Here is a 265,675-nt window from a genome sequence, read left to right on the forward strand (position 1 = left end):
AGAGGGAGGAAGAGAGTGTGAGAGAGGAAGAAGCAAGATAGAGAAAGAGAGAGAGAAAGAAAGATGAGAAAGGAAGGAAGAGAGTGACATCATCGGGTGGAAAAATCGCGATATAGCGTTTCGCGAAGCTCGAGATCGCGAACCTCGAGGGATCACTGTATTGTTATTTTAGACTCTAACTATTAGATTTGTTATTATATATTGTTTTTATCATTGCTGTAAGCTGCCCCGAGTCTACGGAGAGGGGCGGCATACAAATCTAATTAATAATAATAATAATAATAATAATAATAATAATAATAATAATAATAAATAATAAAGTGAAATTGCAGCCTCGGTTTTTGTTTCTTCTCTGTGTAAATACTCACCGTCTCTACAACAGGCACTTCACGGAATCCGCCCTCTGAGTCCCGCTTTGTGTCGGGAAGGAGGCGGATTCTCCCTTCCTGGGTCTTTGGGTCTTTGCCTGGAAACTCTGCATTTTGACCGCGAGGATCCAGAGAGAAAAGGGGGATTTTATGGGGGGAGAAATTAGCCCCGGGACTCCCGACTCCTGAGAATCAATGCTCCCACACGACCCTTCGTGTAAATTGAGTGTCAATTGAAGGAACTATTTTGACAAAAGGAGAATAAAAAAAATCCATATTCACGGATATGATGTGTAAGAGGATCCGAGCAGATTTTCTTCCTTGGAAAAGGCGTCAGTATTATTTAGGAAGGATGGATGGGTGGGTGGACAGTATATCAAACCAAACAATACAGTTACAATTTATAAAAAGAACCAGGAATTTTAATAGAAATTCTTGGGACTTCATTATTTTCCATTATAGTGAAGGAGTATATGAAGGTGTATGAATCAAACTAATTGTCAGGTGAACAATTAAGACATCTGAGAAAAAAAATGAACTTCCACGTCTTATTCCTTTAGCATAGAGTCATAATAATAATAATTAATAATAATTTATTAGATTTGTATGCCGCCCCTCTCTGAAGACTCGGGGCGGCTCACAACAAGCGATAAAACAATATTGTACAGGCACAAATCTAATATTAAGAAAAAACTAAAAACCCTATCAATTTAAAAAACCAAACAGCACATACATACCAAACATAAATTATAATAAGCCTGGGGGAAAGGTGTCTCAAATCCCCCATGCCTGGCGGTATAGATGGGTCTTAAGTAGTTTACGGAAGCCAAGGAGGGTGGGAGCAGTTCTAATCTCCGGGGGAGTTGATTACAGAGGGCCGGGGCCGCCACAGAGAAGGCTCTTCCCCTGGGGCCCGCCAGACGACATTGTTTAGTCGACGGGACCCAGAGAAGGCCAACTCTGTGGGACCTTATCGGCCGCTGGGATTCGTGCAGTAGTAGGCGGTTCCGGAGGTATTCTGGTCCAATGCCATGTAGGGCATTGGACCAACACTTTGAATTGTGACCGGAAACTGATCGGCAGCCAATGCAGGCCACGGAGTGTTGTAGAAACGTGGGCGAATCTGGGAAGCCCCACGATGGCTCTCGCGACTGCGTTCTGCACGATCTGAAGTTTCCGAACACTTTTCAGAGGTAGCCCCATGTAGAGAGCGTTGCAGTAATCGAACCTCGAGGTGATAAGGGCATATTTATTAACAGAGCCAAATTAGATTCAAAATGCTTCATTCCAACTTAAGGTCCCTTAAGATTACATCCAGGTCAAAAAGCTCATCTACCATCCCCACACCCACAAGGACAATCATGTGGACAAATCCAATGCAGAGATTTCTAATTCCTTCCTGTGTTCAGTTACTTTAGATTCTGCGTGAAAGAATGTGAGCTACGTGGCATATTCTCTCAGTTGAAAAAAAAACCTTTTTTTTTCTTTTACTGTGCCACGCCAGCCTTTGAATTCACATTTTTACCTTGGGCCTGACAGGCGGCCTCCCCTGAGACTAGGTGTTGCACCGTTCCAAACCATCCTACCTTCCCCCTCCGGGACCCTTTGGCTTGTTTGGATAATTTTCATGGAACTGCTTGACTAACCTATCAGCACTGACGTCCCGACTCTTTACCCAGGTAGCCTCCGACAGAGGGTACCCCTTCCAATGAATTAGGTACTGCAAATTTCCCCAGAAAATGCGGGAATCCAAAATTCTTTTCACTTCATAATAAGGTTCCCCTTGAATTACTACAGGGGAAGGGGGCAGCTGTGCATGTGGCCTAACGTTGGATCGGATCACCAGCTTTAGGCTGCAGTGAAATACAGGGTGGATCCTCCCTAGGATTCTAGGTAATGCAAGCTGCACCGTGACCGGGTTGATTATTCTCACTATTGGAAGAGGCCCCAAGAATTTAGGACCTAGCTTTTTTCTAGGCAGCCTTAACCGAATGTATTTGGTAGACAGAAAAACTTTATCTCCCACTCGGAAAAGCGGTTGTGGAGATCAGTGCTTATCTGCTTGTTTCTTGTAGGCTTGCGCTGCCTCTGTGAGCACCTTCTTCGTGTCCTCGCATCCTCTCTTCAGCTTCTCCATCCACTCCACCAACATGATGGACGAGGGAGGTTCTGTAGGTAGTTCTGGCATGGGAACGAAATCTCGATCACTGGTAACCTGAAAAGGAGTTAGTCCTGTGCTACTGTGTACAGAATTATTGTATGCTATTTCTGCAAAAGGCAACAATTCGGCCCAATTGTTCTGCTGGTAACTCACATAACATCTAAGGTATTGTTCCACTAGGGCGTTAGCTCTTTCTACTGCTCCATTTGTGGAAGGGTGGAACGCAGAACTGAGTCCTTGGGTGGAACCAATGGTGCGAATGAATTCTCTCCAGAATGTGGCTGTGAATTGGACCCCCTGATCTGATATGATTCTGCGGAGGGCTCCATCCAACTTGTAGATGTGTTTTAGGAACATCTTAGCCAAATGTCTGGCTGTGGGTAGAAACAAACAAGCGATGAAATGGGCTTGTTTAGAGAATAAATTGATGACAGTCCAAATAACAGTGTTACCCTTGCTCTCGGGGAGCTCTGCTATGAAATCCATCTCTATTTCTTTCCAGGGCCTAGTAGGGTTGGCTACTTGCTGCTGCAATCGAGGGGTTTTTCCCGGCCGATGCTTTCTAGTGACACAGGTGGCGCAACTTCTCACATAGTCTTCGACTTCCGTTCTCATTCTGGGCCACCAGAATTGTCTCCGACACAGATGCAATGTTTTCCAGAACCCAAAGTGGCCCCTTAGTCTGGAGTCATGACTCCGTTGGAGACTATCTAGTCGCAGGCTGGCAGGCACATATAACTTAGTCCCTTTCCAAGCCAATCCTTCCCTCAGTGTTAGGATTTCCTTATGATCGTTGAACCACGGGTCAGTAGGCAAAACTGACTTCAATCTTTTTTCCAATCCCCCTTCCCAGGTGGAACCTGTTTTCTGGTCTGGTCTCGGGTGACAACAGGTGCAGCTTTCTCCTTACTTTCAAGAGGGGGGGAAAGACATGGGATGATCGGATGGACTTCTTCCTCTCTCTTGCTATTGTACTGTGGTTTTCGTGATAGAGCATCAGCAATGAGGTTCTTCCCAGCTGGGATATGTTTCAGTGTAAAATTGAACCATCGGAAATATTGGGCCCATCATACTTGCTTAGGAGAAAGCCTCTGTGGGGTCTTTAATGCTTCCAGGTTCTTATGGTCAGTCCACACTTCGAAAGGAATGGCTCTGCCTTCCAGAAAATGCCTCCATGCCCCCAGAGCTACACGTACAGCAAAGGCTTCTTTCTCCCAAATAGCCCACCTCCTCTCAGTGGGGGTCAGCTTCTTGGAAAGGTATGCACAAGGCAGCAACTGTCCCCTTCCATTGTCTTGTAATAGCACTGCAGCTATTGCCACATCGCTGGCGTTGGACTGGATCACAAACTTCCACTCGAGGTCAGGATGTTGCAGGATGGGCTCCTTTGAAAAAAGTCATTTGAGCCTTTCGAAAGCCTTTTGGCATTCCATCATCCACCTGAGTGGTTGAGAGGGTCTGGGCTTAGTAGGGGCTGATCCAGTCTTTAGTAACTCGGTTAAGGGCAAGGCAACTTCTGCAAAAGCTGGAATGAATTGCCAGTAGAAATTTGCAAATCCTAAGAAACTCTGTAATTGCTTGCATGTGTGGGGAGCTTGCCAAACGAGCTCTGCTTTCACCTTGGTTGGGTCCATCTCTATGCCTTCGCTAGATATGCGGTATCCCAAATAGTCTACTGACGTCTGGTGAAATTCGCAATTGGAAAGTTTCACATACAGCTTAGCAGAAAAAAGCTTCTTCAAGACTTGCCTCACCGGAGACTTCCGGTTTTGGCGTCAACGCTGACACCAGGCAGCCTTCCCTTTCTCCGGGGTTGTCCTGGCCTTTCGTGTGTTTTTGGGTGGCTTAACGGCAATCACTGACCTGGAGAGATGGTGATTTAATAGAGGAATTCCTTGTGTACCTGAGGGAGGTTGGCGGACCCACCAGGAAGCAGGGAAACCCTTTTTGCCAGCGCACAAAGAACCGATCTGCAGATCGGCCTGAAGCTGTGACGCTCCAACTCCATTAAGGAAGCTGTGAGAAGATGGCGGTGAAAGCTTTTGGAGTGAAATAAGTGAAGAGATTCCATTTGATCCATTGTTTGTGGATAATAGCAGATGAAAGACCCCCTGTTGTGTGCTTTGTATTGTTAAGGAAGAGTGCCAAAACCCTCGAGAAAAGTGGCGACTGCGATTCTGTTTAATTGGCTGATGGCGGCAGAGAACAAACAAGATTAGGCAGATCGAGCAGATGTGTGAGTGAAAACCATATACCAACTGAACTTTTCTGCTGGACTCTGTGATTTTGCAGTGATAGATTGGAAACAACATGTGATACACAATAGTTGGGGGGAGAGAAAGTTTTTGGATGTCTTGATGGTAAGAGGAAGTTTTGGACAGATTTAAGTGGATTAGAACGAATTGAGTCGGTGACAAGCTACAAAACCGGAGGTCTTTATATACTTAATCTTTTTTCTTTTTTACCTTCCCTTTCATCTCCTCCCCTTTGTTTAATCCCTTTTTTCCACCTCACTTTCGATTGTGTATTGACTTTGCATTGTTGTTCCAGTTGTTAGAAAACAAACAAAAAACTACAAACTTTGAACTTTGATTTCCTATTAAACCTACAACGCTGTTCCCTTACTGATAGAGACTGTCAAAGACTGTCAGAGACTTCCTTACTGATAGAGACTGTCAGAGACTGAGCTGTGAACTGTGACTCAGTACTATTGCATTAGCCCAAGGAGAGAGAAAAAGAAAAGGGAAGAAAACGTTCCTCGATACTATCTGCTCCTTATTGCTTTCCTTCCCACTCCTGAATATTCTTGTCTCCTGTTGCTCTCCCTCTTTCAATTTCAATTATTTTTTTGAATACTTTATATCTGATTTGTTGCCATTACATTGTTATACTGCCATTGATAATACTTTATACTGTTATATTGTCATCACTATTAGAGATCTATTGAACCTATGAATTAATTGAATTACTGAGCTAGATTTACTTACTGATTTATATCTAAACTAAAAATGTATTTGTTGACCTATATACATATATGCTGATGTGTTAATTTATCTATCTATTAATACAAATACCATAACTTGCTAAACAACTGTATTTAAATATTATAACTATTAACTATTATATATTAATTGAAAGTTATTTTCCATTACTTACTACTTACTCAATTATTCTAACTTATTCCAACTTACTTGAATACCTATATCTAGAACCTTAATAATACTTATGAGATATTGATATAGAACTGTATATTGACATTTTTGAGTCTTAAGAATTGGATTATAGAGTTTATTATAAGTTATCTTACTAAGATTAATATAAATCAACAACATCAAACATTTTGAGTAGAAACTAAAACTAATATTTCTGTATCTTTTACTATAGTCTATCTGATTTTCCCATAAAATATTCAAAATGTCATCTACTAATACAAACACAATTACTATAGCTTGGAGGAAGGCAACACCTCAACCCTCAACCCCGACCATCCAGTGTAACTTAGAAAACCCTTCTACTGACAAAACATCAGTTATACAACCAGACCAAGCTGCACCCATCACCTTAGCCTCCTTACAAGAGATAATGATTAATATGCAGAAATCAATGGATCAGAATTATGAATTAATAATGGGAAATATGGGTGCAATGAAGGAAGATATCAAGGAAGATATTAAGAAAATTGACGATCGTGTTGGACATCTTGATGAGAAGATAGCGATGATGCATGGAACCCTCACACAGAATGATGAAAAAATTTAAAAAATTGAGGAACTAAATGACAGAATGGAAACCAGACTACAATACGCAGAAAGTAGAACAGAATATATTAATAAAAATCTGGAAGAGGCCATTTTAAACCTCGATCTAGAAAAATCAGCATTCTTCTTGAGGTTTCAGAATATTAGCGAATCAAATGAAGAGAACTTGCCTCCTGCCGGTCTTCCCCTCCCCCTCCTGGCTCCTCCTCCCTCCCTCCCTCCTCCCTCACAATTTCTTCCTCCCTCTTGCTTTTTCCTCCCCCTCCCTCTCCCACCCCTCGTTTTCCCTCCTGCTCTGCTTGGGCAGCCTTTCTCCCCTCCTGACCCAGAACTGGGGGGGGGGGGTGTCACTCCCAGGGGAGCAATGGAAAGAGGAGCTTGCAGACCCCCAATCACCCCCCTTACACCCTGAGCCTCAGGAAGGTGAGAAAGTCTAAAGGGCCCCTGAAATTAAAGGTGGGGGCAAGGACCAAGGAAGGTGAGACCCCCCCCCTTGTGCTCCCCCCATTTATCATTTCCACTCCACTCTAACCTTGTCCCCTCTCTGTAGAGGAGGAGAATTGGGCTCCCACAAGGTCTTCCAAACGACAGGAACTGAGCGGGGGGGGAGTTTCAGGGAGATCAGACAAGGCTAAAAGAGGAATGGGAAGTGGATCTTTCGAAGGAGGCGAGTTCGAGGAGAGCCTGAAACTTCCCCCTCCTTGTCTAGGAACAGTTTCAGCCTATGCAGTAGCCCAGATGCCTCCTGGTGGTCTCCCATCCTCAGGCTGGCCAGGCCGATCTTTCTCAACCAGGGGAGGGCAGGGGAGGCTGGGCAGCTGCCAGCTGTTGAGAGCTGAGGATGAGACACCAGATCAGGCAGGGCTCAGAGCCCCAACCCTCTCCCGGCTGCAGCAGGCAGACATCCCACAGGGCCTGTATCCTGAGATGGCCTCAATCCTTTCCTGAGGTGGGGGAGGGGGACTGGAGGGGACAAACTTCGCCATGGCCCAACACCAGGCTCAAAAGGAAAGAACCTGCAGCTGAAGGAGGAGGCAGAGTCCAAACCTGCCCCACAATTATGTGTTTGCACACACCCAGACACACAAAATGGGTCCCAGATCCAGAGAGACTCTGGTGGGACACCCATTGAAGCAGAACTTCTGGGCTCTTTCCATGTTTCCCCCCGGTGAGATTTTGATTTTCTCTGAGTTCTCCCTGAAACCTGCACTACAAACACACACACACACACACACACACACACACACACACAGAGCAGCTCTTCTTTCTTCAAGCCCCAACAGCTGCAGAGGCGCTTGGGCTTCGCTTCCCCAGCCTGAAGCGTTGGGATCCTCTGAAGCGGAACTGAGGAACTGGCCAGGATCCAGCAGGCAACAAGCCTGGATTCTTCATCAGGGCAGCTCAGGGACTCCCCTCCTCCGCCCCATGGCTGAGTCTCCAGGTGGGGCAGCCCCTTTGTCCTGTGACCCACTGGAAGGAGTCCTTGACTTACAACAGTTCATTTAGTGACTGAAGTTTCAATGGCAGTGACAAAAGTGGCTCCCAATTTCCCTCGAGAGGACCATCAGGTTCGACTTCCAAGGTGCTGCCTTCCCTCCTTGGGTGGTTCCCTTTATTGGGAGAGTGGAAGAGAAAACCCCCCTGTGCCCCCATCACTTTGGCTCCCACTGGGCCCCCCTGCTTCGAGTCTCTTGGCATCGTTTCCAGGGACTTTATCCTCCCACCCCACAGGAAAGAGGGAGAAGGAAGAATAATCTGTGGGCCTCAATATTTCTCTAAGCTCCTCAGTCCCGTCTTTGGTAGTTGCTCCTGGGACACAACCAACCACCTTAGTTTGATTGTCCATTTTGGAAACGGCTCTTTCCGTTCCCCTGAACAATGGATCATCTACCATCAACACAGGCCTTTATTTTTTCTCTTAAGGAAGTCCACTCTGATGCCCCCTCACCAATTGGTGCATTTGTTGTTGTCCCTTCTTCGGGTTCCTTCGGGCTCTCTTGCAAGAGGAGGTATTGCCAACCGGAGCCCAGATCTTCTCAGAGTTTCAAACAATTCCTATAATCCCACACTGACCGATTCTTCCTGTGGGGACCCCAAGACCCCAAATGAGGGAGGGGAGGGGGAAATTATTCCTCAAGGATCGAGGCCACTGGAACTCCTGAAGAACCAGTCTGGATCAGCTCTGAAGGGGGCCGGGCTCAGTTGTGGGGCTGTCCAGGGGTATCTAGGGGTGCTGGAGAGAAGGAAAGGGTCTTCCACTCAAGACAGCACCATGGAGCCCCTCCCCCCTTGCAGAGCTGGTCTTCCCCTCTGTCTCAAGCTTCTTCTGCACCAGGAATGGCTTCCCATGGATTTCTTAAAGGTCATCTAGTCCAACCCCTTCCTCGAGTCTTCGCCATTTATACCATCAAACAGGAGACTCTATACACCATTCAAAAGAGTCCCTAAAAAGGGTGGGGGGCATTGGCTGAAAAAATGGGGCAGGACCCTACAGTTGGGAGGAAGAGAAATGGCTCAAATGGCTGGGTGAATGTAGGGGGAGTCTCGGGTGCCCCCAATGGCTCCCCACAGTTGCCGAGAGAGGACCATCCCTGCTGGCCTTCTGCTCCTCAAAGGGGGCTTGAGGGGAAGCAGAGCAAGGGGGTCCAGCCCCTCCCCCTCCCTGGATCTGCCCCCCCTCCTCCCACATCAGTTCTGGCTTTGGACCCGAAGTAGCCGGGATGGTTGATCCAGAGGCAGCGGAGGGAGGGGCCTCCTGTGGGGGCAGGGAAGAGGAGGAAGAGGAGGAAGAAATGAAGGATTCCAGGGTTTTCCTACATCTGAAGTTTATTCTTTCACAGCAAAGCGAAGGGAAGGGAAGGGATTCGTAGGAAGAATAATGGAGATGAAGCTGCTGTGGGTTCAAAGCCAGGAGACATGAGGGGGCTTGACTGACAGGTCTACCCAACATCCCTGGGGACAGTCTATATGGTCTCCACCCCTCCCTCACAGGAAAGAAAGTGAGGAGGGGTCTGTTCTCAGCAAGAGAAGGTCCACGCTGCCCTTCTCCTCCTCCCCCCAACTTCCCACCTTCTGCCTCCATTTTTCAGAGTTTCCAAACAGGACAAAGAATCATCAGAGACCAAAGAAATAAAAATAAATCCTGTTGCATCGGAGAGCAGGTGTCAGCTGCTACAGTCAGAATTTAAGAAGAATAAAACTCAGGGTCATTTTCAAGGATCAAAAGTGAATTTATCATAAACCAGGACTGAAAGCAGTCAAGGTTAAAGCAAAGACTGGAGAAAAAGGTGCGATACCTGCGTAGATCAAACCCCCTTTTGACCCGCCCCCCCTCTGGAGATTGGCCAATCCCTAGTGTCCATGACCATCAGGTGGAGGCATCTTCAATCCAGGTCACATTTATGGAATGTAACTTCTAACGGTCTCCTTCAGGTCACCTGGTTTCAAGGAAGAGGAAACTTATTCCACTTCACAGGGCCTCCTGCATACTCCCCCCCCATTACCCAAGACCCCTCCCCGTAACTATTGGCAACCAAGCATAGAAATGATGCAGAATTATAGCGAAGGTTGACAGCAGGATTAATTCACGAGTGCTGCAGAAAAAGAGAAGGGGAAGAAAATCAGAATATAAGGAGAAACTTTTACTGTAAATAACATATTTTTCTTCCCTTTCAGCCCCCACAGGCAGAGAAAGACAGAGAGAGAATCCCCCCATTCCAGGGAGCAAAAGGCTGCGATTCTTCATGTGAACAGCGAATATGGGGCTAAGATGGGGGGGCAGCAAAGGGGGGAGCTTGGGGTCACATGGCCAGAAATGGTGTGAATTGTCACAACGAGAAGGGGGGGGGTCAGGAGGAACAGCCTGTCAAGGGTCCAACTAATGAACCCAAACGAGTCTGCAGGATCACCTGGGACCGGGAGGGGGGGGCAGGGGGGGTGAAGAGATATTGTTCAGGCAGGTTTTCTTTTAAAAAAGGAACAATTGAGAAATTAAACAAAAATACCCATAATTTATAGGAGGGGCTGAGAAGAGGGAGGAAGAGGAGAAACTCACCTGCAGGTGGTTGGATGGGAATTGCTGGAAGGAGAAAAAGAGCCAGTCAGGACCCTTCATGGGCTGGAGGACTCAGAGCGACTCCCTCCCCTCCAATAACCCATAATAGGTTGCACAATCTTCCCATAATAGCCCCTCCAAGAACAGAGGTTCCCCAAAATATTTCTCAAGGGGACCCACTTGGCCACCCGCTAAGGTTGATGAGAGGCCACCCTAGATGGTCCCCTCCCCACAACCCTTCCTCCAGCCCCCCAGACTCACCTTTCTTGGCCTTCAGGTAGGAGAAGAGCCCCACAGCCAGGAAGGCCACTCCTATCACAGCCCCCATAATCCCTGTCCAGATTTTGGCACTGGCAGAGCGGGAGGAACGGGGCTCTGGGGAAGGAGAAGGAGCCTCACCTGAGCAGGAGGATCGGGCCCACCTTCCCCCAGGAGGGTCCGTTCTGGCTCCCCCCACCACAGAGAGGGTCTCTCCCCCTTCTCAGGGCAGGACAGGTTCCAGGAGGGGTGGGAGCGAAGGGACATACCCCACTGGACGGTGATGGGGGCCTCCAGGCTGGCGTGCTCCACCTTGCAAGTGTAGACGTCCCCCTGCTGGGGCTGGGTCTCCAGCATCACATGGAGCTGGTAGGTCCAGTCTCCATTCTGGAGCTCCTCCCCAAAGGCCACGCCCTCCTTCTCCGGCTGGCTGTTCTTCAGCCACTGGACCTCGATCTCCACGGGGTAAAAGCCCGTCATTGTGCAGAGGAGGATGGTGTTGGGGGAAGTTGGCTCCATCTTGGTGGGGGAGATGGTGACGGTGAGCTTGGCTGGAGGGAGGGAGGAGAAGGAGGCACATGAGAGACACAGGAGGGCCCAGAACAGAAGACCAAGTTGGTTGGTTCAGGCCAAGATCCCTTTTCACTCCTGAAAAAAGTATTTTGTGTTTTGAGTCATCTTCCAAATAAATTGCAGCAAGAAATCAAAAGGGATCCTGAAAGGGGGGAGAAATAATAATAATAATAATAATAATAATAATAATAATAATAATAATAATTTATTAGATTTGTATGCCGCCCCTCTCCGAAGACCCTCTCCTAAATCCTTTGTGACTGGGATCAGTTGCAGTCTCCATAAAAGAATTCCCGAAAGAGGCAAGTCTGACAGGGATAAATGCTGGAAACGCCCAGAGATGGATGGAACCTTCTACCAGATGTGGTGGATGTGGAAAGAAATAATGCAGGAGACGGAAAGGACAGATGCAGCACGAGTCGGAGGATTCCTGGGATCTTGTTGAAAATGAAACCACACTTTTAATTTTGGTGTATTACCACAACATTTGTTCATTTGTTTAGTAAATTTATCTATTTATTAAATTTATTTGCCAAAGTGACCACGACTGACCCAAAGCCTTACGAACACTCTCTGAACTGTGACTGCCAGATGCTCTTCAGGAATCCAGGAGAATCTCCAGAATTGCCAACTGGGTCTCTGGGACAATGCAACTCCACCCAGAAGGAAGTTGGTTAAAGTCCCCCCATGTTGTTGCCCCATGGACCCAAAGCCCTTTGGTCTTGCCAGGGTCCAGCCGAAGCCTCTGATCCCCCATTGATCCCCCCACAGCCTCAGAATCACCTGTGTCCACAGAGGTGGAGACGTAATCTGATAACATCAGCATACTGAGGAGACCTCCAGCCCTGGTGATGGACGGCCTCACCCAACAGCTTCACGCAGAGGTTGTGGAGGGGAGGAGAGAGGGCAGAGCCAAATTCCTCTACGCGGCCATGAAGATGATCAACCAAGATGGCAGAAAGAAAGCAAGAAGAAGCAAGAGGGGTGAAGAGGAGAGGAGAGGAGAGAGAAGGGATCCAGAGGGGATCTTTTGGGGAAAAGGAAAGTGGGGGGAGTTGGAGGCTCAGGAGGTCAAGTGGGTTCCAGGATCTCAACAGAGCCTTGCAGGGGATCCCTCTTGATCTCCTCCTTCAGCAAATGTTCCAAATGGCAAAACTCCTGGATGGATCAATGGTGGGGAGGGGGGTACAGAGGGTCCACAATTGACCCATTCCAGCCCAGAGTCCTTTGAGAACCGTTTTGTTTCCTCTTGAGAGATTTTCTGATTGACAGTAAATTCTGTCCTGCTCAAGAACAACCACTTTTGAGATGGTCATCTGTCCTTCCAACCTGGGATCTGGTCAGATTGCAGACCAATAACAGCATTTCAGGTGAGGGTTGTTGCATTTTTCAGGCTGATCCCATTTGCATCTGGGGACCTTAAAGGCCTTTGTGGAATTGCTAAGAAAATGAAGGCAGAGGCTTCACAAAGTGAAAACAGACTTTTTTAAAAAACAGGAAATGCAAATTGTGGGTGAGAAAAAAAGTCTTTTAAGAAGAAAAGGGAAGGATCAGATTTTAAATCCGTGGAAATTCAAAAGCTTCAATTTAGCATTTTTACATTTTTATTTTTATAGCCCATCCCAAACCTCCTTATTTTCAAGACTGCAGTGTGAAGGTTTTGAGGTTCCAATTTGGTCACATGGGAGTTTGTGGAGATTTTAATTGTATGGGAAAAGATATTTTCTTTCTTTCTTTTTAAATACCTACTTTCTCCCTCCGCCCATCCAGGAATTCAATTTAATAGACAAATAAGAGGCCTCTGGATTTAAAACAGCAGGACTACAAAGTACATTTCATGTTCCCTTAGCATATTTTTATTTATTTCTTGTTATTTATTTATTTTTTATTCATCAATTATTTATTAGATTATACATTTATTGATGTATTATTGTTTATACTTTATTTATTGTAATTATTTAGTTTATTATTTATTTTATTCTTTATTTAGATTATTATTTTATTGATTCAGTTTACTTTATTTTATTATTTTTTGTTTCATTTATTATTTTAAATTTAATTAATTTAAGTTATTTTATTCTTTTTATTTCATTTTCCATTTAATCAGCTTTATTTATTTATGTATAGGTTTAATATGCTTATTTAATTTTATACATTGATTTATTTTGCTAAGTTGCTTCTTTATTGGAGTGGAAATGACTCGGAATGAAGAAGAAAAAGGCAGAGAAAGGAGACCCCAAGTGGCTTCCGTGGATTCTCTTTAGAGATTCCTCTCAGAGGCCTGGATCCCCCTTGGAAAGGGAGGGGGGGCGGAATCCCCTGCCCCAAAATATCCCCTCCCCAGACTCACCTCTCCGGCCAACCACAGGGGCCTCCTGGAAAACCCCGTAGTTGAACCGGCAGAATCGATCCACAGAGGCCTTCCTGTACTGCAGCTCCTGCTTGTCTCTGTTCCACCAGTCCGCATCCGCCTTCCCCAACTCCGTGACAGCCTCGTACTCCCCGCGCTCGCTGTCGAAGCGGACAATCTCCTGCCGGTCTTAGATTAACCAGTGCAGGTACCTCACCCGCTGCGTCCCGTTGAGGAAGCGGCACTCGTGCTTCATCTGGACCAGGAAATGGGCTGCAAAAGGGGGGAGGGGGAGGAGGAGGAAGGCCATCAGGAGGGACGCCAGGGCCCATCGTTCCCAGCCTCCGGTAGAGGAGGAGGACAGTCCCACGGAAGGAGGGGAGGAGACACTGGTGGGGGACGCCCCCTGGAGGAGGGAAAGGGAACCCTCTCGGCCCTAGAGAGGGAGGGAGACTTGTTGTGGGGGGGTCTGCAGAGGGGAGGGGGAAGAAAGGGGAGGGGAGGAAGAGGGGGAGGGGAGGAAGGGGGGTGTTGTATCCTTGTAAATAGTTGGTTCCGTGTGGAAACGCTGTCTGAGCGGGAAACAGGAAGTCGCGTCTGATTGGCTCAGACGCGAGCTGCTCTAGTTTGGCGGGAGCCGCAAATGTATAAAAGGAGCGGTTTCTCCCCAGGTAGAGCAGACGGTATTCCGCTGATTGTCACTTACCTTTAGGAGCTGAAATAAAGGAACCGTCTTTACCTAGCCCTGTCTCTGGACTTTTCACTGGCGACGACGGACGGAAGAACCACGCGTGCAAGATGAACAACCTTCAAATCGGCTGGGCTCCTGAGTTCTTCGATCCGGAGAAATCGTCTTGGGACGCCTACATAGCCAAGTTCGAGATCTTCCTCGAAGCCGCGGGAATAAGGAACGCCGACGCCGAACGAAAGCGGGCAATCTTCCTGAACTACTGCGCCCCAGAAATATTCGATCTCACCCAGACTCTCCCCGATCCGCTCCCAGCCAAATCCGTCGCTTGGGACGTCCTGCAAACCAAGCTCGCGAGCCATTTCAAGCCTACGAAACCAGCCATCGTCTTCCGGCACCAGTTTTCAAGAATGGCCCAGCTCGAATCCGAATCCATCAATCAGTTCGCGGCGCGTCTTCGAACGGTGCTTTCAAAATGCAAGTTTGATAGCCCAGAAGCTCGCCTCACTGATGCCTTAATTTTCGGCATGAGAAATGCCATGGTGCGGAACAAACTCCTCACCGAAGACGAGCCGTCTCTCCAGGCAGTAATCAAGCTGGCACAAACCGCAGAGGTCGCCGACGCTGCTGCCAAAGAGCTGAAGGAGCACGACAAGCGAGAAGTCATCGCCAAGATCGACTCCACGTTTTCCCGCGCTGAGGCCCCAGACGACCTCAGCCCACCAGCCCTCAACGAGGACAGCTGTTTCCTGCTGCAACAGGACCAACCGAGACAACCCAGATACCCTCGCCCTGTCGCCCCCTGCGCCGGCTGCCGAGGAAACCATCCGCACCAACGCTGCCCCTTCCGGGACGCCATTTGCCGCCGCTGCAACCGACGCGGCCATATCGCCGAAGCCTGCAGAGCACCTTTGCCTGAGGAATCTTTCTCCACTCCTCGTCCTCCTCGTTTCCAGAATCAAACACCTCAACCGCGCAAAAACCGGTTTTCCCATTTTTCCGGCCGCAAGAGCTACTCAACCGCTAACCGCGACTACTCAAGAGGTAACAATCAATTTTCCGTGAATAGCACGGCAACAAAAAATGGGGGCAAGATTGTAATCTCACTGCTCCTAAACAACAAGCCATGCTCTATGGAACTTGACACGGGGTCTAAATACACCATTATGCCGTGGGAAAAGCTTATAATGTACATGCCTAGCCTCTCAAAGTCTGACCTTTTACAAACCTCATTGGTAATTAGAGATTTTCAAGGGGGAATAATACCTGTTCTAGGCCAAGTGAATGTACCTATTATGTTTAAGACCGTTAAATGTACCCTTCCTATGATTGTTGTTACAGGGGCTAGACACTCTCTCCTGGGTTTGGCTTGGATGGAACCATTGGGAATTGAAATTTCTGGTATTTGTACTGTTAACTCTGATAGCATGCCTAACTTCTTACAGGAATTCCCAGAAGTGTTTAGCCCCACCTTGGGATCGTATAAAGGGCCCCCTATCTCGTTTTCTATTGACCCCAAGGTCCCTCCTGTCCAGCTCAAACCTCGCAGGGTACCCCTCCTGCTCCTTCCCAAGCTTGACCTACAACTAGATAAGCTCATAAGCCAGGGCATCTTAGTTCCTGTAGAGCAGGGGCCATGGGAAACACCCATAGTTACGCCTCTTAAACCGGATGGTTCTTTGAGGGTTTGCGCTGACTATAAGTCTACGCTCAACAAAGCCCTCCAACATCACCCTTACCCCATTCCAGTGGTACAACAGCTCCTTCACTCCCTGGGGGAAGGGAAAGTGTTTGCAAAAATCGATTTAGCCCAAGCTTACCAGCAGCTCCCTGTCGATGAACCAACAGCACTCGCACAGACAATTGTCACCCACAGGGGTGCATTTAAATGTACCAGATTACAATTTGGGGTAAGCATAGCTCCCGGGATTTTTCAAAGCATAATGGAATGTTTGTTGTCAAGAATTAAAGGGACCATTCCCTATTTTGATGACATTTTAATTTCAGGAGAAAACCAATCTCAACTCAACGAAAGAATAAGAGAAGTATTACATAGACTACAAGATAAAGGGTTAAGGATCAAACCTGACAAATGTGTGTGGGGAACCAACAGTGTAGAATTTTTAGGATATAGAATAGATGGGGAAGGCATACACCCCACTACTGAAAAGTTAAAAGCCATCAGGGAAGCCCCAGAGCCACAGAATAGAACAGAATTGCAGGCATTCTTAGGCCTTCTAAACTTTTACTCTGTCTTTTTTAAAACAGAAGATAACAGCAGCAGAGCCTCTACACCGGCTACTTCAGAAAGGAACCCTTTGGACATGGGGGAGAACTGAACATGAAGCCTTTTTACAAATAAAACAGTTGTTAACTTCCGCAAGTGTAGTAGTCCAGTATAGCACGTTACTACCCGTCAGGCTTACGTGCGATGCTTCCCCATATGGCGTAGGAGGGGTCTTGGCACACGTGTTGCCAAATAATATAGAGGCCCCAATTGCTTTCTTTTCAAGGACAATGACCAATATGGAGAGAAATTACAGCCAACTAGATAAGGAGGCTCTAGCGTTAGTGGCTGGGGTGAAGAAGTTTCATAATTATCTCTTTGGCAGGAGTTTTGAATTGGTTACCGACCACAAGCCTTTACTAGGCCTCTTAGCCCCCAACAAACCAACTCCCCCATTTATGTCTCCAAGATTAATCAGGTGGGCTTTGTTCCTCTCAGGATACCAGTACGAGCTCATTCACAAAGGGGGTAAAACCATCAACCACGCGGATGGTCTCAGTACGTGCCCAATGGCAGAGTTAGTAGAGGACCCTGCCCCATCTGCTGATGTTTTAATGATAGAGCTCGAAGACAACCCACTAACTACTGCAAGGGAGGTGGCTGCGCACACGCAGCAAGACCCAATTCTAAAAAAGGTGGTAAACTGTGTACTTAAGGGGTGGCAGAATGACTCTGTAGAATCTGATTTATGTGATTTTAAAACCAAAAGACTGGAATTGTCATACGTTAAAGGTTGCCTGTTGTGGGGTGATAGAGTAATCATTCCTAAAAGTCTAAAGACCAAAGTACTCACAATGTTACATGTGGGCCATCCTGGGATTGTCAGGATGAAGGGCCTAGCTAGGGGGCACCTATGGTGGCCAGGTCTGGATACTGATATTGAAAAGTGGGTAGCCAAGTGTGACCCATGAGTCGCGGCCTAACCCCCCCAAAACAACTCCAGCAGAGTGGGAACAACCTGCAGGGCCTTGGTCCAGGGTCCATATTGATTTTGCAGGGCCAGTGGGGTCACAATATTTCTTAATAGTGGTAGATGCATTTTCCAAGTGGGTGGAAATCATTGCAATGAATAATATAACTACGAGTGCCACCATTAAGGTTCTGCGCCATTTGTTTGCCACCCATGGCTGTCCTGACATCTTAGTGTCAGACAATGGACCCCAATTGACAGCCAGGCAATTTGAATTTTTTTTAGATAACTTGGGGGTCAGACATGCCCTCATCTCGCCTTACTCGCCCTGAGCTAATGGTTTGGCAGAACGATATGTTCGGGTTGCAAAAGAGGCATTGCGCAGGTCAGGCCCTGGAGATGTACAACAGCATCTGGACCAATTCTTGTTAACACAACATATTACACCAAATCCCCACACACATGTAAGCCCCGCTGAAATACTAATGGGAAGGAAACTGAGATCCCCACTGGATAGATTACACCCAAGGTTTTGTACTCATAACCCCATGTATGTGAACCCTGAAAGACAAATGTATTTGGGTCAAAGTGTTTTTGCAAAGAATTTTGATGGGGGTTTGAATTGGATGAAGGGAACAATTGTACAACAAACTGCTCCTAAAACATACATTGTAAAATTGGATGATGGTCAAATGTGGAAGCGGCACATTGACCATGTACGGAAGCGAATTGAAACCTCCCCTGAGCAATCCGCTAAAACAGACTCTCCCACTCTAATAGACTGTAACGCGCAACCCGCTTTAATGGACATTCAAATGGACTTATCGAGTCAGGAAGGATCCTCCAGCGACGCCGAGCCATCTTCGTCCTCAGAGGTCGGTGTTGTGCCTGCCCGATCGACTCAGCGGGCCGGAGCCCAAACTAGGCCCCAGCCGCACTGGGGAGGTGCAGGCGAACCGACCTCCACCGTTGGAAGCGAGGACTCAAATGAACTGCAGAGGTTGGAGCGAGCCTCGCGAAGACCAAGCAGATTGGAGGATTTCGTCACGTGGCTTTCTTGAGTGATGTATTCTGACTAAGGAGGGAGGGGTGTTGTATCCTTGTAAATAGTTGGTTCTGTGTGGAAACGCTGTCTGAGCAGGAAACAGGAAGTCGCGTCTGATTGGCTCAGACGCGAGCTGCTCTAGTTTGGCGGGAGCCGCAAATGTATAAAAGGAGCGGTTTCTCCCCAGGTAGAGCAGACGGTATTCCGCTGATTGTCACTTACCTTTAAGAGCTGAAATAAAGGAACCGTCTTTACCTAGCCCTGTCTCTGGACTTTTCAGGGGGGAAGTCAGGCAGAAGCCCAATGGGTCCAGGAGATCGACTCTCTGCAGGGGAAGCTGGATCGAAACCCTCCTTGAGTCTCCCAGCCCTTCATCCTCCACCTTCCATGGGTCGCCCCAACCTTTCTTCTAACCCCCACCCGAAACCTTAGTCGACCTTTGAGGGATTCTCGGGGACCCCACCAGTTTCCCCTCCCCCCAAAGACCCCCTGAAGCCCCTCCCAAGTTCCTCTCAAAGGGAGGCAGCGTGGGAGGAGCCTCTCAGAGCCCCTCAGATCCTCCTCCCTCCCTTTCCCCCTCCCTTCCAGCTCCCCATAGAGCAGTGGGGTGTTATGGGGGGGTTCCTGGCCTCCTCCCCGAATTCATGGTCCCCCCAAGAAGGGACCGAACCTCCCTTCCTGCCTGACCCCCAAAGCCTCAATGTTGAGATTCAGAAGAAAAACGTTTAGGAAAAACTCAAAATGCCTCAGCAGGGGTTCCCAAACTTGGCAACTTTAAGACTTGTGGACTTCAACTCCCAGAATTCTCCAGTCAGCTATGCTGTCTGAAGAATTCTGGGAGTTGAAGTCTACAAGTCTTAAAGTTGCCAAGTTTGAAGACCTCTGTGCCTCAGTTTCCCTCTTTCACTTTCCCTTCTCTTCCTCTTTCCCTGCAGCCCCCTCCGACCCAGACGCTGTGGGGGGGGCGAGGGAGGGGCCCGGCTGCGACTCCCCCCCTCGGCTACAATCGGGGAACGGAGTCCCTCTCCATCCTCCTGGGAGGGCATGTGGGGAGGAAGGGAAGGAGACCACGCAGAGATCGAGGCTGACGGAGGCTCTGGAGACCCATAAGTTTTCTCTCCCCCTCAACCGCTGGGGTCCTTCCCACCCCCTCCTCCCCCTCCTTACCGGGGCTCTCCTTCCCCCCTCCGCTTCCGGGGATCCGGGCCAGCGCCCCCACCAGCAGCACCAGGGCGACCCCCACCAAAGCCATGGATGAGGCGGCTCCACCAGCGCTCGACCGAGAGAGGAGAGAGACGCGGAGGCTCCCAACCCGAGAGGCGGAATCGGGGGTCTGGATTGGGGGGAAGGAGTTTTCCTCCGACTTCGGCATTGGGCGTGTCCAGAAGGAGCAAGAGGACCAATGGGAATTCTCCTTTCTGCAGCGTCATCGGTCTCCGGGTAGAGTCTCCCTTGACTTCGCCCGATACAGGAGATAGTCCGAAGCCGAGAGAGGAGCGAAGGGAGGGGGGAGGGGGACGTGCTCAGTCTTGGGGGGCTGCATTTTAGGGGGCTCCTTCATGCCGGCTCCGTAATCCTCCCCCACTGTCCCTTTCTCTGGGCGCCTGGAGGGGCGGACTGGATGCCCTTTGGGTTCCTCCAGTGCCCAGAGGGCGCCCAGGCTGGAGCTGCGGAGACTCCCGAAGGGCCGAGTGGATCCGGAGCTTCAAGGATCCTTCTGGGCTCCCCCCACCCGCTCAGCCTGGAAGGAGGGAGCCCCCAGCAGCTGCCACGGGTGACAAGGGGGGAGGCGCCGCCCCATGGATGGCTGGAACTCGGGGGTCACAGCCTCTCCCCACCCCGAAGGGAAGCCAGGAAAAACCCCCGCTGGCAGTCCGGTCAGGAGGAGGCGGAGAGGATCTGCGGGGATCCCTCCTCATCCAGCCGGATCCTCTCCCCAGGCCCTCCCCCTCTTCAGGAGGGAATCTCCGGAGGGATCTGGTGGCTTTCCCAGAGAAAACGGCGCTGCTTCCCTTCCTTCAAACACGCGTCTTCCTCGCTCACAACGTCTGGACGAAGCCCCTCAACCCCGATCGTGTAGGAATCTCCCTCTTTCTTCCGGTTGATCTGGGGGATCCCCCTTTTCCTGCCAAAGCAGATCCCGGGATCCAGTCTGGCCGCTTCTCCCCCGCTTCACGCTCATTTCCTGGGAGAACCTCCCCCCCTTCGCCACCAGGCACAACCCTCGCCCCTTTCAGCAGAGAAAGACCCCGAGGGACATTGGGGGAGGAATTTCGCCCTTGGATTCCGCAGATCTCGAGGGGAATCGGGGGGCGGTTTTTGCCCCCAAAACCCACAGTCTCCCTCGGGTGATTCTTTCCCTCGGATGAGAAGGGCGGAAAAGAGAAAGTGAAAGTGGGAAGGAAACGGGGAAGGGAAAGAAAGTGGGGGATGAAAGGGAAAAAGGGAGGAAGGAAACTTTCTCCCCGCAGAATAAAATGGAAAGTGAAATTGCAGCCTCGGTTTTTGTTTCTTCTCTGTGTGAATACGCACCGTCTCTACAACAGCCACGTCACGGAATCCGCCCTCTGAGTCCCGCTTTGTGTCGGGAAGGAGGCGGATTCTCCCTTCCGGCCGTTGCGTCTTTGCCCGGAAACTCCGCATTTTGACCGCGAGGATCCAGAGAGAAAAGGGGGATTTTATGGGGGGAGAAATCAGCCCCGGGACTCCCGAGAATCAACGCTCCCACACGACCCTTCGCTCCTCTGGGTGTCCAGTGAAGGCAGAATGTTTTCACAAAAGGAGAATAAAAAAATAATCCATATTCACGGATACGATGTGTAAGAGGATCCGAGCAGATTTTCTTCCTTGGAAAAGGCGTCAGTATTATTTAGGAAGGAAGGAAGGAAGGAAGGAAGGAAGGAAGGAAGGAAGGAAGGAAGGAAGGAAGGAAGGAAGGAAGGAAGGAAGGAAGGAAGGAAGGAAGGAAGGAAGGAAGGGTGGACAGTATATCAAACCAAACAATACAGTTACATTTTATAAAAAGAACCAGGAATTTTAATAGAGATTCTGGGGACTTTGTTATTTCCCATTATAGTGAAGGATTATATGAATCCAACTATTATTGGCTATTTGCTTTTATTGTGAATTGGTTTTGCTACTACTGTATATAATTGTTGCTGAGGAAACCAAGATCTGCTGCTTGTTTCTGATGTGACAGACGGCTAGAAATCATGTGTTGTGAATTGGATCCTCTGCCTGGAGACAGTTTCCCACCCTGCTCTGCTTGGGCAGCCTTTCTCCCCTCCTGACCTAGGACTGGGGGGTGGGGGTCACTCCCAGGGGAGGAATGGAAAGAGGAGCTTGGAGACCCCCAATCACCTCCCTTGCACCCTGAGCCTCAGGAAGGTGAGAAAGTCTAAAGGGCTCCTGAATTTAAAGGTGGGGGCAAGGACCAAGGAAGGTGAGACCCCCCCTTGTGCCCCCCCCGTTTATCATTTCTGCTCCACTCTTAACCTTCTCTCCACTCTGTAGACAAGGAGAATTGGGCTCCCACGAGGTCTTCCAAACAGCAGGAACTGAGCAAGGGGGGAGGGGGGAGAGTTTCAGGGAGATCAGACAAGGCTAAAAGAGGAATAGGAAGTGGATCTTTCGAAGGAGGTGAGTTCGAGGACAGCCTAAAGCTTCCCCCTCCTTGTCTTGGAGCAGTTTCAACCTATACAGTAGCCCAGATGCCTCCTGGTGGTCTCCCATCCTCAGGCTGGCCAGGCCGATCTCTCTCAGCCAGGTGAGGGCAGGGGGGGCTGGGCAGCTGCCAGATGTTGAGGGCTGAGGATGAGACACCAGATCAGAATGAGCTCAGAGCCCCAAGCCTCTCCCGGCTGTAGCAGGCAGACGTCCCACAGGGCCTGTGTCCTGAGATGGCCTCAGTCTTTTCCTGGGAGGGGGAGGGGGCTGGATGGGTCAAATTTCATCCTGGCCCAACACCGGCCTCAGCAGGACAGAACTGGGTCTCCACCTGCAGCTGAAGGAGGAGGCAGAGTCTGAACCTGCCCCAGAATTGTGTGTTTGCACACACCCAGACACACAAAATGGGTCCCAGATCCAGAGACTCTGGTGGGACGCCCATCGCTCTCCTCATCAAAGCAGAACTTTCCATGTTTCCCCCCCCCCGCACTACACACACACACACACACACACACAGAACAGCTCTTCTTTCTTCAAGCCCCAACAGCTGAAGAGGCGCTTGGGCTTCGCTTCCCCAGCCTGAAGCCTTGGGCTCCTCCGAAGCGGAACTGAGGAACTGGCCAGGATCCAGCAGGCAACAAGCCTCCATTCTTCATCAGGGCAGCTCAGGGACTCCCCTCCTCCACCCTATGGCTGAGTCTCCAGGTGGGGCAGCCCCTTCGTCCTGTGACCCACTGGAAGGAGTCCTTGACTTATAGCAGTTCCTGTAGCGACTGCTTGAAGTTTCAGTGGCACTGAAAAAAGTGACTCTTTGCCTAATATTCCTTCTTTTAAAAGTTTTTTAAAATTGTTTTGAATGTTTTTCTAATACTTTCATGTAAATCCCCATTTTTAGCTTTGCTGATTGCGACCCAGAGTCACTTATTGTCAGTTGGGGGGCTATACACATTTGAGAGAGATTAGGAGGGAGAGACAGAGAGGATAGATAGATAGATGGATGGATGGATGGATGGATGGATGGATGGATGGATGGATGGATAGACAGACAGACCCTAATCTTCATATTTTGAATAGAAGCAGAAACATTATAAGTATATTTGTTCACATCAGCGTGTTGTCCATTTCATGTAACTTCTTTACATACAGTGGGGGAGGGGGAGAGTATTTTACCCCCTGAGGAAGAAATGATGAGTCCTCTGGAAGTCATGAAGGTTTCATGGCTGAAGTTTGGTAGCTTGAACCTGCAGCTCCCTCCACAGATTTTCTCCGGGATTCACCCCGTTTATTCCTTGTACTGGTGCATCAGAGTCCCCTTTGACTGACCCCATATTTGGTCTCTACATCTGCTGTTTTGTCCACTTTTTTCTTCCAATTTGATTGATTCCCCTTCGTCTCCCTCTCACTTTGGCTTCACTCTCAGGCCCTTTGGATGAGGAGAGATGGTGGGCTCCCACACTGACCTTCTGGGTCCTTGTGAGGGGCATCTCATCCCCTGCCAGAAGCCCCCACGTGGGTGTTGTGGACCATGGTCCAAGGATCCCAATTCCTCTCTGGAGAGACCCGTCCGCTAAGCCAGGCTGGACTTCCAGGGTGCTGCCTTCCCTCCTTGGATGGTTCCCTTTATGGGCAGAGCGGGAGAGAAAACCGCCTGTGCCCCCATCTCTGGGGCTCCCACTGGGCCCTCCTGCTCCTAGTCTCTGGGCCTCGATTCCAGGGAGTTTATTATCCCAGAAAGACGAAAAATGGATAAGAATCTGTGGACCATTGCGCACTTTCCTTCTCCAGCCATTAAATACAGACATTTATATTTTGATAATATCAATATGAAGGTATTTAACGTAAACAGCAGAGAAGACAGTCGGGAGCCTCCTGAGGTAAATCTCAAACAACGCCCAGAGGGAAAAGGCGGGGAAAGTGGACACGCCCCCTTTCCATTCCCAGCAACCAATCAGAGCGCAGATCCCCTCAGGCATGAGCCCGCCCTCCCTCAGCCACAACGGGGTGTTTGGGACCTTTGTGCACTTTCCTTCTCCAGCCATTGAATTCAATCCCTTCACATTGAAAGTCTTCAAAAGAAATAGAGCTGAGATTCAATTGTGACGCTGGAATGGTGTTTTTTTAAATTTATCTTGCACTGGGCAAAAAAGAGGTCAAAGTCTTTCCCCGCCTTTCCACCAGGGGGCGGACTCTGCTAAGGGAAGGGAACCAAAGGGCGAGAGGAGGCTGAGAAGGAAGTGACATCACTGAGCCTCGACGCTCTAGGACGGCACACTCGCTCTCCTTAACCGCTGGTGCTCGCACGAGACGGAGGGCGTCCAGAGGTGCCCCAGGTGAGGGAGAGCTCTCTTCCCGGGTCCCATGCTCCCCAGCCACCCTCTCCTTGCAGGGGAAGCGGGGGGAGGTTGGGGGAAGGTCGCTCAGGGGCTGAATTCCACCTTCTCATTCTGGGCCTTTGTTTTTCCTTCCACCTCAGACACAGAAACCGGAAGCCATTTGTGGTCTTTGCAAGGCCCCATTTTCTCCTGGGGGAAGAAGAAAAGAGCGAGATCACCTGGAGGGATCCGTCCTGTGTTCCCAGAAATGGTCCCGTGAAGGAAAAGGCGTCTGGAGACCCACAAGAGTCCTTGGACCCCTTTGGAGTTGCTCTGCAGGACAGAGAAAGGATGGAGACCCCACCTGTTGCAAAGGGGGGAAGCAGAAAAGGCCCTGCAGCCGCTCAGCCTGGGAAGGGGGGGAAGCTCTGGACAAGACCCTGGCAGAAGATCCTGGAGGATGAACCCATCCTCCCTTCGGAAGTTCAGCCCTGGAACTCCATCCAATACCGGGAGGCTGAGGGTCCCCGAGGACTTTGTAGCCGACTCCACAACTTGTGCAGGCGATGGCTGATGCCAGAGAAACACACGAAAGCCCAGATGCTGGACCTTGTGGTTCTGGAGCGCCTCTTGTCCCTTCTGCCCCCAGAGATGGAGGGCTGGGTGCGGGAGTATGGAGCAGAGACCAGCTCCCAGGCGGTGGCCCTGGTGGAAGGCCTCCTCCTGAGCCAGGTGGAGGAGCAGAAGGAGCAGGTCCAGTTGCAGGTGAGACACTTTTGAGAGCTCAGAAGGGAATAGAGAATGTGGTTGAATACTTCACCCCTTCTTCCCAAACTTCTCTGGTGTTCATCACATGTGGCAGTTCTCCAAATTTTGTAGGACTTTGTTCCATTTTCTCTCTCAATCTCACAGATGGATATTGGGGGCTTTGATGTTGTGCTGTGAATCTGGGAATCAGCTTTGTGTTGTGTGATGTACATTAATTCTGCTAATTTTTTCCTTCCACTTATTTGAAGTGCTGCACTGTGGAGATGAGAGATCCTGAGAGAAAGGAGAATCCATCAAATCCCCTTCAGGAACCTGTTTCCTGGAGGATCCCTTGGGAAGATCCACATCAGGACACCACAGAAGGTAGTGGAAGATCCTCCGATTACCCATCTGTCCTACCTCTCTCTCTCTTCTCCTCCTGTTTTGTTAATTATGCATTTTCAAATTATTTATTCCTTGCAGAGAAACAAAGAATGAATCTTTCTGGTTATTGTGACGGAGATCAAACAGCGGTTGAACCTCCAAATCAAGTAAGAAAGGGAAAAGCTATTAGATTTCTATTCTCCTCTCAGGAAGTGAAGCTGGTGTGCAGAGTGCTCTCTCCTTCTATTTCCCCCCCTTGTTTAGCCCGGATTATTTTTGGGTTCTCCCACAACATGGAGAGCAGAACAGCAGGTTCAAGTTCCTTTTAGCCAGCATCGCTTCCTCTGGTTATCTTGTTCTGCTAGGTATTCTTCCAACTTTAGAGTTTAAAAGAAGCAATTTTTTAAAAGTCCTTCAAGAAATAGGAATATATATACAGTGATCCCTCGATTTTCGCGATCTCGATCTTCGCGAAACGCTATATCGCGATTTTTCCACCCGATGACGTCACTCTTCCTTTCTCATCTTTCTTTCTCTCTCTCTTTCTCTATCTTGCTTCTTCCTCTCTCACACTCTCTTCCTCCCTCTCTCATCTCTTTCTTTCCTTCTCTCTCTTTCTCTATCTCTCCCCCTCTTGCTCTCGAGCGGCCGCCTAGCAGCTGATCTGCTCGGCAGCGCAGCAGCAGCGAGGAGCCGAAGATCTGGGTTTCCCCTTTCCGTGGGCAGCGGGGAAACCCGGATCTTTGGCTCCTCGCTGGTGCTGCGCTGCCGAGCAGATCAGCTGCTAGGCGGACGAAGGAACCTTCCCTGGGTCTTCCCCCGCGGCCCACGGAAAGGGGAAACCCGGATCTTCGGCTGCAGCGAGTGCCGAGCGCGCCTCCGGGAGGAGAAACTCGAAGCGCCGCGGACAGCGAGCGGGTTGCCTCCGGGTCTGGGCTCTCGCGCTTTGCGTTGGGCGAGGTGGCGGCTGGCGCCGTTCATTGACTCTTCTTCTCCCTTCCTGGCGACCTTGGCGGCGGAGGATGGAAGAGCGGGGAAGAAGAGGAGGAGGGAGGAGACACGGCAGCCGGAGCAGCGTGGACCTCTCTCTCGGTTGGAGGTGAGCTTGACGTGGGCAGCGGGGAAACCCGGATCTTCGGCTCCTCGCTGGTCCCCAATTCCGCCAACATCAGGCTCTCCACACACCCTTTCGCCATAACACGAGAGCCTTCCGAAAACTCTTTCCGAGCGCCTCAGAGCAGCACCCCCACCCCTCTTTGATTCCCTCAACCCGCCCGGCCCCTCGCTCCCCTTTTCCACACGCGCCACCCAAGAAACGGTTCATCCCGTCTGGGCTTCCCCCCCCCCTCTCGCTCACTCGCGCTCTCCCCCCCCATCCGCGTGCGTATGTGCGCGCGCGCCCAGGTGCCTCCATCCCGGCGGGGACCGCAGCTGCGGGGCTACCCGTCGTTGACCCTCCTCCGGCAGCTTCCTCCCGAGCCCCCACACACATACGACGGAGAAAGCGGCCACTTCAGTCTTTTTCCCGGGGGGTCGTCGTCAAGCTCACCTCCAACCGAGAGAGGAGTCCGCGCTGCTCCGGCTGCCGTGTCTCCTTCTCCCTCCTCCTCCTCTTCTTCCCCGCTCTTCCATCCTCCGCCGCCAAGGTCGCCAGGAAGGGAGAAGAAGAGTCAATGAACGGCGCCAGCCGCTGCCTCGCCCAACGCAAAGTGCGAGAGCCCAGACCCGGAGGCAACCCGCTCGCTGTCCGCGGCGCTTCGAGTTTCTCCTCCCGGAGGCGCGCTCGGCGCTCGCTGCAGCCGAAGATCCGGGTTTCCCCTTTCCGTGGGCCGCGGGGGAAGACCCAGGGAAGGTTCCTTCGTCCGCCTAGCAGCTGATCTGCTCGGCAGCGCAGCACCAGCGAGGAGCCGAAGATCCGGGTTTCCCCTTTCCGTGGGCAGCGGGGAAACCCGGATCTTCGGCTCCTCGCTGGTGCTGCGCTGCCGAGCAGATCAGCTGCTAGGCGGACGAAGGAACCTTCCCTGGGTCTTCCCCGCCCGCCCACGCAAACTCCACCATCTGCGCATGCGCGGCCATGGAAAAAAAGGGCGCGCATGCGCAGATGGTGTTTTTACTTCCGCAACCCTACATTGCGAAAAATCGATTATCGCGAGGGGTCTGGGAACGGAACCCTCGCGATAATCGAGGGATCACTGTATATACAAATAATAATAATAATTTATTAGATTTGTATGCTGCCCCTCTCCGAAGACAAAAACAAATCCAAAATAATTTCCAGTCCTCTGATTTGCGCCTTGATTAGGAGATCAAACATTCCCGCCTTGCAAAAGCTGAGAAATTATTTTCCCAGGGAATTTTCTCTTTGTTTTCTTCCTTTCAGCCAATGGGTCAGACTAATAGATCAATCAATGATAGACAGGGCAATAGAGCAGGTGATCCGGAAGTGGGATTACTTTAGTGAAAGGCATTGAAGGTTTTGCAAGATTAATGAACTTGATAAAGCAATTTTAATATTTGCCCATTCTCTCACCTAAACCTAGGACTTCTGTGATGCACAACCAATTAACTTGGTGCATATCTTTGCTGCAGTAATTTGGGAACAATGAAACAGAGTAACAGTTGGTAGGGATCTTGGAGGTCTTCTAGTCCAACCCCCTGCTCAGACAGGAAGCCCTATAACATTTCAGATAAATGGCTGTCTAATTCCTTCATAAACACCTCCACTTTTGGAGCAACCACAATTTCTGGAGGCAAGTCATTCCACTGATTAATTGTTCTCACCATCAGGAAATTTCCCTTTACTGGTGGGTTGGTTCTCTCCTTGAAAACTTTCCATCCATTGTGTCTTGGAACACTGCTATCATGTCACTCCCTGGTCCTTCTTTTCATGAAAGTAGACACACCCAATTCCAGCAACGATAAAACAGCAATGCTTTAACCTCTGGTCCAGTAGTAATTTTTGTTGCTCTTGTCTGCACTATTTCTAGAGTATCGAGATCTTTCTTACATCTGGCAACCAGTAGTGGAGTCAATATTCCAAGTGTGGTCTTATCAAGGCATTATAAAGTGGTACTAACACTTCATGTCATCTTGATTCTATCCCTCTTAATGCCGCCTCTGATTTTGTTGGGTTTCAGGTCTTTTGATGGCAACTGTACATTATTTGCTGACTCATATTTAAGTGTTTGTCCACTAGGACTCCAAGATCCCTGTTGCACTTACTACTATTAAGCCAGGTATCACCTCTTCTATGCGAATGCATTTGGGTTTTCTTTCCTAAATGAACGTGGTTACATTTTTCACTGTTGATTTTGCTTTGTCAGATGGGGCCCATATCTGTTGATCCTTCTATGTCTCGATCTTATATCCTGGAGTGTTTTATACCTGTCGATTTGGTCTTGTCTACAAATGTGATGAGTTCCTCTTCTATCCTTTTGTCTAAATGAATGATGAAGATAAACAGATGTTATGAATCCTCCTGTTCTGTTCTTTTTCCCGTGTTCAGGAGAGTCCTGTGTCCTTCGAGGAGGTGGCTGTGTCTTTCTCTGAGGAGGAATGGTCTCAGCTGGATCCTGACCAGAAAGCGCTGCATTCGGAAGTCATGCTGGAAAACCATAGGAACGTGGTCTTTCTGGGTAAGAGTATGACACCAATCAGAGTACAAGAGGAGAGATTATAGTTATTTTTTTATTTAAAAAACCAATATTATGAGACATCGTCTCCTGGGAGGGAGAAGGAAAGGATCTGGCCTTCTGGTGCTCCAAGGAAGGAAAGAGTCAATGTCTCTTTGCTTAGATGCTTTCTGTGCCATTTCACATCTGTATTTTTCCATTTCTATTTGAACTTATATGTATGGGGGGGTATAAAGAACTAGGTGTGCTTTTGTGTGTCCTCTGGAGGCCATGTGAGAAGAGTGTGTTGTCATTTGTCTCAAACCTCCAAACTTGTGTGAGAACAGAACTTTCCATCGGTTCCTTTGCCTACTTGGGTGCATTTGCAGAAAGAAGAAGCCTAAAGTATTGAGAGAAATGTGAAGTCAGTAGTAGAAAACGTAGCACTATTGATCTCACGTGATATCGCACTATAATGCTCTAGGCCTCTGTTCCCGGCTACCCAAGGCCTGCACAAGATCCATGGCAAAATGTTGGCCGAGAGAGGGAAGGTCCCTTCGTCTTCAAAGACTTTTGCCCTGGATCTCGTGGAGTCCTCAGGTCTTAAAGTTATTCAATGCCTGAAGGTGTGAGATCACATGATATTAGTAGCCTGGGATCTTGCACTACTGGTCTCGTGTGATCTATCACTAAAGTACTTTAGTTCTCCGTTCTCTGTGAACTGGACTTCAGCAAAGCCTTTGATACGATTCCACATAAAGGATAGTTCAGTGGATTTGCAGCTGGCTGAAGCATAGACATCAGAGAGTTATTGTTAATGGCAAGTATTCGGAGCAGAGACAGGTTACAAGCGGTGTGCCACAAGGGTCTGTTCTGGGACCTATTCTTTTTAATATGTTTGTGAGTGACATAGGGGAAGGTTTGGTAGGGAAGGTTTGCCTATTTGCCCATGACTCTAAAGTGTGCAATAGGGTTGATATTCCTGGAGGCGTCTGTAATATGGTAAATGATTTAGCTTTACTAGATAAATGGTCAAAGCAATGGAAACAGCAGTTTAATGTTTCCAAATGTAAAATAATGCACTTGGGGAAAAGGAATCCTCAGTCTGAGTATTGTATTGGCAGTTCTGTGTTAGCAAAAACTTCAGAAGAGAAGGATTTAGGGATATTGATTTCTGACAGTCTCAAAATGGGCGAGCAGTGTGGGTCGGGCGGTAGGAAAAGCAAGTAGGATGCTTGGCTGCATAGCTAGAGGTATAACAAGCAGGAAGAGGGAGATTGTGATCCTGCTATATAGTGTGCTGGTGAGACCACATTTGGAATACTATGTTCAGTTCTGGAGACCTCACCTACAAAAAGATATTGACAAAATTGAACGGGTCCAAAGACGGGCTACAAGAATGGTGGAAGGTCTTAAGACTTCATGAATTCAATCTGTATAGTCTGGAGGACAGAAGGAACATTTAAATATGTTAAAGGGTTAAATAAGGTTCAGGAGGGAAGTGTTCTTAATAGGAAAGTGAACACAAGAACAAGAGGACACAATCTGAAGTTAGTTGGGGGAAAGATCAAAAGCAACATGAGAAAATATTATTTTACTGAAAGAGTAGTAGATCCTTGGAACAAACGTCCAGCAGACGTGGTTGGTAAATCCACAGTAACTGAATTTAAACATGGCTGGGATAAACATATGTCCATCCTAAGATAAAATACAGAAAATAGTAGAAGGGCAGTGTTGTGTTTGGGCCTGGGCCAGCTGTTGCCCCCACGTATGTGAGAGATGCGTCACAAAGTGATTGTGAAAGCCTGGCTGACAGCCAGGAAAACATGGCAGACAGCCCAGAGGATGAGGCCAGTGGTTCAGAGGAGTTGGCTTAAAGACCCCAGGAACTGGCAGACAGCCCAGGGGATTTAGCAGGCAGCCCGTCCGATAGCCTCTCTTCTTTGGAGTCGGAGGCAGAACAGATAATCAATATGCGTAGCCGTTGAGCAATGCAAAGGAGGGCTCAATTAAGGGATTATCACCAGTGATTTATTCTTTTTGAAACTTTATTGATTTTCCATAAAAATTGACAAACATAAAAACAAACATTTAACATGATGTAGGGGGTTACAATTTCCCCTCTTGTCATAGAAGTCAAATTTCTTTACAGAAAAAGAATACATTATTAATACATTAAGTCAACATATTAATTTAAACGAAAAGAAGAAATTTTATTCAACCTTAGAATAGAAAAATTTCATATAAAGAAAAAGAAAAGAAAAAAGAGAAGATAAATCGTTGTAATATATTTATAATTCTCACATAGGTTTACCATTTAATTTTTCTTCTTATTTATCCATATAAACACCTTTTTCCAAATAACATAAAATTCTGATTCCTCTTGATTATTTAACCGTCTTGTCATCATATCACTCTCAGCGCAGTCTAATATTTTCTTAGTTACCTCTTCCTCTTTGAGAATATTTTCCCCTTTCCACTTTTGCGCATACACTATACTGGCCATGGTCAAAATATGAATAACTAGATAGAGAATATCTTTCTTTTTTTAAAAAAAAATAAACTTTATTGATTTTGAATAAAAAAGACATACAGACTTACAAATATTTAAACACATATTAGGGGTTACAATTACCCCTCTTTTCTTGAAGTCAATTTTTAATACAGAAAAAAGGATAAAGTCTTAAGTCTTTAAATCAAACTAATATTCTAATTGAAAAGAAGAACTTTGTTTATATATTCTAATAGGCATAAAATTAGATTGGTAAAAAAGAAGAAACCAACAACACTAACAACAGCAAAAAATGTCAATAACATATAATTATATTCATACCGTTTTCTTTATCTTGTTTTCAACTTATTCTTATCTATCCATATATAAAGTTTATCCCAAACAATGTAAAAGTCTGATTCTTCTTGATCATTCAGCCTTCTCGTGATCATATCCATCTCTGCACAATCCAATATTTTTTTAATTACATCCTCTTTTTTGGGGATATCTTCCCCTTTCCAATTTTGTGCATAAACTATCCTAGCGGCTGTTAAAATATGTAGAACCAGAAATGAAATATCTTTCTTATATTTCTGTTTTGTTACACTCAGTAAGTAGAATTCCAGGGGGTTTTCTATCTCTTGGAATACTATTTCTTTTATTATTTTTTCTATCATTTTCCTATATAACTTAACTTTGCTACAAATAGAATAGAACAGAATTTTTATTGGCCAAGTGTGATTGGACACACAAGGAATTTGTCTTGGTGCATATGCTCTCAGCGTACATAAAATAAAATATACGTTTGTCAAGAATCATGTGGTACAACACTTAATGATTGTCATAGGGGTCAAATAAGCAATGAAGAAGCAATATTAATAAAAAAAATCTTAGGATATAAGCAACAAGTTACAGTCATACAGTCAACATGGGAGGAAATGGGTGATAGGAATGATGAGAAAAACTAGTAGAATAGAAGTGCAGATTTAGTAGAAAGTCTGACAGTGTTGAGGGAATTATTTGTTTAGTAGAGTGATGGCGTTCGTAAAAAAACTGTCCTTGTGTCTAGTTGTCTTGGTGTGCAGTGCTCTGTAGCGACATTTTGAGGGTAGGAGTTGAAACAGTTTGTGTCCAGGATGTGAGGGGTCAGTCAATATTTTCCCCGCCCTCTTTTTGACTCGTGCAATATACAGGTCCTCAATGGAATGCAGTTTGGCAGCAATTGCTTTTTCTGCAGTTCTGATTGTCCTCTGAAGTCTGTGTCGGTCCTGTTGGGTTGCAGCACCAAACCAGACAGTTCTAGAGGTGCAGATGACAGATTCAATGATTCCTCTGTAGAACTGTATCAACAGCTCCTTGGGCAGTTTGAGCTTCCTGAGCTGACGCAGAAAGAACATTTTTGTTGTGCTTTTTTTATGATGTTTTTGATGTTAGGTGACCATTTTAGGTCTTGAGATATGATAGAACCTAGAAATTTGAAGGTCTCTACTGTTGATACTGTGTTGTCTAGTATTGTGAGAGGTGGAAGGGTGGAAGGGTTTCTCCTAAAGTCTACCACCATTTCTACGGTTTTGAGTGTGTTCAGTTCTAGATTGGTCCGGTCACACCACAAGGATAGTTGTTCAACTTCCCGTCTGTATGCGGATTCATCATTGTCTCGAATGAGTCCGATCACTGTTGTATCATCTGCAAACTTCAGTAGTTTAACAGAGGGATCATTTGAGATGCAGTCATTAGTGTATAGAGAGAAGAGAAGTGGTGAGAGTACACAGCCTTGGGGGGCACCTGTGCTAATTGTACATATATCTGATGTGATTTTTCCTAGCTTCACCTGCTGCTTCCTGTCTGTTAGGAAGCTTGTGATCCACTTACAAGTCTGTTCAGGTACCGCTAGCTGATTTAGTTTGGTTAAGAGAATCCACCATTGATGATAATATGAAACTATTTCTTTCTTACATTTCCAACATATTGGGGATGTATTTGGGGACATTTTGGCAATTCTATTTGGCGGAAGATGCCATCTGTAAAACATCTTGATTTGGTTTTCTTTTAGTGAAACCGATTTTGTCATTTTCCAATTTGTGATCCACACATTTTCCCATGTTTCTTTATCAATTTCCCTACCTATATTTTTACACCAGCTTATCATATTCTCCTTTAAAGTCAAATCTATGTTTTTATATCCAATCATATGTTTATATGCTTTCCCTATTAATTTAGTCTGATTTGTGGTTAACAAATTACCTAAATTTTTTTTACTCTTATTAAAAATGTATATGTTGCTATCTCTTTGAAATCTGGACTGGATCTGAATATATTGCCACCAATCTATTTTTATCCCCTCTTCCTGTAATTTATATCTTGATTTTAATTTAATTTGATTGTCTAGTAATTCTTTATATTTTATTATTTTCTTTTCCTGAATCAAATTGGGGTGGGTTAGGAATGGTTAGGAAATGATCTTTCTTAACATCTTTCCAAACTTCCAATAAATACTTTGTTATTGTATGTCTTTTAAAGTATGTGTGTGTTTTATCCTTATCATACCAAATAAAGGCATGCCAGCCAAGCATAAGATCATGACCTTCCAAATTTAATGTTCTTTTGTCATCTAACATTATCCAATATTTAATCCATGTCAAGGCAGCTGCCTGATAGTATAGCTTCCAATTTGGTAGTGCAAATCCTCCTCTTTCCTTAATATCTTCTAAAATACTTAACTTTATTCTTGCTTTCTTGCCTTGCCATAAAAATTTTCTAACTATTGTTAAATTCTTAAAAACATTTCCCCCTGGATTTATTGGTATAACCTGAAACAAACATAAGATCTTGGGTAAAACGTTGATCGTAGCTATTCTCCCCATAAAAGATAATTTTAAATTATTCCATATTTCTAAATCTTTTTTAATTTCTTCAGTTAATTTCATATAGTTGTCATTTTTTAAAGATATAGTTTTTGATGTAATCCATATTCCCAAGTACTTAACTTTCTTGACTATTTTCATACCTGTAATACTTTCTAATTTTCTTTCTTGAAGTTCCTTCATATTTTTAACTATAAATTGTGTTTTACTTCTATTTATTTTTATTTTATTTTTATTTTTTTAAATATTTTTTATTATTTTCAAAAGAAAACAAACAAAGACATACAACATTGAACATTTAAGGAGCTACCATTGCTCCGCTTATCATAGAAGTCTAACTAATACAAAATATAAAAAACTCTAACTATTATCAGATCTAAGCAGAAAAACCACACTTGAAGATTACATTATCGTTAAGTTTAGTTATAAATTTTTAAAATTAAAATTATTAATTAAGTTTCTTTATGTGTGTTTTTTTTTTTTAGAAAAATCATGAAAAATAATATACATATATATATATATATATATATCAAAAAGCAATAAACAAATTATTAATAATACAAGAAGGAGATAATATAAACACTTCTAAATTAGTTATAATATAAACTATATAGTTCTGTCTTATGATTTTATAATAGTAATTTATTCTTGTATATTTAATTTTTTATACTGTTTTTAACATTCCACCAATCATATACTTTATCCCAAATTTTATAAAATTCTGTTTCGGTTTGATTGTTCAAACGTTTAGTCATCATATCTAGTTCTGCACACTCTATAATTTTTTTAAACACCTCAGCGTCATTCGGTATCGTCTTTTCTTTCCATTTCTGCGCGAATGTTATTCGTGCCGCTGTCAATATATGTATTATTAAATAGTAAATTTCTTTTTTATACTTTATGTTTGAAATACCCAATAGAAAAAGTTCAGGAGATTTTTTTATCTTCTCCTTTGTTATTTCATTTATCCAATTCTCGACTTTATTCCAATATATTTTTGTCTCCGGACAGGTCCACCATGCATGGTAATATGTGCCAACTTCTTTTTTGCATTTCCAACAAATAGGCGATACCGAAGGAAACATTTTAGAGATTCTATATGGTGGAAGGTGCCATCTATAAAACATCTTAATTTGATTTTCTTTGAAAGAGGTTGATTTTGTTATTTTCCAATTACAGTGATCCCCCGTTTATTGCGTCCCCAACCATTGCGAACAGGGTACTTCGCTATTTTTCAACCCGGAAGTCAAAATACCATCTACGCATGCGTGCCCGGGGCACGCATGCGTAGATGGCAACCGGGAGATCAGCTGCTGGGCGGCTTCCCTGAGTCTTCCCCCTCTTGCTGGCATCAGCGAGGAGTTTCCCCACCGCCCACGCAAACTCCTCGCTGCCGCCCGCCCTTCGCCCGCCCACGCCGTTCATTCTCGCCGCTTTTGAGCTGAGTCCGGAAGCGAATTCGCTCCCGGACTCAGCTCGAAAGCGCCGAGACAAGCCGTTCCTTGCCGCTTGCTATCGGCGCTTTTGAGCTGAGTCCGGGAGCGAATTCGCTCCCGGACTCAGCTCGAAAGCGCCGAGACAAGCCGTTCCTTGCCGCTTGCTATCGGCGCTTTTGAGCTGAGTCCGGGAGCGAATTCGCTCCCGGACTCAGCTCGAAAGCGCCGAGACAAGCCGTTCCTTGCCGCTTGCTATCGGCGCTTTTGAGATGAGTCCGGGAGCGAATTCGCTCCCGGACTCAGCTCGAAAGCGCCGAGAGCCAGCGCCCCCCGGACCCCCAACCCTGCTAGGAAGCCCTCCATGCCGGCGGCAAACAGCCGCGCCGCCCCCAATCTTCGGCTCCTCGCTAGCGCTGTGGGAGTAAAAACACCATCTGCACATGCGCAGATGGTGTTTTTACTTCCGCAGCGCTACTTCACGAAAACCCGCTCGTTGCGGGGGGTCCTGGAACGGAACCCTCGCAACGAGCGGGGGATCACTGTATACATCCATATCTTTTCCCAAGTATCTAAATCAATCTCTTTACCAAAATTTTTGCACCAACTGATCATATTGTCCTTCAATATCCAACCTATCGTTCTATGATTTAATAAATATTTATAAACGTTTCCAATTGTCTTTGTTTGATTTTGAAATAATAATTTGCTCAATACGTTATTTTCTTTTTTAAAAATATAAGTCTTTACATCTATTTGATATCTAGAACTAATCTGCATATAATGCCACCAATCTAAATCTATACCTAACTCATATAACTCTTGTTTTGTTCTTAATTTTAATTGATTATCTAACAAATCACTATATTTCCAAATCTTACCTTTTCCTTTAAGATTTGGGTGTACTATAGCTTCAAGGGGTGAAACCCATTCTGGCATTACTAAAAAGTGATTTTTCTTTATTTCATTCCACACTTCTATCAATGCCTTCCTAATAACATTATTTTTAAAATACGAGTGGGTTCTTAACTTATCATACCATACAAATGCATGCCACCCGACCATCAAGTCGTGGCCTTCTAGATTAAGTAGTCTTTGATTTTCTAGTGTAAGCCATTCTTTTATCCATGTCAGGGCCGTGGCTTGATAATATAGTTTCCAATTTGGGAGACCCAGGCCTCCTCTTTCCTTACGATCTTCTAGTGAATTTTGTTTTATTCTTGATTTTTTTACCTTGCCAAATAAATTTTCTTATTATCTTATTCAATTCGGCAAAAAATTTCGTTCCTGGATTTATTGGAATCACTTGGAAAAGAAACAATATTTTTGGAAGGATATTCATTTTAACTGTGGAAATTCTTCCTACAAGTGATAATTGTAGATTACTCCATATTTCTAAGTCTTTTTTAATCTGACTTAATAATTTTAAATAATTGTCGTCTTTTAAAGATACGGCTTTGGAAGTCATCCATATCCCTAAGTATTTCACTTTTTTCGTGATCTTCATGTTTGATAGGTCTCCTAAGTATTTTCTCTGTATTTCAGTCATGTTTTTTGTTAATATCTGTGTCTTTTCCTTATTTATTTTCAATCCTGCAACTTTCCCATATTCTTCAATCACATTTATTAAATTTAAAATAGATTCTATTGGGTCATCTAAGATAAACACTACGTCATCAGCAAATGCTTGTGTTTTATAGGTTTCTTTTCTAATTTTTAATCCTTTTATTTTCTTGTCTGCTCTTATTTTTATCAACAATACTTCTAAAGTTAAAATAAATAACAATGGTGATATTGGACAACTTTGTCTTACTCCTCTTTGTATAATTACTTTTTCTGTTTGTTCACTATTTATTATAATTTTAGCAGTTTGTTCAGAATATATAGCATCTATTATATTAAAAAACTTTGTTCCTACTTCCATCTTATTTAATTGTATTTTCATAAAATTCCAATCCACGTTATCAAATGCTTTTTGAGCGTCTAGAAATATAAGTGCCATTTGCTTTTCAGGGTGCTGCTCATAGTATTCCAAAGTATTAACTATTATTCTTAAATTATTTTTAATTTGTCTTCCTGGTAGAAATCCATTTTGATCACTATGTATTATATTATTTATAATACTTTTAAATCTATTGGCAAATATTGATATAAAGATTTTGTAGTCGACGTTCAACAATGATATAGGTCTGTAATTTTCAATTTTTTCTTTCTTAGTATCTGCCTAATGTATTAAGGTTATTAAAGTTTCTGACCAGGTTTTTGGTAATTTGCCTGTTGTCAATATTTGATTATATATCTCAAGCATGTTGGAAAAGAATATTTCTAGTTCTAGTTTATAAAATTCAGCTGGTATTGCGTCTGGGCCAGTCGCTTTATTATTTTTTTGATTCTTTATAGATTGTTTTAATTCTATATCTGAAACAGGTCTATTTAATCTTTGCTGTTGAGCTTCCGTTAAAACTGGAAGTTCTATTTTTCCCAGATATTTAAAAATTAAATCCTCACTTATCTCTTCTTTCTTATATAATTGTTTATAGAATTCCGATACTATTTCCTTTTTATCTTCTATTCTATGTTTTATTGTACCTTTTGAATCTGTCAGATTTTTTATAATTTTATTTTCTCTCTCTTTTCTTAATTTGTATGCCAGCCATCTTCCAGGTTTATTCGCATGTTCAAAATAATCTTGTTTTACTCTCTTTATCTTTTCTACAATTAATTCTTGTTCTATTAATCTCAATTTATGTCTTATTAATTCTCTCTGATTTTTTAATTTGTCGTCCTTATCCTCTTTTTGCATTAAAATTTCTAATTTTCTTAATTCTTCTATTAATGTTCCTTGATATTCTTTCTTTTCTTTATTTTTTTTTGCTATGAATGATATTGTTAATCCGCGTATATATGCTTTGGTTGTATCCCATAAATTTTGAGGGGTGGTATCTATATTTTTATTTATTTTTAAAAAAATCTCTAATTCCTTCTCTATCCATTTCTTATATTCAGGATCTTTTATTATTGTTCTATTCATTGACCAATTCTTTATTATCCTTTTACCTTTCCAATATATGGATAGAGGGTTATGATCCGCCCAAGTGTTTGTCTCTATTTCTATTTCACTTATTTGTTCCATTATGTGAATAGGAGCCCAAGCCATATCAATTCTAGACCATGTCTTATGTGGGTTGGAATAAAAAGTATACTGTTTATCTTTTAAATGCTGTTCTCGCCATACGTCTTTTAATGCTAATTCTGAACTCATTTTCCAAAATGAGGCCGGTAATATTACCTTTTTTTTCTTTTCTTTTCTTTTCCCGTTATAATCCATTTGGTCATCTGAAATTGCATTAAAGTCTCCTATTATTATCATATTTTCAATTGATAACTCATTAATTTTTTCATGTAAATCTTTATAGAATTGTTTTTGATTATCATTTGGTGCATAAATTGAGACAATTGTTAAAGGTTTTATTTCTAATTCTAATTGTACTATCAAAATCCTTCCATCCCCATCATTATATATTTCTTTGGATTCAATTAGATCATCAATATACATTACTACACCTCTTTTCTTTTGATTGGCCAAACTTGTATATAATTTCCCCAATTTTGAGTTTTTAAGAAGACTTCTTTTTGATTTTTTAATATGGACTTCTTGCAGAATATTTATCTGGGCTTTTTGTTTCTTAAGTTTAGTTAATACTTGGTTTCTCTTCCTTGGGTTATTCAATCCATTTACATTGACTGAAAATATTTTCAGATCATGTGTCATCTTTATTTATAGTACCTTTTCGGTTCTTTTGGTTCTCGAAGTCGGGTATCCAAAATTAAGTCCTGTGAGATCTGTAGTTGTTTCTGCCTCACCACCAACGCTTCTTCCCCTCCACCACCTGTGGCCCCCATCGTTTCGTCGCTGGGCTGTGGTTGAAACTGAATTTGTGCGGTGCTGTCCAGTCCACTGTGTGCCAGGAAAGATCTTGCTTGTTCTACGCTTTCTATTTTCACTCTCGTTGATTGCCATGTTAAGGTCAAGCCTTCTGGGATCAGCCATCTGAAAACAATGTTCTTTCTAATTAAAATGCTTGTAAGAAAATAATATTGTCTTCTACTCTCTCGGATTCTCCTCGGAACTTGTTTCAGAATCGTGATTTCTTTCCCATCCCGTTTAATGGACTCATTTTTTGTGTATCTCAATATCGTGTCTTTAACGATTCTTCTTGTAAACTTGATGTGGACTTCTCTAGGTAAATTATGGCGCCTTACATATCCAGTCTGGACTCGGTAGACTTCGTCAATTTCTTTTACCAGGTCTGTTGGGTCTAACTGCAAAATAGCGCCCAAGACTTCTGCCATTTTTGCAGGCAAATCTTCGTCTTTTTCTTCTTCAATATTTTGGAACCTCAAGCCATGTTGTGCGGAGTGAAGTTCAAGATTAGTTATTGCTATATCAAAATCTCTGCGGGCTGCGTAGTTACGATCTTCATATTCTTCTACTCTCTGTCCCACATCTTGGATTTTCCCTTCTGTCACTTGTATTCTCTTTTCGCTGTCTTGTAATTTTTGTTGAATGACTTTTATGTTTCCATCCATTTCGACAACGTTCCCTTTTACTTCAGTTAATTCGGTTCTAAGTTCCGCAATTTCTTTTTTGATTTCGTCTTTCATCTCCTTCATCTCTTGCCTCAGTTCTTGTAAGTAAGTTTTCATTTCTTCCTTGTCAGTGTCACTTTGAGTTTTTGCCTGGGTTTGTAATGCCTTAATGTCTGCTAGTGCTTCTTGGATAATTTGGAAACTAGGGTCCATCGTAGGCTTATCTTTTTCTTTCTCTTTGGCCAACATTGTAGGTATGGTCCTTTGTTGTAGCGGTGATGAAGTTGGGGAGACCCTAGGTGTGGAAGTTGGGACGGGAGTAGTTGGTTGTTTTCGCGTTGTTATTGTAGTCACTGATGTCACGCTCTGTGCCCTGTGGGAACCTTTCATAATCCAAAATCAGTGTTATTATTTTATTTTTAAAATTATTTTAATCTAAATCTTATATATTCTTAATGGGAAAGTAAAACAAAGGAGAGGAGAAGAGAAAAAAAAAGGAAATTAAGTATATCAATTCAATTCAATTTGTTATAATTAATTATTTTAGTTTAATTAAAAAGAAAGGGAAAATGAAAAAAAAAGGGAAAAGAAAAAGGGAAAAGAAAGGAAGGGTAGAAAGATAAAAAAAAGTATTTCAATAAGTTCCTAGACTCCTTAAGGGGGGGATCAGGTGGGGGCAAGGAAAAAGCCAATATTCTAGCACATAGCTATTTGATACCAAAAAAGAGAAAAAAAGATATAAATATGATTTTAAAAGGGAAAAAAGGGGAGAGAATTAATTGAAAAAAAAATATCCAAAAAATCTAAAGGAAAGGTCCAATAGGTGAGGAAAGGAGCAAAAAAAAAAAAAAGAAGGAAACTATTAAGTCCAAAAATGCCAAATATAGGTTATGCTTTAATAAAAATCTCAAAAAAGAGGATACTCCAAGCAAGTGTCCACTGTAATATCCAATGTAATGTCCAGTTAAAATAAATGTCTTCTTATTATATGGAAAAAACCAGGAGAGAAGAGACAAGCACGAAAAATATCCTTACACCTCCAAATTTGTGTTGAGAAAGAGAGAATAATCCCACTTAGTCCATAGGAAAAATATTTCTGGCAATAAATCCAATTAAAGTGAACCTTTCCAAATTCAAGTACTTATAAAATAATCTGAGTCTCTTTATTTTATAAAAAAAGTAAAAATACGAAAGATATCCTTACACCTCTATTATAACACAGAAAAATAGTCCCATCAGGTCCAAAAACAGTAATAGAAGAGAAATAAAAATGATGTCAACAGTTTTAAAAATAGAAAAATAGAGTAAGTAATCCAAATTTCATTTCAAATAATTATAGCTTCAGTAGGATTCCATTCAAATAACGTAGCTTCAATTTAATTCAGTTCATAGGTTCATGTATTCAGTTCATTGGTATATTTTACTTCATCCACTCAATGTTTAGCAAATCAAAATTTAACTTTATTTAACTTTATTTAAGAGGAAGAAAAAGAAAATTTATATATCAAAAATATAGGAAAAAAGTAAAAAGGGAAAGTGTACACACCACACTATAATCTTAAGTTTAGAAAAAAGTGAAAGTTATACTTAATTGTAACAAAGACAAGTAGTTCTGGCTGGCTTTCTCTTCAGCGAATGGATATCACTTTCAGTTTTCTTCTTTTGTGGATTCGCCTTAAAGTTTAAAAAACTTCTTCTTCCAAAGTCCTCCCGATACCAAAAGAATTCCGTGTGGTGCTAACGATCTCCTTTATCTGCCGATCTGTTTTTTGTAGACTTCAATTGTGTTTTTTGAGGCTTCCGCTTTCGGCGGCCGCTATGGCTGTGTCCAGGCAGCCGCCTGTGCACAGCTCTCCATTCCTGCAGCTGCGGGGTAATCCCTAACCCCCGAGACCCCAGCGATCGGTCTCGGGGTGCCCAGGAGACCCCCTGTCCTGTGCCGGCCCCTCCGGTGCCGGCACAACGCGAATCCGCGTCCTACAGGAGGGAAAGGAAGGTTGCGGAGCTGGAGCTTGGCTTCCGCACCTCCGACACGGTCGAACTCCACCCGGAAGCCCCCCTTCTATTTATTTTTAAACCTGCGACTTTGCCATATTGTTCTAGCATTTGTAGCAGCGTTGGCAATGCTGTCGTAGGATCCTCCATTATAAAAGTCAAATCATCTGCAAAGGCTTGGACTTTATATATCTCTTTTCCAATGGTCAAGCCCCGTATTTTTTTATCTGCTCTTATCCTTATCAACAGAACTTCCAATGATAAAATAAACAATAAAGGTGAAATCGGACAACCCTGTCTAACTCCCTTAAATATTTCAAATTTTTCTAATTGTTCGTTGTTTAATATGATTTTTGTCGTTTGTTGTGAATATATTGCATCAATTAAATTTACAAATTTTGTACCAAATCTCATTTTATTTAATTGCATTTTTATAAAAGTCCAGTTTACATTATCAAAAGCTTTTTTAGCATCGAGGAACATTAATGATACTGGTTTTCCAAAATGTTCATAATATTCTAATGTGTTGATAATCGTTCTAAGATTATTTTTTATGTGTCTGCCTGGTAAGAACCCATTTTGGTCTTGGCGTATTTTCTCATTCAAAACCTTTTTGAGCCTCTTTGCGTAAATAGAAGTAAATATTTTATAGTCCACATTTAATAATGATATAGGTCTATAATTTTTTATCTTTTCTTTATCAGTTCCAGATTTATGAATTAATGTTATTAAGGATTCTGACCAGGATTTGGGAATTTTACCGTCCATTATACTTTCATTAAAAATTTCCAACATATTGTTCATTATTACTTCACTGTCTATTTTATACCATTCTGCCGGTATGGCATCAGGCCCAGTTGCTTTATTATTTTTTGTTTTTTAATAGTTTTTTGTAGTTCCTTGATTGTAATTGGACTATCCAAACTTTTCTGTTGTTCTTCCGTTAATTGTGGTAGATCTGGTGATTATGGTGTCACCTGTGTTTGGGTGTGGTCTACAGAATAAGGGCTGGGTGTGGTTCCCATAATGAGGGCTACAGTTATAAAAGAGAACAGAGGCAGAGGCAAACTGTGGATGTTTATCTGTGTGGTTTGTGTGGCGTTGTTGTTTCTGCTTTAAAGTTTCTGCTCTGTACCTTTGGATTTCAACTCAGCGTTGTCAGGCAAGTGGGAGTTGAAAACTCTGGGACTAGCTGCTGCTCTCATGCCTCGAAAATTCAGAGAAATCCTGGAACGTTTCTGCTACGTGACTTTTGTATTTGTTTGCTTTTTCAGGAACTTTGTATCTAGCTGAATTTTCACCTCGAACTGTGTTTTACTCCTGAAAATAAGGACAGTTTTCTTTAGCCTTTTATTTTCTATTTAATACAAGTTTGCTGATTAGCAATGCACGTGTGTGTCTGACCTTTCCTGGACCATTAATTATTGCCTGAACCCGGTCAGGCAGAACAGGCAGACTAGATGGATCATGAGGTCTTTTTTCTGTCGTCAGTCTTCTATATTTCTATGTTTAATTCAAAACTGACTCTAAGTGAGATTTGCAGGTAGATAGGTAGATAGATAGATAGATAGATAGATAGATAGATAGATAGATAGATAGATAGATTATAAAGAAAAAGATATCTAAATATTTTCAAAACTTTCACAACTCATGAATATAGAAATCACAACACTGTGAGCATGCAGTCTTCAGAGTCTTCTGAGAAGGGCGGCATGCAAAACTAATAAATTATTACTAATTATTATTATTGTTATGCAAACATACAACCTAATGGAATTTTGGACAACTTCAGAAGAAAATTCACTGGACTTTCTACATTTTGATGGTTTTCTCTAACTTTGTCATCATTTTCATTTTCCTTTTTGCTTTGAAGGTAATAACTGGCAGCAGAATCAAGATTCCTGTGAACTGTTCCAACTGATCAATGATAAAGATGGAATGGAGACGTTTGGAATTCAAATGAAATTTGAAAGCCCTGAGAGAAACCAGTCAAAGAATTGGAATCAGGAAAGCTCATCTTCCACTGATGTTCCACTGCAAGACATTCTTGCCCGACAAGAAAAAATGAAGAAAAAATATATTGGGAAAAGTGTGAAGCTTGTTAAAGCTAAAGTACAAGTAAATGAACACCTTTTAACTCAAAACAAAGAAGATGCTATAAGAAGACACAATGGACAAAATTACAATGGGACATCCATTCTTTCTCTTGAAAATAACTACCTTACATCTCAAAAAGCAAATGACAAAAAAGAAACGCCGTATAAATGTTTGAAATGTGGAAAATATTTTAGAACAAAGGGGCAACTTACTATCCACAAAAGGATCCACAGAGCGGAAAAGCCATATAAATGTATGGAGTGTGGAAAGTCCTTTGCTCGAAAGGATACCATTATTTCCCATAAGAGGGTCCACACAGGGGAGAAGCCCTATAAATGCATGCAGTGTGGAAAGACCTTTGCTCGAAAAGATGCCTTTATTTCCCATAAGATGATCCACACAGGGGAGAAGCCGTATAAATGCATGGAGTGTGGAAAGACCTTTGCTCGAAAGTATAGCTTTATTTCCCATAAGATGATTCACACAGGGGAGAAGCCATATAAATGCATGGAGTGTGGAAAGACCTTTGCTCAGAGCAGTACACTTACTTCCCATAAGAGGATGCACACAGGGGAGAAGCCGTATAAATGCAGGGAGTGTGGAAAGAACTTTATTCACAGCAGTGCACTTACTTCCCATAAAAGGATGCACACAGGGGAGAAGCCCTATAAATGCATGGAGTGTGGAAAGACCTTTGGTCGCAAAAGTAATCTTACTTCCCATAAAAGGGTGCACACAGGGGAGAAGCCGTATAAATGCATGGAGTGTGGAAAGAACTTTGCTCACAGCAGTGCACTTACTTCCCATAAGTGGGTCCACCCAGGGGAGAAGCCATATAAATGCTTGGAATGTGGAAAGACCTTTGCTCGAAAGGATACCTTTATTTCCCATAAAAGGATCCACACAGGGGAGAAGCCGTATAAATGCATGGAGTGTGGGAAGGCCTTTGGTCGCAAAAGTAATCTTATTTCCCATAAAAGGATCCACACAGGGGAGAAGCCGTATAAATGCATGGAGTGTGGAAAGACCTTTGGTCACAAAAGTAATCTTATTTCCCATAAAAGGATCCACACAGGGGAGAAGCCGTATAAATGCATGGAGTGTGGAGAGACCTTTGCTCACAGCACTGCACTTACTTCCCATAAGTGGGTCCACCCAGGGGAGATGCCGTATAAATGCTTGGAGTGTGGAAAGACCTTTGCTCGAAAGGATACCTTTATTTCCCATAAAAGGATACACACAGGGGAGAAGCCGTATAAATGCATGGAGTGTGGAAAGAAATTTGGTCACAAAAGTAATCTTTTTTCCCATAAGTGGGTCCACACAGGGGAAAAGCCGTATAAATGCATGGAGTGTGGAAAGACCTTTGCTCATAGCAGTGTACTTACTTCCCATAAGAGGATCCACACAGGAGAGAAGCCGTATAAATGCATGGAGTGTGGAAAGACCTTTGCTCAGAATGGTCATCTATCTTCTCATAAAAGGATCCATTCTCAGGAGAAACTATATAGCAATAGCAATTCCACTTAGGTTTCTATACTACAGTGATCCCTCGATTTTCGCGGGTTCGAACGTCGCGAAACGGCTATACCACGATTTTTCAAAAAATGTTAATTAAAAAATACTCCATGGTTTTTGTTCTATAGCACGGTTTTTCCCCCCTGATGATGTCATATGTCATCCCCAAGCCTTCATCTGCCATTGTTAATTGGCTGAAATCTTGGGCAATCAGCGTTGTCATTGCTGATGGCCTGAAATCTCAGCCAATCATTGGTGTTATCCCGGCGTGCATTAGTACTTTTACAACTAGTGTACAGTAATAAAACTTACTGGAAGATATACCCAAGATGCCTCCTAAACGTTCCACGCGGAGCGGAGGCTGTGAGAGTAAAAAAAGCAGGAAGATGCTGACAATTAAAGAGAAGATTGAACTGTTGGATATGCTAAAAGGGGGTTGCTCATATGCGGACATTGGGCAGCATTATGGAATAAACTAATCGAGTGTGAGATACATTCGGAAAGAAGATAAGGCAAACAGCTATGATCACATTCAACAAGGCAGCAAAAAGGATGGTGATGCCTAGAAATAAACGGCTTATGAAAATGGAAGCTGCTTTGTCCCAGTGGGTACAAGACTGCCGTAAGAAGAGCATTGCATTGGATACCAATACCATATGGACAAAGGCACAACAACTCTACACCCATCTGGCAAACAAAGAAGGAGGCGATGCAGCTGAGGGAAAAGGAAATGTTGATGAAGGTGCTGATGACTTAGAAGACCCCCAGCCATCAACATCCACTGCTTCTCCGACCCTGTCCACATTCACGGCAAGTAAAGGATCATTTGATAAATTTCAATGTAATGAGCTCTTCCGAGCCATGTAGCCAGGCAATTTCCGAATGCAGTGCATCCATTCAACATGGCGCCTCGCTAAAGGCAAAAATGAAACAGACATTCCGATGACCGAGAGTCTGTAAGGAGTTCAGCTAGCAGTCTGGATTCAATTAATGATATTGACAGAGTAAATAGCTTAATAGCACTCTTAGAACAAACCCTCCAAGATACCCAAGCCTTTCTCTCAGACTTCTATCAGCAGAGAGGAATTAATCTAGATGAAAAAGAAAAGCAGACAATGCACTGTTGCCTGGATGACATTTATAAATATAGAAAGAAATTAAATAAATTAAGAGACATTCAAATGACTCTTAGAAAGAGAGCTCGAAACAGTGTCTGCCAAACCAGCGGCAAATGTAAACAAAGGAGAAAGTGAAAATCTAATTGGCACGAATACAATATCCAAAGGAGAAGAAAATCTCAAAAGTTATCCTGCAGCACCATCTAGTGGAATACAAGATATTAAATATAAAACTGTTTCTCATCTCAACCAATTGCCAGCTTCTATTTCAGATCAATCCTTGAAATATAGAGAACACATTGTTCATTATTATCCTTCAATTAAGCCACAAGTACCGCAAGCAAGCAAAGGTGTGCAGATGCAAAAGGACCAACAACCACAAGTTCCAGTTCTTCAAATTCAACCACCGCCAGTGCAAGCACCCCAGATGCCACAACCCGTAGCAGTACCAGCTACAGCTCAAAGGCAAGTTGTTACTTTGTCACCATTGAAAGGTGAGTCAAGATTAAAAAATAATGGACAAAATTATAAAACTTGGTTGCATGAAATAAGATTGATTTTACTTGCTGAAGGTTTAGATTACATGGCTTTCAATCCACCCAATAGACAGTGGACCGAAGAAGAAAGAGCTTTAAATACTAGAGCGACCATTTTGATACCTATGTCTCTGGATACAGATCTATCAGTTATATTTCCACATGACATCACTGCAAATGACTTGATCACAGCTCTAGATGAACATTATAGACCAGTTTCAGAAGAAGGAACATGCTTGTTGTTTACTGACTTTTTTACTGCAAAATTAAAGCTTGGAGAGAAAATTGCTCCACACTTATCTAAACTTCCAGCAATGCAAAAAGATCTGATAGAGAGAGGCTATCAGATAGACCAGATACAAATGAATACGGCAATAATCACGTCCCTCAATTATGAATGGAAAAATGCTATTACAAAATATAATAACATACCTTTAGCTCAACGCACAACGTCCAGTGTATGTAAGCTTTTAACAGAAGAAGAAGTGATTATGCAAAGTAGACTCAAAACTACAGCACCTGCTTATAAACCTACAATGAGTCGCGGCTACCAACAAAGGGGCTACACTCCAAGATATCCACGGCACAATCAGCCTAGAAGAACAGATTTTCAATGCTCTCAATCTGGTGATTCTCAACGCTCCCAATATCCTGCTCAGCCAAGACGAACAGATCCTAGGGGTTCCAGAAGCAGAGGTTCCAGCAACTACAGATCTTCTCAACGAGGTTCTAGAGGTGAGACATGTCCTTACATCAATTCTTTGGTCCTGAATAATGTTCCACACAAAAGTCCACAGTATGACATTCAACATTTATGGACATTAGACAGCGGAGCAGCTTTTCACATCACTACCAAAGAGAACTTTTCACAGAATTTCATAAGACTGATATTAAAGAATTACATGCAGTGTCAAATCACTAATGCAAAGTTGAAGGAGAAGGAACTGTCTACATAAAAGAATTAGACCAGATGATTCCACGTGTTCTATATGTTCCACAAGCTACAAGCAACTTACTCAGCACATATCGCCTAAATGAAGACTTTGGTTCTGAAGTGACTTTTAAACTAAATAGAGTCTTTATGGATTGAAACAGTCAGTCCTCATGTGGCTCCATTGTCTCATTGACAAGCTAAATTCAATGGGCTTTATTAAGTCTGATTCTGATGAATGCGTGTTTACAAAAGGGCAAGGTAACATTTATGAAATTATACTTGTTTATGTTGATGACATTGTTTACATTGGTCCTAACAAACGTATGAGTGAAGTTTTTGCAAAAGGTTTAGAAAGACATTTCACATTGAAAAGCTTAGGGCACATAGATGATTATCTAGGGGTTCAGATTGAAAAAACTGAGAAGGGGTTTTGCCTTTCACAGGAAAACAAGATTGATCAACTTTTGCACAATAGCAACATGACTGACGTACATCCATGCCACTCTCCAATGCAAACAGATTTTTACAGTTGACACAAGATAGTCCTCAATTTGAAGACCAAACACTTTATTGGTCAGTCATGGGGTCACTGTTATACATTAGCAGTTGGACAAGACCCAACATTTCACTTAGTGTGAATCTTTTGTCAAGGTACGTTGGCAAAACAACTACATTTCACTGGACATGCATAAAGAGACTGCTGAGATACATGAAGCACACGAAGAACATGAAGTTGTTCCTAGAGCCGAAACACGACATGTTTCCTGAGTTAATTTGTTATGCAGATGCTGATTGGGCAGGTGATAAAGCAACACGAAAAAGTACTTCTGGTTATATAATGTTTTTGAATGGTTGTCCAATTTATTGGAAAGTTAGAAAGCAGAATTTTATTTCTTGTTCTTCCACTGAAGTTGAATATGCTTGTTTCTGATTGTTGTAATGCATTAACCCGTGTTTCTGCTCTCGTTGATAGTATTTGGGGCGATCCCATGAAACCAATTGTTATTATGGAGGACAATGTTTCAGTTACGTTCATATCTGAAACTGAATATGTTGGATCGCGTTCACGGCACATCGACATAAGATATAAGAATGCAAGAGAATACGTAAAACAAGGATTCATGAAATTACTTTATGTGCCCACAACTGAGCAAATTGCTGACGTGCTGAATAAACCACTGCCAGCTGACCAACACGAATACTTATCTAAGAAAATGTCCCTTATGTGAACCAATGTCCCTAATGACTGCCAAAGAAGGGGTGTCATGCTGAATATTGACAGCCCCAGAGACATTCAGAGACATTCAGTAATTAAATAGTTAACTTTGTGTGTGTTTTATTAGATCCTCCTACTATGATTTAAAATCCTGCCAATCATTATACCTCACATCCGTCTTTATCCCTCTCTCCATATTTGCTAGTCATTCCTGTCTTAGCAGCCATCATGTGAAGATGTATTTTTTCTTTTGTCCCTTGTGACATATTTAATTTTGTACTTTTATAATAAAAAGAAATCTTGCTTTAAGAACAAATTTATTTATTTATTTATTTATTTATTTATTGGATTTGTATGCCTCTCCGTAGACTCGTCTGCGCTCTCAGTCCATCGCCTCCAGGATGATTTAATGTTCAAACGGACATTAATTACGTTCATCCTGACATGCAGGTGGTTGGATGGGAATTGCTGGAAGGAGAAAAAAGCCAATCAGGACCCTTCATGGGCTGGACTCAGAGGTTCCCCCTCCCCATCAATAGCCCATAATAGCTTGCACAATCTTCATTTAATAAACTCCAAGAACAGAAGTTCCCCAAAATATTTCTCAAGGGAACCCTTTTGGCCGCCTGCTAAGCTTGATGAGAGGCCTCCCCTAGATGGTCCCCTCCCCACAACCTCTCCTCCAGCCCCACAGACTCACCTTTTTTGGCCTTCAGGTAGGAGAAGAGTCCCACAGCCAGGAAGGACACTCCTATCACGGCCCCCATAATCCCCATCTAGATTTTGGCCCTGGCACAGTGGGAGGAACAGGGCTCTGGGGAAGGAGAAGGAGTCTCACCTTCCCCCAGGAGGGTCCGTTCTGGCTCCCACCACCACATAGAGGGTCTCTCCCCCTTCTCAGAGCAGGATGGGGTCCTCAGGCCAGGAGGGGTGGGAGGGAAGGGGCATACCCCACTGGATGGTGATGGGGGCCTCCAGGCTGGCGTGCTCCACCTTGCAAGTGTAGACCTCCCCCCGCTGGGGCTGGGTCTCCAGCATCACATGGAGCTGGTATGTGCAGTCTCCATTCTGGAGCTCCTACCCGAATGCCACACCCTCCTTCTCCGGCCGCCCATTCTTCAGCCACTGGACCTCAATCTCCATGTGGTAAAAGCCCGTCATTGTGCAGAGGAGGATGGTATTGGGGGAAGTTGGGTCCATCTTGGTGGGGGAGATGGTGACGGTGGGCTTGGCTGGAGGGAGGGAGGAGAAGGAGGCACATGAGAGACAAAGGAGGGCCCAGAACAGAAGACCAGTTGTTTAATTCAGGCCAAGATCCCTTTTTAGTCCTGAAAAAATATTATGTGTTTTGAGTCATCTTCCAAAGTAGATTGCAGCAGGAAATCAAAAGGGGGGAATAATAATAATAATAATAATAATAATAATAATAATAATAATATATTAGATTTGTATGCCGCCCCTCCCCGAAGACCCTCTCATAAATACTTTGTGATTGGGGTCAGTTGCAGTCCCCAAAAAAGAATTCCCGAAATAGGCAAGTCTGACGGATAAATGCTGGAAACGCCCAGATGTGGAAGGAACCTTCTGCCTGATGTGGTGGACATAGAAAGAAATAACGCAGAAGACTGAAAGGACAGATGCAGCACGAGTCGGGTGATTCCTGGGATCTTGTTGAAAATGAAACCACACTTTTAATTTTGGTGTACAGTGTTCCCTCGATTTTCGCGGGTTCGAACTTCGCGAAAAGTCAATACCACGTTTTTTCAAAAATATTAATTAAAAAATACTTCGCGGGTTTTTCCCTATACCACGTTTTTTCCTGCCCGATGACGTCATGTGTCATCGCCAAACATTCGTCTGCCTTTAATAAATATTTTTTTTAATAAACTTTAATAAAGAAACATGGTGAGTAATAATCTAAATGGTTTCTAACGGAATGGGAAATTGCAATTTAGGGGTTTAAGCTGTTAAGGGAAGGCTTGTGATACTGTTCCTAGCCAAAAATAGTGTATTTACTTCCGCATCTCTACTTCGCGGAAATTCGACTTTTGCGGGCGGTCTTGGAACGCATCCCCCGCGAAAATCGAGGGAACACTGTATTACCACAACATTTGTTCATTTGTTTAGTAAATTTATCTATTTATTAAATTTATTTGCCAAAGTGACCACGACTGACCCAAAGCCTTACGAACACTCTCCAAACAGTGACTGCCAGATGCTCTTCAGGAATCCAGGAGAATCTCCAGAATTGCCAACTAGGTCTCTGGGACAATGCAACTCCACCCAGAAAGAAGTTGGTTAAAGTCCCCCCATGCTGTTGCTCCATGGACCCAAAGCCCTTTGGTCTTGCCAGGGTCCAGCCGAAGCCTCTGATCCCCCATTGATCCCCCCACAGCCTCAGAATCACCTGTGTCCCCAGAGGTGGAGACGTAAACTGATAACATCAGCATACGGAGGAGACCTCCAGCCCTGGTGAAGGACGGCCTCACCCAGCGGCTTCATGCAGAGGTTGTGGAGGGGAGGGGAGAGGGCAGAGCCAAATTCCTCTACGCGGCCATGAAGATGATCAACCAAGATGGCAGAAAGAAAGCAAGAAGAAGCAAGAAGGGCGGAGAGGAGAGGAGAGAAGACAGAAGGGATCCAGAGGAGATCTTTTGGGAAAGGGAAAGTGGGGGTAGTTGGAGGCTCAGGAGATCAGGTGGGTCCCAGCATCTCAGCAGAGCCTTGCAGGGGATCCCTCTTGATCTCCTTCAGCAATTGGATGGATTAATGGGGGGGATTAGTGTGGATGAGCCCCCAAGAGGGTCCTCAATTGACCCATTCCAGCCCAGAGTCCTTTGACAACCATTTTGTTTCCTCTTGAGAGATTTTCTGATTAACTGTAAATTCTGTCCTGCTCGAGAACAACCACTTTTGAGATGGTGCTCTGTCCTTCCAACCTGGGATCTGGTTAGATTGCAGACCAATAACAGCATTTCAGGTGAGGGTTGTTGCATTTTTGCATTGCTAAAAGAAGAGAAGGCAGTGGCTTCACAAAGTGAAAGTGGCCTTTCTTAAAAATCAGGAAATGCAAATTGTGAATGAGGAAAAAAAGTCTTTGAACAAGAAAACGGAAGGATCAGATTTTAAATCCGTGGAGATTCAAAAGCTTCAATTTGGCGTTTTTACGTTTTAATTTTTATAGCCCATCCCAAACCTCCTTATTTTCAAGACTGCAGTGAAGATTTTGAGGTTCCAATTTGGCCAGATGGGAGTTCGTGGAGATTTTACTTGTATGGAGGAAATATTTTTTTTTCTTTCTTTATAAATACCTACTTTCTCTCTCCGCTCATCCAGGAATTCAATTTAATAGACAAATAAGAGGCCTCTTGATTTAAAACAGCAGGACTACAAAGTACATTTTATGTTCCTTTAGCATATTTTTATTTATTTATTGTTATTTATCAATTATTTATTATATTATTTATTTATTTATTTGATTTGTATGCCGCCCCTCTCTGCAGACTTGTTTATACTTTATTTATTGTAATTATTCTATTCTTTATTTAGAGATCAGGCAAGGCTAAAAGAGGAATGGGAAGTGGATCTTTTGAGGGAGGCAAGTTCGAGGAGGCCCTGAAACTTCCCCGCCTTGTCTAGGAGCAGTTTCAGCCTATGCAGTAGCCCAGATGCCTCCTGGTGGTCTCCCATCCTCAGGCTGGCCAGGCCGATCTCTCCCAGCCAGGGGAAGGCAGGGGAGGCTGGGCAGCTGCCAGATGTTGAGGGCTGAGGATGAAACACCAGATCAGGCAGCGCTCAGAGCCCCAACCCTCTCCCGGCTGCATCAGGCAATCATCCCACAGGGCCTGTATCCTGAGATGGCCTCAGTCCTTTCCCTGGCCCAACACTGGCCTCAGCAGGACAGAACTGGGTCCCTACCTGCAGCTGAAGGAGGAGGTAGAGTCCGAACCTGCCCCACAATTGTGTGTTTACACACACCCAGTCACACCTAGATCCATAGAGACTCTGGTGGGATACCCATCGCTCTCCTGATCAAAGCAGAACTTCATGTTTCCCCCTGCAAGGTTTAGATTTTGTCTGAGTTCTTCCTGACAACCCCACTCTACACACACACACAAACACACACAAAGCAGCAGCTGTTCTTTCTGCAAGCCCCAACAGCTGCAGAGGCGCTTGGGCTTCGCTTCCCCAGCCTGAAGCGTTGGGCTCCTCCGAAGCGGAACTAAGGAACTGGCCAGGATCCAGCAAGCAACAAGCCTGGATTCTTCATCAGGGCAGCTCAGGGACTCTCCTCCTCCGCCCCATGACTGTGTCTCCAGGTGGGGCAGCCCCTGAGTTTTGGGGGGGGCTATATAAATTTCAGATTAAGAGACAGATTGTGTGTGTGAGAGAGAGGATAGATAGATAGATCATGATGATACCATTAATAATAATAATAATAATAATAATAATAATAATAATAATACATTTGTATGCTGCCCCTCTCCGAAGACAGATTCTAACCTTTATATATTGAATAGAAGCAGAAATAGTATTTGTTCACACCAGCATGTGGTCCATTTATGGTAACCTCTTTAAATAGTGGGGGAGGGGAGAGTATTTTACCCCCTGAGACAGAAATAATGAGTCCTCTCGAAGTCATGAAGTTTTTACAGCTGACCTTTGGCACCTCGAACCTGCAGCTCCCTCCACAGATTTTCTCTGGGATTCACCCCGTTTATTCCTTGCATTGGTGCATCGGAGTCCCCTTTTGATTGACCCCATATTTGGTTTCTACCTCTGCTGTTTTGTGTCCTTTTTTCTTCCAATTTGATTGATTCCCATGAGATTTGAGTTGGGAATCAGCTTCTAAAACTTCATCTCCCTCTCACTTTGGCTTCACTCTCAAGCCCTTTGGATGAGGAGAGATGGTCGGTTCCCACAGCTGACCTTCTGTGTCCTCGTGAGGGGCAGCTCATCCCCTGCCAGAAGCCCCCACGTGGGGGTTGTGGACCATGGTCCAAGAACCCCAATTCCTCTCTGGAGAGACCCGTTCCCTAAGCCAGGCTGGACTTCCAGGGTGCTGCCTTCCCTCCTTGGATGGTTCCCTTTATGGGCAGAGCGGGAGAGAAAACCTGTGCCCCCATCTCTGGGGCTCCCACTGGGCCCTCCTGCTCCCAGTCTCTGGGCTTCGATTCCAGGGAGTTTATCCTCCCTCTCCGCAGGAAAGAAGGAAAAAAGGTCCATGTGGAGGAAACACGCGGCTGCTGTCCAAAGGAAGAGGGAGACACTGAGAAAAATCTGCCCTTTTATATCAATATAAATGAACGTTCGCAGCAGAGAAGACAGTCGGGAGCCTCCTGAGGTAAATGTCAAACAGCGCCCAGAGGAAAAAGGCGGGGAACCCCAGCAACCAATCAGAGCGCAGATCCCCTCAGGAGCCCGCCCTCCCTCAGCCACCACGGGGTGTTTGGGACCTTTGTGCCCTTCCCTTCTCCAGCCATTAAATTCACTCTCTTCACATTGAAAGTCTTCAAAAGAAACAGAGCTGAGATTGAATTGTCAGGCGCGTCTCTTTCCCGCCATTCCTCCCACCCGGGCACTTTGCCCCAAATCCACCAGGGGGCGATGTCTGCCAAGGGAAAGAAACTCCCCATTGGCCCACCGGAGGGCGAAGGTCACGAGGGGCTTTCCAGAGGAGGCTGAGAAGAAAGTGACATCATTGAGCCTTGCCGCTCTAGGACGCCCCACTCGCTCTGCTTAAACCCTGGTGCCGCGTGAGACCGAGAGCCCGGCGGAAAAACACCCAGACGTGTCCCAGGTGAGGGGGGGCCCTTCCCGGTCCCCATGTTCCCCTGCCGCCCTCTCCCTGCAGGGGAAGCGGAAGAAGCGGGGAGAGAGAAGGGGGCGGCCTCTGCAGCTGCCTCCTTCCCGTCCCTGCTCGGGGGACCTGGGCCCTGCGCTGGGATGAGCCTCTTGGGGCTCCGGGCAGGTTGGGGGAAGGTCGCTCGGGCTGAATTCCACCTTCTCATTCTGGGCCTTTGTTTTTCCTTCCACCTCAGAGACAGAAACCGGAAGCCATTTGGGGTCTTTGCAAGGCCCCATTTTCTCCTGGGGGAAGAAGAAAAGAGCGGGATCACCTGGAGGGATCCGTCCTGTGTTCCCAGAAATGGTCCCGTGAAGGAAAAGGCGTCTGGAGACCCACAAGAGTCCTTGGACCCCTTTGGAGTTGCTCTGCAGGACAGAGAAAGGATGGAGACCCCACCTGCTGCAAAGTGGGGAAGCAGAAAAGGCCCTGCAGCCGCTCAGCCTGGGAAGGTGGGGAAGCTCTGGACAAGACCTGGGCAGAAGATCCTGGAGGAAGACTCCATCCTCCTTTCAGAAGTTCAGTCCTGGAACTCCATGCAATCACGGGAGGCTGAGGGTCCCCGAGGACTTTGCAGCCGACTCCATGACTTTTGCAGGCGATGGCTGAGACCAGAGAAGCACACCAAAGCCCAGATGGTGGACCTGGTGGTTCTGGAGCAGTTCCTGTCCCTTCTACCCCCAGAGATGGAGGGCTGGGTGCGGGAGTGTGGAGCAGAGACCACCTCCCAGGCGGTGGCCCTAGCAGAAGGCCTCCTCCTGAGCCAGGCGGAGGAGCAGAAGAAGCAGTTCCAGTTGCAGGTAAGACACTATTGGGAGCTCAGAAAACAGTAGAGAACGTGGTTGAATACTTCACCCCTCCTTCCCAAACTTCTCTGGCGTTCATCACATGTGGCAGTTCTCCAATTTTTGTAGGACATTGTTCCGTTTTCTTTCTCAATCTTACGGGTGGATATTGGGGGCTTTGATGTTGTGTTGTGAATCTGGGAATCTGCTTTGTGTTGTGTGATGTACATTAATTCTGCTAATTTCTTCCTTCCTCTTATTTGAAGTGCTGCACTGTGGAGATGAGAGATCCTGAGGGAAAGAGGAATCCATCAAATCCCCCTCAGGAACCAATTTCCTGGAGGATCCCTTCGGAAGATCCATGTCAGGACACCACAGAAGGTAATGGAAGATCCTCCGATGACCCATCTGTCCTACCTCTCTCTCTTTCTTCTCCTCCTATTTTGCTAATTATGCATTTTGAAATTATTTATTCCTTACAGAGAGACAAAGAGTGAATCTTTCTGGTTATTATGACGGAGATCAAACAGCGGTTGAACCTTCAAATCAAGTAAGAAAGGGAAAAGCTATGAGATTCCTATTCTCCTCTCAGGAAGTGAAGCGGGTGTGCAGAGTGCTCTCTCCTTCCATTCCCCCCCCTTGTTTGGCCCGGATTATTTTTGTGTTCTCCCACAACATGGAGAGCAGAACAGCAGGTTCAAGTTCCTTTTAGCCAGCATAGCTTCCTCTGGTTGTCTTCTTCTGCTAGGTATTCTTCCAACTTTGAGTTTAAAAGAAGCAATTTTTAAAAAGTCCTTCAAGAAATAGGAATATATATACAGTACAGTAATACCTCATGATACGAACTTAATTGGTGCAAGGAGGAGGTTCGTAAGACGAAAGGTTCGTAAGACGAAACATTGTTTCCCATAGGAAACAATGTAAAGTCAATTAATCCGTGCAACCAAAAAAACCCCCGCAAAAAAACTGCTTTCGGCGACTGCTGGGAAGCCGGGCGGCTGTTTTAAAAGGTGACAGCCGGCCTGGGGGGCTTCCCAGCACCCCCCCCAACCCCGAACCCGGGGGGAGTGGCTATTATAGCCAGGGAGAGCCTTTGCCTGCGTAGACTCGTTGCTCCAGAGATTGTGGGTTGCGAGTCCCTCCTGGGGAAGTTGGACTTTGGGGTTCAGGTGGGCTTGTTTCTCGAGGAGATAGGCTGGCGGTGGGGTTCCCCAGACTTATTGTGTTGGGGGACCTCAACCTGCCGTCGCTCGGCGAAACCTCTGGAGTGGCACAGTTCATGGCCACCATGGCAGTAATGGACCTAACCCAAGTAGTATAGGGTTCGACTCACGAGGGGGGGCACGCACCCAACATGGTAGTCCTCTCTGAGCAACTGAGTAGTGGTCTGAGACTAAGGGGCTTAGAAGTGTTGCCTTTGTCATGGTCAGACCATTTTCTGCTGTGGCTTGACTTCCTGGCTTCAATCCTGCCCCGCAGGGAGGTGGAACCGATTAAGTTGTTCCGCCCCAGGCGCCTGATGGTTCCAGAAGGCTTTCAGAAGGCACTTGGGGTTATTCCAGATACACTCATCCACAGTTCGGCAGAGTCTCTGGCTGAGGCCTGGAACAAGGCTGCAGTGGAGGCTCTTGACCGGATTGCACCGCTGCGACATCTCCGCGGCACTAGACCCCGTAGAGCTCCATGGTTCAACGAGGAGCTCCGGGAGTTGAAACGCCAGGAGAGACGTCAAGAGAAGCGATGGAGGAAGAGTAAGTCCGAATCCGATCGAACACTTGTAAGAGCTCACATTAAGACTTAGAAAGTGGCGCTCAAGGCGGCAAGATGCACGTAACATGCCGCCTTGATTGCATCAGCGTAATCCCGCCCGGCCGCTCTGTTTAGGGTAACCCGCTCCCTTCTTAACCAGGGGGGAGTTGGGTAGACCTTGCAGAGTAGTGCCGAGGATTTTAACACGTTTTTCACTGATCCGACGTCGATTCCAATTGCAGACTTCGATTCCAATTGTAAAACAGTCGACTGACAATGAGTCAGTTGAGGTGACTGGGGCTAAACGTCTTTGTCCATCTGTCTGGGGGGAGTTTGACTTGGTGACACCTGATGAAGTGGACAAGGCCATTGGAGCTGTGAGTTCCGCCACCTGTCTACGGGATCCGTGTTCCTCTTGGTTGGTTTCGGCCAGTCGAGAGGTGACACGGAGCTGGGTCCAGGAGATTGTCAACGCCTCCTTGGGGAGGGGGTCCTTTCCGGCTCCTTATAAGGAGGCACTTGTGCGCCCCCTCCTCAAGAAGCCTTCCCTGGACCCAGCCGTGCTTAATAACTACCGTCCAGTCTCCAACCTTCCCTTTATGGGGAGGGTTGTTGAGAAGGTGGTGGCGCTCCAGCGGTCCTTGGAAGAAGCTCATTATCGAGGTCCTCAACAGTCTGGATTCAGGCTCGGCTACAGCAGGGAAACAGCTTTGGTCGCGCTGATGGATGATCTCTGGCGGGCCTGGGACGGGTTTAACCTATCTCCTGGTGCTTCTTGACCTCAGCGGCTTTCGATACCATCAACCATGGTATCCTTCTGCGCCGGCTGGAGGGGTTGGGAGTGGCAGGCACTGTTCTTCAGTGGTTCTCCTACCTCTCTGGCCGGTCGCAGTCGGTGTTAGTGGGGGGTCAGAGGTCGACCTCTCGGTTTCTCCCTTGTGGGGTGCCTCAGGGGTCGCTCCTCTCCCCCCTGTTATTTAATATCTACATGAAACCGCTGGGTGAGATCATCCAAGGGCATGGGGTGCGGTATCATCCATATGCCGATGATACCCAGTTATACATCTCTACCCCATGTCCAGTCAACGAAGCAGTGGAAGTTATGTGCCTGTGCCTGGAGGCTGTAGGGGCCTGGATGGGTGTCAACAAACTCAAACTCAACCCAGACAAGACGGAGTGGCTGTGGGTCCTTCCTCCCAAGGGCAATCCCATCTGTCTGTCCATTACCTGGGGGAAGAATCATTGACCCCCTCAGAGGGGGTCCGCAACTTGGGCGTCCTCCTCGATCCACAGCTCTCATTAGAGAAACATCTTTCAGCTGTGGCGAGGGGGTCGTTTGCCCAGGTTCGCCTGTTGCACCAGTTGTGGCCCTATTTGGACCTGGAGTCACTGCTCACAGTCACTCATGCCCTCATCACTTCGAGGCTCGACTACTGTAATGCTCTCTACATGGAGCTACCTTTGAAAAGTGTTCGGAAACTTCAGATCGTGCAGAATGCAGCTGCGAGAGCAGTCATGGGCTTCCCCAAATATGCCCATATTACACCAACGCTCGGCAGTCTGCATTGGTTGCTGATAAGTTTCCGGTCACAATTGAAAGTGTTGGTTATGACCTATAAAGCCCTTCATGGCACCGGACCAGATTATCTCAGGGACCGCCTTCTGCACGAATCCCAGCGACCAGTTAGGTCCCATAGAGTGGGTCTTCTCCTGGTCCCGTCAACTAAACAATGTCGCTTGGTGGGACCCAGGGGAAGAGCCCAGGTCTTCTGGAACCAACTCCCCCCAGAGATTAGAATTGCCCCCACCCTCCTCGCCTTTCGTAAGCTGCTTAAAACTCACCTCTGCCGCCAGGCATGGGGGAATTGAGATACTCTTTCCCCCTAGGCCTTTACAATTTTATGCATGGTACCATGTTTCCCCGAAAGTAAGACAGTGTCTTACTTTCTTTTTATCCCCAAAAGCCCCACTATGTCTTACTTTCGGGGTATGTCTTATATTGTCCCAGGCACCAGGGCCGGCTCGTCTTCGGGCTTCGGCCCGGGTGAGGCCTCTTTGGGCGCCGGAGCCGGCGGCGACTTCCTGACGCGCTACCGGCTGGTGTCATCTAAGCTCCGCTGTGCCCAGAGCTTGGGCCACCCAGCGGGCGAGGCAGCGGCCCTGGCCGAAGCGTCGGAGCAGTTCGCGGCGCTGGCGAGGGAGCTGCGCGCCCAGGAGAGTCTCCCTTACGCAGCCTGGTGCCAGTTGGCGGTGGCGCACTGCGCCCAGAGCTTGGGCCACCCGGCGGGCGAGGCGGCAGCCCTGACCGAAGCGGCGGAGCAGTTTGCGGCGCTGGTGAGGGAGCTGCGTGCCCAGGAGAATCTCCCTTACGCAGCCTGGTGCCAGCTGGCGGTGGCGCGCTGCGTAATGGAGACTCTCCTGGGCGCACAGCTCCCTTGCCAGCGCCGCGAACTACTCTGCCGCTTCGGCCACGGCCGCCGCCTCGCCCGCCGGGTGGCCCAAGCTCTGGCCGCAGTGCGCCACCGCCAGCTTGGGCCACCCGGCGGGTGAGGCGGCGGCCCTGGCTGAAGTGGCGCTGGCGAGGGAGCTGTGCGCCCAGGAGAATCTCCCTTACGCAGCCTGGTGCCAGCTGGCGGTAGCGCGCTGCGTAAGGGAGACTCTCCTGGGCGCGCAACTCCCTCGCCAGCGCCGCAAACTGCTCCGTTGCTTCGGCCAGGGCCGCCGCCTCGCCCGCCGGGTGGCCCAAGCTCGGCGCAGCGCGCCACCGCCAGCTTGGGCCACCCGGCGGGCGAGGCGGCGGAGCAGTTCGCGGCGCTGGCGAGGGAGCTGCGCGCCCAGGGGAATCTCCCTTACGCAGCCTGGTGCCAGCTGGCGGTGGCGCGCTGCGTAAGGGAGATTCTCCTGGGCACGCAGCTCCCTCGCCAGCGCCGCGAACTGCTCCGCCGCTTCGGTGAGGGCTGCTGCCTCGCCCGCCGGATGGCCCAAGCTCTGGGCGCAGCGCGCCACCGCCAGCTTGGGTCACCCGGCGGGTGAGGCGGCGGCCCTGGCCGAAGCGGTGGAGCAGTTCGCGGTGCTGGCGAGGGAGCTGTGCGCCCAGGAGAATCTCCCTTGCGCAGCCTGGTGCCAGCTGGCGGTGGCGCGCTACGTAAGGGAGACTCAAGCAAAGGACAGCGCTGGTCCGAAGCGAGCCGAGCAGGCGGCGGCTTGCAGCGAAGACGCTCGTCCCAGCAACTGAGTCCTGCCGAGGCTCGGCTGCAAGTGGCCAGCGAGGCCGAGCGGCTCCGAGGCGAGCGGCCGGAGCTGCGCCCTCCTTCGCCCCACCTGCCTGCCGGAAATGAGGCGGGCGAAGGAGGGCGCAGCTCCGGCCGCTCGCCTCGGAGCCGGTCAGCCTCGCCGGCCACTTGCAGCCGAGCCTCGGCAGGACTCGGTTGCTGGGATGAGTGCCTTCGCTGCAAGCACCGTCAAAGCGAAGGACGGATAAATGCCTCCCGGGTGCTCCGCATCCACTTGAGCTTCTCCTTCTTCCCTCTCGCCTCGCCGAGTCAGGCGCAGAAGGCTTAGCGGGGGTCCCCGGGCGGCGGGACGACTCCCTTTCCCTGCCCCCGCCGTCCCGAGGCCATGTCCACGGGCTCGCTGAGCAATGCCGAAGACCTCCCCGAGGCGGAGATCCTGGACAGCCTGAAAATGGACCGCTGCCGCTCCACACCACAGCCCCGCGCAAGGCTCGGCCGGCGATCGGGGCTTCCTGGGCAAAGGCCGGGGCGCGGTGGCGGGCAAGGCGCATAAGAAAACCCCGGGCAAGAAGAGCCCTCCGGGAACGGCTCCCTCCCCCCCGGCAATACCCCTGTGTTTCCCCGAAAGTAAGACATATGGCTTATATTAGCCGACCCCCCTGAAACCTCCGATACGTCTTACAATCGGGGGTGTCTTACTATCGGGGAAACACGGTATGTCTGTATGTATGTTTGGTTTTTATAATAATGGGTTTTTAACTGTTTTTAGTATTGGATTGTTATTATATGCTGTTTTATTACTGTTGTTAGCCGCCCCGTCTCTGCGGAGAGGGGCGGCGTACAAATCCAATAAATAAATAAATAAATAAAATGACTTATTATGTATCAGTTTTAAACATTCAACTGTGCATTTTCATGTTATACTTAATATTTAATGTTTTATGGTTTCGTATCTATAGATTTACTTAGCGATATATTAGTATGGTTAGATAAGATAAGATGGGATTTGGGTGGGGAAAGGGAGGGGGTGGTACCTGCAGTATAGCAGGTGTATGTAGTTTAACGACATATTATTAAATTATATTGTTATGGCCATGGATGTGTATATTGAGGATAGTTGTATGTTACATTGTTAGTAATTTATAGATAGGTATCAGGGGAATTGAACTCAGACAGAACATCTAGTTTGTATTTGGTCTATGTTTTTGTTGTACAGTGGTACCTCGAGATACGAGTTTAATTCGTTCCAGACCTGGGCTCTTAAGTCGAGCAGCTCTTATCTCGAACGACTTTTCCCCATAGGAATTAATGTAAATAATTTTAATTGGTTCCAGCCCTCAAAAAACTCACAAAGTTAGTCTAAATTATGCGGAAAGACAAGTTTTTGATGAAGAAATGTACATGTACATATAAATGAATAATGAAGTTTCTTTCACTTAACTTGTAAACTTTCTTAAACTTTTAAATTTACATATGTTCAACTTCTCTGCCACCCAATCCTGTAGGACAGAGGTCCCCAACCCTTTTTGCACCAGGGACCGGCTTTAAGCGATCAAGAGAGGAATGGGATAAATGAATGGACGGAGGGTGGGAAGGAAGGAAGGAAAGAGGGAAGGGACAGGAACAGAGGAAGGAAGCAAGGAAACTTATGAAAGGGGAGAGTAAGAGAGGAATGAGTGAAGGGTGGGAGGGAGGGAAGAAGGTGGGAAGGAGAAAGAAAAGAAGAAATAGAGGAAGGGAAGGTAAAAGAGAGAAAGAAAAAGAGCTAACTTCCGCGTTCAGCTTCAGGAGACAGCTGCGAAGCCGCGCGCGTGTTTTAAAAGGTTGCAGCCGGCCTGGGGGGCTCGGGGGGGTGCTGGCAAGCCCCCCAGGCCAGCTGCAAGCACCCCCCGAGCCCCCCAGGCCGGCTGCAACCTTTTAAAACACGGGCGCCGCTTCGCAGCTGTCTCCTGAAGCCGAACGCGGAAGTTAGCGTTCGGCTTCAGGAGACAGCTCCTTGGCGCTCGTATCTCGAATTTGGGCTTGTAAGTAGAACAAAAATATCTCTCCCCTCCCAGCTCTTATCTCGAGTTGCTCGTAAGTAGAACAGCTCTTATGTCGGGGTTCCACTGTATTTGTTTTTCCTTTGGTGCAGAGTAAGGAGTTTTCAGTTGGTTTCTCTTTTATTGTGATTAGTGCTGGATAGCCATCTCTACCACTTCTCCCAGGCCTTGTAGAACTCGGGTTCATTCTTATTTTGTATTTCCATTCTCATTTTGGAGAGTTCAGCACATTCCATGATTTTGCTAATAATAGTTAAAGTTGTGGGGATGTTTTTTTCTTTCCATTGTTGGGCGTATGTTAGTCTGGCGGCAGTCAATATTTCTACGATAAGATATCTGTCTTCTTTGGTAGCTTTCTGTCTGAGGACACCTAGGAGAAACAGTTCGGGTTTGGTTGTAATCTTTATCGATAGGACTTGGTCTATTATTCTTTTATTTTCTGTCCAGAATTTTTTGGCATATGTACAGGTGATAATAGGTTCCTTGTTTCTCTTTGCACTTCCAACATAAGGGTGATATATTTGGGTACATGTTTTTATTTTGGATCGCATTAAAGTCGCCTATAATAATGAAATTTGTTAAATTCCTTTCCATTGCTTTTTTGTGTAGTTGTGAGAAAAATATCGATTGGTTGATGGTAGGTGCGTAGATTCCTATTATTGTTAGTTGTTCGTTTCTGATAGTTATCTGTACCATTAATATTTGACCGTCGGTGTCTTCATAGATACGTTTTGGTCTGTATTGGGTTTTAACATATATGGCAATTCCTCTTTTTTTAACTGATGCCGAGGAAGTAAAGAGTTCGCCAAGACCGGGGAGAAGTAGAACCATGGCATCCTTTTTGGTAATATGTGTCTCTTGTAGACATGTTATATGAAAGTTGTGATTTAGAAGTTTGTGGAAAATCTCTTTTCTTTTTCTGTCTGAGTTCAACCCATTAATATTAGTTGAGAATATGGTGATATCGTTTTCTTGTGATAAAATGTGTGGGTTTTTGTTGCTTTTATTTTCTTGCTTCAGCTTTTGCCCTTGTAATCGGCCCTTGTCTTTCATGCTTGTCTTGTGTTTGTTGTAAGTCGCCTTCTTGAATTTGCAATTTTCATATTTTCCCATTCTCTCACCTAAACCTAGGACTTCTGTGATGCACAACCATTTAATTTGGTGCATATCTTTGCTGTAGTAATTTGGAAACAATGGAACAGAATAACAGTTGGTAGGGAACTTTGGGGGTCTTCTAGTCCAACCCCCTGCTCAGACAGGAAGCCCTATAATATTTCTGATAAATGGCTGTCCAATTCCTTCATCAACACCTCCACTTTTGGAGCAACCACAATTTCTGGAGGCAAGTCATTCCCCTGATTAATTGTTCTCACCATCAGGAAATTTCCCTTTACTTGTGGGTTGGTTCTCTCCTTGAAAACTTTCCATCCATTGTTTCTTGGAACACTGCTATCATGTCACTCCCTGGTCCTTCTTTTCATGAAAGTAGACATACCCAATTCCAGCAACGGTAAAACAGCCATGCTTTAACCTCTGGTCCAGTAGTAATTTTTGTTGCTCTTGTCTGCACTCTTTCTAGAGTCTCGAGATCTTTCTTACATCTGGCAACCAGTAGTGGAGTCAATATTCCAAGTGTGGTCTTATCAAGGCATTATACAGTGGTACTAACACTTCAGGTCATTTTGATTCTATCCCTCTTAATGCCGCCTCTGATTTTGTTGGGTTTTGGGTTTTTTGGTGGCAACTGTACATTATTTGCTGACTCATATTTAAGTGTTTGTCCATTAGGACTCCAAGATCCCTGTTGCACTTACTACTATTAAGTCTTCGGAGAGGGGCGGCATACAAATCTAATAAATTATTAATTATTATTAATTATTAAGCCAGGTATCACCTCTTCTATGCGAATGCATTTGGGTTTTCTTTCCTAAATGAATGTGGTTACATTTTTCACTGTTGATTTTGCTTTGTCAGATGGGGCCCATATCTGTTGATCCTTCTATATCTCCATCTTATATCCTGGAGTGTTATACCTGTCAATTTGGTCTTGTCTACAAATGTGATGAGTTCTTGTCTAAATGAATGATGAAGATAAACAGATCTTGTGAATCCTCCCGTTCTGTTCTTGTTCCCGTGTTCAGGAGAGTCCTGTGTCCTTCGAGGAGGTGGCTGTGTTTTTCTCTGAGGAGGAATGGTCTCAGCTGGATCCTGACCAGAAAGCACTGCATTCGGAAGTCATGCTGGAAAACCATAGGAACGTGGTCTTTCTGGGTAAGAGTATGACACCAATCAGAGTTCAAGAAGGAACATTATAGTTAGTTCTTTATTTAAAAAACCAATATTATGAGACATCATCTCCTGGGAGGGAGAAGGAAAGGATCTGGCCTTCTGGTGCTCCAAGGAAGGAAAGAGTCAATGTCTCTTGGCTTAGATGTTTTTTTTGCCATTTCTTATCTGTATTTTTCCATTTCTATTTGAACTTATATGTACAGGGGGTGAAAAGAACGAGGTGTGCTTTTGTGTGTCCTCTGAAGGTCATGTGAGAGGAGTGTGTTGTCATTTGTCTCAAACCTCCAAACTTGTGTGAGAACAGAACTTTCCATCGGTTCCTTTGCCTACTTGGGTGCATTTGCAGAAAGAAGAAGCCTAAAGTATTGAGAGAAATGTGAAGTCAGTAGTAGAAAATGTAGCACTATTGATCTCACGTGATATCGCACTATAATGCTCTAGGCCTCTGTTCCCGGCTACCCAAGGCCTGCACAAGATCCATGGCAAAATGTTGGCCGAGAGAGGGAAGGTCCCTTCGTCTCCAAAGACTTTTGCCCTGGATCTCGTGCAGTCCTCAGTTCTTAAAGTTCTTCAATGCCTGAAGGTGTGAGATCACATGATATTAGTCGCCTGGGATCTTGCACTACTGGTCTCGTGTGATCTATCCCTAAAGTACTTTAGATCTCCGCTCTCTGCGAACTGACTCCTGTACCACATCCAGAGTGATGGCAGTTTTCCAATATCTCAGGGGCTGCCACAAAGAAGAGGGAGTCAAACTGTTCTCCAAAGCACCTGAGGGCGGGACAAGAAGCCACGGGTGGAAACTAATCAAGGAGAAAAGCAACTTAGATCTAAGGAGAAATTTCCTGACAGTTGAAACAATTAGTCAGTGGAACAGCTTGCCTCCAGAACTTGTGAATGCTCCAACACTGGCAGTTTTTAAGATGTAGGATAACCATTTGACTGAAGTGGTGGAAGGCTTTCCTGCCTAATCGGGGTGGGGGTGGGTGGACTAGAAGACCTCCAAGGTCCCTTTTGTTTTTCTATTCCATTCTTTAATTCAAAACTGACTCTGAGTGAGATTTGCAGATAGATAGATAGATTATAAAGAAAGAGATATCTAAATATTTTCAAAGCTTTCATAACTCATGAATATAGAAATCATAATGTCTATATCACAACACGGTGACCATGCAGTCATAGAAACATAGAAGACTGACGGCAGAAAAAGACCTCATGATCCATCTAGTCTGCCCTTATACTACTTTTTGTATTTTATCTTAGGGTGGATATAAGTTTTTCCCAGGCATGTTTAAATTCAGGTCCTGTGGATTTACCAACCACGTCTGCTGAAAGTTTGTTCCAAGGATCTACTACTCTTTCAGTAAAATAATATTTTCTCATGTTGCTTTTGATCTTTCCCCCAACTATGATCTTTCCCCTCATCAGAACCTTCTGAGAAGGGCGGCATACAAAACTAACAAATTATTATTATTATTATTATTATTATTATTATTATTATTATTATTATTATTATTATTCTATACAACCTAATGGAATCTTGGACAAATTCAGAAGGAAATTCACTTGACTTTCTACATTTTGATGGTTTTCTCTAACTTTGTCATCATTTTCATTTCCCTTTTGCTTTGAAGGTCATAACTGGCAGCAGAATCAAGATCCCTGTGAACTGTTCCAACTGATCAATGATAAAGATGGAATGGAGAAGTTTGGAATTGGAATGAAATTCGAAAGCCCTGAGAGAAACCAGTCAAAGAATTGGAATCAGGAAGGCTCATCTTCCACTGATGCTCCGATGCAAAACATTCTTGCCCGACAAGAGAAAATGAAGAAAAAATATATTGGAAAAAGTGTGAAGCTAGTTAAAGCTAAAATACAAGTAAATGAAAACTATTTCACCCAAAACAAAGGAGAAGATGCTATAAGAAGCCACAATGGACAAAATTACAATGGGACATCCATGCTTTCTCTTGGAAGTAACTACCTGACATCCCAAAAAGCGATCGACACAAAAGGAAAACCTTATAAATGTTTGAAATGTGGAAAACGTTTTAAAACAAGGGGGCAACTTACTATCCACAAAAGGATCCACACAGGGGAGAAGCCGTATGAATGCATGGAGTGTGGAAAGACCTTTGCTCATAGTAATTCTCTTATTTTCCATAAGAGGATCCACACAGGGGAGAAGCTGTATGAATGCATGGAGTGTGGAAGGACCTTTGCTCAAAGAAAAGTTCTTATTTCCCATAAAAGGATCCACACAGGGGAGAAGCCGTATAAATGCATGGAGTGTGGAAAGACCTTTGCTCAGAGCGGTGCACTTACTAATCATAGGAGGATCCACCTAGGGGAGAAGCCGTATAAATGCATGGAGTGTGGAAGGTCCTTTGCTCAGAGCAATGTTCTTACTTCCCATAAAAGGATCCACACAGGGGAGAAGCCATATAAATGCATGGAGTGTGGAAAGACCTTTGCTCGAAGCAGTGTGCTTACTTATCATAGGAGGATCCACACAGGGGAGAAGCCATATAAATGCATTGAGTGTGGAAAGACCTTTGCTCAGAGAGGTTCACTTACTTATCATAGGAGGATCCACCTAGGGGAGAGGCCGTATAAATGCTTGGAGTGTGGAAAGACCTTTGCTCTGAGCAGTTCGCTTACTTATCATAGGAGGATCCACACAGGGGAGAAGCCATATAAATGCATGGAGTGTGGAAAGACCTTTGCTCATAGCAGTGGATTTACTTCTCATAGGAGGATCCACACAGGGGAGACGCCATATAAATGCATGGAGTGTGGAAAGACCTTTGCTCATAGCAGTGCACTTACTTCTCATAGGAGGATCCACACAGGGGAGACGCCGTATAAATGCATGGAGTGTGGAAAGACCTTTGCTCAAAAGGATAGCTTTATTTCCCATAAGTGGGTCCACACAGGGGAGAAGCCATATAAATGCATGGAGTGTGGAAAGACCTTTGCTCATAGCAGTGCACTTACTTCCCATAAAAGGATCCACACAGGGGAGAAGCCGTATAAATGCATGGAGTGTGGAAAGACCTTTGCTCAGAGCGGTGCACTTACTAATCATAGGAGGATCCACCTAGGGGAGAAGCCGTATAAATGCATGGAGTGTGGAAAGACCTTTACTCGTAGAAGTGCACTTACTACTCATAGCAGGATCCACACAGGGGAGACACCGTATAAATGCATGGAGTGTGGAAAGACCTTTGCTCGAAAGGATAGCTTTATTTTCCATAAGTGGGTCCACACAGGGGAGAAGCCGTATAAATGCATGGAGTGTGGAAAGACCTTTTCTCGTAGAAGTGGAGTTACTTCCCATAAGAAGATCCACACAGGGGAGAAGCCATATAAATGCATGGAGTGTGGAAAGACCTTTGCTCATAACAGCGCACTTACTTCCCATAAGAAGATCCACACAGGGGAGAAGCCGTATAAATGCATGGAATGTGGAAAGACCTTTGCTCATAGTAATTCTCTTATTTTGCATAACAGGATCCACACAGGGGAGTAGCCGTACAAATGCATGGAGTGTGGAAAGACCTTTGCTCAGACTCGTCTATCTTCTCATAAAAGGATCCATTCTCAGGAGAAACTATATAACAATAGCAATTCCATTGCCTTTTTATAACTGGTCCACAAAGATTTTTTAATGCTCCCAGATGCAAATGGACTTATTATGAAAAACAAAACAAAACCCACCTGATGAAGTGGACAAGGCCATTGGAGCTGTGAGTTCTGCCACCTGTTTACTGGATCCGTGTCCCTCCTGCCTGGTCTCGGCCAGCAGGGAGGTGACGCGGAGCTGGGTCCAGGAGATTGTCAACGCTTCCTTGGGGAGGGGATTCTTTCCAACACCCTATAAAGAGGCGCTGGTGCGCCCCCTCCTCAAGAAGCCTTAATAACTACCGTCCAGTCTCCAACCTTCCCTTTATGGGGAAGGTTGTCGAGAAGGTGGTGGCACTCCAGCTCCAGCGATCCTTGGAAGAAGCCGATTATCTAGGTCCCCAGCAGTCGGGTTTCAGGCCCGGTTACAGCACGGAAACTGCTGTGGTCGCGTTGATGGATGATCTCTGGCGGGCCCGGGACAGGGGTTTATCCTCTGTCCTGGTGCTTCTTGACCTCTCAGCGGCTTTCGATACCATCAACCATGGTATCCTTCTGCGCCGGCTGGAGGGGTTCGGGGTAGGAGGCACTGTTCTCCAGTGGTTCTCCTCCTACCTCTCCGATCGGTCGCAGTCGGTGTTAGTGGGGGGTCAGAGGTCGACCCCGAGGTCTCTCCCTTGTGGGGTGCCTCAGGGGTCGGTCCTCTCCCCCCTGCTATTTAACACCTACATGAAACCACTGGGTGAGATCATCCAAGGGCTTGGGGTGAGGTATCATCAGTACGCTGATGATACCCAGCTTTACATCTCCACCCCATGTCCAGTCAACGAAGCAGTGGAAGTGATCGTGTCCCCCCTTTCCCTTCTCTCCTCCAGACTATACAGATTGAGTTCATTAAGTCTTTTCTGATACGTTTTATGCTTAAGACCTTCCATCATTCTTGTAGTCCGTCTTTGGACCCGTTCAATTTTGTCAATATCTTTTTGTAGGTGAGGTCTCCAGAACTGAACACAGTATTCCAAATGTGGTCTCACCAGCACTCTATATAGCGGGATCATCCAAGGGTGAGATCATCTAAGTGCATGGGGTGAGGTATCATCAGTATGTAGATGATACCCAGCTCTACATCTCCACCCCATGTCCAGTCAGCGAAACGGTGGAAGTGATGTGCCGGTGCCTGGAGGCTGTTGGGGGCTGGATGGGTGTCACAAGCTCAAACTCAACCCAGACAAGACAGAGTGGCTGTAGGTTTGGCCCCCCAGGTCAATTCCATCTGTCCGTCCATTACCTTGGGGGGGGATTATTGACCCCCTCAGAGAGGGTCTGCAACGTGAGCATCCTCGATCCACAGCTAACATTGGAACACCATCTTGAGTTTGAGTTTAATCAGATTTGTATGTCGCCCCTCTCCGCAGACTCGGGGCGGCTCACAGCAACACAATACAATGTAAAACAAATCTAATATTTAAGTTAATTAAAAAACACCACAAATTAAAACCACTCATACATCTTTCGGCTGTGGCGAGGAGGGCGTTTTCCTGGTGCACCAGTTGCGGCCCTATTTGGACAGGGAGTCTGCTCACAGTCGCTCATGCCCTCATCAACTGAAGGTTCGATTACTGCAATGCTCTCTACATGGGGCTACCTTTGAAAAGTGTTCGGAAACTTCAGATCGTGCAGAATGCGGCCGTGAGATTCATTGTGGAGCTTCCAAGATTCGCCCACGTTTCTTCAACACTCCGTGGCTTGCATTGGCTGCCGATCAGTTTCCGGTCACAATTCAAAGTGTTGGTCATGGCCTTTAAAGCCCTACATAGCATTGGACCAGATTACCTCCAGAACCGCCTGGTACTGCACGAATCCCAGCCACCGATAATGTCCCACAGAGTTGGCCTTCTCCACGTCCCGTCAACTAAACAATGTCGTTTGGCGGGCCCCAGGGGAAGAGCCTTCTCTGTGGCGGCCCCGGCCCTTTGGAACCAACTCCCCCCAGAGATTAGAATTGCCCCCACCCTCCTTGCCTTTCGTAAGCTTCTTAAAACCCACCTCTGCCGTCAGGCATAGGGAAACATATTCTTTCCCTCTAGGCCCTTACAATTTACGCATGATATGTCTGTATGTATGTTTGGTTTTATAATAAGGGGTTTTTAGTTGTTTAGTATTGGATTGTTACATGCTGTTTTTTATCACTGTTAGCCGCCCCGAGTCTGGGGACAGGGTCAGTGTACAAATGCAATAAATAAATACATAAATACATAAATAAAATAAATAAGTCACTTTTTAAAATGTTTGCATCTAAAAAAACAAAACAAAAAGCCCATCCATCCAGTAAATCTACACACTGATTGACATCTGCCAGACATTTTCTTTTGTCTCTCTAGCCAGAATAACATTTCACTCAAAAGAGTCTGTAATTACGACACTGGGTTGCTTCCCTCCCTCCCTCCCTCTATTTTAGCCAATTTTATTGTATTTTAATCAGTCACAGTTTTATGACGACCGATGTGGTCCTTTTTCTCGCTTTGATATGGTCGATTGACTAATCAAATAAAGTTGATATAATTCTTCCTTTTAATTCTTCCCAAAAATGGAAGACTCAAAGGATTTTTAAAAGGGGAGTCAGATGAAGGAAGAAGAGGAGAAACTCACCTGCAGGAGGCTGGATGGGAGTTGCTGGAAGGAGAAAAAAGGCCCTTTGTGGGATGGGGGAGTCAGAGGAGCCCCCTCCCCATTGATTGATTCCATTAACTTTCCTGACATGTCAAAGCTCTTCAGATAGATTTCTCCACACTGCTTTCTGCCCATCTAGACATGCTTGATCCCTCCATCAGGTGAACAAGGGATTATCCAGATCTCACACACACACACACAAACCTTAAAAGGAATTCTTCCCATGGCAGATGTTAAGAGAGGCTTTGTGGAAGAAACTGGGCAGCCCTTGGACCAGAAGGACATAAGGTCCCTTTTTCAGAGCCATTGAAACTTTGAGCAGTCGCTAAATGAAAGGCTATAACTGAAGGACTCCTTGCAGTGGGTGACAGGACAAAGGAGCTGCCCCACCTGGAGACTCAGCCATGGGGCAGAGGAGGAGAGTCCCTGACCTGCCCTGATGAATCCAGGCTTGTTGCCTGCTGGATCCTGGCCAGTTCCTCAGTTCCGCTTCGGAGGAGCCCAACACTTCAGGCTGGGGAAGCGAAGCCCAAGCGCCTCTTTGGCCGTTGTGGGTTGCAGAAAGAAGAGCTTGTGTGTGTGTGTGTGTGTGTTGTGTGGGTGTCAGGAAGAACTGAGAGAAAATCAAAATTTCGCAGGGGGAAACATGAAAAGAGCCCAGAAGTTCTGCTTTGATCAGGAGAGCGATGGCCGTCCCACCAGATTCTCTCTGGATCTGGGCCCCATTTTGTGTGACTGGGTGTGTGCAGACACACAATTGTGGGACAGGTTTGAACACCTCCTCCTTCTGCTCAAGTGGGGACCCAGTTCTGAGGCCGGTTGTTGGGCCAGGGGGGAATTTGACCCCTCGAGCCCCCTCCCCCACCCCAGGAAAATACTGAGGCCATCGCAGGATACATGCCCTGTGGGATGTCTGTCTGCTGCAGCCGGGAGAAGGGAGAGTAAGGAAGAGCAAGTGGGAGCTGGGAGAGGGAAAAGGAAGGGGGAGGGAGGAAGTGGGAGGAGAGGGAGTGGGAGGAAAGGGAAAAAGACATGGGAGCAAGGAGGGAGGGAGGGGAAAGCGAGGGAGCGAGGAGGGAGAGGGGGCAAGGGAAATCAAGGGGGCAGAGGCAGCACTGCAGAATTCTATTTCTGACTTCTAAAAACCCGGGCGACCAATATAAAATGGAGTTTTGGAAGCATCGTCTGTCTCCAGGCAGAGGAGCCACCGAGGGGACCTTTGGAGGAGAATTTAGCCTTTTTGTCCACCCGTTGAGCCCTTCTGAGGACCCCCGGGAGAGGGATGCAGGAGAGAAGGAAGGGGTCTTCCACTCAAGATGGCACCACGGAGCCCCGCTTCCCCCCCCAGAACTGATCTTCCTCCCTGTGTCAAACGTCTTCTACACCAGGAACGGCTTCTGATGGATTTCTTAAAGGTCATCTAGTCCAACCCCCTGCTCGAGCCTTCACCATTTATACCATCAAGCAGGAGACTCTATATACCATTTGAAAGTGTCTCCAAAAGGGGAGGGGGGGCATTGGCTGACAAAATGGGGCAGGGCCCTCCAGTTGGCAAGAAGAGAAATGGCCCAAATAGCTAGGTGACTGTACGGGGAGTCTCGGGTGCCCCCAACGGCTCCCCACAAATGCTGAGGGAGGACCGTCCCTGCTGGCTTTCTGCTCCTCAAAGGGGGCCTTGATGGGGAGCAGAGCAAGGGGGTCCAGCCCCTCCCCCTCCCTGGATCTACCCCCCTCCTCCCACATCAGTTCTGGCTTTGGACCCGAAGTAGCCGGGATGGTTGATCCAGAGGCAGCGGAGGGAGGGGCCTCCTGTGGGGGCAGGGAGGAGGAGGAAGAGGAGGAAGAAACGAAGGATTCCAGGGTTTTCCTACATCTGGAGTTGATTCTTTCACAGCAAAGCGAAGGGAAGGGATTCGTAGGAAGAATGATGGAGATGAAGCTGCTGTGGGTTCAAAGCCAGGAGACACGAGGGGGCTTGACTGACAGGTCTGCCCAACATCCCTGGGGACAGTCTACATGGTCTCCACCCCTCCCTCACAGGAAAGAAAGTGGGGAGGGGTCTGTTCTCAGCAAGAGAAGGTCCACGCTGCCCTTCTCCTCCTCCCCCCAACTTCCCACCTTCTGCCTCCATTTTTCAGAGTTTGCAAACAGGACAAAGAGTCATCAGCGACCAAAGAAATAAAAATAAATCCTTTTGCTTCGGAGAGCAGGATTAATTCACGAGTGCTGCAGAAAAAGAGAAGGGGAAGAAAATTAGAAATATATAGAGAAACCTAGACTGCAGGGATCCAGAGAGAAAAAGGGGATTTTATGGGGGGAGAAATAAGCCCCGGGACTCCTGAGAATCAACGCTTCCACACGACCCTTCGCTCCTCTGGGTGTCCAGGGAAGGCAAATATTTTGCCAAAAGGAGAATTTAAAAAAATCCATATTCATGGATATGATGTGTAAGAGGATCCGAGCAGATTTTCTTCCTTGGAAGAGGTGTCAGTATTATTTAGGATGGATGGATGGGTGGGTGGGTGGGTGGACAGTACTGTATATCAAACCAAACAATACATGTATAATTTATAAAAAGAGCCAGGAATTTTACTAGAGATTCTGGTGAGTTCAGTATCCTCCACTATAGTGAAGGAGTATATGAATCAAACTAATATTTCCTTTTATTATTTCCTTTTATTATGAATTGCTTTTGCTACTACAGTGTATAATTGTTGCTGAGGAAACCAACATCTGCTGCTTGTTTCTGATGTGACAGACGGCTAGAAATCACTTGTTGTGAATTGAGCTTTGTTAATTGGCTCCAGTTTATATGATTGATTACTGTCGGAAATTAGAACTAACATCTCCTCCAATGGACCCGGCAGTGGATCCTCTGCCTGAAGACAGTTTTAGCAATAGCCTTTAGACTTATATACCGCTTCACAGTGCTTTGCAGCCCTCTCTAAGCAGTTTACAGAGAGTAAGCCTATTGCCCCCAACAATCTGGGTCCTCATTTGACCGACCTTGGAAGGATGGAAGGCCGAGTCAACCTGGAGCCTACTGAGATTCGATCTGCCAAACTGCTGGCAGCCGGTGATCAGCAGAAGTAGTTTTCAATACTGCACTCTAACCACTGCACCACTGAGGTTCTGGTTTTCCATCCTGCTCTGCTTGGGCAGCCTTTCTCCCCTCCTGACCCAGGACTGAGGGGGGGGGTCACTCCCAGAGGAGGAATGGAAAGAGGAGCTTGCAGACCCCCAGTCACCCCCCTTGCACCCTGAGCCTCAGGAAGGTGAGAAAGTCTAAAGGGCTCCTGAATTTAAAGAAGGGGGCAAGGACCAAAGAAGGTGAGACCCCCTTTGTGCTCCCCCCATTTATGATTTCCGCTCCACTCTAACCTTCCCCCTTCTCTGGACAAGGAGAATTGGGCTCCCACGAGGTCTTCCAAACAGCAGGAACTGAGCAGGGGGGGAGAGGGGAGAGTTTCAGGCAGATCAGACAAGGCTAAAAGAGGAATGGGAAATGGATCTCTTGAGGGAGGCGAGTTCGAGGAGGGCCTGAAGCTTCCCCCTCCTTGTCTTGGAGGAGTTTCAGCCTATGCAGTAGCCCAGATGCCTCCTGGTGGTCTCCCATCCTCAGGCTGGCCAGGCCGATCTCTCTCAGCCAGGTGAGGGCAGGGGGGGCTGGGAAGCTGCCAGATGTTCAGGGCTGAGGATGAAACGCCCCAACCCTCTCCCGGCTGCAGCAGGCAGACGTCCCACAGGGCCTGTGTCCTGAGATGGCCTCAATCCTTTCCTGGGAGGGGGAGGGGGCTGGAGGGCTTACACTCCCCACTGGAACATCACCGGCCTCAGAAGGCCAGAACTGGGTCCCCACCTGCAGCTGAAGGAGGAGGCAGAGTCCAAACCTGCCCCACAATTGTGCGCTTACTCACACCCAGTCACACAAAATTGGCCCTGGATCTAGAGAGACTCGTGGGATGCCCATTGCTCTCCTGATCAAAGCAGAACTTCTGGGCTCTTTTCATACCCCAAAACACACACACACACACACACACACACACACACACACACACACACACAGAGCAGCATCTCTTCCTTCTGCAACCCACAACAGCTGAAGAGGCGCTTGGCCTTCGCTTCCCCAGCCTGAAGCGTTGGGCTCCTCCGAAGCGGAACGGAGGAACTGGCCAGGATCCAGCAGGCAACAAGCCTGGATTCTTCATCAGGGCAGCTCAGGGACTCTCCTCCTCCGCCCCATGGCTGAGTCTCCAGGTGGGGCAGCCTCTTTGTCCCGTGACCCACTGGAAGGAGTCCTTGACGTATAAACCATTAATTTAGCAACTGCTTGAAGTTTGAATGGCACTGAAAAAAGTGACTCTTTGCCCCACATTCCTTCTTTTAAAAGTTTTTTTTATTGTTTTGAACGTTTTTTAAAAATACATTCAGGTAAATACTTGTTTTTAGCTTTGCTGTATGTGAACCAGTGTAATTTGTGAGTTGGGGGGCTATATACATTTGAGAGAAATGATGGAGGGGAGATAGATAGATGGATGGAGGCATGGATGGATAGATAAACCTTCATATTTTGAATATAAGCAGAAACATCACATCAGCATGTTGTCCATTTGTTGTAACCTCTTTAAATACACTGGGGGAGGGGGAGAGTATTCTACCCCCTGAGACAGAAATAATGAGTCCTCTCGAAGTCATGAAGATTTTACAGCTGACCTTTGGCACCTCGAACCTGCAGCTCCTTCCACAGATTTTCTCTGGAATTCACCCCGTTTATTCCTCGTATTGGTGCATCAGAGACCCCTTTTACTGACCCCATATTTGGTCTCTACTTGGTGTCCCTTTTTCTTCCAATTTGGTTGATTCCCCTGAGATTTGAGGTGAGAATCAGCTTCTGAAACTGTCTCCCTCTCACTTTGGTTTCACTCTCAAGCCCTGTGGATGAGGAGAGGTGGGCGGTTCCCACAGCTGACCTTCTGGGTCCTTGTGTGGGGCAGCTCATCCCCTGCCAGAAGCCCCTACGTGGGTGTTGTGGACCATGGTCCAAGGATCCCAATTCCTCTCTGGAGAGACCCATCCCCTAAGCCAGGCTGGACTTCCAGGGTGCTGCCTTCCCTCCTTGGATGGTTCCCTTTATGGGCAGAGCGGGAGGGAAAACCCCCTGTGCCCCCATCTCTGGGGTTCCCACTGGGCCCACCTGCTCCCAGTCTCTGGGCCTCGATTCCAGGGAGTTTATCCTTCCTCCCATCAGGAAAGAAGGAAAAAAGGTCCATGTGGAGGAAACACGCGGCTGCTGTCCAAAGGAAGAGGGAGACAGTGAGAAAAATCGGCCCTTTTCTATCAAGATAAATGAACGTTCGCAGCAGAGAAGACAGTCGGGAGCCTCCTGAGGTAAATCTCAAACAGCGCCCAGAGGAAAAAGGCGGGGGAAATGGGACACGCCCCCTTCCCACCCCCAGCAACCAATCAGAGCGCAGATCCCCTCATGCAGGAGCCCGCCCTCCCTCAGCCACCACGGGGTGTTTGGGACCTTTGTGCACTTTCCTTCTCCAGCCATTAAATTCACTCTCTTCACATTGAAAGTCTTCAAAAGAAACAGAGCTGAGATTGAATTGTCAGGCGTGTCTCTTTCCCGCCATTCCTCCCACCCGGGCACTTTGCCCCAAATCCACCAGGGGGCGATGTCTGCCAAGGGAAAGAAACTCCCCATTGGCCCACCGGAGGGCGAAGGTCACGAGGGGTTTTCCAGAGGAGGCTGAGAAGAAAGTGACATCATTGAGCCTTGCCGCTCTAGGACGCCCCACTCGCTCTGCTTAAACCCTGGTGCCGCGTGAGACCGAGAGCCCGGCGGAAAAACACCCAGACGTGTCCCAGGTGAGGGGGGGCCCTTCCCGGTCCCCATGTTCCCCTGCCGCCCTCTCCCTGCAGGGGAAGCGGAAGAAGCGGGGAGAGAGAAGGGGGCGGCCTCTGCAGCTGCCTCCTTCCCGTCCCTGCTCGGGGGACCTGGGCCCTGCGCTGGGATGAGCCTCTTGGGGCTCCGGGCAGGTTGGGGGAAGGTCGCTCAGGGGCTGAATTCCACCTTTTCATTCTGGGCCTTTGTTTTCCCTTCCACCTCAGAGACAGAAACCGGAAGCCATTTGTGGTCTTTGCAAGGCCCCATTTTCTCCTTGGGGAAGAAAAAAAGAGCGGGATCACCTGGAGGGATCCGTCCTGTGTTCCCAGAAATGGTCCCGTGAAGGAAAAGGCGTCTGGAGACCCACAAGAGTCCTTGGACCCCTTTGGAGTTGCTCTGCAGGACAGAGGAAGGATGGAGACCCCACCTGTTGCAAAGGGGGGAAGCGGGAAAGGCCCTGCAGCCGCTCAGCCTGGGAAGGGGGGGAAGCTCTGGACAAGACCTGGGCAGAAGATCCTGGAGGAAGAATCCATCCTTCCTCCGGAAGTTCAGCCCTGGAACTCCATCCAATACTGGGAGGCTGAGGGCCCCCGAGGACTTTGCAGCCGACTCCACGACTTGTGCAGGCGATGGCTGAGGCCAGAGAAACACACCAAAGCCCAGATGGTGGACCTGGTGGTTCTGGAGTGGCTTTTGTCCCTTCTGCCCCCAGAGATGGAGAGCTGGGTGAAGGAATGTGGAGCAGAGACCAGCTCCCAGGCGGTGGCCCTGGTGGAAGGCCTCCTCCTGAGCCAGGCGGAGGAGCAGAAGGAGCAGGTCCAGTTGCAGGTGAGACACTTTAGGGAGCTCAGAAAACAGTAGAGAATTTGGTTGAATACTTCACCCCTCCTTCCCCAACTTCTCTGGCATTCATCACATGTGGAAGTTCTCCAAATCTTGTAGGACATTGTTCCGTTCTTTCAATCTCACGGGTGGATATTGGGGGCTTTGATGTTGTGTTGTGAATCTGGCAATCCGCTTTTTGTTGTGTGATGTACATTAATTCTGCTTCTTTTTCCCTTCCTCCTGTTTGAAGTCTTGCACTGTGGAGATGAGAGATCCTGAGGGAAAGAGGAATCCATCAAATCCCCCTCAGGAACCAATTTCCTGGTGGATCCCTTCGGAAGATCCACGTCAGGACATAACAGAAGGTAGTGGAAGATCCTCCTATGACCCATCTGTCCTACCTCTCTCTCTTGTCCTATTTTGTTAATTATGCATTTTGAAATTATTTATTCCTTACAGAGAGACAAAGAATGAATCTTTCTGGTTATTGTGACGGAGATCAAACAGCGGTTGAACCTTCAAATCAAGTAAGAAATGGAAACGCTATGAGATTTCTATTCTCCTCTCAGGAAGTGAAGCGGGTGTGCAGAGGGCTCTCGCCTTCCATTTCCCCCCCTTGTTTGGCCCGGATTATTTTTGTGTTCTCCCACAACATGGAGAGCAGAACAGCAGGTTCAAGTTCCTTTTAGCCAGCATCGCTTCCTCTGGTTATCTTCTTCTGCTAGGTATTCCTCCAACTTTAGAGTTTAAAAGAAGCAAGTTTTAAAAAGTCTTTGTTTTTGTTTGTTTTTGTGTATTTGTTTTTCCTTTGGTGCAGAGTAAGGAGTTTTCAGTTGGTTTCTCTTTTATTGTGATTAGTGCTGGATAGCCATCTCTACCACTTCTCCCAGGCCTTGTAGAACTCGGGTTCATTCTTCTTTTGTATTTCCATTGTCATTTTGGAGAGTTCAGCCCATTCCATGATTTTGCTAATAATTGTTAAAGTTGTTGGGATGTTTTTTTCTTTCCATTGTTGGGCGTATGTTAGTCTGGCGGCAGTCAATATTTGTACGATAAGATATCTGTCTTCTTTGGTAGCTTTCTGTCTCAGGACACCTAGGAGAAACAGTTCGGGTTTGGTTGTCATCTTTATCGATAGGACTTGGTCTATTATTCTTTTAATTTCTGTCCAGAATTTTTTGGCATATGTACAGGTGATAATAGGTTCCTTGTTTCTCTTTGCACTTCCAACATAGGGGTGATATATTTGGGTACATGTTTTTATTTTGTATCGCATTAAAGTCGCCTATAATAATGAAATTTGTTAAATTCCTTTCCATTACTTTTTTGTGTAGTTGTGAGAAAAATATCGATTGGTTGATGGTAGGTGCGTAGATTCCTATTATTGTTAGTTGTTCGTTTCTAATAGTTATCTGCCCCATTAATATTTGACTGTCAGTGTCGTCATAGATACGTTTTGGTCTGTATTGGGTTTTAACATATATGGCAATTCCTCTTTTTTTAACTGATGCCGAGGAAGTAAAGAGTTCGCCAAGACCGGGGAGAAGTAGAACCATGGCATCCTTTTTGGTAATATGTGTCTCTTGTAGACATGTTATATTTATTTATTTATTATTTAGATTTGTATGCCGCCCCTCTCCGAAGACTCGGGGCGGCTCACAACAGAGTAAAACAAATCATAAATAATCCGACTAAGTTTAAAATATTTAAAGATTTAAAAACCCCATATACTAACAGACACACACACAAGCAAACCATGTATAAATTAAACATGCCCAGGGGGAGATGTTTCAATTCCCCCATGCCTGACGGCAAAGGTGGGTTTTAAGGAGTTTACGGAAGGCAGGGAAGAGTAGGGGCAGTTCTAATCTCCGGGGGGAGTTGGTTCCAGAGAGCTGGTGCTGCCACAGAGAAGGCTCTTCCCCTGGGGCCCGCCAACCGACATTGTTTAGTTGACGGGACCCGGAGAAGGCCCACTCTGTGGGACCTAATCGGTCGCTGGGATTCGTGCGGCAGGAGGCAGTCTCGGAGGTATTCTGGTCCAATGCCATGAAGGGCTTTAAAGGTTATAACCAACACTTTGAATTGTGACCTGAAATTGATTGGCAGCCAATGCAGACTGCGGAGTGATGGTGAAACATGGGCACACCTAGGTAAGCCCATGACTGCTCTCGCAGCTGCATTCTGCACGATCTGAAGTTTCCGAACACTTTTCAAAGGTAGCCCCATGTAGAGAGCATTACAGTAGTCGAACCTCGAGGTGATGAGGGCATGAGTGACTGTGAGCAATGAGTCCCGGTCCAGATAGGGCCGCAACTGGTGCACCAGGCGAACCTGAGCAAACGCCCCCCTCGCCACAGCTGAGAGATGGTTTTCTAATGTGAGCTGTGGATCGAGGAGGACGCCCAAGTTGCGGACCTTCTCTGAGGGGGGTCAATGATTCCCCCCCCAGGGTAATGGACGGATAGATGGGATTGTCCTTGGGAGGCAAAACCCACAGCCACTCCGTCTTATCCGGGTTGAGTTTGAGTCTATTGACACCCATCCAGGCCCCAACAGCCTCCAGGCACCGGCACATCACTTCCACCGCTTCGTTGACTGGGAATGGGGTGGAGATGTAAAGCTGGGTATCATCAGCATATTGATGATACCTCACCCCATGTCCTTGGATGATCTCACCCAGCGGTTTTATGTAGATGTTAAATAGCAGGGGGGAGAGGACCGACCCCTGAGGTACCCCACAAGGGAGAGCCCTCGGAGCTGACCTCTGACCCCCCACTAACACCAACTGCGACCGGCCAGAGATGTAGGAGGAGAACCACTGGAGAACAGTGCCTCCCACCCCCAACCCCTCCAGCCGGTGCAGAAGGATACCATGGTCGATGGTATCGAAAGCCGCTGAGAGGTCAAGGAGCACCAGGACAGAGGATAAACCCCTGTCATCCATCAACGCGACCAAAGCGGTTTCCGTGCTGTAACCGGGCCTGAAGCCCGACTGCTGGGGACTTAGATAATCGGCTTCTTCCAAGGACCGCTGGAGCTGGAGTGCCACCACCTTCTCAACAACCTTCCCCATAAAGGGAAGGTTGGAGACTGGATGATAGTTATTAAGTACGGCTGAGTCCAGGGAAGGCTTCTTGAGGAGGGGGCGCACAAGCGCTTCTTTATAGAGTGTTGGAAAGACTCCCCTCCCCAAGGAAGCGTTGGTAATCTCCTGGGCCCAGCTCCGTGTCACCTCCCTGCTGGCCGAAACCAACCAGGAGGGACACGGATCCAGTAGTCAGGTGGCGGAACTCACAGTTCCAATGGCCTTGTCCACTTCATCAGGTGTCACCAGATCAAGTTCTGGTTTAGAAGTTTGTGGAAAATCTTTTTTCTTTTTCTGTCTGAGTTCAACCCATTAATATTAGTTGAGAATATAGTGATATCATTTTCTTGTGATAAAATGTGTGAGTTTTTGTCGCTTTTATTTTCTTGCTTCAGCTTTTGCCCTTGTAATCAGCCCTTGTCTTTCATGCTTGTCTTGTGTTTGTTGTAAATCGCCTTCTTGAATTTGCAATTTTCATATTTGCCCATTTTCTCACCTAAACCTAGGACTTCTGTGATGCACAACCATTTAATTTGGTGCATATCTTTGCTGTAGTAATTTGGGAACAATGGAACAGAATAACAGTTGGTAGGGATCTTGGAGGTCTTCTAGTCCAACCCCTGCTCAGACAGGAAGCCCTATAACATTTCAGATAAATGGCTGTCCAATTCCTTCATCAACACCTCTACTTTTGGAGCAACCACAATTTCTGGAGGCAAGTCATTCCCCTGATTAAATTGTTCTCACCATCAGGAAATTTCCCTTTACTTGTGGGTTGGTTCTCTCCTTGAAAACTTTCCATCCATTGTTTCTTGGAACACTGCTATCATGTCACTCCCTGGTCCTTCTTTTCATGAAAGTAGACATACCCAATTCCAGCAACGGTAAAACAGCAATGCTTTAACCTCTGGTCCAGTAGTAATTTTTGTTGCTCTTGTCTGCACTATTTCTAGAGTCTCAAGATCTTTCTTACATCTGGCAACCAGTAGTGGAGTCAATATTCCAAGTGTGGTCTTATCAAGGCATTATATTTTTTTTAAAAAAATATTTTTTATTATTTTCAAAAAAGACAAAGACATACAACATTGAACATTTAAGGAGCTAACATTGCTCCGCTTATCGTAGAAGTCTAACTAATACAGAATATAAAAAAAACTCTAACTGTTACCAGATCTGAGCAGAAATGCCACACTTGCAGATTACATTATCATTAAATATGATTCTATGTTTTTAAGATTAAGATTATTGATTAAATTTATTTATGTATACAGTGATCCCCCGCTCGTTGCGAGGGTTCCGTTCCAGGACCCCCCGCAACGAGCGGGTTTTCGCGAAGTAGCGCTGCGGAAGTAAAAACACCATCTGCGCATGTGCAGATGGTGTTTTTACTCCCACAGCGCTAGCGAGGAACCGAAGATTGGGGGCGGCGCGGCTGTTTGCCGCCGGCATGGGGGGCTTCCTAGCAGCCCCCCAAACCCGGGTTGGGGGTCCAGGGGGTGCTGGCAAGCCCCCCATGCCGGCGGCGACATTTTAAAATAGCCGCGCCGCCCCCAATCTTCGGCTCCTCCGCGCTGGCTCTCGGCGCTTTCGAGCTGAGTCCGGGAGCGAATTCTCTTCCGGACTCAGCTCAAAAGCGCCGATAGCCAGCGCTAGCGAATGGCTTGTCCACGCTGGCTATCGGCGCTTTCGAGCTGAGTCCGGGAGCGAATTCGCTCCAGGACTCAGCTCAAAAGCGCCGATAGCCAGCGATAGCGAACGGCTTGTCCACGCTGGCTATCGGTGCTTTCGAGCTGAGTCCGGGAGCGAATTCTCTTCCGGACTCAGCTCAAAAGCGCCGATAGCCAGCGCTAGCGAATGGCTTGTCCACGCTGGCTATCGGCGCTTTCGAGCTGAGTCCGGGAGCGAATTCGCTCCAGGACTCAGCTCAAAAGCGCCGATAGCCAGCGATAGCGAACGGCTTGTCCACGCTGGCTATCGGCGCTTTCGAGCTGAGTCCGGGAGCGAATTCTCTTCCGGACTCAGCTCAAAAGCGCCGATAGCCAGCGCTAGCGAATGGCTTGTCCACGCTGGCTATCGGCGCTTTCGAGCTGAGTCCGGGAGCGAATTCTCTTCCGGACTCAGCTCAAAAGCGCCGATAGCCAGCGCTAGCGAATGGCTTGTCCACGCTGGCTATCGGCGCTTTCGAGCTGAGTTCGGACTCAGCTCGGAAGCGCCGAGAGACAGCGTGGAACAGGCCGTTCCTTGGCGCTGTCTCTCGGCGCTTCCGAGCTGAGTCCGGGAGCGAGTTCGCTCCCGGACTCAGCTCGGAAGCGCCGAGAGACAGCGTGGGACAGGCCGTTCCTTGGCGCTGTCTCTCGGCACTTCCGAGCTGAGTCCGGGAGCGAGTTCGCTCCCGGACTCAGCTCGGAAGCGCCGAGAGACAGCGTGGGACAGGCCGTTCCTTGGCGCTGTCTCTCGGCGCTTCCGAGCTGAGTCCGGGAGCGAATTCGCTTCAGGACTCAGCTCGAAAGCGGCGAGAATGAACGGCGTGGGCGGGCGGCAGCGAGGAGTTTGCGTGGGCGGTGGGGAAACTCCTCGCTGACGCCAGCAAGAGGGGGAAGACCCAGGGAAGCCGGTTGCCATCTACGCATGCGTGCCCATAGAAAAAACGGGCACGCATGCGTAGATGGTATTTTGACTTCCGGGTTGAAAAATCGCGAAGTACCCTGTTCGCAATGGTTGGGGACGCAATAAACGGGGGATCACTGTATATATATATTTTTAAAAAGTAATACACAGAGCAATAAACAAATTATTGGTAATATAAAAAGAGAATAAAATAAACACTTCTAAATTGGTTATCATATAAACTATTTGATTCTATCTTATAATTTTTCAAATAATCATTTATTCTTGCATATTTAATTTTTAATACTATTTTTAACATTCCACCAATCATATACTTTATCCCATATTTTGTAAAATTCTGTTTCGGTTTGGTTATTCAAACGTTTAGTCATCATGTCTAATTCTGCACATTCTATAATTTTTTTGAATACCTCCGTATCTTTCAGTATCGTCTTTTCTTTCCATTTCTGTGCAAATACTATTCGTGCCGCCGCCAATATATGTATTATTAAATAGTAAATTTCTTTTTTATACTTTATACAGTGGAACCCCGACATAAGAGCTGCTCTACTTAAGAGCAACTCGAGATAAGAGCTGGGAGGGGAGAGATATTTTTGTTCTACTTACAAGCCCAAATTCGAGATACAAGCGCCAAGGAGCTGTCTCCTGAAGCCAAACGCTAACTTCCGCGTTCGGCTTCAGGAGACAGCTGCGAAGCGGCGCGCGTGTTTTAAAAGGTTGCAGCCGGCCTGGGGGGCTCGGGGGGGTGCTTGCAGCTTTCTTTCTTGCTCTTTTTCTTTCTCTCTTTTACCTTCCCTTCCTCTATTTCTTCTTTTCTTTCTCCTTCCCACCTTCTTCCCTCCCTCCCTCCCTTCACTCATTCCTCTCTTACTCTCCCCTTTCATAAGTTTCCTTCCTTCCTTCCTCTGTTCCTGTCCCTTCCCTCTTTCCTTCCTTCCTTCCCACCCTCCGTCCATTCATTCACCCATTCCTCTCTTGATCGCTTAAAGCCGGTCCCTGGTGCAAAAAGGGTTGGGGACCTCTGTCCTACAGGATTGGGTGGCAGAGAAGTTGAACATATGTAAATTTAAAAGTTTAAGAAAGTTTACAAGTTAAGTGAAAGAAACTTCATTATTCATTTATATGTACATGTACATTTCTTCATTAAAAACATGTCTTTCTGCATAATTTAGACTAACTTTGTGAGTTTTTTGAGGGCTGGAACCAATTAAAATTATTTACATTAATTCCTATGGGGAAAAGTCGTTCGAGATAAGAGCTGCTCGACTTAAGAGCCCAGGTCCGGAACGAATTAAACTCGTATCTCGAGGTACCACTGTATTTGGAATACCCAATAGAAAAAATTCAGGAGATTTTTTAATTTTCTCCTTAGTTATTTCATTTATCCAATTCTCTACTTTATTCCAGAATATTTTTGTCTCAGAACAGGTCCACCATGCATGATAATATGTACCAACTTCTTTTTTGCATTTCCAAGAAATAGGCGATACAGAAGGAAACATTTTAGAAATTCTATATGGTGGAAGGTGCCATCTATAAAACATCTTAATTTGATTTTCTTTAAAAGAAATTGATTTTGTTATTTTCCAATTATACGTCCATATCTTTTCCCAAGTTTCTAAGTCGATCTCTTTACCAAAATTTTTGCACCAACTGATCATATTATCTTTCAATATCCAACCTATCATTCTATGGTTTAATAAATATTTATAAACATTTCCAATTGTCTTTGTTTGATTTTGAAATAATAATTTACTCAATACATTATTTTCTTTTTTAAAAATATAAGTCTTTACGTCTATTTGATATCTAGAACTAATCTGCATATAATGCCACCAATCTAAATCTATACCTAACTCGTATAACTCTTGTTTTGTTCTTAGTTTTAATTGATTATCTAACAAGTCACTATATTTCCATATCTTACCTTTTCCTTTAAGATTCGGGTGTACAATGGCTTCAAAGGGTGAAACCCATTCTGGCATTACTAAAAAGTGATTTTTTTAAAATTTCATTCCACACTTCTATCAATGCTTTTCTAATAACATTATTTTTAAAATATAAGTGGGTTTTTAATTTATCATACCATACAAATGCATGCCAACCGACCATCAAGTCCATGACCTTCTAGGTTGAGCAATCTTTGATTTTCTAATGTCAGCCATTCTTTTATCCATGTCAGGGCCGAGGCATGATAATATAATTTCCAATTTGGGAGACCGAGGCCTCCTCTTTCCTTACGATCTTCTAATGAATTTTGTTTTATTCTTGATTTTTTACCGTGCCAAATAAATTTTCTTATTATCTTATTCAATTCGGCAAAGAATTTCGTTCCTGGATTTATTGGGATCACTTGGAAAAGAAACAATATTTTTGGAAGGATATTCATTTTAACTGTGGAGATTCTTCCTACAAATGATAATTGTAAATTACTCCATATTTCTAAATCTTTTTTAATCTGACTTAATAATTTTAGATAATTGTCATTTTTTAAAGATACAGCTTTGGAGGTCATCCATATCCCTAAATATTTCACTTTTTTCGTGATCTTCATGTTTGATAGGTCTCCTAAATATTTTCTCTGTATTTCAGTCATATTTTTTGTTAATATCTGTGTCTTATCCTTATTTATTTTCAATCCTGCAACTTTCCCATATTCTTCGATCACATTTATTAAATTTAAAATAGATTCTATTGGGTCATCCAACACAAACACTACGTCGTCTGCAAATGCTTGTGTTTTATAGGTTTCTTTCCTGATTTTCAATCCTTTTATTTCCTTATCTGCCCTTATTTTTATCAACAATACTTCTAAGGTTAAAATAAATAACAATGGTGATATTGGGCAGCCTTGTCTTACTCCTCTTTGTATAACTACATTTTCTGTCTGTTCACTATTTATAGTAATTTTAGCAGTTTGTTCAGAGTATATGGCGTCTATTATATTAAAAAATTTTGTTCCTACTTCCATCTTATTTAATTGTATTTTCATAAAATTCCAATCCACATTGTCAAACGCTTTTTTGGCATCCAGAAATATAAGTGCCATTTGCTTTTCAGGATGCTGCTCATAATATTCCAAAGTATTAACTATTATTCTTAAATTATTTTTTATTTGTCTTCCTGGTAAAAATCCATTTTGTTCACTATGTATCATATTATTTATAATACAGTGATCCCTCGATTATCGCGAGGGTTCCGTTCCAAGACCCCTCGCGATAATCGATTTTTCGCGATGTAGGGTTGTGGAAGTAAAAACAACATCTGCGCATGCGCGCCCTTTTTTCATGGCCGCGCATGCGCAGATGGTGGAGTTTGCGTGGGCGGCGGGGAAGACCCAGGGAAGGTTCCTTCGGCCGCCCAGCAGCTGATCTGCTTGGCAGCGCAGCAACAGCGAGCAGACGAAGATCGGGGTTTCCCCACCGCCCATGCAAAGGGGAAACCCCGATTCGGCTCCTCGCTGCTGCCGCGTGGCGAGCAGATCGGCTGCTGGGCGGCCGAAGGAACCTTCCCTGGGTCTTCCCCGCCGCCCACGCAAAGGGGAAACCCCGGCTCCTCACTGATGCCCGCCGCTCGCTCGCCCGCCAGCAAGAGGGGGAGAGATAGAGAAAGAGAGAGAAGGAAAGAAAGAGATGAGAGAGGGAGGAAGAGAGTGTGAGAGAGGAAGAAGCAAGAGAGAGAAAGAGAGAGAAAGAAAGATGAGAAAGGAAGGAAGAGAGTGACGTCATCGGGTGGGAAAAATCGCGATATAGCGTTTCGCGAAGATCGAGATCGCGAAAATCGAGGGATCACTGTACTTTTAAGTCTATTGGCAAATATTGATATAAAAATTTTGTAATCGACATTCAACAATGAGATAGGTCTGTAATTTTTGATTTTTTCTGTCTTGGTATCAGCCTTATGTATTAAGGTTATTAAGGTTTCTGACCAGGTTTTTGGTAATTTACCTATTGTCAATATTTGATTATATATCTCAAGCATGTTAGAGAAAAAAATTTCTAATTCTAATTTATAAAATTCAGCTGGTATTGTGTCTGGATCGGTCGCTTTGTTGTTGTTTTTATTCTTTATAGCTTGTTTTAGTTCTATATCAGTAATAGGTCTATTTAGCTGATAGAGAGGTGTATAAAATGAGACAGAAGGAGGCGAAACAGATAATATATGCTGCTAAAGCCTCAAAAGAGGAAGAAATTGCAAAATCTGTAAAGAAGGGGGATAAAACCTTCTTCAGATATATTAGTGATAAGAAGAAGAAAAACTGTGGCATCACGAAGCTTAGTACTGGGAATAATACATGCATTAATGGAAATAAGGAGATCGCTGACCATTTCAATAGCTACTTCTGTTCAGTTTTCTCAAAAGACACCTTACAAAATAATACTATAGAGGGATATAGCATTGCTTCCAGCTGTACGGATTCAGCTCCAGTGATCTTAGAAGCCGATGTCTTAGAAGAACTTGAACGATTAAAGATAAATAAGGCAATGGGTCCAGATGGCATCCACCCCAGAGTTCTTAAAGAACTCAGATCTGTCCTTGCTACCCCCCTGACTGATTTGTTTAACCAATCCCTGTTAACAGGAGAAGTTCCAGTTAGCTTGACATCAGTTGTAGTTAAAATGATGGAGACTCTACTCAAAAAGAGGATAAATCAGCACCTAAAAAACAATAACTTATTGGACCCAAATCAGCATGGCTTTACTGAAGGCAAATCATGTCAGACTAATCTCATTGATTTCTTTGACTATGTCACAAAGGTGTTGGATCAAGGTGGTGCCGTGGATATTGCCTACCTGGACTTCAGCAAAGCCTTTGATACAGTGCCACATAAAGAGCTAATAGATAAATTAGTGAAGATTGGACTTAATCCCTGGATAGTTCAATGGATTTGCAGCTGGCTGAAGCGTAGACATCAGAGAGTTATTGTTAACGGCGAGTATTCTGAGCAGGGTCAGGTGACAAGCGGTGTGCCACAAGGGTCTGTTCTGGGTCCTATTCTTTTTAATATGTTTGTGAGTGACATAGGGGAAGGTTTGGTAGGGAAGGTTTGCCTATTTGCCGATGACTCTAAAGTGTGCAATAGGGTTGATATTCCTGGAGGCGTCTGTAATATGGTAAATGATTTAGCTTTACTAGATAAATGGTCAACGCAATGGAAACTGCAGTTTAATGTTTCCAAATGTAAAATAATGCACTTGGGGAAAAGGAATCCTCAATCTGAGTATTGTATTGGCAGTTCTGTGTTAGCAAATACTTCAGAAGAAAAGGATTTAGGGGTAGTGATTTCTGACAGTCTCAAAATGGGTGAGCAGTGCAGTCAGGCGGTAGGGAAAGCAAGTAGGATGCTTGGCTGCATAGCTAGAGGTATAACAAGCAGGAAGAGGGAGATTGTGATCCCGCTTTATAGAGCACTGGTGAGACCCCATTTGGAATACTGTGTTCAGTTCTGGAGACCTCACCTACAAAAAGATATTGACAAAATTGAACGGGTCCAAAGACGGGCTAAAAGAATGGTGGAAGGTCTTAAGCATAAAACGTATCAGGAAAGACTTAATGAACTCAATCTGTATAGTCTGGAGGACAGAAGGAAAAGGGGGGACGTGATCGAAACATTTAAATATATTAAAGGGTTAAATAAGGTTCAGGAGGGAAGTGTTTTTAATAGGAAAGTGAACACAAGAACAAGGGGACACAATCTGAAGTTAGTTGGGGGAAAGATCAAAAGCAACATGAGAAAATATTATTTTACTGAAAGAGTAGTAGATCCTTGGAACAAACTTCCAGCAGACGTGGTAGATAAATCCACAGTAACTGAATTTAAACATGCCTGGGATAAACATATATCCATCCTAAGATAAAATACAGAAAATAGTATAAGGGCAGACTAGATGGACCATGAGGTCTTTTTCTGCCGTCAGACTTCTATGTTTCTATGTTTCTATCTTTGCTGTTGTGTTTCGGTTAAAACTGGAAGTTCTATTTTTTCCAAATATTTAAAAATTAAATCCTCACTTATCTCTTCTTTCTTATATAATTGTTTATAAAATTCCAATACTATTTCCTTTTTATCTTCTATTCTATATTTTATTATACCTTTTGAATCTGTCAAATTTTTTATAATTTTATTTTCTCTCTCTTTTCTTAGTTTCATGCCAGCCATCTTCCAGGTTTATTTGCATGCTCAAAGTGATCTCGTTTTGCTCTCTTTATCTTTTCTACAATTGGTTCTTGTTCTATTAATCTCAATTTATGTCTTATTAATTCTCTCTGATTTTTTAATTTATCATCCTTGTCCTCTTTTTGCATTAAGATTTCTAATTTTCTCAATTCTTCTACTAGTGTTCCTTGGTATTTTTTCTTTTCTTTATTTTTTTTTTTGCTATAAATGATATTGTTAGTCCACGTATATATGCTTTAGTTGTATCCCATAAATTTTGAGGAATGGTATCTATATTTTTATTTATTTTTTTAAAAATCTCTAATTCCTTCTCTATCCATTTCTTATATTCAAGATCTTTTATTATAGTTCTGTTCATTGACCAATTCTTTATTCTCCTTTTACCTTTCCAATACAGTGATCCCCCGTTTATTGCGTCCCCAACCATTGCGAACAGGGTACTTCGCTATTTTTCAACCCGGAAGTCAAAATACCATGTACGCATGCGTGCGTTTTTTCTATGGGCACGCATGCGTAGATGGCAACCGGGAGATCAGCTGCTGGCTGGCTTTCCTGGGTCTTCCCCCTCTTGCTGGCGTCAGCGAGGAGTTTCCCCACCGCCCACGCAAACTCCTCGCTGCCGCCCGCCCTTCGCCCGCCCACGCCGTTCATTCTCGCCGCTTTCGAGCTGAGTCCTGAAGCGAATTCGCTCCCGGACTCAGCTCGGAAGCGCCGAGAGACAGCGCCAAGGAACGGCCTGTCCCACGCTGTCTCTCGGCGCTTCCGAGCTGAGTCCGGGAGCGAACTCGCTCCCGGACTCAGCTCGGAAGCGCCGAGAGACAGCGCCAAGGAACGGCCTGTCCCACGCTGTCTCTCGGCGCTTCCGAGCTGAGTCCGGGAGCGAACTCGCTCCCGGACTCAGCTCGGAAGCGCCGAGAGACAGCGCCAAGGAACGGCCTGTCCCATGCTGTCTCTCGGCGCTTCCGAGCTGAGTCCGGGAGCGAACTCGCTCCCGGACTCAGCTCGGAAGCGCCGAGAGACAGCGCCAAGGAACGGCCTGTCCCACGCTGTCTCTCGGCGCTTCCGAGCTGAGTCCGGGAGCGAACTCGCTCCCGGACTCAGCTCGGAAGCGCCGAGAGACAGCGCCCCCCGGACCCCCAACCCGGCTTTGGGGGGCTGCTAGGAAGCCCCCCATGCCGGCGGCAAACAGCCGCGCCGCCCCCAATCTTCGGCTCCTCGCTAGCGCTGTGGGAGTAAAAACACCATCTGCACATGCGCAGATGGTGTTTTTACTTCCGCAGCGCTACTTCGCGAAAACCCGCTCGTTGCGGGGGCTCCTGGAACGGAACCCTCGCAACGAGCGGGGGATCACTGTATATGGATAAAGGGTTATGGTCCGCCCAAGTATTTGTCTCTATTTCTACAGTGATCCCTCGATTTTCGCGGGGGTTACGTTCCAAGACTTCCCGCGAAAATCGATTATCCGTGGTATAGTGGTGCGGAAGTAAAAACACCATCTGCGCATGCGTGCCCTTTTTTCCATGGCCGCGCATGCGCAGATGGTGGAGGCGGGGAGCGACGAAAGTGCGGAAGCCGACAGATTGCTTTGAATGTCGGCTGCCCCCAGCACCCGCTCGCCCGCCGCTCGCCCACCCGCCCGCTCGTTCTCTCGCCGTTCGGCCGTTCGCTCGCCCGGCCGCTCGCTCGCCGCTCTCCCGTTCACTCGGCCGGCCGCTCGCTCGCTCGCCCGCCATTCTCCCGGCCGCTTAAAAGCAAGAAGGGGAGAAATAGAGATGAGAGAGGGAGGAAGAGAGTGTGAGAGAGGAAGAAGCAAGATAGAGAAAGAGAGAGAGAGAAGAGTGGAAGGAAGAGAGAGAAATGATAGAAAAAAGGGGAGAAAAACCGTGGTATAGCAAAAAAACCGTGGAGTATTTTTTAATTATTATTTTTTGAAAAACTGTGGTGTAGCGTTTCGCGAAAATCGAGACCGCGAAAATCGAGGGATCACTGTATTTCACTTATTTGTTCCATTATGTGAATAGGGGCCCAAGCCATATCAATTCTAGACCATGTCTTATGCGGGTTGGAATAGAAAGTATACCGTTTATCTTTTAAATGCAGTTCTCGCCATACATCTTTTAATAATAATTCTGAACTCATTTTCCAAAATGAGGCCGGTAGAATTACCTTTTTTTTCTTTTCTTTTCTTATTATAATCCATATGGTCATCTGAGATTGCATTAAAATCTCCTATTATTATCATATTTTCAATTGATAACTCATTAATTTTTTCATGTAAATCTTTATAGAATTGTTTTTGATTATCATTTGGTGCATAAATTGAGACAATTGTTAGTGGTTTTGTTTCTAAATCTAATTGTACTATCAAAATCCTTCCATCCCCATCGTTATATATTTCTTTTGATTCAATTAGTTCATCAATATACATTGCTACACCTCTTTTCTTTTGATTAGCCAAGCTGGTGTATAATTTTCCCAGTTTTGAATTTTTGAGGAGACTTCTTTTTGATTTTTTGATATGAACTTCTTGTAGAATATTTATCTGGGCTTTTTGTTTCGTAAGTTTAGTTAATACTTGGTTTCTCTTCCTTGGGTTGTTCAATCCATTTACATTGACTGAAAATATTTTCAAATCATGTGTCATCTTTATTTGTAGTACCTTTTAGCTTCTTTTGGTTCTCGGAGTCGAGTATCCAAAATTAAGTCCTGTGAAATCTGTAGTTGTTTCTGCTTCACCACCAATGCTTCTTCCCCTCCGCCACCTGTGGCCCCCATCATGTCATCGCTAGGCTTTGGTTGAATCTGAATTTGAGCGGTGTTGTCCAGTCCACTGCGTGCTAGGAAAGATCTTGCTTGTTCTACACTTTCTATTTTCACTCTCGTTGATTGCCATGTTAGAGTCAACCCTTCTGGTATCAGCCATCTGAAAACAATGTTCTTTCTGATTAAAATACTTGTAAGAAAATAATATTGTCTTCTACTCTCTCGGACTCTCCTCGGAACTTGTTTCAGAATCGTGATTTCTTTCCCATCGCGTTGATAGGACTTGTTTTTTGTGTATCTCAGTATCTCGTCTTTGACGATTGTTCTTGTGAACTTAATGTGGACTTCTCTGGGTAAGTTATGGTGCCTTACATAGCCAGTCTGGACTCGGTAGACTTCGTCGATTTCTTTTACCAGGTCTGTTGGGTCTAACTGCAAAATAGCTCCCATGACTTCTGCCATTTTTGAAGGCAAATCTTCATCTCTTTCTTCTTCAATATTTTGGAACCTCAAACCATGTTGTGCGGAGTGGAGTTCTAGATTGGTTATTGCTATATCGAAGTCTCTACGGGCTGCATAGTTACGGTCTTCATATTCTTCTACTCTCTGTCCCGCCTCTTGGATTTTTTCTTCTGTCACTTGTATTCTCTTTTCGCTTTCTTGTAGTTTTTGTTGCATGACTTTTATATTTCCGTCCATTTCGACAACATTCCCTTTTACTTCAGTTAATTCAGTTTTAAGTTCCGCAATTTCTTTTTTAATTTCGTCTTTCATCTCCTTCATCTCTTGCCTCAGTTCTTGTAGGTAAGTTTTCATTTCTTCTTTGTTTGTGACACTTTGAGTTTTTGCCTGGGTTTGTAGTGCCTTGATGTCTGCTAGTGCTTCTTGAATAATCTGGAAACTAGGATCCATCGTAGGCTTGTCTTTTTCTTTCTCTTTGGCCAACATTGTGGGTATGGTCCTTTGTTGTAACGGTGATGAAGTTGGGGAGACCCTGGGTGTAGGGGTTGAGGCGGGAGTAGTTGGTTGCTTGCGCGTTGTTATTGTAGTCACTGAAGTCACACTCTGTGCCCTGTGGGAACCTTTCATAATCCAAACTCACTGTTATTATTTTATTTTAAAAATTATTTTAGTCTAAATCTTATATATTCTTGATAGGAAAATGGAACAAAGAAAAAAAAAGAAAAGAAAGAAATTAAATATAACAATTCAATTCAATTACTGCTATAATTAATTATTTGGGTTAATTAAAAAGGAAAACGAGGAAAAAGAACAAAAGGGGGGGAAAGGTAGAGAAATATTTCAGTGAATTTCTAGACTCCTTAAAGGAGGGATCAGGTGGGGGAAAGGAAGAAACCAATGTTCTAGCACATGGCTATTTAATACTGAAAAAGAGAAAAGATATAAATATGATTTTGAGGGAGGGAAAAATTAATAAAGATAAAAGATAGAAAAGGGAGAGGGAGAGGGAGGAAAAAGAAAAAGGAAAAAGGAAGATAAGAAGGTAGAGAGATTTCTTTAAAGAGAAGAAAGTGATGGGAAAAAAGAAAAAAACTGGAAGGAGTTTCTTTAGAAGAGTAAAGAAAGAGAAAAATATAAAAGAATATATGTAAAAAAAAATAAAGATCTAAAAAGTCTAAAGGAAAGCTCCAAAAAGGAAAAAAGGCAGCAAAAAAAATACTGTTGTCCAAAAGTGCCAAATATAAGTTATGCTTTGATAAAAATCTCTTAAAAAAAGAAAAATACTCCAAGCAAATGTCCAATGTAATATCCAGTATAATATCCAATTAAAATAAGTATCTTCTTATTGTATAAAAAAGGATTAAAAAAGAAAAACTAAGAAAGAAGAAACAAACACAAAAGATATCCTTACGCCTCCAAATTCGTGTTGAAAGAACAATAGTCCCACTTAGTCCATAGGGAAAAAAAAATGCAATCGAAAAAAATTATAAAAATATAAAAATAAAATATACCGTCGAAAATTTACTCCAGGCAATTATGATCTCAATAAAATTCCATTATAAAAAGGTGATTTCAGTTTAATCCATATGGTCGTATATTCAATTCATTTAAACATTTTTACTTTATCTAATCAGGTAGCTGTCAAATCAGTCTTTAATTGCCAGGTAAAAATATGATTTTAAAGGAAAAACAATAGTGAGGAATAAACAACAAAGGCACCACACTATCTTAAGATTGTAAAAAAAAATTGTAAAAGAAAAGGATTATACTATTGAATTTAACAAAGGCAAGTAGTTCCGGCTAGGCTTCTCCTCCGCGTATGGATATGACTTACAATTTGTTTATTCTTCCTCTGCCTGTGTTCGCCTTCGAAATCTCTTCTTTTTCTGAAAAAAAAATTCCTCCGATCCGAAAGATTCCGTGTGGTGCTGTAGATCTCCCTTATCTGCCGATCTGCTGGCTCGTAGACTTCTTGATCTTTCTTTAACTTCCGCTTTCGGCGATTGCTATGGCTGCGCCCAGACGGCCGTCTGGTTGCAGCTCTCCATTCCTGTAGCTGCGGGGCTGTCCCTAACCCCTGGGGTCGCGGCGATCCGTCCCGGGGCGTCCAGGAGACCCCCGGTCCTAGGCCGACCCCGTCCGGGTGTCGGCACAACGCAATGTGGCGTCCTACAGGGTGGAACGAAGGCCACGGAGCCGGAGCTTGGCTTCCGCACCTCCGGCGTGATCGAGCTCCACCCGGAAGTCCCGCATTATAAAGTGGTACTAACACTTCAGGTCATTTTGATTCTATCCCTCTTAATGCCGCCTCTGATTTTGTTGGGTTTTGGGGTTTTTGGTGGCAACTGTACATTATTTGCTGACTCATATTTAAGTGTTTGTCCACTAGGATTCCAAGATCCCTGTTGCACTTACTACTATTAAGCCAGGTATCACCTCTTCTATGCGAATGCATTTGGGTTTTCTTTCCTAAATGAACATGGTTACATTTTTCACTGTTGATTTTCCTTTGTCAGATGGGGCCAATATCTATTGATCCTTCTATATCTCGATCTTATATCCGGGAGTGTTGTTATACCTGTCGATTTGTCTTGTCTACAAATGTGATGAGTTCCCCTTCTATCCTCGTCTAAATGAATGATGAAGATAAACAGATGTTATGAATCCTCCTGTTCTGTTCTTTTCCCCATGTTCAGGAGAGTCCTGTGTCCTTCGAGGAGGTGGCTGTGCCTTTCTCTGAGGAGGAATGGTCTCAGCTGGATCCTGACCAGAAAGCGCTGCATTCGGAAGTCATGCTGGAAAACCATAGGAACGTGGTCTTTCTGGGTAAGAGTATGACACCAATCAGAGTTCAAGAAGGAAGATTATAGTTAGTTTTTTATTTAAAAAACCAATATTATGAGACATCGTCTCCTGAGCGGGAGAAGGAAAGGATCTGGCCTTCTGGTGCTCCAAGGAAAGAAAGAGTCAATGTCTCTGCTTAGATGATTTATGTGCCATTTCATATCTGCATTTTTCCATTTCTATTTGAACTTATATGTACGGGGGTTGAAAAGAACGAGGTGTGCTTTTGTGTGTCCCCTGGAGGTCATGTGGGAGGAGTGTGTTGTCTTTGGTCTCAAACCTTCAAACTTGTGTGAGAACAGAACTTTCCATCGGTTCCTTTGCCTACTTGGGTGCATTTGCAGAAAGAAGAAGACTAAAGTATTGAGAGATATGTGAAGTCAGTAGTAGAAAATGTAGCACTATTGATCTCACGTGATATCGCACTATAATGCTCTAGGACTCTGTTCCCGGCTATCCAAGGCCTGCACAAGATGCAGGGCAAAATGTTGGCCAAGAGAGGGAAGACCTCTTCGTCTGGTTTCTCTTCAGATCATAGAAACATAGAAACATAGAAGACTGACGGCAGAAAAAGACCTCATGGTCCATCTAGTCTGCCCTTATACTATTTCCTGTATTTTATCTTACAATGGATATATGTTTATCCCAGGCATGTTTAAATTCGGTAACTGTGGATTTACCAACCACGTCTGCTGGAAGTTTGTTCCAAGGATCTACTACTCTTTCAGTAAAATAATATTTTCTCATGTTGCCTTTGATCTTTCCCCCAACTAACTTCAGATTGTGTCCCCTTGTTCTTGTGTTCACTTTCCTATTAAAAACACTTCCCTCCTGAACCCTATTTAACCCTTTAACATATTTAAATGTTTCGATCATGTCCCCCCTTTTCCTTCTGTCTTCCAGACTATACAGATTGAGTTCATTTAGTCGTTCCTGATACGTTTTATACTTAAGACCTTCCACCATTGTAGCCCGTCTTTGGACCCGTTCAATTTTGTCAATATCTTTTTGTAGGTGAGGTCTCCAGAACTGAACACAGTACTCCAAATGTGGTCTCACCAGCGCTCTGTATAAGGGGATCACAATCTCCCTCTTCCTGCTTGTTATACCTCTAGCTATGCAGCCAAGCATCCTACTTGCCTTTCCTACCGCCTGACCACACTGCTCACCCATTTTGAGACTGTCAGAAATCACTACCCCTAAATCCTTCTCTTCTGAAGTTTTTGCTAACATAGAACTGCCAATGCAATACTCAGATTGAGGATTCCTTTTCTCCATGTGCATTATTTTACATTTGGAAACATTAAACTGCAGTTTCCATTGCTTTGACCATTTATCTAGTAAAGCTAAATCATTTACCATATTACTGACCCCTCCAGGAATATCAACCCTATTGCACACTTTAGAGTCATCGGCAAATAGGCAAACCTTCCCTACCAGACCTTCCCCTATGTCACTCACAAACATATTAAAAAGAATAGGACCCAGAACAGACCCTTGTGGCACACCGCTTGTAACCTATCTCTGCTCAGAATACTTGCCATTAACAATAACTCTCTGATGTCTATGCTTCAGCCAGCTTGAAATCCACTGAACTATCCAGGGATTAAGTTCAATCTTCACTAATTTAATCATCAGCTCTTTATGTGGAACCGTATCAAAGGCTTTGCTGAAGTCCAGATAGGCAATATCCACGGCACCACCTTGATCCAACACCTTTGTGACATAGTCAAAGAAATCAATGAGATTAGTCTGACATGATTTGCCTTCAGTAAAGCCATGCTGATTTGGGTCCAATAAGTTATTGTTTTTTAGGTGCTGATTTATCCTCTTTTTGAGTAGAGTCTCCATCATTTTAACTACAACTGATGTCAAGCTAACTGGCCTGTAGTTACCAGCTTCTTCTCTACTGCCCTTCTTGTGGATAGGCACAACACTGGCCATTCTCCAATCCTCAGGAACATCTCCTGTTAACAGAAATTGGTTAAACAAATCAGTCAGGGGGGCAGCAATGACAGATCTGAGTTCTTTAAGAACTCTGGGGTGGATGCCATCTGGACCCATTGCCTTATTTATCTTTAATCGTTCAAGTTCTTCTAAGACATCGGCTTCTAAGATCACTGGAGCTGAATCCGTACAGCTGGAAGCAATGCTATAAATCGTATAAATCTTTCGCCTTTTACAAAACTAATAAATTATTAATTATTATTATTATTATTATTATTATTACAGTAATACCTCATGATACGAACTTAATTGGTGCAAGGAGGAGGTTCGTAAGACGAAAAGTTCGTAAGACGAAACATTGTTTCCCATAGGAAACAATGTAAAGTCAATTAATCCGTGCAACCAAAAAAAAAACCCGCATAAAAACGGCTTTCCGGCTGTTTTAAAAGGTGACAGCCGGCCTGGGGGGCTTCCCAGCACCCCCCCCGAACCCGGGTTCGGGGTTCGGGGGGGTGCTGGCAAGCCCCCCAGGCCGGCTGCGACCTTTTAAAACACCCGCGCCGCTTCGCAGCTGTCTCCTGAAGCCGAACGCGGAAGTTCGGCTTTGCCGTTTGGCTTCAGGAGACAGCTGCGAAGCGGCGCGGCTCTTTTAAAAGGTCGCAGCCGGCCTGGGAGGCTTGCCAGCACCCCCCCAAACCCGGGTTCGGGGTTTGGGGTGGTTCTGGCAAGCCCTCCAGGCCGGCTGCGACCTTTTAAAACACCCGTGCCGCTTCCCATCTGTCTCCTGAAGCCGAACGGCAAAGCCAAAGTTCCGCGTTCGGCTTCAGGAGACAGATGGGAAGCGGCGCAGGTGTTTTAAAAGGTCGCAGCCGGCCTGGGGGGCTTGCCAGCACCCCCCCAAACCCCGAACCCGGGTTCGGGGGGGTGCTGGCAAGCCCCCCAGGCCGGCTGCGACCTTTTAAAAGAGCCGCGCCGCTTCGCAGCTGTCTCCTTAAGCCGAACGGCAAAGCCGAACTTCCGCGTTCGGCTTTGGGAGACAGCCGCGAAGCGGCGCGGGTGTTTTAAAAGGTCACAGCCGGCCTGGGGGGCTTCCCAGGAACCTCCCGAACCGAACCCGGGGTTCAGCCAAATTTTGCCTCTTCTTACGAACTTTGTTCGAATTACGAACCGGCGTTCGGGAGGCCTCTGGGAAGCCCCGCCGCCCGGCTGTTACCTTTTAAAACAGCCGCGCGGCTTCCCAGCTCTCTCCGAACGCAGGTTCGTAACTCGAAAAAAGTTCGTAAGAAGAGGCAAAATTTTGCTGAACCCCAGGTTCGTATCACGAGTTGTTCGTAAGACGAGGGGTTCGTATCTTGAGGTACCACTGTATTATTATTATTATTATTATTATTATTATTATTATTATTATGCAAACATACAACCTAATGGAATTTTGGACAAATTCAGAAGGAAATTCATGTGACTTTCTACATTTTAATGGTTTTCTCTAACTTTGTCATCATTTTCATTTCCCTTTTGCTCTGAAGGTCATAACTGGCAGCAGAATCAAGATCCCTGTGAACTGTTCCAACTGATCAATGCTAAAGATGGAATGGAGAAGTTTGGAATTCAAATGGAATTCAAAAGCCCTGAGAGAAACCAGTCAAAGAATTGGAATCAGGAAAGCTCATCTTCCACTGATGCTCCGATGCAAAACATTCTTGCCCGACAAGAGAAAATGAAGAAAAAATATATTGGAAAATGTGTGAAGCTAGTTAAAGCTAAAATACAAGTAAATGAAACCTATGTCACCCAAAACACAAGAAAAGATGCTATAAGAAGACACAATGGACAAAATTACAATGGGACGATTGATAGAAAAGGGGAGCCATATAAATGTTTGAAATGTGGAAAATGTTTTAGCAGAACGTGGAAACTTAATATCCACGAAAGGATCCACACAGGGGAGACGCCGTATAAATGCTTGGAGTGTGGAAAAACCTTTGCTCAAAGAAGTCAACTTATTTCCCATAAGAGGATCCACACACGGGAGAATCCGTATAAATGCTTGGAGTGTGGAGAGACCTTTGATTGTAGCAGTGCACTTACTTCTCATAAGAGGATCCACAGAGCGGAAAAGCCGTATAAATGCTTGGAGTGTGGAAAGACCTTTGCTCATAGCAGTGCACTTACTTCCCATAATAGGGTCCACACAGGTGAGAAGCCATATAAATGCAGAGAGTGTGGAAAGACCTTTGCTCAAAGCAATGCATTTATTTCCCATAAGAGGATCCACACAGGGGAGAAGCCGTATAAATGCATGGAGTGTGGAAGGTCCTTTGTTCAGAGCAATGATCTTACTTCCCATAAAAGGATCCACACAGGGGAGAAGCCGTATAAATGCATGGAGTGTGGAAAGACTTTTGCTCGAAGCAATGCACTTACTTATCATAGGAGGATCCACACAGGGGAGAAGCCATATAAATGCATGGAGTGTGGAAAGACCTTTGCTCAGAGCAGTGCACTTACTTATCATAGGAGGATCCACACAGGGGAGATGCCGTATAAATGCATGGAGTGTGGAAAGACCTTTGCTCAGAGCAGTGCACTTACTTCCCATGAGAAGATCCACACAGGGGAGAAGCCGTATAAATGCATGGAGTGTGGAAAGACCTTTGCTCATAGCAGTGGATTTACTTCTCATAGGAGGATCCACACAGGGGAGACGCCATATAAATGCGGGGAGTGTGGAAAGACCTTTGCTCATAGCAGTGCACTTACTTCTCATAGGAGGATCCACACAGGGGAGACGCCGTATAAATGCATGGAGTGTGGAAAGACCTTGGCTCATAGCAGTGCACTTACTTCTCATAGGAGGATCCACACAGGGGAGAAGCCGTATAAATGCATGGAGTGTGGAAGGTCCTTTGCTCAGAGCAATGATCTTACTTCCCATAAAAGGATCCACACAGGGGATAAGCCGTATAAATGCATGGAGTGTGGAAAGACCTTTGCTAAAAGAAGTTATCTTATTTGCCACAAAAGGATCCACACTGGGGAGAAGCCGTATAAATGCATGGAGTGTGGAAAGACCTTTGCTCGTAGAAGTGCACTTACTACTCATAGGAGGATCCACACAGGGGAGACACCGTATAAATGCATGGAGTGTGGAAAGAAGTTTGCTGATAGCAGTGCACTTACTTATCATAGGAGGATCCACACAGGGGAGAAGCCGTATAAATGCATGGAGTGTGGAAAGACCTTTGCTCATAGCAGTGTGCTTACTTCCCATAAGAAGATCCACACAGGGGAGAAGCCGTATAAATGCATGGAGTGTGGAAAGACCTTTGCTCATAGCAGTGTGCTTACTTCCCATAAGAAGATCCACACAGGGGAGACGCCGTATAAATGCATGGAGTGTGGGAAGACCTTTGCTCATAACAGTGCACTTACTTCCCATAAGAAGATCCACACTGGGGAGAAGTCATATAAATGCATGGACTGTGGAAAGACATTTGCTCAGAGCAGTGTACTTACTTCCCATAACAGGATTCACACAGGGGAGAAGCCGTATAAATGCATGGAGTGTGGAAAGACCTTTGCTCAGAATGGTCATCTATCTTCTCATATAAGGATCCACTCTCGGAAGAAACTATGTAAAAATAGCAATTCCACTTAGATTTATATACTACTCCACAATGCTTTACCACTTTACCTCTGAGCCGTGTACAAAGTCAGCTTATTGTCCCCAGCAATCTGTCCTCATTTTAGCAACCTCAGAAGCATGAAAAGCTGTATCAACTACTAAAAATAATGTATAGCAGTTGTTTTCAATAAAATGTCAAATGGAAAGTTTTCAATTTCCACATTAAAAAATGCTCCATCCATTTTCTTGCTGAAATATTTTTTCGCGTCCAGAATTTGCATTTCTTCCTCAAAGTCACAATTTCACTTTGTAAAACCATTGCCTTTTTATAGCTGGTCCACAAGGATTTTTTAATGCTCCCAGATGCAAATGGGCTTATTCTGAAAAACAAAACAAAACCCACACTGGAATTATTTGTCTAGATGGCAACAGATTAGATCCTAGCTTTAATTTACAACTAACCAATTGAATGTTCTTCAGCATTATAGAATTAACAGTTATTAAAACAGTCCCTCAACAGAGAGCAACACTGTTAGCAAAGTACTCTAAGATGGAACGGACATTTTAAGGACCCTCTTGGGGGGCTCACCCAGACACCCCCACCCGTCCCCCATTAATCCATCTAACAATTGTACCACTTAGAGAATTTGGTGAAGGAGGAGATCAAGAGGGATCCCGTCCAAACCTCTCTGGTGATCTTGGGATCTGCCTGATATCAGCCTCCATCTGCCCTCACTCACTTTCCCCAAGATCCCCCCCCCCATTCCTTCCACACTCCCTGCTGCCCCCCATCCCAGGCAAGCTGGGGACTTCGACCCCTCCCCACCTCCTTCACCAAGAATGGCTGGAATGAGGTCGCCCAGCTGCAGGCAGAGCCTGGTTTGTGGGTGAGGTGGGTCTCCCTCTGCATTCCCCCAAATCCCCCTCAGTAAGCGCCTTGGCATGGCCCTGGCAAAGGCTTGTTGCATTCTGCAATCAAAGAGTTGCCAGGGCTCTGGACATGGTCAGTCCCAGGTGGCATCTGGAGTAACCAACTTGGTCCAAACTCTGAAAAATGGAGGCAGAAGGTGGCAAGTTGCGGGGGATGGGAATGGCAGCCTGGACTTTCTCTTGCTAAGAACCCCCCTCCCGCTCTACTTCCCCTCAAGCCCATTTTGAAGGTCCAAATGGTTGCCCGCATGATTCTCCCCAAGCACTCCTGGGGGGCCTTTCGGGGACACCTGAGTCTCCCCCTTCACTCACTCAACCATTTCTCTGCTCCACAACTCGAGCCTCCTGCCCCATTCTGACACCCAACGTCTCCCTCTTCGCATCTCAGATTGAGCAGTGGGTTGCACTAGATGACCTCCAAGGTCCCTTCCAACTTCTTTCCATTTAAAAAAACTCATAAAAACAAGAGCAACAACAACAAGAGATTGAGGATCCCTGAAATAATCCTAATAAGACTTCATTGGACCCAAGTCCCGCTCCCTTCTTAACCAGGGGGGAGTTGGGGAGCCCTTACAGAATAGTGCCGCGGATTTTAACACGTTTTTCGCTGATAAAATCGCTCGGATCCGAGCGGACCTCGACTCCAATTGGAAAACAGAGTTGACTGACCACCTGTCTGGGAAGAGTTTGATCTGGTGACACCTGATGAAGTGGACAAGGCCATTGGAGCTGTGAGTTCCACCACCTGCTTGCTGGATCCGTGTCCCTCCTGGCTGGTTTCGGCCAGCAGGGAGGTGACACTGAGCCTGGTCCAGGAGATTGTCAACGCTTCTTTGGGGAGGGGGTCCTTTCCGGACCCCTACAAGGAGGCACTGTGCACCCCCTCAAGAAGCCTTCCCTGGACCCAGTTATTCTCAACAACTATCGCCCAGTCTCCAGCTTTCCCTTCATGGGGAAGGTTGTTGAGAAGGTGGTGGCGCTCCAGCTCCAGCAATCCTTGGAAGAAGCCGTCAACAGGCCCTCAACAGTCAGGAATCAGGCCCGGCTACAGCATGGTTGCACTGATGGATCTCTGGCGGGCCCGGGACAGGGTTTTATCATAGAAACATAGAAGTCTGACAGCAGAAAAAGACCTCATGGTCCATCTAGTCTGCCCTTATACTATTTTCTGTATTTTATCTTAGAATAGATATATGTTTATCCCAGGCATGTTTAAATTCAGTTACTGTGGATTTATCTACCACGTCTGCTGGACGTTTGTTCCAAGGATCTACTACTCTTTCAGTAAAATAATATTTTCTCATGTTCCTTTTGCTCTTTCCCCCAACTAATTTCAGATTGTGTCCCCTTGTTCTTGTGTTCACTTTCCTATTAAAAACACTTCCCTCCTGGACCTTATTTAACCCTTTAACATATTTAAATGTTTCGATCATGTCCCCCCTTTTCCTTCTGTCCTCCAGACTATACAGATTGAGTTCATTAAGTCTTTCCTGATATGTTTTATGCTTAATACCTTCCACCATTCTTGTAGCCCGTCTTTGGAGCCGTTCAATTTTGTTAATATCTTTTTGTAGGTGAGGTCTCCAGAACTGAACACAGTATCCGAAATGTGGTGTCACCAGCACTCTATATAGCGGGATCATAATCTCCCTCTTCCTGCTTGTTATACCTCTAGCTATGCGGTCAGAAATCACTACCCCTAAATCCTTCTCTTCTGAAGTTTTTGCTAACACAGAACTGCCAATAAAATACTCAGATTGAGGATTCCTATGTCGCTCCCTTGTGTGGTAACTCAGGGGTCGGTTCTCTCCCCCCTGCTATTTAATATCTACATGAAACTGCTGGGTGAGATCATGCAAGGGCATGGGGTGAGGTATCATCAGTACGCAGATGATACCCAGCTCTACATCTCCACCCCATGTCCAATCAGTGAAGCGGTGGAAGTGATGTGCTGGTGCCTGGAGGCTGTTCGGGGCTGGAACTCAAACTCAACCCAGACAAGACAGAGTGGCTGTGGGTTTAGCCTCCCAAAGACAATTCCATCTGTCTGTCCATTACCGGGGGGGGGAATTATTGACCCCCTCAGAGAGGGTCCGCAACTTGGGCGTCCTCCTCGATGCACAGCTAACATTGGAACACCATCTTTCTGCTATGGCGAGGAGGGCGTTCGCCTGGTGCACCAGTTGCGGCCCTATTTGGACAGGGAGTCATTGCTCACAGTCGCTCATGCCCTCATTACCTCGAGGTTCGATTACTGCAATGCTCTCTACATGGGTCTACCTTTGAAAAGTGTTCGGAAACTTCAGATCATGCAGAATCCGGCCGCGAGAGCCATCATGGGGCTTCCAAGATTTGCCCATGTTTCTTCAATGCTCCGTGGCTTGCATTGGCTGCCAATCAGTTTCCGGTCACAATTCAAAGTGTTGGTCATGACCTTTAAAGCCCTACATGGCATTGGACCAGATTACCTCCAGAACCGCCTGCTACCGCACGAATCCCAGTGACCGATAAGGTCCCACAGTTTGCCTTCTCCGGGTCCCGTCGACTAAACAATGTCGTTTGGTGGGGTCCAGGAGAAGAGCCTTCTCTGTGGCGGGCCTGGCTCTCTGGAACGAACTCCCCCCGGAGATTAGAACTGCCCCCACCCTCCCTGTCTTTCGTAAACTACTCAAGGCTCACTTATACCGCCAGGCATGGGGGAGTTGAGATATTCCTTCCCCCTAGGCCACTACAATTTATGTATGGTATGTTTGGTTTTATTATAAGGGTTTTTAGTTGTTTTAGTATTGGATTGTTACATGCTGTTTTTATCATTGTTGTTAGCCGCCCCAAGTCTACAGAGAGGGGTGGCATACAAATCCAATAAATAAATAAACTGGGGAACTGGCCAGGATCCAGAAGACAACAAGCCTGGATTCTTCATCAGGGCAGCTCAGGGACTCTCCTCCTCTGCCCCATGGCTGAGTCTCCAGGTGGGGCAGCCCCTTTGTCCTGTGACCCACTGGAAGTTGTCCTTGACTTATAACATTTAGCCATTTAGTTTCAATGGTACTGAAAAAAGTGACTTTGCCTAATATTCCTTCTTTTAAAAAGTTTTTTTATTGTTTTGAATGTCTTTCTAATACTTTCATGTAAATATCCATTTTTAGCTTTGTGAGCCAGAGTCTCTTGTAAGTTGGGGGGGTGGGCTATATAAATTTCAGACTAAGAGAGAGATTGTGTGTGAGTGACAGAGGATAGATAGAAAGATGATAACAATAATAATAATAATAATAATAATAATAATAATAATAATAATAACAGCAATAATAATAATATAATATTACACTTCATGCCGCCCCTCTCTGAAGACAGATTCTAACCTTCATATTTTGAATAGAAGCAGAAACAGTAGAAGTATATTTGTTCACATTAGCATGTTGTCCATTTATTGTAACCTCTTTAAATAGTGGGAGAGGGGTGAGTATTTTACCCCGAGACAGAAATAATGAGTCCTCTCGAAGTCATGAAATTTTTACAGCTGACCTTTGGCACATCGAACCTGCAGCTCCCTCCACAGATTTTCTCTGGAAATCACCGGGTTTATATAAATCTGCCCTTTTATATCAAGATAAATGAACGTTCGCAGCAGAGAAGACAGTCGGGAGCCTCCTGAGGTAAATCTCAAACAGCGCCCAGAGAAACAAAAGGCGGGGAAAGCGGACACGCCCCCTTCCCACTCCCAGCAACCAATCAGAGCCCGCCCTCCCTCAGCCACCACGGGGTGTTTGGGACCTTTGTGCACTTTCCTTCTCCAGCCATTAAATTCACTCTCTTCACATTGAAAGTCTTCAAAAGAAACAGAGCTGAGATTGAATTCTCTTTCCCGCCATTCCTCCCATTCGGGCACTTTGCCCCAAATCCACCAGGGGGCGATGTCTGCCAAGGGAAAGAAACTCCCCAGTCACCAGGGGCTTTGCCGAGGAGGCTGAGAAGGAAGTGACATCATTGAGTCTTGCCGCTCTAGGACGCCACACTCGCTCTCCTTAAACCCTGGTGCCGGGTGAGACCGAGAGCCCGGCGGGAAAACATCCAGACGTGTCCCAGGTGAGGGGGGGGGGGCTTCCCGGTCCCCATGTTCCCCTGCCGCCCTCTCCCTGCAGGGGAAGCGGAAGAAGCGGGGGGAGGGGGGGAGACGGGATTGACACCAGGCTCCCCGAGGGCCCGATCCTGTCTCCGGAGGGGGAGAGAAGCGGGGCGGCCTCTGCAGCTGCCTCCTTCCCGGCCCTGCTCGGGGGACCTGGGCCCTGCGCTGGGATGAGCCTCTTGGGCCTCCGGGCAGGTTGGGGGAAGGTCGCTCAGGGGCTGAATTCCACCTTCTCATTCTGGGCCTTTGTTTTCCCTTCCACCTCAGAGACAGAAACCGGAAGCCATTTGTGGTCTTTGAAAGGCCCCATTTTCTCCTGGGGGAAGAAAAAAAGAGCGGGATCACCTGGAGGGATCCGTCCTGTGTTCCCAGAAATGGTCCCGTGAAGGAAAAGGCATCTGGAGACCCACAAGAGTCTTGGGACCCCTTTGGAGTTGCTCTGCAGAACAGAGAAAGGATGGAGACCCCACCTGTTGCAAAAGGGGGAAGCGGAAAAGGCCCTGCAGCCGCTCAGCCTGGGAAGGGGGGGAAGCTCTGGATAAGACCTGGGCAGAAGATCCTGGAGGAAGAATCCATCCTCCCTTCAGAAGTTCAGCCCTGGAACTCCATCCAATACCCGGAGGCTGAGGGTCCCCGAGGACTTTGCAGCCGACTCCACAACTTGTGCAGGCGATGGCTGAGGCCAGAGAAGCACACCAAAGCCCAGATGCTGGACCTGGTGGTTCTGGAGCATCTCCTGTCCCTTCTGCCCCCAAAGATGGAGGGCTGGGTGCGGGAGTGTGGAGCAGAGACCAGCTCCCAGGCGGTGGCCCTGGCAGAAGGCCTCCTCCTGAGCCAGGCGGAGGAGCAGAAGGAGCAGGTCCAGTTGCAGGTGGGACACTTTAGGGAGCTCAGAAAACAGTAGAGAACGTGGTTGAATACTTCACCCCTCCTTCCCAAACTTCTCTGGCGTTCATCACATGTGGCAGTTCTCCAATTTTTATAGGACATTGTTCCGTTCTTTCACTCAATCTCGCGGGTGGATATTGGGGGCTTTGATGTTGTGTTGTGAATCTGGGAATCTGCTTTGTGTTGTGTGATGTACATTAATTCTGATTCTTTTTCCCTTCCTCCTGTTTGAAGTGTTGCACTGTGGAGATCAGAGATCCTGAGGGAAAGAGGAATCCATCAAATCCCCCTCAGGAACCAATTTCCTGGAGGATCCCTTCGGAAGATCCAAGTCAGGACACCACAGAAGGTAATGGAAGATCCTCCGATGACCCATCTGTCCTACCTCTCTCTCTTCTCCTCCTATTTTGTTAATTATGCATTTTGAAATTATTTATTCCTTACAGAGAGACAAAGAATGAATCTTTCTGGTTATTGTGACGGAGATCAAACAGCGGTTGAACCTCCAAATCAAGTAAGAAAGGGAAAAGCTATGAAATTTCTATTCTCCTTTCAGGAAGTGAAGCGGGTGTGCAGAGTGCTCTCTCCTTCTATTTCCCCCCTTTGTTTGGCCCGGATTGTTTTTGTGTTCTCCCACAACATGGAGAGCAGAACAGCAGGTTCAAGGTCCTTTTAGCCAGCAGAGCTTCCTCTGGTTATCTTCTTCTGCTAGGTATTCTTCCAACTTTAGAGTTTAAAAGAAGCAATTTTTAAAAAGCCCTTCAAGAAATAGGAATAAATATATACAAAACAAATACAAAATAATTTCCAGTCCTCTGATTTGCGCCTTCATTAGGAGATCAAACATTCCCGCCTTGCAAAGGCTGAGAAATGATTTTCCCATGGAATTTTCTCTTTGTTTTCCTCCTTTCAGCCAATGGGTCAGACTACTAGATCAATCAATGATAGACAGGGCAATAGATCAGTTGATCCAGAAGTGGGATTACTTTAGTGAAAGGCACTGAAGGTTTTGCAGGATCAATGAACTTGATAAAACTTCTCCAAATATTTCTTCAGTGAAAGCAATTTTCAGATCTGCCCATTCTCTCACCTAAACGTAGAACTTTTGTGATGCACAACCGTTTAATTGGTGCATATCTTTGGTTTGGTAATTTGGAAACAATGAAACAGAATAACAGTTGGTAGGGATCTTGGGGGTCTTCTAGTGCAACCCCCCTGCTCAGACAGGAAGCCCTATAACATTTCAGATAAATAGCTGTCCAATTCCTTCATCAACACTTCCACTTTTGGAGCAACCACAATTTCTGGAGGCAAGTCATTCCACTGATTAATTGTTCTCCCCATCAGGAAATTTCCCTTTACTTGTGGGTTGGTTCTCTCCTTGAAAACTTTCCACCCATTGTTTCTTGGAACACTGCTATCATGTCACTCCCTGGACCTTCTTTTCATGAAAGTAGACACACCCAATTCCAGCAACGAGATCATCCAAGGACATGGGGTGAGGTATCATCAATACGCCGATGATAGCCAGTTATACATCTCCACCCCAAGCCCAGTCAACGAAGCAGTGGAAGTGATGTGCCGGTGCCTGGAGGCTATTGGGGCCTGGATGGGTGTCAACAAACTTAAACTCAATCCAGACAAGACGGAGTGGCTGTGGGTCTTGCCTCCCAAGGACAATTCTATCTGTCCATCCATTACCCTGGGGGGGGGGGGAATTATTGACCCCCTCAGAGAGGGTCCGCAACTTGGGCGTCCTCCTCGATCCACAGCTCACATTAGAGAAACATCTTTCAGCTGTTGCAAGGGGGGCGTTTGCCCAGGTTCGCCTGGTGCACCACCTGTGGCCCTATCTGGACCGGGAGTCATTGCTCACAGTCACTCATGCCCTCATCACCTCGAGGCTCGACTACTGTAATGCTCTCTACATGGGGCTACCTTTGAAAAGTGTTCGGAAACTTCAGATCGTGCAGAATGCAGCTGCGAAAGCAATCATGGGCTTCTCTAAGTATGCCCATATCACTCCAACACTCCGCAGTCTGCATTGGTTGCCGATCAGTTTCCGGTCACAATTCAAAGTGTTGGTTATGACCTATAAAGCCCTTCATGGCACCGGACCAGAATATCTCCGGGACCGCCTTCTGCTGCACGAATCCCAGCGACCAGTTCGGTCCCACAGAGTTGGCCTTCTCCGGGTCCCGTCAACTAAACAATGTCGTCTGGCGGGACCCAGGGGAAGAGCCTTCTCTGTGGCGGCTCTGACCCTCTGGAACCAGCTCCCCCCTGAGATTAGGATTGCCCCCACCCTCCTTGCCTTTCGCAAACTCCTTAAAAGCCACCTCTGCCGTCAGGCATGGGGGAACTGAAACCTCTCCCCTTTGCCCATGTTGTTTTGGTGTTAGATTGATTGTATGCATGTTTTTTAATATTCTGGGGTTGCTTTTTATGAATTTTTTAGTTTAAAATTGTAATTGGATTGGTGGGTATTGGATTTGTTATTATGTATTGTTTTTACCTTGTGAGCCGCCCCGAGTTTGCGGAGAGGGGCGGCATATAAATCCAATAAATCTAATCTAATGGTAAAACAGCAATGCTTTAACCTCTGGTCCAGTAATAATTTTTGTTGCTCTTGTCTGCACTATTTCTAGAGTCTCAATATCTTTCTTACATCTGGCAAAAAATAGTGGAGTCAATATTCCAGGTGTGGTCTTATCAAGGCATTATAAAGTGGTACTAACACTTCATATCATCTTAATTCTATCCCTCTTAATGCCGCCTCTGATTTTGTTGGGTTTTGGGGTTTTTGGTGGCAACTGTACATTATTTGCTGACTCATATTTAAGTATTTATCCACTAGGACTCCAAGATCCCTGTTGCACTTACTACTATTAAGGCAGGTATCACCTCTTCTATGCGAATGCATTTGGGTTTTCTTTCCTAAATGAACGTGGTTACATTTTTCACGATTGATTTTGCTTTGTCAGATGGGGCCCATATCTGTTGATCCTTCTATATCTCCATCTTATATCCGGGAGTGTTGTTATACCTGTCAATTTGGTCTTGTCTACAAATGTGATAAGTTCCCCTTCCATCCTCTTGTCTAAATGAATGATGAAGATAAACGGATCTTGTGAATCCTCCCGTTCTGTTCTTTTCCCCGTGTTCAGGAGAGTCTGGTGTCCTTCGAGGAGGTGGCTGTGTCTTTCTCTGAGGAGGAATGGTCTCAGCTGGATCCTGACCAGAAAGCGCTGCATTCGGAAGTCATGCTGGAAAACCACAGGAACGTGGTCTTTCTGGGTAAGAGTTTTCTAGTCGCGAATCAGAGTTCAAGAAGACAAATTATAGTTATTTATTTTTATTATAAAAATGAAATAGTTTTCTCCCAATCCAATTCAAGAACAAAGGCTTTGTGCAGTGTCACTCAGAGCATCCAAGCGCAAAGGGAACCCTCCAGTTACAACAGTTCACTTAGTGACCATTCCAAGTTATGGCAACTCTCTCCCAAGTACTTGAGACCCAGTTTTGAAATAAGAGGGTTGCAGCACCACCAACATCGTTCATACTTGTAAATGACAGCAGAGGTGTTGCAACATTCACCCTACATATCACCCCCCCCCATTCTTCCAAGACAATAAGACCCACTTCTCCGAGCACCACCCCAAAAAAGTGAGCGCAAATGTCTTTGCATCTTATACATAGAAACATAGAGGACTGACGGCAGAAAAAGACCTCATGGTCCATCTAGTCTGCCCTTATACTATTTCCTGTATTTTTATCTTAGGATGGATCTATGTTTATCCCAGGCATGTTTCAATTCACCAACCACGTCTGCTGGAAGTTTGTTCCAAGCATCTACTACTCTTTCAGTCAAATAATATTTTCTCACGTTGCTTCTGATCTTTCCTCCAACTAACTTCAGATTGTGTCCCCTTGTTCTTGTGTTCACTTTCCTATTATAGAGCTATTACGAGCCTTGGACATGACACACAGAGGCCAAAAATTATTATTTTTATTGTTTTCCTTCTCTAAACCTTATGTTACCTTGCAACAATGTGGTCAGCCTTCGGTTGCTTTGCACTTGCAGAAAAAAGGAGCCTAAAGTAGTGAGAGATACGTGAGATCAGTTGAAGGCATGCAGCCCTCCTTCAGTGGGTTGCCCTCTAGGGAAGGCACAGCATGCCATAATTGTCACGTCAGAATGAAATGACTAGAGAGAAAGTTTTCTCGATGGGAGGATGACCTTGAATGGATCCAGGTCTCTCCTATTTATTGTGTATTCACAGTTCTGACATGTGGTACAGAATAACCAATTCGCGAGCGCCACATACATTTAAACCTCCAACATCTCCAGCAACTATTTACTTTTGTACCTTATAAGGCAAGCTTCTCCTTAAGTAATAAACAAAGGCTACATTCCTTGCCTTTTCCCATAGATTGTGTGATTGCAAAGGAATGTCAGTAATGCACCCTTATGTGGAAGTTCTATGGGTTTTTCTTCACATTGCATACCAAGTCCATACATGGTCTGCAGCTTGCTTACTGAGCCTAGACTTTGTTGCCTTTCCATAGAGGAAGAATTAAGATTTTATTCAGCACATAATTTAGGCTTAAAACATCACTCTCCAGCAATATTTTATTTCCAAATTTCAGTGCTTAAAAATCTATGATTACAACAATCAGTAGTGAAAAATCTAGCACTATTGATCTCATGTGATCACGCATGATAATGCTCTAGGCCTCTGTTCTCTGCTAACCAAGGCCTGCACCAGATCCAGGGCAAAATGTTTGCCAAGAGTGGGAAGGCCTCCTCGTTTTTAAAGACTTTTGCCCTGGATCTTGTGCAGTTCTTAGTTCTTAAAAGAAAAGAAGCCTAAATTACTGCGGTGTGAGATCACACGAGATTAGAAGCCTGAGATCTTGCACTACTGGTCTCGTGTGATCTAGCACTGAATTACTTTAGTTCTCTGTTCTCCATGAATTGACGTCTGTACCAGATCTGGAGTGATGGAAGTTTTCTAATATCTCAGGGGCTGCCACACAGAAGAGGGAGTCAAACTATTCTCCAAAGCACATGAGATTAGGACAAGAAGCAATGGGTGGAAACTAAACAAGGAGAGAAGCAACTTAGAACTAAGGAGAAATTTCCTGACAGTTAAAACAATTAATCAGTGGAACTGTTTGCTTCAGAAGTTGTGAATGCTCCAAAACTGGAAGTTTAAAGAAAATATTAGATAACGATTGATTATTTGATTTGATTTGAATTGATTTGATTTGTATGCCGCCCCTCTCCGTAGACTCGGGGCGGCTGAAGTGGTGGTAATGGATCCAGATGGTATCTACCCCAGAGTTCTTAGAGCAGTGTTTCCCAACCTTTTTTGAGCCGCTGCACATTATTCACCTTTACAAAATCCTGGGGAACATTGGGGAGGGGGCTACAAAAAGTTTGGACAAAAAAAATATCTCTTCCTCCCTTTCGCTCTATTTCTCTCCCTCTCCCTTTTTCTCTCTCTTACTTCCTTCCTCTTTCTTTCCCTCTCTCTCCATCCCTCTTTGTTTCTCCCTTCCTTCCTCTCTTTTTTGCTCTCTTTCTCTCTCCCTCCTTCCTTCCCTTTATGTCTTTCCCTCACCTTCCTTCCCCCTCTTTCTCTCTCTCTTGCTTTCTCTCTCTCTCTCTTGCTGTCTTTCTCTCTCTCTCTCTTTTTTGCTTTCTCTCTTTCTCTTTCCCCCTCTCTCTTGCTCTCTTTCTCTCTCTATCGCTCTTTCTCTCTCTTTTTTTTTGCTTTCTCTCTCTCTCTTTCCCCCTCTCTCTTTCTCTCTCTTTCTCTCTCTCCCTCTCTTGATATCTCTCTCTCTCTTGCTATCTCTCTCTTGCTATCTCTCTCTTTCTCATACACCATGCCGCAGCAGCGGCATTGGCCAGTAGCCGTGGGGGGGCGTCGGGGTGGTCAGCTGTGAGGCGGAGCTCTGGAACGGAGACACCGACGGTGGCGGCTGGACGTGTTGCTAGACGCCATACATGCTGGCATTGCGCTGGGCATAGGTGTGGGGCTGGAACCTCTGTCCCGGTCCAGCCAGCAGGCAAGTGCCAGCCACGCAATGCCAGCATGTATGGCGTACAGCAACATGTCCAGCCGCCGCCGTCGGTGCCTCTGTCCTGTAGTTCTGGCTCGCAGCCGACCACCCCGCTGCTGCCCCACAGTTACTGCCCGGTGCCGCTGTTGCCACACTCCCGCTGCCGCCGCCCTCCCACCAGGCTCCAAAGCTCACTTGCTACCGCCGCCAGGGAAGCTCCAGCCGGGCGGGGCGCTGCAGCTGCTGGAAAACTTGGAAGGCGCAAAGAAGGAAGCTCAGCTTCCGGTCTCACAACTTTTTCCTCTTCGCACTCTCAGCAAAAAGTTGCGAGACCAGAAGCTGAGCTTCCTTCTTCGCGGCACACCTGACCATGTCTCGTGGCACACTGGTTGGGAAACACTGTCTTAGAGGACTCAGATCTGTGATTGCTACCCCCGTTTGTTTAACCAATCCCTTTTAACTGATGAGTGGATATTGGCCAGTGTTGTGCCTATCCACAAGAAGGGCAGTAGAGAAGAAGCTGGTAACTACAGGCCAGTTAGCTTGACATCAGTTATAGTTAAAATGATGGAGACTCTACTCAAAAAGAGGATAAATCAGCACCTAAAAACCAATAACTTATTGGACCCAAACCAGCATGGATTTACTGAGGGCAAATCATGTCAGACTAATCTCATTTCTTTGACTATGTCACAAAGGTGTTGGATGAAGGTGGTGCCGTGGATATTGCCTATCTGGACTTCAGCAAAGCCTTTGATACAGTTCCACATAAAGAGCTGATAGATAAATTAGTGTAGATTGGAACTATCCCTGGATAGTTCAGTGGGTTTGCATTGCAGCTGGCTGAAACATAGCTATCAGAGGGTTGTTGTTAATGGCGAGTATTCTGAGCAGAGACTGGTTACAAGTGGTGTACCACAAGGGTTTGTTCTGGGTCCTATTCTTTTTAATATTTTTGTGAGTGACATTATGGGAAGGTTTGGTAGGGAAGGTTTACCTATTTGCTGATGATTCTAAAGTGTGCAATAGGGTTGATATTCCTGGAGGCATCTGTAATATGGCAAATGATTTAGCTTTACTAGATAAGTGGTCATAGCAATGGAAACTGCAGTTTAATGTTTCCAAATGTAAAATAATGCACTTGGGGGAAAAGGAATCCTCAATCTGAGTACAATGATCCCTCAATTATCGCGAGGGTTACGTTTCAAGACCTCTCGCGATAATCGATTTTCCACGGTATAGTGGTGCGGAAGTAAAAACACCATCTGCGCATGCGCGCCCTTTTTTCCATGGCCACGCATGCGCAGATGGTGGAGCCGGGGAGCGACGAAAGTGCAACTAATATTAGATAAACATCTACAGTATCTAAATAAATAAAATAAACATCTCACCGCTCGTCCGTTCGCCCGCCCGCCGCTTGTCCGTTCGCCCGCCCGCCGCTTGTCCGTTCGCCCGCTCACCGCTTGTCCGTTCGCCCGCCTGCCGCTCACCGCTCGTCCGTTCGCCCGCTCGCCGCTCGTCCGTTCGCCCTCTTGCCGCTTGTCCGTTCGCCCGCTCACCGCTCGCCTGCCCTTTGCCCGGCCACCCGCCGCTCAAGAGCAAGAGGGGGAGAGATAGAGAAAGAGAGAGAAGGAAAGAAAGAAAGAGATGAGAGAGGGAGGAAGAGAATGACAGGAAAGAGACAGAGAAGTGACTCTTGGTATGACGTCATCGGGTGGGAAAAACCGTGGTATAGGAAAAAAACCGTGGAGTATTTTTTAATTAATATTTTTTGAAAAACCGTGGTGTAGCGTTTCGCGAAGATCGAGACCGCGAAAATCGAGGGATCACTGTATTGTATTGGTAGTTCTCTGTTAGCAAAATGTCAGAAGAGAAGGATTTAGGGGTAGTGATTTCTGACAGTCTCAAAATGGGTGAACAGTGCAATCAGGCGGTAGGGAAAGTGAGTAGAATGCTTGGCTGCATAGCTAAAGGTATAACAAGCAGGAAGAGGGAGATTGTGATCCCGCTTTATAGAGTGCTGGTGAGACCACATTTGGAATACTGTGTTCAGTTCTGGAGACCTCATCTACAAAAAGATATTGATAAAATTGATTGGGTCCAAAGATGGGCTACAAGAATGGTGGAAGGTCTTAAGCATAAAACGTTTCTTAATTTGCCCTAGGGTCATATTTTTTGTCATGAGCATTGTCTTTTGCTTATTAATTTTTAGTCCTGAAAATTCGCCGAATCCTTCTATTTCTTTGATTAACTCGGGGCCTGATTTTATAGGGTCTTCCAGGAAAAAGACTATGTCGTCTGCATATGCTTGCAGCTTATATTATTCATCTTTTATTTTAATTCCTTTTATTTCTTTATTGTTTCCTATTTTGTTTAGTAGTAAGAGGTGACATTGGACAACCCTGACGTACCCTTTTTCTATGGGAAATAGATTTGTCATGTCACTATTTATTATCGCCCTGGCTGACTGGGGAGTATATATATTTCTAATAATATTTTCAAATTTATTGCCTAGTTTTAATTCTTTAATTAATTCTAATAAGTATGGCCAATTGACATTATCGAATGCTTTCTGCGCATCCAGGAAGGCAAGAGCTACCTGCTCTCCTGGATGCGCTTCGCAATACTGCAAAATGTCCAATACCGTCCTTGTACAGTTTGAGATTTGTCTAAGTGGCCACTTTGATCCGTATTAATAATTTTATTTTAAATTTTTTTTTGTTCTTTCTGCTAGAATCGACATGAAGATCTTGTAATCTGCGTTCAGCAGTGATATTGGTCTATAGTTCTTTATTTTTTGTTTATCTGGACCTTCTTTCAATATCACTGTTATATATGAGTCTGGGATTTTTGCCTGTTCTAGTATTTCGTTATATATTTCTAATAAGATGGGTTCAAATGTTTCCTTATTCCCTTTATAAAATTCTCCTGGAAGGCCATCTGGACCTGGAGATTTTTTGTTTTTTTGTTTTTTTAGGGCTAGTTGAATTTTCTGTATGGTTATTTTATCATTTAACATTTGTTTATCAGGGTTATCTATTTGTAATGTATTGTTTTCTAGCATATATCTTGTAATTTTCAGGATTTCTATTAATTCTTCCTTATATAGATTTTTGTAGTAATCCTGTATTATTTCTTTTTTCTGTTGTTCTGTATGCTGGGTTATTCCATTTTTATCTTCTAGTTTATCACTTTTTGCTTTTTTAATTTTTTGGGAAAGCCATCTTCCTGGTTTATTGGCTGTTTCGAAATAATTTTGTTTTGTTTGTTTTATATTTCTGATTAATTCTTGTTGATCAATACAGTTTATTTCATGTTTAGTGTCCCTCAAAAGTTTTAGAGTCTGATTGTTTGTTGGATCTTGTTGGAGGTTCTTCTCTAAGCTAGTGATTTTGTTTGTATAGTGGTTGCATTCCTCCTTCTCTTCCTTTTGTTTTTTGGCTGTGTATGCTATTGTTAATATTGTATATGCTTTTAGAGTATCCCAGAGTATTTGTATTGAGGGGGCTTGTTTTTTGTTTTCCACCAGGAATAATTTTAATTCTTTATTGATCATCTCTATATAATTTTCATCTCGGAGTAAGTTTGTGTTTAGCGACCATCTCCTGTATTCTTTTTTTTTCTCCTTGCCAAATAATCTTTATCGGGTTGTGTTGAGCCCACGTATTTGGTTTTATCCCAACCGATTTTATTTTTTTATACATTCCTTTGTTTAACCATGCCATATCTATTCTAGAAAAGGAGTTATGTGGTGCTGAGTGAAAAGTGAATTGTTTTTCTTTTGGGTGTGTTAGTCTCCAGATATCTGTGAGATCCAGTTCTTCTGTCATTTTGTTAAATGTGATCGGTAGGGTGGATCTTTTTATTTTACTTTTATTTCCTGTCTTGTAATCTATGTTTGGGTCCACAATCCCATCATAATCTCCTATTATACAGATTACATTAGATTAGATTTATTGGATTTATATGACGCCCCTCTCCGAAAACTCGGGGCGGCTCACAACAATAATAAAAAACAGTACACAATAACAAATCCAATGCCCACCAATCTAATTACAATTTAAAATTAGTAATTTCATAAAACTAAATGTTTCCAGAGTTAATTTGAAGTGGGATTTCGTGTATTTTTTTGTAAAATTGTTTCAATTTTTGGTTTGGGGCATATATATTAACTATTAATATTTTCTCACCTTTGATTTCTATTTCGGTTATGATATATCTTCCTTTTGGGTCTGTTTTTATTTCTTTTGGTTTTAATTCTTTTTTCACATAGGTGGCCACCCCTCTTTTTCCCCCCTCATCTAATGATGTATACAGTTCTCCCAGTTTGGGGTATTCTAGATATTTTTTTATGCGCTGATTTGATGTGCACTTCTTGCAGACAAATTATTTGGGCTTTTTGGCTCAGGAGTTTGGAAAAGACCTTTCTTCTTTTGTAGTTGTTGTTAAGACCATTAATATTTATTGAGATTAATTTCTGATAGCATTTAATTAAATAAAATGAAAGGTTTTTTCCCCCTTTTAGTTCTGTTTCGTTTGCTTGTTTATTTGGTTTTGTTTTGTTGCTATTTGATTGTTTATTTATTCGCCGCTGCTGCTGTTTGTGATCTAGTCTTGGTTCCTTCTTCTTTTCCCTTTTCCCCTTCTCTCTCTTCTAGTCTTATTTCTTCCTGTCTTCTTTCTGTTTGCCTGTCTATTTCTATTTCATCTTCTTTACTGGATTCTAGTCTTTCCCCACTTTCTGATTCTAAATCTGGACTGGTTATTTGCTCATATATTTCTTGCGCCTTTTCGAGAGTGTCGATCTTAACTCTTCTACCTTCTAGATTTATCATCATTCCTTAGAAACATAGAAACATAGAAGTCTGACGGCAGAAAAAGACCTCCTGGTCCATCTAGTCTGCCCTTATACTATTTTCTGTATTTTATCTTAGGATGGATATATGTTTATCCCAGGCATGTTTAAATTCAGTTACTGTGGATTTATCTACCACGTCTGCTGGAAGTTTGTTCCAAGCATCTACTACTCTTTCAGTAAAATAATATTTTCTCATGTTGCCTTTGATCTTTCCCCCAACTAACTTCAGATTGTGTCCCCTTGTTCTTGTGTTCACTTTCCTATTAAAAACACTTCCCTCCTGGACCTTATTTAACCCTTTAATATATTTAAATGTTTCAATCATGTCCCCCCTTTTCCTTCTGTCCTCCAGACTATACAGATTGAGTTCATTAAGTCTTTCCTGATACGTTTTATGCTTAAGACCTTCCACCATTCTTGTAGCCCGTCTTTGGACCCGTCCAATTTTGTCAATATCTTTTTGTAGGTGAGGTCTCCAGAACTGAACACAGTATTCCAAATGTGGTCTCACCAGCATTCTATATAGCGAAATCATAATCTCCCTCTTCCTGCTTGTTATACCTCTAGCTATGCAGCCAAGCATCCTACTTGCTTTCCCTACCGCCTGACTGCACTGTTCACCCATTTTGAGACTGTCAGAAATCACTACCCCTAAATCCTTCCGGGGTTATCCACCTAAATGTAATTTCTTTTTTGTTTAAAAGTGAAGCTAGAGTCTTGTATTCTCTTCTTTGCTCCCTTAGCCTTCTTCGTTTTAATATATTCAGTTCTCTACCTTTGTATGTCAATTTTCCTTCTCTAGAAGCTGCATATACTCTATCTCTTGTATTCTTTCTAGAAAATCTTAGGTGTATTTCCCTCGGCAACTGGTGTCTACGTGCATGATTTGTGTGGATTCTATATATTTCGGCCATCTCATTTACTACTACTTCTCGGCTAATTTATTTATTTATTTATTATTTAGATTTGTATGCCACCCCTCTCCGCAGACTCGGGGCGGCTCACAGCAAAATACAACAAATCATGACAAATCCAAATAAATTTAAAATATTTAAAAAGATTTAAAAAGAACCCCATTTACTAACATACACACACACAAACATACCATGCATAAATTAGACATGCCCGGGGGAGGTGTTTCAGTTCCCCCATGCCTGACAACAAAGGTGGGTTTTAAGTTTACGGAAGGCGGGGAGAGTAGGGGCAGCTCTAATCTCTGGGGGAAGTTGGTTCCAGAGAGTCGGGGCCGCCACAGAGAAGGCTCTTCCCCTGGGGCCCGCCAACCGACATTGTTTAGTTGACGGGACCCGGAGAAGGCCCACTCTGTGGGACCTAATCGGTCGCTGGGATTCGTGATTTGTAGTATTCCCACCACTATGGTTGTCATAATTTCCCCCAGGTTTTCATTTTCTGTTTTAATTACATTTTGAAATCTCAGAAAATATGAGGATCTCTCTAACTCCAGTTGAGTCAATGAGTATTCTAACTCTTTATGGTATTCTTTTAGTTTTTGGTCCACAAGTTCTAATTTCTTTTCATTTTGTTCCGTTTTTTTCTCTACCAGTGCTATTTTTTGTTCGTTTTTTTGTGTTGCCATTTGGGCTGTTTTCTAGTCTTACTATATCAGTTTTTAGCTCTAGGTGATTATTTGTGATAAGTTCCTGCAATTTCAGCATTGTCTCCTGCATTATGGTTAGAGTATTATTCATATTCTGCATTAATGATGAGCTCCCTTTTTCTTTTTCTAAATTTAACATCTCGTCTATTTGCCTCTGTGATTTGCTGGGGTTGTTGAGGTTGGTTTTTTGCCATCTCTGGGTTGGTAATTAGCCATTTCTCATGCTGTTGTGCACATTCAATTTTGTACGGAACAAAGTGTTCAGTGAGAATATTTCATCCATTCAGATCTAGGATGTGTTATTTGAGTCTTTTTCTGCCGTCAATCTTCTATGTTTCTATGAAGATTTTCCTACCTAAGCAGAGGTTTGGACTATAAGACCTCCAAAGTCCCTTCTGTTTTTCTATTTTATTCCTTATTTCAAAACTGACTCTGAGTGAAATTTGCATATATAAGAAGAGCCATGTTGAATCGGGCCAAAGCCCATTGAGTCCAACATTCTGTGTCACACAGTGGCCCACCAATTGTACATGGGGATCTTGAGCAGAAAGAGAAGGGAAAGCCCTTGACCTCCAACAAATGGTACCCAAGGGAATCCTGCCTGCCTCAACTGACATAGAGGCGGCACTTGGACAATTGTTTCAATTACCATTGATACACTATATAGATATAGATATAGATTGGTAAAGAAAGATATTTTCTAGATATATTCAAAGCTTTCATGACTACTGAATATAGAAATCATCGTGTGTATATCACACCACTGTTAGCATGCAAAATATAACCAAATGGAATTGTGGAGAAATTCAGAAGGAATTTCACTTGACTTTCTACATTTTGATCTTTTTTTCTAACTTTATAATCATTTTCATTTCCCTTTTGCCTTGTAGGTAATAGTGGGCAGGAGAATCAAGATTCCTGTGAACCGTTCCAGGTGATCAATGCTAAAGATGGAATGGAGAAGTTTGGAATTCAAATGGAATTCAAAAGCCCTGAGAGAAACCAGTCAGAGAATTGGAATCAGGAAAGCTCATCTTCCACTGATGTTCCAATGCAAGACATTCTTGCCCAACAAGAGAAAAGGGAGAAAAAATATACTGGAAAAAGTGTGAAGCTAATCAAAACTAAAGTACAAGTGAATGAACACTATTTAACCCAAAACAAAGAAGAAGATGTTATAACAAGACACAAGAGGCAAACTTACAATGGGGCATCCATTCTTTCTCTTGGAAATAACTACCATACATCTCAAAAAGCAATTGACAAAAAAGAGAATCCTTATAAATGTTTTAAATGTGGAAAATGTTTTAGAACAAGGGGGCAAATTACTATCCATAAGAGAATCCACACAGCGGAGAAGCCGTATAAATGCATGGTGTGTAGAAAGACCTTTGCTCGAAAGGATACTTTAATTACCCATAAAAAGATCCACACCGGTGAGAAGCCATATAAATGCATGGAGTGTGGAAAGACCTTTACTCGGAAAGGTTCACTTACTTCCCATAAGATGCTCCATACAGCAGGAAAGCCGTATAAATGCATTGTGTGTGGAAAGACCTATACTCATAGCAGTGCACTTACTATCCACGAAAGGATCCACACAGGGGAGAAGCCGTATGGATGTATGGAGTGTGGAAAGACCTTTGCTCGGAGCAGTTCACTTACTGCCCATAAAATGCTCCACATAGCAGAGAAGCCGTACAAATGCATGGTGTGTGGAAAGACCTTTGCTCAAAGGAATAATCTTACTTACCATAAGATGATGCATACAGGGGAGAAGCCACATAAATGCATGGAGTGTGGAAAGGCCTTTGCTCGAAAGGATACTTTTATTTCCCATAAAAGGATCCACACAGGGGAGAAGCCATATAAATGCCCGGAGTGTGGAAAGACCTTTGCTCAGGGCAGTGCGCTCACTATCCACAAAAAGATCCACACAGGGGAGAAGCCGTATAAATGCATGGAGTGTGGAAAGACCTTTCCTCTTAGCAGTAGACTTATTTCCCATAACAGGACCCACACAGTGGAGAAGCCGTATAAATGCATGGAGTGTGGAAAGACCTTTGCTCTTAGCAATAGAGTTGCTTCCCATAAGGGAATCCACACAGCGGAGAATCCATATAAATGCATGGTGTGTGGAAAGACCTTTGCTCAAAAAAGTAATCTTACCTACAAGATGATGCACACAGGGGAGAAGCCACATAAATGCATGGAGTGTGGAAAGACCTTTGCTCACAAAAGTGCACTTGCTATCCACAAAAGGATCCACACAGGGGAAAAGCCGTATAAATGCATGGAGTGTGGAAAGATATTTGCTCACAGAAATTATCTGATTTCCCATGAAAGGATCCACACAGGGGAGAAGCCATATAAATGCATGGATTGTGGAAAGACCTTTGCTCATAGCACTGCACTCACTTTCCATAAGAGGATGCACACAGGAGAGAAGCCGTATAAATGCATGGAGTGTGGAAAGACCTTTGCTCAGAGCAGTGCACTTACCTCCCATAATTGGATCCATACCGGGCAGAAGCCATATAAATGCATGGAGTGTGGAAAGACCTTTGCACAGAATGGTGCTCTTACTTCCCATAAGATGATCCACACAGGGGAAAAGCCTTTTAAATGCATGGAGTGTGGAAAGGCCTTTGCTCAGAATGGTGCTCTTACTTCCCATAAGATGATCCATACAGGGGAGAAGCCATATAAATGTATGGAATGCGGAAAGACCTTTGCTCACAATGGTTCTCTATCTTCTCATAAAAGGATCCACACAGGGGAGAAGCCATATAAATGCATGGAGTGTGGAAAGACCTTTGCTCAGAATGGTAATCTATCTTCTCATAAAAGGATCCATGCTCAGAAGAAACTATATAGCAATAGCAAGTCCACTTAGATTTATATCTTCCTGGAGGCATCTGTAATATGGTAAATGATTTACCTTTACTAGATAAATGGTCAAAGCAATGGAAACTGCAGTTTAATGTTTCCAAATGTAAAATAATGCACTTGGGGAAAAGGAATCCTCAATCTGAGTATTGCATTGGCAGTTCTGTGTTAGCAAAATCTTCAGAAGAGAAGGATTTAGGGGTAGTGATTTCTGAGAGTCTCAAAATGGGTGAGCAGTGTGGTCGGGTGGTAGGAAAAGCAAATAGGATGCTTGGCTGCATAGCTAGAGGTATAACAAGCAGGAAGAGGGAGATTGTGATCCCGCTATATAGAGCGCTGGCGAGACCACATTTGGAATACTGTGTTCAGTTCTGGAGACCTCACTAACAAAAAGATATTGACAAAATTGAACGGGTCCAAAGATGGGCTACAAGAATGGTGGAAGGTCTTAAGCATAAAACGTATCAGGAAAGATTTCATGAACTCAATCTGTACAGTCTGGAGGACAGAAGGGAAAGGGACATGATCGAAACATTTAAATATGTCAAAGGGTTAAATAAGGCTCAGGAGGTAAGTGTTTTTAATAGGAAAGTGAACACAAGAACAAGGGGACACAATCTGAAGTTACTTGGGGGGGAAATCAAAAGCAACATGAGAAAATATTATTTTACTGAAAGAGTAGTAGATCCTTGGAACAAACTTCCAGCAGACGTGGTTGGTAAATCCACAGTAACTGAATTTAAACATGCCTGGGATAAACATATCCATCCTAAGATAAAATACAAAAAATAGTATAAGGACAGACTAGATGGATCATGAGGTCTTTTTCTGTCGTCAGTCTTCTATATTTCTATGTTTCTATATACTACTCCACAATGCTTTACCAATTTACCTCGGAGCAGTTTACAAAGTCAGCATATTGTCCCCAGCAATCTGGATCCTCACTTTAGCAACCTCAGAAGGATGAAAGGTTTGAGGCAGAGCCATCTGCGGAACCGGTCGTTCGGTGTGGAGCCAAGCTCCGTTCAACACTGCCGTCCTATAGGCATTCAATCGGTCTTTGAGGACCACAGACCTTGCGAATAAAGGTCTGAAGGAAGGGGGGTGTCGTCAGTCTTATTTTGGGGGCGGCAGCCCGATCAACGAAGCGAATTATCCCCCGGAAAGATCATGTGCCTGTAAACTAGGAGCGTCATGGCGGCCTAGAGTGCTTCCAGCTGGAGAAGAACGAAGCACAAACCAGCGAGGGCGATCGTGACGGCGGATCTGATCTTAAACATACCAGAACTCAATGAACTCTGAAAGCAAACAGTGAGTTTACCCTTGGGAACTGCGCCGTTTTCTAATTTATTCATTAACTACAAAGATCGCAGAAGGAAGGAGGAGGAAGACGCCATCTCCCCCCCTCCACTAGCTAAAATAAAAGACAAACGAAACGGGAAAAGAAACCTTAAAAATATTTGCTACTTTCATTAAGAAGATTTGTCGCTTCCTGAGGATAATTAAAAGTCACAGAAACAATGGTTTTTTTTCTTCTTTCTTGCCTGAAACATAGCGATAGTGGAATTACCACATAAAAGGACACGCTACACTCTACTTCCTTTATTTTTCACTTTCTTGTCTCATTTTACACGGTGGAACAATCTGTACACATGTTGAAATAGAAAGACTAAGGATTGGGGGGCTGAGAAACTAGGACCTTTACTTTGGAAAGACAGAGAAAGACTCAAATTACCTAGGAAACTTCCAGAGAGTCTCCATTGAGATCGGTGGACTGTCATTAACAAACGGAAGGGAGACACGAACATTGGCGGACACATAAAAGATCTCTGGAAGAAGAGACTATAGTGTGACTTTAAAACCAACTCAATCTGGAATCTACCTTTTCATCCATTTTAATTTCCACAATCTGGAACTAATGTCTGGTTTTTGATGACTCAGAGAAACAAGTGGAACGAAGAGATCGAAGACTGGTTTGATTTAAATAAATATAAATACATATATATCTCATATTAACTGTATAAAATAGATAAAATAGATAACATATCTGTCTTTAAATATTTAATTACATTCATTATATTCTTATTAAATGTTATACTATATTATATGCTTATTAAATGTTATATGTACATATTAGATAATTAGATAATTGTGCTAATAACAGTTAATGATATAAACATATTATCTGATTAATTGATTAACCTACTGTCTAAATAATTGTCAAATTATAGAGACTGAATACTAGATCTTTAGAAGTAATAATGAACTGATTTATATTGCTTATACACTACCTATAAGAATTACTTTGTTTATATTTATATATAGATTCCTTTGCCAATTAACTGAATGACATTTGATACATTTATTGATTCTTGATATATTAATATAATGAAATCTTGAAAACTATAAAATTAACTATTTGCTATACTATCTGCTTCTTTAGCCACTTTTGAATTACCTGATATTTTATAACTACACTGGTCATATATATATATATATATGGATTTACCTTGATGTAACATTATACAACTTGATATGCTGTACTAAGGATTTATTAAGTCATATGATATTAAGTTTATGCTATATTGTGAAACGCTATACTTAGGAAGGTTTTAATAAGAATAGAATTTTATAAGATAAAAAATTGGGAAAAAGCAACGTAAGAGGGCTTAAAGACTACCTATTGTATGGTAACCTTCTAGAAGTCATAGATATTGAATTGAAAAACTTTACAGCATAACTGACTTACTCTAATATATTTACTCCCTCCTCTCTAAACTATACTCTCTCTACTAACCTAAATAAATAGACTAGAAACAGATCTAGAAAATAATATTATTAGCAATAAGAACTCCTGATAAAACTAATCTACCCTCTATTTAAAACTAAGACTATCTTCTCTTTCAAAATTGTGGAAGGGACCATAAAAGATTTATATAAGTGGGCTCACTGGTGGAACTCTATTAAAATGATAAGCCTTTCCAATTTATCTAGGCTGGGAACAGGGAGGAGACCGATTAATCAATCTACTTCGGCTATCCCCAGTCAGTCCCTCTACCCAGAGATCTTTAGAGGATATGTTGCCCAGAGAAAGATCAAATTTGTTTAAAGACCTGCAAACAATGTTACTACAAATGCAGGAAATGATGTCAAAAAACCATGAAGACATAAACAAAAATTGGGGAGGTTAGAAACGATACAACAGAATTAAAAGAGTGAATGCAAAACATGGACAATAAGGATGAGATCTTTCAACAACAGATTCTCAAGCATGAACAAAATATACAAGAATTGGAAGATAGATTAGACCAAGACCATAAATATATGGAGGACATGAATGACAGACTAGTCCAGGCAAATCAGGAATTAGAAAACGCAGTAATCCAATTAGAAACTGAGAAAGCTAACCATTACCTCCGATTCCAAAATTTAAGGGAGGGAAAAAGCAGCGGGAGAAATGGCAGCGGCTCTGGCGGCTTCCCTTTGAGGAGCAGCAGCAGCATCAGGAACGTCATGTGATGAAGGGAAGCCACCGGAGCCGCCGCCGCCAGGAAAGAAAAAGTTGGTGCAGCTGCCTGGAGGTAACAAACTGAACCGCTGAGGAAAGGAGCCCCCCGAAGCTGCCGGTATTGCAGCCAGCCCTACCCTTCCTGCAGCTTGGAGCAGTTAGACTGTAGAGATTGGGAGGCTCTTAAGAGGGCGGCCAGGAGGGGCGTGTCAGATCCCGACTCCCATTCTCTCTCACCCAGTCCCCTCAGATCTTGTGGCAGCTGCTTTGCAAAGCTGCCCTGGTCGCACATTTCGGATAGTAAACAAAATTTTCTGTTCAGTATCCGAATTTTTGTTCGGATACCGAAGCAAATTTTTGCAGAAAATTTTGTTCGGTATCCGAAATGTACGAAAACCAAGGCGTTCGAGAACCAAGGTACCACTGTATAGGCTATTCGCGAAGTTCGAACCCGCAAAAATCGAGGGAACACTGTATATGCTCCAGCCAAATTACTGACTGTAATTGACAACTTTGTTTTTGGACATTTATTGTCAACTTGGCAGATAAAACTGGCCTTTGGCAGTCAGCGGACATTCCTTTGCTTTAATTGCTGCTTCAAGCAAGTTTATTTGTAAATACACCACTTTACATAGTAACTTTGCTTCTGAGTTTTACTTTGGATTTAATTACTGTTTATTAATTGGGTCGGACAGAACACTTACCAGCCTTTTCCTCCCTGAAATGGGCAGATTCTCTGTCCGTTCCTGCCTGTCAACCACTGCCCTGCAGTGTTGGCCTTCCTTGGGGGTGGGGGCTGAAAGGGAAGAAAAATATGTTATTTACAGTAAAAGTTTTTTTTTATATTCCTATTATCTTCCCCTTCTCTTTTTCTGCAGCAGTCATGAATTAATCCTGCTCTCCGATGCAAAAGGATTTTTTTCTTTTTTCTCCTTTGGGTAATTTTTTAAAAATATATTTTTCTTCATACACACTTTTTCAATATGTTTCAAAATACTTTCGTAATACAATAAAAAACGTTTTTTTTCCTTTAGTTGCTGATGACACTTTGTCCTGTTTGAAACCTGTGAAAAATGAAGGCTGAAGTTTCAAGTTTTATTGGATTTATATGCCGCCCCTCTCCGAAAACTCGGGGCGGCTAACAGCAATCATAGACAGTATACAATAATAATCCAATACTAAAAGCAAATTAAAACCCCTTAATATAGAAAACCAAACACACATACAAACATACCATGCATACCATTGTAACGACCTAGGGGGAGAAGAAATCTTAATTCCCCCATGCCTGGCGGCAGAGGTGGGTTTTAAGTAGTTTACGAAAGGCAAGGAGGGTGGGGGCAATTCTAATCTCTGGGGGGAGTTGGTTCCAGAGGCCCGGGGCCGCCACAGAGAAGGCTCTTCCCCTGGGTCCCGCCAAGCAACATTGTTTAGTTGACGGGACCTGGAGAAGGCCCACTCTGTGGGACCTAACTGGTCGCTGGGATTCGTGCGGCAGAAGGCAGTCCCTGAGGTAATCTGGTCCGGTGCCATGAAGGGCTTTATAGGTCATAACCAACACTTTGAAGGTGGCAGGTGGGGGGGGGGAGGAGAATGGCAGCCTGGACCTTCTGCTGAGACCCCCACCCCCCACCCAGCTTCCTTCCCGCTACAGAGCCCTGCACACCAAGACAACTAGATACAAGAACAGTGTTTGCCCGAACACCATCACTCTGCTAAACAAATAATTCCCTCAACACTGTCAGACTTTTTACTAAATCTGCACTTCTATTTCTACTACTTTTTCTCATCATTCCTATCATCCTTTTCCTCCCACTGTAACTTGTTGCTTGTATCCCAATATTTTTATTAATATTGCTTCTTCATTGATTCTTTGACCGCATGACAATCATTAAGTGTTGTACCACATGATTCCTGACAAATGTCTCTTTTTCTTTTATGTACGCTGAGAGCATCTGCACCAAGACAAATTCCTTGTGTGTCCAATCACACTTGGCCAATAAAATTCTATTCTTTCTTTGGAGGGAGGGGGAACAACATGGAGGGGGAGAGTCTCAGTTGCAGTAATGGTGGCAGGAGGATGCTGGTGGAAGACCTGAAGGTGGGGGATGGGAGGCGGTCTCCCCAGAGAAAGTCTATCCATTGGTGGTTAATGCATCGACACCAACTTGATGGACATAACCATCCTCAAACAACCTGATTATAGGAGTTCTCCCGTCCTTTCTCATTTCAGGTAGAGTGAAGAAAGTTGTCCTTGACTTACAACGGTTCATTTAGTGACAGTTTGACATTGGGCTGATGACTTCTAATATGCCCCATTTGGCTGTACCCTTCTTTTTTCCTCTTTAATCCAAATGCATTGAAGGAGGTTTTCATCTTTTATTTAACATTTGCCGCAGAGAAGACAGTCAGGAACATTCTGAGGTAAATGTCAAATAGTGCCGATGGGGGGAAAGGGAAACGCCCCCTTTCCACCCTCAGCAACCAATCAGGAGCACAGATCCCCTCAGGCAGGAGCCGGCCCTCGCTCAGCCACAACTGGGTGTTTGGGACCATTGTGCACTTTTCCACCCATTAAATTCAGTATCTTCCCATTTAAAGTGTTCAAAAGAAACAAAGTTAAGATTGAATTATCAAGCTGGAATAGTTTTTTAAAAAAAATTATATTGCACTGTGCTAAGAAGAAGTCACCGTCTATTCCCCGCTTGTATCCTAGGCTTTCTTTTCATCTCTCTCTCATCTCTATTGGATTTCTTTGCCGCCTCTTTCCGGGGATTTGAGGCAGCTCACAACATATACAATACACAGTATCTTAAATCAAATTAACTAATTAAAAATATTTTTAAAAAACCAAAACTCCTTCCCTCCATTTATTTCAATTTTTCTTTGCATTTTCTTTACTAAATAAACAAAGAAGATCAGGAGATTCTGGGAAAAGCGCAGAGAAGAGCAACCAAGATGGAGGTTGAAAGAGATTTAAAAAAACGATTACTGGAAATGGGACTTTTCTGTCTGAGGTAAAGAAGGACCCTGGGGCCCCTCCCGAGACCTCCTGGCCCCTCCCCTCAATGGGGAAGCCGAGCGGAGGGAAGAGGGGGAGGGGGCCCCGAGGGGAGGAAGGGCCCAACCGCCCTAGAAACGCCTCAGGAGAAAGACCGGAACCTCCTTCCAGGCATTTGGGTCCCTAGAAAAGGGGAGGGGGGAAGAAGCACAGAGGCCGAAGCCTTTGTCGGGCAAGGAGCCTCTGAAAGGGGCCTTTCTTTCCCCGACCGCCAAGCCCATCATCCCCGCCTTCACTCCCTTCCCCCTCCCGTAAAGGCTCCTCTTTCCCGCCTTTTCTCCCATCCTAGCACTTTCCCGAGAAATCCACCAGGGGGAGCCAACTGCCTAGGGAAGGGAAGTCCAGGCGCTTCCTTAGAGGCGAACGTGACGACTGGCTTTCCAAAGGAAGCTGAGAACGAAATGACATCATTGAGCCTTGGCATTCTAGGACGCCACACTCGCTTTTCTTAACCCCTGGCAGGACACGGAGGCTCCGGCAGCAGCGCATCCCGACGTTCCCTAGGTGAGGAGGGGCTCCTCTCGGGTCCCATGCTCCCCAGCCAGCCTGTCCCTGCAGGGAGGAGTGGGGGGAGGGGAGGGTGGACCTTGCCTAGGCCCAGCAGGAGAGGAAAGAAACCGGACGAGGAGGAGGCCGAATTCGCACCAGGCTCCCAAAGGGCTCGATCCTGTAACCCGAGAGAGAGAAGCGGAGTGGCCTCTGCAGCTGCCTTCTTCCCGGCCCTGCTCGGGGCGGGGGTTGGACCTCGGCTCTGCGCTGGGATGAACCTGTTGGCGCTCTGGGCAGGTTCGGTGAAGGTCGCTCAGTGGCTGAATTCCATTTTCTAATTTTTGGCCTTTGGTTTTCCTTCCATCTCCGAGACAGAAACCGGAAGCCATTTGGGGTCTTTGCAAGGGAAAATTTTCTCCTGGGGGAAGAAAAAAGAGCGGAATCACCTGGAGGGATCCGTCCTGTGTTCCCAGAAATGGTCCTGTGAAGTAAAAGGCATCTGGACACCCACAATTGTCCTTGGACCCATTTGGAGTTGCTCTGCAGGAGAGAGAAAGGATGGAGACCCCACCTGTTGCAAAGGAAGGAAGTGGAAAAGTCCCTTCAGCTACTCAGCCTGGGAAGGGGGGGAAGCTCTGGACTGGACCCGGGCAGAAGATCCTGGAGGAAGAACCCATCCTCCTTTCAGAAGTTCAGCCCTGTAATTTCATCCAATACAGGGAGGCTGAGGGTCCCCGAGGACTTTGCAGCCGACTCCACGACTTGTGCAAGCGATGGCTGAGGCCAGAGAAACACACCAAAGCCCAGATGCTGGACCTGGTGGTTCTGGAGCAGCTCCTGTCCCTTCTGCCCCCAGAGATGGAGGGCTGGGTGCGGGAGTGTGGAGCAGAGACCAGCTCCCAGGCGGTGGCCCTGGCGGAAGGCCTCCTCCTGAGCCAGGCGGAGGAGCAGAAGGAGCAGGTCCAGTTGCAGGTGAGACATTTTGGGAGCTCAGAACGGAATACAGTAGTCCCTCGCTATACTGCACTTCACCTACTGCGGCTTCACTTCATCGCGGGTTTTCAAGGAATATTAATGAGAAAAATCATTCGCGGACCTTCGCTGGTTCGCAGGTTTCTGAGGAAGTCGATCAGCAGATTTAAACAGCCCGCCGAAGTCGATTGGCAGGTTTTTTTAAAAAAAAATATCTAAAATTGTAAATACTGTATTTAAATACTGTATCTAAAATAAATACTGTGTGGGAAGGGTTTATAAACACTTAAAACAATGAAAACTTACCAAACAATTACAATATAAATACTTAAATAAGTACTATCAGTCGATAAATTCCCCATCGCGGATTTCACCTATCGCGGCCGGGTCTGGAACGTAACACCAGCGATAGGTGAGGGACTACTGTAGTGTGTTTAATACTTCATCCCTCCTTCCCTAACTTCTCTGGCATTTATCCCATGTGGCAGTTCTCCAATTCTTGTAAAACATTGTTCCATTTTCTCACTCAACCTCATGGATGGATATTGGGGGCTTTGAGATTGTGTTCCGAATCTGGGAATCCACTTTGTATCATGTGATGTACATTGTGCTTCCTTTTTCCTTCTTCCTATTTGAAGTGCTGCACTGTGGAGATCAGAGATCCTGAGGGAAAGAAGAATCCATCAAATCCCCATCAGGAGATATTTTCCTGGAAGATCCCTTGGGAAGATCAAAGTCAGGACACTTCAGGAGGTAATGGAAGATCCTTCAATTACCCATCTGTCCTACCTCTCCCCCCCTACTTTTCTATAGAATATCCTCCTATTTTGTTAATTATGCATTTTGAAATTATTTATTCCTTGCAGAGAAACAAAGAATGAAGCTTTCTGATTATTATGATGAAGATCAAACAGCGGCTGAACCTCCAAATCAAGTAAGAAAGGGGGAAATTATTAGATTTCTATTCTTCCTTCAGGAAGTGAAGTGGGTGTGCAGAGGGCTCTCTCCTTCTATTTCCCCCGATTTGGCCAGGATTATTTTTGTGTTCTTCCACAACATGGAAAGCAGAATAGCATATGGGTCATTCCATGTGAAGTTGACCAGTGGTCCCCAACTTACCATCTCAGATTTTGATGAAATTTGGGACATAACTCAAATAACTATCGCAATAACTATCGCCCAGTCTCCAACCTTCCCTTTATGGGGAAGATGGTTGAGAAGGTGGTGGCGCTCCAGCTCCAGCAGTCCTTGGAAGAAGCCGCTACAGCATGGAAACTGCTTTGGTCGCTCTGATGGATGATCTCTGGCGGGCCCGGGACAGGGGTTTATCCTCTGTCCTGGTGCTCCTTGACCTCTCAGCAGCCTTTGATACCACCGACCATGGTATCCTTCTGCGCCGGCTTGAGGGGTGGGGAGTGGGAGGCACTGTTCTTCAGTGGTTCTCCTCCTACCTCTCCGGTCGGTCACAGTCGGTGTTAGTGGGGGGTCAGAGGTCGACCTCTAGGTTGCTCCCTTGTGGGGTACCTCAGGGGTCGGTCCTCTCCCCCCTACCAGTTAATATCTACATGAAACTGCTGGGTGAGATCATCCAAGGGCATGGGGTGAGGTATCATCAGTACGCAGATGATACCCAGCTTTACATCTCCACCCCTTGTCCAGTCAGTGAAACAGTGGAAGTCTGGAGGCTGTTGGGGTCTGGATGGGTGTCAACAGACTCAAACTCAACCCTGATAAGACGGAGTGGCTGGGGGTTTTGCCTCCCAAGGACAATCCCATCTGTCCGTCCATTACCCGGGGGGGGGGAATCACTGACCCCCTCGGAGAGGGTCTGCAACTTGGGGGTCCTCCTCGATCCACAGCTCACATTAGAGAAACATCTTTCAGCTGTGGCGAGGGGGGCGTTTGCCCAGGTCCGCCTGGTGCACCAGTTGCGGCCCTATTTGGACCGGGAGTCACTGCTCACAGTCACTCCTGCCCTCATCATCTCGAGGCTCGACTACTGTAACGCTCTCTACATGGGGCGACCTTTGAAAAGTGTTCGAAAACTTCAGATCGTGCAGAATGCAGCTGCGAGAACAATCATGGGCTTTCCTAAATATGCCCATGTCACACCAACACTCCGCAGTCTGCATTGGTTGCCGATCGGTTTCCGGTCACAATTCAAAGTGTTGGTTGTGACCTATAAAGCCCTTCATGGCATTGGACCAGAATACCTCCGGGACCGCCTTCTGCCACACGAATCCTAGCAACCAGTTAGGTCCCACAGAGTTGGCCTTCTCCAGGTCCCGTCGACTAAACAATGCCGTTTGGCGGGACCCAGGGGAAGAGCCTTCTCTGTGGTGGCCATGGCCCTCTGGAACCAACTCCCCCCAGATATCAGAATTGCCCCCACCCTCCTTGCCTTTCATAAACTCCTTAAAACCCACCTCTGTCGTCAGGCATGGGGGAATTGAGATATTCCCTTCCCCTAGGCTTATAAAAAATTTATGCATGGTATGTCTGTATGGATGATTGGTCTCTTAAATTGGGGTTTCTTTTTAAAATTAACTTAAATATCAGATTTGTTTATATTGTTTTATTACTGTTGTTAGCCGCTCCAAGTCTGCGGAGAGGGCGGTATACAAATTTGATGAATAAATAATAAATAAATAAAATAAAATGATATAAAACTATGCTGTGCAAAATCTTAGTTCAAAAGACTAAAAATTGGGAGTTCTAGGAGACCTCAAATAAAGTTTGCAAAATGCTGAGTCGGCAAAAATGACATTTTTAGGCCAACTTCTAGAACGTGGCAGTTTCAGTAGTATGTTGGAGTTATTTGGAGAACCATCACACCTTGTAAGGCTTTATAAACCGGCAAAACCCCATGTACCTAGTCCTCTTACTTCTTCTATGGTTCAGGCTCAAACTTTGCAAAAAAAATTCCTGAAAAATGAATTTACAGCAATCTTCAGGCTGCAGTAGATTCAAAACTACTTGGCCTTTCAGGTTGATTTTCGGCAGATGTACTAAGTACACAGCTGCAATGAGTACTTGCAATTTGAATAGAATAGAATATAATTTTATTGGCCAAGTGTGATTGGACACACCAGGAATTTGTCTTGGTGCATATGCTCTCAGCGTACATAAAATAAAATATACATTTGTCAAGAATCATGTGGTACGACAATGATTGTCATAGGGGTCAAATAAGCAATGAAGAAGCAATATTAATAAAAATCTTAGGATATAAGCAACAAGTTACAGTCATACAGTCAACATGGGGGGAAATGGGTGATAGGAATGATGAGAAAAACTAGTAGAATAGAAGTGCAGATTTAGTAGAAAGTCTGACAGTGTTGAGGGAATTATTTGTTTAGTAGAGTGATGGCGTTCGGAAAAAACCTCTTCTTGTGTCTAGTTGTCTTGGTGTGCGGTGCTCTGTAGCGACGTTTTGAGGGTAGGAGTTGAAACAATTTGTGTCCAGGATGTGAGGGGTCAGTCAATATTTTCCCCGCCCTCTTTTTGACTCGTGCAGTATACAGGTCCTCAATGGAAGGCAGGTTGGCAGCAATTGTTTTTTCTGCAGTTCTGATTCTCCTCTGAGGTCTGTGTCAGTCCTGTTGGGTTGCAGCAGCAAACCAGACAGTTATAGAAGTGCAGATGATAGACTCAATGATTCTTCTGTAGAACTGTATCAGCAGCTCCTGGGGCAGTTTGAGCTTCCTGAGCTGGCGCAGAAAGAACATTCTTTGTTGTGCTTTTTTGATGATGTTTTTGATGTTAGGTGACCATTTTAGGTCTTGAGATGTGATAGAACCTAGAAATTTGAAAGTCTCTACTGTTGATACTGTGTTGTCTAGTATTGTGAGAGGTGGAAGGGTGGAAGGGTTTGCAGCACATATAAGAGTTCATACAAATCTAATAAAGAGTTCATACAAATCTAATAAATAAATAAATAAATAAATATAAGAGTTCAAAGTTGGTATTTAACAACTTTTTGCCAAATTTTGGCTATTTTGATGCCCTGTTTGATCCTGTGGGACAGCTTCAATCCTCCTCAATTTAGCACCATTAGAAAAAGCAGATCCTCTTCTTTAAGAATATACTGCTTTTATTTTTGTGTCTCTTTATATAAGCAATGAAAAAATCTCAACTGTTTGGGGGCAGCCTGTGATTTCTGTGCTGCACCCTTGATACAAGTGCAGTAAAAGTGATTCTTTTTTTCAATAAGTAGCATTTAGAAAAAAATAAAGAACACAAGATGTCATAAGACTGTGTTCAAAAATATTAAAAACCAGGAATGTTTATTAGGAAATGGAAGGGGTCCGAAAAAGTAGGACTGGGCTTATTATTCTGGGGGACTTCAACCTGCCGTCACTCGGCGGATCCTCAGGGTTAGCACAGGAGTTCATGGCCACCATGACAGCCATGGATCTGACTCAAGTAGTTCAGGGTCCGACTCACGAGGGGGGGGGGGCACGCACCCAACATGATATTTCTCTCGGAGCAATTGAGCAATGATCTGAGACTAAGGGGCTTAGATATGTTGCCTTTGTCATGGTCAGGCCATTTTCTACTGCAGCTTGAAGTCTTGGCTTCAATCCCCCCTCCCCCCACAGGGAGGCGGAACCGATTAGGTGGTTCCGCCCCAGATACCTAATGGACCCAGAGGGCTTTCAGAAGGTGTTTGGGGTTATACCAGGCCACAGTTCGACAGAGTCGCTTGCCAAGGCTTGGAACAAGGCTGTGACAGAGGCTCTCGACCTGATGGCACCATTGCGACCTCTCCATGGTGCTAGACCCCAGAGAGTTCCTTGGTTTACCGAGGAGCTCCGGGAGTTGAAACGCCAGAAGAGACGTCTAGAGAAGCGCTGGAGGAAAAGTAAGTCCGAATCCACTTGAACACTTGTAAGAGCTCATGTTTAGACTTACAATGTGGCGCTCAAGGCGGCAAGATGCGCGTATCATGCCGCCTTGATTGCATCAGCGGAATCCCGCCCGGCCGCTCTGTTTAGGGTGACTCGCTCCCTCCTTAACCCGGGGGAGTTGGGGAGCCCTTGCAGAGCAGTGCCGAGGACTTTAACTCGTTTTTCGCTGATAAGTGAGTAGAGACTCCCTGTCCAAATAAGGTCACAACTGGTGCACAACTGGGCAAATGCCTCCCTCGCCACAGCCAAAAGATGATGGTCTTAAGTCAGCTGTGGATTGAGGAGTCTTCAGAAAGGGGCGGTATACAAATCTAATAAATAAATAAATGAAATAAGTAAGTTATGGACTCTCTCTGAGGGGGTCAAAAGTCGCCCCCCCCCCCCGGGGTGATGGATGGACAGGTGGAGGTGTCCTTAGGAGGCAGAACCCACAGCCACTCCGTCTTGGTGGGATTGAGTTTGAACCTGTTAGCACCCATCCAGATCACTTCCACTGCTTCACTGATTGGACACAGGGTAGAAATGTATAGCTGAGTATCATCAGCATGCTGATAACAACTCATCCCAGATGATCTCACCCAGCGGTTTCATGTAGATATTAAACAGCAGAGGGGAGAGGACCAGGGAAGAACCTATCTATCTCTCAGGGCAACCAAAGCAATTTCCGTGCTGTAGCAAGGCCTGAATCCTGACCGTTGAGGGCCTAGATAATTGGCTTCATCCAAAGACCTTTGGAGCTGGAGCGACACCTCCTTCTCAACAGCCTTCCCCATGAAGGGAATATTGGAGAAAGGACAATAGTTGTTAAATACAGCTGGGTTGTGGGAAGCCTTCTTGAGGAGGGGGTGCACAAGTAAGTGCCTCCTTGTAGGGAGCCGGAAAGGACCCCTCCCTCAATTAAGCATTGGCAATATGGATCCAGCTTCGTGTCAACTCACAGCTGGCCGAAACCAGCCAGGAGGAACACCGGCCCAATAAACAGGTGGTGGAACTCACAGCTCCAATGGCCTTGTCCCCTTCATCAAGTGTTACCAGGTCAAACTCCTTCCATACAGGTGGAGTAGGACAGGCTCCTTCACCTCGACTGACTCGTTGTCAGCCGACACTACGTTCCAATTGGAGTCAAGGTCTGTCCAGATCTCAGCTATTTTAACTATGAAAAACTTATTAAAGCCCTCAGCACTACTCTGCAAGGGTTCGTCAACTCCCCCTGGTTAAGCAGGGAGCGAGTCACCCTAAACAGTGGCTGGGCGGGATTCCGCATATTATTATTATTATTATTATTATTATTATTATTATTATTATTATTATTATTATTATGTCAGTACAACACAGCAAACGAGATCACTATGCTGGATTTCGTATTTCATCACCAGTCGGGCGCTTCCCAAGCACCTAGGTCTGCATGATGTAGCGGCGAATAATGTTTGCCGATCCCAGTAAAGCGGCCTTTTGCAATTGACAGATGGAGATTTTGTCAATTCTGATGGTTTTCAAATGTCCGCTGAGATCATTTGGCACTGCGCCCAGCATGCCAAGGACCACTGGGACCACTTACATGGGCTTATGCCAGAGTCGTTGCAGCTCAATTTTTAGATCTTCGTATTTCACTAATTTCTCTAGCTGCTTCTCCTCAATTCTGCTGTCTCCTGGGATTGCGATGTCGAGGATCCATACTTTCTTTTTCTCCACAATCACAATGTCTGGTGTGTTATGCTTCAGAATACGGTCAGTCGGAAGTCCCACAGTAGTTTTGCTTGCTCATTTTTGACCACTTTTTCGGGCTTATGATCCCACCAGTTCTTTGCCACTGGTAAATGGCGGTTCCGGCACAAGTTCCAGTGGATCGTCTGTGCCACAGCATCATGTCTATGCTTGTAGTCAGTCTGTGCAATCTTTTTGCAGCAGCTGAGTATGTGGTCGATTGTTTCATCTGTTTCTTTACAGAGTCTGCACTTTGGATCGTCTGTTGATTTTTCAATTCTGGCTTTGACAGCATTTGTTCTAATGGCCTGTTCTTGTGCCGCCAGTATTAGTCCTTCTGTCTCCTTTTTGAGTGTTCCACTTGTAAGCCATGACCAGGTCTTTTCTTTATCCACTTTGCCTTAAAAGAAAAGACCTGGTCCTGGCTTACAAGTGGAACACTCAAAAAGGAGACAGAAGGTATTATTATTATTATTATTATTATTATTATTATTAATTAGATTTGTATGGCGCCCCTCTCCGTAGACTCAGGGCGGCATACAGATGCATTCAGGGTGACATTATCCGTGCATCTTATCATCGGGAGTGCCACTTTGTAAATCTCCATATGAGCTTTTACAAGTGTTCGGTCAGATTCGGATTTACTTCTCCTCCAACGCTTCTCTAGACATCTCTTCTGGCTTTCATCCCCCGGAGTTCCTTGGTGAACCAAGGAGATCTCCAGGGTCTACTGTCACAGGGAGATTGCAAAGGCGCAATTCGGTCTAGAGCCTCTGCCGCAGCTGTATTCCAGGCTGCAGCAAGCAATTTTCCTTCTATATCTAGAGCTAATCTTCTTGAGCATTGTTATTCCTGTCAATTTGTTCTCGTCTACAAATTTGATAGTTCCCCTTCTATCCTCTTGTCTAAATCATTGATGAATGTGAAAAGATCTTGTGAATCCTCCCGTTCTGTTCTTTTCCCCGTGTTCAGGAGAGTCCTGTGTCCTTCGAGGAGGTGGCTGTGTCTTTCTCTGAGGAGGAATGGTCTCTGCTGGATCCTGACCAGAAAGCGCTGCATTCGGAAGTCATGCTGGAAAACCATAGGAACGTGGTCTCTCTGGGTAAGAGTTTTCTAGTCGCGAATCAGAGTTCAAGAAGACAGATTATAGTTAGTTTTTTATTTAAAAAACCAATTTGATGAGATATCGTCTTCTGGGAGGGAGAAGGAAAGGATTTGGCCTTCTGGTGCTCGAATGAAGGAAAGAGTCAATGTCTCTTTGCTTAGATGCTTTCTGTGTCATTTTTAAAATCTATTTTTCCACTTCTATTTGAATTTACCTGTGGAGGCTGAAAAGAACAAGGTGTGCTTTTATGTGTCCTCTGGAGGTCATGTGAGAGGACTGTGTTGTCATTTGTACTCTGAAACCTCCAAAATTGTGTGAGGACAGAACTTTCACATCCAATTCAATTTATTAGATTTGTATGCCGCCCCTCTCCGAAGACTCGGGGCGGCTCACAACAACAATAAAAACAGTATAACAATGGAACAAATCTAATAATAAAATTACATTAAAAAACCCCAACAATTTAAAAACCATAGAACACATACATACCAAACATAAAATATAAGAAAGCCTGGGGGAGATGTCTCAATTCCCCCATGCCTGGCGATATAGGTGGGTCTTGAGTAACTTGCGAAAGACAAGGAGGGTGGGGGCCGTTCTAATCTCCAGGGGGAGTTGATTCCAGAGGGCCAGTGCTGCCACAGAGAAGGCTCTTCCCCTGGGGCCCACCAAACAACATTGTTGGTCGACGGGACCCGGAGAAGGCCAACTCTGTGGGACCTTATCGGCTGCTGGGATTCCAGCCATGGAAGAGTTTTCTCCCAATCCAATTCAAGATCAAAGGCTTTGTGCAGTGTCACTCAGAGCTTCCTAGGGCACAGTTAATCCTCGAGTTTATTTATTTATTTATTGGATTTCTATGCTGCCCTTCTCCGAAGACTCCAAAGAGTTATGACAGTTCACTTAGTAACTGTTCCAAGTAATGACCAGCCGTCCCCCCGAGTATTTGAGACCCAGTCCTGAAATAAGAACATTGCAGTGCCGTGGCCATCATTCATACTTGTGAATGACAGCAGAGGTGTTGCAACATTCGCCCTATATATTCTCCCCCCCCCCCCCCGGTCCTGCCAGGACTATAAGACGCTCTTCCTCCCCCCTCCGCCCAAAAGTGGGCAGAAATGTCTATGCGTCTTATAGAGCAGTGTTTCCCAACCTTTTTTGAGCCGCGGCACATTATTCATGTTTTCAAAATTCTGGGGAACACTGAAGGGGGGGGCGGGGGGGCTAAAGAAAAGTTTGGACAAAAAAAAATCTCTTCCTCCATTTCACTCTATTTCTCCCTCCCTCTTTCTCTCTCTTCCTTCCTTCCCTTCTTTCTCTCCATCCCTCTTTCTTTCTTCCTCTCTTTTTTGCTCTCTTTCTCTCTCCCTCCTTCCCTCCCTCTATGTCTTTCCCTCTCCCTCCTTCCCCCCTTTCTTTCTCTCTCTCTTGCTTTCTTTCCCTCTCTTTCTCTTGCTTTCTTTCTCTCATTCTCTCTCCCTTCCTTTTTCTCTCTCTCTCTTTCTCTCTCGTTCACCATGCCAGCAACAGAGAGAAAAAGAAAGAGCGAGAGAGAGTCGGAGAGAGAGTGGAGTGCGCAGCAGCCATCAGCCTCCTCGCCCTCCCAGACGTCCCCAGCGCCCGGCCTCACGCCACCTCCCGTTAGCCCGGCCAAAAGCCACACAGTCCCGGACTCCCGGATCGCTTGCTTCTCCGGCCAGCGCGGCGCTTTCCTGGGCAGATGGTTTTGCTGACCGGAGAAGCGAGCGATCCGGGAGTCCGGGACTGTGTGGCTTTGCGCCATGAAGAGAAAACGGCAGCAGGGAAAAGTCGGCCGTTTTCTCTTCATGGCACAAAGCCACACAGTCCCGGACTCCCGGATTGCTCGCCCCAAGGCAGGAGGCGGCGGAGGAGGAGAGTGGGCGGATCGGGCGGGCAATGGGGCAGGGCGGAGAAGCCAGGGGCGCGTTTGGCCGGAGGCACCGTGGGGAGGCAGGGGCAGGGAGGTGCGGCAGTAGGTGCCTCCGGCCAAACGCGCCCCTGGCTTCTCCGCCCTGCCCCATTGCCCGCCCGATCCGCCCACTCTCCTCCACCGCCTCTTGCCGCGGCACACCTGACGATGTCTCACACCGGTTGGGAAACGCTGTTATAGAGCAATTATGTGCCCTGGACGTGACACGCAGTGGCCAATTTTTTTTTTCTTGTTTTGTTCCCTAAACCTAGGTGTGTCTTATGGTTGAAAAAAATACAGTACCTTTCAACCATGTGGTGAGCATTTGGTTCCTTTGGCTATTTCAGTGCATTTGAGCTAAAGTAGTGAGAGATACGTGAGATCTGTTGTGGGAAATCTAGCGTTTGCCCAGGTTCGCCTGGTGCACCAGTTGCGGCCCTATCTGGACCGGGACTCACTGCTCACAGTCACTCATGCCCTCATCACCTTGAGGTTCGACTACTGTAATGCTCTCTACATGGGGCTACCTCTGAAAAGTGTTCGGAAACTTCAGATCGTGCAGAATGCCCATGTTACACCAACACTTCACAGTCTGCATTGATTGCCGATCAATTTCCGGTCACAATTCAAAGTGTTGGTTATGACCTATAAAGCCCTTCATGGCATCGGACCAGAATATCTCCGGGACCGCCTTCTGCCGCACGAATCCCAGCGACCGGTTAGGTCCCACAGAGTTGGCCTTCTCCGGGTCCCATCGACTAAACAATGTCGTTTGGCGGAACCCAGGAGAAGAGCCTTCTCTGTGGCGGCCCCGACCCTCTGGAACCAGCTCCCTCCAGATATCAGAGTTGCCCCCACCCTCCTTGCCTTTCGCAAGCTCCTTAAAACCCATCTCTGTCGTCAGGCATGGGGGAATTGAAATTTTCCCTTCCCCCTAGGCTTATAGAATTTATACATGGTATACTTGTATGTATGAGTGGTTCTTTAAATTGGGGTTTTTTAGATTATTTTTAATATTAGATTTGTTCACATTGTCTTTTTTATTGTTGTAAGCCACCTCGAGTCTTCGGAGAGGGGCGGCATACAAATCTAATAAATAAATAAATAAATAAAATAAAATAATCTTCTCGTGTGATCTTGCACTATAATGCATTGGGCCTCTGTTCCCTGCTACTAACGCCTCTTGGTTTTTAAAGACTTTTGCCTTGGATGTCATGCAGTCTGCAGTTCTTAAAAGAACGCGGACCTAAAGTACTGTGGTGTGAGATCACGCAAAATTAGTAGCCCGAGATCTTCCACTACTGGTCTCATGTGATCTTGCACTAAAGTACTTTAGTTCTCTGTTCTCTGAGAACTGACAAATGTACCACTACGGATAAATTTCCTGACAGTTAAAACAGTTAGTCAGTGGAACAGTTTGCCATCAGAAGTTATGAATGCTCCAATTGTATCACCGTTGTGTTGGGAATGTAAAAAAGAAAAATGATGTTTTTCCCACTTATAATGGATGTGCACTAAAACAGGAACCTATTGGAATATGAGAGGGAAATGGTTAACAGAAATTCTAAAGGAGAAAATAGAGAAAAAGGCAGATTTTTTTTTCTACTTGGGATTTTTAACAAAGTATATAAAAAAGAAGATAAATTATTATTATTTATTAGATTTATACGCTGCCCCTCTCTGGAGACTCGGAGCAGCTCACAACAAAAACAACAATGTGACAAATCCAATATATTAAAAGACATCTAAAAACCCATTATTAAAACCATGCAGCACAATCATACCATACATAAACAATATAAGCCCAGGGGTATCTCAATTTCCCCATGGCTGATGATACAGGGGGGTCTTCAATGGCTTATGAAAGGCAAGGAGGGTGGGGGCGGTTCTGATGTCCAGGGGGAGTTGATTCCAGAGGGCCAGGGCTGCCACAGAGAAGGCTCTTCCCCTGGGGCCCGCCAGACGACATTGTTTAGTCGATGGGACTCGGAGAAAGCCAACTCTGTGGGACCTTATCAGTTGCTGGGATTCGTGCAACAGAAGACAGTTCTGAAGGTATTCTGGTCCGATGCCATGAAGGGCATTACCAACACTTTGAATTGTGACCGGAAAGTAATTGGCAGCCAGTGCAGGCCGCGGAGTGTTGACGAGGCGTGGGCAAATCTAGGAAGCCTTACGATAGCTCTTGCGGCCGCATTCTGCACGATCTGAAGTTTCCGAATACTATTCAATGTAGAGAACGTTGCAATGGTCAAACCTCGAGGTGATGAAGGCATGAGCGACTGTGAGCAATGACTCCCTGTCCAAATAGGGTTGCAACTGGTGCACCAGGAGAACCTGGGCAAACGCCCTCCTTGCCATAGCCGAAAGATGGTGATCTAATGTTAGCTGTGGATCGAGGAGGACGCCCAAGTTGCGGACCCTCTCCGAGGGGGTCAATAACTCCCCCCCAGGTAATGGATGGACAGATGGAATTATCCTTGGGAGGCAAAACCCACAGCCACTCCGTCTTGTCAGGGTTGAGTTTGAGCCTGTTGACACCCATCCAGACCCCAACAGCCTACAGACACCGACACATCACTTCCACCGCTTCACTGACTGGACATGGGGTGGAGATGTACAATTGGGTATCATCCGTGTACTGATGATACCTCACCCCATGCCCTTGGATGATCTCACCCAGCGGTTTCATGTAGATATTAAACAGCAGGGGGGAGAGGACCGACCCCTGAGGCACCCCACAAGGGAGTAACCTCGAGGTCGACCTCTGACCCCCCACTAACACCGACTGCGACCGACCGGAGAGGTAGGAGGAGAACCACTGAAGAACAGTGCCTCCCACTCCTAACCCCTCCAGCCGACGCAAAAGGATACCATGGTCGATAGTATCGAAAGCCACTGAAAGGTCAAGAAGCACCAGGTCAGAGGACAAGCCCCTGTCCTGCCAGAGATCATCCATCAGTGCGCCAAAATGTTTTCCGTGCTGTAGCCGGGTCTGAATCCTGACTGTGGAGGGAATAGATAATTGGGTAATAAATACTTCATTATCCATATTCTAACAGAGGCTAGGATATGGAAAAGCGAGGCACTACCAAGAGAAGAAATGATAATTTATAAAATTATGGAATGTGCCGAGAAATTATTATAGAGTTTGGGATAAATTCTACCATTGGTTAAAACAAAGAAATATAGTTAAAGTGAAATAAAATACAAAGTTCAAAAGATCAATAATTGATATGTTTATCATTTTAATTGGAATTAGTTTTTCCATGTCTTTTTTCTTTTTCTTTTTTCTTTTCTTATGCAATGAACAGTATATAGAGTAAATATTGACAATGTTCTCAATTAATGTAAAAATGTACACAGCTCCTTTTGTGCTTCTGATGAAAATTGGGATGTAAATCATTTTGGATGTGTGTGTCTTTCTTTTATGTTTGTGTGTTTTTATGTGTTTTGTTTTATTTTTTTAAAGAATTATGAATGCTCCAACACTGGAAGTTTTTAAGAAGATGTTAGATAACCATTTGTCGGAAGTGGTGGAAGGGTTTCCTAAGCAGGGGGTTGGACTAGGGGACCTCCAAGGTCCCTTCTGTTTTCATTTTCATTTCCCTTTTTCTTTGAAGATAATAATGGGCAGAAGAATCAAGATTCCTGTGAACCGTTCCAAGTGATCAATGCTAAAGATGGAACAGAGAAGTTTGGAATTCAAATGGAATTTGAAAGCTCTGAGAGAAACCAGTCAAAGAATTGGAATCAGGAAAGCTCATCTTCCACTGATGCTCCGCTGCAAGACATCCTTGCCCGACAAGAGAAAATAAAGAAAAAATATATTGGGAAAAGTGGGAAGCTAATCAAAGCTAAAGTAACTAAACACTATTTAACCCAAAACAAAGGAGAAGATGCTCTAAGAAGACACAACAGACAAAATGACACTGGGACATCCATTCTTTCTCTTGAAAATAACTTCCTAACAATGATTGATACAAAGGAGAAGCCTTATAAATGTTTACAATGTGGAAAATGTTTTAGAACAAGCTGGGAATTTACTCCCCATAATAGGATCCACACAGGGGAGAAGCCATATAAATGCATCGAGTGTGGAAAGAACTTTGCTCAGAGCGGTACACTTACTCACCATATGATGATCCATACAGGGGAGAAGCCGTATGGATGCATGGAATGTGGGAAGACCTTTGCTCGGAAAAGTGCACTTGCTTCCCATGAGAGGATCCACACAGGGGAGAAGCCATATCAATGCATGGAGTGTGGAAAGACCTTTGCTCAGAGCGGTACTTTATACTCTCATAAAAGGATCCATACTCAGGAAAAGAAACATAAATGCATGGAATGTGGAAAGACCTTTGCTCAGAGCAGTGCACTTACTTCTCATAAGGTGATCCACACAGGGGAGAAACCATATAAATGCATGGAGTGTGGAAAGACCTTTGCTCGGAGCAGTGCACTTACTTCTCATAAGGTGATCCACACAGGGGAGAAGCCATATGAATGCATGGAGTGTGGAAAGACCTTTGCTTGGAGCAATGTACTTGCTTCCCATAAGAACATCCATACAGGGGAGAGGCCATATAAATGCAGGGAGTGTGGAAAGACCTTTGCTCAGAGCTGTAATTTATATTCCCATAAAAGGATCCATACTCGGGAGAAGAAATATAAATGCATGGAGTGTGGAAAGACCTTTGCTTGGAGCAATGCACTTAATATCCATAAGATGATCCACACAAGGGAGACGCCATATAAATGCATGGAGTGTGGAAAGACCTTTGTTCAGAGCAGAGCACTTGCTACCCATAGGAGGATCCACACAGGGCAGGAACCATATTTATTTATTATTCATTAATTGGATTTGTATGCGCCTCTCTCCGAGGACTCGGGGCGACTCACAACGTATATAAATACATAGTAATATACTGTATCTAACCCAATTAACATAATTAAAAACCTTAAAAATTCTAAAACACTTTAAATCATTCCTTATCATTCACTCAATTAAGCACACTAAGAACACTCGCTGGTCAGGGGGAAGAACTAATGACCCCAGGTCTGACGGCAAAGATGAGTCTTTAAACTTTTTTGGAAGACAAGGAGGGTGGAGGCAGTGCAAATCTCAAGGGGGAGCTGATTTCAGAGGGCCGGGTCCTCCACAGAGAAGGCTCTTCCCCTGGGCCCCGCCAGTTGGCATTGTCTGGCTGATGGGACCCTGAGGAGACCAACTCTATGGGACGCTGGGATTCGTGCAGCAGAAGGTGGTCTCGGAGATAATCTGGTCTTATACCATGTAGGGCTTTATAGGTCATAACCAACACTTTGAATTGTGTCTGGAAATCAATCAGCAGACAATGCAATCCACGGAGTGATGGTGAGATATGGGCATGTCTTGGAACGCCCATAACCGCTTGCGCGGCTGCATTTTGGACGATTTGAAGTTTCCGAACACTCTTCAAAGGTGGCCCCATGTAGAGAGCATTGCAGTAGTCGAACCTCGAGGTGATAAGGGCATCAGTACGCATGCGTCACAAACATCTGTAGACACTCTTACACGGAGCTCCGATATGAGTATTTGAAAAATCGGAAAACATCCCCCCAAACACCATAAATCTCCTTTAAAGATAAGCAAAGCTGTATAGCAATTAAAGAAGTTCTAAGAGAATCTAAGATTTATGGAATCTAAGATTTTTTTCGCTATTGTAAAAGTGAGTACAGACCTTAACAAAAGGGAAAAAATGGTGGAGGGAGGAGACCCGAGCCTCGGGGGGAAAGTTGCAGCGAAATTAGATACGCTGCTTCAAATAGTTGGACCCTTTGAAGAAAGATTTCAATGTGTGAAAGGGATGCTGGGTAGCTTTGCTGAAGATATTCAAATAGTTAAAAAAGGAGGAGAAAATTAGATCAACAATTTAAAAGTCAAGCCGATGAATATAAGCAGTACAATTATAGGCTTACTAATTTGGAGGATCGTCAAAGGAAGAGAAATTTATGTTTGCGTGATTTCAGACCAGATTTTGCTCCAGGCTTGAAATTAGCTGAAGCACTTTTTGATTGGATGAAAGCAAACGGCGTTCAAATTGTTTTTGATGACATAGAACCAGTTCATTGGAGCGTTCCACGTAGAAATCCAGAGAAGCAAAGAGCCATTGTTATGGCCTTGGCCAGTGAGAAGAAAGCTGAAATGATTTACAAGTATTTGAAAAGTTGTGTTGGCTTCAATCAAGATGGAAATGGATAAGAGTCCTCAGAGATCTCTCCTGGGAAACCTTGAAAGGGAGAGCTGCTTTACGCCCAATCTCAAGCCGTTTGTATCAAAGTGGAGTAAAGTTTACCTGGGCTTTCCCTGCTGCTATTCTGGTGTTCAAGGAAAATAAGATGTTTAAAGTACGATCACTGGAGGAGGGGAAAGTGCTATTGCAACAACTGGGTATCGAGTTTGGAGAAAGTGGAGCAGTTGGAGAGCCACAAGGAGCAGAAGGAGGAGGAGATTATTTCAGCGGTCGTGGCACCCCAGATGAGGAGGAAAGGCAAAGGGAGGAGCAGTAAAATAGGGGAAATAGAAATGAAATTAAACTTATTTGCAGATGATACAATTATATTGACTCATATCCCGATGGAGATGGTTAAAGGTATAAGAAATATATTGCAAGAGTTTAAACAGTAATCGGGATTATCGGTCAATATGGAAAAATCTGAGATTATGTGTTTAAATACAGGTCCTAGAGAGCAGAATCAGGGTTGAAGTGGGGGAACTTGCACAACTGGTGTCTGACTAAATACTTTTTTCCCCACTGTATGTAATAAATAGAGATAATAAAACAAATTAAAATAGGGTTCTAGGAGAGTTGAAGGGAAGAGGGATAACTAAGATAGAACAGTTATATGAGAAGGATGGGAGGCCAAATAGAAATCGTATAGAATGGTGATTGGGTAAGGGAAGATGGCTACAAATAAATGCAATATGCAAATGTCTGAATGAAAGGGAGAATAAAGAAGCACTATTTAGGGAGGAGATAGAGTTAGAGAAAATAAGAGAAAAAAGTGAGGGTACCAGGGCGCAAGCAAGTAACACAGTGTTCCCTCAATTTTCACGGGGATGCGTTCCGAGACCGCCCGCGAAAGTCGAATTTCCGCGAAGTAGAGATGCGGAAGTAAATACAGTGATCCCCCGCTCGTTGCGAGGGTTCCGTTCCAGGACCCCCCGCAACGAGCGGGTTTTCGCGAAGTAGCGCTGCGGAAGTAAAAATACCATCTGCGCATGCGTGCCCTTTTTTCATGGCCGCGCATGTGCAGATGGTGTTTTTTACTTCCGCACCTGGAAAGACCCCCACCCAACAGCTGAGGAGCCGCCTGCCTGCCCGCCGCTTGTCCGGCCGCCACTCGTGCCGCCGCCGCTCGTGCCACCGCCGCTTGTCCGGCCGCCGCTCGTGCCGCCGCTGCTGGTGCCGCCGCCGCTCGTGCCGCCGCTGCTGGTGCGGCCGCCGCTCGTCCGGCCGCCGCTCGTGCTTTCGGAGCTCCTCCGGCGTCACCCGGCTTCTGGTAGAAGCCTTCTCTCTTTTTTTTCTTGCGGCGAGCCCGAGCCGTTCCTCTCTCGACCGCAGCCGAGCTTCCCTCGGCCCCCTTTGGCCCCGTCGCCTCCTCCCCGCCTGCTTTTCCTCGCCAAGCGCACGAAAAAAAAGAGAGAAGGCTTCTGCCAGAAGCCGGGTGACGGCGGAGGAGCTCCGAAAGCCGGAGAAAAAGAGTCTCGCAGGCGGGGAGGAGGCGACGGGGCCAAAGGGGGCCGAGGGAAGCTCGGCTGCTGTCGAGAGAGGAACGGCTCGGGCTCACCGCAAGAAAAAAAAGAGAGAAGGCTTCTACCAGAAGCCGGGTGATGCCGGAGGAGCTCCGAAAGCCGGCTAGCGGCTTTTCCCCTGCAAGAACTCTTGAGAGGAACATTAAAAAGGCCACTCAGGCACGTCTCCTGAGGGGAAGCCAGCGCCGCCCGCCCTTCGCCCGCCCACGCCGTTGCTCGTGCCACTCAGCTGGGAAGCGGGGCTGGGGTTTCCCCGCCGCCCACGCAAAGGGGAAACCCCGGCAAGAGGAGAAGACCCAGGGAAGCCGCCCAGCAGCTGATCTGCCCGGCAAACTTCACCATCTACGCATGCGTGGCCATAGAAAGAAAAAGGGCGCGCATGCGCAGATGGTGTTGTTTACTTCCGGGTTGAAAAATCGCAAATTACCCTGTTCGCAATGGTCGGGGACGCAATAACCGGGGGATCACTGTACACTATTTTTGGCTATGAACAGTATCACAAGCCTTCCCTTAACACTTTAAACCCCTAAAGTGCAATTTCCCATTCCCTTAGCAACCATTTAGATCATTACTCACCATGCTTATTTATTAAAGTCTATTAAAAAAATATTTATTAAAGTCGAATGAAAGTTTGGCGATGACATATGACGTCATCGGGCGGGGAAAACTGTGGCATAGGGGAAAAACCCGCAAAGTATTTTTAAATTAATATTTTTGAAAAACCATGGTATACTTTTCGTGAAGTTCGAACCTGCGAAAATCGAGGGAACACTGTACAGTATATATAAGATGTTAGTGCAGTCAGATGGGTATGTGACCCAAGGATTGACTAAGTGGTGGCACAGTGAATTACAAGTAGATGTGCAAGAGATGAAAAATATAGTGGAGAATATAAGGAAAATTAAGAATACAAGGGTTAGGGAAATGAGAAGGAAAATGTTCAACTTGCATATTTCCAGCAGAGTGTTAAAAATACTTGTTGGCATGGGAATGCCTGGTAGAGCAGAATTTTTGGAAAAAAGTGCAAGAGGATATTAATAAGATGTTAAATATATGATGGACAATTACAAAGGAAATGGCAGTATTAGTTAAAAGCAATGTGGTGGGAGAATTTAGAGAAACAAAACAAGCAGCGATAGAAAGCGCTCAGGCGGTAATAGCCTTGGGTTGGAAGGGTGCGACAAAATGGACAATACAAAATTGGTACCGGTACATGGTGGATCATATTCAATTTGAGATTATAGATAAGAGGATGAACTCGGTTAATGAAACTGATTTGCAACAACTGATGGGACGGTGGGACAAGGTAAGACGATATATGGTCAGAATTTGAGACCAAACTGTAAGGAATAAATTGGAATCACTTTATAATATGTAAATAGATAAATTGCTCTTGAGTTAAAATATAAGAAACGCCCCCATTCTGGTGGAGGGGTGTGAATCTTGTCGGGTGGTGGGCACCAATCACTGAGCACTTGTTGTATATTGTGTATGTGTTGTATATTCTATATTTTAAAATCAATCAATAAAAAGAGGTGATAAGGGCATGAGTGACTGAGCAAAGACTCCCTGTCCTTGCAGTGCAGACTATATAGTAACCACTGTGACCCGAGTATCTGCTCCGGGACGATTCCTCCTTTATTTCTTTATTGGCCAAGTGTGACACACAAGGGAGGAGAAACAAATGAGAGAGAGAAGGGGGGAGAGAGGGAGAGGTACACAGAAATGAGAGAGACTTGGAAAGAAAGAGGAAAAAGAGAGAGAAGTCGAGAGAAGGAAAGAAAAGGGAAAGAGGGAGGGACAGAGAGAAGTGGAGAGGAAGGAGGGAGGGAAGGAAGGAGAAATGGAGGGAACAAGGAAGGAAAGAAGGAAGGAGAAACGGAGGAAGAAAGGAAAGGAAAGAAACAGAGGGAACAAAGAGGGAAGGAAAGAGAAATAGGAACAAGGAAGGAAGGAAGGAGAAATGGAGGGAGGAAGAAAGAAAGGAGAAAGGAGAAATGGAGGGAGGGAGGAAGAAATGGAGGGAGGAAGGAAGGAAGGAGAAATGGAATAAGGAAGGAAAGAAATGGAGGGAGGGAGGGAGGAAAAAGAAATGGAGGGAACAAGGAAGGAAGGAAGGAAGAGAAAGAAGGAAGGAGAAACAGAGGGAACAAGGAAGGAAGGAGGAATAATGAAAGGAATGGAGGGACAGAGGAAGGAAGGGCTTTGGGGGGGTAATTTTTTTTATTTTTCACTTGACACACATTCAAACAACAGTGTAACATCTAATTTTCTATGAATAAAATGTATTTTATTATTTATTATTATTTATTTATTATTATTAGATTTGTATGCCGCCCCTCTCCGTAGACTCGGGACGGCTAACAACAATAATAAAACAGCATATGACAAATCTAATATTTAAAATAATTTCAAAACCCATATTAAAAACCAAACATACACACAAACATTTTGTTAGTAACTAATATCAATCCTCAAAAAAATTGCAAAAGTTTTTTTTCTAATTTTGTCATCCAGTTATATATATTTTCTTTTAATTAAATGCCCTCCTTAATGTTCCTTCAAAAAGTACACCAATTATATTTCTAACTTATTAACCATTATGCCAAAGTGCTTCCTTCTTTCTTTATACATTTTTCTATAAACCAAGAAAACCTTGTATAGCCAATCAGATGTTAACAAAAGAAAATTAAAAACAAAACATAAACACATACGAATTTCAGACTTCTTACCCCCCTCTAAATAGTATATTTACCTAATCCCAAATTAAAAAAATTATTTCCAACTAACATTTAGCCAATTAATACTTAGCTACCGTACTTTTCTTACTTAATTATTAATCTTAAATTGCAGTCAATTTGAGAAAAGAAAAGAAAAAATTCTAAATATTCTCTATTTTCAATCAATTAAAAATCATTAACATCATTAATCTCCCCAACAATTCTAAATTCAATTCCATTTATGCATTAAACCAAGTCAGTATCACCTACTACATATCTTATTATAATCAATACTTCTAACTTTATTAAAACAGATCAGCAATTTCTAAATTCATATATCTAAATAGAAAAAATAATTAAGGTTAAAAAAAGAGCAAACAAAACAATACTCCAAGCTTAATCAACCCTTCTCAAACTCCAATTTCTTTAATCGGAACAGAACTTTGAACCGAACCCTTTTCTTTTTTATTTGTTTGTATCCCCTTTTAATTCCCTTTTCTATTTTATTCTTTCAATTCTTCCTTCTAGGAAGGAAGGACTTTGTTAGAAAAATAAAGGGATTATTGGATCAAACTTTGGACACTTGACAACTTGATATGTAGGAGGGGGAGCAGGGAAAGGAGAAGAGGCTCGGCCCAGGCCTTTAACATCGAAGGAGCCAGCCAGAAGGCGGGCAGAGAAGAGGAAGATGTCCCAAGCTGCTGAGGCCTGTAAAACGCCCAGTTGTGGCCCCCGAGCACCATCCCGGCTTGTGCTCCACAGAATACCCCACCCCCAAGCGCTGCCTTTGACTGTTTTGTCGAGCTCTCTGGTAGAATCCTCCCAAAAATTCACAGGTACAAATTTCAGACACACACACGTTTGAAAATTCAAAACAATGTTCTTTATAATGAAAATTCACTTAAACCAAGCCCTTTTTTGGGATAGCAAAGAGCCCTTGTCTCCAAACAAACTGGTAATTTGTACAAGTCCCTTATCAGTTCTGTGATACTTAGCTTGCAGCTGTGAGGCAATTCACAGTCCTTCTTTCACAAAGTGAAACACACTTTGCTCTGGTTTAGTTTCAAAGCGGGGGTAAATAAGCACACAAAAGGTCAAAGTCAGTAAAGCATTCATGAAACACAACGATCAGATAATCCTCCACAATGGCCAAACCCACAGGCTGCTATTTATAGCAGCCTCACTAATGACCACAGCCCCACCCAACTACAGGTGGCCTCCTTTTCTTTGATAATAATCTCTCAGTTGTTGTTGCCTATGCATCGCTCTCCGCATGCGTGGCTGTATCATTAACTCTTGTTCTGAATCCAAGGAGGAGCTAGATAATTGATCTCCTTCTGAGCTGTCTGCCACACTCTCCTCCCTGTCACTCATGTCTTCTTGGTCAGAGGAGCCTTCATCATCAGATTCCACGGGGGGGGGGGGGGCAAAACAGGCCTGCAGCATGTGGATGTCTCCCCCACATCCACAGTCCTTGGGGCAGGAGCTGGGCCAGAGCTAACCACATTGACCAACCAAGCCGCAGTCAGCATGGCTTGGTTGGGGCCGGGGTGTGAGCAGGGGAAAAAAAGTCCTTGGGTCGGACTACATGACCTCCAAGGTCCCTTCAAGCTCTTTTAACTGCAGGCTGTTCTGGGTTCTGCCCGTCAATAAACTTTTCTTAAGCAGCCTCCATTTTATTTCCCCTTCTTGGAATTGGACTTGATTTTTTTCCCGACACTATCAGGGGACAAAATGAAAACCCACGACTGGAAGGTGGAGGAAATATGCAGCTATCCTCCAAAGGAAGAGGGAGACACCGACACAAACTGATAGTTTTATATCAATATAAATGTATTTAACATTCGCGGCACAGAAGACAGCAACATTCTGAGGTAAATGTCAAACAGCGCCAATGGGGGGGGGGAGGAAACGCCCCCTTTCCACCCTCAGCAACCAATCAGGAGCACAGATCCCCTCAGGCAGGAGCTCGCCCTCGCTCAACCGCAACTGGCTGTTTGGGACCATTGTGCGCTTTTCTACTTATTAAATTCAATAACTTCACATTTAAAGTGTTCAAAAGAAACAGAACTAAGATTGAGTTGTCACGCTGGAATAGTTTTAATATACAGTACATATATTGCACTGACTCCTCTGGGATCGGGCGGCATAGAAGTCGAATAAATAAATAAAACGTCAAGGTCTTCCCCCCCTTTTTTTTCTCTTGAACCTCAGGATTTCTTTTCTCCTCAGTTTCTCTTTCCCTCAGTTTCCTATTTATATTTTTCTTTGTGTTTTGTATCCTAAATAAACAAAGACCTGGAGACTGGAAAATCGCAGAGATGAGCAACCAAGATGGAGGTTGAAGGAGATAAACCCCGGTTGCTGGAAGCGGGACTTTCCCATCTGAGGCAAAAAAGGACGCTGATGGCACCTCCCGAGACCTCCTGGCCCCTCAATGGGGAAGCCGAGCGGAGGGAAGAGGGGGAGGGAGGGCCCAACCGCCCTAGAAACGCCTCAGAAGAAATACCGGAACTTCCTTCCAGGCCTTTGGGTTCATAGAAAAGGGGAGGAAGAAAGAAACACAGACGCAGAACCCTTCGTCGGGCAGTGAGTCTCTGAAAGGGGCCTTTCTCCCCCCAACTCCCAAGCCCATCACCCCCGCCCTCTCCCTTCGTCCTCTTTCCCGCCTTTTCTCTCATCCTGACACTTTGCCCCAAATCCAGCAGGGGGCGGCCTCGCCAAGGGAAGGGAACGCCAGGCGCTTCCTCATTGGGAGGGAGAATGTCGCGATTGGCTTTCCAGAGGAAGCTGAGGAAATGACATCCCTGAGCCTTGTCGTTCTAGGATGCCACACTCGCTCTCCTTAACCGCTTGGGCTCGCAGGACAGGGAGAATCCGGCGGGAGGATATCCAGACGTTCCGCAGGTGGGGAGGGGGCTCTTCTCGGGTCCCATGTATCCTCAGCTACCCTCAGGGGGAAGTGGGGGGGGGGAGGGGGAGCCTTGTGGAGGCCCAACAGGAAGGAAGAGAAGCCGGGCGAGGAGGAAGGCAGGATTCGCACCAGGCTCCCCGAGGGCCCGATCCTGGGGGGGGGGGGGGGCGGGCGGGAGAGAGAAACGGGGCGGCCTCTGCAGCTGCCTCCTTCCCGGCCCTGCTCGGGGGCGGGGGAGCTCAGCTCTCCGCTTGGATGAGCCTCTTGGGGCTCCGGGCAAGTTGAGTGAAGGTCGCTCAGGGGCTGAATTCCACCTTCTAATTCTGGGCCTATGTTTTTCCTTCCCTCTCAGATACAGAAACTAGAGGCCATTTGTGCTCTTCACAAGGCAAAATTTTCTCCTGGGGGAAAAAAAAGAGCAGAATCACTTGGAGGGATCCATCCTATGTTCCCAGAAATGGTCCTGTGAAGGAAAAGGCATCTGGAGACCCACAAGAGTCCTTGGACCCATTTGGAGTTGCTCTGCAGGACAGAGAAAGGATGGAGACCACACCTTTTGCAAAGGAGGGAAGCGGAAAAGGCCATTCAGCTGCTCACCCTGGGAGTGGTGGGGCAATCTGGACAAGACCCGGGCAGAAGATCCTGGAGGAAGAACCCATCCTCCCTTCAGAAGTTCAGCCCTGGAACTCCATCCAATACCGGGAGGCTGAGGGTCCCCGAGGACTTTGCAGCCGACTCCACGACTTGTGCAAGCGATGGCTGAGGCCAGAGAAGCACACGAAAGCCCAGATGGTGGACCTGGTGGTTCTGGAGCAGCTCCTGTCCCTTCTGCCCCCAGAGATGGAAGGCTGGGTGCGGGAGTGTGGAGCAGAGACCAGCTCCCAGGCGGTGGCCCTGGCGGAAGGCCTCCTCCTGAGCCAGGTGGAGGAGCAGAAGGAGCAGGTCCAGTTGCAGGTGAGACACTTTTGGGAGCTTAGAGGGGAATAGAGAATGTGGTTGAATACTTCCCTAACTTATCTAGCGTTCATCTCATGTGACAATTCTCCAATTCTTGTAAAACAAGAATTCCGTTTTCTCACTCAAACTCATGGATGGATATTGGAGGCTTTGAGATTATGTTCCGAATCTGGGAATCTACTTTGTGTTATGTGATGTACATTCTGGTTCTTTTTTCCTTCTTCCCATTTGAAGTGCGGCACTGCGGAGATCAGAGATCCTAAGGGAGAGAAGAATCCATCAAATCCCCCTCAGGAGATATTTTTCAGGAAGATCCCTTGGGAAGATCAAAGTCAGGACACTTCAGGAGGTAATGAAAGATCCTCCGATTACCCATCTGTCCTACCCCTCTCTCCCCCTTCTCTTCTATAGAATATTTATTTATTTATTTATTGGATTTGTATGCCGCCCCTCTCTGGAGACTCAGGGCGGCTAACAGCAATAATAAAACAGCATATAATAATAATAATCCAATACTAAAAACAATTAAAACCCCATTATTACAAAAGCCAAACATACATACAGACATACCATGCATAAAATTGTAAAGGCCTAGGGGGAAAGAGCATCTCAATTCCCCCATGCCTGGCAAGGAGGGTGGGGGCAAATCTATTCTCTGGGGGGAGTTGGTTCCAGAGGGCCCGGGCCACCACAGAGAAGGCTCTTCCCCTGGGTCCCACCAAGCGGCAATGTTTAGTTGAAGGGACCTGGAGAAAACCCACTCTGTGGGACCTAACTGGTCACTGGGATTCATGCAGCAGAAGGCGGTCCCTGAGATAATCTGGTCCGATGCCATGAAGGGCTTTATAGGTCATAACCAACACTTTGAATTGTGACCGGAAACTGATCGGCAACCAATGCAGACTGCGGAGTGTTGGTGTAACATGGGCATATTTGGGAAAGCCCATGATTGCTCTCGCAGCTGCATTCTGCACGATCTGAAGTTTCCGAACACTTTTCAAAGGTAGCCGTTGAATATCCTCCTATTTGTTAGTTATGCATTTTGAAATTATTTATTCCTTTCAGAGAAACAAATATCAAAGCTTTCTGGTTATTGTGACGGAGATCAAACAGCGGTTGAACCTCCAAATCAAGTAAGAAAGGGGAAAATTATTAGATTTGTATTCTTCCTTCAGGAAATGAAGTGGGTGTTCAGAGTGCTCTCTCCTTCTATTTTCCCCCATTTGGCCAGGATTATTTTTGTGTTCTTCCACAACATGGAGAGCAGAATAGCAGTTTCAAGTTGCTTTCTCCAATGCTTCTCTAGATATCTCTTCCAGCGTTTCATCCCCCAGAGTTCCTTGGTGAACCAAGGAGATCTCCAGAGTCTACTGCCACAAAGAGGTCGCAAAGGCGCAATTCGGTCTAGAGCCTCTGCTGCAGCTGTATTCCAGGCTGCAGCAAGCAATTTTCCTTCTATATCTCGAGCTTATCTTCTTGAGCGTTGTTATTCCTGTCAATTTGTTCTCGTCTACAAATTTGACAAGTTCCCCTTCTATCCTCTTGTCTACATCATTGATGACCATGAAAACATCTTGCAAATCCTCATGTTCTGTTCTTTTTCTTGTGTTCAGGAGAGTCCTGTGTCCTTTGAGGAGGTGGCTGTGTCTTTCTCTGAGGAGGAATGGTCTCTGCTGGATCCTGACCAGAAAGCGCTGCATTCGGAAGTCATGCTGGAAAACCATAGGAACGTGGTCTCTCTGGGTAAGAGTTTTCTAGTCAGCAATCAGAGTTCAAGCAATCAGATTATGGTTAGTTTTTTATTTTAAAAAACAATATTATGAGACATCGTATTCTGGGAGGGAGAAGGAAAGGATTTGGCCTTCTGGTGCTCGAATGAAGGAAAGAGTCAATGTCTCTTTGCTTAGATGCTTTCTGTGCCATTTTTAAAATCTATTTTTCCACTTCTATTTGAATTTACCTGTGGAGGCTGAAAAGAACGAGGTGTGCTTTTATGTGTCCTCTGGAGGTCATGTGAGAGGACTGTGTTGTCATTTGTACTCTGAAACCTCCAAAATTGTGTGAGGACAGAACTTTCACATCCAGCCATGGAAGAGTTTTCTCCCAATCCAATTCAAGAACAAAGGCTTTCTGCAGTGTCACTCAGAGCATCTTAGGGGACAGGTAATCCATTAGTTTATTTACTTATTTATTGGATTTCTATGCCGCCCTCTCCGAAGAGTTATCGCAGTTCGCTTAATAACTGTTCCACGTTATGGAAAAGCGAGGAGCTACCAAGAGAAGAAATGATAATTTAAAAAAATTATTGGAATGTGCTGAGATGGATATGTTAACCAAACAATTAGAAGGGGAAAAGGAAACAGGTTATTATAGAGTTTGGGATAAATTCTACCATTGGTTTTTTTAAATATGATAGGGTTTTATGTGCTTTTTAATATTAGATTTGTTTTCACTGGAATATTGTTTTTCTTATTGTGTTGAGCCGCCCCGAGTCTTCGGAGAGGGACAGCATACAAATCTAATAAATTGAATTGAATTGAATTGGTTAAAACAAAGAAATAGTTAATGTGAAATAAAATGCAAGGTTGAAAAGATCAATAATTGATATGTTTATCTTTTTAATTGGAATTAGATTTTTCTATGTCTTTTTTTCTTTTCCTTTTTTCTTTTTTGAATTTTTTTTTCCTTATGCAATGTACAGTATATAGAGTAAATATTGACAATGTTCTCAATTAATGTAAAAATGTACACAGCTCCGTATGGCCTTCTGATGAAAATTGGTGTGTAAATCATTTTGGATGTGTGTGTTTTTCTTTTATGTTTGTGTGTTTTTATGTCTTTTGTTTTAAATCAAGAAATTATTATTTTTTAAAAGAATTATGAATGCTCCAACACTGGAAGTTTTTAAGAAGATGTTGGATAACTATTTATCGGAAGTGGTGGAAGGGTTTCCTACCTAAGCAGGGGGTTGGACTAGAAGACCTCCAAGGTCCCTTCTGTTTTTCTATTCTATTACTTAATTCAAAACATTTTCATTTCATTTCCATTTCCCTTTTTCTTTGAAGATAATAATGGGCAGAAGAATCAAGATTCCTGTGAACCGTTTCAAGTGATCAGTGCTAAAGATGGAAGGGAGAAGTTTGGAATTGGAATGGAATTCGAAAGCTCTGAGAGAAACCAGTCAAAGAATTGGAATCAGGAAAGCTCATCTTCCACTGATGCTCTGCTGCAAGACATCCTTGCCCGACAAGAGAAAATAAAGAATAAGTATATTGGGAAAAGTGTGAAGCCAATCAAAGCTAAAGTAACTAAACACTATTTAACCAAAAACAAAGGAGAAGGTGCTCTAAGAAGACGCAACAGACAAAATGACACAGGGACATCCATTCTTTCTCTTGAAAATAACTTCCTTACATCGGTTGAGACAAAGGAGAAGCCTTATAAATGTTTAAAATGTGGAAAATGTTTTAGAACAAGCTGGGAATTTACTCTCCATCAAATGATCCACACAGGGGAGAAACCATATAAATGCATCGAGTGTGGAAAGAACTTTGCTCGGAGCAGTGCACTTACTCACCATATGATGATCCATACAGGGGAGAAGCCGTATAAATGCATGGAGTGTGGAAAGACCTTTGCTCAGAGCAGTACTTTATATACTCATAAAAATATCCATACTCGGGAGAAGAAACATAAATGCATGGAGTGTGGAAAGACCTTTGCTCAGAGCAGTGCCCTTACTTCCCATAAGAGGATCCACACAGGGGAGAGGCCGTATAAATGCATGGAGTGTGGAAAGACCTTTGCTCGGAGCAGTGCACTTACTACCCATAAGATGATCCACACAGGGGAGAAGCCATATAAATGCATGGAGTGTGGAAAGACCTTTGCTCGGAGCAGTGCACTTACTATCCATAAGATGATCCACACAGGGGAGAAGCCATATAAATGCATGGAGTGTGGAAAGACCTTTGCTCAGAGCAGTACTTTATATGCTCATAAAAATATCCATACTCAGGAGAAAAAACATAAATGCATGGAATGTGGAAAGACCTTTGCTCAGAGCAGTGCCCTTACTTCCCATAAGAGGATCCACACAGGGAAGAGGCCGCATAAATGCATGGAGTGTGGAAAGACCTTTGCTCAGAGCAGTGCACTTACTACCCATAAGATGATCCACACAGGGGAGAAGCCATATAAATGCATGGAGTGTGGAAAGACCTTTGCTCGGAGCAGTGCACTTACTACCCATAAGATGATCCACACAGGGGAGAAGCCATATAAATGCATGGAGTGTGGAAAGACCTTTGCTCAGAACAGTAGTTTATATGCTCATAAAAATATCCATACTCAGGAGAAGAAACATAAATGCATGGAGTGTGGAAAGACCTTTGCTCAGAACAGTGCCCTTACTTCCCATAAGAGGATCCACACAGGGGAGAAGCCATATAAATGCATGGAGTGTGGCAAGACTTTTGCTAACAGTAGTAATTTTATTTACCACAGAAGGATCCACATGGGGCAGAAACCATATAAATGCATGGACTGTGGAAAGACTTTTGCTCAAAGAAGTAAACTTATTTCTCACAAGAGGATCCACACAGGAGAGAAGCCATATAAATGCATGCAGTGTGGAAAGACTTTTGCTGAAAAAGGTCATCTTACTTCCCATAATATGATCCACACAGGGGAGAAGCCACATAAATGCATGGAGTGTGGAAAGACCTTTGCTCACAGAAGTAATCTTTTTTCCCGCAAAAGCATCCACACAGGGGAGAAGCCATATAAATGCATGGAGTGTGGAAAGACCTTTGCTCAGAACCGTACACTTACTTCCCATAAGATGATACATACAGGGGAGAAGCCACATAAATGCATGGAGTGTGGAAAGACCTTTGCTCAGAGCAGTACTTTATATGCTCATAAAAATATCCATACTCAGGAGAAGAAACATAAATGCATGGAGTGTGGAAAGACCTTTGCTCAGAACAGTGCCCTTACTTCCCATAAGAGGATCCACACAGGGGAGAAGCCATATAAATGCATGGAGTGTGGAAAGACTTTTGCTAACAGTAGTAATTTTATTTACCACAGAAGGATCCACATGGGGCAGAAACCATATAAATGCATGGACTGTGGAAAGACTTTTGCTCAAAGAAGTAAACTTATTTCTCATAAGAGGATCCACACAGGAGAGAAGCCATATAAATGCATGCAGTGTGGAAAGACTTTTGCTCAAAAAGGTCATCTTACTTCCCATAATATGATCCACACAGGGGAGAAGCCACATAAATGCATGGAGTGTGGAAAGACCTTTGCTCACAGAAGTAATCTTTTTTCCCACAAAAGCATCCACACAGGGGAGAAGCCATATAAATGCATGGAGTGTGGAAAGACCTTTGCTCAGAACCGTACACTTACTTCCCATAAGATGATACATACAGGGGAGAAGCCGCATAAATGCATGGAGTGTGGAAAGACATTTGCTCAGAGCAATACTTTATATTCTCATAAAAGGATCCATACTCGGGAGAAACTATATATCAATAGAAATTCCACTTAGATTTACCGTATTTTCCGGCGTATAAGACGGCTGGGTGTATAAGACGACCCCCTAACTTTTCCAGTTAAAATATAGAATTTGAGACATACTCGCCGTATAAGACTACCCCTCTTCTGACGCACACCAAATAAAAATGAAAAAAAAACCATCAGATTTGATTTCAATATGATAATAATTTTAATTCAACTGCTTATGACATGCAGGTGCTTAGCAGAAAAACATAAGACTGCTTGTCATCAAACATGAAAGAGAGGCAGAGAAAGAGGGAGGGAGAGAGAGACAGAGAGAGGGGAGAGAGGCAGAGGTGGGAGGGAGGGAGAGAGAGAGAGGGAGAGGTAAAGGGAGGAAGAGTGGGAGAGAGAGAGAGAGGAAGGATGGGAGAGAGGGAGGGAGACAGAGAAAGAGAGACATTGTGGAAAACCCCCCCTGAAAAATGGCACATGGGTGCTTTGACTTCCAGGTTCACTTACAGCCATAAATTGAATACCTCTACAGTGGTCTACTGGGAAACTGCTCTCAATGTAACCAATAACTGCAGTTCCATATAAGCTATACCAGCTATGCTTAGATATCGAGACCAACAGTTTTGCAACAAAAGTCTATTCCATTAAAATACTGAAAGAACATATATGACAGAAATCCTTCCTTGAGGGCGGGTAAAATATTTACTGACCCCTCACATCCTGGACACAAATTGTTTCAACTCCTACCCTCAAAACGTCGCTACAGAGCACTGCACACCAAGACAACTAGACACAAGAACAGTTTTTCCCCGAACGCCATCACTCTACTAAACAAATAATTCCCTCAACACTGTCAGACTTTCTACTAAATCTGCACTTCTATTCTACTAGTTTTTCTCATCATTCCTATCACCCATTTCCTCCCATGTTGACTGTATGACTGTAACTTGTTGCGTATATCCTAAGATTTGTATTAATATTGCTTCTTCATTGCTTATTTGACCCCTATGACAATCATTAAGTGTTGTACCACATGATTCTTGACAAATTTTATATTTATATTTTATTTTATGTACGTTGAGAGCATATGCACCCAGACAAATTCCTTGTGTGTCCAATCACACTTGGCCAATACAAATTCTATTCTATTCTATTCTATTCTATTGATTTAAAAGATTATAAAAAAACTTTTTTGGCAACCATGACTGCTGATTGGATCTGATAATTTAGCATAATTTATACTGCATCTTTTTGGATTGAACTTTAGATTTGAGGTTTTGATGACATTGTCAGCCTCAAGCAGTCACTACTAATTTTCAATCCTGGCTAATTCAATCCTGATTGTGCCTCTTTAATTATTAAATTAATTATGGACGGGATATCATTTAGTAGAGCTACAAACTTGGAATCAAATTTTCCCCACCGCAATTTCTATAGATTCAGTCCATCTCAATTGGGTATTCTTATCCCACTATATAATTGCAAAATTCATCTCAGAGATAATCCCTGTGGCTAGAGATATTTCAATCATTTGTGCCAAAAGTAAAAGTTTTTAATTTCTAGCAATATGTCTCTCATTTTTCAACAATTTCTGACAATTAGATCCTTTATTAATAAGTCAGCAATTTCTCCAAAGTGGGAAAGAGACAGAGACAAACAGAGAGGGGAAGGGTGGGAGGGAGAGAGAGAGAGAGGGAGAGGTAAAGGGAGGAAGAGTGGGAGAGAGAGAGAGGAAGGGAGGGAGAGAAAGAGATGCTGCTCCGTTCCTTTGGGGATCCGGCTAAAGTCGCCCTTGGATTTCCGGCAGGCAGCTCTGCCCTTCCCCCCCCTTCCCCGGGAGAAGCCGCAGGCGAAGCGCCGGACAGCGCGGGGCTTACAGGTAGGCGGTGAAGGGCCCGAGACCGGCGGGCACGGAGCCCAGCGCCCCTTCGGGGTAGTCGGTGGAGAGCGCCACGCCGTCCTCGCAGTGGCAGAGCGGCGGGCAGAGGAGCGTCACCCGCAGCGGCGGCGGCCAAGCCAGAGTGCCGGAGAGCGCCAGGACCAGCCAGCCAGGCAAAAGGCCGCCCGGCTGACCACCCACAGCCGGCATGCTGGCCGCCGCTTGGCCCTCTCCCTCGGCCCGGGTGGTGCGCGGGAAGGCTTTCCCGGGGCTCTGGCGGCCGGCTGCACCTTCCGAAGCTCCCGTGCGCGTCTTGGTCGGCGCCGGCGGGAAGGGGAGGCATGGCTGGATGGTCGCGGTTATTGGGTTTCAGGCGGGCTGGGCTGGGCTGGGAGGTGAAGGCACGCGGGGAGGAGCGCGCAGGGGAGACTAAGATTGTCCCCGGTTTTGGTACGCGTTCCTTCAGCTCTCTCCCCGCCGGGCAAGAGGCAAAGGCGGCGGCGGGAGTAGCGGAGGCGAGGCGGAGAAGAAAGAAGCGGCGGAATCTGTATCCGGCGTATAAGACGACCCCCCACTTTGGAAAAGATTTTCAGGGGTTAAAAAGTCGTCTTATACGCCGGAAAATACGGTATATATTACTCCACAACGGTTTACCTCTTTATCTGAGCAGTTTACAAAGTCAGCATATTGTCCCAAGCAATCTGGGACCTCATTTTAATGTATCAACTGCTGAATCAACTGCTAAATGTAATCTATAGGAGGTGAAGATGTTTTCAATAAAATGTCAAATTAATCTCATTTTCAATAGAAGCATAGAAGACTGAGCCCCGGGAAAGACCTCATGGTCCATCTAGTCTGCCCTTCTCAGCATATCCCAATCTCAGCATAATTTGTATATAACTTGAAATAATTGAACACAGTTGGGGGGGACGGGACTTTTATGAACAAAATAAGCCAATAAGCATCAATGTTTTCAGTTCAATTTTCATTTCATTATGTTCAGAAATGTTCAAACTGATAATTCAATGCCAAAGTTATATTTGGAATTAGGGGCCTAGAAATAATTATAAAGTGACATTCTTGAAAAAATGGGGGGCTGCCCTTTTATGAGCAAAATAAACAAATAAGCATAATTTTTTTTCACTTCAATTTTCATTTCATTTTGTTCAGAAATGTTCCTAATCTAAGGCCAGGATCAGCCAATTGAATGCAGTTTGCAGGCTAAACTATCCATTAATTGGAAAGATTTCACCCAAAACGCTAGGGGCGTGACTTTATGAGCAAAATAAAAATATAACCAATAATTATTTCATCTCTATTTTACTCTCATTGTGTTCAGAAAAGTTCAAATTAGTGTCCTAGTGAAAAAAAGTTTTCAAAAAGACCAAATTTAAATACCTAAATTAAACCTTTCTTGGTCCGGGTCGTATAGGACCCGAACATAACATTCCTACCCTAAAGTTGAACAGAACAGCAGGATTTAAATGGTAAGGATGTTGTAGATCAGCGGTCCCCAAACTACGGCCTGGCAGGCCACATGCGGCCTGCTGAGGCCATTTATCCGGCCCGCGGGTGAGTGACAGGAGCACAGGATGTGTACGCATCCTGTGCTCCTGGCCACTATTCCCTCTAGCCTGTGTGGTCGTGCAATCTCTTCTATTCTTTCATTGATATACTGTATTTTATTCCTATATCTTCTTTCTTAGATATATTTTACTATGAGTATATCCTCTATAACCTTCATTATATATTTTACTATGTGTATACCTTCATTGTGTAATGGACAAAAATCAATCAATAATAAAGGAAAAAGCGTAGAAAAGAGCAACCAAGATGGAAGCTGAAAGAGATAAAACCCGGTTGCTGGAATTGGGACTTTCCCGTCTGAGGTAAAAAAGGACGAAAAACGCCTCATAAGAAAGACCGGAACCTCCTTCCAGGTATTTGGGTTCATAGACGGGGAGGAAGAAGCACAGACGCAGAACCCTTCGTCGGGCAGTGAGTCTTTGAAAGGGGCCTTTCTCCCTCCGACTCCCAAGCTCATCATCCCCGCCCTCTCCCTTCCCCCTCTTTCCCGCCTTTTCTCTCATCCTGGCACCTTGCCCCAAATCCACCAGGGGCGCCCTCGGCCAAGGGAAGGGAACGCCTGGCGCTTCCTCATTGGGAGAGCGAATGTCGCGATTGGCTTTCCAGAGGAACCTGAGAAGGAAATGACATCACTGAGCCTTGTCGTTCTAGGATGCCACACTCGCTCTCTTTAATCCCTTGGGCTCGCAGGACAGGGAGAACCCGGCGGGAGGATATCCAGACGTTCCACAGGTGAGGAGGGGGCTCTTCTCGGGTCCCATGCTCCTCAGCCACCTTGTCCCTGCAGGGGGAAGCGGGGGGAGGATTGGCCTTGTGGAGACCCAGTAGGAAAGAAGAGAAGCCGGGAGAAGAGGAGTCAGAATTCGCACCAGGCTCCCCGAGGGCCCGATCCTGTCCCCGGAGGGGGAGAGAAGGGGGCGGGCTCTGCAGCTGCCTCCTGGCCGATCCTGCTGGGGGGGGGCACCTGGGCCCTGCGCTGGGATGAGCCTCTTGGGGCTCCGGGCAGGTTGGGTGAAGGTCGCTCTGGCTGAATTCCACCTTCTCATTCTGGGCCTTTGTTTTTCCTTCCACCTCAGAGACAGAAACCGGAAGCCATTTGTGGTCTTTGCAAGGCCCCATTTTCTCCTGGGGGAAGAAAAAAAGAGCGGAATCACCTGGAGGGATCTGTCCTGTGTTCCCAGAAATGGTCCCGTGAAGGAAAAGGCGTCTGGAGACCCACAAGAGTCCTTGGACCCCTTTGGAGTTGCTCTGCAGGACAGAAAAAGGATGGAGACCCCACCTGTTGCAGAGGAGAGAAGCGGAAAAGGCCCTGCAGCCGCTCAGCCTGGGAAGGGGGGGAAGCTCTGGACAAGACCCGGGCAGAAGATCCTGGAGGAAGAATCCATCCTCCCTTCGGAAGTTCAGCCCTCGAACTCCATCCAATACCAGGAGGCTGAGAGTCCCCGAGGACTTTGCAGCCGACTCCACAACTTGTGCAGGCGATGGCTGAGGCCAGAGAAGCACACGAAAGCCCAGATGCTGGACCTGGTGGTTCTGGAGCATCTTCTGTCCCTTCTGCCCCCAGAGATGGAAGGTTGGGTACGGGAGTGTGGAGCAGAGACCAGCTCCCAGGCGGTGGCCCTGGCGGAAGGCCTCCTCCTGAGCCAGGCAGAGGAGCAGAAGGAGCAGGTCCAGTTGAAGGTGAGACACTTTTGGGAGCTCAGAAGAGAATAGAGAATGTGGTTGAATACTTCACCCCTCCTTCCCAAATTTCTCTAGCGTTCCTAATATGTGGCAATTCACCAATTCATGTAGGACATTGTTCTGTTTTCTCTCTCAACCTCAGGGATGGATTTGGGGCTTTGAGATTGTGTTTCGAATCTGGGAATCCACTTTGTGTCATGTGATGTACATTGTGCTTCTTTTTTCCTTCTTCGTATTTGAAGTGCTGCACTGTGGAGATCAGAGATCCTGAGGGAAAGAAGAATCCATCAAAGCCCCCTCAGGAGATATTTTTCAGGAGGATCCCTTGGGAAGATCAAAGCCAGGACACTTCAGGAGGTAATAAAATATCCTCCAGTTGCCAATCTGTCCTACCTCACTGGGTGAACAGTGCAGTCAGGCGGTAGGGAAAGCAAGTAGGATGCCTGGCTGCATAGCTAGAGATATAACAAGCAGGAAGAGGGAGATTGTGATCCCATTATATAGAGCGCTGGTGAGACCATATTTGGAATACTGTGTTCAGTTCTGGAGACCTCACCTACAAAAAGATATTGATAAAATTGAAGGGGTCCAAAGACGGGCTACAAGAATGGTGGAAGGTCTTAAGCATAAAACGTATCAGGAAAGACTTAATGAACTCAATCTACATAGTCTGGAGGACAGAAGGAAAAGGGGGGACATGATCGAAACATTTAAATATATTAAAGGGTTAAATAAGGTTCAGGAGGGAAGTGTTTTTAATAGGAAGGTGAACACAAGAACAAGGGGACACAATCTGAAGTTAGTTGGGGGAAAGATCAAAAGCAACATGAGAAAATATTATTTCACTGAAAGAGTAGTAGATCCTTGGAACAAACTTCCAGCAGACGTGGTAGATAAATCCACAGTAACTGAATTGAAACATGCCTGGGATAAACATATATCCATCGTAAGATAAAATACAGGAAATAGTATAAGGGCAGACTACATGGACCAGGAGGTCTTTTTCTGCCGTCAATCTTCTATGTTTCTATGTTTAGTCAAAGTCAATATTAGTTGGGCAAAAAATATCAGACACTCAATCAATTTAAATAAATGGGAGAAAATATGTATCTATGTTTCTCTTCTATAGAATATATCCTCCTGTTTTGTTAATGATGCATTTTGAAATTATTTGTTCCTTACAGAAAAACAAAGAGTGAAGCTTTCTGATTATTATGATGAAGATCAAACAGCGGCTGAACCTCCAAATCAAGTAAGAAAGGGGGAAATTATTAGTTTTCTATTCTACCTTCAGGAAGTGAAGTGGGTGTGCAGAGGGCTCTCTCTTTCTGTTTTCCCCCATTTGGCCAGGATTTTTTCTGTGTTCTCCCACAACATGGAGAGCAGAACAGCAGGTTCAAGTTGCGTCCTCTGTTTGATTTTTTCAATATTTATTTATTAAATTTTTCCATTTTTTAAAAAAAAGTACATACAGTGGTCCCCCGATTATCGCAAGGGTTCCGTTCCAGGACCCCTCGCGACAATCGATTCTTCGCGAAGTAGCGGTGCGGAAGTAAAAACACCATCTGCGCATGCGCTGATGGTGTTTTTACTTCCGCCGCAGCAGCCACTTGTCTGCCGCCTGCCTGCCCGCCCTTCGCCCGCCCACGCCGTTCGCTCACGCCGCTTCCCAGCTGAGTCCTGAAGCCAAACGGCAAAGGCGAACTTCCGCGTTTGGCTTCAGGACTCAGCTGGGAAGCGGCGTTGGGGTCTTACCGGCCGCACACGCAAAGCGGAAACCCCGGCTCCTCGCTGATGCCCGCCGCTCGCCCGCCCACGCCGTTCGCTCGTGCCGCTTCCCAGCTGAGTCCTGAAGCCAAACGGCAAAGGCGAACTTCCGCATTTGGCTTCAGGACTCAGCTGGGAAGCGGCGCTGGGGTCTTACTGGCCGCCCACGCAAAGGGGAAACCCCGGCTCCTCGCTGATGCCCGCCGCTCGCCCTCCCGCCAGCAAGAGGGGGAAGACCCAGGGAAGCCGCCCAGCAGCAGATCTGCCCGGCGGGGAATGCAAACTCCACCATCTACGCATGCGTGGCCATAGAAAAAAAGGGCGCGCATGCGCAGATGGTGTTTTTACTTCCGGGTGGAAAAATCACGACATAGCGTTTAGCGAAGATCGGGATCGCAAAACTCGGGGGATCACTGTAATCACATTTACAGATGAATCTACATCGTATATACATTCCTATTGACATTGTCTTCTAATTACTTTTAGATTTCTTGATATTTTATTTCGATGTTTCTTTTGAGTTTCTTTTTTTTGTCCATTGATACCATTTTGTCCAGGTTTCATAATAGTCCGATTCTTTTCGATTATTAAGTTCCATTGTCAATCTGTCCATCTCTGCACAGTCGTATATTTTCTTGATGATCTCGTTGTCTTCAGGTAATTGCGGGTTTTTCCAGTTCTGTGCAAATACAGTGTTCCCTCGATTTTCACGGGTTCAAACTTTGCGGAAAGTCTATAACACGGTTTTTCAAAAATATTAATTATTATTTATTTATTTATTTTATTACTTAGATTTGTATGCCGCCCCTCTCCGAAGACTCGGGGCAGCATACAAATCTATTAAGTGGGGGAAAGATCAAAAGCAACGTGAGGAAATATTATTTGACTGAAAGAGTAGTAGATGCTTGGAACAAACTTCCAGCAGACGTGGTAGATAAATCCACAATAACTGAATTTAAACATGCCTGGGATAAATTGTATGATAAAATACAGGAAATAGTATAAGGGCAGACTAGATGGACCATGAGGTCTTTTTCTGCCGTCAGACTTCTATGTTTCTATGTTTCTTTCTATACCTGATTGTTCCATATCCTTTTTATATCTAGATTTAATTTAGAAACATAGAAACATAGAAGTCTGACGGCAGAAAAAGACCTCATGGTCCATCTAGTCTGTCCTTATACTATTTTCTGTATTTTATCTTAGGATGGATATACAGTGATCCCCCGGGTATTGCGATCCCGATCATTGCGAAACGGCTATATGGCGATTTTTCAACCCGGAAGTACAAACACCATCTGCGCATGCGCGCCCTTTTTTCTATGGCCACGCATGCGTAGATGGCGCCGGGCAGATCAGCTGCTGGGCGGCTTCCCTGGGTCTTCCCCCTCTTGCTGGCGGGAGGGCGAGAAGCCCCCCCCAGCACCCGCTCGTTCGCCGCTCGCCCGGCCTTCGCCCGGCCACCCGCCCTTCGCTCGCTGCTCGCCTGGCCACCCGGGTTCGTTTGGCTTCGGGACTCAGTTGGGAAGCTGCGCGGCTGTTTTAAAACGTCGCCGCCGGCATGGGGGGCTTGCCAGCACCCCCCGGACCCCCAACCCGGGTTTGGGGGGCTGCTAGGAAGCCCCCCATGCAGGCGGCGACGTTTTAAAACAGCCGCGTGGCTTCCCAACTGAGTCCCGAAGCCAAACGTCAAAGGCGAACTTCCGGAAGTTCGCTTCAGGACTCAGCTGGGAAGCGGCGCGAGCGAACGGCGTGGGCGGGCGAAGGGCGGGCGCGCAGGCAGGCGGCGGACAAGCGGCGGGCGCGGCAGCAGCGAGGAGTTTGCGTGAGCGGCGGGGAAACCCCAATCTTCGGCTCCTCGCTGCTGCGGCGGAAGTAAAAACACCATCTGCGCATGCGCAGATGGTGTTTTTACTTCCGCAGCGCTACTTCGCGAAAAACCGATCATTGCGAGGGGTCCTGGAACGGAACCCTCGCAATAATCAGGGGACCACTATATGTTTATCCCAGGCATGTTTAAATTCAGTTACTGTGGATTTATCTACCACGTCTGCTGGAAGTTTGTTCCAAGGATCTACTACTCTTTCAGTAAAATAATATTTTCTCATGTTGCTTTTGATTTTCCCCCCACTAACTTCAGATTGTGTCCCCTTGTTCTTGTGTTCACTTTCCTATTAAAAACACTTCCCTCCTGGACCTTATTTAACCCTTTAATATATTTAAATGTTTCGATCATGTCCCCCCTTTTCCTTCTGTCCTCCAGACTATACAGATTGAGTTCATGAAGTCTTTCCTGATACGTTTTATGCTTAAGACCTTCCACCATTCTTGTAGCCCGTCTTTGGACCCGTTCAATTTTGTCAATATCTTTTTGTAGGTGAGGTCTCCAGAACTGAACACAGTATTCCAAATGGGGTCTCACCAGCATTCTATATAGCGGGATCATAATCTCCCTCTTCCTGCTTGTTATACCTCTATCTATGCAGCCAAGCATCCTACTTGCTTTCCCAATTTGTAGATATGTCCACCAATCTTGCTTCCTCTTTTTATCTTGTTCTGTTTGCTACTCCTCCAACTCTGAGTTTTGCAACAAGCAATTTTTTATAAGTCATTTCAAGAAGTAGGAATAATTTCTATTCAGGATGAGCCAATGGAACAATAATGGCATGTGCAGGAATGGAAATGAAAGACAAAGATGAGACAGATTGTTGCTCTTCTCTGCCCTCTCTAGAATCTATACATCGTGGTGACCAAAACTGAATGCAGTACTCCAAGTGTTGCCTTACCAAGGCCTTATAAAGTGGTATTAACACTTCACATGATCTTGATTCTATTTATTTATTATTTATTTTTATTTATTTATTGGATTTGTATGCCGCCCCTCTCCGCAGACTCAGGGCAGCTAACAACAATGATAAAAAACAACATGTAACAATCCAATTTAATAAAACAACTAAAAACCCTTATTATAAAAACCAAACATACACACAAACATACCATGCATAACTTGTAATGGCCTAGGGGAAGGAATATCCTAACTCCCCCATGCCTGGCGACAATGGTGGGTCTTGAGTAATTTGCAAAAGACAAGGAGGGTGGGGGCCGTTCTAATATCTCTGGGGGGAGTTGATTCCAGAGGGCCGGGGCTGCCACGGAGAAGGCTCTTCCCCTGGGGCCCGCCAAACGACATTGTTTGGTCAACGGGACTCGGAGAAGGCCAACTCTGTGGGACCTTATCGGCTGCTGGGATTCGTGCGGTAGAAGGCGGTTCCGGAGGTATTCTGGCCCAATGCCATGTAGGGCTTTATAGGTCATTACCAACACTTTGAATTGTGAACCTCTATCCCTCTGTTGATGTAGCCTACAACTGTGTTGGCTTTTTTGGCAGCTGCTGCACATGGCTGGCTCATATTTAAATGACTGTCCACTAGGACTCCACGATCCCTTTCACAGTTACTACTGTTGAGCAAAGTATTATGGAAATACAGTGATACCTTGTCTTACAAACTTAATTGGTTCCGGGACGAGGTTCTTAAGGAGAAAAGTTTGTAAGACGAAACAATGTTTCCCATAAGAATCAATGGAAAAGCGATTAATGTGTGCAAGCCCAAAATTCACCCCTTTTGCCAGCCGAAGCGCCCGTTTTTGCACTGCTGGGATTCCCCTGAGGCTCCCCTCCATGGGAAACCCCACCTCCGGACTTCTGTGTTTTTGCCATGCTGCAGGGGAATCCCAGCATTGCAAAAACAAGCGCTTCGCTGGCAACGGAAGTCTGGAGGCTCTTTCCCTAGGCCCCGCCAAGTGACATTGTCTACTTGATGAGACCTGGAGAAGGCCGACTCTGTAGGACCTGACCAGTCGCTGGGACTCATGCAGCAGAAGGCGGTCCCGCGGGTACTCTGGTCCAAGGTCATGTAGGGCTTTATAGGTCATAACTGTTCTGTCGGGCTCTCTGGTAGAATCCTCCCAAAAATTCACAGGTACAAATTTCAGACACACACACACGTTTGAAAATTCAAAACAATGTTCTTTATAATGAAAATTCACTTAAACCAAGCCCTCTTTTGGGATAGCCAAGAGCACTCGTCTCCAAACAAACTGGTAATTTGTACAAGTCCCTTATCAGTTCTGTGATACTTAGCTTGCAGCTGTGAGGCAATTCACAGTCCTTCTTTCACAAAGTGAAACACACTTTGCCCTGGTTTGGTTTCAAAGCGGGGGGAAATCAGCACACAAAAGGTCGCAGTCAGCAAAGCAGTCACGAAACACAACGATCAGATAATCCTCCACAATGGCCAAACCCACAGGCTGCTCTTTATAGCAGCCTCACTAATGACCACAGCCCCACCCAACCACAGGTGGCCTCATTTTCTTTGATAATAATCTCTCAGTTGTTGCTGCCTATGCATCGCTCTCCGCATGCGTGGCTGTATCATTAACTCTTGTTCTGAATCCAAGGAGGAGCTAGAGAATTGATCTCCTTCTGAGCTGTCTGCCCCACTCTCCTCCTCCCTGTCACTCATGTCTTCTTGGTCAGAGGAGCCTTCATCAGCAGATTCCACCGGGGGCAAAACAGGCCTGCAGCATGTGGATGTCTCCCCCACATCCACAGTCCTTGAGGCAGGAGCTGGGCCAGAGCTAACCACAACAGGCCCCGCTAAGTGACATTGTCTAGTTGATGAGACCTGGAGAAGGCCGACTCTGTGGGACCTGACCAGTCGCTGGGACTCATGCAGCAGAAGGCGGTCCCACAGGTATTCTGGTCCGAGGCCATGTAGGGCTTGATAGGTCATAACCAACACTTTGAATTGCGTCCGGAAACCAATTGAGAGCCAACGCGGTCCGTGGGGTGCTGGAGGTATATGGGCATTCCTAAGCAGGCTCATGACTGCTCTCATGGCTGCATTCTGCACAATTTGCAGTTTCCGAACACTCTTCAAATGTAGCCCCATGTAGAGAGAATTGCAGTAGTCAAACATGACTTTCCCAGGGAATTTTCTTTTTTCTTCCTTTCAGCCATTGGCTCAAACTGCTAGATCAGGGGTCTGCAACCTTTGGCTCCAGAGCAACATGCGGCTCTTTGGGCCCTCTGCTGCTGCTCCCTGCCACCCCATCATGGCAGAGGGATAAAAGAGCCACCGTCCAGTCAAGTTAGTGCTGGAGCAAAGTGCCCCTCTACTTGCCTTCGTGTGGCAACAGAATTCCGCCTTCCTTGTGGTACATTTGGTGCTGGGTAAGGGGTTGCCCATTTTGTCACATAAACGTAGGACTTGTGCGACACACAGCCATTTAACTTGATGCATATCTTTGCTTTGGTAATTAGGGAACAATGGAACAGAATAACAATGGAACAGAATGACCTATAAAGCCCTTCATGGCACCGGACCAGACTATCTCAGGGAACCACCTTCTGCTGCACGAATCCCAGCGACCAGTTAGGTCCCACAGAGTGGGTCTTCTCCGGGTCCTGTCAACTAAACAATGCCGCTTGGCGGGACCTAGGGGAAGAGCCTTCTTTGTGGCAGCCGTGGCCCTCTGGAACCAACTCCCCCCAGAGATTAGAATTGCCCCACCCTCCTTGCCTTTCGTAAGCTACTTAAAACCCACCTCTGCCGCCAGGCATGGGGGAATTAAGATTTCCTTCCCCCCTAGGCCTTTACAATTGTATGCATGGTATGTCTGTATGTATGCTTGGTTTTTAATATTAAGGGTTTTTTTTAATCGTTTTTAGTATTGGATTATTATTGTACGCTGTTTTATGATTGCTGTTAGCCGCCCCGAGTCTTCGGAGAGGGGCGGCATATAAATCAAATAAATAAATAAATAAATAACAGTTTGTAGGGATCTTGGAGGTCTTCTAGTCCAACCCCCTGCTCAGACAGGAAGCTCTATAACATTTCAGATCAATGGCTGTCCAATTCCTTCCTTCATAACCACCTCCACAATTTCTGGAGACAGGTCATTCCACTGATTAATTGTTCTCACTGTCAGGAAATGTCTCTTTACTTGTAGGTTGGTTCTCTCCTTGAATAGTTTCCATCCATTGCTTCTTGGAACACTGCTATCATGTCATCCCTTTCATGAAAATAAACATACCCAATTCCAGCAACAGTAAAACAGCAGTGTTTTAGCCTCCAGCCCTCCAATAATTTTTGTTGCTCTTTCTAGAGTCTGAAAATCTTTCTTACATCTGGCAATCAATACTGCATGCAATATTCCAAGTGTGGTCTTATCAAGGCATTATAAAGTGGTACTAACACTTCAGGTCATCTTGATTCTATCCCTCTTAATGCAGCCTATGATTCAGTTGGCTTTCCTTTTTTTGGGGGGGTTTTTTTTTTTGGCAATTGTACCATTCCTTCCCCCTAGGCCATTACAAGTTATGCATGGTATGTCTGTGTGTATGTTTGGTTTTATAATAAGGGTTTTTAGTTGTTTTTGAACGGGTCCAAAGAGGGGCCACAAGAATGGTAGAAGGTCTTAAGCATAAAACGTATCAGGAAAGACTTAATAAACTCAGTCTGGAGGACAGAAGGAAAAGGGGGGACATGATTGAAACATTTAAATATGTTAAAAGGGTTAAATAAGGTCCAGGAGGGAAGTGTTTTTAATAGGAAAGTGAACACAAGAACAAGGGGACACAATCTGAAGTTAGTTGGGGGAAAGATCAAAAGCAACGTGAGGAAATATTATTTTACTGAAAGAGTAGTAGTTCCTTGGAACAAACTTCCAGCTGACGTGGTAGATAAATCCACAGTAACTGAATTTAAACATGCCTGGGATAAACATAGATCCATCCTAAGATAAAATACAGGAAATAGTATAAGGGCAGACTAGATGGACCATGAGGTCTTTTTCTGCCGTCAGACTTCTATGTTTCTATGTTTTATTATTGGATTATTACATGCTGTTTTTATCATTGTTGTTAGCCGCCCCGAGTCTACGGAGAGGGGCGGCATACAAATCCAATAAATTATTATTATTATTATTATTATTATTATTATTATTATTCTGACTCATACTTGTGTACTGGGATTTCAGAGATTCCTATTGCACTTACTACTGTTGAGCCAGGTATCACCTCCTCTATATGAATTCATTTGGGTTTTCTTTCCTAAATGCAGAATATTACATTTCTCACCGTTGATTACATTTGGTTAGATGGGCTCAATGTGTTTTTAACCTTCTATATCTCGAGCTTATCTTCTTGAGTGTTGTTATCCATAGAATCATAGAGTTGGAAGGGACTTCCAGGGTCATCGGGTCCAACCCCCTGCTCAATGCAGGATACATTAAACCATCCCAGAAAGATGACTGTCCAGTCTCCGTTTGAAGACCTCCAGTGAAGGCGAGCCCAACACCTCCTGTGGCAAACTGTACCCACCGGTTTATCACTCTTACTGTTAGGGGCGATAAACCAGTGAAACAGTTTGCCATTCCTGTCAATTTGATCTTGTCTGCAAATTTGATGAGTTCCCCTTCTATCCTCTTGTCTATTATTATTATTATTATTATTATTATTATTATTATTATTTGTTAGATTTGTATGCCGCCCCTCTCCGTAGACTGGGGCGGCTCACAACAATAACATTGATGAATTGATGAACATGAAAAGATCTTGCAAATCCTCAGGTTCTGTTCTTTTTTCCATGTTCAGGAGAGTCTTGTATCATTCGAGGAGGTGGCTGTGTCTTTCTCTAAGGAGGAATGGTCTCAGCTGGAACTTGACCAGAAAGCGCTTCATTCGGAAGTCATGCTTGAAAACCATAAGATGGTGGTCTCTCTGGGTAAGAGTTTTCAAGTCACCAATCAGAGTTCAAAGAATCAGATTATTCGGGTCCTGAACCCGAACGCCAAACCCGAACTTCCAGGTTCGGCGTCCGGGAGGCCGCTGAGAAGCCCCCCGGCCTTTTTCAAAAGGTGACAGCCAGGCGGCGGGGCTTCTCGGCGGCCTCCCGAATGCCGAACCCGGAAGTTCGGCAAAAGTTCGGGTTCAGGAGGCCACGAAGAAGCCCCGCCGCCCGGCTGTCACCTTTTGAAACAACCGGGGGGCTTCTCGGCGGCCTCCTGAACCCGAACGCCAAACCCGAACTTCCGGGTTCAGCGTTTGGGAGGCCGCCAAGAAGCCCCCCGGCTGTTTCAAAAGGTGACAGCTGGGCAGCGGGGCTTCTCGGCGGCCACCCGAACTTTTGCCGAACTTCCGGGTTCGGCGTTCGGGAGGCCGCTGAGAAGCGCCCGGCTGGTTCCAAAAGGTGACAGCCGGGCGGCGGCGTTTTTTTGAGGATTTTTTTTCCGTTGCACGGATTAATTCATTTTACATTGTTTCCTATGGGAAACAATGTTTAGTCTTACAAACGTTTCGTCTTACGAACTTCCCCCGGGAACCAATTAGGTTCGTAAGACGAGGTATTACTGTATATATATTTATGTTTGGGTATGTATATGTTGTTTGCTTTTTAAAATATGATAGAGTTTTATGTGCTTTTTAATAATAGATTTGTTTTTGCTGGAATATTGTTTTTATTATGTGAGCCGCCCCGAGTCTTCGGAGAGGGGCGGCATACAAATGTAATAAATAAATAAAATAAACAAATAAGGAAAAGAACTGGCCTTCTGGTGCTTGAATGAAGGAAAGAGTCAAAGTCTCTTTGCTTAGATGCTTTCTCTGCCATTTTTTATCTGGATTTTTCCATTTCTATTTGAACTTACCTGTGGAGGCTGGAAAGATTGAGCTGTGCTTTTATGTGTCCTCTGGAGGTCATGTGAGAAGAGAGTGTTGTCATTTGTACTGTGAAACCTCCAGAATTGTGTGAGAACAGAACTTTCACACCCAGCCCATGGAAGTGTTTTCTCCCAATCCAATTCAAGAATGAAGGCTTTGTGCAGTGTTGCTCAGAGCATCCTAGGGCACAGGCAATCCTCCAGTTACAACATTTCACTTAGTGCCTGTTCCAAGTGATGACCACCTGTCCCCGCAAGTACTTGAGACCCAGCCCTGAAATAAGAGCGTTGTGCAGCACCACGGCCATTGTTCATACTTGCCTATGAAAAACAGAGGTGTGGCAAAATTTTCCCTACATACACTGGCTCTGTTAAAAAGCGCTACTGTTAACATGTTGTAAGCCGCCCTGAGTCCCGCCAGGACTATAAGGCGCACTTCCTCGCCCCACCTCCAAAAGTGCAGAAATGTCTGCGTCTTATAGAGCGATTACGTAACTCGGACATCACACGCAGAGGCCAAAATATTTTTTTTTCTTGTTTTGTTGCCTAAACCTAGGTGTGTCTTATGGTCCAACAAATACAGTACCTTGCGACCATGTTGGAGAGCATTTGGTTCCTTTGGCTATTTCAGTGCATTTGCAGAAAAAGTCTTAGTATTGTATTGGCAGTTCTGTGTTAGCAAAAACTTCAGAAGAGAAGGATTTTGGGGTTGTGATTTCTGACAGTCTCAAAATGGGTGAACAGTGTGGTCGGGCGGTAGAGAAATCAAGTAGGATGCTTGGCTGCATAGCTAGAGGTATAACAAGCAGGAAGAGGGAGATTGTGATCCCCTTATATAGAATGCTGATGAGACCACATTTGGAATACTGTGTTCAGTTCTGGAGACCTCACTGGCTATGAACAGTATCACAAGCCTTCCTTTAGCACTTTAAACCCCTAAATTGCAATTTCCCATTCCCTTAGCAACCATTCAGATTATTACTCACCATGTTTATTTATTAAAGTTTATTAAAAAAAATATTTATTAAAGGCAGACTAAAGTTTGGCGATGACATATGACATCATCGGATGGGAAAAACCGTGGCATAGGGAAAAAACCATCAAAGTATTTTTTAAATTAATATTTTTGAAAAACCGTGGTATAGACTTTCCGCGAAGTTTGAACCCGCGATAATTGAGGGAACGCTGTATTAGAATTTTATGAGGCACACTCCGAGAAACAAATGGCGCTTATGTTCTTAGACGTGCAGAAAGCATTTGACAATTTGAGAAGGGAATTTATATTTGAACTATTACAAAAACTGAAATTTGGCCCTAAATTTACGCAAATGATACAAACAATATACCATATGCAATCTGCAAAAATTATGATTAATGGGGAGTTAACAGAATCATTTCAAATTTGGAGAGGGGTACGTCAAGGCTGTCCGTTATCTCCATTATTATACATACTACCGTGTTTCCCCGAAAGTAAGACAGTGTCTTACTTTCTTTTTATCCCCAAAAGCCCCACTATGTCTTACTTTCGGGGTATGTCTTATATTGGAAAAAAATTGAAAGGGTCGCGTTCCCGAAGGCGGCATCTCCCCAGAGTCCAGAAGGGCAGCCGCGGGACAGGAGCCTCATGAGCCCTTTTCCAAGTTCAACCTCAGGGCTCCAGGGCAGCCTCCTCAAGGGCGACAGCCGCCCTCGTTCTCCTCCTCTTCCTCCCCCTCCATCACCGCCGCCACGCCGCGCTGCTCACCCAGAGCAAGGGGAGGAGGATCTGAAGAGAGCGCCAATGGGAAGGAAGCGCCCCGGATGGGTGGGGACTTTCCTACCTCTGGCCGGGCGGCTTCCCTTGCAGGGCCATTTCTGAGGAGCCCGCCGGTTCATAACGGTGGTAACCCGCGGCCGCCAAGGCAGGGCCCTCGCCCACCTCGACTGCCGCGGAGAGGCTGCGCCGTGACCCCTCGACGCCGCCTCTTTCCTCCCTGCGGCTAACTCGGCTCCGCCGGCAAGTTTCACTGGCTCTTGAGGAGGCGAAAGCGAAGGCAGGAGCAGGTTGCTCGCTGCAGCAAGCCCCGCCGTCTCCGGCCGACAGCTCCCTCTAACGAGCCGAAGCTTATTAGTCTGGCTTCGTCCCTCTGTCAGCCAAACTCCCCGGCGGGCTGGGCCTCAGCAGGCCGCCTCCCTCACAGCTCCCCTCCCCGGTCCCGGAAGAAGGCAGCGAAAGCGCGCCCTTCCCGCTTAAAAAAGGAAGGCAGCTAGATGAGAGGGAGGCGGCAATACCCCCGTGTTTCCCCGAAAGTAAGACATATGTCTTACTTTCGGGGTACGGCTTATATTAGCCAACCCCCCTGAAACCCCCGATACGTCTTACAATCGGGGGTGTCTTACTATCGGGGAAACAGGGTATCTGTTGAAAGAATATTAAATCAAATAAGAATAAATCCAAAGATCACAGGTTTGAAGGTTAGAAAACAAGAATTAAAGTACAGGCATATTCAGACGATTTAGTCTTTATAATAGATGATCCAATAGAAGCAGGGGAATACTTAATGAGGGAAATAAAACAATATGGAGAGGTGACAGGTCTAAAAATGAATAAACAAAAAACTAAAATTATAACTAAAAACATGAAATCAGAACAAGATCAGGAATTAGAAAAACATTTAGGGATTCAAATTGTAAAGAAAATGAAATATTTAGGCGTAATACTAACCAAAAGATGTAGCACAATTTAAAAAGATAATTATGACACATTAATAAAAAAGACAGAAGAACAACTGATTAGATGGAACAAATTGCATATTTCACTCATAGGGAGAATTTCCACAATCAAAATGACGATCTTACCAATAACACTTAAATGGTTGCAGGACAAAACTAAACAAGGTGGATTCGGACTCCCAGACTTTGAAATTTACTATCAAACAACAATACTGCTTTGGATAAAAGACTGGATAGAGGTTAAAAATCAAGGATTACTAGCTTTAGAGGGACATGATATTCTACAAGGGTGGCATGGATTCCTATGGAATGAGAAAAATAAAGTTCCAACATATTTTAAAAATCATATAATTAGAGATTCTATAATGATGACATGGACAAAGATTAAGAGAGAGCATTTTATTAAAATACCATGGAAGCACTTACACCTCCAAACATTCTTCAGATCAAAAAAATAGTGAACTATAATCATATATTAGATGAGAGAGGTAATATCAAAACAAGACAACAACTGGAAAAACAAAATATTATTGATTGGTGGCCATACACACAAATTCAGGTAAAATGGCAGAAAGATCAAAAGAATAACGGAATTCATGAGAAGGATACTATATTAGACAAATTGATATTAGGCCAAGAAAAAAACTTTATAACTAGGCTATACAGTTTTTTAATTGATTATAAAATGGAAATAGAAATAGTTAAAGGAAACATGATCAGCTGGGCAAAAAATGTAGGACACACCATATATTTAGAACAATGGGAATCAATGTGGAAAAATTACACAATAACAAAATCTGTTCCATACAAAGAAAATATGCAAAAAATGTTCTACAGATGGCACTTGGCACCAGCCAGAATAGCAAAAATGTATCCAAATTTGAAACCAAACTGTGGGAGGTGTAGAAATAAAAATGGAACGTTTTTTCACCTATGGTGGACATACCCCAAAATAAAAGAAATATGGAAAAAGGTTAAAATGTGGATCTTTGAAATGACTGCAATTGACACTAAAACCAGAAACCTTTCTTCTAGACATAATAAATCAGAAACTTAAAACAGACTATTACTATTTAATACAACATATTATCACAGCAATCAGAATCACAATAGCACAAAACTGGAAAAAAGAGGAAAAACCATCAGAAAGAGAAATGATCAAAAAAATCTATGACTGTGCAGAAATGGAAAAATTAACCCAAAAACTTAAGGATAAAGAAGAATCAAAATATTACGAAATTTGGAAGAAATTTTACGATTGGGTCGATATAAGAAGAGATAATAGTGGTAAATAAATCGGATGTTCCCAGAATCAATCCAATATATAAAATTAAGATCAAATTAATCTGATCTTAGATCAACCGAATTATAGAACAAACATTTGGTAACCGCTGATGCCATAGGCTGTATAATGAAATTAAAAATATAATATGTACGATCCTATATGTCTGCTTTTTAATCTTTGTATAATAAAAACTTTTTTAAAAGAAAAAGAAACCATCATGTCTATATCACACCACTGTGAGCACGAAAACATACAACAAAATTGAATTTTGGAGAAATTCAGAAGGAAATTCACTTGACTTTCTACACTTTGATCTTTTCTTTTAACCGTGTAATCATTTCCATTTCCCTTTTGCTTTGAAGGTAAGAACAGGACAGGACAGGAGAATCAAGATGCCTGTGAACTGTTCCAAGTCATCAACCCTAAAGATGGAACGGAGAAGTTTGGAATTCAAATGGAATTGGAAAGCCCTGAGAGAAACCAGTCAACAAATTGGAATCAGGAAAGCTCATCTTCCACTGATGCTCCGATGCAAGACATTCTTGCGCAACAAGAGAAAATAAAGAAAAAATATATTGCGGAAAGTGTGAAGCTAATCAAAGCTAAAGTACAAGTAAATGGGCACTATTTAACCCAAAATATAGGAGAAGATGTTATAAGAAGACACAATGGACAAAACTACAATAGGACATCCATTCTTTCTCTTGGAAATAACTACCTAGCATCTCAAAAAACGATCGACACAAAAGAGAAGCCTTATAAATGTTTGAAATGTGGAAAAAGTGTTCAAACAAGGGGACAACTTACTATCCACAAAAGGATCCACATAGGGGAGGGGCCACATAAATGCATAGAGTATGGAAAGACGTTTGCTCATAGAAGTCATTTTATTTCCCATAATATGATCCACATGGGGGAGAAGCCGTATAGATGCATGGAGTGTGGAAAGACCTTTGCTCAGAGCAGTGCACTTAGTTCCCATAAAAGGATCCACACAGGGGAGAAGCCATATGAATGCATGGAGTGTGGAAAGACCTTTGCTCAAAGTAGTACACTTACTTCCCATAAAAGGATCCACACAGGGGAGAAGCCATATGAATGTATTCAGTGTGGAAAGACCTTTGCTCAGAGCAATGATCTTACTTCCCATAAAAGGATACACACAGGGGAGAAGCCGTATAAATGCATTGAGTGTGGAAAGACCTTTGCTCACAGTAGTAATTTTATTTCCCACAAAAAGATCCACACAGGGCAGAAACCATATAAATGCATGGAGTGTGGAAAGACCTTTGCTCGAAGATATCAAGTGATTTCCCACCAAAGGATCCACACAGGTGAGAAGCCATATGAATGCATGGAGTGTGGAAAGACCTTTGCTCAGAGCAGTGCACTTAATACACATAGGATAATCCACACAGGGGATAAGCAGTATAAATGCATGGAGTGTGGAAAGACCTTTGCTCATAGCAAATATTTTACTTCCCATAAGATGATCCACAAAGGGGAGAAGCCATATAAATGCATGGAGTGTGGAAAGACTTTTGCTCAGAGCAGTTCACTTAGTTCCCATAAAAGGATCCACACGGGGGAGAAGCCGTATAAATGCATGGAGTGTGGAAGGACCTTTGCTCGGAACAATGATCTTATTTCCCATAAAAGAATCCACACAGCAGAGAAGCCATATAAATGCATTGAGTGTGAAAGGACCTTTGCTCGGAACAATGATCTTACTTCCCATAAAAGGATCCACACAGGGGAGAAGCCATATGAATGCATTGAGTGTGGAAAGACCTTTGCTCACAGTAGTAATTTTATTTCCCACAAAAGGATCCACACAGGAGAGAAGCCGTATGAATGCATGGAGTGTGGAAAGACCTTTGCTCAGAGTGGTGCACTTAATACCCACAAAAGGATCCACACAGGGGAGAAGCCGTATAAATGCATGGAGTGTGGAAAGACCTTTGCTCAGAGTGGTGCACTTAATACCCATCAAATGATCCACACGGGAGAAGCTGTATAAATGCATGGAGTGTGGAAAGACTTTTGCTTATAATATTGTACTTACTTCCCATAATATGATCCACACAGGGGAGAAGCCATATGAATGCATGGAATGTGGAAAGACCTTTGCTCAGAGTGGTACACTTACTTCCCATTAGATGATTCACACAGGGGAGAAGCCATTAAAATGCATGGATTGTTGAAAGATCTTTGCTTGTAGCAGTGCACTTACTTCCCATAAGAGGATCCACATGGGAGAAGCGATATAAATGCATAAATGCGAGTCTTCGGAGAGGGGCGGCATACAAATCTAAATAATTAAATAAATAAAATAAATAAATGGAGTGTGGAAAGACCTTTGCTCAGAACGGTACTTTATCTTCTCATAAAAGGATCCATTCTCGGGAGAAACTATATAGCAATATCAATTCCACTTAGATTTATATATATTATTCCACAATGCTATACAGTACCGCTATCTCTGAGCAGTTTACAAAGTCATCATATTGTCCCTAGCAACCTGGATCCTCACTGTAGCGACTTCAGAAGATTGAAAAGCTGAACCAACTGCTAAAAGTAATCTATAGCAGCGTTTCCCAACCAGTGGTCAGGTGTGCCGCGAAGTTCCTAGGGAAGCTGCAGCTGGGCGGGGCGCTGCCGGTGCCTCCGACCTGGAGCTCCCACTCGCAGCTACCCACGGCCAGTGTTCCCTCTAATTTTTTGGGGGGGTGGGCGGAAAAGTATAGTGTCTGAATGGCAATCCCTTCGGGACTGGGCGGCACAGAAATAATAAATAAATAAACAAACAAACAAAAAACCCACCCTGTTTTGCCTCAGAGAATTTCAAAATAAAATACAGTACTGTACTGTGTGTCTATAACAGTGAGCTCATAATAGGGCAACTCTATCAATATCAAAATGCCACTTAAATAGTTGAGCTAGTTTCAAACTAGATTTTGATTTTCTTTCTCTCTTCCTTACTCCCATTCTTTTTCTTTCTCTTTTCCTTCCTCTCTTTTTTCTATCTGTTTCTCTTTCTTCCTCTCTCTCTCCTTCCCTCTCACTCTTTCCCTCTCGGTTTCTGGGCAGGTTTGGAAAACTCTGAGTTGATGATGATTTTTAAGTGAGCGATTGCTCACTGCTCAGCTTAGAGGGAACTATGCCCACGGCTACTGCCCGATGCTGCTGTTGCCGGCGCTCTCCTGCTGGGCCCCAAAGAAGGAAGGCGGGGAAAAGGAGAGCTTCATTCTTCGAGCTTTTTTCCCCGCCTTCCTTCTTTGGGGCCCAGCAGGAGAGCGCCGGCAACAGTGGCATCGGGCAGTAGCCGGGGGTAGCTGCGAGTGGGAGCTCCAGGTCGGAGGCACCGGCAGCGCCCCGCCCAGCTGCAGCTTCCCTGGCATCGGCGGCAAGTGTCCTTTGGAGTCCAGCGGGAGGGCACCGGCAGCGAGAGCAAGAGGGCTCCATTAGCAGTGGCACCAGGTAGTAGCCAGGGGGTGGTGGTGGCAAGGGCGGAGGCACCGGCAGTGCCCTGCCCAGCTGGAGATTCCCTGGCGGGGGCAGCAACCAATGTCCTTTGGGGCCCGGTGGGAGGGCACTGGCAGTGGGAGCGGGAGGGTGCTGGCTGCAGCGGCCCCAGGCAGTCGTGGGGAGATGATGGCGAGAGGGAGCTCCAAGGTGGAGGCACCAACGGTGGCAGTTGGACGTGCTGCTGGACGGCATACATGCTGGCGCTGCGTGGCTGGCACTGGCTCACTGGCTGGGCTGGAGGTGCCAGCCATACGCCCATGACCAGCGCAGTGCCAGCGTATACGGCGTGCAGCAACACGTTCAGCCGCCGCCGTCAGGGCTGCCGCTCACAGTCAACCACTCTGCCACCATCCCTGGCTACTGCCCGATGCCGCTGTTGTCGGCATGGTGTAATGAGAGAGAAGGAGAGAGAAAGAAAGAGAGATAGCAAGAGAAAGAGATAGCAAGAGAGAGAGAGATAGACACAGAGAGAGAGCAAGAGAGAGAAAAAAAGCAAGAGAGCAAGAGAGGGGGAAGGAGGGAGAGAGAAAGACATGGAGAGAAGGAGGGAGAGAGAAAGAGCAAAAAAGAGGAAGGAAGAGGGATGGAGAGAGAAAGAAGGGAAGGAAGGGAGAGAAAGAGTGAGGGAGAAATAGAGTGAAAGGGAGGAAAAGAGATTTTTTTTTTGTCCAAACTTTTTTTTAGCCCCCCCCCTTCCCCGCTCAATGTTCCCCAGGATTTTGAAAATATGAATAATGTGCCGCGGCTCAAAAAAGGTTGGGAAACACTGATCTATAGGAGTTGAAATTGCTTTCAATAAAATGTCAAATTGAAAGTTATTTAAAAATGCTCCATCCATTTTCTTGCTGAAATATTTTTGCTGACCCAGAATTTGAATTTCTTGCTGAACATAGTCACGATTTCCACTTTGTAAAACCACTGCCTTTTTTTTAGTTAGTCCACAAAGATTTTTAATGTCCCTAGATGCAAATGAACTTATTATGAAAGATATAACAAAACCCACACTATAAATGTTGTTCTTTGTCTAGGTAGCAACCAGATTTGATCCCAGCTTTAATTTGCAAATAACCAATTAAATGTTCTTCAGGATTATAGAATTCACAGTTATTAAAACAGTCCCTCAACAGAGAGCAACACTGTTGGCAAAGTATTCTGGGACCTCTTGGTGGACTCATCCAGACACCCCCACCCCCATCAATCCATCTAAAAATTGTGCCATTTAGAGATTTGGTGAAGAAGGAGATCAAGAAGGATCCCATCCAAAGCTCTGCGGTGATCTTGGGATCTGCCTGATCTCCTCAGCCTCCATCTGCCCCCACTTTCCCCAAGATCTCCCCCATTCCTTCCCCACTCCCTGCTGCCCCCCATCCCAGGCAAGCTGCTATCTGGGACTGGGACCCCTCCCCACCTCCTTCCCCAACTTTATCTCCGGTTCCTTTGGTTAGAAGGAGGCTGGCCAGATGCAGGGAGAGACTGATTCGGGGGTAGGGGTCTCCCTCTGCATTCCCACAAATCTCCCCCTCAGCAAGAATCTTGGCATAGCTCTGGCACAGGCTTGCAATCAGGGTTGCCAGGGCTCTGGTCAATCCCAGGCAACATCTGAATTAACCTGCTTGGTCTTCCTTTCTGGGTCCTTCTGTGCCTCTCATGTGTCTCCCTCTCCTTCTGCACCATGATGGGCTTTTATTCTGTGGAGATTGAGATCCAATGGCTGAAAAAACGGCAGCCGGAGAGGGAGGGTGTGGCCCTTGGGTAGGACCTCTGAATGGAGACTGGACCCACCAGCTCCCCATGTGGATGCTGGAAACCCAAACCCAGCGGGTGGACCTCTATGCTTGCCAGGTGGAACATGCCAACCTGAAGGGCCCCATCATTGTCCAGTGGGCTAAGCCCCTCCCCTATATCCGCTCCTCTTCTGGGCACCCTGTGCTGCCCTGAGACAGGGGAGAGACCCTCTTTGTAGGGAGAGCCAGAATGGACCCTCTTGGGGGAATGTTGGCCTTATCCTCCTACTCAGATGAGATGGGGTGAGTCTGAGAGGCTGGAGGATAAGGGGCGGGCTCTAGCAGGTGGACATGAGGGTCCCCTTTAGAAATATTTTGGGGAACTTCTATTCTTGGCGGTTCATTAAGGGAAGATTGTGCAACCTATAATGGGCTATCAATGGGGAGGGGGCTCCCTCTGAGTTATCTAGCCCATGAATGGTCCTGATTGGCTCAACAGTGCAGTCAGGCGGTAGGAAAAGCAAGTAGGATGCTTGGCTGCATAGCTAGAGGTATAACAAACAGGAAGAGGGAGATTATGATCCCGCTATATAGAGTGCTGATGAGACCACATTTGGAATACTGTGTCCAGTTCTGGAGACCTCATCTAGAAAAACATATTGACAAAATTGAAGGGGTCCAAAGACGGGCTGCAAGAATGGTGGAAGGTTTTAAGGAATAACACGTATCAGGAAAGACTTCATGAACTCAATGTGTATAGTCTGGAGGACAGAAGGAAAAGGGGGAACATGATCGAAACATTTAAATATATTAAAGGGTTAAATAAGGTCCAGGAGTGAAGTGTTTTTAATAGGAAAGTGAACACAAGAACAAGGGGACACAATCTGAAGTTAGTTGGGGGAAAGATCAAAAGCAACATGAGAAAATATTATTTTACTGAAAGAGTAGTAGATCCTTGGAACAAACTTCCAGCAGACATGGTTGGTAAATCCACAGTAACTGAATTTAAATATGCCTGGGATAAACATATATCCATCCTAAGATAAAATACGGAAAATAGTATAAGGGCAGACTAGATGGACCATGAGGTCTTTTTCTGCCGTCAGACTTCTATGTTTCTATTTTCTCCTTCCAGAAACTCCCATCTATCCACCTGCAGGTGAGTTTCTCCTCTCCTTCATCTGAACCTCTTCTAAATGTTATTGGAGGTTTCTTAAAGTCTTTAATTGCTCTATTAAAAAAAAACATACAAGAAAAAAATCTGAGAAAAGTAAAATCCTACACGTAGATAAGAAAAACGCAATATATATCCACAAACTGAGTGAAACCACACTCAAAACAAGTGTCAGAGAGATCAGGAGTCTTGGTGGACAACCAACTAAACATGAGCCAACAATGTGCGGTGGCTAAAAAACCCTGCATAATCTTGAGCTGCATCAACAGAGGGATACAGTCTAGGACTAAGGAAGTACTAATACCACTCTATAATACCCTAGTCCAGTGTTTCCCAACCTTGGCCACTTGAAGACAACTTCAACTCCCAGAAACCTTCAAGTGACCAAGGCTGGGAAACACTGCCCTAGTCAGACCACACCTAGACTACTGCATTCAATTTTTGGCTCCACACTACAAAAAGACATTGAAACTCTGGAAAAAGTACAGAAGACAGCAACCAGAATGATAAAGGAATTGGAAACCAAAACATAGGAGGAAAGGTTGCAGGAACTGGGCATGGATAGTCTAGTGAAGAGGAGGTCGGGGGGGGGGGCACACATAATAGCAGTCTTCAAATACTTGAGGGGCTACCACAGTGAGGAGGGGGTCACACTGTTTTCCAAAGCACCAGAGGGTCAGACAAGAAGCAACGGATGGAGGCTGAGCAAGTCTCCGGAGAGGGGCGGCATACAAATCCAATAAATGAATAAATAAATAAAATAAGGAGAGATTCAACCTGGAAATAAGGAAGAATCTTTCTGACCCAAATGCATGTTTTCGGCTTTCTTCTGTTGCTTTTCAAGAGTGGTTTGGTTATTTTTTTATATTAGTGCAATTTCACCTCCACTTTTATTACGTCTGTTCTTGATAATTTAATATATTAAGCCCAAAGAAAAACAGAAATACGAAGTTAGGGGAAGGAGAAAAGAGAGGGAATAATTCTGAGGTTAAATGGGGGGAAAGGGAGGGGGGGAGCTTTGACTTCTGGTTTTTTTAGCCAGTGCAAAATAACAAAAAAAAAAAAAACCCCAATATTACAGCCTCAATTTTTTTAATTTTACACACTACTTTGTAACCAACCATTTCTAAAACAACAGATCTATCTAATTGACAAATGCGAGGTCTGTTTCTTTTGAACACTTTTAAAATATTCGATTTAATAACTGGAAAAGGAAAATGAACAATAGTCTCAAACACACAGTGTGTCCCTAAGTTCCCCTTTTTTCTTCCAAATTGGTTGATTCCCATGAGATTTGAGCTTGGAATTAGCATCTAAAACTTCATTTCCCTCTCACTTTGGTTTCACTTTCAAGAAAAGGGGAGGGGAGGAAAAAAAGAGGGGGAGGGAAGAAAAGGGGAGGAAGTTGGGGAAAGGCAGGCAGAAGCCTAACTGATCCAGTAGATCTACTCTCTGCAGGGAAAGCTGGATCTAAAGCGACCTGAAGGATGGCGAAGGGGATGAAGGAACTTTCTAGACTGGAGGGAAGCTAATATCCACATCTCCCTTTCATTGGGAGGGGGGAACGCGCAGAGGGGTACAATGAGGACATATAAACTGACATTTCTGGGTTCTCCCAGCCCTTCAGCCCCCACCTTCCATAGGTCACCCCAACTTTTCTTCTTGCCCCCAAACTTCACCCCAACTCCCAGCCTTTGAAGGATTCTCAGGGATCACACCCGTTTCCTATCTCCCTCCCCCAAAAGACAGCCCCCCCAAGAGCCTCTCAAAGAGAGGGTCCCCAGTTCCCCTCACAAGGGGGGGCAGTTTGGGAGGAGCAAATCAGAATCCCCCAGATCCTCCACCCTCCATTCCCCCTCCCTTCCAGGCCCCCATAGAGCAATGGGAGGATTATGGGAGGTGGGGAGTGGAAACCCACGATTGGCAACTGAAGAGGTTTAATGTGGAGGAAATATGCAGCTGCTGTCCAAAGGAAGAGGGAGACACACATACAAACTTGTAGTTTTATATCAATATAAATGTATTTAACATTCGAAGCAGAGAAGACAGCCGGGAACATCCTGAGGTAAATCTCAAACAGCGCCCAGAAGAAAAAGGCGGGGGAAAGGGAAACGCCCCCTTTCCACCCTCAGCAACCAATCAGAGCGCAGATCCACTCCGGTAGAAACAAAGCTAAGACTAAATGGTTTTTAGTTTTTTTTAAATTTATCTTGCACTGAGGTAAAAAGAAGCCAACGTCTTTCCCTCCCCCTTTTTTCCCCTCTTGTACCTCAGGCTTTCTCTTCCCCTCCCTTCTTCTGCCCCCAACTTCTTATTTTTCTTTGTGTTCTCTATATTAAATAAGCAAATAAAGCAGATCTCTAGAAAAAGTGCAGAGAGGAGCAACAACGACGGAGATGGAAAGATTTCAAAAACGGTTGTTGGAACTGGGATAATAACCCACCAGGAGGCGCCCTCTGCCAAGGGAAGGAAACTCCAGGCGCCTCCTCACCGGAGGGCGAAGGAAATAACAACATTGAGACTTGCCAGTCTAGGACGCCACACTCGCTCTCTTTAACCCCTGGTGCTCGCATGAGACGGAAGGCCCGGCAGGAGGGGAACGAGACGTGCCCCAGGTGAAGAGGGGCTGTTTCCGGTTCCCTTGCTCCCCAGCCGACCTCTCCCAGCAGGGGGAAGCGGAAGAAGCTGGGAAGTAGGGGGTTGGGGAGGGTGGGCCTTGCATCAGGAGAGAAGGCGGGCGAGGAGGAGGAGGAGGAGGAGTCAGAATTCGCACCTAGCTCCCCGAGAGTCCGATCCTCTCTCGTAGAGGCAAAAAAGTGGAGCGGGCTCTCCAGTTGCCTCCTTCCCGGCCCTGCTCGGGGGCCCTGGGCCCTGTGTTGGAATGAGCCTCTTGGAGCTCCAGGCAGGTTGGGTGAAGGTCGCTCAGGGGCTGAATTCCATTTTCTAATTCTGGGCCTTTGTTATTCCTTCCATCTCAGAGACAGAAACCGGAAGCCATTTGTGGTCTTTGCCAGGCACAATTTTCTCCTAAGGGGAAAAAAAAGATCGGAATCACTGGAGTTATCCATCCTGTGTTCCCAGAAATAGTCCGGTGAAGGAAAAGGCATCTGGAGACCCACAAGAGTCCTTGGACCCCTTTGGAGTTGCTCTGCAGGAGAGAGAAAGGATGGAGACACCACCTGTTGCAAAGGAGGGAAGCGGAAAAGGCCCTGCAGCTGCTCAGCCTGACAAGGGGTGGGAGCTCTGGACAAGACCCGGGCAGAAGATCCTGGAGGAAGCATCCATCCTCCCTTCAGAAGTTCAGCCCTGGAACTTCATCCAATACCAGGAGGCTGACGGTCCCCGAGGACTTTGCAGCCGACTCCACGACTTTTGCAGGCAGTGGTTGAGGCCAGAGAAGCACACCAAAGCCCAGATGCTGGACCTGGTGGTTCTGGAGCAGTTCCTGGCTCACCTGCCCCCAGAGATGGAGGGCTGGGTGCGGGAGTGTGGAGCAGAGACCAGCTCCCAGGCGGTGGCCCTGGCGGAAGGCCTCCTCCTGAGCCAGGTGGAGGAGCAGAAGGGGCAGGTCCAGTTGCAGGTAAGACACTTTAGAGAGCCCAGAAGGGAATAGAGAACATATTTAAATATTTCAGCCCTCCTTCCCAAGCCTCTCTGGCATTCATCACATATGGCAATTCACCAATTCATGTAGGACATTGTTCTGTTTTCTCACTCAACCTCATAGATGGATATTGGTGGCTCATAGATGGATATTGTGGATTTTAAGAGTTTGTTCTGAATCTGGTAATCCACTTTATCTCATGTGACATATTACTTCTCCTTTCTTTATCCTTCCTCCTATTTGAAGTGTTGCACTGTGGAGATCAGAGATCCTGAGGAAAAGAAGACTCCATCAAATCCCTCTCAGGAGATATTTTTCAGGAGGACCTCTTTTGAAGATGCAAATCAGGACACCACAGAAGGTAATGAAAGATCCTCTGATGACCCATCTGTCTTATTTATTTATTTATTTATTAGGTTTGTATGCCGCCCCTTTCTGTGGACTCGGGGCGGCTCACAACACAATAAAACAATTCATAACAACTCTAATAATATACAATTTAAAATTTAAAATAGTTTAAAAAAACCATGTTTATTCTCTCTTCTCTTCTATAGAATACCTCCTCCTATTTTGTTAATTATGCATTTTGAAATTATTTATTCCTTACAGAGACACAAAGAATGAAGCTTTCTGGTTATTATGACAATGATCAAGCCACGGTTGAACCTCCAAATCAAGTAAGAAAGGGAAAAGCTATTAGATTTCTCCTCTCCTCTCAGGAAATTTATTTATTTATTTATTTATTGGATTTGTATGCCGCCCCTCTCCGGAGACTCGGGGCGGCTAACAGCAATAATAAGACAGCGTACAATAATAATCCAATACTAAAAATGATTAAAAACCCATTAATATAAAAAAACAAACATACAGAAAGACATACCATGCATAAAATTGTAAAGGCCTAGGGGGAAAGAATATCTCAGTTCCCTCATGCCTGGCGGCAGAGGTGGGTTTTAAGAAGCTTACGAAAGGCAAGGAGGGTGGGGGCAATTCTAATTTCTGGGGGGAGTTGGTTCCAGAGGGCCGGGGCCACCACAGAGAAAGCTCTTCCCCTGGGTCCCGCCAAGCGGCATTGTTTAGTTGACGGGACCCGGAGAAGACCCACTCTGTGGGACCTAACTGGTCGCTGGGATTCGTGCAGCAAAAGGTGGTCCCTGAGATAATCTGGTCCAGTGCCATGAAGCGGGTGTGCAGAGTGCTCTCTCCTTCTATTTCCCTCCCTTGTTTGGCCTGGATTGGTTTTGTGTTCTTCCACAACATAGAGAGCAGAATAATAGGTTCAAGTTGTGGCCAGCCAGCATATCTTCCTCTGGTTATCTTGTTCTCCTAGGTATTCCTGCAACTTTGAGTTTATAAGAAGCAGTTTTTAAAACGTCCTTGAAGAAATAGGTATAACATATATTGGCAGAAACTTATTATTTCTTTATTTATTGGTAATTCCTTGACTCAGAATTGTGCAAGACTAATGAAAAATAACTAAATACATTGCCACATTACCATTTTTTCAAAGCCTCATTTATAACCTGTAGTTCAAAAATAAACAAATTGTATCTATATATATAAAAGCAAAAACCACTCCCGCATTAAATTTGAAAGGGAATGGCCGTGTTGAGCATATAATCATGTACTTTGGAAGGAACTCATTATTTATTTATTTTTTGGTTGAGCATATAATCATGTACTTTGGGCTACAAAATAATTTCTAATAAATTGAATTGAATTTGCGTCTTAATTAGGACTTTCAAAGGGAGATTGGACTGCCCTTTGTCCAAAATAGTGTAGCAACTCCTGCTTGAGTGGGGAGTTGGACTAGATCACCTACAAGGTCCTTCCAATTCTTATAATAATCATATTGTAAAATCTTACAATTCTCACTGTTGATTTTGTTTTGTTAGATGGGACCCAATCTGTTAATTCTTCTGTATCTTGAGCTTAGCTTTTAGAGGGCTTTTATTCCTGTCAATTTGGTCTTGTCTGCAAATTTGATGAGTTTCTTTTCCATCGTCTTGTCTAAATGAATGATGAAATAAACATCTTGTGAATCCTCCTGTTCTGTTCTTTTTTCTTTTCTTTTTTTCGTATTCAGGAGAGTCTTGTGTCCTTCGAGGAGGTGGCTGTGTCTTTCTCTGAGGAGGAATGGTCTCAGCTGGAGCCTGACCAGAAAGCGCTGCATTCGGAAGTCATGCTTGAAAACCATAGGAACGTGGTCTCTCTGGGTAAGTTTGTTAGTCACCAATCAGACTTTAGGAAGACAGATTATAGTTTTTTTGGGTTTTTTTGAAGGACCAGTATTATAAGATATAATCCTCCGAGAGGGAAAAGGAAAAGATCTGGTCTTCTGATGCTCAAAGGAAGAAAAGAGTCAATGTAGGTAGATAATTGTAAAGAAATATATTTTCTAGATATTTTCAAAGCTTTCAGGACTTATGAATATAGAAATCATCATGTCTATATCACACCACTTTGAGCATGGAAAGAAAAAATATATTGGGAAAAGTGTGAAGCTAATCAAAGCTAAAGTACAAATAAATTAACACTATTTAACCCAAAACACAGGAGAAGATGCTATAAGAAGACACAATGGACAAAATTACAATGGGACAGCCATTCTTTCTCTTGGAAATAACTCCGTTACATCTCAAGAAGCGATTGACACAAAAGAGGAGCCATATAAATGTATTGAGTGTGGAAAGACCTTTGCTCGAAGGGATGCTTTTATTTCCCATAAGAGGATCCACACAGGGGAGAAGCCGTTTAAATGTATGGACTGTGGAATGACCTTTGGTAACAAAAGTCCTCTTATTCGCCATAAAAAGCTCCACACAGGGGAGAAGCCATATGAATGCATGGAATGTGGAAAGACCTTTGCTCAAAACAGTGCACTTACTTCCCATAAGATGATCCACACAGGGGAGAAGCCATATAAATGCATGGAGTGTGGAAAGACCTTTGCTCACATTAGTAATCTTATTTCCCACAAAAGGATCCACACAGGGGAGAAACCTTATAAATGCACAGAGTGTGGAAAGACCTTTGCTCAAAGCAGTGCCCTTACTTCCCATAAAATGATCCACACAGGGGAGAAGCCTTATAAATGCATGGAGTGTGGAAAGACTTTTGCCCAGAGCTGTGCGCTTACTTCCCATAAGATGATCCACACAGGGGAGAAGCCGTATAAGTGTGTAGTGTGTGGAAAGACCTTTGTTCAAAGCAGTCATCTTACTTCCCATAAGAAGATCCACACAGGGGAGAAGCCGTATAAATGCATGGAGTGTGGAAAGACCTTTGCTCAGAGTGGTTTACTTACTTCCCATAAAAGGATCCACACAGGGGAGAAGCCATATAAATGCATGGAGTGTGGAAAGACCTTTGCACGAAAAGATAATTTTATTTCCCACAAAAGGAGGATCCACGCAGGTGAGAAGCCATATAAAAGCATGGAGTGTGGAAAGACCTTTGCTCAGAATGGTCATCTATCTTCTCATAAGAAGATCCATGCTCAATAGAAACAATATACCAATCGCAATTCCATTTAGATTTATATACTACACCACAATGCTTTACCACTATATCCCTGAGCTTCTTTACAAAGTCAGCATTATTATTATTATTATTATTATTATTATTATTATTATTGTTTATTATTAGATTTGTATGCCGCCCCTCTCCGTAGACTCGGGGCGGCTCACAACAATAACAAGAACAATGTAAGAACAAATCTAATAATTTAAAAAATGCTAAAAACCCCATTATTAAAAGCAAACATACACACAAACATACCATGTATAAACTGTATAGGTCCGGGGGAGATGTGTCAATTCCCCCCATGCCTGACGGCAGAGATGGGTCTTAAGAACTTTAGGAAAGGCAAGGAGGGTGGGGGCAGTTCTAATCTCTGGGGGGAGTTAGTTCCAGAGGGTCGGGGACGCCACAGAGAATGCTCTTCCCCTGGGTCCCGCCAGATGACATTGTTTAGTTGACGGGACCCGGAGAAGGCCCACTCTGTGGGACCTAACTGGTCGCTGGGATTCGTGCAGCAGAAGGCGGTCCCTGAGATAATCTGGTCCGGTGCCATGAAGGGCTTTATAGGTCATAACCAACACTTTGAATTGTGACCGGAAACTGATCGGCAACCAATGCAGACTGCGGAGTGTTGGTGTGACATGGGCGTATTTAGGAAAGCCCATGATTGCTCTCACAGCTGCATTCTGCACGATCTGAAGTTTCCGAACACTTTTCAAAGGTAGCCCCATGTAAAGAGCATTTTGTCCTCCTCAATCTGGGTCCTCATTTTAGCGGTCTCGGAAGACTGAAAGGCTGAAAAAATTAAAAGTAATCTATATGAGTTGAAGATGTTTTCAATAAAATGTCAAATTGAAACTTTTCAATTTCCACTTACCGTATTTTTGGTGTATAAGACGCACCTTTTTATCTCAAAAAGATCCGTCAAAAAACGGGTGCCTCTTATACGCCGGATGTGGGGCAAGGTCAGCAGCCACAGGGGCTATCCCCAAGGCTACCTGCCAGTCGCTCGGCCCCAGGGATGAGGGGCGCGTCGCAGCAGCTTTGGAGAAGTGGGCGGGCATCACCGCAATCCATCCAGCCGGCAGAGGAGCCTGTAGGGCGGGTTCGATCATCCGACAGGACGGGGTGCGGCTCCATCAGCCCCCACCCCAATCTCCTGCCTTCGGGACCCCTCGGGAGGGCACAGTGGTCGGCAAAGGCACCCTGAGGAAAGCTGCCTTAGGTTGGGAATTCTGCAGCTGGCGCCCTCTGCTTGGAGTGCCTTCACCGACCACTCCGCCCTGCCAAAGATGCCCCCGAAGGTGGGAAATTAAGGTGGGGACTGATGGAGCCGAGCCCCATCCCGCCGTATGATTGAAGCTGCCCTGCGGGCTCCTTCACTGGCTGGATACGTTGAGGGGACGCTCGCCCACTTCTTGGAAGCTGCTGCTGTGCGCCCCGCTTCAACTGCCTGGTGGCGGGCTTTCCGGGCGTTCCTCCCAGGGTCCCTACTGGAACTGCCCCAGCAGCGGTGGCAGCTGTCCACAAGGCCGCCCGGCACTCATCAGCTGCAGGCCGGCAGCTCAGCCCCGGGGATGAGTGGGGCGCGTGGCATCCAGCTAGCAGAGGAGCGCGCAGGGCAGTGGACAGGACTCGGCTCCATCAGCCCCCACCCCAATATCCGCTGCCCCATGTGCTCCTCCACCGGCTGGATGCCACGCACCCCACTCATCCCCGGGGCCGAGCTGCCGGCCTCCAGCCAACTCTGTGGCATCTGATTGGTCGCTGGGTTGTGCGAGGCAGAAGAAAGTCCCGCAACTAATGTGGTCCTAAGCCCTGTAGAGCTTTATAAGTAAAAACAACACTTCCAAGATGCAAATGGGCTTATTATGAAAAACAAAACAAAACTCACACTGGAAATTATGTTCTTACTGGTACAATTTTTTTTTCTCTCCCATAAAATAAAATAATACATAGGTACAAACACAACAATGCTTATAATCATCCATATGTAAAACTTCTTGTTATCGTATAAAATGTATAGAATTTTTTAGATGAGGAAAGATAAAGAGTCTCCATTGAATAGAAACATAGAAGACTGACGGCAGAAAAAGACCTCATGGTCCATCTAGTCTGCCCTTATACTATTTCCTGTATTTTATCTTAGGATGGATATATGTTTATCCCAGGCATGTTTAAATTCAGTTACTGTGGATTTACCAACCACGTCTGCTGGAAGTTAGTTCCAAGGATCTACTACTCTTTCAGTGAAATAATATTTCCTCATGTTGCTTTTGATCTTTCTCCCAACTAACTTCAGATTGTGTCCCCTTGTTCTTGTGTTCACTTTCCTATTAAAAACACTTCCCTCCTGGACTTTATTTAACCCTTTAACGTATTTAAATGTTTCGATCATGTCCCCCCTTTTCCTTCTGTCCTGCAGACTATACAGATTGAGTCCATGAAGTCTTTCCTGATACGTTTTATGCTTAAGACCTTCCACCATTCTTGTAGCCCGTCTTTGGACCCGTTCAATTTTGTCAATATCTTTTTGTAGGTGAGGTCTCCAGAACTGAACACTATTCCAAATGTAACAAATGAGTAACAAATGTTGTTCTTTGTGTATGTGGCAACCAGATTAGATCCCAGCTTTAATTTTCAAATAACGAATTAAATGTTCTTCAGCATTATAGAATTAATAGTTATTAAAAACAGTCCTTCAACAAGGAGCCAAACTGTTAGCAAAAGTTGGGGCAGACCTTTTAAGGACCCTCTTGGGGGACTCACCCAGACACCCACACCTCCCATTAATCCATCTAAGAATTGTGCCACTCAGAGAATTTGTTGAAGGAGGGGATCAAGAGGGATCCTGCCCAAAGCTCTGAGGTGATCTTGGGATCTGCCTGATCTCCTCAGCCTCCATCTGCCTCCATTCTCCCTTTCCCCAAGATCCCCCTTTCCTTACACATTTCTAGTCTGGTGAAGCGGAGGTCCAGGGGGGACATGATAGCAGTCTTCAAATACTTGAGGGGCTGCCACAGTGAGGAGGGGGTGACACTGTTTTCCAAAGCACCAGAGGGCCAGACAAGGAGCAAGGGATGGAAGCTGAGCAAGGAGAGGTTCAACCTGGAAATAAGGAAGAACTTACCCAAATGCATTGAAGGTGGTTTTTGTCTCTTCTTGTTTTCTAGAGTTGTTGTTGTTGTTGTTGTTATTATTATTATTAATTTATTTATTGGATTTGTATGCCGCCCCTCTCCGTAGACTCGGATTTTATTATTATTATTGTTACTATTATTACTATTATTATTATTATTTATTGGATTTGTATGCCGCCCCTCTCCGTAGACTCGGATTATATTATTATTAGTATTATTAGTATTATTAGTATTATTAGTATTATTAGTATATTACTATTAGAGGAATAGAAGAATAGAATTTTTATTGGCCAAGTGTGATTGGACACACAAGGAATTTGTCTTGGTGCATATGCTCTCAACGTACATAAAATAAAATATACATTTGTCAAGAATCATGTGGTGCAACACTTAATGATTGTCATAGGGGTCAAATAAGCAATGAAGAAGCAATATTAATAAAAATCTTAGGATATACCCAACAAGTTACAGTCATACAGTCAACATGGGAGGAAATGGGTGATAGGAATGATGAGAAAAACTGGTAGAATAGAAGTGCAGATTTAGTAGGAAGTCTGACAGTGTTGAGGGAATTATTTGTTTAGTAGAGTGATGGCGTTCGGGAAAAAACTGTTCTTGTGTCTAGTTGTCTTGGTGTGCAGTGCTCTGTAGCGACGTTTTGAGGGTAGGAGTTGAAACAATTTGTGTCCAGGATGTGAGGGGTCAGTAAATATTTTCCTCGCCCTCTTTTTGACTCTATTACTATTATTACTATTATTATTAATTAGATTTTTATACCGCCCCTCTCCCCTCTCCACAGACTCGGGGCAGCTCACAACAATAGTAAAACAGTGTACAATGAACAAATCTAACATTTAAAAAATATCTAAATTGGTTGATTCCCATGAGATTTGAGCTTGGAATTACCATCCAAAACTTCACTTCCCTCTCACTTTGGTTTCACTTTCAAGAAAGGGGGAGGGGAGGAAAGAAAGATGGGGAGGGAAGAAAGGGGGAGGGGAGGAAGTTGGGGAAAAGCAGAAAGAAGCTTAACTGATCCACAAGATCTATCTCTGCAGGGAAAGCTGGATTTAAAGCGACCTGAAGGATGGCGAAGGAGTTGAAGGAACTTTCTAGACTGGAGGGAAGCTAACCCGGGGAAGGAAACTATATATATATTTAAAAAGTCACTCATCGTTCTCAAGGGAGCCATTGGAGAGATAGGGGCTGCTCAGGCCGGGAATCAATATAAAGGGATAGCCAGCTAAGTCTTGGGTTGGAAAGAAATGAGCAAAGCCCCTGGCAGTACGCTTGAGAGAATGGGTGAAAAAGCGAGGGCCCCCAGCTTCTCTACTTCCCACCCACCCACCCATGATCTTTTTGCAAGCACGCAACGGGCAGGCAGAAGTAGTCTAGGTCTCCTGCATGAACAGCGAGGGGTCGGACTAGCCATTAAAAGCAGAGTCGGCGGTTCCAGCGGGTGGACAGGGGCGGTCTCTAGAAACAAAGAAACATAGAAGTCTGAGGGCAGAAAAAGATCTCATGGTCCATCTAGTCTGCCCTTATACTATTTTCTGTATTTTATCTTAGGATGGATATATGTTTATCCCAGGCATGTTTAAATTCAGTTACTGTGGATTTATCTACCACGTCTGCTGGAAGTTTGTTCCAAGGATCTACTACTCTTTCAGTCAAATCATATTTTCTCATGTTGCTTTTGATCTTTCCCCCAACTAACTTCAGATTGTATCCCCTTGTTCTTGTGTTCACTTTCCTATTAAAAACACTTCCCTCCTGGACCTTATTTAACCCTTTAACATATTTAAATGTTTCGATCATGTCCCCCCTTTTCCTTCTGTCCTCCAGACTCTACAGATTGAGTTCATGAAGTCTTTCCTGATACGTTTTATGCTTAAGACCTTCCACCATTCTTGTAGCCCGTCTTTGGACCCGTTCAATTTTGTCAATATCTTTTTGTAGGTGAGGTCTCCAGAACTGAACACAGTATTCCAAATGGGGTCTCACCAGCATTCTATATAGCGGGATCATAATCTCCCTCTTCCTGCTTGTTATACCTCTAGCTATGCAGCCAAGCATCCTATTTGCTTTCCCTACCGTCTCTGGTGGAGTCCTCCCACCCACCAACTCCTCCAAGCCTTGAAAGTGGGGAAGAGGACGGAGCTCGGAAAAGCAAGAAGCGAGAGAGGAAAGAGTGACCATGCCAGCAAGCCAGGGATTCCACATTGCGTTTGCGCAGCTCCAAAAACTTCTGCACCCCAGATTCCTGATGGCTGTGCTAGCATGCACTGTGCACCTTAGAGGGAACACTGATTCCAGCCTCAAATTTTTGCTTTTACACACTACTTTGTAACCAATCATTTCTAGAACAACAAATCTATGTAATTGGCAAAAGCAAAGTACGTCATTTGAGGTCCTTCTTTTATTTTAAACACTTTTAAAATATTCAATTTAATAACTGGAAAAGGAAAATGTACAATAGTCTCAAACACACAGTGTATCCCTAGGTTCCCCTTTTTTTCTTCCAAATTGGTTGATTGCCATGAGATTTGAGCTTGGGATTAGCGTCTAAAACTTCATTTCCCTCTCACTTTGGTTTCACTTTCAAGAAAGGAGGAAGGGAGGAAAGAAAAAGAGGGAGGGAAGGAAGTTGGGGAAAGGCAGGCAGAAGCCTAACTGATCCAGTAGATCTACTCTCTGCAGGGAAAGCTGGATCCAAAGCGACCTGAAGGATGGCGAACGGGATGAAGGAACTTTCTAGACTGGAAGGAAGCTAATATCCCTCCCTTTCATGTGGGGGGGGGGATACACGGAGGGGCACAATGAGGGCATCTAGACTGACACTTCTGGGGTCTCCCAGCCTTTCAGCCACCACCTTCCCTGGGTTGCCCCAACATTTCTTCATGCCCCCAAACTTCACCACAACTCCCAGCCTTTGAAGGATTCTTGGGGATCACACCTGTTTCCTATCCCCCTCCCTCAAAAGATAGCCCCCCCAAGAGCCTCTCAAAGAGGGTCTCTGGCTCCCCTAACAAGGGGGGGCAGTTTGGGAGGAGCAAATCAGAATCCCCCAGATCCTCCTCCCTCACCCCTCCCTTCCAGGCCCCCGTACAGCAGTGGGAGGATTATGGGAGATGAAGGATTCTTGGCCTCCTCCCCAAATTCATGGTCTCCCCTCTTGCCTGACCCCCAAAGCCTCAATTTTGAGATTCAGAAGAAAAATTGAACTTTTTAAAAAACGCCAAAATTCTTTTGCTCAAATGCATCTTTTCCCTTCTGTGGATTCCGGGCGGAAAATGACTCAGTTTCCCTCTTTCGCTTTTCCTTCCCTTCCTCTTTCCATGAAGTTCTCTCCAGCATAGGCCCTGTGAGGGGGGGTCGAGAGGAGGGCCAGCTGTGACTCCCCACCTCGTCTAAAATCGGGGAAGAGGGCTTCCTCTCCATCCTCTTGGGGGGGGGATGTGGGGAGGAAGGAGGAGGCGACCATGCAGAGATCAAGGCTGTTGGAGGCTTTGAATACCAATCAGCTTCCTTTCCCCCAATGCTCGGGTCCCTCCCAACACTCTTCTTCCCCTAATCCCCTCCTCCCCCCAACCTCCACCCCTCCATGCACTCAGATGAAAGTCTAACGGAGAATCATGAAGAAAGCCTGGTTTTTTTTATATATATTGGGATTGTTTTATGAAATTACTAATTTTAAATTGTAATTAGATTGGTGGGCATTGGATTTGTTATTATGTACTGTTTTTTATTATTGTTGTGAGCCGCCCCGAGTTTGCGGAGAGGGGCGGCATATAAATCCAATAAATCTAATCTAATCTAAAAAACGAGGATCCCTTCTGTGCCTGCCCTGAAGACCCCTTGAGCTGCAGCCCCCACTCCCACTTTCACTTTTGTTCTCTCCCTCCTCCTTCAGGTGATGTCACAAAGGACTCTGCCTGGAGACCTATGATGCTGGAGCAGGTAGAATTCCCATTAGTCCTGCAGCTCTTTCTGGCCCCTCACATCTCAAGAGGGGAAAAATCCTTCCTTCCTTGACACCCTCTCCCATTCCTCCTCTGGGGTTGGAGGCAACTGGTGCGTGCGTGCGTGAACATGCCCGTACACATGTTCATTATTAAATGGGAAAATTCTGCTGGAGCTGCTGCCCTAGATGATGATGGGGAAGGCGCAGCCCTAAGCCAGTGAGGACTTGGGGGTCACACACGGACACCCCCAAAACAGGAGGGTAGCCACGGAAAACCCTCAGCCAGACCAGGGAGAGGCACCGCTTCCCTTCAGAGGAGAAAAGGGTGATTCCCATCCTTAAACACACGTCTCCCTTGTTTGGAATGTCTGAATGAACTGACCCTTTCCATTTCCCTGCCCTTCGACCCCCCCCCCCCAAATTTTCTTGGATGTTTCTCCTCCGCTTCCTGCTCCTTTCGGCGGAGAATTTTGACAGGGGTTGGACTACATGGCCACCAAGGTCCCTTGCAGCTCTGTTTTACTCTAACTGGCAGCTGTACTTGGTTCTGACCGTCAATAAACTTTTCTTAACCCTGCTGTTCTACTCAGGAAAACTCCCTGATGTTATGTTCCCGAGTCACCCTGACCCGGACCGAAATTTGAAGTGCTTATACAGTATTTGGTCTTTTTGGAAGCTTTTTTCACTTGGAAACAAGTTTGAACATTTCTGCACACATTGAAATGAAAAAAAAATAATGCTTATTGGTTTATTTTGCTGATAAAATGTGCGCCCCCCCATTTTTGTGAATTATTTTTCAATGTATGCATAGTTTTGCTTGCAAAATGCGTTCTATTTTACTAAAGTTGGTGTGGGATTGGTAGCTTGAACATTTCTGAACATAATGATATGAAAATTGAACTGGAAAAATTGATGCATATTTGTTTATTTTGCACATAAAAGTCTCTCCCCCCCGTGTTCAATTATTTCAATTTATATAAAAATTATGCTGTTAATTTCAAACTTACATACTTGTTTTTAGTAAAATGGATTTCTTTCATAAAATTAGTTGTCTGGCTACAGTGTGCTTGCTTTTCAAAAGGATATTCCAAATATTTCTAGCCAAATATATATAAAAAGTGAAAATAATGGCACACAGCAAGGCCGAGGGGGGGTGGCCCTTTTGTGGCAAAAATAAACAAATAAGAATCATTTTTTTCAGTTCATTTCTATTTTTCTTATGTTCAGGATTGTTCAGTTTAGTATATCAAAACTTTTGGGGGGAAATTACTTAGAGATTTGTAGGCTAAAAAAATATAAATTGACACGAAATTCAGAAAAAATGGGGGAGGGGCTTTTTGATCAAAATAAAAATATAAGTCTCAATTTCTTCAGTTCCATTTTCATATCATTACGTTCATAAATGTTCAAACTAGTTTCCCAGTGGAAAAAGTTTTCAAAAAGACCAAATTCAAGTACCCAAAAAAATGATTTTTAGTCCTGACGTATAGGACCAGAAACAGACTTGGCGTGATTTTTTTTTTTGCCCAGAAAAAAATTAGCCCCCACTCCAAAAATATTGTTTTGATGACCAGCAATGTTAAATTGAGTAAATTAATGCATAAGATATTAAAAATATTTCGGATTTGGAGCGTAAAAAAATATAAAGTGAAAATGTTTGCAAGCAGCGGGGGGGGGGCTTATTTCTGATTTTAAAAAACCAATAAGAATCATTTCTTTCAGTTCATTTATATTTTTCTTATATTCAGAAATGTTCAAACTACCAATCCCACCAACTTTAGTGAAATTGAACACATTTTGCAAGCAAAACTATTTATAAATTGAAAAAAAATTCACAAAAATGGGAGGGGGCTGCCTTTTATAATCAAAATAAAGCAATATACATAATTTTTTTCAGTTCAATTTTCATATCATTGTGTGCAGAAATGTTCAGACTACTTTCCAAGTGAAAAAAGTTTTCAAATTGACCAAACATAAGCACTTCAAATGAAGAGTTTTCGAGAACCCCTGAAATGATGAAAAGTCATGAAATTTCAAGTTTCAGATATGCAGGGAAAATTTTTTACAGGGTCTCAAACTTTGATTTCAGGTCTCACAGACCCGAACAGAACAGCAGCCTCCATTTTATTCCCTTCTTGGAATTGGATCTGGTTTTTCTTTCTACAATCAGGATAAAATGGAAAGCCACGATTGGCAACTGAAGAGGTTTCATGTGGAGGAAATATGCAGCTTCTGTCCAAAGGAAGAGGGGGACACACATCCAAACTTGTAGTTTTATATCAATATAAATGTATTTAACATTCGAAGCAGAGAAGACAGCCGGCAACATCCTGAGGTAAATCTCAAACAGCGCCCAGAAGAAAAAGGCGGGGGGGGGAGGGAAACGCCCCCTTTTCCCTCCTCAGCAACCAATCAGAGCGCAGATCCACTCCGGCAGAAACAAAGCTAAGATTGAATGGTTTTTAGTTTATTTTAAATTTATCTTGCACTGAGGTGAAAAGAAGTCAACGTCTCCCCCCCCCTTTTTTTTGTACCTCAGGCTTTCTCTTGCTCTCCCTTCTTCTGCCCTCAACTTCCTATTTTTCTTTATGTTTTCTATACTAAATAAGCAAATAAAGAAGATCTGGAATCTCTAGAAAAAGTGCAGAGGAGCAACAACGACGGAGATCGTTGAGACCACATTTGGAGTACTGTACTGTGTTCAGTTCTGGAGACCTCACCTACAAAAAGATATTGAGAAAATTGAACGGGTCCAAAGACGGGCTACAAGAATGGTGGAAGGTCTTAAGCATAAAACGTATCAGGAAAGACTTCATGAACTCAATCTGTATAGTCTGGAGGACAGAAGGAAAAGGGGGGACATGATCGAAACATTTAAATATATTAAAGGGTTAAATAAGGTCCAGGAGGGAAGTGTTTTTAATAGGAAAGTGAACACAAGAACAAGGGGACACAATCTGAAGTTAGTTGGGGGAAAGATCAAAAGCAACATGAGAAAATATTATTTCACTGAAAGAGTAGTAGATCCTTGGAACAAACTTCCAGCAGACGTGGTTGGTAAATCCACAGTAACTGAATTTAAACATGCCTGGGATAAACATATATCCATCCTAAGATAAAATACAGAAAATAGTATAAGGGCAGACTAGATGGACCATGAGGTCTTTTTCTGCCGTCAGACTTCTATGTTTCTATGTTTCTATGAGATTGAAAGATCAAAAACGATTGTTGGAACTGGGATAATAACCCAACTGCCAAGGGAAGGAAACTCCAGGCGCCTCCTCACCGGGGGGGCGAAGGTCACGAGGGCCTTTCCAGAGGAGGCTGCGATGGAAATGACAACATTGAGACTTGCCAGTCTAGGACGCCACACTCGCTCTCTTTAACCCCTGGTGCTCGCATGAGACGGAAGGCCCCGCAGGAGGGGAACGAGACGTGCCCCAGGTGAAGAGGGGCTGTTCCCGCGTCCCATGCTCCCCAGCCGACCTCTCCCAGCAGGGGGAAGCGGGGAAGTAGGGGGAGGGGAGGGTGGGCCTTGCACCAGGAGAGGAGAGAAGCCGGGCGAGGAGGAGGAGGAGTCAGAATTCGCACCTAGCTCCCCGAGAGCCCGATCCTGTCTCGGGAGAGGGAGATAAGTGAAGCCGGCTCTCCAGCTGCCTCCATCTCGGCCCTGTGCTGGGATGAGCCTCTTGGGGCTCCAGGCAGGTTGCGTGAAGGTCGCTCAGAGGCTGAATTCCACCTTCTAATTCTTGACCATTGTTTTTCCTTCCATCTCAGAGACAGAAACCGGAAGCCATTTGTGGTCTTTGCAAGGCCAATTTTCTCCTGGGGTAAGAAAAAAAGAGCGGAATCACCTGGAGGGATCCGTCCTGTGTTCCTAGAAATGGTCCTTTAAAGGAAAAGGCATCTGGAGACCCTCAAGAGTCCTTGGACCCCTTTGGAGTTGCTCTGCAGGACAGAGAAAGAATGGAGACACCACCTTTTGCAAAGGAGGGAGGCGGAAAAGGCCCTGCAGCTGCTCAGCCTGGGAAGGGGGGGAAGCTCTGGACAAGACCTGGGCAGAAGATCCTGGAGGAAGAACCCATCCTCCCTTCAGAAGTTCAGCCCTGGAACTCCATCCAATACCAGGAGGCTGAGGGTCCCCGAGAACTTTGCAGCCGACTCCACGACTTTTGCAGGCAATGGCTGAGGCCAGAGAAGCACACCAAAGCCAGATGCTGGACCTGGTGGTTCTGGAGGCAGCTCCTGATGCTTCTTCCCCCAGAGATGGAGGGCTGGGTGCGGGAGTGTGGAGCAGAGACCAGCTCCCAAGCGGTGGCCCTGGTGGAAGGTCTCCTCTTGAGCCAGGCGGAGGAGCAGAAGGAGCAGGTCCAGTTGCAGGTGAGACACTTTTGGGAGCTCAGAAGAGAATAGTATGTGGCATAATGTGGTTCCTAATATGTGGCAATTCACCAATTCATGTAGGACATTGTTCCATTTCATCACTCAACCTCATAGATGGATATTGTGGACTTTGAGAGTGTGTTCTGAATCTGGGAATCCACTTTATGTCATGTGACATATTACTTCTCCTTTCTTTCTCCTTCCTCCTATTTGAAGTGTTGCACTGTGGAGATCAGAGATCCTGAGGAAAAGAAGACTCCATCAAATCCCTCTCAGGAGATACTTTTCAGGAGGACCTCTTTTGAAGATGCAAATCAGGACACCACAGAAGGTAATGAAAGATCCTCCGATGACCCATCTGTCTTACGTTTATTCTCTCTTCTCTTCTATAGAATACCTCTTCCTATTTTGTTAATTATGCACTTTGAAATTATTTATTCCTTACAGAGAAACAAAGAATGAAGCTTTCTGGTTATTATGACGATGATCAAACCGTGGTTGAACCTCCAAATCAAGTAAGAAAGAGAAAAGTTATTAAATTTCTATTCTCCTCTCAGGAAATGAAGCGGGTGTGCAGAGTGCTCTCTCCTTCTATTTCCCTCCCTTGTTTGGCCTGGATTGGTTTTGTGTTCTTCCACAACATAGAGAGCAGAATAATAGGTTCAAGTTGCTGTTAGCTAGCATATCTTCCCTTGGTTATCTTGTTCTCCTAGGTATTCCTGCAACTTGAGTTTATAAGAAGCAGTTTTTAAAAAGTCCTTGAAGAAATAGTTATAAACATATATTGGCAGGAACTCATTATTTATTTATTTTTTGGTTGAGCATATAATCGTGTACTTTGGACTACAAAATAATTTCTAATAAATTGAATTGAATTTGCGCCTTGATTAGGAGATCAAACATTCCCGCCTTGCAAGCGCTGAGAAATAACATAGAAACATAGAAGACTGACGGCAGAAAAAGACCTCATGGTCCATCTAGTCTGCCCTTATACTATTTCCTGTATTTTATCTTACAATGGATATATGTTTATCCCAGGCATGTTTAAATTCGGTTACTGTGGATTTACCAACCACGTCTGCTGGAAGTTTGTTCCAAGGATCTACTACTCTTTCAGTGAAATAATATTTTCTCATGTTGCTTTTGATCTTTCCCCCAACTAACTTCAGATTGTGTCCCCTTGGTCTTGTGTTCACTTTCCTATTAAAAACACTTCCCTCCTGGACCTTATTTAACCCTTTAACCTATTTAAATGTTTCGATCATGTCCCCCCTTTTGCTTCTGTCCTCCAGACTCTACAGATGGAGTTCATTAAGTCTTTCCTGATACGTTTTATGCATACAATTTTTTTTTACATTTTAGCCAATGTCTCAGAGTACTAGATCAATCAATGATAGACAGAATGATAGATCAGTTGACCTAGAAGTGGGATTACTTTAATGAAAGACACTGAAGGTTTTGCAGAATCAATGAACTTGATAAAACATCCTCAAATATTTCTTCAATGAAAGCAATGTTCAGATTTGCCCATTTTCCACCCAAACCTAGGACTTGTGTGATGCACAACCATTTAACTTGGTGTTTTTATTCAATTTGGTCTTGTCTGAAAATTTGATGAGTTTCCTTTCTATTGTCGTGTCTAAATGAATGATGAAGATAAACAGATCTTGTGAATCCTCCTGTTCTGTTCTTTTTTCCGTGTTCAGGAGAGTCCTGTGTCCTTCGAGGAGGTGGCTGTGTCTTTCTCTGAGGAGGAATGGTCTCAGCTGGATCCTGACCAGAAAGTGCTGCATTCGGAAGTCATGCTGGAAAGTTATAGGAACGTCGTCTCTCTGGGTAAGAGTTTTCTAGTTGCTAATCAGAGTTTTAGAAGACAGATTATAGTTATTTTTTTATTTGATAAACCAATACAGTAGTACCTCTAGATACGAGCTGCTCCACATGCGAGTATTCCACGATACGAGCCACGACGGGAGCGAAATTTCTTTTCGAGACCCGAGCTCAAATTCGGGATACGAGACAAGCGTCCACTAGGTGGCGCAAGAATCCTTGCTTATGGTTATCTCGGAGAGGAAAAACAAAGTCTAAAGCCATTTGTTCCAGATACAAGATGTTCGACATACAAGCTCCCTTCTGGAACGAATTAAACTCGTATCTAGAGGTACTACTGTATTATAAGATATAATCTTCTGGGAGGGAAAAGGAAAGGATCTGTTCTTCTGATGCTAAAAGGAAGAAAAGAGTCAATGTCTCTTTGCTTAGATGCTTTTTCTGCCATTTCCTATCCGTATTTTATCTGATATATAGGGGGCTGAAAAGAATGAGGTGTGCTTTTGTGTGTCCTCCGGAGGTCATGTGAGAATAATGTGTTGTCATTTGTCCGCTGAAAGTTCCAAATTTGTAAAAGAACAATGTTTTCACACTTAGCTCATGGAAGACCGTTCTCCCAATCCAATCCAAGAACAAAAGCCTCATGCATTGTCACACAGAGCATCCTAGGGTGCAGGTAATCCCCAAGTCACAACAGTTCATTTAGTGACTGTTCCCAAAATTATGTTGCAGTACAATGGCCATCGTTCACACCTAAGAATGACAAGAGAGGTGCTGTAACATTCGCCCCACATATTCACGCCCACTGCACGGACTTACTGTATTTTTCAGATTATAAGACACACTCCCCCACCCCTAAAGAAAGTGGGTGGAAATATCTGTGGGTCTTATAGAGCGAATACGGGCCTGTTTTTGGCCTCCCAAACCCTTTGTGAGTTCTGCTTTTGCCTCCACCAACATCAAGGAGGCTGAAAACAGGATGCTCAGATGGCCTGTTTTTGCCCTGCAGAGTATTTCTGGATGCCAGGATGGGCAAAAACAGGACGTGCAGAGGCCAAAAACTATTTTGTTCTTGTTTGTTTCTCTAAACCTAGGTGCATCTTATGGTCCGTAATATATGGTGCCTTGTGACAATGTGGCAAGCCGTTGGTTCCTTTGACTACTTTGGTGCATTTGCAGGAAAAAAAGGATCTAAAGTAGTGAGAGATATGTGAGATGTTTAGTGGAAAATGTAGCATTATTGAGCTCATGTGATCTCTCACTACAATGCTGAAGACCTCTGCACAAGATCCAGGGCAAAATGCCAAGAGAGGGAAGGCCTCTTCATCTCCAAAGACTTTTGCCCTGGATCTCGTGCAGTCCTCACTTCTTAAAAGAACGCAGGCCTAAAGTACTGCAGTGTGAGACCACGCAAAATTAGTAGCCTGAGATCTTGCACTACTGGTCTCGTGTGATCTCGCACTAAAGTACTTTAGTTCTCCGTTTTCTGAGAACTGACGCCTGTACCAGATCCGGAGTGATAGCAGTTTTCCAAAATCTCAGGGTTTGCCACAAAGGAGAGGGAGTCAGACTCTTCTCCAAAGCATCAGCGGACAGGACAAGAAAGAATGGGTGAAAACTAATCAAGGAGAGGAGCAGCATACAACTAAGGAGAAATTTCCTGACAATTAAAACAATCCATGGAACAGCTAGCACTGTAACCATTTCTCTGAAGTGGTGCTAGGGTTTCCTAGAACAGTGTTTTTCAACCAGTGTGCTGCGAGGCATGCTCAGGTGTGCTGCGATTCATTCTTCGCGCCTCCTTTTTCCTGCCTTCCTTCTTTGGGGCCCAGCAGGAGAGCGCCGGCAATAGCAGAGAGGGGCGGCATACAAATCTGAATCTAAATAAACATAATAGCGAAATTGGGCAGTAGCTGGGGGGCAGCTGCGAGTGGGAGCTCCAGGTCGGAGGCACTGGCACCGGCAGCGCCCCATCCAGCTGGAGCTTCCCTGGCGTTGGCGGCAAGTGTCCTTTGGGGCCCGGCGGGAGGGCACCGGCAGCGGAAGCAGGAGGGCGCCATCAGCAGCGGCACCAGGTAGTAGCCAGGGGATGCCGGCGGTGAGAGGGAGCTCCAGGATGGAGGCACCTACAGTGGCAGTTGGACGTGTTGCTGGACGCCATGCATGCTGGCGCTATGGGGCTGGTACTGGCCCGCTGGCTGGGCCGGAGGTGCCAGCCCCACGCCCATGACCAGCGCAGCGCCAGCATATACAGCATCCAGCAGCATGTCCAGCTGCCACCGTCAGGGCTCCCGCTCGCAATCAACCGCTCTGCCGCCACCCCTGGCTACTGCCCGATGCCGCTGTTGTCGGTGTGTGTAACGAGAGGGAAAGAGAGAGAGAAAGAGAGAGAGAGAGAGAGAAGAAAGAGAGATAGCAAGAGAGACAGAGAAAGAGAGAGAAAGAAAGAAAGAAAGAGAGAGATAGCAAGAGAGGCAGAGAGAGGCAGAGAGAGAGAAAGAGAGAGATAGCAAGAGAGGCAGAGAGAGAAAGAGAGAGAGAAAGAGAGATAGCAAGAGAGAGAGAGAGGCAGAGAGAGAGAAAGAAAGAGATAGCAACAGAGACAGAGAAAGAGAGAGAAAGAAAGCAAGAGAGAGAGCAAGAGAGGGGGAAAGGAGGGAGAGAGAAAGACATAAAGGGTGGGAAGGACGGAGGGAGAAAGAGAGCAAAAAAGAGAGGAAGAAAGAGAGAAAGAAAGAGGGATGGAGAGAGAGAAAGAAGGGAAGGAAGGAAGGAAGGGAGAGAAAAGAAATAGAGCCTCCCCCTCTCAATGTTCCCCAGGATTTTGAAAATATGAATAATGTGCTGCGGCTCAAAAAATGTTGGGAAACACTGTCCTAGAAGAAGGTTTTGGACTAAAGGACCTCCAAGTCCCATCTGTTTTTCTATTCCATTCCTTACTTCAAAACTGACTCTGAGTGAGATTTGCATTGATAGGTAGGTAGGTAGGAAGATAGATAATTGTAAAGAAAGATGTTTTCTAGATATTTTCAAAGGTTTCAGGACTCATGAATATAGAAATCATCATGTCTATATCACATCACTGTGATCATGGAAAGAAAAAATATATTGGGAAAAATATGAAGCTAATCAAAGCTAAAGTGCTAGTAAATTAACACTATTTAACCCAAAACACAGGAGAAGATGCTATAAGAAGATACAGCGGACAAAATTACAATGGGACATCCATTCATTCTGTTGGAAATAACTGCGTTACATCTCAAGACGTAATTGAGAAGCCATATAAATGCATGGAGTGTGGAAAGACCTTTGGTAACAAAAGTCCTCTTACTCGCCATAAAAAGATCCACACAGGGGAGAAACCCTATAAATGCATGGAGTGTGGAAAGACCTTTGCTCGTAGCAGTGCACTTACTTCCCATAAGATGATCCACACAGGGGAGAAGCCATATAAATGCATGGAGTGTGGAAAGACCTTTGCTCACATTAGTAATCTTATTTCCCACAAAAGGATCCACACGGGGGAGAAACCTTATAAATGCATGGAGTGTGGAAAGACCTTTGCTCATAGCAGTGCGCTTACTTCCCATAAGATGATCCACACGGGGCAGAAGCCTTATAAATGCATGGAGTGTGGAAAGACCTTTGCCCAGAGCTGTGCGCTTACTTCCCATAAGATGATCCACACAGGGGAGAAGCCATATAAATGTGAAGAATGTGGAAAGACCTTTGTTCAAAGCAGTCATCTTGCTTCCCATAAGATGATCCACACGGGGGAGAAGCCATATAAATGCATGGAGTGTGGAAAGACTTTTGCTCAGAGCAGTGTACTTAATTCCCATAAAAGGATCCACACAGGGGAGAAGCCATATAAATGCATAGAGTGTGGAAAGAACTTTGCTCGAAGAGATCATTTTATTTCCCATAAGAGGATCCACACAGGGGAGAAGCCGTACAAATGCATGGAGTGTGGAAAGACCTTTGCTCATAGCAGTGCACTTACTTCCCATAAGATGATGCACACAGGGGAGAAGCCGTATAAATGCATGGAGTGTGGAAAGACCTTTGCTCAGAATGGTCATCTATCTTCTCATAAAAGGATCCATGCTCAACAGAAACTATAAACCTATAGCAATTCCACTTAGATTTATATACTACTCCACAATACTTTACCACTATATCCCTGAGCTGTTTACGATCTCAGAAAAGATGAAAGGAGTTGAAGATGTTTTTAATAAAATGTCAAATTGAAACTTTTCAATTTCCACTTATTTAAAAATGTTCCATCCATTTTCTTTCTGGAATATTTTTTCTCATCCAGAATTTGCATTTCTTGCTCAATCAATTTTCACTTTGTAAAACCACTGCCTTTTTTTCAGCTAGTCCACAGAGATTTTTAATTTTTATTTATTTGTTTGTTTATTTTATCATATTTGCGTTCCGACCTTCAAAAGGTGACAGCTGGGTGGCGGCACTCCTTGGCCAAACCCGAACATCGAACCCAAACTTTTGCCAAACTTCCAGGTTCGGCGTTCGTGGTGGTGGGTTCGTAAGGTGAAAAAAGTTCATAAGAAGAGGCACAAAAATCCCAAACCCCGGGTTCGTATCTTGAAAAGTTTGTGGGACGAGGGGTTCGCATCATGAGGTACTACTGTACTATGTTTAGATGGATCATCTTGGAGGGGATGCTGATTACATTAGAAGGGAGAAATGTAAATGTAGATACGATAGAAAGAGCACAAGAGTTCTACGATCAAATAGCCGGTATAGGAAGAGAGACAGAGTGGGGAAAGATTTAGAAGTAGAAAACCAAGAGATAGAGCAAGAGACGGAGGAAAAGGAGAAGGGAGAAGGAACAAAGGAACCAGAGAATACAAATTAAAAATTAAACAGTAAAAACAAGAACACAAACAGCAGAAACACGTAAGTAAATAGATTTAAAAACCTCACAAGAACTAAATGCAACAAGAAATACAATTTATATCTTTAAACATCAAAGGATTAAACAATCCACAAAAAAGAAGAAAAATATTTGCAAAATTAATCAAATTAAAACCTGGAATATATTTACAGGAAGTTATATTAAGCAAACACACACTTAGAATGTCAAAAATTAAGAGAACTCTGCACTTCACTAAGTGATAAATGAGCCGGGGTGGTGCAGCAGGTGGAGTGCTGTACTGCAGGCCTCTGAAGCTGACTTGTAGATCTGAAGGTCAGTGGTTCAAATCTCATCACCGGCTCAAGGTTGACTCGGCCTTCCATCCTTCCAAGGTGGGTAAAATGAGGACCCGGATTGTGGGGGCAATAGGCTGGCTCTGTTAAAAAAGTGCTATTGCTAACATGTTGTAAGCCGCCCTGAGTCTAAGGAGAAGGGGGGCATAAAAATTGAATAAATAAATAAAAAGAAAAAAGTGGCAATCTATGTGCAAAAAGAAATCAAATCCAAAGAAATAAAAGCTGACCACAAAGGTAGATATATAATGATAGACATAGAAAAGGAGAAGATACCATTAGTAAATGCATATGCAAAAAACTTTTTATCGACAGCTTCATGAGGAATTAGTAACAATTAGTTTCAAAAATATATGTTTGATAGGGGATTGTAATGGAATAATTGATCCCCGGAAGGACAGGGAAAAAAGAAAACCTCAAAAAGGGGGGGAAACATTTATGTATGTATGTATGTATGTATGTATTTATTTATTTATTCGATTTTTATGCTGCCCTTCTCCTTAGACTCAGGGCAGCTTACAACATGTAAGCAATAGCACTTTTTAACAGAGCTAGGCTATTGCCCCCACAATCCGGGTCCTCACTTTACCCACCTCGGAAGGATGGAAGGCTGAGTCAACCTTGAGCCGGTGATGAGATTTGAACCGCTGACCTTCAGATCTACAGTCAGCTTCAGTGGCCTGCAGTACAGCACTCCACCTGCTGCGCCACCCCGGCTCTTTTTATATTACCAAATACATTCAGAGAAATGATAGAAGAACTGAATCTAATAGATATATATGGCAATTGAGACATCTAAAAAATAAACAGTACAGTGATCCCTCGATTAGCGCGGGGGTTACGTTCCAAGACCTCCCGCGCTAATCGATTTTCCGTGTTATAGTGGTGCGGAAGTAAAAACACCATCTGCGCATGCGCACCCTTTTTTTCCCCATGGCCGCACATGCGCAGATGGTGGAGTTTGCGTGTGGGCAGCGGGGAAGACACAGGGAAGGTTCCTTTGGCCGCCCAACAGCTGATCTGCTCCGCAGCGCGGAAGCAGCGAGGAGCCGAAGATGGAGTTTCCCCGTTGCCCAGGCAAAGGGGAAAACCCATCTTCGGCTCCTCGCTGCTGCCGCGCTGCGGACCAGATCAGCTGTTGGGCGGCCAAAGGAACCTTCCCTGGGTCTTCCTGCTGCCCAGGCAAAGGGAAAACCCCAAGAGAGCCAAAAGAGCACCGGGCCGGTTGGTTCCCAACCAAAAGAGTTTACCCCGATTGTCCTCGGTGGGGGAAAACAGCGCGTCGCCAGGCTCCCCATCTTCAAGAGAGGCGCGACGGCTAGCCAGGATCCACGCAGGGGAGAAAAGGCGCGCGCTCCCAGCCGCTGTGCCCCGCTTGGAGAGCAGCGGCGAGCAGAGCACAGAAGACGACGAGGCTTTCGAGGGCTCCAAGGCGGGCGGCGGCGCGTCCTTCGAGCACGCCGGCGGCGACCCCAAGCTGAAGGCGGCCACCACACACACACACGCCGCCGCCATCCACCCCGCCGGGTTCCCCGCTTGCTACCTCTTCGCCTTCTCCCGCCTCCGAGGCCGACCAGCCCAAGCCGCAACAGACACACACACACATACACGCACTCCCTCTCTCGCGCTCACACAGACGCACTCAGACAGAAAAGAAAAAAAAATCCCCAAAAGAGAGGGACAAGAGGCAGGCACAAAGCGGGGGCACAAGGGGAGCTGCCCGGCAGAGGTTGCTTTTTTTCTTCTCGTGGGCAAGTGGAGGGGGGGAGAGAGAAGGAAAGAAAGAGATGAGAGAGGGAGGAAGAGAGTGTGAGAGAGGAAGAAAGAGAGAGAAATGATAGAAAAAAGGGGAGAAAAAAAGAGAAATGAGAAAATGATTGAAGCAGAGAATGACAGGAAATAAAGAGAAAGAGACAGAGAAGTGACTCTTGGTGATGACGTATGACGTCATCGGGTGGGAAAAACCGTGGTATAGCAAAAAAACCGTGGAGTATTTTTTAATTAATATTTTTTGAAAAACCGTGTTGTAGCGTTTCGCACTAATCGAGACCGTGCTAATCGAGGGATCACTACACATTTTATTCAATACCGCATCAATCTTTATCAAGAATTGATGTGTCTTGGATTAATAATAAAATTATCAAAAATATAGATTCAATTGAAATAGCACTTAATACCTGGGCAGATCACAATCCCCTAATAATGATATGACCTTAAATACTAAATTATTGCAGGATAAAGAATATGTGCAAATGATAAATAAGGAAATTGATTTAGTCATGAAAGATAATAAGAAACAACCAACCATTACACAAAATTTATTGGACACATTAGAGGCTTACATAAGCCTATACTGCAAAGAAAAACAAGAAGAACTGGCAAGACTACAATAAAAAAATTAAGGATATTAAACAATAAGAATATGAACTTCAATGAGACCCAAAAGATGATAACATTTTCAAATCATTAATGGAAGCAAGACGTAAATTAAACTTAGTGGAACAGCAAGAATATATCAAAGATATGAAATTTATTAAACGAACACACTTTGCAAAAACAAATTTGGGAGGTGGTTAGCATACAAAATTAAAAAAGAAAGAGAAAATACAGCAATTAATAGACAATTAATAGACACAAAGGGAGAAATACAATATACAGAAGACAAAATAAAAAGATAGCCATAGAATATTACAGCGATTTATATAGACAGGAACCAATAGAATGGAACAATATAACCAATTACTTAAAAGATATAAAAATGTCACAGATAGAAGATTTAGATAAGGATATATTAAATACACAAATACATTACAATAAATTCAAAATGTAATCAAGGAACAAAACAATAATAAAGCACCAGGACCAGATGGTTTCCCTGGAGAATACTATAAAGAACTAGGAGTGACATTGGGTAATATGTTACTAGAATTATATAGCAATGCATTTATAAGAACCCAAATACCAAATACATGGAGGGAGATATATTGGTACCTCTACTTATGAACTTAATTCGTTCCATGACCAGGCTCTTAAGTAGAAAAGTTTGTAAGAAGAAGCCATCTTTCCCAATGTAAAAGCAAATAATGTGTGCGATTGGGGAAACCACAAAGAGTGTGGAGGCCCTGTTTTCTCCCAGGAGATTCCTAGAGAGGCCCCATGGAAGCTTCTTCCCACCTTTTCTGGCCCTGTTTCCTCCCAGGAGATTCCCAGAGAGGTCCCACGGAGGCTTCTTCCTGCCTTTTTCAGTTACAGTTTCAGAGGCTCGGGTTTGTAAGTGGAAAATGGTTCTTGAAAAGAGGCAAAAAAAATCTTGAACACCCTTTTATCTGGAAAAATTTGTAAGTAGGTGTTCTTAGGTAGAGGTACCACTGTATATACCACCTTGATTATAAAAGAAGGTACTGAGAAAGACCAATTTCAAAATTATAGACCAGTTTCATTGTTGAACGGTGACTATAAAATATTCATGACAATTTTGGCAGAATGAACAAAACAATTCTAAATAAAATTATTTATTCAGACCAAAATGGATTCCTACCAATGCAGCAAATCAAAGATAATAATAAATGTACTAGATATTTTAGAATACTATGAAGCCCATCCAGAAAAGCAAGTAGCACTTGTTTTTCTGGATGTGCAGAAGGCGTTCGACAACATAAACTTGCAATTTATGGTAGGGTTGATTTAAAAAATGGAATTCGGCCACAAATTTGAAATAATCATAGAGACAATTTACAGTTCCCAGACAGCCAGGTTGATAATAAACAGCGAAATAACTAAATCATTCCAGATGTTCAAAGGGGTTTATCAGGATCTCCGATGTCACTTCTGCTCTTTATACTGACATCATTGTTCCCTCTAAGCTGCACGGCTTCACAGCCGCGCATACAAAAATGAACTGCCACGCTGTATTCTCAACTACCGCACAGTCAATATCTGACAGAGAAGCTGCAGGAGCCCAAGGCTCTGCGGAGAGGACATCCCTTCAGCTCCTGACAAACAGGTGAGCCTGAACTCATGTTACCCATCCTCCCACCGAGCAAAAAACTCCAGGGGTCCGAGTGCCTTTTATTCCGTGGTCGCTTACCACCCACTCACCTCTTCTCTCCCTAACACAAACCCCCACTACTGCTGAGAGACTCTTTACCCAATTGATTCAGAGGGGCATGGAAGCTCCACCCATATAATCATTCTTGGGGGTCTATTGGTCAGCCCGCTCTGTCACTTAACTTTGAAGTGACATCCTTCAAGGGCTTGCCTGCTAAGGAGGACCACACCCAAGCCCAGCTGTTCCTAATTCAGTGCTGATAATACTTCTTTAATTGCTCCTTTCTCTGATCTGAACGTCTCTGTCGCAAGTCAATGACGGCTTGTGCTTCATCACCTAATGACTCCAAGCTACTGGCTGGGGAGAGCCCCCCCCCCCCGGGGCTCTCATTCTGTTCTCCTTCGTCCCATTCCTGACTTTCCTCTCCCCCGTCCGACTGTTCAGCCCCCTGCTCTTCGCTGTCATCCTCCTCCGGGCATGGAGCCAGCAGAGACACAGCCGGTCCCTGAGCAGCCTCAGGCTGAACCACAACAGATAGGCTCAAATTAAATATTTTTGACACAGTATGGGGAGTGTGGCAAGATGATTAGCAGCCAAATGGATGGACTCAGGGTAAGTTGTTGGAAAATCTAAAGGAATAGGTTCAGAATATCATCCTGGAGAAAACATGTAGTCACTCCAATAAGAGACTTTCCTATTTAATGCTCTTTCTTCTGCCTCTTCTAAATTAGTAATTCTATTTTACCAATTAGCTCTATAAGAGAGATTTGTTTAAAGGTAAAGCAAATATTTATTTATTTATTTATTTAATTATTAAATTTATATGCCGCCCCTTTCCATAGACTCGGGGCGGTTCACAACAGTAATAGAAAAACAATGTACAATACAAATCTAATAATTAAAACTAAAAACCCCATGATTTAAGAAAGCATACACACAACACACCATACATAAACAGTATAGGCCTGGGGAAGTTATCTCAGTTCCCCCATGCCTGACGTCAGAGGTGGGTTTTAAGGAGCTTACGAAAGGCCAGGAGGGTGGGGGCAGTTCTAATCTCAGGGAGGAGCTGGTTCCAGAGGGTCAGGGCCGCCACAGAGAAGGCTCTTCCCCTGGGCCCCGCCAAACGACATTGTTTAGTCGACGGGACCCGGAGAAGGCCAACACTGTGGGACCTAATCGGTCGCTGGGATTCGTGCGGCATATATTCCATATGCTATTTAATAGATTTAATAATGATACAATGGTTATTTATTTATTTATTTATTTATTTATTTGATTTGTATACCGCTCCTCTCCGTAGACTCGGGGCGGCTAACAACAATAATAAAACAATATGAACAAATCTAATATTTAAGTTTAATTTTTAAAAAACCCTTATTTAAGAAACCAATCATACATACAGACATACCATGCATAAATTTTATAAGCCTAGGGGGAGGGAATATCTCAATTCCCCCATATCTGACGATAGAGGTGGGTTTTAAGGAGCTTACGAAAGGCAAGGAGGGTGGGGGCAACTCTGATCTCTGGGGGGAGTTGGTTCCAGAGGGCCGGGGCTGCCACAGAGAAGGCTCTTCCCCTGGGTCCTGCCAAAAGGCATTGTTTAGTCGACGGGACCCAGAGAAGGCCAACTCTGTGGGACCTAACGGGTCGCTGGGATTCATGCAGCAGAAGGCGGTCCCGGAGATATTCTGGTCCGATACAGACTGCGGAGTGTTGGTGTGACATGCGCATACTTAGGGAAGCCCATGATTGCTCTCGCAGCTGCATTCTGCACGATCTGAAGTTTCCGAACACTTTTCAAAGGTAGCCCCATGTAGAGAGCGTTACAGTAGTCGAGCCTCAAGGTGATGAGGGAATGAGTGACTGAGAGCACGGACTCCCGGTCCAAATAGGGCCACAACTTGTGCACCAGGTGAACCTGGGCAAATGCCCCCCTCACCACAGCTGAAAGATGTTTCTCTAATGTGAGCTGTGGATCGAGGAGGATGCCCAAGTTGCGGACCCTCTCTGAGGGGGTTAGTGATTTCCCCCCCCCCAGGGTAATGGACGGACAGATGGGATTGTCCTTGGGAGGCAAAACCCATAGCCACTTCGTCTTATCAGGGTTGAGTTTGAGTCTGTTGACACCCATCCAGACCCCAACAGCCTCCAGGCACCGGCATGTCACTTCCACTGCTTCACTGACTGGACAAGGGGTGGAGATGTATAACTGGGTATCATCAGCATATTGATGATACCTCACCCCATGCCCTTGGATGATCTCACCCAGCGGTTTCATGTAGATATTAAATAGGAGGGGGGAGAGGACCAACCCCTGAGGCACCCCACAAGGGAGAAACCTAGAGGTTGACCTCTGACCCCCCACTAACACTGACTGCGATTGACCAGAGAGGTAGGAGGAGAACCACTGAAGGACAGTGCCTCCCACTCCCAGCCCCTCCAGCCGGCGCAGAAGGATAACATGGTCGATGGTATCGAAAGCCGCTGAGAGGTCAAGAAGCACCAGGACAGAGGACAAGCCCCTGTCCCGGGCCCACCAGAGATCATCCATCAACGCGGCCAAAGCAGTTTCCGTGCTGTAGCCGGGCCTGAAACCAGACTGCTGAAGGCCTAGATAATTGGCTTCTTCCAAGGACCGCTGGAGTTGGAGCGCCACCACCTTCTCAAGAACCTTCCCCATAAAGGGAAGGTTGGAGACTGGATGATAGTTATTAAGTATGGCTGGGTCCAGGGAAGGCTTCTTGAGGAGGGGGCGCACAAGTGTCTCCTTATAAGGAGCCGGAAAGGACCCCCTCCCCAAGGAGGCGTTGACAATCTCCTGGGCCCAGTTCCATGTCACCTCTCGGCTGGCTGAAACCAACCAAGAGGGACACAGATCCAGTAAACAGGCAGTGGAACTCACAGCTCCAATGGTCTTGTCCACCATCAGGTGTCACTAAGTCAAACTCCTCCTAGATGGATGGACAAATACGTTTAGCCCCAGTCACCTCGACTGACTCATTGTCAGTCGATACTGCTATACAATTGGAGTCGAGATCCGCCCAGATCCGAGCAATTTTATCAGCAAAAAATGAGTTAAATTATTCGGCACTGCCCTGCAAGGGCTTCCCAAATGACTGATCCACGCATGTGTAGAGTTATGCATGGGACAGAACAACTTAAGAAATATTACAGAAGATAAGAGAGGCCACCTGTGTTTGGGTGGGGCTCCAGTAATTGGAGCTGCTAATAAAAATAGCAGCGTGCTGGTTTGGCCGTTGTGGAGGATTATCTGATCGTAGTTTCATCAAGACCGTGGATTGTTGTTTCCTGTTTGTATTCAAAACTGCATGTGGAATTCCTGGAATCTGGATTGTGAGTGTTTAGAAACTGATTTGCATTTAAACTGTGCATTGTTTGTACAAGAAATCCCTTTGAAGTTTAAAAGGGAGTTTTTTCTTCTCTTCTGTTGATAAAGAACATTTCTTTTGCATTCAATCGTGTGTGTGTGTTTGCTTGGACTAATTACCCTGTAATTACGGGCAGTTTCTTGTACTCATCTTTCACTATATCCATAGAAAACATATTTTATTCTCATTAGCTTGGATGTTAGACAGAGTAAATATTGGTGAGACGAAAATAGGATTGCTTTATTAACTATTTATGTAAGATGATTTTATTAGCATATTGTTAGGCATTGACATATGTGTTTTCATGTATGTTTTTCAAGTTAGAGAAAAAACGAAAATATTATACCCGGAAAAAAAAAATTCGTAGTCTTTGGGAGACACTCAGGTTCCGCTTAGGTATGCAAAGATGGGTTAAACAGATGCTTAATTCCAGATTCTGATTTTAAACCTTTGTGGGTCCAGAGGTGGCCTGGATCCTTTCCAGAGTGGGGGGGATGGAGGGGTCACACTCCCCCCGGCCCAGCATCAGTCTCCGCAGGCCAGAGCCGAGTGCCCCCCCACCCCCACAACAGAAGGAGGCAGCAGCAGAGTCCGAATCTGCTCCACAGTTGTCTATCTGCACACAGGCAGTCGCACAAAGTCTGTTCCAGATCCAGGCAGCCTCTGTCAGCGCCCATCGCTCTCCATTCTGGGCTTCTTTCATGCCTCCCCACCCAAATATTCTGATTTTTTGAGATGTCTCTGCCATCCCCATCTCTATCCCTACACACAGACCACACACACACACACATTCTCAAACCCACAACTGTTGTAGTCATAGGTTCATAGGCACTGAACATTGGAATGGAATATTGCTGAAGAGTGATGTTTTAGCCTAATTGGGTGGTGAATAAAACCTTATTCTTCCTCTATCAAAAGGCAGCAAAGTCCAGGCTGGGTAAGCAAGTTGCAGAATCCATGACCACGTGGAAAATAATTAACGATATACAACATGAAGAAAACCTATAGCTAACTTCCATATAAGGAAAAATATGCCTTACTCTCATTCCTTTGCCAATCACTAGTAAACACACAATCCAGGAAAAGGCAAAGAATGGAACTTCCGTTAATTATCTATAGGGAAGTCATGAGGAGGTTGCCTTATACAGTGCATGAGTGAATGGTAGTTGGGGGATGGCTTAATGTATGTGGTGTTTGCGAATTGGTTATTCTGTACCACGTCAGGAAAAGTGAAATACAATAAAAGGAACGATCTTGATACAACTGAGGTCGTCTCATTGAGAGAAAATTCTCTTTGTTGCTTCATTTTCACGTGGCAATTACGGCACCCTGTGCCTCCCTAGAGGTCGACCCACTGGGGGAGGGCTGTTTGCCTTCACACAACAGCTGAAGAAGTGCTTGAATGCCTGAAGCGTTGGGCTCATCCGAAGCGGAACTGAGGAACTGGCCAGGATCCAGCAAGCCACAAGCCTCCATTCTTCATCAGGGCAGCTCAGTGACTCTCCTTCTCTGCCCCATGGCTTGAGACTCCAGGTGGGACAGCCCCTTGGTCCTCTGGCCCATTGGAAGTGGCTGAGGGGGCCCTTCCTGACTCCCGAGGTGACTCTGGACAGCCCAGGAAACAAACTGAAGACAGGAGGTTGGATAAATGTCACCGGAGAGCCAAAAAACCCGAAATCTCTCCCTTAGGGCCCTTCATGGAGATCCTCCCTGCTCTCTGGAGGAAAGATGGAAGGAGAGGAAAAGTGGGACCAGCATGATAGGGAGGGTCTCAGTGGCAGTAAACGTGGGGATGCTGTTCAGAGGACCTGGAGGGGAATGGGGAGAGGTCTGCCCAGAGAAAGTCTGCTGATGGGGTGGCTAAGTGCCAGTATTGACACCAACCTGAAAGCATGAAACCATCATCAAACAACCTGATTATAAGAATTCTCTGGTCCTTTCTCCATCAGTTGAAGCACATTGAAGAAACTAGTCCTTGAGTTACACCATTCATTTAGTGACTGTTTGACATTGGGTCGGTAGGCTTCTAATATAAATCCATCTGCCCTTCTTTTTCCCCTTTTATACTCTGGAAAGGAAAAGGTGTGCATCAGGTATTACACATCAGTCACACAAGAGCAGCAAAGTACAGTGATACCTCGTCTTACAAACCTGTTGTGGTTAGCTCTGGCCCAGCTCCTGCCCCAAGGACTGTGGACGTGGGGGAGACATCCACATGCTGCAGGCCTGTTTGTCCCCCCCCCGGTGGAATCTGCTGATGAAGGCTCCTCTGACCAAGAAGACATGAGTCGCAGGGAGGAGGAGTGTGGCAGACAGCTCAGGAGATCAATTATCTCACTCCTCCTTGGATTCAGAACAAGAGTTAATGATACAGCCACGCATGCGGAGAGCGATGCATAGGCAGCAACAACTGAGAGATTATTATCAAAGAAAATGAGGCCACCTGTGATTGGGTGGGGCTGTGGTCATTAGTGAGGCTGCTATAAATAGCAGCCTGTGGGTTTGGCCATTGTGGAGGATTATCTGATCGTTGTGTTTCGTGACTGCTTTACTGACTTTGACTTTTTGTGTGCTGATTTTTCCCTGCTTTGAAACTAAACCAGAGCAAAGTGTGTGTCACTTTGTGAAAGAAGGAGGACTGTGAATTGCTTCACAGCTGCAAGATAAGTATCACAGAACTGATAAGGGACTTGTACAAATTACCAGTTTGTTTGGAGACCAGCGCTCTTTGCTATACCAAAAGAGGGCTTGGTTTAAGTGATTTTTCATTATAAAGAACATTGTTTTGAATTTTCAAACGTGTGTGTGTCTGAAATTTGTACCTGTGAATTTTTGGGAGGATTCTACCAGAGAGCCCGACAGAACACAAACCCCTCATCATACAAACTTTTTGAGATACAAAACCGGGGTTTAAGATTTTTATGCCTCTTCTTCCAAACTATTTTCACCTTACAAACCCAAGCTGCCGCCACTGGGATGCCCCGCCTCCGGACTTCCGTGGTTTTGCGATGCTGCAGGGGAATCCCAGCAGCTCAAAAACGGGCGCTTCGCTGGTAACGGAAGTCCGGAGGTGGGGTTTCCCAGCGAGGGGAGCCTCAGCGAAATCGCAGCATCACAAAAACACGGAAGTCCGGAGGTGGGGTTTCGAGGACTTCTGTGTTTTTGCGATGCTGTAATTTCGCTGAGGCTCCCCTCGCTGGGAAACCCCACCTCCGGACTTCCGTTACCAGCAAAGCACCTGTTTTTGTGCTGCTGGGATTCCCCTACTAGGAGCATCACAAAAACATGGAAGTCCGGAGGTGGGGTTTCCCATGGAGGGGAGCCTCAGGAGAATCCCAGCAGCACAAAAACGGGCGCTTCGGGGTGAGTTTTGGGCTTGCACGCATTCATCGCTTTTCCATTGATTCCTATGGGTAACATTGTTTCGTCTTACAAACTTTTCACCTTACAAACCTCGTCCTGGAACCAATTAAGTTCATAAGACGAGGTATCACTGTATCTAAAAAGAGAAGCCACCTTCTGGTTAAGATGTAAGGGATGTAAATTTAGGAAAGGATATGGAAGTTTTGAGAGCAGTCAGGTGTCTGCCAGGTGCTACTGCCAGCAGAGACAAGAGGCATATTCTTAAAATAGCAACAGAGTCAAACTTTGGGCACTTGGAATTCAAGACAGCTACAGTATCCTGGGGATATCAGTTCACCAGCTTCCAACAAATCAAGTTAATAGGGGAAGCTGGATTCACTTAATAGACCACATTTCACTCAACAACTGCAGTGACTTGCTTAACTGTGACAAAAAAAAAAAGTTGTAAAATTGGACACAACTCATTTAAGAATGTATCTCAAAATAATGTATCTTTTCTTTTTATGAACACTGAGAGCATATGCACCAAGACAAATTCCTTGTGCGTCCAATCACAGTTGGCCAATAAAGAATTCTAACTAATTTAACATCTGCTTTGCTTAGCAATGGAAATTCCGATCCCAATTGTGATCATAAATTGAGTATTACTGAATTCTGTATGTTGATGCCAAATTATCACTATTTTTTGAATGGGGTGTGTGTGCAACAATCTTGGCACATTAACATGGCAAAAGCACATCCAAAGCCAATTCATCTTATGGTCCCTCTGGAACCAGCTCCCCCGCAGAGATTAGGATTGCCCCCACCCTCCTTGCCTTTCGGAAACTCCTCAAAACCCACCTCTGCCGTCAGGCATGGGGGAATTGAAACATCTCCCCCTTGCCCATGTAGTTTTTGTGTTGCCCATGTAGTTTTTGTGTATGATTCGATTGTGTGCTTGTTTTTTATATATTGGGTCTCTTTTGGATATTTTTAACTTAAAACTGTAATTTAGATCGCGAAATATTAGATTTGTTACTATATTTTGTTTATCATTGTTGTGAGCCGCCCCGAGTCTACGGAGAGGGGCAGCATATAAATCCAATAAATCTAATCTAATCTATTGTTAGAAATCTTCCCCCCAGTAAATTCATTCTCTCTTGTGGGTGAAGGATTTTTTTGGGCAAAAATCAAGCTTAGAGCAACCAGGATTCATGACTCTGATAAAAATTTTTTTGTTGATACTAAGAAGACAAGGTGTGTATAAAAAGAACAAGGTATATCTAGTCTGGGTAATCCCACTAGAGTGGCTATTTGCAGAAGGAAACTGCCCGCTTCACTTAAGTTCTCCCTGCAGTCCACACACATTTACAAGGATGGCTGAACGTCCATTCACTCATATGGCTTCTCCCCCATGTGGATACTTTTTATGGGAAGCGAGTTCACTGCTCTTCTCGAAGGTCTTCCCGCATTCTGTGCATTGATAGGGTTTCTCTCCCGTATGTACGTTTTTATGGGAAATGAGGTGGCTGCTTTGACGGAAACTTTTCCCGCATTGCGGACACTTAAATGGCTTTTCCCCTGTGTGGATTCTCTTATGGCAGGTAAGCTGGCTGTTCCTTCCGAAACTTTTCCCACATTTCACACATTTATATGGCCTCTCGCCCAGGTGGGAAGGAAGTTCACTACTTTCCCCGAAACTTTTCCCACTCTCTAGGCATTTGTGTGGATTCTCACTGGAGTGAATCCTTTTGTGGGAAGTCAGCTGGGAACTCCAAGAGAAGCTTTTTCCGCACTCAGTACATATGTATGCTCTCTCCCTCGGGTGGATTTTCCTATGGGAAGTGAGCTCGGTGCTGCTCCCGAAGGCCTCTCCACACTCCAAACATTTGTGTAGTTCTTCTAATGTGTGCGTCCTTTTATGGGACGAAAGCTCGCGGCTGCCTCTGAAGCTCTTCCCACACTCTACGCATTTATGTGGCTTTTCTCCAGTGTGGATCGTTTTATGCGACGCGAGCTGGTAGCTCCAGAAAAAATTCTTCCCACACTCCACACATTTGTACGGCTTCTCTCCCGAGTGCAGTCTTTTATGGTAAGCAAGCTGGCTGTTCCTCCTGAAGGTCCTTCCACACTCTAGGCATTTATAAGGTTTTTCTCCTGTGTGGACCCTCCTGTGGGAGGTCAGTTCGCTGCTTCCCCTGAAACCTCTCCCACACTCCATGCATTTATAAGGCCTCTCCCCGGTGTGGATCCTCCTGTGGGAAGTCAGCTCGCTGCTCCTCCTGAAGCTCTTTCCGCACTCCGGGCATTTGTAGGGTTTCTCTCCAGTGTGGATCATTTTGTGGGAAGTCAGCTGATAGCTCCACAAGAAGTTCTTCCCACACTCCATGCACTTGTACGGTTTTTCTCCCGCGTGGAGTCTTTTATGGTAAGCAAGCTGACTGTTCCTCCTGAAGCTCCTCCCACACTCGGAACACTTGTAAAGTTTCTCCCCCGTGTGGATCCTTTTATGGCAAGTCAAGTCGCTGCTCCAGCTGAAGCTCTTCCCACACTCCAGGCATTTGTAGGGTTTCTCCCCGGTGTGGATCCTCCTGTGGGAAGTAACCTGGCTGCTGCTCCTGAAATTCTTCCCACACTCTCTACATTTGTAGGGTTTCTCCCCCATGTTGATCCTGTCACGCAAAGAGAGAATGAAAGTCCAGCTGTAACTTTTTTCATCTTCAGTCTTCTGATCCTCTTCTTTAATGTGGGTTTGATCATGTTCATTTAAATCTATTTTTTCTCCGAATGTTTTCACACTTTTCCCAAAACACTTTGTCCTTTTTCCTTTGGGAATGTGCAGGGCTGCTCCGTCCTGGATTTCATCACATTTTCTATCCTTTGACTGGTTTCTTTTGTGACTTTTTAGTTCTGTTTGGTCTCTTCCTTCTTTGCGTCTGAGAGCGTCTAGTATTTGCCTATAGCACGTGTTCTCTTGCCCAACAGTATCTTCAGAGAAAAAGAAAAAAAATGTGTGTTTAAACTAACAGAAGGGGAAAAAATAATCAAATACATGATTGAGAATCCCAATTCTGCAAATTCCAAAAACCTCTATAATATTTTTATACTGGTAGTAGCTAGTCTCCGGAGAGGGGCATACAAATCCAATAAATAAATACAGTGTTCCCTCGATTTCCACGGGGGATGTGTTCCGAGACCGCCCGCGAAAGTCGAATTTCCGCAAAGTAGAGATGCGGAAGTAAATACTCCATTTTTGGCTATGAACAGTATCACAAGCCATCCCTTAACACTTTAAACCTCTAAATTACCATTTCCCATTCCCTTAGCAACTATTTATTCACCATTATTACTGGTATTCACCATTGAATAAGACACTTAGTGATCCTGATATTTATAAACATAATTATCTATTAACAATAATTATTTTTTTTGTTATTTATTTGCAAAAATTATTAGTTTGGTGATGGCATATTACGTCATTGGGTGGGAAAAACCGTGGTATAGGAAAAAAACCATGAAGTATTTTTTAATTAATATTTTTTGAAAAACCGTGGTATAGGCTATTCGCAACGTTCGAACCCGCGAAAATCAAGGGAACACTGTAAATAAATATTCTGACAGACATAAAACAATCTGACTTAAAGCTTATCAAATTTAGAGATCGGATGCAGGTTCCAATCAATTGTATTGGTATAAAATTGCCCGGGATGGAAATTTATATTTCATGAGTAGTAGTAACAATTTTAAAAGCCATTTATCTAAAACAATACTGCAAGTTGGGGTTAGTATATTTGCCTCTTGCTATCTATGGTTTTCTCTTTATCCTGCGCTAGATATTTTTCCCACACATTCTCTTCTTACTGCCAAGTTCTTGGTTCAGAGGGAAATACGTCTGAAGTCCTCACTCAATATAGGTTTCCAGGACAAACAAACCATTGGTTTCTATGTGGTGTCACACTGGGGTTTACTTTCATTATGAAAACACTTTCCCAGGAAAACAAAAACTCTCATCTCAGCCACTGAAGAAGCTAAGAAGAGCAAGGGATATTTTATCAGTTAAGAAAAGATCTTGAGAGGTAAGTAGAGCTCTCCACAGCAGGAGATAACAACCCAGGGATGTCAAACTCCTGGCCCATAGGCCGGATGTGTCACGCACTGGCCATATCCATGCCACTTTAGTGAAGATACGCCAAGTGATGCCGCCATGTAGGAACCCCCTAGGAAAAAAGTATATCCCTTTGATCTATTAAAAACACTAGTCTATACAGTCCAGACCAGCGGTCCCCAAAGTACGACCCGCGGTCCGGATGCGGCCCACTGAGGCTATTTACCCGGCCTGCGGCAGTGTACGAGATTTTACCATCTATAATACACTAAGTTCCCGAATCTCCCCTCCACTCTGCTGCTGAGCGTCTGGCGGCGGCAAGGAAGAGGAAAGCCAGGGGTCGGGGAGGAAAGCACCCTATGGCAGAGCAGCAACAGTTCCTCTTCCTAAAGGCGAGAAAGAAATTGGCCAATTGCTTTCCTCCCCGCCCCCTGGCTTTCCGCCTCCGCCTCCTCCAGACGCTCAGCTGCAGACCCTCTTGGTCCCTCCAGTGCAGAAATGGAGGGAAAAGGAAGGAAGGAAGAAGAAATGGAAGGAACAAGGAACGAAGGAAGAATGAAATTAATGGAGGGGCGGAGGAAGGAAGGACTTTTTTGGGGGTGTGTGTAAATTTTTTAAAATTTTTCTCTCAACATACATTCAAACAATACAATGTACCATCTAATTTTCCCTGAATAAAATGCGGTATTTTGTCAGTAACTAATATCAATCATCAAAAAAGTTGCAAAAGTTTTTTTTTTAATGTTGTCATCCAGGTACATACTTTTCTTTTAATTAAATTCCCTCCTTAATGTTCCTTCAAAAAGTACAACACCAATTATATTTCTAACTTATTAACCATTATGCCAAAGTGCTTCCTTCTTTCTTTATATATTTTTCTATAAATATTTTTATACATTTTTCTATAAACCAAGAAAACCTTTCATAGCCAATCAGATGTTAACAAAAGAAAATTAAAAACAAAACATAAACATGTATGAATTTCAGACTTCTTCCCCCTTCTCTAAATAGTACGTTCCCATTTTGTCTTTTTACGTTAAAATAAGGTATGTGCAGTGTGCATAGGGATTTGTTCATAGGTTTTTTTTATAGTCCGGCCCTCCAACAGTCTGAGGGACAGTGAACTGGCCCCCTGTGTAAAAAGTTTGGGGACCCCTGGTCCAGACCCATAACCTCATAGTTACCCCTGATCTCACTAGGCCTGTGCCTTTATTGATTTATTGAATTGGATTTGTATGCCGCCCCTCTCTGAGGACTCAGGGCGGCTCACAGCATATTCAAAACAGAACAATAACATGAATCCAATTAATAGTACATTAAAAACAACCATTACATTCAATTTTTAAAAAACCTATCAAACCAATCATTCAACAATCATACTTAGAACATTCATTGGTCAGGGGGAACATTCATAGAACATTCATTGGTCAGGGCCCTTACCCAGAGAGGTCACATTCCTCAGGTTCTCCTTCATGACTTCCCCATGGAGGGCTTTTTGGTGGGGATTCAGCTGAGTCCACTCTTCCTTGGAGAAACACACGGCCACCTCCTCAAAAGATACAAGACCCTGAAAAGGGAAGGGGGGGGGGGGTATTTTCTCCATTAGTAATCCAGGAAGTCTTTGCAACTTTGTTCAACACATTCCCCAACTGAAGATTGGGTACAGATTATAAGAGAAGAGAGAGTATACGTAACTCAGTTTTGAGCTAAGCTTGGGGGTTTGCTAGTAGTCATTTCATTACCTGGCTAGAAAAAAACATTATCAACACAAGTGAGTTTGGGGTTTTCTCTTTGTTTTTTAAAATAAAGTAGCCTGCCTTGCCAGGGTTGGATAGAAACATAGAAGACTGACGGCAGAAAAAGACCTCATGGTCCATCTAGTCTGCCCTTATACTATTTCCTGTACTTTATCTTACAATGGATCTATGTTTATCCCAGGCATGTTTAAACTCAGTTACTGTGGATTTATCTACCACATCTCCTGGAAGTTTGTTCCAAGCATCTACTACTCTTTCAGTAAAATAATATTTTCTCACGTTACTTTAGATCTTTCCCCCAACTAACTTCAGATTGTGTCCCCTTGTTCTTGTGTTCACTTTCCTATTAAAAACACTTCCCTCCTGGACCTTATTTAACACTTTGACATATTTAAATGTTTCGATCATGTCCCCCCTTTTCCTTCTGTCCTCCAGACTCTACAGATTGAGTTCATTAAGTCTTTCCTGATACGTTTGATGCTTAAGACCTTCCACCATTCTTGTAGCCCGTCTTTGGACCCGTTCAATTTTGTCAATATCTTTTTGTAGGTGAGGTCTCCAGAACTGAACACACTATTCCAAATGAGGTCTCACCAGCGCTCTATATAAGGGGATCACAATCTCCCTCTTCCTGCTTGTGACTCCCATTCATTTATAGATCTCTAAACCAGGGGTCGACAAAGTTGTTCAGAATCTAGGAGCCAGCCAAAAAATTTAGGAGCCAGAATTTTTTTTAAGCAAACTTGGTTTTTTGCCGAGTCTCCACCTGACATCGCTTTCACCCCCTCTGTCTCCTCCTTCCTCTCTCATCTCTTTCCTTCCTCTCCCTCCCTTTCTCTCTTTCCTTTCTCTCCCTTTCTGTCTATCCTTTCTATCTCTCACCCCTTCTCCCTCTTTCATTCCCTTTCTCTCCCTCCCTTTCTCTCTCATTCCTTTCTCTCCCTCTTTCCTTCCTATCTCTCTTTCTTTTTCTCCCTCCTTCATATCTTCTTTCTCTCCCCCTTCCTCCCTCTTTCCTTTCTCCCCCTCCCTTTCTCTTCCTTTTTCTCTATCCTTTCTGCTTCTTACTCTTTCTTTCTCTCCCTCCTTCATTCAATTTTCTCTCCCTCCCTTACTCTCTCTTTCCTTTCTCTCCCTCCCTTGTTCTCCCCTGGGGCTGCCTGTGCCTGCCCTGCACCACCCAACACGGACGGACAGCCCCCCGGTCGTCGGTTCGTCGCCCCCCACCCCCCCACGGAGGGAGATCAGGCTGGCGAGGGCGGTAGAACTACGTCACCAGCCACTGGAGGGAGATTGGGCTGGCGGGGGCGGCGAATCCACCTCCCCAGCCGCGCGGAGGGAAATCCGGTAGGCGGGCGGGTGGCCGCGGCTCCCTGCGCGCCCCTGGAAAAGCGTACAGGGAACGGTGCCCGGGGCCGCTTTAGCCGCCCCCCCTCCCCCCTCCATCTCCCCGCGACTGCCTGTGCCGCTGCAGCCGCGGCCCCCCCCCCCCGCTCCCACCGCCAGTGCCCTCCCGCCGGGCAACCAAAGGACACTTGCCGATGACAGGGAACCTTCAGCTGGGCGGGCGCTGCCGTGCCGGTGCCTCCGACCTCCCGGTTCCTGCTCGATGCCCCGGTTTCTGGCGCTCTCCTGCTGGGCCCCAAAGAAGGAAGGCGGGAAAAAGGCGCGAAGAATGGAGGTCTCCTTCCTGCCTGCCTTCTTTGGGACCCAGCAGGAGAGCGCCAGAAACCGCGGCATCGGGCAGGAGCGGAGAGGTCAGAGGCACCGCAGCGCCCTTCTAGGCGCCAGACAACATTTTCTAGGCGCCACTGGCGACCAGGCGCCTGGGTTTGTCGAACCTTGCTCTAAACTATACATAATACAAAATCATTTCCTTTTCCCATACAATTTCTGCTGCCTTCTAGGGAACATTCCTCACCAGTGCTCTTTATAGCGGGATCACAATTTCCCTCTTCCTGCTTGTTATACCTCTAGCTATGCAGCCAAGAATCCTACTTGCTTTTCCTACCACCCGACCACACTGCTCACCCATTTTGAGTTTCCATTGCTTTGACCATTTATCTAGTAAAGCTAAATCATTTACCATATTACAGACCCCTCCAGGAATATCAACCCTATTGCACACTTTAGAGTCATCAGCAAATAGGCAAACCTTCCCTACCAAACCTTCCCCTACGTCACTCACAAACATATTAAAAAGAATAGGACCCAGAACAGACCCTTGTGGCACACCGCTTGTAACATGACTCTGCTCAGAATACTCGCCATTAACAACAACCCTCTGATGTCAACGCTTCAGCCAACTTGAAATCCACTGAACTATCCAGGGATTAAGTCCAATTTAATGGTGGAGGGGAATGGTTTTCTCTTGGCAACTCTTGGATTACATTATTGTTTCTTGATTGTTTGTCTGATATGTTTCATAAATTAACCCAAGTTATAAATCTTTACTATTAAAGTGAATATGGGTAGTTTACAGATAACAAACTATGCAATCCATAAAAAAAGAGACAATAGTAAAGAGTTAAAAAGAGGGACGGCCACCAACCACCCCCAGGGATCCCTGTGCCAGTTGATAACGTTTAATGTTTCCAAATGTAAAATAATGCACTTGGGGAAAAGGAATCCTCAATCTGAGTATTGCATTGGCAGTTCTGTGTTAGCAAAAACTTCAGAAGAAAAGGATTTAGGGGCAGTGATTTCTGACAGTCTCAAAATGGGTGAACAGTGTGGTCAGGCGGTAAGAAAAGCAAGTAGGATGCTTGGCTGCATAGCTAGAGGTATAACAAGCAGGAAGAGGGAGATTATGATCCCGCTATATAGAGTGCTGTTGACACCACATTTGGAATACTGTGTTCAGTTCTGGAGACCTCACCTACAAAAAGATATTGACAAAATTGAAGGGGTCCAAAGACGGGCTACAAGAATGGTGGAAGGTCTTTAGCATAAAACGTATCAGGAAAGACATTAACTCCATCTGTAGAGTCTGGAGGACAGAAGGAAAAGGGGGGACATGATCGAAACATTTAAATCTGTTAAAGGGATAAATAAGGTTCAGGAGGGAAGGGTTTTTAATAGGAAAGTGAACATAAGAACAAGGGGACACAATCTGAAGTTAGGTGGGGGAAAGATCAAAAGCAACATGAGAAAATATTATTTTACTGAAAGAGTAGTAGATCCTTGGAACAAACTTCCAGCAGATGTGGTTGGTAAATCCATAGTAACTGAATTTAAACATGCCTGAGATGAACATATATCCATCCTAAGATAAAATACAGGAAATAGTATAAGGGCAGACTAGATGGACCATGAGGTCTTTTTCTGCCACCAGTCTTCTATGTTTCTATGTTTAAGCATGACACGAAAGTAATCTCATAACCAATTCTGCAACATTCCCTTTCAGCAGCAAAGGACTGCCATCTTCAGCGCTACCGGTTCGCCCTCCCAAGGCCTTTTACAGGTGCGCATGTGTCTGGCGTGCGCATATGTGCCCATTGGTGCAAGATTTGGCTTCTGTACATGTGCGGCAAGCAAAAACTTGTGTGAGGGCTTGAGCATGAGCGAGATTTTGGCAATTTTTGCCGCTATTTTTGCTTTTGCGCATGGACAGAAGGAAAAAGATTGGCAAAAATTGCCAAAATCTTGCTAGCATGTCTTCACATGGAGATTTCACTTGCTGCGCATGTGCAGAAGTCAAATCTTGCACGGGTGCGCATCGGGGACGCGCAGCTACATGCACCTCCCGAAAATCACTACTGGAAAGTAAGTGATCCAATAAACGTTTGTTCTTCTACCTGAACTGGAGATTCAGCCATTCTTCCAGTTCCACCAGGAAAAAGTGACGATCCTAGAAACAACAGAGGCATAATTTGATTTCCTGCACAGAGCTGAAGCACAATTTTAAAATATTAAATGACAAACTCAAGAACTCAAGAGCTTTGAAACATTTCTTGAGAATTCAGGTGCCTTGCAATGGCTCCCTTTACCACCTGAGGTGCTCCTATTTGGATCTTCTTGGGGGATTCCCTTGAAAGGCAGCTCTTGAGAAGCATCTGACAGATCCTTCCTCCGTTTAGGAAGCCTAGGGGTGGCCCCTAGAAAGGGCTGCTGCACCTGACGTGCCTGGAGGTTTAAAAGAGAAATAAAGGTTCAGATAAAACATCTCAACTTTGCAGAGTCCGTTGTCCCTTGATGCAGATGGAGCAAGGGCGCCAAATACATATTCTGGGGGTGGAGGGAGAATGGAGAAAATGCCCAATTCAAAGATATTCCCACAGAGTTGGCCTTCTCCGAGTCCCGTCGACTAAACAATGTCGTTTGGTGGGCCCCAGGGGAAGAGCCTTCTCTGTGGCGGCCCCGGCCCTCTGGAACCAACTCCCCCCGGAGATTAGAACTGCCCCCACCCTCCCTGTCTTTCGTAAACTACTCAAGACTCATTTATACCGCCAGGCATGGGGGAGTTGAGATAGCCCTTCCCTCTAGGCCATTACAAGTTATGCATGGTATGTTTGTGTGTATGTTTGGTTTTATAATAAGGGTTTTTAGTTGTTTTTTATTATTGGATTGTATATGTTGTGTTTATTACTGTTGTTAGGCGCCCTGAGTCTACGGAGAGGGGCGGCATACAAATCCAATAAATAATAATAATAATAATAATAATAATAATAATAATAATAATAATAATAATCAGTATCATTATTATTATTATTACATTCTCAGAGGTTTGTCGAGGATGTTCTCTCACCTGCAGCTGCTTGTCTGCCTGGTTCAGCAGGAAGCCTTCGGCCAAGGCCACTGCCTGGGTGCTGGTCTCCGCACCACACTCCCGCACCCAGCTGGCCACCTCGGCGGGAAGCACAGCCAGCAGCTGCTCCAGGATCACCAGGTCCAGCATCTGCGCCTTGCTCTTCTTCTCCGGCTGAAGCCAATCCCGGCAAAGCCGATGGAGGCGGCTGCACACCTCCCGCGGGCTCTTGCCCCACAGGTCCAAGGGCAGGAGGCCGACCTTCTCCCTGGCGGTTTCCCGTAAGGCGTCCCGCAGCTCCTCCACTTTCTCCCAGAGGGCTTCCTTCAGGGAGGAGTTCTGCAGGGCGCCCCGCAGAGCGTCCACCTGGGCCAGCAGCTCCTCCGCCTGCTTCAGTGTGTCCGACCAGAAGGCCAGCGCCCGGGTCTCCAGCGCCGCCGCTTTCTCCCACAGGAGATGCGCCTCCTTCACGGGGGCCTCCTGGGCAGCTCTCCTCAGGGCCGCCTCACCTTGGCCCATGGGCACCTGCCGGAGGGCCTGGCGAAAGGCTTCGGCTTCTCTCCGGGCTACCTCGGCCTCCTCCAGTGGGCCGGCCCACAAGCCTTTCTCCAGGCAGGCCACCTCCCAGCAGTGCGTCTTCCTCAGCAGCGCCTCGGCCTTCTCCAGCAGGGGCTGCAGCCCTTCCAGCGGCGCCTCCCGCAGGCCGCACCGCAGGCCCGCCAGCTCCCTCCGCAGCGCCTCGGCGCTCTCGGGCCAGCCGTCTTCCTCCAGCGCCTCCCGCAGGGACAGCAGCTGGCGGGCACGGGCGCGGCCTTCCTTCCGCACCGCCCGGCCCAGCTCCCGCAGGCTCTCCCACAGCCGGTCGTCCAGGAAGGCCGCCAGGGCCGCCTCTAACTCCCGCGCCGCGCGCACCGGCCGGCCCCGGCCCTCGCCAGCCTCCAGCGCCGCCACCACGCCCAGCAGCGCCTCCCGCAGCGCCGACACCTTCGCCAAGGAAGTCGGCGCCGCTACAAGCTCGGACGGCGCCGCCGGCTCTTGGCCCTCGGCGGGCACTTTCCCCTCCGCCGATGCTTCGCCGCCAGGCTTCTTCCTCCGCCGGGCGCGCCGGGCCGCCTCGCGCTCGCCGCGCGCCTGGAACCAGCGCAGCAGCGCCATCTCCAGCCGCAGGAAGCCCTGGAGCCGCTGCTGCTCAGGCTCCGAGAGCGCCGCGCCGCGGGCCAGCAGGGCGTCCCGGCCTCGGCGGGCCTCGCTCAGCTGCGCCCGGAACCGCGGCAGGTTCGGCTGGCCCAGGTTGACCTCCCAGCGCCAGCGCGCCCGCACCGGCTCCGATACGCGTTGCACCAGCAGGGCCTCCGCCTCGGCCAGCCGCTCCGCCCAAACCTCCGCCGCCGCCATCGCCGGGGCTGCTGCTGCGCCTGCGCGCGCACACACAACCCCCCCCCCCCGCTCACGAGTCCGACGCCGATCGCGCGCGGCGACCCTCGCAGGCAGGTAGGAGAAACACACACACCCCCCGCCGCCCATTTATCATATGTAGTTTTTATATTAATATTATTACACAAAAGAATTGAGACTAAAACCTACCGGAGGGGGGGAAAAACCCTTCCGAGATAATAGAAATAGAAGAGATTTAATGGGGAGGAATTGCTCAGCAGCTGTCCAAGGGGAATGGGAGACACGGAGAGAAACTTATTGTTTTATATATCAATATCAATATATTTATTTACTTGCTTTATTTAGTTATATTATCCCCCCCCCCATAGTCACCCCCCCACCCCGTGGATTTAACATCCACGGCAGAGAAGACAGTCGGGAACATCCTGAGGTAAATGTTGAACAGCGCTCAGAAGAAAAAGGCGGGAAAAGGGGGAAACACAGCAACCAATCAGAGCGCAGAGCGCCTCACAGACAAGCCTGCCCTCACTCAACTACAACTGTGTGTTTGGGATAGAAACATAGAAGACTGACGGCAGAAAAAGACCTCCTGGTCCATCTAGTCTGCCCTTATACTATTTTCTGTATTTTATCTTAGAATAGATATATGTTTATCCCAGGCATGTTTAAATTCAGTTACTGTGGATTTACCAACCACGTCTGCTGGAAGTTTGTTCCAAGGATCTACTACTCTTGCAGTAAAATAATATTTTCTCATGTTGCTTTTGATCTTTCCCCCAACTAACTTCAGATTGTGTCCCCTTGTTCTTGTGTTCACTTTCCTATTAAAAACACTTCCCTCTTGGACCTTATTTAACCCTTTAACATCGTGCACTTTCCTTTTCCAGCTATTAAATCGAATATTTTAAAAGTGGCCCAAAGAAACAGACTTAAAATGACTTTGCTCTGGTAGATAGATTTGTTGTTCTAGAAATGGTTGGTTACAAAGTCATGTGTATGTTTTTTAATTATTATTTTGTATTGGGCTAAAAATATGTTTTCCTTTTTTTCCCATTGAACCTCAACCCCCCCCCTCTTTTCTCCTTCACCTAATTTCCTATTTCTGTTTTTCTTTGTGTTTTATATATTAAATTAAATAAAATTATCAGGAATAGACATAAAAAAAGAGGTGAAATTTCACTATGTCTATGGAAATTTCACAAGTCTATGGAGAGGGGTGGCATACAAATATAATTAATAATAATAATAATAATAATAATAATAATAATAATAATAATAATGCTACAGCAGGTAGAGTGCTGTACTGCAGGCCATTGAAGCTGATTTGTAGATCTGAAGGTCAGCGGTTCAAATCTTATCACCGGCTCAAGGTTGACTCAGCCTTCCATCCTTCCGAGGTGGGTCAAATGAGGACCCGGATTGTGGGGGCAATAGCCTAGCTCTGTTTAAAAAGGGCTATTGCTAACATGTTGTAAGCCGCCCTGAGTCTATGTTTCTATGTTTCTATGAGTCTAAGAAGAAGGGTGGCATAAAAATTGAATAAATAATAAATAAATAAATAAATAAATTCAAGTTTCAAGTTTTATTGGATTTATATGCCGCCCCTCTCCGAAAACCCGTGGCGGCTAACAACAATCATGAACAATATACAATAAAATCCAATACTAAAAGCAAATTAAAACCCCTTAATATATAAAAACCAAACATACATACAAACATACCATGTATGCAGTTGTAACGGCCTAGGGGGAGAAGAAGTCTTAATTCCCCCATGCCTGGCGGCAGAGATGGGTTTTAAGTAGCTTACGAAAGGCAAGGAGGGTGGGGGCAATTCTAATCTCTGGGGGGAGTTGGTTCCAGAGGGCCGGGGCCGCCACAGAGAATGCTCTTCCCCTGGGTCCAGCCAAGTGGCATTGTTTAGTTGACGGGACCTGGAGAAGACCACTCTGTGGGACCTAACTGGCCGCTGGGATTCGTGCGGCAGAAGGCGGTCCCTGAGGTAAACTGGTCCGGTGCCATGAAGGGCTTTATAGGTCATAACCAACACTTTGAATTGTGACCGGAAACTGATCGGCAACCAATGCAGACTGCGGAGTGTTGGAGTAACATGGGCATATTTAGGGAAGCCCATGATTGCTCTCGCAGCTGCATTCTGCACGATCTGAAGTTTCCGAACACTCTTTAAAGGTCGCCCCATGTAGAGAGCGTTACAGTAGTCAAGCCTCGAGGTGATGAGGGCATGAAGTGACTGTGAGCAGTGACTCCCGGTCCAGATAGGGTCCCAACTGATGCACCATTCGAACCTGGGCAAACGCCCCCCTCGCCACAGCTGAAAGATGTTTCTCTAATGTGAGCTGTGGATCGAGGAGGACGCCCAAGTTGCGAACCCTCTCTGAGGGGGTCAATGATTCTCCCCCCAGGGTAATGGACGGACAGATGGGATTGTCCTTGGGAGGCAAGACCCACAACCACTCCATCTTGTCTGGGTTGAGTTTGAGTTTGTTGACACCCAAATAATAATAATAATAATAATAATAATAATAATATATAAAAATAACCAAACCACTCTAGACGAGCAACTGAAGAAAAATGAAAACCTCCTTTAATGCATTTGGGTTAATATAAAAGAGGAAAAAGAAGGACGGAGCCATGGGGGTATATTAGAAGCCACCCAACCCAACATCAAACTGTTACTAAATGAACCTTTGTAAGTCAAGGACTACTTTCTTCAATGTGCTTCAATTGATGGAGAAAGGACCAGAGAACTCCTATAATCAAGTTGTTATTTATTTATTTATTTGTTTGTTTGTTTGTTTGTTTATTGAACTTATATGCCGCCCTTCTCCAAAGACTCAGAGTGGCTTACAACATATAAAAACAATACAAAAATATTATTGTTGTGGTTCAGCCTGAGGCTGCTCAGGGACCTGCTGGCTCCATGCCCGGAGGAGGAGGACAGCGAAGAGGAGGGGGCTGAGCAGTCGGACGGGGGAGAGGAAAGTCAGGAATGGGATGAAGGAGAACAGCATGAGAGCCCTGGGGGGGGGGGGGCTCTCCCCAGCCAGTAGCTTGGAGTCATTAGGTGCTGAAGCACAAGCTGTCATTGATTTGCGACAGAGAGGTTCAGATCAAAGAAAGGAGCAATTAAAGAAGTATTATCAGCACTGAATTAGGAACAGCTGAGCTTGGGTGTGGTCCTCCTTAGCAGGGTTTAAAAGGCAGGCAAGCCCTTGAAGCCATGTGGAGTGTTATCAGTTGGAGTTACGGTGACCTGCTTTGTTCTCGACGTCTCTGTTCCTGGCTTGTGGCCCAGCAGTTTGGAAGACCCGTGGGAGGTGTAGGTCTGCTATCTACAGCCTCGTCTTGGCAGCAAGAATCCTGTATTGCTGCATGGACTTTTGCCTTCGTGGATATATTTGAAGATACAGCATTTTCCTGTTTGTAAGGACATTTTCTGTTACCTGTGTTTTTCTTGACTTTTATAAACTGCCTTTACCTTTTACCGGTATGTCTGGCTTCTCTTTTTGGGTTGGTCTTGGCTTCCGGAGTGACCCAGACAGAACAATTATGAAGCCCAATTTCTTCATAGGAAGAAAAAGATGGGGCTAGGAGCAAAGGAGGGAGCCTGGGGCTCACTTGAGTAAAATGTCACGAGAAGGGGGGCCATGAAGAAAAGCCCACAGACTTAGGGTACTGCCTATTGAAGGAGGAAAGGCAAGGAATGCCACCCTTCTTCCCTTCCCATTTGCAATTTCCCAAAGCTTGGAAAATTTCTGGGTAAGATGTTAGTATTGGTTTGTTTTTGTTTTAGATTGCAATTCTTTTTCAGGTCTCTCTAAGGAAAAGCTTCCCAAAATCTGAAAAATTTACTGTGTGCACAGCAAGGAGATTTTTTTCTGGTGGTTTTTTTTATTTTTTATTTTTTTAAAATATACTTTATTAGATTATAAAAAAAAGAGAACAGGGAAAAGGGGGATGGGAATACAAAAAAGAGAAGTGAGAGGGGGTTGGGGTAAACAGTATTTTTATACAGCGACTTACATATATAATATATATTATTGTTTTCGTAGATTATTATTGTATATACAGTCCAAATATTTGTCTATATGTAGGTATTTTGTATTCAATATTCTTGTTTGGATAATCTTATAGCTGTAGTATTTAATAGTCCAGGAATAACGTGGAAAGAAGAGGTGGTTGGAGGCGGGATAGAAAAGGAAAGAGAATGGAAAGAAAAGACGAAGATAGAGAGGAGAAAGAAGAAAAAGGGGAGGGGTGGTACCTGCAAACTAGCAGGCATTTGGATTATGGCGACTTAGTTTGATTATATTTATTATTTTTGTTAGTGAGAAGTAATTGTAGGTTGCGATATTAGTAAATTTCTGATAATTATCAAATGGATTGAACCTAGAGAGGGGTTGTATTGATTTTGATCCGAATTTCTATTGTGTATATCTTTATTTTGATTTGTATTAAGAGATTTTAATTGGTTTTTGTTTTATTGTCCTTAAAGTTGGATAGCCATTTTTTTAAAATTGAGCAATTAAAGAATTTTTAAAACTCCAATAACATTTAGAAGAGGTTCAGATGAAGGACAAAGTCACCCGCGGATGGGAATTGTTGGAAGAAGAAAACGAGCCAATTGGGATCCTTCAGGGGCTGGAGGATTCAGAGGGACTCCCTCCCATTGATAGCCCATAATAGGTTGCACTATCTTCCCTTAATGAACCCTCAAGAACAGATGTTCCCAGAAATATTTCTGAAAGGGACCCTCTTGAACACCTGCTAAGCTTGATCAGAGGCCACCCCTAGATGGTCCCCGCTCCACAACCTCTCCTCCAGCCCCACACTCATCTTTCTTGCTCCTCAGGTAGAAGAGCCCCACAGTCAGGAAGGCCACTCCTATCACAGCCCCCATAATCCCCGTCCAGAGTTTACTCCAGCCAGTTCTGTGATGAACCTCCCATGCTCCTCCCCTTTTATATTATCTATGGCAGGGTTCCCCAAACCTTTTACACAGGGGACCAGTTCACTGTCCCTCAGACTGTTGGAGGGACGGACTATTATTTATTTTATTGATTTATTTATTAGATTTGTATGCCGCCCCTCTCCGAAGACTCGGGGCGGCAAACAATAAGAAAGACAATGTAAACAAATCTAATATTAAAATAATCTAAAAAACCCCAATTTAAAGAACCAATCATACATACAAGCATACCATGTATAAATTCTATAAGCCTACGGGGAAGGACGACGGAGGTGGGTTTTATTAAAAAACCACTATGAACAAATCCCTATGCAGACTGTACATATATTATTTTAAAGTAAAAAAACAAAATGGGAACGTACTATTTAGAGGGGGGGGGAGAAGTCCGAAATTCATATACTGCATTTTCCGGTGTATAAGACGCACCTAGATTTTAGAGGAGGAAAACGTGGAAAAAAGTATTCAGAACCAAATAGTGCAATATTATATTATTTAATAAAATACCAGTGTAGCAGAATGCTTTTTACAACCATGGATGTTGTTTAAAACCATGTACACTTTTTAAAACCATGTACATTTTTTACAAACTTCAAACTTGACAGCTTCAAGACTTATGGACTTCAACTCCCAGAATTCCTCCTTCAATCATGCTACCTCAGAAATGGGAGTTGAAGTCCACAAACCTTAAACTTGCCAGATTTGAAGACCCTTGCACTCCTAACCCCTAACTCAGGGGTTTTCAAACTTGACAGCTTTAAGACTTGTGGACTCCCAGAATTCCACCTTCAGTCACAAGCCTTAAACTTGCCAGGTTTAGGTCCACAAGCTTTAAACTTGCCAGGTTTGAAGACCCTTGCACTCCTAACTCAGGGGGTCTTCCAACTTGGAAGTTGGTCTTCAAACCTGTCAGGCAGCTTGCTTCAGGCAGGGGAAGTGGTGGTGTCTCCTCAGATAAAGGCTTCTTCCAGCGGCGGCTTTTCTGAGTGGTCAGCAGTGGCGGTAGCGGCTTTCCTATTTTGCAAGCCGGTGGTGGTGGCTTGCAAGTGTGTGGGGAGGGCAACTGAGATGGCTCTCATTGCAAGTGCCAAGCTGCTCTCTTCGGCGGCTGGGAGGGGAAAGGAAAGGTGGGCGCTCTCGATCTCTACACGCGAGACAAACCTACCAAGGGAGAGAGGCACCCACGCGACAGAGGATAGAAGCTCAGCTTTCCCCTACCTTGTTTTGTTTTTCATAATAAGCCCATTTGCATCAGGGAACATTAAAAATCTTTGTGGACCAGCTAAAAAAAAGGCAGTGGTTTTACAAACTGAAAATTGAAAATGTTTGTTTGAGCTAGAAATACAAATTCTGGATCAGAAAAATTATTTCAGCAAGAAAATGGGTGGCATTTTTAAATAAGTGGAGATTGAAAAGTTTCAATGTGACATTTTATTGAAAATATCTTCAATTCCTATATATTACTTTTAGCAGTTGATTTAGACTTTCATCCTTCTGAGGTCGCTAAAATGGCTGGGAACAATATGCTAACTTTTGTACATTGTTTAGAGATAAAGTGGTAAAGCACTGTGGAGTAGTATATAAAACTAAGTGGAAATGCTATTGCTATATAGTTTCTCCTGAGAATGGATCCTTTTATGAGAAGACAGCTAACCATTCTGAACAAAGGTCTTTCCACACACCATGCATGTATACAGCTTCCCCCCTGTGTGGATCATCTTATGGGAAGTAAGTGCAGTGCTACGAGCAAAGGTCTTTCCACACTCCATGCATTTATATGGCTTCTCACCTGTGTGAATCCTGTTATGGGAAATAAAATTACTTCGGTGAGCAAAGGTCTTTCCACACACCATGCATTGATAGGGCTTCTCCCCTGTGTGGATCTTCTTATGGGAAGTAAGATGACTTCTTCACAAAGGTGTTGGATGAAGGTGGTGCCGTGGATATTGCCTATCTGGACTTCAGCAAAGCCTTTGATACGGTTCCACATAAAGAGCTGATAGATAAATTAGTGAAGATTGGACTTAATCCCTGGATAGTTCAATGGATTTGCAGCTGGCTGAAGCATAGACATCAGAGAGTTATTGTTAATGGCGAGTATTCTGAGCAGAGACAGGTTACAAGTGGTGTGCCACAAGGGTCTGTTCTGGGTCCTATTCTTTTTAATATGTTTGTGAGTGACATAGGGGAAGGTTTGGTAGGGAAGGTTTGTCTATTTGCCAATGACTCTAAAGTGTGCAATAGGGTTGATATTCCTGGAGGGGTCTGTAATATGGTAAATGATTTAGCTTTACTAGATAAATGGTCAAAGCAATGGAAACTGCAGTTTAATGTTTCCAAATGTAAAGTACTGTAATGCACTTGGGGAAAAGGAATCCTCAATCTGAGTATTGCATTGGCAGTTCTGTGTTAGCAAAAACTTCAGAAGAGAAGGATTTAAGGGTAGTGATTTCTGACAGTCTCAAAATGGGTGAACAGTGTGGTCGGGCAGTAGGAAAAGCAAGTAGGATGCTTGGCTGCATAGCTAGAGGTATAACAAGCAGGAAGAGGGAAATTGTGATCCCGCTATATAGAGCACTGGTGAGGAATGTTCCCTAGAAGGCAGCAGAAATTGTATGGGAAAAGGAAATGATTTTGTACTATGTATAGTTTAGAGATCTATAAATGAATGGGAGTCTGGGTGAATTCTTTGTGGAGTGCAACCATTCTTGTAGAAGCTGTTTCTTCCAGGGTGCTTAGATGAAGTTTCTCAGAAAGCAGTTTCTAGCTAAACAGAACTGTGAACCGAGAAGGAGATATAAGGTAGATGAATGTTTGGGGAAGCTATCAGATCTCATGATGTATGAGGAATGTTATCTATCTGGGACAGTAATGATTTAGCCTTTGGCATGGCTCCCGGGGCCATTAAAGTAGAATTGAAATTGGAATGCAGAGTTGTGGAGAACAAATCAAGGATCGACAAACCCAGGCGCCTGGTCGCCAGTGGCGCCTAGAAAATGTTGTCTGGCGCCTAGAAAATGTTGCCGCCGCGAGACATGGCCAGGTGTGCCGCTAAGCTCCAGCTGGGCGGGGCGCTGCCGGTACTTCCGTCCTGGGGCTCCCGCTCGCAGCTGTCCCCCGCCTCCTGCTCGATGCCGCGGTTTTCGGCGCTCTCCTGCTGGGCGCCAAAGAAGGAAGGCAGGAAGAAGGAGAGCTTTATTCTTCGCGCCTTTTCCCCGCCTTCCTTCTTTGGGACCCAGCAGGAGAGCGCCGAAAACCGCGGCATCGAGCAGGAGCCAGTTGACAGCTGCGAGCGGGAGCCCCAAGAGGAAGTACCGGCAGCGCCCCGCCCAGCTGGAGCTTCTCCTGCGTCGACGGCAAGTTTCCTTTGTGGCCCGGTGGGAGGGCACTGGCGATGGGAGCGGGGGGCGGGGGCGGCCGCAGTGGCCGCAGGCAGTCGTGGGGAGATGGCGGCGGCGAGAGGGAGCACTCTCTCTCTCTCTCTCAGCTGACTGCAAGCGGGAGCCCTGACGGTGGCGGTTGGACGTGCTGCTAGACGTCGTACATGCTGGCGCTGCGGGCCTGGCATATACGGTGTCCAGCAGCATGTCCAGCTGCCGCCGTCAGGGCTCCCGCTTGCAGTCAGCTGAGAGAGAGAGAGAGAAAGAAAGAAAGAGAGACATATAAGAGAGGCAGAGAGAGAGAGAAAGAGAGACATAGCAAGAGAGGCAGAGAAAGAGACAGAGCAAGAAAGAGAGGCAGAGAAAGAGACAGAGAGAAAGAGAGACATAGCAAGAGAGGCAGAGAGAGAGAGACAGAGCAAGAAAGAGACGCAGAGAAAGAGACATAGCAAGAGAGGCAGAGAGAGAGAAAAAGAAAGAGAGACATAGCAAGAGAAAAAGAGAGACTTAGCAAGAGAGGCACAGAGAGAGAGAGAAAGAGAAAGAAAGAGAGACATAGCAAGAGAGACAGAGAGAGAGAAAGAGAGAAAGAGAAAGAAAGAGAGATAGCAAGAGAGGCAAAGAGAAAGAAAGAGACATATAGCAAGACAGTGAAAGAGAGAGAGAGAGCAAGAGAGAGAGAAAAGCAAGAAAGAGATAGCAAGAGAGACAGAGAGAGAGAGAGAGCAAAGGAGAGAGAAAGACATAGAGGAAGGGAAGGAGGGAGAGAGAAAGAGAGCAAAAAAGAGAGAAAGAAAGAGGGATGGAGAGAGAGAAAGAAGGGAAGGAAGGAAAAGAGAAAGAGGGAGAAATAGAGCGAAAGGGAGGAAGAGAGAGGGGTTTTTTGTCCAAACTTTTCTTTAGCCCTCCCCCCCCCGCCCCGCCCCCCCCCCTTTCAGTGTTCCCCGGGATTTTGAAAATATGAATAATGTGCCGCGGCTCAAAAAAGGTTGGGAAACACTGCTGTACTGTATGTATACAGTATATTTTTCCCGCCTTGTGTTTACGCCCAGAAATGGTACATCTTGGCTTCCGTAGCTCCGCCCATCAACCTCGGAGCGAGCTGCTTTCCCAGCGTCCCCTGCGCTTGCGTGCGTCTCTCCCTCCCCCCCTTGCCTCCATTCCGCCTCCTACTCGAACCCCTTCACTCCCCCCCACCGCACACAGACGCTCCGATCTTGGCCGCTCACCCGCCTTCGGAGAGAAGCGGAAGCCCCTCCCCTCCCGGCGTGAGGTTTTGTTCATTCCTCCTCCGGCCGCGTGCGCGGTGACTTCCGACCAGTAACCCCTCCTCCCCCCTCCCCCGCGTCCCCGGCCCGGTCTCCCTTTCCTTCTTCTCTGTTTCGGTTTCTGACTAACGGTCTCCCCTCGGATCCCGACGGGAGTACAGCAGAGCCGGCTCGGCGGAGCCAGGCCTGCGCCGGGGGGGAGGGGGTGAAAGCGATGTCAGGTGGAGACTCGGCAAAAAACCAAGTTTGCTTAAAAAAAATTCTGGCTCCTAAATTTTTTGGCTGGCTCCTAGATTCTGAACAACTTTGTCGACCCCTGGAACAAATGAACTTAACTGGAAATGAGACAACTGATAATTTGGATAAAAAATGTTATGAATAAAAGTTGTTAAAGAAGACCTTGCTGAGCATTAGGTAGCACCCATTGTTCACATGTTGAAAATCAACTCTCAAAATTGGCAGTTAGCCAGTTTTGAATCCATCTAGTGGTGTTGCTGTCCATCCCACATTTTTCTAGTTTATTTGGTAGTAGGTTATGGTCTACTTTGTCAAAAGCCTAACTGAAGTCCAAGCAAACTGCATCGACAGCATTCCCCTGGTCCACTAATTTTGTCACTTTGTCAAAGAATGCTATAAGATTAGTCTGGCACGATCTGTTTTTGACAAACCCATGTTGGCTTTTGGTTATTACTTTGTTTGCTTTTAGGTGTTCAATTGCTCATTGCTTGATTATCTTTTCCAAAATCTTCGTTGGTATTGAGGTCAGGCTGATAGGTTTCCTGGATCTGTTTTTTCTTTCTTTCTTGAAGATGGGAACTACATCAGCTCTTTTCCAGTCATCTGGGAATTCCCCAGTGCTCCAGGATCTTTGAAAGATATAATTCAATGGTTGTGAGATCTCGTCCGCCAGTTCGTTCAGAACCTCATAGAAACATAGAAACATAGAAGTCTGACGGCAGAAAAAGACCTCATGGTCCATCTAGTCTGCCCTTATACTATTTTCTGTATTTTATCTTAGGATGGATATATGTTTATCCCAGGCATGTTTAAATTCAGTTACTGTGGATTTATCTACCACATCTGCTGGAAGTTTGTTCCAAGGATCTACTACTCTTTCAGTAAAATAATATTTTCTCATGTTGCTTTTGATCTTTCCCCCAACTAACTTCAGATTGTGTCCCCTTGTTCTTGTGTTCACTTTCCTATTAAAAACACTTCCCTCCTGGACCTTATTTAACCCTTTAATACAAGGTTCGACAAACCCAGGCGCCTGGTCGCCAGTGGCGCCTAGAAAATGTTGTCTGGCGCCTAGAAAATGTTGCCTGCTGTACTGTATGTCAGCGTTTCCCAACCGGTGTGCCGCCTGGGCAGGGCGCTGCGGTGCCTCTGACCTCTCCGCTCCTGCCCGATGCCGCGGTTTCTGGCGCTCTCCTGCTGGGTCCCAAAGAAGGCAGGCAGGAAGGAGAGCTCCATTCTTCGCGCCTTTTTCCCGCCTTCCTTCTTTGGGGCCCAGCAGGAGAGCGCCAGAAACCGCGGCATCGAGCAGGAACCGGGAGGTCGGAGGCACCGGCACGGCAGCGCCCGCCCAGCTGAAGGTTCCCTGTCGTCATCGGCAAGTGTCCTTTGGGGCCCGGCGGGAGGGCACTGGCGGTGGGAGCGGGGGGGGCCGCGGCTGCAGCGGCACAGGCAGTCGCGGGGAGATGGCGGGGGGAGCGGGGGGCGGCTAAAGCGGCCCCGGGCACCGTTCCCTGTACGCTTTTCCAGGGGCGCGCAGGGAGCCGCGGCCACCCGCCCGCCTACCGGATTTCCCTCCGCGCGGCTGGGGAGGTGGATTCGCCGCCCCCGCCAGCCCGATCTCCCTCCAGTGGCTGGTGACGTAGTTCTACCGCCCTCGCCAGCCTGATCTCCCTCCGTGGGGGGGTGGGGGGCGACGAACCGACGACCGGGGGCTGTCCGTCCATGTTGGGTGGTGCAGGGCAGGCACAGGCAGCCCCAGGGGAGAACAAGGGAGGGAGAGAAAGGAAAGAGAGAGTAAGGGAGGGAGAGAAAATTGAATGAAGGAGGGAGAGAAAGAAAGAGTAAGAAGCAGAAAGGATAGAGAAAAAGGAAGAGAAAGGGAGGGGGAGAAAGGAAAGAGGGAGGAAGGGGGGGGGGAGAAAATTGAATGCAGGAGGGAGAGAAAGAAAGAGTAAGAAGTAGAAAGGATAGAGATAAAGGAAGAGAAAGAGGGGGAGAAAGAAAAGAGGGAGGGAGGCGGGAGAGAAAATTGAATGAAGGAGGGAGAGAAAGAAAGAGTAAGAAGTAGAAAGGATAGAGAAAAAGGAAGAGAAAGGGAGGGAGAGAAAGGAAAGAGGGAGGAAGGGGGGGAGAGAAAATTGAATGAAGGAGGGAGAGAAAGAAAGAGTAAGAAGTAGAAAGGATAGAGAAAAAGGAAGAGAAAGGGAGGGAGAGAAAGGAAAGAGAGATAAAGGGAGAGAAAGGGAGGGAGAGAAAATTGAATGAAGGAGGGAGAGAAAGAAAGAGTAAGAAGTAGAAAGGATAGAGAAAAAGGAAGAGAAAGGGAGGGGGAGAAAGGAAAGAGGGAGGAAGGGGGAGAGAAAGAAGATATGAAGGAGGGAGAAAAAGAAAGAGAGATAGGAAGGAAAGAGGGAGAGAAAGGAATGAGAGAAAGGAAGGAAGAGAGAGAAAGAGGGAGGGAGAGAGAAATAGAGCGAAAGGGAGGAAGAGAGATTTTTTTTGTCCAAACTTTTTTTAGCGCCCCCCCCCCATGTTCCCCAGGATTTTGAAAATATGAAAAATGTGCCGCGGCTCCAAAAAGGTTGGGAAACACTGCTGTATGTGTATACAGTATATTTTTCCCGCCTTGTGTTTACGCCCAGAAATGGTACATCTTGGCTTCCGTAGCTCCGCCCATCAACCTCGGAGCGAGCTGCTTTCCCAGCGTCCCCTGCGCTTGCGTGCGTCTCTCCCTCCCCCCCTTGCCTCCATTCCGCCTCCTACTCGAACCCCTTCACTCCCCCCCACCGCACACAGACGCTCCGATCTTGGCCGCTCACCCGCCTTCGGAGAGAAGCGGAAGCCCCTCCCCTCCCGGCGTGAGGTTTTGTTCATTCCTCCTCCGGCCGCGTGCGCGGTGACTTCCGACCAGTAACCCCTCCTCCCCCCCTCCCCCGCGTCCCCGGCCCGGTCTCCCTTTCCTTCTTCTCTGTTTCGGTTTCTGACTAACGGTCTCCCCTCGGATCCCGACGGGAGTACAGCAGAGCCGGCTCGGCGGAGCCAGGCCTGCGCCGGGGGGGAGGGGGTGAAAGCGATGTCAGGTGGAGACTCGGCAAAAAACCAAGTTTGCTTAAAAAAAATTCTGGCTCCTAAATTTTTTGGCTGGCTCCTAGATTCTGAACAACTTTGTCGACCCCTGCTTTAATATATTTAAATGTTTCGATCATGTCCCCCCTTTTCCTTCTGTCCTCCAGACTATACAGATTGAGTTCATGAAGTCTTTCCTGATACGTTTTATGCTTAAGACCTTCCACCATTCTTGTAGCCCATCTTTGGACCCGTTCAATTTTGTCAATATCTTTTTGTAGGTGAGGTCTCTAGAACTGAACACAGTATTCCAAATGTGGTCTCACCAGCATTCTATATAGTGGGATCATAATCTCCCTCTTCCTGCTTGTTATACCTCTAGCTATGCAGCCAAGCATCCTACTTGCTTTCCCTACCGCCTGACTGCACTGTTCACCCATTTTGAGACTGTCAGAAATCACTACCCCTAAATCCTTTTCTTTTGAAGTATTTGCCAACACTGAACTGCCAATACAATACTCAGATTGAGGATTCCTTTTCCCCAAGTGCATTATTTTACATTTGGAAACATTAAACTGCAGTTTCCATTGCTTAGACCATTTCTCTAGTAAAGCTAAATCATTTACCATATTACAGACGCCTCCAGGAATATCAACCCTATTGCACACTTTAGAGTCATCGGCAAATAGGCAAACCTTCCCTACCAAACCTTCCCCTATGTCACTCACAAATATATTAAAAAGAATAGGACCCAGAACAGATCCTTGTGGCACACCGCTTGTAACCTGACTCTGCTCAGAATACTCGCCATTAACAATAACTCTCTGATGTCTACGCTTCAGCCAGCTGCAAATCCATTGAACTATCCAGGGATTAAGTCCAATCTTCACTAATTTATCTATCAGCTCTTTATGTGGAACCGTATCAAAGGCTTTGCTGAAGTCCAGGTAGGCAATATCCACGGCACCACCTTCATCCAACACCTTTGTGACATAGTCAAAGAAATCAATGAGATTAGTCTGACATGATTTGCCTTCAGTAAAGCCATGCTGATTTGGGTCTAATAAGTTATTGTTTTTTAGGTGCTGATTTATCCTCTTTTTGAGTAGAGTCTCCATCATTTTAACTACAACTGATGTCAAGCTAACTGGCCTGTAGTTACCAGCTTCTTCTCTACTGCCCTTCTTGTGAATAGGCACAACACTGGCCATTCTCCAATCCTCAGGAACTTCTCCTGTTAACAAGGATTGGTTAAACAAATCAGTCAGGGGGGTAGCAATGACAGATCTGAGTTCTTTAAGAACTCTGGGGTGGATGCCATCTGGACCCATTGCCTTATTTATCTTTAATCGTTCAAGTTCTTCTAAGACATCGGCTTCTAAGATCACTGGAGCCGAATCCGTACAGCTGGAAGCAATGCTATATCCCTCTATAGTATTATTTTGTAAGGTGTCTTTTGAGAAAACTGAACAGAAGTAGCTATTGAAATGGTCAGCGATCTCCTTATTCCCATTAATGCATGTATTATTCCCGGTACTAAGCTTTGTGATGCCGCAGTTTTTCTTCTTCTTATCATTAATATATCTGAAGAAGGTTTTATCCCCCTTCTTTACAGATTTGGCAATTTCACCAGATGGATTACACCTCGGAGTGTAATCCATCTGGTCATGGTTATTTGAATTTGTCTAGGCTGGACAGTTCCCTTACCATTTTCTTCCCTATTTTAACTTCTGTTCTTGTGGTACACAAGTAATAATAATAATTTAATAGTAATAATTTATTAGATTTGTATGCCGCCCCACTCCAAGGACTCGGAGCGGCTCACAACAAGCAATGTATTTACAAATCCAATATTAAAAAACAATTTTAAAAAACCCTTATAAAGACAATCATACAGTCCACACAAACCATACATAAATCGGAGCAGCTACGAGTATGTCAATTTCCCCTTGCCTGGCGACATAGATGTTTTCAGGAGTTTGCGAAAGGCAAGGAGGGTGGGGGCAGTCCTAACCTCCGGAGAGAGTTGATTCCAGAGGGACGGGGCTGCCACAGAGAAGACTCTTCCCCTGGAAACCGCCAGACGACATTGGGACCTAATCAGTCGCTGGGATTCGTGTGGCAGAAGGCGGTCCTGGAGGTAGTAGCAGTAAAGCATTGTGGAATAGTAATCTAGGTGAGATTACTATTGCTATATTTTGTTCCGAGCATGGATCTTTTTATGAGAAAATAGACTACCGTTCCGAGCAAAGGTCTTTCCACACTCCATACATTTATATGGCTTCTCCCCTGTGTGGATCCTCTTATGGGAAGTAAGTGCACTTGTATGAGCAAAGGTCTTTCCACACTCCATGCATTTATACGGCTTCTCCCCTGTGTGGATCCTTTTATGGGGAATAAATGTACTCTTTCGAGCAAAGGTCTTTCCACACTCCAAGCATTCATATGGCTTCTCCCCTGTGTGGGTCCTATTATGGGAATTAAGTGTACCAGTATGAGCAAAAGTCTTTCCACATACCATGCATTTATACGGCTTCTCCCCTGTGTGGATCCTCTTATGGGAAGTAAGTCTATTGCTATGAGCAAAGGTCTTTCCACACTCCAAGCATTTATATGGCTTCTCCCCTGTGTGGATCCTATTATGGGAAATAAAAGCATCCTTTCGAGCAAAGGTCTTTCCACACTCTATGCATTTATACCGCTTCACCCCTGTATGGATCTTCTTATGGTAAGTAAGAATATGTTTTTCAGCAAAAGTCTTTCCACACTCCATGCACTTATATGGTTTCTCCCCTGTGTGAATCTTCTTATGGGAAGTAAGTCCACTGCTTTGAGCAAAGGTCTTTCCACACTCCATGCATTTATATGGCTTCTCCCCTGTGTGGGTCCTCTCATGGGAAATAAAAGTGTCCTTTCGAGCAAAAGTCTTTCCACACTCCATGCATTTATATGGCTTCTCCCCTGTGTGAATCATCCTATGGTAAGTAAGTCCACTGCTTTGAGCAAAGGTCTTTCCACACTCCATGCATTTATACAGCTTCTTCCCTGTGTGGATCCTCTTATGGGAAATAAGTGCTGTGTTATGAGCAAAGTTCTTTCCACACTCCATGCATTTATATGGTTTCTCCCCTGTGTGGATCCTCTTGTGGCAAATAAGTGTACTGCTCTGAACAAAGGTCTTTCCACACTCCATGCATTTATATGGTTTCTCCCCTGTGTGGATCCTTTTGTGGCAAATAAGATATTTTCTGTGACCAAACATCTTTCCACAATCCATGCATTTATATGGCTTCTCCCCTGTGTGAATCATATTATGGAAAGTAAGTGAAGTGCTTTGAGCAAAGGTCTTTCCACATTCCATACATTTATATGGCTTCTCCCCCGTGTGCATTATCTTATGGTAAGTAAGATTACTTCTTTGAGCAAAGGTCTTTCCACACTCCATGCATTTATACGGCTTCTCCCCTGTGTGGATCCTTTTGTGGATTGTAAGTTGCCCCCTTGTCCTAAAACATTTTTCACATTTCAAACATTTATAAGGCTTCTCTTTCGTGTCAATTGCTTTTTGAGACGTAAGGAAGTTATTTTCAAGAGAAAGAATGGATGTCCCATTGTAATTTTGTCCATTGTGCTTTCTTATAGTATCTTCTCCTTTGTTTTGTGTTAAATTATGTTCATTTACTTGTACTTTAGCTTTGATTAACTTCACACTTTTCCCAATATATTTTTTCTTTATTTTCTCTTGTTGGACAAGAATGTCTTGCATCGGAGCATAAGTGGAAAGTGAGCTTTCCTGATTCCAATTCTTTGACTGGTTCTTCCCAGTGCTTTCGAATTCGATTTGAATTTCAAACTTCTCCATTCCATCTTTAGCATTAATCAGTTGGAACAGTTCACAGGGGTCTTGAACCTCCTGCCCATTATTACCTTCAAAGCAAAAGGGAAATGAAAATGAATACAAAGTTAGAGAGGAAGCACAAAGTGTAGAAGTCAAGTGAATTATCATTTTGAATTTCTCCAAAATTGCATTAGGTTGTATGTTTGCATGCTCACAGTGGTATGATTTCTATATTAAATGAGTCATGAAAGCTTTGAAAATATTTAGAAATCACCTTTCTTTACACCAAGACAACTAGACACAAGAACAGTTTTTTCCCGAACGCCATCACTCTACTTAACAAATAATTCCCTCAACACTGTCAGACTTTCTACTAAATCTGCACTTCTATTCTACTAGTTTTTCTCACCATTCCTATCACCCATTTCCTCCCATGTTGACTGTATGACTGTAACTTGTTGCTTATATCCTAAGATTTTTATTAATATTGCTTCTTCATTGCTTATTTGACCCCTATGACAATCATTAAGTGTTGTACCACATGATTCTTGACAAATGTATATTTTATTTTATGTACGCTGAGAGCATATGCACCAAGACAAATTCCTTGTGTGTCCAATCACACTTGGCCAATAAAAATTCTATTCTATTCTAATCTATCTATCTATCTGCCTGCCTACCTATATACCTACCTACCTACCTTCCTACTATCTATCTATCTATCTATCTATCTATCTATCTATCTATCTATCTATCTATCTATCTGCAAATCTCACTCAGAGTCAGTTGTGAATTAAGGAATAGAAAAACAAAGAGGAAATTGGAGGTCTTCTAGTTCAATCCCCTGCTTAAGCAGGGAATCCTGTCTCTCACTACTTTAGGCCTCTTTTTTCTGTAAGTGCCCTGAAGCAGGCAAAGGAACCGATGGCTTTCCTCATCATGATAAGGTGTCGTATTTTTCAGACCATAAGATGCACCTAGGTTTAGAGAAGCAAAACAAGAGAAAAACAATTTTTGGCCTCTGTGTGTCACGTCCAAGGCCTGTAATCCCTCTATAAGACGCACATACATTTCTGCTCACTTTTGGGGTGGGGGGAGGAAGTGCGTCTTATAGGACGGGGGTGGGGATAGTGGTGCTGCAATGCTCTTATTTCAGGACTGAGTTTCAAGTACAGTGATACCTCATCTTACGAACGCCTCTTCTAACGAACTTTTCAGGATATGAACCCGGTTAAGATTTTTTTGCCTCTTCTTCCGAACTATTTTCACCTTACGAACCCAAGCCACTGCTGCTGGGATGAAGGGGTTTCTTTTCCCCCCCTTTTTTGAAGAAAGAAAAGGGAGGGGCGGCTTGGAGGGGGAAAAGACTGCATTTAAATAACTAGGAGAACAGCGTGTTTGCAGGCACTGAAAGGGGTGTCTTTTGAAGAAAGAAAAGGGAGGGGCGGCTTGGAGGGGGGAAAGACTGCATTTAAATAACTAGGAGAACAGCGTGTTTTCAGGCACTGAAAGGGTGTCTTTTGAAGAAAGAAAAGGGAGGGGTGGCTTGGAGGGGGAAAAGATTGCATTTAAATAACTAGGAGAACAGCGTGTTTGCAGGCACTGAAAGGGTGTCTTTTGAAGAAAGAAAAGGGAGGGGTGGCTTGGAGGGGGAAAAGACTGCATTTAAATAACTAGGAGAACAGCGTGTTTGCAGGCACTGAAAGGGTGTCTTTTGAAGAAAGAAAAGGGAGGGGTGGCTTGGAGGGGGAAAAGACTGCATTTAAATAACTAGGAGAACAGCGTGTTTTCAGGCACTGAAAGGGTGTCTTTTGAAGAAAGAAAAGGGAGGGGTGGCTTGGAGGGGGAAAAGATTGCATTTAAATAACTAGGAGAACAGCGTGTTTACAGGCACTGAAAGGGTGTCTTTTGAAGAAAGAAAAGGGAGGGGTGGCTTGGAGGGGGAAAAGACTGCATTTAAATAACTAGGAGAACAGCGTGTTTGCAGGCACTGAAAGGGTGTCTTTTGAAGAAAGAAAAGGGAGGGGTTCCCCCCTTGCCTTTCTTCCTTCCCACTCACCCTTTAGCCTAGCCTTGCTTCTTCCACCCGCCCCCTTTAGCTGCTCCTCCCTGCCTTCTGTTCGCCTCCCTTCTAAAGTTTGGGATTTTCCTGAAGGATTTGCACGCATTATTTGCTTTTACATTGATTCCAATGGGAAACATTGTTTCATCTTACAAACTTTTCCCCTTACGAACCTCCTCCTGGAACCAATTAAGTTCGTATCATGAGGTACCACTGTACTTAGGGGAGGGCTGGTCACAACTTGGAACAGTCACTAAGTGAAATGTTGTAACTGGAGGATTACCTGTGCCCTAGGATGCTCTGAGTGACACTGCACAAAGCCTTTTGTTCTTGAATTGGATTGGGAGAAATCTCTTCCATGGGCTGGTGTGAAAGTTCTGTTCTTACTCAATCTTGGAAGTTTCAAACAAATGGCAACCCACTCCTCTCACATAAGCTCCAGAGGACACACGAAAGCACACCTCGTTCTTTTCATACTCCACAGATAAGTTCAAATAGTAATGGAAAAATACAAATAGGAAATGGCACAGAAAGAATCTAAGCAAAGAGACATTGACTCTTTCCTTTCTTGGTGCACCAGAAGATCCTTCCAGGAGACAATATCTCATAATAGTGGTTTTATAATAAAACATAACTACAATCTGTCTTCTTGAACTCTGATTGGCGACTAGAACTCTTACCCAGAGAGACCACGTTCCTATGGTTTTCCAGCATGACTTCCGAATGCAGCGCTTTCTGGTCAGGATCCAGCTGAGACCATTCCTCCTCAGAGAAAGACACAGCCACCTCCTCGAAGGACACAGGACTCTCCTGATCATGCAAAAAAGAACAGAACAGGAGGATTTTCAATCTCTTTTCAAATTCATCATTCATTTAGACAACATAATGGAAGGGGGACTCATCAAATTTGCAGACAAGACTAAATTGACAATAATAACAACACTCCAGAAGATAAGCTCGAGTTATAGAAGGATCAACAGATTGGGCCCCATCTAGAGAAACCAGATGCACAGGCACAGAATAGGTGATACCTGACAGTAGAAAGTGCAACAGGGATCTTGGAGTCCTAGTAGACAACCACCTTAACATGAGTCTGCGGCATAGCTCCCTCTAAGCTGAGCAGTGAGCAATCGCTCACTTAAAAATCATCATCAACTCAGAGTTTTCCAAACCTGCCCAGAAGCCGAGAGGGAAAGAGTGAGAGGGAAGGAGAGAGAGAGGAAGAGAGGAAGAGAGAGAAACAGATAGAAAAAAGAGGGGAAGGAAAAGAGAAAGAAAAAGAATGGGAGTAAGGAAGAGAGAAAGAAAATCAAAATCTAGTTTGAAACTAGCTCAACTATTTAAGTGGCATTTTGATATTGATAGAGTTGCCCTATTATGAGCTCACTGTTATAGACACACAGTACAGTATTTTATTTTGAAATTCTCTGAGGCAAAACAGGGTGGGTTTTTTATTTGTTTGTTTGTTTGTTTGTTTATTTGTTTATTTATTTAATATTTCTGTGCCGCCCAGTCCCGAAGGGACTGCCGCTCAGACACTATATTTTTCCGCCCACCCAAAAAAAATTAGAGGGAACACTGGTCTGCAGTATGCCAAAGTTGCTAAAAAAAAAACCCCAAACCCAACAGTATCAGAGGTGGCATTAAAAGAGAATCAAGATAACATGAAGTGTTAGTGCCACTGTATAATGCCTTGAGAAGACCACACTTGGAATATTCCTCTCCGAGTCTGCGGAGAGGGGCGGCATACAAATCTAAATAATAAATAAAATAAATAAATAAATAAATGTTGCATCCAGTATTGGCTGCCAGATAGAAGAAAGCTCTGGAGACTCTACAACAGTGTTTTTCAACCTTTTTTCTTCAGGGGAACCCTTTGGTGTCATCAGATTTCTGGCAGAACCTGTACCGTGTGCCAGTACTGTTTATGTCCCTTCAAGGCGAGCCTTGAACATTAAGGAGGGAATTTAATGAAAAGAAAATGTATGTAACTGGATGACAAAATTAGAAAAAAAATTGACTGGTGTACTATAGGGTTCCTGCTTGGGCAGGGGGTTGAACTGAAGCTGACTGTAGATCTGCAGGTCAGCGGTTCAAATCTCATCACCGGCTCAAGGTTGACTCAGCCGTCCATCCTTCCGAGGTGGGTAAAATGAGGACTTGGATTGTGGGGGCCATAGGCTGGCTCTGTTAAAAAGGGCTATTGCTAACATGTTGTAAGCCGCCCTGAGTCTAAGGAGAAGGGCGGCATAAAAATAGAATAAATAAATAAATAAATAACTTGATGGCCTTCATGGTCCCTTTCAACTCTAACAATAAATAAATAAATAAACTTTTTTGATTATTGATATTGGTTACTAACAAAATACCACATTCATGGGAAATTAGATGGTACACTGAATTGTTTGAATGTATGTTGAGAGAAAAATAAGAACTTCACCCCCCCCAAAAAAGTCCTTCCTTCCTCAGTCCCTCCATTCATTTCATTCTTCCTCCTTCCTCCCTCCCTCCATTTATCCATCCTTCCTTGTTCCCTCCATTTTTCCTTTCTTTCTTCGTTCTTCCCTCCATTTTTCCTTTCTTCCTTCCTTGTTCCCTCATTTTTTCCTTCCTTCCTTTCCTCCTTCCTTCCTCTCCACTTTTCTCTTTCCCTTTTCTTTCTCTCTCTCTTTTCCCTCTCTCTCATTCTCTCCCTCCAGGTCTCTCTCATTTCTGTGTACCTATCCTTCTCTTCCCCTTCTCTCTCATTTGTTTCTCCTGCCTTTTTGCTCATTTCTCTCACTTTCCTTTGTTTTTCTCTCTCTTTCCTCTTCCTCTCCCTTTTTCTTTCTCTCCCTTCTCTCTCTCATTTGTTTCTCTCTTCTTATTTTATTTTATTTATTATTAGAGTTGAAAGGGACCGTTAGGTCATCGAGTCCAACCCCCTGCCTAAGCAGGAAACCCTACAGCACCCCAGCCAAATGGAAGTCCAATCTCCTCTTGAAGGTGTCCAGAGTTGGGGAGTTCACCACCTCCCCTGGCAGGCAGTTCCATTGGTTGATCGCTCTGACCGTCAGGAAGTTCTTCCTTATTTCCAGGTTGAATCTCTCCTTGGTCAGCTTCCAACCATTGTTCCTCGTCCGGCCCTCTGGTGCCCTGGGCAATAAAGAGACCCCCTCCTCACCGTGGCAACCCCTCAAGTATCTGTAAACTGCTATCATGTCCCCTCTAGACCTTCTTTTTTCTAGGCTGTCCATGCCCAGTTCTCTCAATCTCTCTTCGTAAGTCTTGGTTTCGAGTCCCCTAATCATTTTGGTTGCTCTTTTTTGCACCTTCTCCAGAGTTTCGATGTCTTTTTTGTAGTGAGGTGACCAAAATTGGATGCAGTACTCCAGGTGGGGTCTGACCAAGGCATAGTAGAGTGGTATTAGTACTTCCCTGGTCTTGGAGCGTCCAAAAGACCTCATGGTCCATCTAGTCTGCCTTTATACTATTTTCTGTATTTTATCTTAGGATGGATCTATGTTTATCCCAGGCATGTTTAAATTCAGTTACTGTGGATTGACCAACCAAGTCTGCTGGAAGTTTGTTCCAAGGATCTACTACTCTTTCAGCAAAATAATATTTTCTCATGTTGCCTTTGATCTTTCCCCCAACTAACTTCAGATTGTGTCCCCTTGTTCTTGTGTTCACTTTCCTATTAAAAACACTTCCCTCCTGGACCTTATTTAACCCTTTGACATATTTAAATGTTTCGACCATGTCCCCCCTTTTCCTTCTGTCCTCCAGACTATACAGATTGATTTCCTTAAGTCTTTCCTGATACGTTTTATGCTTAAGACCTTCCACCATTCTTGTAGCCCGTCTTTTGACCCGTTCAATTTTGTCAATATCTTTTTGTAGGCGAGGTCTCCAGAACTGAACACAGTACTCCAAATGTGGTCTCACCAGCGCTCTATATAAGGGGATCACAATCTCCCTCTTCCTGCTTGTTATACCTCTAGCTATGCAGCCAAGCATCCTACTTGCTTTTCCTACCGCCCGACCACACTGCTCACCCATTTTGAGACTGTCAGAAATCACTACCCCTAAATCCTTCTCTTCTGAAGTTTTTACTAACACAGAACTGCCAATGCAATACTCAGATTGAGGATTCCTTTTCCCCAAGTGCATTATTTTACATTTGGAAACATGAAACTGCAGTTTCCATTGCTTTGACCATTTATCTAGTAAAGCTAAATCATTTACCATATTACAGACGCCTCCAGGAATATCAACCCTATTGCACACTTTAGAGTCATGGGCAAATAGGCAAACCTTCCCTACCAAACCTTCCCCTATGTCACTCACAAACATATTAAAAAGAATAGGACCCAGAAGAGACCCTTGTGGCACACCGCTTGTAACCTGACTCTGCTCAGAATACTCACCATTAACAATAACTTTCTGATGTCTACACTTCAGCCAGCTGCAAATCCACTAAACAAGGAGAGAAGCAACTTAGAGCTAAGGAGAAATTTCCTGACAGATCAGTGGAACGGCGTGCCTCCAGAAGTTCTGAATGCTCCCACACTGGAAGTTTTTAAGATGATGTTGGACAACCATTTATCTGAAACAATGTAGGGTCTCCTGCCCAAGCAGGGGGTTGGACTAAAAGACCCCCAACTCTGTTATTATTGTTACTAGTATAATAAACACTATGAGTATTTACATTCCATTATCTATAGTTCTCTCATAGACATCCCTCGTATCTCTTAATTTTAACAGATCCTCCTTTTCTTTCTATCTCTATTTCCCAATTTGTTTGACTGCTTTTTGTTTATTTTTTATTTCCTAGCCATTAATCAAATTACAGTGGTACCTCTACTTACGAACTTAATTCGTTCTGTGACCAGGTTCTTAAGTAGAAAGGTTTATAAGAAGCAATTTTTTCCCATAGGAATCAATGTTAAAGCAAATAATGTTAAAGCAAATAATGTGTGCGATTGGGAGGGTAGAGACTGTGTTTCCTCCCAGGAGATTCCTCGAGAGGCCCCATGGAGGCTTCTCCCTGCCTTTTCCGGCCCTGTTTCCTTCCAGGAAATTCCTACAGGGGCCCCAAGGAGGCTTCTCCCTGCCTTTTTTGGTTATAGTTTCGGAGGCTTGGATTTGTAAGTGGAAAATGGTTCTTGAGAAGAGGCAAAAAAAATATTGAACATCTGATTCTTATAGAAACATAGAAGTCTGACAGCAGAAAAAGACCTCCTGGTCCATCTAGTCTGCCCTTATACTATTTTCTGTATTTTATCTTAGGATGGATCTATGTTTATCCCAGGCATGTTTACATTCAGTTTACATTCAGCCGCCCCGAGTCTGCGGAGAGGGGCGGCATACAAATCTGATTAAACTTAAACTTAAACTTAATGTGGATTTATCTACCACGTCTGCTGGAAGTTTGTACCAAGGATCTACTACTCTTTCAGTAAAATAATATTTTCTCATGTTGCATTTGATCTAGAAAAGTTCTTAAGTAGAGGCATTTGTAAGTAGAGGTACCACTGTATCTCCAAATTTTATAATAGAGATGAGACAGTCTTTCATTTACAGAGTCTGCGGAGAGGGGCGGCATACAAATCTAAATAATAAATAAATAAATTTCTATACACGGCATTATTTTTTCTATTAGCTTGTTCTAAACAGAAATTATTGCTATTTCTTGAAAGACTTTTTAAAAATTGCTTCTTCTAAACTCAAAAGTTGGACGAGTACCTAGGAGAACAAGAAGCAATTTGAACCTGCTATTCTACTCTCCATGTTGTGGAAGGAAACAAAAATAATCCAGGCCAAACAAGGGGGGGAAATAGAAGGAGAGAATACTCAGCATGCCCACTTTATTTCCTGAAAGGAGAATAAAAATCTCCTTTCCTTTTCTTACTTGGTTTGGAGATTCAACCGCTGTTTGATCTCCGTCACAATAACCAGAAAGCTTCATTCTTTTTCTCCCTGTAAGGAATAATTTCAAAATGCATAATTAACAAAATAGGAGGAGAAGAGAGAGAGAGGTAGGACAGATGGGCCTGCGGAGAGGGGCGGCATACAAATCTAAATAATAAAATAAATAAATAAAATTGGAGGATCTTTCATTACCTTCTGTGGTGTCCTGACTTTGATCTTCTGAAGGGATCCTCCAGGAATTTAGCTCCTGAGGGGGATTTGATGGATTCTTCTTTCTCTCAAGATCTCTGATCACCACACTGCAGCACTTCAAATAGGAGGAAGGAAAAAAGAAGCAGAATTAACGTACATCACACAACACAAAGTGGATTCCCACATTTGGAACACAACATCAAAGTCCCCAATATCCATCCATGAGGTTGAGTGAGAAAAAGGAACAATGTCCTACAACAATTGGAGAAATGCCACATATTATGAATGTCCAAGAATTTTGGGAAGGAGGGGTGAAGTATTCAAAGACCTTATTTATTCCCTTCTGAGCTCCCTACAGTGTCTCACCTGCAACTGGACCTGCTCCTTCTGCTCCTCCGCCTGGCTCAGGAGGAGGCCTTCCACCAGGGCCACCGCCTGGAAGCTGGTCTCTGCTCCACACTCCCGCACCCAGCCCTCCATCTCTGGGGGCAGAAGGGACAGGAGATGCTCCAGAACCACCAGGTCCAGCATCTGGGCTTTGGTGTGCTTCTCTGGCCTCAACCATCGCCTGCAAAAATCATGGAGTTGGCTGCAAAGTCCTCGGGGACCCTCAGCTTCCCGGTATTGGATGGAGTTCCAGGGCTCTGAAGGGAGTATGGGTTCTTCCTCCAGGATCTTCTGCCTGGGTCTTGTCCAGAGCTTCCCCCGCTTCCCAGGCTGAGCAGCTGCAGGGCCTTTTCCGCTTCCCTCCTTTGCAACCGGTGGGGTCTCCATCCTTCCTCTGTCCTGCAGAGCAACTCCAAAGGGGTCCAAGGACTCTCAGTTGCCTTTTCCTTCACGGGACCATTTCTGGGAACACAGGACGGATCCCTCCAGGTGATTCCGCTCCCCCCACCCCCGGAGAAAAAATTACTGTCCAAGACCACAAATGGCTTCCGGTTTCTGTCTCTGAGATGGAAGGAAATTAAAAGCCAAGAATTAGAAAGTGGAATTCAGCCCCTGAGCGACCTTCACCCAACCTGCCCGGAGCCCCAAGAAGCTCATCCCAGCGCAGGGCCGGGAAGGAGGCAGCTGCAGAGGCCGCTTTGCTTCTCTCCCCCTCCGGAGACAGGATCGGGCCCTCGGGGAGCCTGGTGTGAATCCTGCCTCCTCCTCCTCGCCCTGCTTCTCTCCTCTCCTGCTGGCCCTTCCGCTTCCTGGGTCGGTCTGGATGTCATCTCGCCGGACTCACCGCCCCACGTGAGCACGTTCAAGGAGAGAAAGTATGGCGTCCTAGAGCGGCAAGTCTCAGTGATGTCACTTCCTTCTCAGCCTCCTCCGGAAAGCCAGTCCTGACGTTCAGTGGGCCAATGGGGAAACGCCTGGAGTTCCCTTCCCTTGTCAACGGGCGCCCCCTGGTGGATTTGGGCCAAAGTGCAAGGATGGGAGAAAAGGAGGGAAAGAGGAGCGCACCGGAGGGGACAGGGAGAGGGCGGGGATGATGGGCTTGAGAGTCGGCGGAAGAAAGGCCCCTTTCAGCGGCTCCCTGCTGGACAAAGGCTTCGCTGTCTGTGCTTCTTTCTTCCTCCTCTTTTCTATGAACCCAAATGCCCGGAAGGAGGTTTCGGTCTTTCTTCTGTGGCGTTTCCAGAGTGGTTGGGCTCTTCCTCCCCTCGAGTCCCCCTCCCTCTCTTCCCTCCTCTCGTCTTCCCCATTGAGGGAGGGGAGGGTCCAGGAGGTCTCGGGAGGGGCCATCAGGGCCCCCCCCCGTCCTTCTTTGCCTCAGACGGGAAAGGTCCAGTTCTAGCAAACGGTTTTTTATCTCTTTCAGCCTCCATCTTTCTTGCTCTCCTCTGCTCTTTTTCTAGAGTCTTTCTAGATCTTCTTTCTTTCTTTAGGATACTTTCTAACCCAAAAAGTTGAAACAGGACCCAAAGGGACTGCAATACTAGACCTCATACTAACAAACAGGGAAGAAACGATAGAGGGAATAGAAGAAGGGGCGCTGGGTGAGAGTGACCATGTCATCCTAAAATTCAACACTGTGCATTCACTAAGTGCTATACCCAATGCCACTAGAGTCCCAAACTTCAGAAAAGCGGATTTTAACAAGCTCAGACCGAATCTGGAAAAAAAAAACCTGGAAGGAACTTCTAAAGGGTAAAACCACACAGGAAGCCTGGGAGGCCTTAAAAAACACTATCGTAGATGCCCAGAACAATAGAATTGAATAGAATAGAATTTTATTGGCCAAGTGTGATTGGATACACAAGGAATTTGTCTTGGTGCAAATGCTCTCAACATACAAAAAAGAAAAAGATACATTTGACAAAAATCATGTGGTACAACACTTAATGATTGTCATAGGGGTCAACGGAGAGGGGTGGCATACAAATCTAATTAATAAATACATAATAAATAAAATAATAAATAAGCAATGAAGAAGCAATATTAATAAAAATCTTAGGATATAAGCAACAAGTTACAGTCATACAGTCAACATGGGAGGAAATGGGTGACAGGAATGATGAGAAAAACTAGTAGAATAGAAGTGCAGATTTAGTAGAAAGTCTGACAGTGTTGAGGGAATTATTTGTTTAGTAGAGTGATGGCGTTCGGGAAAAACCTGTTCTTGTGTCTAGTTGTCTTGGTGTGCAGTGCTCTGTAGGGACGTTTTGAGGGTAGGAGTTGAAACAGTTTGTGTCCAGGATGTGATGGGTCAGTAAATATTTCCCCGCTTTCTTTTTGACTCGTGCAGTATACAGATCCCCAATGGAAGGCAGGTTGGCAGCAATTGTTTTTTCTGTAGTTCTGATTCTCCTCTGAAGTCTGTGCCGGTCCTGTTGAGTTGCAGCACCAAACCAGACAGTTATGGAGGTGCAGATGACAGACTCAATGATTCCTCTGTAGAACTGTATCAGCAGCTCCTTGGGCAGTTTGAGTTTCCTGAGCTGGCACAGAAAGAACATTCTTTGTTGTGCTTTTTTGATGATGTTTTTGATGTTAGGTGACCATTTTAGGTCTTGAGACATGATATAACCTAGAAATTTGAAGGTCTCTACTGCTGATACTATGTTGTCTAGTATTGTGAGAGGTGGAAGGGTGGAAGGGTTTCTCCTAAAGTCTATCACCATTTCTACGGTTTTGAGTGTGTTCAGTTCTAGATTGTTCTGGTCAGATGGATCGTTTGAGATGCAGTCATTAGTGTATAGAGAGAAGTGGTGAGAGTACACAGCCTTGGGGGGCACCTGTGCTAATTGTACGTGTATCTCATGTGATTTTTCCTAGTTTTACATTCCCCATTAAAAAGAACTACGTACAGCTTTCCTATCAATACATTCCTCATGAAAAAGAAAAACCGGACAACTAAAATGAAACCAGCATGGCTTAACAAAGACCTCGCAGACAACATAAAAGGGAAAAAAGCCAAATACAAAAAATGGAAAGAAGGACTCATAACCAAAGCGGAACATCAGCAAACATCCAGAACCTGCAAACAAAAAATAAAAGCAGCAAAGGCCCAACACGAACAATACTTTGCAGCGAAAGTCAAAGACAACAACAAAAGTTTCTTCCAGCACATAAACAAGAAGAATATCAAGGGAACAGTCACTATACTAAAAAATGAAGACGGTAATGAAATCACAGACAACAGAGACAAAGCACAGCTGTTCAACGCCTACTTTGCATCAGTCTTCACACAAAATGGAACCACCTACCAACCAACCTGCAACTCAACTGCAACTAACAACCCCAGAACCGAACTTAACATAGACAAAGACACAATAAGGGACTACTTGTGGGAGATAAATGAGTACAAATCACCAGGGCCAGACGGACTTCACCCCAGAGTCCTAAAAGAACTGGCAGACACCATAGCGGAACCACTTCTCATCTATCAAAAATCCTGGACCACTGGAGATCTACCGGATGACTGGAAAAGAGCTGATGTAGTCCCCATCCACAAAAAAGGTAAAAAGACTGACCCAGGCAACTACAGACCAATCAGTCTGACTTCTATACCTGGAAAAATACTGGAGAAAATAATTAAAGAACACCTTTGCCATTACCTGGAAACAAACAACATTATATCCAACAGCTAGCACCGGTTTGTTCAAAACAAATCATGCCAAACCAACCTCATATCATTTTTCAACACGATAACCACATCAGTGGACCAACGCAATGCAGTAAACCTCATATACTTGGACTTCAGCAAAGCTTTCGATAAGGTTGACCACAATCTCCTAATCCACAAATTAGGAAAAAACGGGGTAAATTGCAACACATGCAGATGGATAAACAGTTGGCTGACCAACCGCACCCAACGAGTTGTCCTCAATGGCTCCAACCCCACATGGAAGAAGGTAGGCAGTGGGGTACCGCAGGGTTCTGTCCTGGGCCCTGTACTCTTCAACATTTTCATCAATGACCTGGACAAGCGAGTAGAAGGGGAACTAATCAAATCTGCAAACGACACCAAGCTGGCGGGGGTAGCCACCCCCTAGAGGACAGGCTCAAAATACAGAAAGATCTAGACAGATTAACACTGTGGGCCTACACTAACAAAATGATGTTCAACGTCGACAAGAGCAAAGTCCTTCACCTAGTTAAAAAAAAAACTAGACATACAGCTTGGGAGAAACCCCACTTAGCAGTAGTGATTGCGAAAGAGGTCTTAGAGTCTTGGTGGATAATCAACTCACCATGAGCCAGCAATGTGCAGCAGCGGCTAAAAAAGCCAACACAATCCTAAGCTGCATCAACAGGGAAGACCAGGGAAGTATTAATACCACTCTACTA

At 45.0% G+C, this 265,675-nt stretch overlaps 7 protein-coding genes and 1 pseudogene across 11 annotated transcripts; 5 read left to right on the top strand and 3 right to left on the bottom strand.

The window, feature by feature from the left end:
• Positions 1-2,415: 2,415 nt before the first annotated feature.
• LOC139158430 (collagen alpha-2(XI) chain-like) lies at positions 2,416-19,882 on the bottom strand. Its single transcript, XM_070735737.1, has 8 exons — positions 19,620-19,882; positions 13,523-13,795; positions 10,869-11,150; positions 10,603-10,716; positions 10,342-10,365; positions 9,791-9,880; positions 4,433-4,545; positions 2,416-2,636 (listed from the first exon to the last, which is right to left on the bottom strand). The coding sequence occupies exons 1-8, from the start codon at positions 19,880-19,882 to the stop codon at positions 2,416-2,418; spliced, it is 1,380 nt and encodes a 459-aa protein (XP_070591838.1).
• A 4,899-nt stretch (positions 19,883-24,781) lies between these two features.
• On the top strand, positions 24,782-29,110 carry LOC139158433 (zinc finger protein 202-like). The gene is made up of 3 exons (XM_070735739.1): positions 24,782-25,195; positions 25,447-25,561; positions 29,067-29,110. Exons 1-3 carry the CDS (start codon positions 24,782-24,784, stop codon positions 29,108-29,110), a joined length of 573 nt encoding a protein of 190 aa, XP_070591840.1.
• Positions 29,111-29,180: 70 nt separating this feature from the next.
• Positions 29,181-102,692, top strand: LOC139158434 (uncharacterized). Its single transcript, XM_070735741.1, is given in 17 exon segments — positions 29,181-29,196; positions 44,419-46,171; positions 47,692-47,772; positions 48,474-48,549; positions 54,157-54,283; positions 55,819-56,609; positions 56,861-56,975; positions 57,077-57,144; positions 65,760-65,889; positions 67,542-69,544; positions 73,072-73,142; positions 73,948-74,187; positions 78,127-78,919; positions 79,167-79,281; positions 79,376-79,443; positions 96,732-96,861; positions 100,353-102,692. Coding segments are annotated over 16 exon segments (8,628 nt in total). The 5' UTR covers positions 29,181-29,196; positions 44,419-44,483; the 3' UTR covers positions 102,485-102,692.
• A 4,435-nt stretch (positions 102,693-107,127) lies between these two features.
• Positions 107,128-161,750, top strand: LOC139162872 (zinc finger protein 493-like). Of its 3 annotated transcripts, XM_070743743.1 has the most exons (9): positions 107,128-108,378; positions 108,630-108,744; positions 108,842-108,909; positions 111,563-111,692; positions 121,834-123,771; positions 128,486-128,497; positions 136,098-136,107; positions 145,571-146,326; positions 159,402-161,750. In XM_070743743.1, exons 1-9 carry the CDS (start codon positions 107,965-107,967, stop codon positions 161,461-161,463), a joined length of 5,505 nt encoding a protein of 1,834 aa, XP_070599844.1. In that variant the 5' UTR covers positions 107,128-107,964; the 3' UTR covers positions 161,464-161,750. The 3 variants fall into 3 exon arrangements, with proteins under 3 accessions (XP_070599844.1, XP_070599842.1, XP_070599843.1); XM_070743741.1 differs by lacking the exons at positions 107,128-108,378; positions 108,630-108,744; positions 108,842-108,909; ... (3 more) ...; positions 136,098-136,107; positions 145,571-146,326 and adding exons at positions 154,854-154,936; positions 155,296-155,897; positions 156,135-156,249; positions 156,966-157,033; positions 157,514-157,643 and having other exon boundaries at positions 158,966-161,750; XM_070743742.1 differs by lacking the exons at positions 107,128-108,378; positions 108,630-108,744; positions 108,842-108,909; ... (3 more) ...; positions 136,098-136,107; positions 145,571-146,326 and adding an exon at positions 157,653-158,063 and having other exon boundaries at positions 158,966-161,750.
• A 2,145-nt stretch (positions 161,751-163,895) lies between these two features.
• Positions 163,896-201,848, top strand: LOC139162983 (zinc finger protein 107-like; annotated as a pseudogene).
• Positions 201,849-204,927: 3,079 nt separating this feature from the next.
• LOC139162918 (zinc finger protein 253-like) lies at positions 204,928-212,182 on the top strand. Of its 2 annotated transcripts, XM_070743824.1 has the most exons (6): positions 204,928-205,160; positions 205,494-206,096; positions 206,316-206,430; positions 206,547-206,614; positions 207,806-207,935; positions 211,107-212,182. In XM_070743824.1, the coding sequence occupies exons 2-6, from the start codon at positions 205,683-205,685 to the stop codon at positions 212,051-212,053; spliced, it is 1,674 nt and encodes a 557-aa protein (XP_070599925.1). In that variant the 5' UTR covers positions 204,928-205,160; positions 205,494-205,682; the 3' UTR covers positions 212,054-212,182. The 2 variants fall into 2 exon arrangements, with proteins under 2 accessions (XP_070599925.1, XP_070599926.1); XM_070743825.1 differs by lacking the exon at positions 204,928-205,160 and having other exon boundaries at positions 205,290-206,096.
• Positions 212,183-225,160: 12,978 nt separating this feature from the next.
• LOC139162877 (zinc finger protein 708-like) lies at positions 225,161-235,952 on the bottom strand. 2 transcript variants are annotated; one of them, XM_070743768.1, is made up of 5 exons: positions 234,559-235,952; positions 233,804-233,936; positions 233,609-233,661; positions 229,495-229,621; positions 225,161-226,937 (listed from the first exon to the last, which is right to left on the bottom strand). In XM_070743768.1, exons 1-5 carry the CDS (start codon positions 235,711-235,713, stop codon positions 225,346-225,348), a joined length of 3,060 nt encoding a protein of 1,019 aa, XP_070599869.1. In that variant the 5' UTR covers positions 235,714-235,952; the 3' UTR covers positions 225,161-225,345. The 2 variants fall into 2 exon arrangements, with proteins under 2 accessions (XP_070599869.1, XP_070599868.1); XM_070743767.1 differs by having other exon boundaries at positions 233,801-233,936.
• Positions 235,953-250,650: 14,698 nt separating this feature from the next.
• LOC139162892 (zinc finger protein 726-like) lies at positions 250,651-262,172 on the bottom strand. The gene is made up of 5 exons (XM_070743792.1): positions 261,260-262,172; positions 260,894-261,008; positions 260,682-260,749; positions 255,469-255,598; positions 250,651-252,815 (listed from the first exon to the last, which is right to left on the bottom strand). The coding sequence occupies exons 1-5, from the start codon at positions 261,665-261,667 to the stop codon at positions 251,080-251,082; spliced, it is 2,457 nt and encodes an 818-aa protein (XP_070599893.1). The 5' UTR covers positions 261,668-262,172; the 3' UTR covers positions 250,651-251,079.
• Positions 262,173-265,675: the final 3,503 nt, after the last annotated feature.

The sequence above is a fragment of the Erythrolamprus reginae genome, chromosome 2 (genome assembly GCF_031021105.1).
Source record: "Erythrolamprus reginae isolate rEryReg1 chromosome 2, rEryReg1.hap1, whole genome shotgun sequence".
NCBI lineage: Eukaryota > Metazoa > Chordata > Lepidosauria > Squamata > Dipsadidae > Erythrolamprus > Erythrolamprus reginae.

Bases quoted from the DNA above. Each gene is read 5' to 3' on its own strand.
- LOC139162877 (XM_070743767.1), bottom strand. From the start codon at position 235,713: ATGGCGCTGCTGCGCTGGTTCCAGGCGCGCGGCGAGCGCGAGGCGGCC. The intron at 233,937-234,558 runs GTGAGAGAACAT...TTAAACCTCCAG, and splicing joins AGGCAGACAAGCAGCTGCAG to GCACGTCAGGTGCAGCAGCC. The intron at 229,622-233,608 runs GTAGAAGAACAA...TTCCCTTTTCAG, and splicing joins TGGCTGAATCTCCAGTTCAG to GGTCTTGTATCTTTTGAGGA.
- LOC139158430 (XM_070735737.1), bottom strand. From the start codon at position 19,882: ATGACGCTGCAGAAAGGAGAATTCCCATTGGTCCTCTTGCTCCTTCTG. The intron at 11,151-13,522 runs GTGAGTCTGGGG...CCCTCCCTCCAG, and splicing joins CCCTGTGGTTGGCCGGAGAG to CCAAGCTCACCGTCACCATC. The intron at 4,546-9,790 runs GTAATGGGGGGG...ATCTTCTCACAG, and splicing joins GTTACGGGGAGGGGTCTTGG to CTTCCTTAATGGAGTTGGAG.
- LOC139162892 (XM_070743792.1), bottom strand. From the start codon at position 261,667: ATGGAGACCCCACCGGTTGCAAAGGAGGGAAGCGGAAAAGGCCCTGCA. The intron at 261,009-261,259 runs GTGAGACACTGT...TCCTATTTGAAG, and splicing joins AGGAGCAGGTCCAGTTGCAG to TGCTGCAGTGTGGTGATCAG. The intron at 252,816-255,468 runs GTAAGAGTTCTA...TTTGCTTTGAAG, and splicing joins TAGGAACGTGGTCTCTCTGG to GTAATAATGGGCAGGAGGTT.
- LOC139162918 (XM_070743824.1), top strand. From the start codon at position 205,683: ATGGAGACACCACCTTTTGCAAAGGAGGGAGGCGGAAAAGGCCCTGCA. The intron at 206,097-206,315 runs GTGAGACACTTT...TCCTATTTGAAG, and splicing joins AGGAGCAGGTCCAGTTGCAG to TGTTGCACTGTGGAGATCAG. The intron at 206,431-206,546 runs GTAATGAAAGAT...TATTCCTTACAG, and splicing joins AAATCAGGACACCACAGAAG to AGAAACAAAGAATGAAGCTT.
- LOC139162872 (XM_070743743.1), top strand. From the start codon at position 107,965: ATGGAGACCCCACCTGTTGCAAAAGGGGGAAGCGGAAAAGGCCCTGCA. The intron at 108,745-108,841 runs GTAATGGAAGAT...TATTCCTTACAG, and splicing joins AAGTCAGGACACCACAGAAG to AGAGACAAAGAATGAATCTT. The intron at 111,693-121,833 runs GTAAGAGTTTTC...TTTGCCTTGTAG, and splicing joins CAGGAACGTGGTCTTTCTGG to GTAATAGTGGGCAGGAGAAT.
- LOC139158433 (XM_070735739.1), top strand. From the start codon at position 24,782: ATGGAGACCCCACCTGTTGCAAAGGGGGGAAGCAGAAAAGGCCCTGCA. The intron at 25,196-25,446 runs GTGAGACACTTT...ACTTATTTGAAG, and splicing joins AGGAGCAGGTCCAGTTGCAG to TGCTGCACTGTGGAGATGAG. The intron at 25,562-29,066 runs GTAGTGGAAGAT...TCCCGTGTTCAG, and splicing joins ACATCAGGACACCACAGAAG to GAGAGTCCTGTGTCCTTCGA.